Here is a 248,509-nt window from a genome sequence, read left to right as displayed (position 1 = left end):
TCTGGTCACATGCTCCTCCGTCAGCAGCCATTTTGAGAACAGCAGAGCTGTGCAGTGTGTAAGTAGGAGAATTTGTTAGACTCCTATATTAGTAAGTGCCACAAAATGGTGCCCAATCCATTTGTTAAAATAAAGTGCACTACCCCTTTAATGGTTGTGTAGCTGGACATCATCCTTCCTCAATCCACTTTGCAAAATACAGGGTGGGACGCCAAAAACAACCCTGATAAAAGAATGATGTTACAGGGGTTTATGACAGCGGCTAGGAATTACATAGGAGCTAAGCTGCAATTCTCCGCAACTGCCATTAGACAGTGTACGACGCTGTGCAGTGCTGCTGCCAGAGCGGGTCACAGCTGATCTGTGGGGTCGCTGGGTGTCCGACCGCCACCAGTCTGATGTTGATGATCTATCCTTAATATAAGTCGTCAATATCGACATTGTGAAAAACCACTTTAAGGACACATTCAATCGTAGCGGTTAGGTTTCCCTGCAAGATTAACCCCTTTACACCCCAAGGCTGTTTGCAACCTTTCTGACCAGGGCAAATTTTACAATTGTCACTTTATGAGGTAATAACTCTAGAACTCTTCAACGGATCCCGGTGATTCTGAGACTGTTTTTTCGTGACATATTGTACTTTATAATAATGGTAAATATTCTTCAATATGACTTGCGTTTTATTTGTGAAAAAAATTGAAATTTGGCAAAAATTGAGCAATTTTCACACTTAATTTTTTCATGCCCTTAAATCAGTTATATCACACATAATATTTAATAAATAACATTTCCCACATGTCTACTTTACATCAGCACAGTTTTTGAAACATAATTTTTTGTTTGTTAGGAAGTTATAAGGGTTAAAAGCTGACCAGCGATTTCTCCTTTTTCCAAAAAAAATGACAAATCCATTTTTTTAGGGACCACCTCAAAATTGAAGTGATTTTGAGGGGCCTACATGATACAAAATACCAAAAAGTGACACCATTCAAAAAACTGCACCCCTCAAGGTGCTCAAAACCACATTCAAAAAGTTTATTAACTCTTCAGGTGCTTCATTGGAACTAAAGCAATGTGGAAGGAAAAAATGAACATTAACTTTTTTTCACAAAAATTTTACTATGGCCTCAAATTTTTTATTTTCACAAGTGTAAAAGGAGAGAATGAACTCGAAATTTTTTTATGCAATTTCTCTTGAGTACGCGGATACCCCATATGTGGGGAGATACTACTATTTGGGCACAGGGCTCAGAAGGGAAAGGGTGCCATTTGACTTTTTCAACGCAAAAATGTCGCGTTTGGATAGTCCTTGTTGTGCCTAAACAGTGGAACCCACTTCCGTAAGTGACCCCATTTTGGAAACTAGACCCCTTGTGAGGCTGTGGCCTCTGATACAGCTAGGGGGCGCTGTTTGTTCTCCCCAGAATGTGCATGCAGACGGATGAAGTCCATAGGTGTGCATGAGAGTCATGGATTTCCGGTCCGGGTTTTCCAGGTGGCTGAAGGCCACAGGTTTGTGTGTGTTTAAAAGCCCTGCAGTAAGGGGTTTGGGTGTGTCAGGCGTCTGGCCTGGTCAGGCCAGGTGTGTGAGGTGCACGTCAGTGTCAGGCCGTGTCAGGCGTCTGGCCAGGTCAGGCCAGGTGTGTGAGGTGCACGTCAGTGTCAGACTGGTGTGTGCTGGTCTGCAGAGTGGATGGAGGCCAGCAGAGCCAGCACCCAGGGCAGCTGAATAGCCTGGCACCCGCAGCATACACAGAGATGCAAGTCGTCCATGGTACTGGTCTCGGAGGTGGACAGTCCTGTGCCCGGAGGTGGTTGTCCTGTGCCCGTAGGAGTCGGATGTGGACAGACCTGTGCCCGGAGGTGGATGTTCTGTGCCCAGAGGTGGATGTCCTGTGCCCGAAAGAGGACTAGCATGTGCAACGATTGCAAACAGGTGGATATGGTGCCCGGCTGCTATCCGGAGGATATCCTGAACTGTGTACGACTGTGTGAGTAAAGAGTCTGTAAGAGACTGTGATACAGCGATGCAGGACACCCACGAGAACTAGTCAGAGGAGGGCTGGCGTGTGTAGTGTCTGCAACATATGAGGCTGTGTGTATGGAGACGTATAGAGACTGAGATGGCGTGCGGTCGCCCAGGGAAACTGGACAAGGGAAGTCTGGCCTGTTTAGGGACTGCAAATCTAAAGCCATCTGAAATGTATTGCATTGAACTGGTGTAAACTGTTCACTGAAGTTATATGCATTTATGTGTATCCGGCTGCACTCCAGAGGATAAAGAGTGCCGTGCGCTGAGTGAGTACAGAGGACTGACACCCTGCGTCTTGGGCTGTCTTATGTGTATCCGGCTGCACTCCAGAGGATAAAGAGTGCAGTGCGCTGAGTGTGTACAGAGACTTGTTACCGGCGTGCGGTCACCCAGGGAAACTGGACAGAGGGAAGTTCGGCCTGAGTATTGACCGCGTCATATAGCCATGCATTATTAATGGACTGTATGAAGAAGCCGTTTACTATATTGACTGTGTGAAGTAACACAATAAGAGACTTTTGTGTTTGAATTTGTGGGTCACTGCGTACGAAGCTACTGCAGCTTTACACCCTCAAAGAAAGTATCTAGATGTGCTGTGAGCACCTTGAGCTGTAAAAATTAAAAAAAAACACATTTTACTAGCAAAAATATACTTTTAGCCCATTTTTTATTTTCACAAAGGTGAAAATGGACCCCAAAGTTTGTTGCGCGATTTCTCCTGAGTATGCAGATACCCCATATGTGGAGGAAAACTACTGTTTGGGCGCACATACAGCCTAAAAGAAATGCACCAAGAGGATCCAAATGATAAAAATTTACATGTTAAAATACTGTAGTACAAACAACGGGATTCAATGATGGTGACTACTACTAGGTGGAACCACAAGTCAAAGGTAATTTAACATAGTGGCATATTAGCACCCTACCAAAATGAGTATTAATGTACCTGAACGTATGAAATGCTGACCAAACAATGTGCACACAAGTAGACTGGTTAAAAAATATCCAGTGGTCAGCATATAAAAAGCAGGGAGAGAGATGAAGCCATATAAGCTGGTGTAGGATGGTAGGATGGAGCTGCAGGACAGTGTGGCAGTTAGCTGGGTGACAGATAGAAGGCGGGGTAGAGGGAAGAGTGCCAGGGAGGCTAGTCCTGATCTGGCACACCCCAATAAGTTTGCTAAGTTGGCAGACGAGGGGGGTGCCAGTACAGGGGTAGCACTGCTGCAGCCAGGCATGTCCTCTGAAAGCCGGAGGAGTGACTGCTCCAGTAAGGAGGGAAATAGGAGAGCAGGGCAGGCCAGACAGGTGCTGGTAGTGGGGGACTCAATTATTAGGGGAACAGATAGGGCAATCTGTCACAAAGACAGGGATCGTCGGACGGTGTGCTGCCAACCTGGCGCTCGAGTCCGACACATCGCTGATCGGGTGGACAGATTACTGGGAGGGGCTGGTGATGACCCAGCGGTCATGGTGCACATTGGCACAAATGACAAAGTTAGAGGTAGGTGGAAGGTCCTTAAAGATGATTTCAGGGAATTAGGCTGCAAGCTGAAAGCAAGGACCTCCAACGCGGTATTTTCCGAAATACTGCCTGTACCACGTGCCACGCCAGAGAGGCAACGGGAGATTAGGGAGGTTAATAAGTGGCTCAAGAATTGGTGTAGGAAGGAGGGGTTTGGGTTCCTGCAGAACTGGGCCGACTTCTCAGTTGGCTACAGGCTCTACGCTAGGGACGGGCTGCACCTCAATGGGGAAGGGGCAGCTGTGCTGGGGGAGAAAATGGTTAGAAGGTTGGAGGAGTGTTTAAACTAGGGATTGGGGGGGAGGGTATTCATTTTATAGGAGGGGAAGATAGTGCAGATAGAGACCTGGGCACAAATAAGGAAGTTGGGGGTGGCGGTGGCATGGGGGGTGGGGTTAGAACAGTTAGTAATTTAAGAAAGAATAGAGGTACAGAGAGTAACATCAAGTGCATGTATACTAATGCCAGAAGCCTCGCCAACAAAATGGACGAATTAGAACTAATGTTGTTGGAACATAATTATGACATGGTGGGGATATCCGAGACGTGGCTGGATGAGAGCCATGACTGGGCTGTTAACTTGCAGGGCTATAGCCTGTTCAGAAATGACCGTACAGATAAGCGAGGGGGAGGGGTGCGTCTATATGTAAAATCTTCCTTAAAACCCATCCTGCGTGATAATATAGGTGAATTTAATGAAAATGTAGAGTCCCTGTGGGTGGAGATAAGGGGAGGGGGAAAAAATAATAAATTACTGATAGGGATTTGTTATAAATCTCCAAAAATAATGGAAGCAATGGAGAATATCCTCGTAAAGCAAATAGATGAGGCTGCGACTCAAGGAGAAGTCATTATTATGGGGGACTTCAACTACCCTGAAATAGATTGGGGAACAGAAACCTGCAGTTCCAGCAAAGGTAATCGGTTTTTGACAACTATGAGAGACAATTACCTTTCACAACTGGTTCAGGACCCAACAAGAAGGGGGGCACTGCTAGACCTAAATATTAACCAACAGGCCAGACCGCATATCAAATATAAGGGTTGGGGGTCACTTGGGGAATAGTGATCACAAAATAATAAGTTTTCATGTAACCTTTAATAAGATGGGTAGTAGGGGGGTGACAAGGACACTAAACTTCAGGAGGGCAAATTTCCAATGGATGAGAGAGGATCTTGGTGCAATTAACTGGGACGATTGTCATGATCTCAATGGCAAGAGATCATAGCATCAGCATATATAGGAACTAGCTCTTGGAAGATGGAAACTGAGCTGACCATGAACTAAACCTAACGCACAACTAGCAGTGGCCGGGTAGCATGCCTACGTTGATTCTAGATGCCCAGCACCAGCCGGAGGACTAAATAAAACTAGCAGAGGAAAATATTAGTCCTAGCTCACCTCTAGAGAAATACCCCGAAAGGAGACAGAGGCCCCCCACATGTATTGGCGGTGAATCAAGATGAAATAACAAACGTAGTATGAAAATAGGTTTAGCAAATTTGAGGTCCACTTACTACATAGCAGAAGACAGGAAGGACACTTTCATGGTCAGCTAAAAACCCTATCAAAACACCATCCAGAAATTACTTTAAAACTCTGGCATTAACTCATAACACCAGAGTGGCAATTCCTGTTCACAAGAGCTTTCCAGACACAGTAACGAAACTACAGCTGTGAACTGGAACAAAAATGCAAAAACAAACATGGACAAGAGTCCAACTTATCTAGTAGTTGTCTAGGAGCAGGAACAAGCACAGAGATGCTTCTGATAACATTGTTGACCGGCAAGCAACTAACAGAGCAGCAAGGTTATATAGCGACTCCCACATCTTGATGGGAACAGGTGAACAGAGAAGATGAAGACACCAGTTCAATTCCACCAGTAGCCACCGGGGGAGCCCAGAATCCAAATTCACAACAGTACCCCCCCCTCAAGGAGGGGGCACCGAACCCTCACCAGAACCACCAGGGCGATCAGGATGGGCCCTATGAAAGGCACGAACCAGATCAGAGGCATGAACATCAGATGCATTCACCCAAGAATTATCCTCCTGGCCGTATCCCTTCCACTTGACCAGATACTGGAGTCTCCGTCTGGAAACACGAGAGTCTAAGATTTTCTCCACAACGTACTCCAACTCACCCTCAACCAACACCGGAGCAGGAGGCTCAACGGAAGGCACAACCGGTACCTCATACCTGCGCAATAATGACCGATGAAAAACGTTATGAATAGAAAAGGATGCAGGGAGGTCCAAACGGAAGGAAACAGGGTTAAGAATCTCCAATATCTTATACGGGCCGATGAACCGAGGCTTAAACTTAGGAGAAGAGACCCTCATAGGGACAAAACGAGAAGACAACCACACCAAGTCCCCAACACGAAGACGAGGACCAACACGACGACGGCGGTTAGCAAAAAGCTGAGTCTTCTCCTGGGACAACCTCAAATTGTCCACCACCTGCCCCCAGATCTGATGCAATCTCTCCACCACAGCATCCACTCCAGGACAATCCGAAGATTCCACCTGACCAGAGGAAAATCGAGGATGAAACCCCGAATTACAGAAAAACGGGGACACCAAAGTGGCAGAGCTGGCCCGATTATTGAGAGCGAACTCCGCCAATGGCAAAAAAGCAACCCAATCATCCTGGTCAGCAGACACAAAACACCTCAGATATGTCTCCAGGGTCTGATTAATCCGCTCAGTCTGGCCATTCGTCTGAGGATGGAAAGCGGACGAAAAAGATAAATCTATGCCCATCCTAGCACAGAATGCCCGCCAAAATCTAGACACGAATTGGGTCCCTCTGTCAGAAACGATATTCTCAGGAATACCATGCAAACGAACAACATTTTGAAAAAACAGAGGAACCAACTCGGAAGAAGAAGGCAACTTGGGCAGAGGAACCAAATGGACCATCTTAGAGAAACGGTCACACACCACCCAGATGACAGACATCTTCTGAGAAACAGGCAGATCTGAAATAAAATCCATCGAGATGTGCGTCCAAGGCCTCTTAGGAATAGGCAAGGGCAACAACAATCCACTAGCCCGAGAACAACAAGGCTTGGCCCGAGCACAAACGTCACAAGACTGCACAAAGCCTCGCACATCTCGTGACAGGGAAGGCCACCAGAAGGACCTTGCCACCAAATCCCTGGTACCAAAAATGCCAGGATGACCTGCCAACGCAGAAGAATGAACCTCAGAGATGACTCTACTGGTCCAATCATCAGGAACAAACAGTTTATCAGGTGGGCAACGATCAGGTCTATCCGCCTGAAACTCCTGCAAGGCCCGCCGCAGGTCTGGAGAAACGGCTGACAATACCACTCCATCCTTAAGGATACCTGTGGGCTCAGAGTTACCAGGCGAGTCAGGCTCAAAACGCCTAGAAAGGGCATCCGCCTTAACATTCTTAGAACCCGGTAGGTATGACACCACAAAATTAAACCGAGAGAAAAATAATGACCAGCGCGCCTGTCTAGGATTCAGGCGCCTGGCGGTCTCAAGATAAACCAAATTTTTGTGGTCAGTCAATACCACCACCTGATGTCTGGCCCCCTCAAGCCAATGGCGCCACTCCTCAAAAGCCCACTTCATGGCCAAAAGCTCCCGATTCCCAACATCATAATTCCGCTCAGCGGGCGAAAATTTACGGGAAAAGAAGGCACAAGGCCTCATCACGGAGCAGTCAGAACTTTTCTGCGACAACACTGCCCCAGCTCCGATCTCAGAAGCGTCGACCTCAACCTGAAAAGGTAGAGCAACATCAGGCTGACGCAACACAGGGGCAGAGGAAAAACGGCGCTTAAGCTCCCGAAAGGCCTCCACAGCATCAGGGGACCAATCAGCAACATCAGCACCCTTCTTAGTCAAATCGGTCAATGGCTTAGCAATATCCGAAAAACCAGCAATAAATCGACGATAAAAGTTAGCAAAGCCCAAAAATTTCTGAAGACTCTTAAGAGAAGAGGGCTGCGTCCAATCACAAATAGCTTGAACCTTGACAGGATCCATTTCAATGGAAGAGGGGGAAAAAATATATCCCAAAAAGGAAATCCTCTGTACCCCAAAAACACACTTAGAACCCTTCACACACAAAGAATTAGACCGCAAAACCTGAAAAACCCTCCTGACTTGCTGGACATGAGAGTCCCAGTCATCCGAAAAAATCAGAATATCATCCAGATACACAATCATAAATTTATCCAAATAATCGCGAAAAATATCATGCATAAAGGACTGGAAAACTGACGGAGCATTTGAAAGACCAAAAGGCATCACTAAATACTCAAAGTGGCCCTCGGGCGTATTAAATGCGGTTTTCCACTCATCCCCCTGCCTGATTCGCACCAAATTATACGCCCCACGAAGGTCAATCTTAGAGAACCACTTGGCCCCCTTTATGCGAGCAAACAAATCAGTCAGCAACGGCAATGGGTATTGATATTTAACAGTGATTTTATTCAAAAGCCGATAATCAATACATGGTCTCAAAGAGCCGTCTTTTTTTGACACAAAGAAAAAACCGGCTCCTAAGGGAGATGACGATGGACGAATATGTCCCTTTTCCAAGGACTCCTTTATATATTCACGCATAGCAGCATGTTCAGGCACAGACAGATTAAATAAACGACCCTTTGGGTATTTACTACCCGGGATTAAATCTATGGCACAATCGCACTCTCGGTGCGGAGGTAACGAACCAAGCTTGGATTCTTCAAAGACGTCACGATAGTCAGACAGGAACTCAGGAATTTCAGAGGGAATAGATGATGAAATGGAAACCACAGGTACATCCCCATGAGCCCCCTTACATCCCCAGCTCAACACAGACATAGCTTTCCAGTCGAGGACTGGGTTGTGAGATTGCAGCCAAGGCAATCCTAGCACCAAATCATCATGTAGATTATACAGCACCAGAAAGCGAATAATCTCCTGGTGATCCGGATTAATACGCATAGTTACTTGTGTCCAGTATTGTGGTTTATTATTAGCCAATGGGGTGGAGTCAATCCCCTTCAGAGGAATAGGAGTCTCCAAAGGCTCTAAATCATACCCACAGCGTTTGGCAAAGGACCAATCCATAAGACTCAAAGCGGCGCCAGAGTCGACATAGGCGTCCGTGGTAATAGATGACAAAGAGCAAATCAGGGTCACAGATAGAATAAACTTAGACGGTAAGGTGCAAATGGAAACAGATTTACCAAGCTTTTTAGTGCGCTTAGAGCATGCTGATATAACATGAGTAGAATCACCACAATAGAAACACAACCCATTTTTCCGTCTAAAATTCTGCCGCTCGCTTCGGGACAGAATTCTATCACACTGCATACTCTCTGGCGATTTCTCAGTGGACACCGCCAGATGGTGCACTGGTTTGCGCTCCCGCAAACGCCTATCGATCTGAATAGCCATTGTCATGGACTCATTCAGACCCGCAGGCACAGGGAACCCCACCATAACATCCTTAATGGCATCAGAGAGACCCTCTCTGAAAGTCGCCGCCAGGGCGCACTCATTCCACTGAGTAAGCACAGACCATTTACGGAATCTTTGGCAGTAAATTTCCGCTTCATCTTGCCCCTGAGATAGGGACATCAAAGTTTTTTCTGCCTGAAGCTCCAAATGAGGTTCGTCATAAAGCAACCCCAAGGCCAGAAAAAACGCATCCACATTGAGCAACGCAGGATCCCCTGGTGTCAATGAAAAAGCCCAGTCTTGAGGGTCGCCCCGGAGCAAGGAAATCACAATCCTGACCTGCTGTGCAGGATCTCCGGCAGAGCGAGATTTCAGGGACAAAAATAATTTGCAATTATTTCGAAAATTCTGAAACCCAGATCTATTCCCCGAGAAAAATTCCGGCAAAGGAATTCTCGGCTCAGATACAGGTGCATGACAAACAAAATCTTGCAAATTTTGTACCTTCGTGGCGAGATTATTCAAACCTGCAGTTACACTCTGAAGATCCATTGCAAACAGGTGAACACAGAGCCATTCAAAGGAGAGAAAAAAAAAAAAAAAAAAATTTCAGCAGACTACTTATTTCTCTCCTTTCTCAGCCAAGGATTTTAACCCTTTAGTGGGCCGGTCAAACTGTCATGATCTCAATGGCAAGAGATCATAGCATCAGCATATATAGGAACTAGCTCTTGGAAGATGGAAACTGAGCTGACCATGAACTAAACCTAACGCACAACTAGCAGTGGCCGGGTAGCATGCCTACGTTGATTCTAGATGCCCAGCACCAGCCGGAGGACTAAATAAAACTAGCAGAGGAAAATATTAGTCCTAGCTCACCTCTAGAGAAATACCCCGAAAGGAGACAGAGGCCCCCCACATGTATTGGCGGTGAATCAAGATGAAATAACAAACGTAGTATGAAAATAGGTTTAGCAAATTTGAGGTCCACTTACTACATAGCAGAAGACAGGAAGGACACTTTCATGGTCAGCTAAAAACCCTATCAAAACACCATCCAGAAATTACTTTAAAACTCTGGCATTAACTCATAACACCAGAGTGGCAATTCCTGTTCACAAGAGCTTTCCAGACACAGTAACGAAACTACAGCTGTGAACTGGAACAAAAATGCAAAAACAAACATGGACAAGAGTCCAACTTATCTAGTAGTTGTCTAGGAGCAGGAACAAGCACAGAGAGGCTTCTGATAACATTGTTGACCGGCAAGCAACTAACAGAGCAGCAAGGTTATATAGCGACTCCCACATCTTGATGGGAACAGGTGAACAGAGAAGATGAAGACACCAGTTCAATTCCACCAGTAGCCACCGGGGGAGCCCAGAATCCAAATTCACAACAGACGATATCCTGAGACACAAAAATACACAAAGAAAATGGGAGACGTTTATTAGCATCCTGGATAGGACCTGTGCACAGTATATACCGTATGGGAATAAACATACTAGAAATAGGAGGAAACCAATATGGCTAAATAGAGCTGTAAGGGGCGCAATAAGGGACAAAAAGAAAGCATTTAGAGAATTAAAGGAAGTAGGTAGTGAGGAGGCATTAAATAAATACAGAAAATTAAATAAATTCTGTAAAAAGCAAATCAAGGCAGCAAAGATTGAGACAGAGAGACTCATTGCCAGAGAGAGTAAAAATAATCCCAAAATATTCTTTAACTATATAAATAGCAAGAAACTAAAAAATGACAGTGTTGGCCCCCTTAAAAATAATCTGGGGGAAATGGTGGATGAGGATGAGGAAAAAGCCAATATGCTAAATGACTTTTTTTCATCAGTATTTACAAAAGAAAATCCCATGGCAGACAAAATGACTAGTGATAAAAATTCCCCATTAAATGTCACCTGCTTAACTCAGCAGGAAGTACAGCGGCGTCTAAAAATAACTAAAATTGACAAATCTCCGGGCCCGGATGGGATACACCCCCGAGTACTTCAGGAACTAAGTACAGTCATTGATAGACCATTATTTTTAATCTTTAAAGACTCCATAATAACAGGGTCTGTACCACAGGACTGGCGTATAGCAAATGTGGTGCCAATATTCAAAAAAGGGGCAAAAACTGAACTCGGTAATTATAGGCCAGTAAGCTTAACCTCTACTGTGGGTAAAATCCTGGAGGGCATTCTAAGGGATACTATACTGGAGTATCTGAAGAGGAATAACCTTATGACCCAGTATCAGCACGGGTTTACTAGGGACCGTTCATGTCAGACTAATTTGATCAGCTTCTATGAAGAGGTAAGTTCCGGACTGGACCAAGGGAACCCAGTGGACGTAGTGTATATGGACTTTTCCAAAGCTTTTGATACGGTGCCACACAAAAGGTTGTTACATAAAATGAGAGTAATGGGGATAGGGGAAAATATGTGTAAGTGGGTTGAGAGCTGGCTCAGGGATAGGAAACAAAGGGTGGTTATTAATGGAGCACACTCGGACTGGGTCGCGGTTAGCAGTGGGGTACCACAGGGGTCAGTATTGGGCCCTCTTCTTTTTAACATTTTTATTAATGACCTTGTAGGGGGCATTCAGAGTAGAATTTCAATATTTGCAGATGACACTAAACTCTGCAGGGTAATCAATACAGGGGAGGACAATTTTATATTACAGGATGATTTATGTAAACTAGAAGCTTGGGCTGATAAATGGCAAATGAGCTTTAATGGGGATAAATGTAAGGTCATGCACTTGGGTAGAAGTAATAAGATGTATAACTATGTGCTTAATTCTAAAACTCTGGGCAAAACCGTCAATGAAAAAGACCTGGGTATATGGGTGGATGACAAACTCATATTCAGTGGCCAGTGTCAGGCAGCTGCTACAAAGGCAAATAAAATAATGGGATGTATTAAAAGAGGCATAGATGCTCATGAGGAGAACATAATTTTACCTCTATACAAGTCACTAGTTCGACCACACTTAGAATACTGTGCACAGTTCTGGTCTCCGGTGTATAAGAAAGACATAGCTGAACTGGAGCGGGTGCAGAGAAGAGCGACCAAGGTTATTAGAGGACTGGGGGGTCTGCAATACCAAGATAGGTTATTACACTTGGGGCTATTTAGTTTGGAAAAACGAAGACTAAGGGGTGATCTTATGTTAATGTATAAATATATGAGGGGACAGTACAAAGACCTTTCTGATGATCTTTTTAATCATAGACCTGAGACAGGGACAAGGGGGCATCCTCTACGTCTGGAGGAAAGAAGGTTTAAGCATAATAACAGACGCGGATTCTTTACTGTAAGAGCAGTGAGACTATGGAACTCTCTGCCGTATGATGTTGTAATGAGTGATTCATTAATTAAATTTAAGAGGGGACTGGATGCCTTCCTGGAAAAGTATAATGTTACAGGGTATATACACTAGATTCCTTGATAAGGCGTTGATCCAGGGAACTAGTCTGATTGCCGTATGTGGAGTCGGGAAGGAATTTTTTTCCCCATGGTGGAGTTACTCTTTGCCACATGGGTTTTTTTTGCCTTCCTCTGGATCAACATGTTAGGGCATGTTAGGTTAGGCTATGGGTTGAACTAGATGGACTTACAGTCTTCCTTCAACCTTAATAACTATGTAACTATGTATTTACCTTTAGACAAGCGGTGCCACTGCCCCTACGGCTGTTTCGGCTTACGTGCCTTCTTCCGGGGGAGACACAAAGGTGAAAATGTTTGAAAAAACTGACCGTCACATGCAAACATAGACTAAGTGTGAACAGGTGCTGAACCTTAGCGTCACCAACTCTTATATAGTCAAGCAAATAAGGCAGCACACTGTAGCGCTGAAACATGCAAACATGAAACACGAAAATTGAACTGCATTACTGCACTAGAAATATGAAAAATGAGAGCGTTTAGAGCATAAAAATGGCCAATTTTATGTGTACCTGGTAGCCACTTTACGGCATCTCTCTTATACCAGGTCCTACGCTTCCTTTTCTCGCTGCGAATAAACGTCTCCATCTGAATGGGTACCTATGAAAACCTCTTCTTAGACTAGCATTCTCACTCTCTGTGGAGGGGTAATGGACCTGTTGCAATTAAAACACCTGTGACTAGGAGACGGAGTGCTCGGTCAGAAGGCTAAATAATACATTTGAAAAAACTGATCGTCACATCCAAACATAGACTAATTGTGAACAGGTGCTGAACCTGAGAGTCACCAACTCTTATATAGTCAAGCAAATAAGGCAGCACACTGTAGCGCTGAAACACGCAAACATGAAACACGAAAATTGAACTGCATTACTGCACTAGAAATATGAAAAATGAGAGCATTTAGCGCATAAAAATGGCCAATTTTATGTGTACCTGGTAGCCACTTTACGGCATCTCTCTTATACCAGGTCCTACGCTGACTAAGGTGAAAATGGACCCCAAAGTTTGTTGTGCGATTTCTCCTGAGTATGCAGATACCCCATATGTGGAGGAAAAGTACTGTTTGGGCGCACAGTAGGGCTCGGAAAGGTGACGTTTTGGAATGCAGACTTTGATGGAATGGTCTGCGGGAGTTATGCTGCGTTCGGAGAGCCCCTAATGTGACTAAACAGTAAAATTATTATTATTACTTTTTCTCTCACAAGCCACCGTACCCTGGGGTTGATGAATTTCATTTGAACATTCCTTAAGCTCAGACTCAATTGGATTTGGCAGATGCGAGTAAAATACTTCTGCCCAAAATGCCCGTTGTCTATTGTAAAATGTGAAGCTCATCCTGAATTTTTTTTTCTTTTAGGGTATGTGCACACGCATTCTGGGTCCACTGCGGATTTTTCTGCAGCGGATTCCAGCAGATTTGATAAATCCGCAGTGAAAAACCTCTGCTGATTTACCGCGGTTTTTCTGCGGTTTAAACTGCTGTTTTACAACTGCGGATTTCTATTGGAGCAGTTGTAAAACCGCTGCGGAATCCGCAGAAAGAAGTGACATGCTGCGGAATGTAAACCGCTGCGTTTCCACGCGTTTTTTTCCGCAGCATGTACACAGCGTTTTTGGTTTCCCATAGGTTTACATTGAACTGTAAACGCATGGGAAAGTGCTGCGGACCCGCTGCGGATCCGCAGCAAAATCCGCATCGTGTGCACATACCCTCAAAGAACGATATACCTTTAGGTAAGACATTATCTTGTTTGCTAAAAAGCAAGGGTCTATAACTAGTTTGCTTCATTTGGTTTTAAAGAACCTTAACATTAACCCCATCCAATCCATCTGTATATATAATGCACAGCACCACCCTCTATGCTTTTGTGGCTGGGTGGGTACGAGTTCTCAATACCTAGTGGTTAAATATAGTAGAATGATTCTTATAAAAGTAAGAGGCCCAACTCCACTTAATAGCCAAAATTCTGGAATGAGACGTTAAGGCTACGGTCACACTATCAGTATTTGGTCAGTATTTTACGTCAGTATGTGTAAGCCAAACCCAGGAGTGGAACAATTAGGCCGGAGACACACTGGTGCGAGAGACGGCCGAGTCTCGCTGGTTAAAAGCAAGCTGTGGCACCTGCATTCCGGAGCTGAGCGTGCAGCTCCATGTATTGCTATGGAGCCGCACGCTCCGCTCCGGAGTGCAGGTGCCACAGCTTGCTTTTAACCAGCGAGACTCGGCCGTCTCTCGCACCAGTGTGTCTCCGGCCTTAGAGGAAAAGTATAATAGAAACATATGCACCACTTGTGCATTTATCACACACTCCTGGTTTTGGCTTACAAATACTGATGTGAAATACTGACCAAATACTGCTAGTGTGATCGTAGCCTAAATGGCCTCATGTGATATTTTTTTTTTCCCCATTCTTTGACTGTGCATGGTTATTTTGTATAGCTTTTTTAGGAAAATGATAAACAAAAATGGAATTTGAGAAGAACAAATCACTTCCAGGGAAACCTGACAGATAAAAGTTCTGGTCTTTATGAGCTACAAGAATTTGTCAGCCTCCTACTTTTTCCCTGGGGGTATTCTTGGGACAGTAGAGTCTGCCTTTTGTGCGCATGGGGATAATATCGCTCCTCGGAAGGAATAGTGTTGCGAGTAACTATCCCCACTAAAGCACATCTAATTCCCAGCTCGCTCTCGACCTCTGGCCGTGATTCAGATTTCATCTTCAGGGAATTATTGAGTCCAGAATCGAGAGTTTAAAAAATTCCTTTTATTAGTGACATAACAGATGCGTAGAAGCTGTACCAAGCCAGTACTTCCACCTTGGGTTCTAAATTATTAATATAACTAGATGGTGGCCCGATTCTAACGCATCGGGTATTCTAGAATATGTATGCGTAGTGTATAGCACAGCCACGCAGTACATTGTGCAGCCCACGTAGTACATTGCGCAGGCCACGTAGTATATTGCACAGCCACGCAGTACATTGTGCAGCCCACGCAGTACATTGCGCAGCCCACGTAGTATATTGCACAGCCACGCAGTACATTGCGCAGGCCACGCAGTACATTGCGCAGCCCACGTAGTATATTGCACAGCCACGCAGTACATTGCGCAGGCCACGTTGTATATTGCGCAGGCCACGTATATTGCGCAGGCCACGTTGTATATTGCTCAGGCCACGTATATTACGCAGCCCACGTATATTGCGCATCCCACGTAGTATATTGCGCAGCCCACGTTGTATAGTCACGTAGTATATTGCCCAGCCCATGTAGTGTATTGCCCAGCCACGTAGTATATAGCACAGCCCATGTAGTATATTGCCCAGTCACGTAGTATATAGCAATGTGGGCATCATATCCCTGTTTAAAAAAAGAAATAAAATAAAAAATAGTTATATACTCACCTTCCGGAGCCCCCGGATCCAAGCGAAGCAGTTACCTACGCTGCTCATGCGCTCCGGTCTCAAGAGTGCATTGCGGTCTCGCGAGATGATGACGTAGCGGTCTCGCTACGTCATCATCTCGCGAGATCGCAGCATGGACCGGTTACCGTAGCGTCGCGAGCGGGAAAGGCCTGTTGTCAATCTGGGGGCCAACGGACGGTGAGTATATAACGATTTTTTATTTTTTTTATTCTTTTTAACATTAGATCTTTTTACTATTGATGCTGCATAGGCAGAATGAATAGTAAAAAGTTGGTCACACAAGGCTAATAGCAGCGGTAACGGAGTGCATTACACCGCGGCATAACGCGGTCCGTTACCGCTGCCATTAACCCTGTGTGAGGGCAGATTGGAGGGAGTATGGAGCGGGCACTGACTGCACGGGAGTAAGGAGCGGCCATTTTGCCGCTGGACTGTGCCCGTTCGCTGATTGGTCGTGGCTGTTTTGCCACGACCAATCAGCAACTTGGATTCCATGACAGACAGAGGCCGCGACCAATGAATATCTGTGACAGACAGACAGACAGACAGACAGAAAGACGGAAGTGACCCTTAGACAATTATATAGTAGATAGGATTTTTTTCATCTCCTAATGCTGACGCAACAATTACATTTCAGAAGTGAAAATCTCTGCTCCTCTCTGACCCTAGTTCGTGGCGAAAGTTAGCCGAAGTATTAGATCACACACAGTATTTGCCACAGTCCGCGGTGGATTTAGTGACAATGGAGCATATCTATCAGAACTGTACAAACGTGGGCTAGGAAGTCTTAGGCTATGTTCACACGCAGCTTTGTTTTGCTGGGTTTTTTTTTTTCAGCAGCCAAAATCTTTAGGCTATGTGCACACGTTGAGTAAATGGATGCAGGCATTTCTACATGTCTTGGCATGAAAAACGCAGCTGCAAAAATGCGCGTTTTTGGTGCATTTTTACTTTGAAGTCAATGAGTGAAAACCGCACAGAAAATTGACATGCTGCTGATTATTTTCTGCACCAAATCTGCAAGTCAATAATACTCCATATGTGTATGACGCTTCAGGTTTCTCATTCACTTTGCTGGCATCAGGTTTTGCTACAAAGCTGCATGGCAAAAACACCAAACCTGCAAATGTGCACAAATCCTTAGGCTATATGCACACGTTGCACTGTGGAATTTTCTGTGCAGATTCTGTATTCCTTGGCAGAAAACGCAGGTCAGAATCTGCTTTTATTTTGGTCTGTGCACACGTTGCAGATTTTTGTGCGGATTTCTTCCTTTTTTTTACCCCTGCAGATTTCTACTATGGAATGAGTGCAGAAACGCAGCAGATCTGCAAAAAGAATTGACATGGTCCTTTTTTGAATCTGCTACGTTTTCCATGCGGAATTTTCCGTATCATTAGCACAACATTTTTTTTTGCCATTGATTTACATTGTACTGTAAATCACTTACAGAACTGCAGCGTTTCAGCTCGGAAAAAAAGCTGCGGATCCGCAGGAAATCTGCAATGTGTGCACATACCCTTAGGCAGTAAAAATGCTGTTTACTTTAACTTTATTAATATTGGAATGTAGACAATTTCTTTTATCAAAAATGCAGCATAAAATACGCACTTTTTTATGAGTTTTTTTCCCCATTCATTAGATTAGAATTAGAAAAACCGCTTTACGACATTGGACGTACTCAGTACATCTTGGTCGGCTAGTATTCTGCGACCTTGGACGTAACGAGTACATTCAGGTCATTTTGCATGCACAGTAGCTATGCGTGAGTGCAATCGCTACCGGGTGTCAGCTGATTCTGACACCCGCCACTTTAACTCCCTAAATACTGCGATTGCAGCATTTAACAGGCATGCAGAGGGAGTGAGCCCTCTCTGCACTACAATCTGCACCCGTCATTGTGGGGGGCTGATCGTTGCCATAGTGACCCGATGTTGTCATGACGACATCCGGGTCACCATGCTACGGCAAGCCCCTCAGACCACAGTCTCAGGGGCTTGTATCAGTGCAGCATTGACTGCAATGCTCGTGCATTGCAATGCATTATAACTGTGATCAGGCTGCTGAAAGTGAAAGTCCCACAGTGAGACAAAGTAAAAAAGTTTTTAAAAAATTGTAAAAATATATATATTTTTTTTAAATCGAGAAATAAAAATAAAAATGTGTATTGTACTGATAAATTTATATTTTTTGTTGAAAAAAAATGAACACATTTGGTATCGCCAATAAAATCGATCAAAAAGACGGATATAAATAAACATGGTACCGCTGAAAATGTCATTTTGTCCCTCAAAAAACAAGCTGCCATACAGCCCCGTCACCAGAAAAATGAAAAAGTTATAGCTCTCAGAATGAAGTGATTACAAAAATTTTTTGCGGATTTACTGCGTTTTTTTACCCCTGCGGATTTCTATAATGGAATGGGTACAAAAATGCTGCAGATCCGCAAAAAAAGAAGTGATATGCTACTTCTTTTAATCCGCACCGTTTCCGCATGGATTTTTCCGCATAATTAGCACAGTATTTTTTTTACCATTGATTTACATTGTACTGTAAATCACTTGCGGATCTGCAGCGTTTCTGCACTGCAAAAAACGCTGCGGATCCGCAGGAAATCCGCAACGTGGGCACATAGCCTTAGATGGATACCCAAAGTAAGTGCTCAGCATAGAGCGCCAGATAAATGTGATCCCAAACATTATGTAAAATGTTCCGAATAAAAGCTTCAACTCGGTACACAAAAATAGGAAGTACCAACTCAGGTCTGTCAATGGAAATATAGGGGCTTCCACGTTACTGGTAGTACAGAGGCTTTAGAAAAGCGAAATAGCTTCTCACACCCCAAAAGAAATTAAGTGAATTCTGCGCTCCCAAATCCAAATGACCCTTTCCATTCTGAGCCCCAGTGTGCCTAAAGCACATTTAGCATCCATATGTTTGGCAATTCTCTAGTGATGAGAGCCCGCCTAACTTATGGGTGTGTGTCTCCAGAAGCGCGAGCTAGACATAACATACTATTCAATATAACGTACTGGACACTACAATGGCAATTTGAAATTTTCACTTGGCAACATCCACTGCTACTTGTTTCTGCAAAACACCCATGGAATCAAAACCGTCACTACACCTGTAGATAAATTCCCGGAGAAGTATAATTTGCAAAATGGGGTCACTTGAGGGGGGCATTCTGCTCTTCTAGCATTTATGGGCTCTGCATATGGAGTCCACAAACTATTCTATAAAAAATCTGTGCTACAGGAGGCAATTACTGTATATACTCGAGTGTAAGCCGAGATTTTCAGCCCCAAAAAATGGGCTGAAAGTGCCCCTCACGGCTTATACTCGAGTCATGGTCGAGTGAGGGGGAGCGAGGACTGTCAAATACTCACCTGCTCCTGACGCGGTCCCTGCATGTCCCAAGGTCTCCGGGCACAGCAGATTCTTCCCCTGATCAGCGGTCACTGGTGCCGCTCATTACAGTAATGAACATGCGGCTCCACCCCTATGGGAGTGGAGTCCATATTCATTACTTTAATGCCGCGCCCGGAAACCGTGGGACATGCAGGGACCGCGCCAGGAGCAGGTGAGTATTTCATATTCACCTTTCCTCATTCCACCGACGCTCCGTCTTCTGCGTCCTCTGCACTGACTGTTCAGGTCAGAGGGCACGATGACGTTTTAGTGTGCGCGCCGCCCTCTGCCTGAACAGTCACTGCAGGGAGACAGGATGCTGAGGAGCAGCGATGAGAGGTGAGTATGTCCTTTTTTTTTTTTTGTAGTGCAGCAGCATTGCATGTGGCACATTGTTATGTGGAGCATCTATGGGGCAACTATGGGGCCATAAAGAACTGCATGGACCATTATATGGGGCATCTATGGGGCCATAAAGAACTGCATGGAGCATTATATGGGGCCATAAAGAACTGTATGGAGCATTATATGGAGCATCTTATGGGGCCATAATGAACTGTATGGAGCATTATATGGGGCATATTTGTATATAGAGCATCTTATGGGGCCATAATGAACTGCATGGAGCATTACATGTGGCACATTGTTATATGGAGCATCTTATGGGGCCATAATGAACTGCATGGAGCATTACATGTGGCACATTTTTATATGGAGCATCTTATGGGGCCATCATGAACTGTATGGAGCATTATATGGGGCTCCTGATTCAATATGGATATTCAAAAACACTTAACATACTGATGTCTCAATTAATTTTACTTTTATTGGTATCTATTTTTATTTTTGACATTTACCGGTAGCTACTGCATTTTCCACCCTAGGCTTATACTCGAGTCATTAAGTTTTCCCAGTTTTTTGTGGCAAAATTAGGGGGGTCGCTTATACTCAGGTCGGCTTATACTCGAGTATATATATGGTAGCTCTCCGTTCCTCCCGAGTCTCGCCGTATGGCTAAGCATTACTGTACAGCCACATATGGGGTATTTCTACATTTAGCAAAAATTCTGGGACAAATGATGGTGCCATTTTTACCTTCTTCTCTTTGTGAAAATGTAAAATCTAGGGCTAAAACAAAATTTTGGTGGTAAAAATGTAATTTATTTTTTCTTGAGTACCCAATGGTATAAAATTCTGTGACATATCTGTGGTGTCAATATGATCACTGCAACTCTAGATTAATTCATCAAGAGGTATAGTTTGTAAAATGGGGTCACTTATGGGGGTTCTGCTGTTCTGACACCTCAGAGGGTCTTCCAGTGAGTCATGGCACCCGCAAACTAGAACAGTAAAAACTGCGCTGTAATATGGCGCTCAATCCCTTCTGAGCCTTGCACTGTGCCTGACAATTATTTACCTTTTACATGTAGGGTATTAGCGCACTCAGGAGAAATTTTTACAACAAACAGGTACTTTTTTTTCTATTAGCCCTTAAAATCAAATCTCAAACAGCCCAAATTTTTATTTTACTATATAGTTAAGGTTCCCATGAATAAGTATATGAAAAAGGAAAAAAGAGAGGGGGGTGCCAGGACCAAGGCGCAACACTGTTATTAAGAACAATACTTTTATTGAATAAATTAAAAAAAACATACAATATAATCAAAGCAGATGCCGAAAATGCAGGTACAGACAAAGACAACTGGTGGGTGAGCTAGTTAAAAATATCCATGATATAAAATTCTGTGAGGCACATGTGGTGTCAATAAGATCACTGCACAACTAAATTAATTAATTGGGAAGTGTAGTTTTTAAAATAAGGTCATATATGGGTGGAGTTTCTGGTGTTCTGGCACTTCAGGGGCTCTGCCAATCTGATATGGCACCTTCCAACAATTCCAGCAAAATCTGAATTCCAATATTATTATTTATTATTATACATTTTTATAGCACCATTTATTCCATGGCGCTTTACATGTGACCGGGGCAAATATAGACAAGTACAATAAACATGAGTAAAACAAGGCACACACAAGTACAGGAGGAGAGAGGACCCTGCCCGCAAGGGCTCACAGTCTACAGGGGATGGGTGAGGATACACTAGGAGAGGGTAGAGCTGGTCATGTGGCGGTTCAGTAGACTGAGGATCACTGCAGGTTGTAGGCTTGTCGGAAGAGGTGGGTCTTCAGGTTCCCTTTGAAGGTTTCCGTGGTAGGCGAGAGCCTGATGTGTTGGGGTAGAGAGTTCCAGAGTATAGGGGAAGCACGGGAGAAGTCTTGGATGCGGTTGTGGGAGGAATAGATGAGAGAAGAGTAGAGAAGGAGATCATGAGACGATCGAAGGTTGCGTGTTGGTAGGTACTGGGAGACCATGTCACAGATGTATGGAGGAGACAGGTTGTGAATGGCTTTGTATGTCATTGTTAGTGTTTTGAACTGTAGCCTCTGGGCAATAGGAAGCCAATGAAGGGCCTGGCAGAGAGGAGAGGCTGGGGAATAACGGGGAGACAGGTGGATTAGTCAGGAAGCAGAGTTTATGATGGATTGGAGTGGTGCCAGAGTGCTAGAGGGGAGGCCAGAGAGTAGGAGGTTGCAGTAGTCGAAGTGGGAAATGATAAGGGCATGTACTAGTGTTTTTGTAGTTTCATGGTCAAGGAATGCACGGATCCGGGAAATGTTTTTGAGTTGGAATCGGCAAGAGGAGGCAAGGGCTTGGATATGTGGCTTGAAAGAGAGGGTAGAGTCAAGGATCACGCCGTGCCACCGAGCGTGTGGGACTGGGGAAAGTGAGCAGCCATTAACATTGATGGATAGGTCGGTGGAGGGGTAGAGTGAGGTGGGGAAAGATGATGAATTATGTTTTGTCCATGTTCAGTTTTAGAAAGCAAGCAGAAAAGAAAGATGAAATAGCATACAGACATTGTGGGATTTTGGTCAGTAAGGAAGTGAGGTCAGGTCCAGATAGGTAGATCTGCGTGTCATCAGCGTAGAGATGATATTGTAAACCGTGAGATTCTATGAGCTGTCCCAGGCTGAAGGTGTAGATAGAGAAGAGTAGGGGCCCTAGAACTGAGCCTTGGGGAACACCGACAGATGGGAGAGATGAGGAGGTGGTGTAGAGAGGGAGATCCTGAATGTCCGGTCTGTTAGATATGATGAGATCCAGGATAGGGCCAAGTCTGTGATGTCAAGAGATGAGAGAATCTGTAACAGGAGGGAGTGGTCCACAGTGTCGAAGGCAGAAGACAGGTCCAGGAGGAGGAGGACAGAGTAGGGTCGCTTGCTCTTGGTGGTTAGTAGGTTGTTGGTCACTTTAGTTAGGGCAGTTTCAGGTTGAGTGATGTGATCGGAAACCAGATTGTAGGAAGAGAGGTGGGAGGACAGTTCAAAATGGACATGCTGTTCCAGTAGTTTTGAGGCATAAGGGAGAAGGGATATCGGGTGATAGCTGGACACAGAGAATGGGTCGAGGGAGGGTTTTTTGAGGATAGGTGTGATTGATGCATGCTTGAAGGATAAGGAGAAGACACCATTTGTAAGTGAGAGGTTAAAGAGTTGTGTTAGGGTTGGGATGAAGACTTTTGTGAGGTTAGGGATGAGGTGGGACAGAAGCAGGTCAAGCGTGCAAGTGGTGAGATGTGATCTTGACAGAAGGGTGGAGAGCTGATCATCTGTCATGGTGGAGAAGCTGGCTTTGGAACAACAGGGCTTCTGCTTAAAGAAAGAGGCAAAGTCTTCAGCAGAAATGAGAGGAGAGGGAGGAGGTGCTGGGGGATGGAGTAGAGAATTGAAAGTGTTGAAGAGCTGTTTAGGGTTGTGAGTCAGGGAGGATATGAGAGATGAGAAGTAGGTTTGTTTTTCAGCGGTGAGAGTGGACTTGAAGCTGGTGAGGGACTACTTGTATGCGATAAAGTGCTCAGCAGAACGAGATCTCTTCCATCTCCACTCAGCGACCCTGGAAGCCCGTCTCAGTTGTTTGGTCAGGCTGGTCAGCCAGGGCTGCCTGTTGATTGTACAAGATTAGCTATGTGTGAGGGGAGCGGCCAAATCAAGTGTAGCTGTTATTGTGGTGTTATAAAAAGGTGCAGCAGCATCTGTGTCATGGAAGGAAGCTATGGCGCTTTTTTCTTCTGAGCTTTGCAATGTGTCTCAAAAGTAGTTTTCGACCATATATGGGATATCGGTGTACTCAGGAGAAATTGCACAACAAATTTTGAGGTCCATTTTCTCCTACTATCCTTGTGAAAATGAAACAAATTGGGGCTAAAACAACAGTTTTGTGTGAAAAAGGTTTTTTTTACATTTTCACAGATCAACGCTGTAAAATTCTATGAAGCACCTGGGTGTTCCAGGTGCTCACCACTTATCTAGATAAATTCCTTGAGGAGTCTAGTTTCCAAAATGGGGTAACTTGTGGGGGTGTTCCACTGTTTAGGCACACCAGGGGCTCTCCAAACACGATATGACACCCACACACAATTCCGTCAAAGTCTGCAATCCAAAACGTCTCTCCTTCCTTTCTTAGACCTGCCGTGCACTCAAACAGTAGTTTTCACCCACATATAGGGTAATGGTATACTCAACAACATTTTGTAAGGTGCAATTTCTCCTGTTACCCTTGTGAATATAAAAAATGGGGCTAAAATAACTTTTTTGTGGGAAAAATTATTTTTTATTTTCACAGCTTGAGGTTCTAAACTTCTGTGATGCACCTGGTGGTTCAAAGTGCTCACCACACATATAGATAAATTCATTGAGGGGTGTAGTTTTCAAAATGGGGTCACTTTTGGGGGGGTTTCTACTGTTTAGGCACATCAGGGACTATCCAAATGGGACATGGCGTTCACTAATGTTTCCAGGAAATTTTGCATTCAAAAATTGAAATGGTGATCATTTCCTTCAAAGCTCTGCCAAATAGTAGTTTTCTTTCACATATGGGGTATATGAGTACTCAGGAAAAATTGCACAATTTTTATTGTGCAATTTCTCCTGTTACCATTGTGAAAAAAAATTGGGACTAAAATAACATTTTTGTGGATAAATGTGATTTTTATTTTCCCAGGATAAGGTTTCAAACTTCAGTGAAGCATCTGGGGGTTCAAGTTGCTCACTACACATTTAGATACATTCCTCGAAGTGTCTAGTTTCCAAAATGGCGCCACTTGGGGGTGTCCACTATTTAGGCACATCAGGGCTCTCCAAATGCAACATGGTGTCTGCTAATGATTCCAGCCAATATTGAGTTCAAAAAGTTAAACGCTGCTCCTCCTTTCCGAGCAATGCCGCGTGTCCAAGCAGTACTTTTTCCCCACGTATGGCGTATCGGCGTACTCAGGAGTAATTGAACAACAATTTTTGGGGTCCATGTTCTCCTGTTGCTCTTGTGAAAATAAAAAAATTTGGGGCTAAAAGAACATTTTTGTGAAAAAAATTAGATTTTTTTTTTGTTTTCATGGCTCAACATTATAAATTTCTGTGAAGCACCTGGGGGTTCAAAGTGCTCACCAATAAAGATGAGCAAACATCTTTGGCAAGCGTTTTCCGATCTCAAATTCGGCACAAATGTAGCACATTCGGATTCATGTTCGGTTTCACGAGCATTTTTACTCACAGTCGGCAAAATTCAGTTACAGTTCGCTAAATCATCGTGCTTCCACTAATGCTTTTGTTATTACTTTGGCTAGAATAGTGGTGCTCTATGATGAGCGGGGGAACAGGGAGACGTGTTTGATAAGGGGAGGGGTGTGTGAGAAGGTTAGAGGAGCAGTGAGCTCCTTGAAGAGCGCATGGAGAGGTTAGAAGAATGGCGTGCTCTATTTTTTTCCTAAACTTTGTGTGTTGATTCCTACAGCCAATAACGGCACAAAAACCATCCACAATGTCATGACACAAGATCTTCTGTGATTGACTGCCAAAGTCACACGTCCCTGGCAATATAAAAAGTGGACATCTTCTTTTGCTGGCGCCATTGTCAGTTAAATAGGATTCTATCCTGTGTGATATCGATCTTCCATCAGTAAAGTAGATTGTACAAAAACTGTGTGGCAGTCTCTGGAGGCACCGTTTGCTACTCCAGATCGTTTGTGATAAAACTGAGGCTTCAGTGGCAAATCAGAAGGCCAGATTTCCATTTAAAAATCGTTAGGTGTAAGAGTGTTGTTCAGGCACACTAGTTAATAAAATAAATAGGGATTGTTAACCCCTTCACAAGAACTAGTACTGCGCATGTCGTGTCTCCCCCTTTGATGTGGGCTACGGCGCTAAGCCCACATCAAAGCCGCGACATATCAGCTGTTTTGTACAGCTGACATGTGCCCGCAATAGCGGCGGGTGGAATCGCGATCCACCCGCCGCTAGTATCTAGTTAAATGCCGCTGTCAAACGCTGACAGCGGCATTTAACTAGCGCTTCCTGCCATCAGGCTGGAAATGCGCACATCGCTGACCCCAGTCACGTGATCGGGGGTCAGCGATGTGTTGGCATGACAACCAGAGGTCTCCGTGAGACCTGTATGTTTGTTGATGCCGGATTGCTGTGAGTGACACCCTGTGGTCGGAGCTCATAGCAATGTAGGAATTCAGCTACATAGGAGCGATCTGAGCATTGCTTCTATGTAGCAGAGCCGATCGAGTTGTGCCAGCTTCTAGCCTCCCATGGAGACTATTGAAGCATGGCAAAAGTAAAAAAAATGTTTTAAAAAATATGAAAAACATAAAAAAATATAAAAGTTTAAAATACCCCCCTTTCCCCCCATTCAAACTAAAAAAAAAAAAATCAAACATACACATATTTTGGCATCGTCGCATTCAGAATCGCTTGTTCTATCGATAAAAAAAAGGACTAACTTGATCGCTAAACAGCGTAGCGAAAAAAAATTCAAAATGCCAGAATTAGGTTTTTTTGGTTGCTGCGACATTGCATTAAAATGCAATAACGAGCGATCAAAAGAATTTATCTGCACAAAATTGGTATAATTAAAAAGGTCGGCTCGGCCCGCAAAAAATAAACCCTCACCCGACCAGAGATCCCGAAAAATAGAAACGCTACAGGTATCAGAAAATTGCACAATTTCTGTTTTTAGCATAGTTTGGAATTTTTTTTCACCACAAATAACCTAGACATGTTTGGTGTCTATGAACTCGTAATGACCTGGAGAATCATAATGCAGTTTTAGCATTTAGTGAACCTAGCAAATAAGCCAAACAAAAAACAAGGGTGGGATTGCACTTTTTTGCAATTTCACCACACTTGGAATTTTTTTCCCGTTTTCTAGTACAAGACATGGTAAAACCAATGGTGTCATTCAAAGGTACAACTCATCCCGCAAAAAATAAGCCCTTACATGGCCATATTGACGGAAAAATAAAAAAGTTGTCGCTCTGGGAAGGAGGGGAGCGAAAAACGAAAAAAGGGTTAATTTAGTGACAGGTGACTGACAGCTGTGGGCCTAAGTTTGTGAAACAGCAGGTTACACGATGGGAAGGATACTTACAACATGAACGGGAAATAGTGAGGTCGTAGTGGAAGGGGGAATATGCTTGATGTTTAACGTGTACGTCGGTTAGGGTACCGTCACACAGTGCAATTTTGATCGCTACGACGGTACGATTCGTGACGTTCTAGCGATATCGTTACGATATCGCAGTGTCTGACACGCAGCAGCGATCAGGGACCCTGCTGAGAATCGTACGTCGTAGCACATCGTTTGGAACTTTCTTTCGTCGCTTGATCACCCGCTGACATCGCTGGATCGTTGTGTGTGACAGCGATCCAGCGATGTGTTCGCTTGTAACCAGGGTAAACATCGGGTAACTAAGCGCAGGGCCGCGCTTAGTAACCCGATGTTTACCCTGGTTACAAGCGTAAACGTAAAAAAAACAAACAGTACATACTTACATTCCGGTGTCAGTCCTCCGGCGTCTCAGCTTCTCTGCACTGTGTGAGCGCCTGCCGGCCGGAAAGCGAGCACAGCGGTGACGCGGTGACGTCACCGCTCTGCTTTCCGGCTATGGCGCTTACACAGTGGAGAGAAGCAGAACGCCGGGGACAGACACCGGAATGTGAGTATGTACTGTTTGTTTTTTTTACGTTAACGCTGGTAACCAGGGTAAACATCGGGTTACTAAGCGCGGCCCTGCGCTTAGTAACCCGATGTTTACCCTGGTTACCCGGGGACTTCGGCATCGCTCCAGCGCCGTGATTGCAAAGTGTGACCGCAGTCTACGACGCTGGAGCGATATTCATACGACGCTGCGACGTCACGAATCGAGCCGTCGCAGCGATGGAAATTTCACTGTGTGACGGTACCCTTAGGTGACAATGTTAATGAAAGCTCAGATAAACAAACACTGTTTCGTCCTATCCAAGACCGCTGACAATATCTGTTACTGGACAGGCAACTCCACTCCCTTTCGTTGGCAGCCGCACACCGGTACGCCTTGTAGATAAGGGTCAGAAAGAGCATGTGCTGCATAAAAGTGGCCTCTGTTCCTCCACCTTAACATCACACACAGTACAATCCTCAGAGGTGGCGCTCCAATCACCCTTGTTTCACCCCGTGTCAAGAATTTCCAAACGCTCAATTGACTGGGGGGAACCGCAAATGGGGCATTCTGCAGAGATGTTCACACATTCTATTCCATGGTCATCAGTGGTCTACTCAGAAGAATCACAGAATCCAGAAGAGGAAAGCATCTGCACCGATTCCAAAGGTGCACGCGGACGTACTGTGGTGTCAGGGCAGGAGGAGAAGGGTGACTCTCAGGGTGATGAGTGTGAAAACAGACAAAATGATAATAAGGATGGAGATCCCAGTTGGTGTGAACCCAGAGTCATGCAGCTGAGTAGCTCAGCAGAGTAGCTCAGCAGAGGAGGTGGAGGAAGAGGAACATGAGATTACGTTGGGGCTTCCAATACCGACACGAAGTGATGCAACCACAATAAGCACTGAATCCTCAGCCTCAACTCTGGCTGTGGCCAGCAGCAATCAGGAAAGTGCAATTCGCAGTCGCGGCAAGGGTTGCAAAGTTTTTTGAGACTGCAAAGGACGACCAACACATGTTATCTGCAAAGAAAACTCAATAAAGGCAAAAAATGCAATAATTTGACAACTGCATGCATGAACCGGCACATGTGCAATCAACATACCTTAGTGTGGGATTCTCACTGCTAAAATGCGGACTAGTGAGCCTCGCCAACCACCGGCTGTCCCATCAACCACATCTGCTGCTTCTTCCTCCTCCGTCACCATGCCAAATCTCACAGATGTCTCCGGCAGCAGAAAATACACTTGTTCACCCCCTACAGTCAATGTGAGTGAGAGCCTGTCAGCTCTTATGGAAGTAGACATGACTGCTGCTTTTGTATCACCTAGAACAACACATCTTTCTCGATCCACCAAAACATCTCCGTCTGCACATCATCACAATCCAGAAGTTTGCCCTGTTCTCCGCACTCCACCCTCTAAGCACAGAAGCCAGCCCTCGGTCCTGCAATTGTGGTCATGTAAAAGAATGTTTCCTCCTACACATGTAAAAGCTAAGAACTTGAATTCTACCATCTTCAAACTGTTGCTGCTTTTCCACCTGGTGGATTCAGACGGTTTCAGAAAGTTAATGTTGCAGTCCCTCAGTACCAGTTGCCTAGTCGCAATTACTTGTCTAAGACAGCTGTGCCTGCGCTACACCAGCATGTCACCGACAACATCACCCGTTCCCTGAAAAAATCTATATCTGCCTGGGTGCATTTCACCACTGACACCTGGATAAGCAAACACAGGCAGGGACGTTACATTCTCAATGGGCACTGGCTAACTGGTGGCCACCAGCGCCATGTTGTTGTAGACAATTTTTTTTCCTCTAGCAAAATGGTTCTGGTGGCACCTGCGCAGTAACATCTATCGAATCGCCGATAGATGCTACTGTGCAGGCGCCACCATCTTGGTGTAGACCATTTTTTTTTTGTTCTAGTAAAATTGTGCCAGCTGCACATCTATCGGATCGTTTTGAGAGATAAATTTATTCAGGTAAAAAAAAAATTCTATAACCAAATAAAATAAGTAAATGGATATTATAGCGATCATTTTTTTCAAAACATATTATATTCAGTATGTCAAATAGGGGGCAGGACACTGAGGGATCAGTGACATGTCATAAGCCATACAGATGAATATGTAAGCAGAGTACCACAAAGACCCCCCCACAGGTCCACCCCAGAGCACGAGAATCTCATTAACTGAAAACCACAAGTAAAGATTAAACAACCACAAGACAGATTTTATCAGCCTAGGTATCATTTTAATCAGTATAACGGCGTCAACCTGACACTGTCTGTAGGTTACTGTGCACAATCCTGCTGACAGGTTCCCTTTAAAGTGTAATGGAATTGATACATGGTTTTCAAATTATTTAAAAAATATACACTACCGTTCCAAAGTTTAGGGTCACTTAGAAATTTCCTTATTTTTGAAAGAAAAGCACCATTTTTTCCAATGAAGCAAACATTAAATGATTCAGAAATACACTCTATATGTTAATGTGGTAAATCATTATTCTAGCTGCCAACGTCTGGTTTGTAATGCAATATCTTCATAGGTGTATAGAGGCCCATTTCCAACAACCATCACTCCATTGTTCTTATGGTACTTTGTGTTTTCTAACTGTGTAAGAAGGCTAATGGATGGTTAGCGTACCCTTGAAAACCCTTGTGCAAGCATGTTAACACAGCTGAAAACAGTGTGGCTGAGAACCTATAAACCTGACCTTCCTTTGAACTAGCTGAGAATCTGGAGCATTACATTTGTTGGTTCCATTAAACTCTCAAAATGGCCAGAAAAAAAACCTTTCAGGCGAAACTTGACAGTCTATCCTTGTTCTTAGAAATGAAGGCTATTCCGTGTGAGAAATTGCCAAGAAACTGAAGATTTCCTACAACGGTGTGTACTACTCCCTTCAGAGGAGAGCACAAACAGGCTCTAACCAGAGTAGAAAGACAAGTGGGAGGCCCTGCTGCACAACTGAGCAACAAGACAAGTACATTAGAGTCTGTAGTTTGAGAAATCGATGCCTCACAGGTCCTCAACTGCCAGCTTCATTAAATAGTACACGTAAAACGCCAGTGTCAACGTCTACAGTGAAGAGGTGACTCTGGGATGCTAGACTTCAGGGCAGAGTGGCAAAGAAAAAGCCATATCTGAGACTGGCTAATAAAAGTAAAAGATTAATATGGGCAAAAGAACACAGACATTGGACAGAGGCAGATTGGAAAAAAGTGTTATGGACAGATAAATCCAAGTTTGAGGTGTTTGGATCACACAGAAGAACATTTGTGAGACACAGAACTGAAAAGATGCTGGAAGAGAGCCTGATGCAGCACGGTGGCTCAGTGGATAGCACTGCAGCCTTGCTGGGGTTATGGGTTCAAATCCCACCTAGGACAACATCTGCAAGGAGTTAGTATGTTCTCCCCGTGTTTGCGTGGGGGTACTCCGGTTTCTTCCCACATTCCAAAAAAATACTGATAGGGATTCTAGATTGTGAGCCCCAACGGGGACAGCGATGATAATGTGTGCAAACTGTAAAGCGCTGCGGAATATGTTAGCGCTACATAAAAATAAAGATTATTATTATCTGTCAAGCATAGTGGAGGTAATGTGACGGTTCTGGGTTGCTTTAGTTCTGGTAAAGTGGGAGATTTGTACAAGGTAAAAGGGATTTTGAATAAGGAAGGCTATCACTCCATTTTGCCATGTCATACCCTGTGGACAGGGCTTGATTGGAGCCAATTTCATCCTACAACTGGACAATGACCCAAAGCACACCTCCAAATTATGCAAGAACTATTTAGGGAAGAAGCAGGCAGCTGGTATTCTATCTGTAATGGAGTGTCCAGCGCAGTCACCAGATCTCAACCCCATTGAGCTGTTGTGGGAGCAGCTTGACCATATGATATGCAAAAAGTGCCCATCTAGCCAAACCAACTTGTGGGAGGGTATACTGGAAGCATGGGGTGAAATTTCTCCAGATTACTTCAGCAAATTAACTGCTAGAATAACAAAGGTCTGCAATGCTTTAATTGCTGCAAAGGGAGCATTCTTTGACGAAAGTAAAGTTTGAACGAGAAAATTATTATTTCAAATAAAAATCTTTTTTTCGAACCTTGTCAATGTCTGGACTAGATTTTCAATTCATTTGGCAACTCATTTGATTAATAAAAGTATGAATTTTCATGGAAAACACAAAATTGTCTGGGTGACAATGTTAGGCTACGTTCACATTTGCGTTGTGCGCTGCAGCGTCGGTGCCGCAACGCACAACGCAAACAAAAACGCAGCAAAACGCATGCACAACGCTGCGTTTTGCTCCGCATGCGTCCTTTTTTTGATTGATTTTGGACGCAGCAAAAATGCAACTTGCTGCGTCCTCTGCGCCCAGACGCGTGCGCCGCAGTGACGCATGCGGCGCAAAACGCAAGTGCGACGCATGTCCATGCGCCCCCATGTTAAATATAGGGGCGCATGACGCATGCGGCGGCGCAGACCGCAAATGTGAACGTAGACTGTAGTGTAAATCTGAAAATTGTGATGTGTATGTGTATTCAGCCCCCCCCCCCACGTCAATATTTTGTAGGACCAACTTCTGCTGCAATTACAGCTGCAAGTTTTTTGGGATATGTCTCTCCCAGCTTTGCCCCTCCTTCTTTGCACACTAGCTTTAGCTCAGTGAGATTAGATGGACAGTGCCTGTGAACAGCAATTTTTCAAGTCTTGCCACAAACTCTCAGGGGGATTTAAGTCTGGACTTTGACTGAGCCATTCAATTACATGAATGATTTGATCTAAACTATTACATTTTAGCTCTGGCAGTATATTTAGGGTTGTTGTCATGTTGGAAGGTTAACCTACGCCCCAGTCTCAAATCTTTTCCAGGCTCAAACAAATTTTCCTCCAGGATTGCACTGTATTTACCACTGAAATCAGAAGTTTGCATACACTATATAAAAAGACACATATGTTTTTTCTCAATATCCAACATGAAATCAGAATAAACCTTCCCCATTTTAGGTCAATTAGGATTACCATAATTATTAATATTTGTCAAATGCCGGAATAATGAGAGAATGTTTTAAGGCATTTTTATTAATGTAAATTCAAAAGTTTACATACATTTCATTAGTATTTCGTACCATTGCCCTTAAACTGAATGACTTGGGTCAAACGTTTGTAACATCCTTCCACAAGCTTTTTGGCTGCTTCTCTAATTACTGCTCACCTTGCTTGTGATATCAGTTTAGGTGGATGGCCATATCTGCTTTATTTTTCTCCAAAACTTTATCCCTGACCTGTCTGGTGTGTTCCTTGGTTTCCATTATGCTGTTTGATCCCTAATGTTCTCAAACAATCCTCTTGAGTCCTTCACAGAACAGATGTAGTTATACTGCAAATAAATTACACACTGGTGGACTCAATTTACTAATTCTGTGACTTCTGGTGGCTATTTTATGTAGAGGAAGCTGACTACAGGGGCTGATACAAATGCACGTCACAATTTTCAGATTAATATGTTTAAAATAATTAGAAAATCATGTATCATTTCCTTTACGCTTCACAAATACTTGCTAAAGGGAACTTGGCATGTGAAATAACATTAATAATAATAATAATAATAATCTTTATTTTTTATATAGCGCTAACATATTCCGCAGCGCTTTACAGTTTGCACACATTATTATCACTGTCCCCGATGGGGCTCACAATCTAAATTCCCTATCAGTATGTCTTTGGAATGTGGGAGGAAACCGGAGAACCCGGAGGAAACCCACGCAAACACGGAGAGAACATACAAACTCTTTGCAGATGTTGTCCTTTGTGGGGTTTGAACCCAGGACCCCAGCGCTGCAAGGCTGCTGTGCTAACCACTGCGCCACCGTGCCGCCCTAAGCTGCAGATATGAGATTAATATGCAGGTTAATAGTGTTTTAACACTGTCTGGCGTCCACACAGACAGCACGCACCGCTGCTATCAGTCAGTGTCGGGGATACGGTTACAACCACCTCTCTCAACACACAGATCTGTGACTGAAACTGTGCAGGCACCACACCCCTATGACTGGAAGCCAAATGCTGCCAGGGAAATAAAGTTAATTTCCTCCTGGCAGCGAGACTCTCGTTGCAGGTGCCGCATAGTGTCCAAGCGCTATAGACCTGCAGATTAACCCAAAGCACCCCCACACCATCACACCTCCTCCTCCATGCTTCATGGTGGGAACCAGGCATGTAGAGTCCATCCGTTCACCTTTTCTGCGTCGCACATAGACACGGTGGTTGGAACCAAAGATCTCAAATTTGGACTCATCAGACCAAAGCAGATTTCCACTGGTCTAATGTCCATTCCTTGTGTTCTTTAGCCCAAACAAATCTCTTCTACTTGTTGCCTGTCCGTAGCAGTGGTTTCCTAGCAGCTATTTTACCAATGAAGGCCTGCTGCACAAAGTCTCCTCTTAACAGTTGTTGTAGAGATGTGTCTGCTGCTAGAACTCTGTGTGGCATTGACCTGGTCTTTAACCCCTTTCTGACATCGGACGTACTATCCCGTCGAGGTGGGGTGGGCCCGTATGACCACCGACGGGATAGTACGTCCAGCGCGATCGGCGGCGCTCACGGGGGGAGCGCGGCCGATCGCGGCCGGGTGTCAGCTGCCTATCGCAGCTGACATCCGGCACTATGTGCCAGGAGCGGTCACGGACCGCTCCCGGCACATTAACCCCCGGCACACCGCGATCAAACATGATCGCGATGTGTCGGCGGTGCAGGGAAGCATCGCGCAGGGAGGGGGCTCCCTGCGGGCTTCCCTGAGCCCCCCGCAGCAACGCGATGTGATCGCGTTGCTGCGAGGGTCTTACCTCCCTCCCTGCCTGCTCCAGACCCGGATCCAAGATGGCCGCGGATCCGGGTCCTGCAGGGAGGGAGGTGGCTTCACAGAAGCCTGCTCAGAGCAGGCACTGTGAAGCAGCCTGCACTTCTCTCAGATCGGTGATCTGTCAGAGTGCTATGCAAACTGGCAGATCACCGATCTGTATTGTCCCCCCCGGGGCAAAGTAAAAAAGTAAAACAAAAATTTTCCAAATGTGTAAAAAAAAATAAAAAAATATTCCAAAATAATGAAAAAAAAAAAAATATATTATTCCCATAAATACATTTCTTTATCTAAATAATAAAAAAAACAATAAAAGTACACATATTTAGTATCGCCGCGTCCGTACCGACCCGACCTATAAAACTGGCCCACTAGTTAACCCCTTCAGTAAACACCGTAAGAAAAAAAAAAAACGAGGCAAAAAACAACGCTTTATTATCATACCGCCGAACAAAAAGTGGAATAACACGCGATCAAAAAGACAGATATAAATAACCATGGTACCGCTGAAAACGTCATCTTGTCCCGCAAATAACGAGCCGCCATGCAGCATGATCAGCAAAAAAATAAAAAAGTTATAGTCCTGAGAATAAAGCGATGCAAAAATAATTATTTTTTCCATAAAATAGTTTTTATCGTATAAAAGCGCCAAAACATAAAAAAATAATATAAATGAGGTATCGCTGTAATCGTACTGACCCGAAGAATAAAACTGCTTTATCAATTTTACCAAACGCGGAACAGTATAAATGCCTCTCCCAAAAGCAATTCATGAATAGCTGGTTTTTGGTCATTCTGCCTCACAAAAATTGGAATAAAAAGCGATCAAAAAATGTGACGTGCCCAAAAAGTTACCAATAAAAACGTCAACTCGTCCCGCAAAAAACAAGACCTCACATGACTCTGTGGACCAAAATATGGAAAATTTATAGCTCTCAAAATGTGGTAACCACATGGGGTTTTTTTGCCTTCCCCTGGATCAACATGTTAGGGCATGCTAGGCTATGGGTTGAACTAGATGGACTTAAAGTCTTCCTTCAACCTTAATAACTATGTAACTATGTAACTATGTAACGCAAAAAATATTTTTTGCAATAAAAAGCGTCTTTCAGTGTGTGACGGCTGCCAATCATAAAAATCCGCTAAAAAACTCGCTATAAAAGTAAATCAAACCCCCCTTCATCACCCCCTTAGTTAGGGAAAAATAAAAAAAAATGTATTTATTTCCATTTTCCCATTAGGGTTAGGGCTAGGGTTGGGGCTAGGGTTAAGGCTACAGTTAGGGTTGGGGCTAAAGTTAGGGTTGGGGCTAAAGTTACGGTTAGGGTTTAGATTACATTTACGGTTGGGAATAGGGTTGGGATTAGGGTTAGGGGTGTGTCAGGGTTAGAGGTGTGGTTAGGGTTACTGTTGGGATTAGGGTTAGGGGTGTGTTTGGATTAGGGTTTCAGTTATAATTGGGGGGTTTCCACTGTTTCGGCACATCAGGGGCTCTCCAAACGCGACATGGCGTCCGATCTCAATTCCAGCCAATTCTGCGTTGAAAAAGTAAAACAGTGCTCCTTCCCTTCCGAGCTCTCCCGTGTGCCCAAACAGGGGTTTACCCCAACATATGGGGTATCAGCGTACTCAGGACAAATAGGACAACAACCTTTGGGGTCCAATTTCTCCTGTTACCCCTGGGAAAATACAAAACTGGGGGCTAAAAAATAATTTTTTTATTTTCACGGCTCTGCGTTATAAACTGTAGTGAAACACTTGGGGGTTCAAAGTTCTTACAACACATCTAGATAAGTTCCTTGGGGGGTCTAGTTTCCAAAATGGGGTCACTTGTGCGGGGCTTCTACTGTTTAGGTACATTAGGGGCTCTGCAAACGCAATGTGACGCCTGCAGACCATTCCATCTAAGTCTGCATTCCAAATGGCGCTCCTTCCCTTCCGAGCCCTCCCATGCATCCAAACGGTGGTTTCCCCCACATATGGGGTATCAGCGCACTCAGGACAAATTGGACAACAACTTTTGGGGTCCAATTTCTCCTGTTACCCTCGGGAAAATACAAAACTGGGGGCTGAAAAATAATTTTTGTGGGAAAAAATTTTTGTTTTATTTTTACGGCTCTGCATTATAAACTTCTGTGAAGCCCTTGGTGGGTCAAAGCACTCACCACACATCTAGATAAGTTCCTTAGGGGGTCTACTTTCCAACATGGTGTCACTTGTGTGGGGTTTCTACTGTTTAGGTACATTAGGGGCTCTGCAAACGCAATGTGACGCCTGCAGACCATTCCATCTAAGTCTGCATTCCAAATGGCGCTCCTTCACTTCCGAGCCCTTCCATGCGTCCAAACGGTGGTTCCCCCCACATATGGGGTATCAGCGCACTCAGGACAAATTGGACAACAAATTTTGGGGTCCAATTTCTCCTGCTACCCTCGGGAAAATACAAAACTGGGGGCTAAAAAAATAATTTTTGTGGGAAAAAATTTGTTTTATTTTTACGGCTCTGCATTATTGACTTCTGTGAAGCCCTTGGTGGGTCAAAGCGCTCAAAACACATCTAGATAAGTTCCTTAGGGGGTCTACTTTCCAAAATGGTGTCACTTGTGGGGGGTTTCAATGTTTAGGCACATCAGTGGCTCTCCAAACGCAACATGGCGTCCCATCTCAATTCCTGTCAATTTTGCATTGAAAAGTCAAACGGTGCTACTTCCCTTCCGAGCTCTCCCATGCGCCCAAACAGTGGTTTACCCCCACATATGGGGTATCAGCGTACTCAGGACAAATTGTACAACAACTTTTGGGGTCCATTTTCTCCTGTTATCCTTGGTAAAATAAAACAAATTGGAGCTGAAGTAAATTTTTTGTGAAAAAAAGTTAAATGTTCATTTTTATTTAAACATTCCAAAAATTCCTGTGAAGCACCAGAAGGGTTAATAAACTTCTTGAATATGGTTTTGAGCACCTTGAGGGGTGCAGTTTTTAGAATGGTGTCACACTTGGGTATTTTCTATCATATAGACCCCTCAAAATGACTTCAAATGAGATGTGGTCCCTAAAAAAAAATGGTGTTGTAAAAATGAGAAATTGCTGGTCAACTTTTAACCCTTATAACTCCCTAACAAAAAAAAATTTTGGTTCCAAAATTGTGCTGATGTAAAGTAGACATGTGGGAAATGTTACTTATTAAGTATTTTGTGTGACATATCTCTGTGATTTAAGGGCATAAAAATTCAAAGTTGGAAAATTGCAAAATTTTCGCCAAATTTCCATTTTTTTTGCAAATAAACGCAGGTAATATCAAAGAAATTTTACCACTATCATGAAGTACAATATGTCACGAGAAAACAATGTCAGAATCGCCAAGATCCGTTGAAGCGTTCCAGAGTTATAACCTCATAAAGGGACAGTGGTCAGAATTGTAAAAATTGGCCCGGTCATTAACGTGCAAACCACCCTTGGGGGTGAAGGGGTTAAAGGGAACCTGTCACCCCGTTTTTTGAAGATGAGCTAAAAAGTCATAGTTACTCACCGTTAACGGTGTTTCTCGGAGCCCATGACAGCACTACGGAGAGAGGGGATCCGCCCTTCAGGGACAGGAAACCTACAGATAAAAGGGCGGTACCTCTCCCTCGCATCAGTTGGTTTACAGAGCATCAGAGGACCTCCAGGTTAATTACAACAGAGAACATTATATTATAACATTTCTTAAAAGAGGAACCCCGTGCCTAAACCTATAGTATATATATCATATAAATTAAATAAATTATATTTAGAAAGGTGCTCACCGCACTCGTGATGGGAGGGAATAAGCAGGTGCTGTCATGGGCTCCGAGAAACACAGTTAACGGTGAGTAACTATGACTTTCTCGGTCTCCCATGACAGCACTACGGAGAGAATTGCAGAGATTAAGCTTAGGGAGGGACCACCGCCTCAAGGACCCTTCGTCCGAAGGTTAAGTCAGATACAGAGGCTAGATTTAGGGTACCGTCACACAGTGCAATTTTGATCGCTACAACGGCACGATTCGTGACGTTCCAGCGATGCATTTACGATATCGCTGTGTCTGACACGCTACTGCGATCCGGATCCCTGCTGAGAATCGTACGTCGTAGCAGATCGTTTGAAACTCTCTTTCGTCGTCTAGTGTCCTGCTGTGGCGGAATGATTGCATTGTGTGACACAGGTTGTATACGATGTGCGCACAGTAACCAACGGCTTCTACATCGCAAATACGTCATGAAATTATCGCTCCAGCGCCGTGTATTGCAACGTGTGACCGCAGTATACGACGCTGGAGCGATACTTATACGACGCTGCAACGTCACGAATCGTGCCGTCGTAGCGATGAAAATGGCACTGTGTGACGGTACCCTAAGTCTATAGTGCCTAAAAAAGGTTGATGGTGATGACCAGGTGGCCGCCTTACAGATTTGCTCTATTGATACCTCTGACCTCTCAGCCCATGAGGTAGCTACTGCTCTTGTGGAATGCGCTTTTATACCATCCGGGATTGTATTCCCCGAAGATGAATATGCCAAGGCTATTGCCTCCTTAATCCATCTGGCTAAGGTTCCCTTGGATGCCTGGAATCCTTTTCTGGGACCCTGAAAACAGACAAACAAAGAGCCTTCCTTCCTGTACTCCCTGGTGGAATCTAGGTATTGGACTAGGCATCTTTTAACGTCTAGATTATGGAAGTTTAGTTCTTTTTCGTTTTTTGGGTTTGGACAGAAAGATGGTAGGGATACTTCTTGTGACCTATGAAATTTTGATGCCATTTTTGGCAAATAGGCTGGGTCGGGTCTAAGAGTGACTCTATCATCCAAGATTTTAGTGAAAGGTGGATTAGAGGAGAGGGCTTGAATGTCGCTTATTCTGCGCGCAGATGTTAATGCTACTAAGAGAATAGTTTTGAGTGATGTTTTTATGGGCATCGTTTGTATAGGTTCAAATGGAGGGCTCGTTAATGCTGAAAGGACTAAATTTAGGTCCCATGAGGGTATTTTTTGGATAACTAAGGGTTTTGACCTTGTGACCGCCTTGATAAATCTTATTATCCAAGGGTTAGCTGCAATGTTTTGGTTATATAGAGCTCCTAAAGCTGCTATTTGCACCTTAAGAGTACTGACTGCCAAACCCTGTTCCAGACCTTTTTGTAGGAACTCAAGGATTTTAGGGATTGAAGGCCCGTCCTGGATCTTTACCTTGGAGACAGATAGGAATTTCCTCCATGTTTTCCCATATATTTTAGTAGTGATGGGTTTTCTACTTTTTAACAGCGTAGCCACTAAGTTATCCGAGAAACCCCTTTCTCTTAATAGTCCCCGTTCAAAAACCAGGCTGTCAAATGGAGGTTCGACTCCTGTGGGTGGAAGATTGGACCTTGATGTAGAAGGTCTGGCATATCCGGTAGAATCCACGGGTCTGATATCGATAGCATCCTTAGCCAGGAAAACCATGCCCTTTTTGGCCAGAATGGGGCAATAAGGATCATTTTTATTTTGTCCTCTCTGACTTTCCGAATGACTGCCGGAATCAGAATGGTTGGCGGAAAAGCGTATGCCAGTTTGTGTGTCCATGGAATCAGAAAAGCATCCAGAGCCTGGGGATTCCCTTCTGGGCTTAGAGAACAAAATTTGCCTACTTTTTTGTTTTTGCAATTGGCAAACAGGTCTATTGTTGGTGTCCCCCACATTTTTGTGATCTGATTGTAGATGGATTGGTTTAGGGACCACTCGCCTTGTTTCAACTGAGTCCGGCTCAGGTAATCTGCCCTTTCGTTGTTTGAACCCTGGATGTGTAGTGCCGAGAGGGATAGTAAGTTTTCTTCCGCCAGTTTGATAATTTTGGCTGAAGAACTCATTAGAGAATGAGACCTTGTTCCCCCCTGGTGGTTTATATAGGCTACAGTCACTCTGTTGTCTGAAAGAATTCGGACATGGTGTCCCTGAATATCGGCTAGAAAAAATAGAAGGGCATGATATACCGCCCAAAGTTCTTTTTGGTTTGAGGATGCTAATAGTTTTTGATCTGACCAGTTTCCCTGGGCTACTTTGTCCCCCATGTGGGCCCCCCACCCTCTGGGGCTCGCATCGGTTGTTATTATCCGAGAGATATTTGGTACCCAAGGGACTCCCTTTGACAGGTTTTGGTCTTTTCCCCACCAAAGAAGGGAACGAATAACTGATGAATCTAGGATGAGCCGGCTTTCCAATTTGTTTTTTAGTAACAATTGCCATTCCAGGATGTGCCACTGAAGCTCTCTTGTGTGAAATTGTGCGAAGGGTATCGCTGGTAGGCATGAGGACAGAGAGCCCAGAAGCGACATTGCTCTCCTTAGAGTCATTGAGGGATTGTGTAATGTTCGCGCTATCATGGACAATATGTTGTCCTTTTTGGGACCCGGAAGTCGGCATTCTTGGACCCGAGAGTCTAATGTCAATCCTAGGAACTCTTGTACTTGACAGGGTTCCAATTTCGATTTTTTTACATTTATAAGCCATCCCAAGTCCGTCAGGATGGTCATCACTTGGTCTCTCTTTTCCCTGCAACATTGTGCTGAGTTGCTTGCGATAAGAAAGTCGTCCAGGTAAGGGATTATTAATATATCTTGTTCCCTCACGTGGGCCATCATTTCCGCTATTATTTTCGTAAATATACGTGGGGCTATTGAAATCCCGAACGGAGGAGCTTTGTATTGAAAAAACCTTATTTGACCCTTTATGGAGACTGCCATCCTGAGGAATTTTTGGGATTGATTGTGGATGGGCACATGGTAGTATGCGTCGGTTAGATCTATTACGACCATGTAGCAGTTCGGGAAGAGAATCTTTATAGTGGACCTTATTGTCTCCATTTTGAATTTGTAATTTAAGACGTATCTGTTTAGGTTTTTTAGATTTATGATCGTCCGAAAGGACCCGTCGGGCTTTGGTACTAAAAATAGAGGGGAGAAAAAGCCTTCCCCTATCTCCTGAGGAGATATTTCCCGAATCACTGATTTTTGAAGTAGGGACATAATTTCCTCCTCTAATGCAGTTTGTTCTGCAGCCGAAGATCTTGTTTTTGTTGTTACATAATTCCGGGGAGGGAAAGAGACAAAATCTATTTTTAGACCATACCGTATAATTTTTAAGATCCAGATGTTGTTGGAAATTTTTTCCCAGGCGGGAAGGAATGATGTCAGCCTTCCTCCCACCGGAGGGTAAATGTCATTTGGAGAACTTTTTATCACGGGAGGTGTTACCAAAGAGGTAACCCCTATCCCTTCTCCTTCCTTCTTCCCACTTATTCTGCTCTCTGGGGGGTCTACGGCGAAAAAATCTGCGGCTCCGAAAAGACTGTTTAAATGGAGTCGGACCCAAATTTGGAAACCCCTTCTTCTTATCTCCCGCCTTTTGGAGGATGTCATCCAGGGTTTCTCAGAATAAAAAATTTCCCTCACATGGGATAGAACATAATTTTAATTTTGTTTGTAGATCTCCCGGCCAGCTCTTTAGCCACAAGGTTCTTCTGGCAGCGTTGGAAAGAGCAGCGGCCTTAGATGTTAGGCGTACAGAGTCCACCGAGGAGTCCGCCAAGAACGCTGCTGCTGCTCTCATTGCAGGGAATGAATCCAGCAATTGTTTTCTGGGTAACCCGTCTTTAATCTGACTTTCAAGCTGGTCAATCCACACCATAAGGGATCTGGAGGTGCAAGTAGCTGCAACTGTAGGGCTCAGGCTACCCCCAGCTGATTCCCATGCTCCCTTGAGGAAAGTATCCGCTTTTTTTTCTAACGGGTCTTTGAGGGTACCCATGTCCTCGAATGGCAGCGCGAATTTTTTCGAGGCTTTGGCTACCGCAACATCTAGTTTTGGTGCCTTATCCCAGAAAGAGGAAGCCTCATCCTCGAAGGGATATTTTCTTTTAAGGGAGGGTACCGAGGAATTTCTTCTATCCGGTTTCTCCCATTCTTTTTTAATTAATGTTTGGACATTAGGATTTAGAGGAAAGGTTTTTCTCTTTTTTTGTCCCAGACCTCCAAACATCACATCTTGGGCCGTTTTGTCGGGTTTGGGTTCCTCCACCCCCATAGTAGCCCTAACTGCTCTCACTAAGGAATCCACTTCTTCTAGTGGGAAGCAATGTCGGCCAGACTCTTCCTCAGAAGAGGATAGGGGGGATTTTGAATCGTCCGAATCAGCATTTTCGGATGATGATCTGGCCGAGTGGGAATGTACCGACTCCTTCACCCTCTTCACCTCTTTTTTGGAGGATAGAAGGGCATTCTGAACCTCAGTCTTGATTACATTTTTAAGCTCAGAAGCGAAGTCGGGGGTCTCCTCACATAGTAAATACTGGATGCATGACTTGCAAAGCTTTTTCTCCCAGGTTACTGGTAAAGCTTTGTCGCAGGTAGGGCAGACCCTATTTTTCTTTTTGTCCCGGCTCTTCTTACCCTAGTAAGGGAGAAGAGGGAGCCCCATTATAAAAAATGTACATTCACGAAGATGACTCACCACTCGGATGTGGAGGCAGGTACCGGTTCTGGAGGGGGCGGGCCTGTTAAGGAAGGTGCTTGAGACGGAGTATCAGTCTTCGCAGCTGATCTGCTACGCCGTGTGGAACGGCTGCTAGATCCACTCCTGGTGCTCTTTGTGTGGTGCTGCTGTCCTGGCTGCAGCTCCTGTGGATCGCTGTCCTCCATGGTTACAGGGAGAAAGTGCGACCCCCATGTGCGCACAATCTCCCTTTTTGTAACCGGCGCCAAACCCCCGGCGTCTGCCGCACTTCCGGTTCCTGCTTGCTCCCAGGGAGAAGATATTACTGCGCATGCGCGCGCGATGACCCGGAAGTCCTGCCGCATTTCCGGAGCGGCGGCCATCTTTGTGCACCCGGAGTGTGCGCTTATCGGCGCAGGAGCTCCGGTGATCCAGCGCCCCTCCTCATTTGATTCGGCGGCGTTCTCCCCTTGCTCACCCTGAAGGACCCCTCAGTCCCAGCGGTGGCGGCTTCGGGAGCCGGACAAGCCGCGGCAGGAGCCTCCTCGCTGCCGAAACTCGACCGCCCGGTCCCGGTCCATCGGTCTTCATGCAGGTACCGTCCGAAGAGAGGTTCCCTGTCAGGGACAGGAAACCAACTGATGCGAGGGAGAGGTACCGCCCTTTTATCTGTAGGTTTCCTGTCCCTGAAGGGCGGATCCCCTCTCTCCGTAGTGCTGTCATGGGAGACCGAGAAATAGCGTTAAATAGGGGCAGAGCTGGGCGTTACATTAGTGTCTTTTGTGTGCCTTTATTACCCACCTATGCTGCCGAAATACCTTTGTAAAGTCGCCGTTTTGTGCTGTCACTCACGCTGGTCTGGTCATATGGGCGTGGTGACAGCGCTGTTTCTCCCCCAGATCAGGCTCATCATTCCGTTGGTGGCGTAGTGGTGTGCGCATGTCCAACAGAGAATATCCACTGCCCAGGTGATGAAAAAGAGAGCGATCTGCTGCCCGGGGCTTCAGGAATCCCGCGGCCATTTTCCTGAAGCCCCGGGCAGCAGAACGCTCCATCTGCGCACGCGCGGCCACAGGAAAGATGGCTGCGCCCACGGTAAACGGCTGAATAGCGCAGATCGCGCTCTTTTTCATCACCTGGGCAGTGGATTCGCCTTTTGGACATGCGCACACCACTACGCCACCAACGGAATGATGAGCAGGATTCTGGGGGAGAAACAGCGTTGTCACCACGCCTATATAACCAGACCAGCGTGAGTGACAGCACAAAACGGCGACTTTACAAAGGTATTTCGGCAGCATAGGTGGGTAATAAAGGCACACAAAGACACTAATGTAACGCCCAGCTCTGCCCCTATTTAATGCTATTTTTAGCTCATCTTCAAAAAACGGGGTGACAGGTTCCCTTTAATCTGAGCTGCTGTTAACCTGCGATTTCTGAGGCTGGTGACTCGGATAAACTTATCCTCAGAAGCAGAGGTGACTCTTGGTCTTCCTTTCCTGGGGCGATCCTCATGTGAGCCAGTTTCTTTGTAACCTGACAGGGCACACCTGTGAATTGAAAACCATTCCCAGGGACTACCTCTTGAAGCTCATCAAGAGAATGCCAAGAGTGTGCAAAGCAGTCATCAAAGCAAAAGGTGGCTACTTTAAAGAACCTAGAATATAAGACATATTTTTAGTTGTTTCACACTTTTTTGTTAAGTATATAATTCCACGTGTTAATTCATAGTTTTGATGCCTTCAGTGTGAATGTACAATTTTCATAGTTATGAAAATACAGAAAAATCTTTAAATGAGGTGTGCCAAACTTTTGGTCTGTACTGTATGTATATATACACATACATACATATATGTGTGTGTATATATATATATATATATATATATATATATATATATATACACACACACACACACACACACACACACACACACACACACATCTCCCCCCCCCCCCAAAAAAAAAAAAAAAATGATGCCACTGTCAAACACAATCGTCTGTACAAAAAACAAGGACTCATACAGCTACATCAAAAACAATTGTAAAAAGTTATACCTCCTGGAACACGTCAACAAAAAGTTAAACAAAAAGATGGTTCATTGTAGAGGCCAAAGTTGAAGCACCTCAGTGAGTTCAGAAAGTTAGCTGATGTAGATAGAACAAGATACTGAAACTCATCGGCTGCAGGGATGATGTCACATTGACAGCGCTGCAGCCAATCAAAAAACAAACCAAAACATGGAACAGTAGTAGAAAGCCAGCATTGGACCTGGTAAGTAAGGCTCAGTTTGTTATTTTTTTTATGCTATTAGGTGCAGGGGATAAATAAATATTTCCGATCTTTTCCATATGTTCTTACCTGCATGGCTTTGTATTTATTTGCTTTTATTTTCTTGTCACCAATCGTGTATGGTTATATTTTCATAGACAAATAAATTGTGAAATTGTAATTCTTTAAAGAATTGTAACCAGATAGCTTTGTGAAAGTTGTGTTCAAAGTTAGTTTCCATTTTTATTGCCCCTCGTGGTCACATTAAATGAAGAAATATAGCTAGAACTATTTTTATTGAATACATAAGGTGACTGCAGATAACAACAACATAGACGTACGTTTTATTATTAATAGAAATTATAAATTAATCCTGGAAATTCACGGCAACTAGGTAAGAGCTCTATAAATTTGGTCTATAACAGCCTCATATCCAGCATCTTTCGGAACCCGTGTAGCCAACGATCCCTGCAAAGGGGAAAAATGAAAATAAAATAAGGACAGTTAATTGTTAACAGAAAAAAAACAAATATCCTGGATCATGGTATCTAGCAAAAAATAATGTGTGCACTCTTAGGCTCCAAGGCATAAATAGTATATATAAAGGGGTTTACTACCATAGGCGCTTTGAACAAAATTTTTCATAAGATGACTATCCAAATTGCCTCTTCAGAGAGGAAGAAGTCTAGAACTATAGCGCCACCTCTTGGAAGCTGACAGATCATTAAACCCATAAACTGCCCATCTATAGGCTACGTAAATAGTTGAGGTTACACTGTCCATAAGAATTAAGACTGCTGTGTTCACCTCTTCTGTGCTTACACTCAATGTAATCAGCCATTTCGTGCCTGCACAGAAGAGGACGTATCCAGGGAATAAGGATGCAGGATTCACATGGGTAAATCACACCATCTTGCTTTCTGCTAATGACAGACTCTATACTGTTTGCATCGCTCATAGGTGGGGCAGCCAGGGGCCTTATAATAATGAGTAGCTACAGGAAGCTATGAGGAACTTTATCGTGTTTTGTGCTGCAATAAACATTTTAGGGCTTTTAACAAACATTTTGAGAATGGGATCAATCTCTTCAAATTCTAAAAGGTAAAACATTGTAGAAATAGGATTGCTGAAAAAGATATGTAGTGAAATAGTTTGTTAAATCACATCTGGGAGTGCACCATGCACAAATACTGTAGACTCAGCCATTTTTTGGTATCTCTTGTATTCCACAGCTACATTTTTGTGAAAAAGTGTTTGCCCCTTCCTGATTTCATTTTCTTTGGCATGTTCGTCACACTTAAGTGTTTCAGATCACTAAACAAATAAAAATACTAGGCAAAGATAACACAAGTAAACACAAAATGCAGTTTTTAAATGAAGGTCTTTATTATTAAGGGGAAAAGAAATCCAAACCTACAGGGCCCTGTGTGAAAATGTGATCCCCCCGGTTAAAACAAATTAATTGTGGTTTATCACCTCTTTGGGAAGCAGAGTTCAAATTATCTACCCAAACTCAGGCCTGATTACTGCCACACCTGTTCTCAATGAAGAGATCACTTAAATAGGACCTGCCTGACAAAGTGAAGTAGACCAAAAGATACTCAAAAGCTAGGCTAGACATCTTGCCTTTCCATCATCAGGACAATGAATGGCTTAAGAAAAAACAAAATTAAGACTGTATTGACCTAGTCAGAGGTGGACTTACTGGTGTGTTTTGTATCAAAGTCCTGACCTTAGTCCAATTGAGATACTGTAGCATGACCTTAAAAAGGTGGTTCATGCTTGGAAACCCTCCAATGTGGCTGAATTAGGCTACGTTCACATTTGCGGTCAGCGCCGCAGCGTCGGGCGCCGCAGCGGCGCCGCATGCGTCATGCGCCCCTATATTTAACATGGGGGCGCATGGACATGCGTTGTGCTGCGTTTTGCGCCGCATGGCCGCAAGCGTTGGACGCAAGAAACGCTTCAAGTTGCATTTTTTTTGCGTCCAACTTTCGGCCAAAAAGGACGCATGCGGCGCAAAACGCAGCGTTTTAGCGTGCGTTTTGCCGCGTTTTTGTTTGCGTTGTGCGCTGCGGCGCCGACGCTGCGGCGCACAACGCAAATGTGAACGTAGCCTTACAACAATTCTGCAAAGATGAGTGGGCCAGAATTCCTCCAGAGCGTTGTAAAATACTCACTGCCAGTTATTGCAAAAGCTGGATTGCAGTTGTTGCTGCTAAGGCTGGCAGAACCAATTATTACGTTTAGAGGAAATCAGGAAGGGGGCAAACACTTTTTTTTCACACTGTATTAGAGAGAGATGGGGGGTTCTTCCATAAGCCAATCAGTGCAGAATATATTAGTGATCAGGTGATGAACTGATAACTGTATTATAATCTGTGTCTTATATCCACCACTTATGTGTATTAGCAGTGTCAAACTGCGATGCCAAGGGCCCACCAGTAATATTGACTCTGGGGGGGGGGCACTGATCAGCTGTACGCAAATATTACATTACCCTTGTTCAAAAATTTGTGTAAACATCGATATAAATACACTGGGAAGTGTGCTAAATGAGTGAAGTTGTCTTTGTCAATAGTGGATTGTGCCAAACACTACTCATATAAGGTTGTAGGGGAACCACTTATGCACAGGGGGCTACTGCAGATTCACCTGTTACCCTGTGAACCATTCCAAGCCTGTGTATAACCATTACCTGACCAAAACACTTTTTGTTTCCCTAAAAGTAAACAATGAGATTGAATTTACATACAGTGTAAAAACGGTCAGTGTAATTCGTAAAAAAATGCTGAAAAATTTGCATGTCTTTAGCCTTGGATTTCCTTCGATGTTGTGGTATTCTTAAGTACGAGGTAGAGATTCTGCAGTGAAAAAAGATAAGTGCATACAGCAGCAGATTTAATCAGGAACGGAAATTTTTCAGGTTTTATCGCATCTGTAATTTCACCCAATATGGTCCCATTTACAGATGAGTGAATCTACCGAAATTGAAATACGAAAGAATAGCTCGGATTTGTCCTGGAAATTTGATTCACAAACTTGTCTGTAATCAAGTCTGTTTGAAAGGGCTAGAAACTCTCCTCTCGTTGCTGTTGACCCACCGATCAGTTCTTCTGTCTTCTATTCGTTCTGAGGTGATCGGGCTTCACTACGCCCCATGGTGTCACATGGCATAACGCACCTTTATGATGTGTCTCGAGCTGCACATAGTCATGTGGGGCCCAGTGAAGAACTGTAGCACCAAAAGCCTGAACTGAGAAGGCCGAAGAGCAGGATGGGACACGTAAAAGCAAATAGTATTTTCTTGGTGTTTTTTTTATTTGTTTTTTCAACCCCTTCCCAAATCTCAGAATTGAGCAATCAGCCACCATTTTGCTGGATACACTCACATCAAATCCCAATACATGCAGATTCGTTAAGAATCAGAATTTTGGGGGAAATGTATAGAAAATTAGATTTGTTTAGAATAGATTTGTTCCTCTCAAGATGCACTGAAACTTGCATAAGTTTTCATCATACAATCTTAATTACAGTTTTAAGAAAAGGCACTAAACATTGTGGATATGTTCATTAGGGGAGGAAATAGAATGAAAAATGGTTAAAAAAAAGAAAAGACTGAGGGGGGAATGGGTACACACTGCTATTATGGCAGACATACGCCCAATAGAGTCAGCTCACGAGGTCAAAATTAACTTAATTTTCTTTTTAGTCTGCTTCCAGTGGCTCGGAGTTTAGAACTGTTGCTCTGCAGTGCTGAGGTCCGGGAGTTAAAATCTCACCAAGGAGTTACGCAGAATTCCTGAATGGTCATCTAAATTGGCTAAATGGAACGAAATTGAAAAACTTGCCCCAGCCCACCCCCTAACTCTCGGATATGGAATGGTTCTTACGATCCCTCTTCAAATGAAATCCTGATCGCAATGAATCACACCAGAGAAATATGGAGGACTTGCTCTAAAAAAAATCAAATTGTCATCCCCTATAACATCTTTCCTATTCCACCCAAATTTCCCTAAAAGCTTGATTACCTCAATAACGGGAATATAATAATAATATATAATAATAATCTTTAGTTTTACATAGCGCTAACATATTCCGCAGCACTTTACAGTTTTGCACACATTATCATATGGGCCTACACTGGTCTGTTTAATTTAGCAGATATAACTAACTATAACAAGGACTTTGCTCCCTTATGATAAGATGAAATCTAAATTATCAGTTCATATGCTCTCGTTATTCCAATACATTAAAATTAGGCACTTTGCCACATCTCTATTCCATAGTTTACAGGTTTCTATCCCAACACCTTGTGAAAGACTTTGTAGAAACAGTCCCTTAATGAAAGGCGTAATCTCTGATGTACATAACATCATACAAAACCCGATTGAAAATTCTTTGATTAGACATCCATATGTGCTCAGGTGGAAAGTTATCTAGGTAGAACCCCAAGTGACACTGATTGGAGATTATATGGTCAAGACCAGCCATATAGGCATCCTGTAACAGTTATAGAAGAGAAACAAAAAAAGATCCTCCACTTCTGGTACCACCTTACTGACTTTCGACATAAACGAGGTCCATCTATTTCTCCCTTCTGTCTTGTCAAGACAATCTATCTTTTACCTATTCTGGGACTGCTCCATGATAAAATGGTTCTGGACAAATGTACAAAATCTGATTAAACAGGTCTTTGATTTGATCCTACCACTGGAACCTAAACTCTTCTTAATGTCTTTCTGCAGAATATATCAAGAATTATTAGACTTCTACACATATTAACGGCTGCAAGATGTTTAATAGCTTCTCATTGGAAACAAACCTCTCCCCCATCTACATTTGACATACAGTACAGACCACAAGTTTGGACACACCTTCTCATTGAAAGATTTTTCTGTATTTTCATGACTATGAAAATTGTACATTCACACTGAAGGCATCAAAGCTATGAATTAACACATGTGGAATTATATACTTAACAACAAAGTGTGAAACAACTGAAATTATGTCTTATGTTCTAGGTTCTTCAAAGTAGCCACCTTTTGCTTTGATGACTGCTTTGCATACTCTGGGCATTCTCTTGATGATCTTCAAGAGGTAGTCACTGGAAATGGTCTTCCAACAATCTTGAAGGAGTTCCCAGAGATGATTAGCACTTGTTGGCCCATTTCCCTTCAATCTGTGCGGTCTAGCTCGCCCCAAACCTAGCAGTTATTTTACCATGAAGGCCTGCTGTACAAAGTCTCCTCTTAACAGTTGTTGTAGAGATGTGTCTGCTGCTAGAACTCTGTGCGGCATTGACCTGGTCTCTAATCTGAGCTGCTGTTAACCTGCGATTTCTGAGGCTGGTGACTCGGATAAACGTATCCTCAGAAGCAGAGGTGACTCTTGGTCTTCCTTTCCTGGGGCGGTCCTCATGTGAGCCAGTTTCTTTGTAGCGCTTGGTTTTTGCCACTGCACTTGGGGACACTTTCAAAGTTTTCCCATTTTTTTGGACTGACTGACCTTCGTTTCTTAAAGTAATGATGGCCACTCGTTTTTCTTTACTTAGCTGCTTTTTTCTTGCCATAATACAAATTCAAACAGTCTATTCAGTAGGACTATCAGCTGTGTATCCATCAGACTTATGCACAACACAACTGATGGTCCCAACACCATTTATAAGACAAGTGTGAAGTGAAAACCATTCCCGGTGACTACCTCTTGAAGCTCATCAAGAGAATGCCAAGAGTGTGCAAAGCAGTTATCAAAGCAAAAGGTGGCTACTTTGAAGTACCTAGAATATAAGACATAATTTCAGTTGTTTCACACTTTTTTGTTAAGTATATAATTCCACATGTGTTAATTCATAGCTTTGATGCCTTCAGTGTGAATGTACAATTTTCATAGTCATGAAAATATAGAAAAATCTTTAAATGAGGTGTGTCCAAACTTTTGGTCTGTACTGTACACATATATATACACAGTATATATATCTATATATACAGTCATATGAAAAAGTTTGGCACCCCTATTAATCTTAAGCTTAATGTTTTATAAAAATGACACCATCTGCAGCAAGTTGATGCTGCAGATCTCTGGAGGTGGCCTGAGGATTGTCCTTGACTGATCTCACCATTCTTCTTCTCTGCCTTTCTGATGTTTTTCTTGGCCTGCCACTTCTGGCCTTAACAAGAACTGTACCTGTGTTCTTCCATTTCCTTACTATGTTCCTCACAGTGGAAATTGACAGGTTAAATCTCTTAGACAGCTTTTTGTATCCTTCCCCTGAACAACTATGTTGAATAATCTGTATTTTCAGATCATTTGACAGTTGTTTTGAGGAGCCCATGATGCCACTCTTCGGAGGAGATTCAAACAGGAGAACAACTTGCAAGTGGCCACTTTAAGTAGCTTTTCTCATGATTGCATACACCTAGCTATGAAGTTCAAAGCTCAATGAGGTTACAAAACCAAAAAAAGTGCTTTAGTAAGTCAGTAAAAAGTAGGTAGGAGTATTTAAAACAAGAAAATGATAAGGGTGCCCATACTTATGCACCTGTCAAATTTTGTTTGAATTAAGATTGCACATTTTCTGTTAGTACAATAAACCTCATTTCAAGGCAGAAACATTACTGTGTCCAACAGTTATTAGATATATGAAACTGAAATAGCTGTTGCAAAAAAGAACATTTTTATAAAACATTAAGCTTAAGATTAATTTTTCATATGACTGTATATATATATCTATATATATATATCTATGTATATAAGCAATAGTTAGCATCCTGCCTTGGCGTTGGTCCCAGGAACTTTTTTTTCCACTGTTTTACATTGTCCCAGGATGCCGTATGGTGCTATATATATATATATATATATATATATATGGCAATTTGCGAGAACGCAGCTCTTGTGGCGCCATATAAGGCACATGACAGGAAGGAGTTAAGGGGTAAATTGACTTGTAGGATTGCTACTTCCAATAGGTGGCAATAGAGATTTATAAGGAAACCCAGGGGTAAGCACTCAGCGTAGAGCGCAGGATTAATGTGTGCAGAGCCTGACTGCGATCTTTGGGAGACAGAATGAACAGCAAGTGAAGAATTGGTTTTATTTATTTTTTACAACATTTCTCATGCGGTATAAGTGATTAGACAACTTTATTCTTCGGGTCGGTGGAATTACAGCGATATCAGATTTATGTCAATTTTTGGCTGCTATCACACACTAAAAGAAACCTTTTTCTGCAAAATAAAGTTTTTGAATTTTGAGGGCTATAATTTTTCTATATTTCTGCCGGCAGAATCATGTGATGGCTTGTTTTTTGCGGGACGAGTTATTGTTTTTATTGGTACGATTTTCAGGCTCATGCCATTTTTTGATCACTTTCTATTCTGATATTTGGGAGTCAGAATTAAGAAAAAACAGCAATTCAGGAATTGTTTTTTTGGCTGATTCATTCTGATGTTCAAAGTGTGGTAAAAGAGATCAGGCAGATTTATTTTTCGGGTCAGTACAATTACAGGATACCACGTTAATATTTTTTTTGTGTTTTTTCACTTTAACAATACAATAAGGATACAGTACAGTAAAGACAATTTTACAGAAAAATATCATTGTTCTTTTCATTGCTAGAACATGAGAGCTATAATTTTTTTTATTCCTCTGCTGTCGGAGCTATATGGTGGCTTGTTTTTTGCAGGACAAGATGAGGTTTTCAGCTATTCCACTTTTATTTACATTTGACTTTTTGAACGGGTTTAATGTAACTTTTTGTCCAGTTTTTTCTTGTTCACATAAACAAACCCATTTATTGGTGTAACCCCTTCATGAGCTATGACATATACGTATGTCATGACTCGTGTCCCGACATTTGATGTAGGTTTCCGGGTTGAGCCAGCATTTTTTAAGGCGCATGAGAGCTGATTTGATCAGCTGTCATGTGCCCCTAACAGCCACGAGTGGAATTGCGATCCATTGTTAAATCCCGCTGTCAATCTCTGCCAGTGGCATTTAACTCAAGATTATAGGAAGCGTGGTACATACCCTGCCTATCGGCACCCCTGTCACACGGTCGCGGGGAGCCGAAGGGTTGGCATGACAGCCGGGGGTCTGCAGAAGACCCCTGTGCTTGTCACTGTACATCTCCTATGAATGCCAACATGTGGAGTTGATGATTTTTTCTACATGTGTAGCACAAATGATCGTATGATTGCAGCTGGAATTCTATTGGGAACTAATTAAGCAAGTAAACAGTTGAGAAATAAAAAAGAATATATATATATATATATATATATACACACTCACCGGCCACTTTATTAGGTACACCATGCTAGTAACGGGTTGGACCCCCTTTTGCCTTCAGAACTGCCTCAATTCTTCGTGGCATAGATTCAACAAGGTGCTGGAAGCATTCCTCAGAGATTTTGGTCCATATTGACATGATGGCATCACACAGTTGCCGCAGATTTGTCGGCTGCACATCCCAAAGATGCTCCATACAAGGCAGGATGGATCCATGCTTTCATGTTGTTTACGCCAAATTCTGACCGTACCATCCGAATGTCGCAGCAGAAATCGAGACTCATCAGACCAAGCAACGTTTTTCCAATCTTCTACTGTCCAATTTCGATGAGCTTGTACAAATTGTAGCCTCAGTTTCCTGTTCTTAGCTGAAAGGAGTGGTACCCGGTGTGGTCTTCTGCTGCTGTAGCCCATCTGCCTCAAAGTTCGACGCACTGTGCGTTCAGAGATGCTCTTAGGCCTACCTTGGTTGTAACGGGTGGCGATTTGAGTCACTGTTGCCTTTCTATCAGCTCGAACCAGTCTGCCCATTCTCCTCTGACCTCTGGCATCAACAAGGCATTTCCGCCCACAGAACTGCCGCTCACTGGATTTTTTTTCTTTTTCGGACCATTCTCTGTAAACCCTAGAGATGGTTGTGCGTGAAAATCCCAGTAGATCAGCAGTTTCTGAAATACTCAGACCAGCCCTTCTGGCACCAACAACCATGCCACGTTCAAAGGCACTCAAATCACCTTTCTTCCCCATACTGATGCTCGGTTTGAACTGCAGGAGATTGTCTTGACCATGTCTACATGCCTAAATGCACTGAGTTGCCGCCATGTGATTGGCTGATTAGAAATTAAGTGTTAACAAGAAGTTGGACAGGTGTACCTAATAAAGTGGCCAGTGAGTGCAGGGCCGGCGTCAACACCCGGCCTAGCCGGGCAAGTGCCGGGGCCCTGACGAGACAGGGGGGCCCACTCACACAGTCATAGAGCCATCTGGCTGCTTTAACCCTTTCTACCCTTTCAATTTGCACTGGCACAAGCATCTTCTCACTGTCAGTGCAGGGCCAGGCACACATAGGGGTTAATTAAGGACACAGCCAGCGTGACATTGTGGGCGGAGAGTTCTCCTGCTCTGAAATGTGTGCACTGCTGAACTTATCAAGGAGACGGAGCTCCTACCAGCACCTGAGTGAGTGCAATGCTATATCGCTGTATGTTCTGACAGTCTGGGACTGGGTGACCTGGGGCGGCCATGGGCTGGGCGGCTGCAGCTGATATATATATACTACAGCAGCCGCCCAGCCCAGGCCCCCAGCACAGCCTGTATAGATACAGTGTATATAATATATATACAGGACAGGTGCTGGGGGCCTGGGCTGGGCGGCTGTTGAAGTATATACACTGCACAGTACCACTCCCCTGTATATATACACTGCACAGTACCACTCCTCCTGTCCTGTATATATACACTGCATAGCACCACTCCTGTCCTGTATATATACACTGCACAGTACCACTCCTCCTGTCCTGTATATATACACTGCACAGTACCACTCCTCCTGTATATATACACTGCACAGTACCGCTCCTCCTGTATATATACACTGCATAGCACCACTCCTCCTGTATATATACACTGCACAGTACCACTCCTCCTGTATATATACACTGCACAGTACCACTCCTCCTGTATATATACACTGCACAGTACCTCTCCTCCTGTACTGTATATATACACTGCACAGTACCACTCCCCTGTATATATACACTGCACAGTACCACTCCTCCTGTATATATACACTGCACAGTACCACTCCTCCTGTCCTGTATATATACACTGCACAGTACCACTCCTCCTGTCCTGTATATATACACTGCACAGTACCACTCCTCCTGTCCTGTATATATACACTGCACAGTACCACTCCTCCTGTATATATACACTGCACAGTACCACTCCTCCTGTCCTGTATATATACACTGCACAGTACCACTCCTCCTGTCCTGTATATATACACTGCACAGTACCACTCCTCCTGTCCTGTATATATACACTGCACAGTACCACTCCTCCTGTCCTGTATATATACACTGCACAGTACCACTCCTCCTGTCCTGTATATATACACTGCACAGTACCACTCCTCCTGTATATATACACTGCACAGTACCACTCCTCCTGTATATATACACTGCCCAGTACCACTCCTCCTGTCCTGTATATATACACTGCACAGTACCTCTCCTCCTGTATATATACACTGCACAGTACCTCTCCTCCTGTATATATACACTGCACAGTACCACTCCTCCTGTATATATACACTGCACAGTACCTCTCATCCTGTATATATACACTGCACAGTACCACTCCTCCTGTATATATACACTGCACAGTACCACTCCTCCTGTATATATACACTGCACAGTACCACTCCTCCTGTATATATACACTGCACAGTACCACTCCTCCTGTATATATACACTGCACAGTACCACTCCTCCTGTCCTGTATATATACACTGCACAGTACCACTCCTCCTGTACTGTATATATACACTGCACAGTACCACTCCTCCTGTATATATACACTGCACAGTACCACTCTTCCTGTATATATACACTGCACAGCACCACTCCTCCTGTCCTGTATATATACACTGCACAGTACCACTCCTCCTGTATATATACACTGCATAGCACCACTCCTCCTGTATATATACACTGCACAGTACCCCTCCTCCTGTCCTGTATATATACACTGCACAGTACCGCTCCTCCTGTGTATATACACTGCACAGTACCACTCCTCCTGTATATATACACTGCACAGTACCACTCCTCCTGTATATATACACTGCATAGCACCACTCCTCCTGTATATATACACTGCACAGTACCCCTCCTCCTGTCCTGTATATATACACTGCACAGTACCACTCCTCCTGTACTGTATATATACACTGCACAGTACCACTCCTCCTGTATATATACACTGCACAGTACCACTCCTCCTGTATATATACACTGCACAGTACCACTCCTCCTGTATATATACACTGCACAGTACCACTCCTCCTGTATATATACACTGCACAGTACCACTCCTCCTGTATATATACACTGCATAGCACCACTCCTCCTGTATATATACACTGCACAGTACCCCTCCTCCTGTCCTGTATATATACACCGCACAGTACCACTCCTCCTGTCCTGTATATATACACTGCACAGTACCACTCCTCCTGTATATATACACTGCATAGCACCACTCCTCCTGTATATATACACTGCACAGTACCACTCCTCCTGTCCTGTATATATACACTGCACAGTACCACTCCTCCTGTATATATACACTGCACAGTACCACTCCTCCTGTATATATACACTGCACAGTACCACTCCTCCTGTCCTGTATATATACACTGCACAGTACCACTCCTCCTGTATATATACACCGCACAGTACCACTCCTCCTGTATATATACACCGCACAGTACCGCTCCTCCTGTATATATACACCGCACAGTACCACTCCTCCTGTCCTGTATATATACACTGCACAGTACCACTCCTCCTGTCCTGTATATATACACCGCACAGTACCACTCCTCCTGTATATATACACTGCACAGTACCACTCCTCCTGTATATATACACTGCACAGTACCACTCCTCCTGTATATATACACTGCACAGTACCACTCCTCCTGTATATATACACTGCACAGTACCACTCCTCTTGTATATATACACCGCACAGTACATCTCCCCTGTATATATACACTGCACAGTACCTCTCCCCTGTATATATATACCGCACAGTACCACTCCTGTATATATACACTGCACAGTACCACTCCCCTCTATATATACACCGCACAGTACCTCTCCTCCTGTATATATACACTGCACAGTACCGCTCCTCCTGTATATATACACTGTACAGTACCTCTCCCCTGTATATATACACTGCACGGTACCACTCCTCCTGTATATATACACTGCACAGTACCTCTCCCCTGTATATATACACTGCAGAATTTACAATAGCTATCACTCATGTAAGAAGTGAAATCTGGCATTGTACTATACCTATATTTCTCTGCTGTATCTGGGCATCATGAATCGTGGTATATTTTAAAGGGGGGGGGCCCACTGAGACTCTTTCGCCCGGGGCCCTCAAAAACCTGGAGCCGGCCCTGAGTGAGTGTGTATATATACACTCACCGGCCACTTTATTAGGTACACCATGCTAGTAACGGGTTGGACCCCCTTTTGCCTTCAGAACTGCCTCAATTCTTCGTGGCATAGATTCAACAAGGTGCTGGAAGCATTCCTCAGAGATTTTGGTCCATATTGACATGATGGCATCACACAGTTGCCGCAGATTTGTCGGCTGCACATCCCAAAGATGCTCCATACAAGGCAGGATGGATCCATGCTTTCATGTTGTTTACGCCAAATTCTGACCCTACCATCCGAATGTCGCAGCAGAAATCGAGACTCATCAGACCAAGCAACGTTTTTCCAATCTTCTACTGTCCAATTTCGATGAGCTTGTACAAATTGTAGCCTCAGTTTCCTGTTCTTAGCTGAAAGGAGTGGTACCCGGTGTGGTCTTCTGCTGCTGTAGCCCATCTGCCTCAAAGTTCGACGCACTGTGCGTTCAGAGATGCTCTTAGGCCTACCTTGGTTGTAACGGGTGGCGATTTGAGTCACTGTTGCCTTTCTATCAGCTCGAACCAGTCTGCCCATTCTCCTCTTACCTCTGGCATCAACAAGGCATTTCCGCCCACAGAACTGCCGCTCACTGGATTTTTTTTCTTTTTCGGACCATTCTCTGTAAACCCTAGAGATGGTTGTGCGTGAAAATCCCAGTAGATCAGCAGTTTCTGAAATACTCAGACCAGCCCTTCTGGCACCAACAACCATGCCACGTTCAAAGGCACTCAAATCACCTTTCTTCCCCATACTGATGCTCGGTTTGAACTGCAGGAGATTGTCTTGACCATGTCTACATGCCTAAATGCACTGAGTTGCCGCCATGTGATTGGCTGATTAGAAATTAAGTGTTAACAAGAAGTTGGACAGGTGTACCTAATAAAGTGGCCAGTGAGTGTATATACACATACACAGTACAGACCAAAAGTTTGGACGCACCTTCTCATTTAAAGATTTTTCAGTATTTTCATGACTATGAATATTGTACATTCACACTGAAGGCATCAAAACTATGAATTAACATATGTGGAATTATATACTTAACAAAAAACTGTGAAACAACTGAAAATATGTCTTATATTCTAGGTTCTTCAAAGTAGCCACCTTTTGCTTTGATGACTGCTTTGCAAACCCTTGGCATTCTCTTGATGAACTTCAAGAGGTAGTCACTGGAAACAATTTTGAAGGAGTTCCCAGAGATGCTTAGCACTTGTTGGCTCTTTTGCCTTCACTCTGCAGTCCAGCTCACCCCAAACCATCTCGATTGGGTTCAGGTCTGGCGTAGCACCCCATCACTCTCCTTCTGGGTCAAATAGCCCTTACAAAGCCTGGAGGTGTGTTTGGGGTCATTGTCCTGTTGAAAAATATATGATGGTCCAACTAAACGCAAACCGGATGGAAGAGCATGCCGATGCAAGATGCTGTGGTAGCCATGCTGGTTCAGTATGCCTTCAATTTTGAATAAATCCCCAACAGTGTCACCAGCAAAGCACCCCCACACCATCACACCTCCTCCTCCATGCTTCACGGTGGGAACCAGGCATGTAGAGTCCATCCGTTCACCTTTTCTGTGTCACACAAAGACACAGTGGTTGGAACCAAAGATCTCAAATTTGGACTCATCAGACCAAAGCACAGATTTCCACTGGTCTAATGTCCATTCCTTGTGTTCTTTAGCCCAAACAAGTCTCTTCTGCTTGTTGCCTGTCCTTAGCAATGGTTTCCTAGCAGCTATTTTACCATTAAGGTCTGCTGCACAAAGTCTCCTCTTAACAGTTGTTGTAGAGATGTGTCTGCTGATAGAACCCTGTGCGGCATTGACCTGGTCTCTAATCTGAGCATCTCTTAACCTGCGAATTCTGAGGCTGGTGACTCGGATAAACTTATCCTCAGAAGCAGAGATCTTCCTTTCCTGGGGCGGTCCTCATATGAGCGAGTTTCTTTGTAGTGCTTGATGGTTTTTGCCACTGCACTTGAGGACACTTTCACAGTTTTCCCAATTTTTCGGACTGACTGACCTTCATTTCTTAAAGTAATGATGGCCACTCATTTTTCTTTACTTAGCTGCCTTTTTCTTGCCATAATACAAATTCTAACAGTCTATTCAGTAGGACTATCAGCTGTGTATCCACTAGACTTCTGCACAACACAACTGATGGTCCCAACACCATTTATAAGGCAAGAAATCCCACTTATTAAACCTGACAGGGCACACCTGTGAAGTGAAAACCATTCCTGGTGACTACCTCTTGAAGCTCATCAAGAGAATGCCAAGAGTGTGCAAAGCAGTCATCAAAGCAAAAGGTGGCTACTTTGAAGAACCTAGAATATAAGACATATTTTCAGTTGTTTCACACTTTTTTGTTAAGTATATAATTCCACATGTGTTAATTCATAGTTTTGATGCCTTCAGTGTGAATGTACAATTTTCATAGTTATGAAAATACAGAAAAATCTTTAAATGAGAAGGTGTGTCCAAACTTTTGGTCTGTACTGTGTGTATATATATATATATATATATATATATATATATATATATATATATATATATATATATATATATATATATATATATATATATATATATATATATATATAAAGCTCCAGTTACCCCCTTTTGCCCCATTCAAAATAGAACAGAAAAAATCCACACACATATTTGGTGTATTGTTGGGTTCAGAAACACGCAATCTATCAAAATATAAACTAAATGAATCTGATCGGTAAGCGCCGTAATGACAAAAAAAAAAATCCGAAAAGGCATTTTTTTTTTTTTTTTTTTTTGGGGGGGGGGGGGGGGGGGGGGGGTGGTCACCGCAATTTTGCAATGAAATGCAATAACAGGAGATCAAAACATCATATGTACCCCAAAATGGTATCTATAAGCCCTTACCCAGCCCTAGATCCCGAAAAATGGCGTCATTTATTTTGTTTGGGTTTTTTTTTTCAAACTTTGGATTTGTATTTTTCACCACTTAAAAAATAACCTATACATGTCTGGTGTCTGCGAAATTGTAATGACCTGGGGAATCATAATGGCAGGTCAGTTTTACTATTTAGTTAACGTGGTAAAAAAACAAAACAAAAAGCACTTTTTTTGGCAATTTCACAGCATTTGGAATTTTTTTCACCATCTGGCAAAATGAATGGTGTCATTCAAAAGTACAACTCGTCCTGCAAAAAGAAAGCCTTTATATGTCTATGTGGACAGAAAAATAACAAAATGATGGCTCAGGAAGAAAGAGGAGCAAAACAGAAAACAGAAAATCTCAAGGTCCTGAAGGATTTAAAAAATTTTTTTTCACTTATTTGTTGGTATATGGCATTACAGTGCACCAGCATTGCAATGAGTGATACTGGTCAGTGCTGCACTGACGGAAGCCATGTTCTGAGCAGGGACTTACAGGCTTGCCAGAGCTAACTCTCCCAGAGGTCATCATGAGTACCTCGGGTTGGCACGGCAATGAACGGGTCCTTGCCATATTGTTGCGGGGACGCCAATCTGAAGGGAGAGGGATCCCCCTCTTTTCTAAATGCTGTGATCAATATCGTTCGCGGTTTAATATAAAGCCCGCGATGAGGATGGGGAAAGATAACCATTCTATGTCTCTCTAGTCAAGATGGCATGCATGCTGTATTTTAGTTGGTGGAAATGATAAAAACTGAATTAAGGTATGTGTATAGTGACACACAGTTGGCATAGGGTGCCTGCTCTAGCCTTATGCTAATTGGTTAATTGCTGATTGTGACCATTTGGTTCCTGATGCTAGCAGTCACTCCATTTCATATATATTTAGTCTGGCTGGGATAGCACGCGCGCGGGTTCACGTGTGCAACAGATTTTAAGTGCAACAGTTTAAAGTGCAACAGTTTAACCCCTTCACCCCAAAGCCTGTTTTCACCTAAGTGACACGGCCAATTTTTACAATTCTGACCACTGTCACTTTATGAGGTCATAACTCTGAAACGCTTCAACGGATCCTGGTGATTCTGAGTTTGTTTTCTCGTGACATATTGTACTTTATGATAGTGGTAAAACTTCTTCGATATGACTTGCATTTATTTGTGAAAAAAACAGAAATTTGTCGAAAATTATGAAAATTTAGCAATTTTCAAATTTTTCGTTTTTATGCCCTTAAATTAGAGAGTTATATCACATAATATAGTTAATAAACAACATTTCCCACATGTCTGCTTTACATCAGCACAATTTTGGAAACATAATTTTTTTTTGTTAGGGAGTTATAAGGGTTAAAAGTTGACCAGCGATTTCTCATTTTTGCAACAAAATTTGCAAAACCATTTTTTTTACGGACCACCTCACACTTGAAGTGACTTTGAGGGGTCTATATGACAGAAAATGTCCAAAAGTGACACCATTCTAAAAACTGCACCCCTCAAGGTACTCTAAACCACATTCAAAAAGTTTATTAACCCTTCAGGTGCTTCACAGGAATTTTTGGAATGTTTAAAAAAAATTGAACATTTAACTTTTTTTTCACAAAATTTTTACTTCAGATCCAATTTGTTTTATTTTACCAAGGGTAACAGGAGAAATTGGACCAAAAAAGTTGTTGTACAATTTGTCCTGAGTACGCCGATACCCCACATGTTGGGGTAAACCATTGATTGGGCACATGGCAGAGCTCGGAAGGGAAGGAGCGCCATTTGACTTTTCAATGCAAAATTGGCTGGAATTGAGATCGGAACCCATGTCGTGTTTGGAGAGCCCCTGACGTGCCTAAACAGTGGAAACCCCCACAAGTGACACCATTTTGGAAAGTAGACCCTCTAAGGAACTAATCTAGATGTGTGGTGAGCACTTTGAACCTCCAAGTGCTTCACAGAAGTTTATAATGTGGAGCCGTAAAAAAAATTAATATTAATTTTCACAAAAAATGATCTTTTTGCCCCAAATTTTTTATTTTCCCAAGGGTAGCAGGATAAATTGGACCCCAAAAGTTGTTGTGCAGTTTGTCCTGAGTACGCTGATACTTCATATATGGGGATAAACCACTGTTTGGGCGCATGGCAGAGCTCGGAAGGGAAGGAGCGCCATTTGACTTTTCAATGCAAAATTGGCTGGAATTGAGATCGGAACCCATGTCGTGTTTGGAGAGCCCCTGACGTGCCTAAACAGTGGAAACTCCCACAAGTGACACCATTTTGGAAAGTAGACCCTCTAAGGAACTAATCTAGATGTGTGGTGAGCACTTTGAACCTCCAAGTGCTTCACAGAAGTTTATAATGTGGAGCCGTAAAAAAAATTAATATTAATTTTCACAAAAAATGATATTTTTGCCCCAAATTTTTTATTTTCCCAAGGGTAGCAGGATAAATTGGACCCCAAAAGTTGTTGTGCAATTTGTCCTGAGTACGCTGATACTTCATATATGGGGATAAACCACTGTTTGGGCGCATGGCAGAGCTCGGAAGGGAAGGAGCGCCATTTGACTTTTCAATGCAAAATTGGCTGGAATTGAGATCGGAACCCATGTCGTGTTTGGAGAGCCCCTGACGTGCCTAAACAGTGGAAACCCCCACAAGTGACACCATTTTGGAAAGTAGACCCTCTAAGGAACTAATCTAGATGTGTGGTGAGCACTTTGAACCTCCAAGTGCTTCACAGAAGTTTATAATGTGGAGCCGTAAAAAAAATTAATATTAATTTTCACAAAAAATGATATTTTTGCCCCAAATTTTTTATTTTCCCAAGGGTAGCAGGATAAATTGGACCCCAAAAGTTGTTGTGCAATTTGTCCTGAGTACGCTGATACTTCATATATGGGGATAAACCACTGTTTGGGCGCATGGCAGAGCTCGGAAGGGAAGGAGCGCCATTTGACTTTTCAATGCAAAATTGGCTGGAATTGAGATCGGAACCCATGTCGTGTTTGGAGAGCCCCTGACGTGCCTAAACAGTGGAAACCCCCACAAGTGACACCATTTTGGAAAGAAGACCCCCTAAGGAACTTATTTAGATGTGTGGTGAGCACTTTTAACCCCCAGTTGTTTCACTAAAGTTTAGAATGTAGCGCTGTGAAAATCAAAAAATCATTTTTTCTTTCCACAAAATGATGTTTTAGCCCGCAATTTTTTTTCCCCCAAGGGTAACAGGAGAAATTGGACCACAAAAGTTATTGTCCAATTTGTCCTGAGTACGCTGATACCCCATACATTGGGGGGAACCACTGTTTGGGCGCACGGCAGAGCTCGGAAGGGAAGGAGCGCCGTTTGAAATGCAGACTTAGATGGATTGGTCTGCAGGTGTCATGTTGCATTTGCAGAGCCCCTGATGTACCTAAACAGTAGAAACCCCCCACAAGTGACCCCATATTGGAAACTAGACCCCCCACGGAACTTATCTAGATGTGTTGTGAGAACTTTGAACCAACAAGTGTTTCACTACAGTTTATCACGCAGAGCCGTGAAAATAAAAAATATTTTTTTTTCCACAAAAATTATATTTTAGCCCCCACATTTTTATTTTCCCAAGGGTAACAGGAGAAATTGGACAACAAAAGTTGTTGTGCAATTTGTCCTGAGTACGCTGATACCCCATATATGGGGGGGAACCACTGTTTGGGCGCACGGCAGAGCTCGGAAGGGAAGGAGCGCCGTTTGAAATGCAGACTTAGATGGATTGGTCTGCAGGTGTCATGTTGCATTTGCAGAGCCCCTGATGTACCTAAACAGTAGAAACCCCCCACAAGTGACCCCATATTGGAAACTAGACCCCCCACGGAACTTATCTAGATGTGTTGTGAGAACTTTGAACCCCCAAGTGCTTCACTACAGTTTATAACGCAGAGCCGCGAAAATAAAAAATATATTTTTTTCCACGAAAATTATATTTTAGCCCCCATGTTTTTATTTTCCCAAGGGTAAGGCTGGTTTCACACTTGCGTTTTTTTTAAAAACGCATGTGTGAAAAAAACGCATGTAATCGCGGTAAAACGCATGCGTTTTTTTAGACGCATGCGTTTTTATAGAAAAACACAAGAAAACAAGAAAAAACCAAAAAACCCTAACCCTACCCCTAACCCTAACCCTACCCCTAACCTGAAATACGTGGCACTGAAATACGTGGCACTGAAATACGTTTATATACGTATATACGTATATAAGTGCCACGATATTTCAGTGGCCACGTATATAAGTGCCACGTATATAAGTGCCACGTATATAAGTGCCACGTATTTCATGTACATGCCACGATATTTAAGTGCCACGTATATAAGTGCCACGTATTTAAGTGCCACGTATTTAAGTGCCACGTATTTAAGTGCCACGTATTTAAGTGCCACGTATTTCACGTAAATGCCACGATATTTCAGTGCCACGTATTTCACTGAAATACCGTGGCATTTAAATACGTGGCACTGAAATATCGTGGCACTGAAATAACGTGGCACTGAAATACGTGGCACTGAAATACGTGGCACTGAAATACGTGGCACTGAAATACGTGGCACTGAAATACGTGGCGCTGAAATACGTGGCACTATGACTGTCAGAAAATGTTCATTAAACGGTTAGGGATGAGTTTAGGGGTAGGGTTAGGGTTTGGATCCCTTTATCACCTTGATGGTGGTGGGTGACTTTTCAGTGTGTGTTCTGTTTTTTTTCTATAAAAACGCATGCGTTTTTAACGCAAACAAACGCGTTGAGATCGGACGCCATGTCGCGTTTGGAGAGCCCCTGATGTGCCTAAACAGTGAAAACTCCCCAATTCTAACTGAAACCCTAACCCCAACCCTAACCCTAACCCTAGCGCTACTTTCACACTAGCGTTTTTTTTGCATACGTCGCAATGCGTCGTTTTGGCGAAAAAACGCATCCTGCAAAGTCATCTGCAGGATGCGTTTTTTCCCCATAGACTAACATTAGCGACGTATTGACACACGTCGCAAGCGTCGTGCGACGGTTGCGTCGTGTTGTGGCGGACCGCCGGCAGCAAAAAACGTTACATGTAACTTTTTTTGTGCTGACGGTCCACCATTTCCGACCGCGCATGCGCGGCTGGAACTCCGCCCCCACCTCCCCGCACCTCACAATGGGGCAGCGGATGCGTAGAAAAACAGCATCCGCTGCCCCCGTTGTGCGGCGCTTGCACAGTATGCGTCGGTATGTCGGGCCGACGCTAGTGTGAAAGTAGCCTAACGGGAAAATGGAAATAAATATATTTTTTAAAATTTTATTATTTTTCCTAACTAAGGGGGTGATGAAGGGGGATTTGATTTACTTATATAGCGTTTTTTGGGCGGATTTTTATGGTTGGCAGCCGTCACACACTAAAAGACGCTTTTTATTGCAAACAATAGTTTTTGCATCACCACATTTTGAGAGCTATAATTTTTCCATATTTTGGTCCACAGAGTCATGTGAGATCTTGTTTTTTGCGGGACGAGTTGACGTTTTTGCTGGTACCATTTTCGGCTACATGACATTTTTTGATCACTTTTTATTCCGATTTTTGGGAGGCGGAATGAACAAAAACCAGCAATTCCTGAAATTCTTTTAGGGGGTGCGTTTATACCGTTCCGCGTTTGGTAAAAAGGATAAAGCAGTTTTATTCTTCGGGTCAGTACGATTACAGCGATAACTCATTTATATAATTTTTTTATGTTTTGGCGCTTTTACACAATAAAAACTATTTTATATAAAAAATAATTGTTTTTGCATCGCTTTATTCTGAGAGCTATAACTTTTTTATTTTTCTGCTGATGATGCTGTATGGCGGCTTTTTTTTTGCGGGACAAGATGACGTTTTCAGCGGTACCATGGTTATTTATATCCGTCTTTTTGATCGCGTGTTATTCCACTTTTTGTTTGGCGGTATGAGAATAAAGCGTTGTTTTTTGCCTCTTTTTTTTTTTTTTTTTACGGTGTTCACTGAAGGGGTTAACTAGTGATATAGTTTTATAGGTGGGGTTGTTACGGACGCGGCGATACTAAATATGTGTACTTTTATTGTGTGGTGTTTTTTTTATTTAGATAAAGAAATGTATTTATGGGAATATATATTTTTTTTTTTACACATGTGGAAAATTTTTTTTTTTACTTTTTTACTTTGTCCCAGGAGGGGACATCACAGATCGGTGATCAGACCGTGTGCATAGCACTCGGTCTGATCACCGATGTGACAGGCACGTTCCACAGGCTTGCCGGCGCCTGCTATGAGGATTCTCAGCAGACGCCGGCAAGCAGGGTCATCTTATGACCCGGAAGGAGTCCCGCGGCCATCTTGGATCCGGGGACTCCTTCCAGGTCACCGGAGCAGCGCGATCTCATCGCGATGCTCCGGTGGGAGAGCGCAGGGAGCCCCCGTCCCTGCGCGATCCCCCTCTATGCCGCTGTCACTATTGACAGCGGCATCAGAGGGGTTAAATGCCCGCGATCGGCGACAGCGCCGATCGTGGGCATTGCTGCGGGGTGTCAGCTGTCATATACAGCTGACACCCGCACCCGATCACCGCGGCGCTCAGCGTGAGACCGCGGTGATCGGGGCGCCGTACTAGTACTGCGGCTGGCACTAATGCAGTGCCGGCAGCGCCGTACTAGTACGGCGCATGGCACAAAGGGGTTAAAGTGCTTGGCAGTTTGAAAAACGTAAGCACCTTACCTGTCTCCTGCCCTGTCCAACTGCCATTTTCTAACAATCATGCTTCTTGGTCAGTCATACTACATTATGCATTGGTCATATCAATCTGCTTCTTATTTGTTTTTACTTCTGCTTTCTCACAACTCACCCGCCTTTTAACACATTCTGGGCACTCTCTCAATATCCACCCCTCCCTTCTCCCCTCTCCCATGTATAACTCTGAGGCTCTACTGACATTTCTTACCCACTCCAAACCAGCCACTACCGCCATGCAGCACTCAAAACGTTCATACAAATCATCCCACCACCTGCTCTTTCTGTCTTTTCTCCTTCTACTAGTTGCAGGTGACATCTCCCCCAACCCTGGGCCTCCCTCCACCAGCATACATTACTCTCCTCCAGCTACATATAGAAACCCTGCTAATCTTATTAACATTCAGGGCATGCCTTCTCATATCGCTTTCCACTATGCTCTCTGGAATGCACGGTCTGTGTGTAACAAACTAACTTAGGGTACCGTCACACCGTGCAATTACGATCGCTATGACGGCACGATCCGTGACGTCGCAGCGTCGTATGAGTATCGCTCCAGCGTCGTAGACTGCGGTCACACTTTGCAATCACGGCGCTGGAGCGATGCCGAGGTTCGCTGGTAACCAGGGTAAACATCGGGTTACTAAGCGCAGGGCCGCGCTTAGTAACCCGATGTTTACCGTGGTTACCAGCGTAAAAGTAAAAAAAAACAAACCGTACATACTCACCATCTGATGTCCGTCAGGTCCCTTGCAGTCTGCTTCCTGCTCTGACTGAGTGCAGCCGTACACTGAGAGCAGAGCGCAGCGGTGACGTGCTCTCACTTTCCGGCCGGCGCTCAGTCAGAGCGGGAAGCAGACTGCAAGGGACCTGACGGACATCAGATGGTGAGTATGTGCGGCCCTGCGCTTAGTTACCCGATGTTTACCCTGGTTACCAGCGAACGCATCGCTGGATCGCTGTCACACACAACGATCCAGCGATGACAGCGGGAGATCCAGCGACGAAAGAAAGTTTCAAACGATCTGCTACGACGTACGATTCTCAGCAGGGTCCCTGATCGCTGCTGCGTGTCAGACACTGCGATATCGTAACGATATCGCTAGAACGTCACGAATCGTACCGTCGTAGCGTTCAAAATTGCACTGTGTGACAGTACCCTTACATTCACGATCTTTTCCTCTCTAATTCCCTTAACCTTCTGGCTATTACAAAAGCGTGGATCCAGCATTCAGACACCACCGCCGCTGCCGCACTCTCGTTTGGTGGGCTGAAATTTTCACATACCACCAGACCCGAGAACAGACAGGGTGGAGGTGTTGGATTGCTTCTTTCATCACAATATTCTTTCCAGGTCATCCCCAGGGGTTCCCTCACTCACATTTCCTTCCTTTGAAGTCCACGCCGTCAGACTCTTCAAGCCCTTCTCCTTGCGAGTGGCGGTTGTTTATTGCCCTCCAGGCTCCTCCCGCCAGTTTCTAGACCACTTTGCCACCTGGCTTACTCACTTTCTATCCTGTGACATCCCCGCCCTCATCATGGGAGACTTTAATATCCCCATCAGTGATCCCCTCTCCCAATCTGCCCCTCATGTTCTTTCTCTAACTTCTTTATTTGGCCTCTCACAGTTTACTAATTCTCCTACGCGTGAGGACGGGAATACTCTGGACCTGGTTTTCTCCCGTCCCGGCTCGCTGCACAACGTTACTAACTCGCCTCTCCCGCTCTCGGACCACAACCTTCTTTCCTTCTCTGTCAAGAATTGTCTCCTCACCCGGGACACCCCCACTTACCACACTTATTGGAATACACATACCATTAATACCCAGCAGCTTGTGGACAATCTCCACACATCTCTAGCCCCCATCTCCTCCCTCTCCTGTCCAGACTTAGCATTGTCACACTTCAATAATACACTGAAGCATGCCCTAGATGAAGCAGCACCTTCTGCACACAGAAAGACCTGACACAGACAACTGCAGCCCTGGCACACTATGCAAACACGCTTTCTTCAGCGTTGCTCAAGGTGTGCAGAGCGGCAGTGGAGAAAATCTCTCTTAGCAGAAGACTTCATCCACTATAAGTTCATGCTCAAAACCTATAACTCTGCCCTTTATCTGGCCAAACAATCCTACTTCACCACCCTCATCACCTCACTATCCAACAACCCAAAACGACTTTTTGAAACATTAAACTCCCTCCTGAAACCTAAAGTACAGGCCCCCATCACCAACCTCAGCGGTCAGGATCTGGCCACTTATTTCTTAGAAAAAAATCAACCACATCCATCAGAATATCTCGGCGCAATCTCCTCAGTGCCTGGATCCCCTTCCCTGCCGCACCTCAAGCTCACTAGACATCTTTGAGCCTGTTTCAGAAGAAGAAGTTTCCAAGCTCCTCGCTTCTGCTCGGCCTACAACCTGCAACAGTGACCCCATTCCTTCACATATCCTGCAGTCTCTCTCACCAGTGGTCACCACTCACCTGACTAAAATATTTAACCTCTCTCTTTCTTCAGGTATCTTTCCCTCCTCATTTAAACATGCCATCATTATCCCTTTACTTAAAAAGCCATCCCTGGACCATAACTGCACTGCTAACTACAGACCTGTCTCTAACCTTTCCTTCATCTCTAAACTCCTGGAACGCTTGGTCTACCCCCGTCTAATCCGCTATCTCTCGGATAACTCTCTTCTTGACCCCTTACAATCTGGTTTCCACTCTTTACACTCCACTGAAACTGCCCTCACTAAAGTCTCTAATGATCTAACAACAGCTAAATCCAAAGGTCATTGCTCTCTGCTGATTCTCCTGGATCTCTCTGCCGCATTTGACATTGTGGATCACCAGCTCCTCCTCACTATGCTCCGCTCTATAGGACTCAAGGACACAGCCCTCTCCTGATTCTCCTCCTACCTCTCTGACCGCTCCTTCACTGTATCTTTTGTCGGCTCCTCTTCCTCTCCTCGACCCCTTACTATCGGGGTTCCGCAAGGCTCAGTCCTAGGCCCCCTCCTCTTCTCTCTATACATGGCCCCTATTGGACAAACAATCAGCAGATTTAGGTTCTCTATGCTGATGACACCCAATTATACCCTGTTCCCCCGACATCACCCCTACCCTAATTCAAAATACCAAGGATTGTCTGTCTGCTGTCTCTAACATCATGTCCTCCCTCTACCTGAAACTAAATCTCTCCAAAACGGAACTTCTTGTGTTTCTCCCTTCTACTATCCTCACTCTAACCAACATCGAAATTACCCTGGAGGGTTCAACCATAACTCCCAAGCAGCATGCCCGCTGTCTTGGGTTCATATTTGACACCGACCTTTCCTTTACTCCCTTTATCCGATCACTCACTCGCTCTTGTCACCTGCATCTTAAAAACATCTCCAGAATCCAACCTTTTCTCACCGTTGGAACTGGACTCTTACTGTCGCTCTTATTCATTCCCGTCTGGACTACTGCAACTCTCTTCTGATCGGTCTCCCTCTTACCAAACTTTCTCCTCTCCAATCCATCCTGAATGCTGAAGCCAGAGTCATATTTCTGTCCAGCCGCTTCACCGATGCCTTCATCTTGTGCCAGTCATTACACTGGCTACCCATTCGCTACAGGGTCCAGTATAAACTCATCTCTCTCACCCACAAAGCTCTCCACAGTTCTGCACCGCCTTATATCTCCTCTCTCATCTCTGTCTATCGCCCTACACGTGCCCTCCGTTCTACAAATGACCTAAGACTAACATCCCCTGTAATCAGAACCTCACACCTCCGTCTCCAAGACTTATCTCATGCTGCGCCAGCTCTCTGAAATGCAGTTCCCCAGATGATCAGACTGATACCTAGCCCCGACCTATTCAAGCGTGCTCTAAAAACCCATCTCTTCAAACAAGCCTACCACATCAACTACTCAGTAAACTAACTGTGCCCTGTTCCCTCCTTCCAAATATTATTCTAAATCTGCACCCTACTATTCATCTGTCTCCACACCCTCCATACACATGATAACTGCACTTGATACTTGACTATTGCACTTAAAAACACGGGCTGATGACCGATCATGCAGCTTTGTATGAAAATCCCTATTTATTATAATTGCCAGACCTGAAATAACAAGCATTTTTCACCTATTGTGTCCCCCCATTTCCTTGTAGATTGTAAGCTTGCGAGCAGGGACCTCACTCCTAATGTCACGGTTTAAATTGTCTTAACTCGCACCGAATTTATTGTTTGTACATGTACCCGCTTAATTGTAAAGTGCTGCGGAATATGTTGGCGCTATATAAATAAAAATTATTATTATTATTATAGGGTCATACCTTTATTTTATCTAGGAATGTATTATCTTCATTCCAATTATCCCGAAGTGCAATTTGGTCTGGTCCTCCCTTATAGAACTCAACCAGCAGAGCCTGTTGGAGATAAAAACAGTGACTGAAAAATATGTAGTATGAAACGCTTGTAAGTACCAAGTGGGTAGTGCTTCTAATCACAAAGTAGAGGGAATTAGAAAAATGGTATGACTAAAAATCTGTGAGAGTGGTGCACACATGTATAGACTTCAGGCCCCGTACACATCACACTCCCATGTATAGACTTCAGACCCCGAACACATCACACTCGCATGTATAGACTTCAGACCCCATACACTTCACACTCGCATGTATAGACTTCAGGCCCCGTACACATCACACTCCCATGTATAGACTTCAGGCCCCGTACACATCACACTCCCATGTATAGACTTCAGACCCCGTACACATCACACTCGCATGTATAGACTTCAGGCCCCGTACACATCACACTCCCATGTATAGACTTCAGACCCCGTACACATCACACTCGCATGTATAGACTTCAGACCCCGTACACATCACACTCCCATGTATAGACTTCAGACCCCGTACACATCACACTCGCATGTATAGACTTCAGACCCCGTACACATCACACTCACATGTATAGACTTCAGACCCCGTACACATCACACTCCCATGTATAGACTTCAGACCCCGTACACATCACACTCGCATGTATAGACTTCAGGCCCCGTACACATCACACTCCCATGTATAGACTTCAGACCCCGTACACATCACACTCGCATGTATAGACTTCAGACCCCGTACACATCACACTCCCATGTATAGACTTCAGACCCCGTACACATCACACTCCCATGTATAGACTTCAGGCCCCGTACACATCACACTCACATGTATAGACTTCAGGCCCCATACACTTCACACTCGCATGTATAGACTTCAGGCCCCATACACTTCACACTCGCATGTATAGACTTCAAGCCCCGTACACATCACACTCCCATGTATAGACTTCAGACCCCGTACACATCACACTCGCATGTATAGACTTCAAGCCCCGTACACATCACACTCCCATGTATAGACTTCAGGCCCCGTACACATCACACTCCCATGTATAGACTTCAGGCCCCGTACACATCACACTCCCATGTATAGACTTCAGGCCCCGTACACATCACACTCACATGTATAGACTTCAGACCCCGTACACATCACACTCGCATGTATAGACTTCAGGCCCCGTACACATCACACTCCCATGTATAGACTTCAGACCCCGTACACATCACACTCACATGTATAGACTTCAGACCCCGTACACATCACACTCACATGTATAGACTTCAGACCCCGTACACTTCACACTCACATGTATAGACTTCAGGCCCCGTACACATCACACTCCCATGTATAGACTTCAGGCCCCGTACACATCACACTCCCATGTATAGACTTCAAGCCCCATACACTTCACACTCGCATGTATAGACTTCAGACCCCGTACACATCACACTCCCATGTATAGACTTCAAGCTCTATACACTTCACACTCGCATGTATAGACTTCAAGCCCCTTACACATCACACTCCCATGTATAGACTTCAGACCCCGAACACATCACACTCGCATGTAGACTTCAGGCCCCGTACACTTCACACTCGCAAGTATAGACTTCAGACCCCGTACACATCACACTCCCATGTATAGACTTCAAGCCCCGTACACATCACACTCAGATGTATAGACTTCAGGCCCCGTACACATCACACTCACATGTATAGACTTCAGACCCCGTACACATCACACTCCCATGTATAGACTTCAGGCCCCGTACACATCACACTCCCATGTATAGACTTCAAGCTCTATACACTTCACACTCGCATGTATAGACTTCAAGCCCCTTACACATCACACTCCCATGTATAGACTTCAGACCCCGAACACATCACACTCGCATGTAGACTTCAGACCCCATACACTTCACACTCGCAAGTATAGACTTCAGACCCCGTACACATCACACTCCCATGTATAGACTTCAAGCCCCGTACACATCACACTCAGATGTATAGACTTCAGGCCCCGTACACATCACACTCACATGTATAGACTTCAGACCCCGTACACATCACACTCCCATGTATAGACTTCAGGCCCCGTACACATCACACTCCCATGTATAGACTTCAGGCCCCGTACACATCACACTCCCATGTATAGACTTCAGGCCCCGTACACATCACACTCCCATGTATAGACTTCAGGCCCCGTACACATCACACTCACATGTATAGACTTCAGACCCCGTACACATCACACTCGCATGTATAGACTTCAGGCCCCGTACACATCACACTCCCATGTATAGACTTCAGACCCCGTACACATCACACTCACATGTATAGACTTCAGACCCCGTACACATCACACTCACATGTATAGACTTCAGACCCCGTACACTTCACACTCCCATGTATAGACTTCAGGCCCCGTACACATCACACTCCCATGTATAGACTTCAAGCCCCATACACTTCACACTCGCATGTATAGACTTCAGACCCCGTACACATCACACTCCCATGTATAGACTTCAAGCTCTATACACTTCACACTCGCATGTATAGACTTCAAGCCCCTTACACATCACACTCCCATGTATAGACTTCAGACCCCGAACACATCACACTCGCATGTAGACTTCAGACCCCATACACTTCACACTCGCAAGTATAGACTTCAGACCCCGTACACATCACACTCCCATGTATAGACTTCAAGCCCCGTACACATCACACTCAGATGTATAGACTTCAGGCCCCGTACACATCACACTCACATGTATAGACTTCAGACCCCGTACACATCACACTCCCATGTATAGACTTCAGGCCCCGTACACATCACACTCCCATGTATAGACTTCAGGCCCCGTACACATCACACTCCCATGTATAGACTTCAGGCCCCGTACACATCACACTCCCATGTATAGACTTCAGGCCCCGTACACATCACACTCGCATGTATAGACTTCAGACTCCGTACACATCACACTCGCATGTATAGACTTCAGACCCCGTACACATCACACTCCCATGTATAGACTTCAGGCCCCGTACACATCACACTCCCATGTATAGACTTCAGGCCCCGTACACATCACACTCCCATGTATAGACTTCAGGCCCCGTACACATCACACTCCCATGTATAGACTTCAGACCCCGTACACATCACACTCGCATGTATAGACTTCAGACCCCGTACACATCACACTCCCATGTATAGACTTCAGGCCCCGTACACATCACACTCGCATGTATAGACTTCAGGCCCCGTACACATCACACTCCCATGTATAGACTTCAGGCCCCGTACACATCACACTCACATGTATAGACTTCAGGCCCCGTACACATCACACTCACATGTATAGACTTCAGGCCCCGTACACATCACACTCCCATGTATAGACTTCAAGCCCAATACACATCACACTCACATGTATAGACTTCAGGCCCCGTACACATCACACTCCCATGTATAGACTTCAGGCCCCATACACATCACACTCCCATGTATAGACTTCAGGCCCCGTACACATCACACTCCCATGTATAGACTTCAGACCCCGAACACATCACACTCGCATGTACAGACTTCAGGCCCCGTACACTGCACACTCCCATGTATAGACTTCAGGCCCAATACACATCACACTCCCATGTATAGACTTCAAGCCCCGTACACATCACACTCCCATGTATAGACTTCAGACCCCGTACACATCACACTCACATGTATAGACTTCAGGCCCCGTACACATCACACTCCCATGTATAGACTTCAGACCCCGTACACATCACACTCCCATGTATAGACTTCAGGCCCCATACACATCACACTCCCATGTATAGACTTCAGACCCCGTACACATCACACTCGCATGTATAGACTTCAGGCCCCATACACATCACACTCCCATGTATAGACTTCAAGCCCCGTACACATCACACTCCCATGTATAGACTTCAGGCCCCGTACACATCACACTCGCATGTATAGACTTCAGGCCCCGTACACATCACACTCCCATGTATAGACTTCAGGCCCAATACACATCACACTCCCATGTATAGACTTCAAGCCCCGTAAACATCACACTCCCATGTATAGACTTCAGACCCCGTACACATCACACTCCCATGTATAGACTTCAGGCCCCGTACACATCACACTCCCATGTATAGACTTCAGGCCCCGTACACATCACACTCACATGTATAGACTTCAGACCCTGTACACATCACACTCACATGTATAGACTTCAGACCCCGTACACATCACACTCACATGTATAGACTTCAGGCCCCGTACACATCACACTCCCATGTATAGACTTCAGGCCCAATACACATCACACTCCCATGTATAGACTTCAAGCCCCGTACACATCACACTCCCATGTATAGACTTCAGACCCCGTACACATCACACTCCCATGTATAGACTTCAGGCCCCGTACACATCACACTCCCATGTATAGACTTCAGGCCCCGTACACACCACACTCGCATGTATAGACTTCAGGCCCCGTACACATCACACTCCCATGTATAGACTTCAGGCCCCGTACACATCACACTCCCATGTATAGACTTCAGGCCCCGTACACATCACACTCGCATGTATAGACTTCAGGCCCCGTACACATCACACTCGCATGTATAGACTTCAGGCCCCGTACACATCACACTCGCATGTATAGACTTCAGGCCCCGTACACATCACACTCCCATGTATAGACTTCAGGCCCCGTACACATCACACTCGCATGTATAGACTTCAGGCCCCATACACATCACACTCCCATGTATAGACTTCAAGCCCCGTACACATCACACTCGCATGTATAGACTTCAGGCCCCGTACACATCACACTCCCATGTATAGACTTCAAGCCCCATACACATCACACTCACATGTATAGACTTCAGGCCCCGTACACATCACACTCCCATGTATAGACTTCAGACCCCGTACACTGCACACTCCCATGTATAGACTTCAGGCCCCGTACACATCACACTCCCATGTATAGACTTCAGACCCCGTACACATCACACTCCCATGTATAGACTTCAGGCCCCGTACACATCACACTCCCATGTATAGACTTCAGGCCCCGTACACATCACACTCCCATGTATAGACTTCAGGCCCCATACACATCACACTCCCATGTATAGACTTCAGGCCCCATACACATCACACTCCCATGTATAGACTTCAGGCCCCATACACATCACACTCCCATGTATAGACTTCAGGCCCCATACACATCACACTCCCATGTATAGACTTCAGGCCCCGTACACATCACACTCACATGTATAGACTTCAGGCCCCGTACACTGCACACTCCCATGTATAGACTTCAGGCCCCGTACACATCACACTCCCATGTATAGACTTCAGACCCCGTACACTGCACACTCCCATGTATAGACTTCAGACCCCGTACACATCACACTCCCATGTATAGACTTCAGACCCCGTACACATCACACTCCCATGTATAGACTTCAGGCCCCGTACACATCACACTCCCATGTATAGACTTCAGGCCCCGTACACATCACACTCCCATGTATAGACTTCAGGCCCCATACACATCACACTCCCATGTATAGACTTCAGGCCCCATACACATCACACTCCCATGTATAGACTTCAGGCCCCATACACATCACACTCCCATGTATAGACTTCAGGCCCCGTACACATCACACTCACATGTATAGACTTCAGGCCCCGTACACTGCACACTCCCATGTATAGACTTCAGGCCCCGTACACATCACACTCCCATGTATAGACTTCAGACCCCGTACACTGCACACTCCCATGTATAGACTTCAGGCCCCGTACACTGCACACTCCCATGTATAGACTTCAGGCCCAATACACATCACACTCCCATGTATAGACTTCAGACCCCGTACACATCACACTCCCATGTATAGACTTCAGGCCCCGTACACATCACACTCCCATGTATAGACTTCAGGCCCCGTACACATCACACTCCCATGTATAGACTTCAGGCCCCGTACACATCACACTCCCATGTATAGACTTCAGGCCCCGTACACATCACACTCACATGTATAGACTTCAGGCCCCGTACACATCACACTCCCATGTATAGACTTCAGGCCCCGTACACATCACACTCCCATGTATAGACTTCAGACCCCGTACACATCACACTCCCATGTATAGACTTCAGGCCCCAAACACATCACACTCACATGTATAGACTTCAGACCCCGTACACATCACACTCCCATGTATAGACTTCAGGCCCCGTACACATCACACTCCCATGTATAGACTTCAGGCCCCGTACACATCACACTCCCATGTATAGACTTCAGGCCCCATACACATCACACTCCCATGTATAGACTTCAGGCCCCGTACACATCACACTCCCATGTATAGACTTCAGGCCCCGTACACATCACACTCCCATGTATAGACTTCAGGCCCCGCACACATCACACTCACATGTATAGACTTCAGGCCCCGTACACTGCACACTCCCATGTATAGACTTCAGGCCCCGTACACATCACACTCCCATGTATAGACTTCAGACCCCGTACACTGCACACTCCCATGTATAGACTTCAGACCCCGTACACATCACACTCGCATGTATAGACTTCAGGCCCCGTACACATCACACTCGCATGTATAGACTTCAGGCCCCGTACACATCACACTCCCATGTATAGACTTCAGGCCCCGTACACATCACACTCCCATGTATAGACTTCAGGCCCCGTACACATCACACTCCCATGTATAGACTTCAGGCCCCGTACACATCACACTCCCATGTATAGACTTCAGGCCCCATACACATCACACTCCCATGTATAGACTTCAGGCCCCATACACATCACACTCCCATGTATAGACTTCAGGCCCCATACACATCACACTCCCATGTATAGACTTCAGGCCCCGTACACATCACACTCACATGTATAGACTTCAGGCCCCGTACACTGCACACTCCCATGTATAGACTTCAGGCCCCGTACACATCACACTCCCATGTATAGACTTCAGACCCCGTACACATCACACTCCCATGTATAGACTTCAGGCCCCGTACACATCACACTCGCATGTATAGACTTCAGGCCCCGTACACATCACACTCACATGTATAGACTTCAGGCCCCGTACACATCACACTCCCATGTATAGACTTCAGGCCCCGTACACATCACACTCCCATGTATAGACTTCAGACCCCGTACACATCACACTCCCATGTATAGACTTCAGGCCCGTACACATCACACTCCCATGTATAGACTTCAGGCCCCGTACACATCACACTCGCATGTATAGACTTCAGGCCCCGTACACATCACACTCCCATGTATAGACTTCAGACCCCGTACACATCACACTCCCATGTATAGACTTCAGGCCCCGTACACATCATACTCTGCGCCTGACAGTCTAATGTGTATGACATATGAGGTCTGGGGAGATTAGCATCTGATATGTCTAATTTTGAAGTGCAGATGCTTTTATTTGTGCCAAGATAAGCCACCACTAGAGGATTGTGGCAGCCTGTCACTCAGCTGCCAGCCAGTCCTGTGTTCTCTATCTGTCGTGTGTTTGGGGGGCACTTACAATTGTGCACATACACTCATCTAAACACAACTCATGCAGAAGCTGAGCTCTTTGGAGTGGTATTTTGATCAATTAGCAGTTGTCTCACAACCCAGACACCCACTGAGCGGCAGCTCTACGCAACTTATAGTATACCGTATATACTCGAGTATAAGCCGAGATTTTCAGCTCATATTTTTTAGGCTGAAAGTGCCGCTATCGGCTTATACTCGAGTTATTGTCCCAGGGGGTCGACGGGGGGGGGGGAGCGGCAGCTGTCCATAATACTCACCTGCTCCCGATGCGTCTCTGCACGTCCCTGCTTCTCCTGCGCCCGCACCGCAGCTCTTCCTTTGTTCAGCGGTCACAAGGTACCGCTCATTAAAGTAATGAATATGGACGCGACTCCACGCCCATTAGGGTGGAGCGCATATTCATTACATTAATGAGCGGTACCTTGTGACCGCTGAACATAGGAAGAAGCTGCCGGCGTCAGAGACCATCGGTCAGTGAGAAGCTGGGACCGCGCCGGGAGCAGGTGAGTATAACAGGGGAGGGTGAGCATTGCGATATTCACCTGTCCCCTTTCCACCGCCGGGCTCCGCTGTTTTCTGCATCCTCTGGCTGTGACGTTCAGGTCAGAGGGCACGATGACATGTTTAGTGTGCACGCCGCCCTCTGCCTGAACAGTCACTGAAGAGACCCGGAAGACAGAACGTCGCGCGGCGGTGGAACGGGGACAGGTGAATATCGCAAGTGCCGGTGTCCCCGCCTGCTCAGGACAAGAGGTGAGTATGTCATTTTTTGTTTAATCGCAGCAGCAGCATATGGGGCAAATGTTTCTATGGAGCATCTTATGGGGCCATAACCAACCTTTATGCAGCATTATATGGGGCAAATGTTTCTATGGAGCATCTTATGAGGCCATAACCAACCTTTATGTAGCATTATATGGGGCAAATGTTTCTATGGAGCATCTTATGGGGCCATAATCAACCTTTATGTAGCATTATATGGGGCAAATGTTTCTATGGAGCATCTTATGGGGCCATAATCAACCTTTATGCAGGATTGTATGGGGCATATTTTTGAATGAAGCATCTTATTGGTCCGGGTATTCCAAAGACATACTGATAGGGAATTTAGATTGTCAGCCCCAACAGGGACAGCGATGATAATGTGTACAAACTGTAAAGCGCTGCGTAATATGTTAGCGCTATATAAAAATAAAGATTATTATTATTAGATTATTATGGGGCCCATCATAAACTTGCAAAGACTTTGAATATTCCACTATCTACAGAACACAATATCAAAATATTTAGAGATTCTGGTGAAATCCATGTGCACAAGGTACAAAGGCAGTGATCAGTATTAGATGCTCCTGATTAAAGGGCCACCAGGCGGCACTGCATTAAAAACAGGTACGATTCGGTCATACAAATCACTGCATAATCTCACGAATGCTTCCAGAAATCAGTACAGTATGATGTACAATTCTCAAATACAAGTGAAAGCTCTATCATAAAAGAAGCTGCCATATATCAACACAATCCAAAAACCGCTGACAGTTTCTATGGGTCAAAGCTCATTTATAATGGACTGAGGAACAATAGGAAACGCTTCTTTGGTCCCATGAATCAAAATGTCAAATTCTTTATAGAAACAAGGACAACATATCCTGCAGACTCAAGAAGAGAAGGACAACCCAGTTTATTATGAGCGAACAGCTCAAAAGCCTGCATTATAGAGGTTTAAGGCCATGTGCACACGTTCAGGATTTTTAGCGTTTTTTTCGCGTTTTTTCGCTATAAAAACGTGATAAAAACGCGAAAAAAACGCTTACATATGCCTCCCATTATTTTAAGTGTATTCCGTATTTTTTGTGCAAATGTAGCCTTTTTTTCTGCGAAAAAATCGCATCGCGGAAAAAAAAGCAACATGTTCATTAAAATGCGGAATTTCAGGGGATTCCGCACACCTAGGGGTCCATTGATCTGCTTAATTCCCGCACGGGGCTGTGCCCACGATGCGGGAAGTAAGCAGATTATGTGCGGTTGGTACCCAGGGTGGAGGAGAGGAGACTCTCCTCCACGCACTGGGCACCATATAAGTGGTCAAAAAATAAGAATTAAAATAAAAAACAGTCCTATACTCACCCTCGATGTCTTCCCGCCTCCACTGCACGCTGCCGTTCGGTTCCTGTAGCTGATGTGCGGTGGAGGACCTTGCCGATGACGTCACTGTCCTGTGATTGGTCGTGAGCGGTCATGTGACCGCTCACGTGACCGTGACGTCACGGAAGGTCCTGTGCGCACAGACCAGCTATAGGAAGAGGAGCCGGACGCCGCTGAGGAGATGTCTGGGTGAGTATAAGCATTTTTTTATTTTTTTTATTATTTTTAAACATTCTATCTTTTACTATAGATGCGGAATAGGCTGCATCTATAGTAAAAAGTTGGTCACACTTATCAAACGCTATGTTTGACAAGTGTGACCAACCTGTCAGTCAGTTTTCCAAGCGATGCTACAGATCGCTTGGAAAACTTTAGCATTCTGCAAGCTAATTACGCTTGCAGAATGCTAAAAAAACGCGAAAAAAACGGAAAAAAAACGCAAAAAAAACGCAAAAAAAAATGATGATTTCTTGCAGAAAATTTCCGGTTTTCTTCAGGAAATTTCTGCAAGAAATCCGCAACGTGTGCACATAAAAACAACAACATATGCTCCAATCCAGATAACGTCGCATATTTCAGCCAGACAATGCTAAACGACATGCTGGGTCCATCACAACAACATGTCTTCACAAAAGAAGAGTTTGTGTGATAAACTGGCCGCCTGCAGACCAGACCTTTCACCAATGGAAAACATATGGTGGATAATCAAACAAAAAAAATTATCAACAAGGCTCAGGACTGATGAGGAGCTAGAATCCTACATCAGGCACGAATAGGACATTCCTCTCCCAAAACTCCAGCAATTGGTCTCCTCACTTTCCAGACCTTTACTGACTGTTGTAAGAGGAGGAGTGGATGCTACACAATGGTAGACATGGCCCTGCCCAAACTTTTTTGAGATGCGTTGCTGCCAACAATTTTAAATTGAGGTCGTTTTTCTAATGAAATGGAAAAACATCTAACTTTCATCTTCTGATCTGTGTTCTATGTTCTGTTGTGAATATAATATGGATATGAGAAATTTCTAAATCATTGCATTCTAATTTTCTTTACAATTTATAAAGCGTCCCAACTTTATTTTGGAATTTGGGTCATATATATAAAGTTTTTCAAATAATAGGTACAATGTAAAGGATTTTGATCCCTTTGTAGCCTTTCCACTCAAATGTGTGTATTTTGGTAAAAAATATTTTTTGCAAGAAGGTTTTATGAAACATTTTAGGCGGTTTGGTTTCTACACCCTCAACTCATTCTTCATCAAGTACTGGGATAAGTTAACAGTGATTTAGCCAAAGGGTTTGCAACCCTCCTCTCTCATCTCCTGAATGATCATTAAACCCATTTATGATTTCATCAAAGTTGATGTTTTGTCATAAATCAATTATAAACATTTCAATGTCCTTACCATGTCGTGCAAGATGTCATTTGTTAGAAAGCTGTCCTGTATATATGTAACTTCCACTTCCATAGGAATTCCATAATCATTTGGACGGTGCTGGAAGAGAAGATTTGTATTAAAAAAAAGAAAAAATCCTGCAAGTAACAGAGAATGTGAATCCGAAAATGTATAACTAACCTCTGCAGGAGGCATAACCCAGAATGGGCAGATTGTAGATTGGGTCCCATGGTTTCCACGGAAGTATGGGGCTAATTTAAAGAATGCAAAAAGTTATGAAACCAACCACAAATCTAGTACGGATATGTGAGGCAAACGAGAAAAATGTCTCACCACATATTAAGCCCAAACATGGCTGGAAACTGTTGTCTGAACCCTGCAGTTTTAGCTGATAATCCATCTGAGACTCAATGTCCTGCAGGGATGGTAGAGCGGGACTAAAAGGGTGACTATGATACCAACCAACCAAAGACAGGCCCCGTAGGAAAAGATTGTGATAGATCTGGTTGGAAAAAGAACTATTCTGAATAAAGAGAGCATGGGGAATGGATAGAAATGAAGCTGATGTAGAATGTTGTAAATGGATAGGTTAAACGGTGGTATGCTTAAAGAGGTCGGCCACTTTATGGGAAGGTTTAAGGCTTCCTGCTTCCCATGCAAACTGGAAGCTAGAAGTCTTCATGCCCTTAGAATTTAAGATGGCAGCAGTTTTACTCATGTGATTACGTCTTTGGCTCTTCCTGCCTGCGCTCTTCTCTGTGCAAGTGGTATACTATATCTGAACACATCCAGCACATGCCATAGTTTACTACTGCCTGTATATGTGCTACATGCTTTAAGTTAATGCATAAAACCTGCACAAAGGCAGGCATGGCCAGGGACTGCAGACTTGTGGTCACATCGGTCAATCAATCTATACCCTATGGATGCTTAGACCTATGGTTACCAATTCTTCCATAGCCCATACATGAGCAGCAAGGACTATTACATTGCAAAGCTGTTTTTTGTGTTTTTAATTTTCCACAACTTAATTGTTTATGGCCCTTCTGAAAATCTTCCTATTGAATGGCCAATCCCTTTAAAAGAAAATATATATTTTTTTAAACGGAAAACACTTCACAATTTACAAATGATACCCTCATCGTTATTTCTGGTACACATCGTAGTTAGCCTTTATAGAAGTAGCACTTGAAGTGCTTCAGCTTCTTCTCCAAGGCACTCTCATCACAATAGGCAGTGAACTAACAAAGGTTAGTCAACATCACGATTTAAACAGAATCCGTCACCCCAAAGTTGGCCTATAAACTAAGGCCACCGCCATCAGGGGCTTATCTACAGCATTCTGTAATGCTGTAGATAAGCCCCCGATGTATCCTGAAAGATAAGAAAAACAGGTTAGATTACACTCACCCAGGGGCGGTCCTGCTGCGGTCCGGTCCGATGGGCGTCGCGGTCTGGGGCCTCCCATCTTCTTACGATGACGTCCTCTTCTTGTCTTCCTACCGCGGCTCCGGCGCAGGCGTACTTTGTTTGTCCTGTTGAGGGCAAAGCAAAGTACTGCAGTGCGCAGGCGCCGGGAAAGGTCAGAGAGGCCCAGCGCCTGCGCACTGCAGTACTTTGCTTTGCCCTCAACAGGGCAGACAAAGTACGCCTGCGCCGGAGCCGCGGTAGGAAGCAAAGAAGAGGACATCATTGTATGAAGATGGGAGGCGCCAGATCCGGACCGCGACGACCATCGGACCGGACCGCAGCGGGACCGCCCCTGGGTGAGTATAATCTAACCTGTTTTTCTTATCTTTCAGGATACATCGGGGGCTTATCTACAGCATTACAGAATGCTGTAGATAAGCCCCTGATGGCGGTGGCCTTAGTTTATAGGCCAATTTTGGGGTGACAGATTCCCTTTAAGAGCTTGTGGTAATGTAATGGGGAGAAAAGAGCAGCAGGCCAACTCTCTTTGTTGTGAATCACCCTTGTATGCAAAACCTCTGATATTTGAAGCATTTTACTAATAAAACTAGTGGTATGACCCACCACAATGCACTTCCAGGTAATGTTCCCTCTGAGCCTTTGAAGCTGCACAGAGAAGCATCTACAGGTAGGTCCAGAAATATTTGGACAGTGACACATGTTTTGGTATTTTACCAAAACATATTTAAGATACAGATACATGATCAATATAGGCTTAAAGTGCAGACTCAGCTTTAATTTGAGGGTATTCACATCCTAATTGGAGTAAGGGTTTAGGAATTGTAGCTCTTTAATATGTACACAGAATCATTAGGCTGAAAAAAAAGTAGAAATCCATCAGAGAGGTAGCAGAAATGTTTGGAGTAGCCAAAGCAACAGTAGTACATTCTGGAAAAAAAAGTGCACTGTTGAGCTTGGGAACTCCAAAAGGCCTGGACATCTATGGGAGGCAACAGTGCTGGATGATCGCAGGATCCTTTCCATGGTGAAGAAAAACTTCTTCAAAACATCAACCCAGGTATAGAACACTTTCCAGGAAGTAGGCGTTTCAGTATCCAAGTCTACCATAAAAGAGAAGACTTCATGAGAGCAAATACAGAGGGTTCACCACAAGGTGCGAACCATTGATCAACCTTAAAATTAGAAAGGCTAGATTAGACTTTGCTAAATAACAGCGAAGAAGTAAGCCCACATCTGGAAAAGCATTCTTTGGTCAGATGAAACTAAGATCAACCTCTAACAGAATGATGGGAAGAAGAACGTATGAAGAAGGCTTGGAACGGCTCATGATCCAAAGCACACCACATCCTCTGTAAAACATGGTGGCGGCAGTGTGAGGACATGGGCATGTATGGCTTCCAGTGGTGCTGAGTCACTAGTGTTAATTGATGACGTGACTGGAGAGAAGCAGCCGGTTGAATTCTGAAGTGTACAGGGCGATACTCTCTGCTCAGATACAATCAAATAGATTGGACGGCGCTGCACAGTGTAGATGAGCAATGACCCAAAATATACTGCAAATGCAACACAAGAGTTTAAGGTAAAGAAGTGGAATATCCTGCAATCGCCAGATCCCACCCCATCAAGCATGCATTTCACATGCTTAAGACCCAAACTTAAGGCAGTTAGACCCACAAACAAGCAACAACTGAAGTCCGCTCTAGTAATGGCCAGGCAAAGCATCACAATGGAGGAAATCCAGCGTTTCGTGATGTTCACGGCTTACAGACTTCAGCCAATCACTCTGCAAAGAATTCTCTACACAGTATTGTATTATATAATATTGACCCACAAATCACGAAGATTCGGTCACTGTCCAAATATTGGTGTATCTAACTGTAAGAAGTTGTGCAGTGTTCTGTTAAAGAGAACCTATCACCAGGCAAAGAGTGTCCAGATTTGGTATTATTTTATTCCTGCTGCTCCACTGAATATTCCATTTTTTAATCCGCCATAGTATTCCAGACATATGGGCCTTTTTATTTTGCGTTAGTTTTAATCGTCTTTACTAAAGGGGAATAGCTTTAGGCTCTCTGCATAATTACTCTGTGAGAATTTTCAACTTGGTAAAGACCATAAAATTTGCACTAAATAAAAGAACCCATATCTCTGAAACTGTATGGCAGATTAAAAAAACACAAACTAAAATTTAATTTCTATAAAACAAGCAGCATTTCTAGTGTTACAACTCATACAGCCATACCACCAGTTTTATAGGTAAATTGGCTTTGACAGATTCCATTGAAGTTGCTTAATATCACTTAAGAAAATGGAAAAGTTAAAATGATAGAATTGCATTTTGACACATTTCAGGGGACATGTCGCCGATGTTTCCTTCCCATTTCAATGATCCCAAACATCACCTCTTCTTCTACTGCTGCAGCGGTCTCCGTGTCCTTCAGGCGGGAGCGGCAAGGAAAGGCACGCAGCACAGTCAGCACTGGAGAAAGATTGACAGTTTACTCCAACACAATACTTAGAAGGGGTTTTCCACTACTTGTCAACCACAGCTTAATTAATTCAGGACCCCCAGGTGTATACTAGTCTCCTTCAGTGGCGTCATTCCAGCGGGGTCAGCAACACTGCAGGGTGATGTGATATTGTTGTGCTGCATGCTGGCTACAGCCAATCAGTGGCGGTTCATCAATATTTTGTCAGGGTGGACATTCGCGCTGACAAAACAACAAAGGCTGACGCTGACGAGAAACAGCTCATTGGCTGCAGCAAGCAACTGGCACAAAAATGTCACGTCACCTACATCGCTGGAATGGCGCCACTGCTGGAGCTGAATATACACTTTCTTAACTTTATATGGCGTCCTGAATTTATTAAATTGGGTTTGTCCAGTAATGGAGAACCCCTTAGTTGATCAGTTATTATTGGGTGAAGTACAAACAACGAAAAATACTTACACTGGCTGCTGGTGTCCCAACGCCCCCCAAGGTAGCCCACTACTTCACTACGTGTCAAGTGGCTGTGGAAATCCTGGCATGAAGTGAATTTATTACTTAGCGTTTACTAACAAAATTGCATTTTCAAATACTCAAAAGGGACTGAAGCTCACCAACAACAGAAGAGTGTTACTGGAAATAGACACGTGAAAAGGCTGGAACTTGTTCAATGCCAGAAAAGAGGTAAGCTGAACCAACGTATGTGGGTCCCTAAAAGAAAAATGCCGAACAATGATTATCACAGGTCTCACCTAAGTGGTTTCAAAGAAAGTATAACTAACAACAGAGAAATATTATCACAAGTCTCTGTAGGTTCTAGCACGGCAGGCACCATCATTTTTGTATGCCAACCACGTCAGGACTGACCCATTTTTAGTCTTTCACCCCTTAACGACTGCCGATACGCATTAGAAAGTCAGCTGTTAAGGGGCTTTAATGTCGGCCTTATTCACTCAACGACGATCGGGACTAACAGTATAGTGCCCCCAGTGTCAGAAATTCTCTGGGGTTTCAGCTACCAAAGGTAGCCGAGACCCTGGAGAACACGATCAGGGCCAGTTTTTCCGGTTGGCGATCATATAAAAAAAAAAAAAAAAAAGTGTGCCACTATTAGAAACATTGCTATCTCTTCTGACATGAGGAGAGAGACATGAGGTCCCACACCCGCTCACTCCTCCTCCCCGTCCCTCCAGCTCCATTCCTGGCCCTCTGCAAACACTTCTTGGTAACAAAAATGGGGACCAGCACCCAGTAACAGTGGGGATTTTTCTTAGGGTCTATCACAGTGATCAAAAGCCCATAATTATCATGTGTCACCCTCCCTGTGCCATCCCCTACATTTTTTTAATTTTATAATACATAATATTTTATATTTATTATTTCTTTCACTCTTTGCCTTTAGGGTTAGGGTTGGGGAGATTTCCATCTGAGAATGCGCCACCCCCAGCGGCCATTTTCCAGGAGGCCACTGCATCGCAGCAATAGATCTGCGGGGGCCTCCGGACTTTCAGAAAATGCCGGCGGGGCCCCACACACAGAGCACGAGCCTGGGAAGGGAGGCTGCATCGCCCTGCAGCATCGGACCGGGACCGCCGCCACAGTATTTTGTAAGTATGTTCCAACTACAAGACGCACCCCCATTTTCCCCAAAACGTCTGTTTTCCCCCACACACATATGGGGTACAGGCGTACTCAGGAGAAATTGCACATCTAATTTGTGGCTCCATTTTCTCATGCTACCCTTGTGAAAGTAAAAAAAAAAAAAAATTGTGGCTAAAGCAAAATTTGTGATAAAAGTAAAATGTTCATTTTTTCCCTCCACATTCCATTAATCCCTCTGAAGAACCTGAATGGTTAATAAACTTCCTGACTGTGGCTTTGAGCACCTTGAGGGGTGCAGTTTGTAGATTGGTGTCGCTTTTGGGTATTTTCTGTCATATAGACCCTCAAAGTTACTTCAAATGTGATGTGGTCCCCCCCAAAAAAATGGTTTCGTAAATGTTGTTGTAAAACTGAGAAATTGCTGATCAACTTTTAACCCTTCTAGCTTCCTAACAAAAAAATAAATGTGTCAAAAATGATGCAGATGTAAAGTAAACATGTGGGAAATGGTATTTATTAATAAGTTTGTGTGACATATCCATCTGATTTAAGGGCATAACATCAATTTCAAGTGACCTAATCAGGAGTATACCTATATATACCCACTTGGACATTGCTTCAGCACCCCTGACGAAGCTACACACGAAACGCACATTGGGGTGTTGGCATTGTGGTTCAAACCGTCATAGTGGCACTTGGTTTGTCTTTTCTGTGATAGTTGGCTGATATTTTTTGCTGCCCCATATGGGTTTTTTGACACTGCTTTTTGAAGAGAACTAACATCGAGCAGCATAAATCTCTTTATTCACATTCCATTGCCTGTAATTATTCAAAATATGGCTGTGCATTTTTCCCACCATGTATATTGGATGTACTGACTTACATTACATTTTAATTTGCTAGTCATAAAAACTGTCTGAACCATTTTGTCCTAACTGTTTTTAAGGGTTTTTTCAGGGGGCTTTTCATGTACTGTTTTGTCTCACTGTCTGATTTTTTTGTAAAAAAGATTATATTTGTTGAATTGCTAAATTATTTGCGCTTATATTTGCTATATTCTAAGTGGCGGTATTTGGTCTGAATTTGTCTGACAGGTAGTCTACTAGATACCGGCACTGATGCAATCTGATGGGCTCATTGGCAATGGAGGGGAAGCGGAGGAGCGGTGCCAATGGGCTGACAGAGGGAGCATTCTCCAGCTGTCAAACGCCTCTCTCTATTGACAGCACTATAGGAGGGGATAAACTGCTAAGGTCATTGAGAACATCGACTATAGTAGTTCCATCAGCTCCAGGCTGTGTATTTCAGCTGATCGCTCTGGTACAGAAACAGTACAGTGCAATCAGCATGACAGATATATCCGTCTCGCAGCACAAACTCACATATGCTCATGATAAATAAGTACATCATTTAACACCAAAGGAATAAGAGCAAACTAAATCAGAAGGAATGCTATTATAGAACTCGTGGAGATATTGAAAAGCAACCAGAAAAACATTTTAAATGAAGCATGAGACTTAGCCCCTCAGTGACCGAGCCAAGTTTGACCTTAATGAATAGGCCAAATTTTACAGTACTGTCCACTGTCACTTTATGAGGTTATAACTCTGGAACGCTTCAACGGATCCCACTGATTCGGAGATCGTTTTTTGTGACATATTGTACTTCATGATAGTGGTAAATTTTCTTTGATAGGACTTTTGTTTGGTTATAAAAAAAAAAAAAAAGGAAATTTTGCAAACATTTACAAAATTTAGCAATTTTCAAACTTTTAATTTTTGTGCCGTAAATAAATAACATTTCCCACATGTCTACTTTACATCAGCACAGTTTTGGAATCATAACAAAAAAATAGGAAGTTAGAAGGGTTAAAATTAGTGATTAGCGAATATACACATTACTCGAGATTTTCCAAGCACACTCGGGTGTCCTCCGAGTATTTTTTAGTGCTCGGAGATTTCGTTTTCATCACCGCAGCTGAATGATTTACATCTGTTAGCCAGCATAAGTACATGTGGGGGTTGCCTGGTTGTTAGGGATTCCCCACGTAATCAAGCAGGCTAGTAGCTGTAAATCATTCAGCTGCGGCGAAGAAAACTATATCTCCAAGCACTAACAAATACTCGGAGGACCCCCGAGCGTGCTCGGGAAATCTCGAGTATCGAGTATATTCGCTCATCACTAGTTAAAATTTGATCAGTGATTTCTCATTTTCCAACAAAATTTACAAAACCATTATTTTTTTTTTGTGACTTTGAAGGACCTGTATGACAGAAAATACCCAAGAGAGACACCATTCTAAAAACTGCACCCCTCAAGGTGTCCAAAACAACATTCAAGAAGTTTATTAACCCTTCAGTTGCTTCATAAGAACTGAAGCAATGTGGAAGAAAAATAAAATGAACATTTAACTTTTTTCACAAACAAAATTACTTTAAATCCAAACTTTTTTATTTTAATAAGCATAACAAAATAAAATGGACCCCAAAAATTGTTTGGCAATTTCTCCTGAGCACGCCGATACCCAATATGTGGGGTAAAGCCACTGTTTGACTTTTTGAACGCAAAATTGGCTTGAATTCGAGAGTGGACGGCGTTTTGTGTTTGCAGAGCCCCTGATGTGCCTAAACAGTGGAAACCCCCCCAAGTGACCGCATTTTGGAAATCACACCTCTCAAGGATTTTATGTTGAACGCACAAATACGACACAATTTGATAACATTAGGTTGTCATATTGAATATGTTGTCATTAGTGTTGCGTGCAAGTGCTCGCTGCTACAGTTTGAATCCGGTGCTCAAGTATGCACCAAATATCGCGGGTGCTCGGGTGACATGCTCAAGTACCTGCCATGAATGTTTTGCATCAGTTAGATACCCCCCAAAAAACATGCGAGGATATGAGATACTCTGTGCATACCAGAGCACCTGATGCAAACTCGAGTAGCCAGCACTTGTGCTCAACACTAGCCGTCACATCGTCATTTTTTTTACTTTACTTTTTTTACTTTTGAAAAAAACCCAATTCTATCTCCAACCCTAACCCCAACTGTAAAGAATGGAAAAATTAAAAAAATATATATTTTATAATTTCTATCTAACTAAGGGGGTGACACAGGGGGATTTGATTTACTATTTTTCTGTTTATTTTGATCACTATGATAGGGTCTATCACAGTTCTCAAAAGGAACCAATAGGAAAAATTCCCTATTGTTTCCGGGAGTACCAGCCGGCAGATCTAGATGAGTGTACTGTGCATGCGCCCGCCAGAGCAGGAGGGCCCAGAGGATGGCGGAGAACCCCACTTCTCTCTTCTCTGATACGCTAGATCAAACCAGAGGAGAGAGAAATTAATTTTACATCAGACTATTGTGATCACCATTATTCGGGGAATAGCGACGATCAAGTGACAGGGGACTGTAAAAACAGGCCCTTATCATGGGGGACGCTATACACTTATTTCTCAGCACTGTTAAAAAGCCGCGCTGAGGAATAAGTACCCTTAGCTGCCCCCATTAAAAGGCGTATAGGCGATTGTTTAGGAGTTAACATAGGGTTTAGATCTTTTTTTATTTTTGTCCTCCTCTTCTTCTAAGACCCATAACTTTTTTTTTTTATTTTCACATCAACAAAGACATATGAGGGTTTGCTTTTTGCAGGGTGAATTGTATTTTTTTTGGTGGTGTAATTGTACTGAAATAATATGTTCTATGGATCAGTTTAGATATTCTATAAAAAGGTTTTTGCCACTAACAAACAGGCAATCTCTGCATATCTTGCGTCTGTCTAACAGCCGCGAGACATGCAGCCGTGGGGACTCAAACATATTATTCGAGCACGCCGAAGATACTCTGTTAGCACACGAGCATGCTCAGATAACACCGTATCCGAGCTTGCTAGCTCATCACTACTAAATACTTTAAGCTGTAAAAAAACAAAAATAATACATCTAAAAAAAAATTTGGTTTGTTTTGTCAATTGTTAAGACCAGTAACTTTTTTATTTTTTCATCAACGAAGCTGTGTAAGGGCTTGTTTTTGCATGGCGCGCAGTTGTGTGTTAGCCATCCAATATTGTGGTACATACAATGCTTTGATTTCTTTTTATTGCGTATCTTTAGAGAGGGTCCAAGACAAAAATAAAAATAAAAAGGCAATTTTAGAGTTTATATGTTTTTTACTTAACGGTATTTACTGAATGGGATAAATAATTGAATTTTTTATAGATACTTTTACGAATGTGGCAAAACCATGTATGCTTATTTCCCCAACATTAGCTTTGTGCCAAAGGCACATGTGCATTGGAGATCACGCTATTTAAAGATAATCTGTCAGCACATTTGATCTAAGCTATTAATACGTTTCCTTTTACATATTTCCTTTAAAATGTAGCTCTCAGTAATTGACAGTGACATTTAAACCGCAGCGATCAGAGCTAGCTCTGGCTGCTGCAACACAGCTGGCACCTCCCTGGTATGGTGAGGCATCAGCTCTAGAGCCTGCTCTATTCACGGGGACCAAACGTGACATACTATTATGTGATAAAGGGGTTAACTTCATATCTGACCACCTAGACTGATTGACAGCTCCTCTGTATCCCTCCTACTTTGGAAATCTCATACTGCTCAGTACAAGTGGCAGCTAGCAGGCTGAGCGGAGACGGAATACACTTGGAATCATGAGCTTGTTTGTTCTAAAATTGCTCATAAAAAAACATGTTCACCTTAATATCAATTATAGTCATTCTGACATGGATTTTCAAAACTAAAACACTAGTCATATCAGATTTAATAAAATCTAATCAATAATATATGCAGTTTGCATTGTGAAATCTGATGACAAATCCACTTTAAACGAGTAGTCCAAGCTTGAAGACCGACCCTCCAATATTGTGAGAAATTACACAATTGTGCAAAGATGAGTGGGACAGCGATGTAAAAGACTCGGTACAAATTACTGCAAATGTTCTACTGCAGTTGTTACTGCCAAGTGTGGCAGAATAAGGTATCATGTTTACGGTGGTAAATACTTTTTCACTAGGGCTATATAGATTTGGGCGATTCATTTATACACAATAAATACATGATCACTTCAAAGCTGCACTTTTTGACTACTTATATAATTTATATTTTACCGCAAAATTAGATGGGTAATCTGAAACATTTAAGCAAATTAGCAAAATTGAAGAAATTGGGTTAGAGAAAAAGAGGGATTTTTGGTTCTTACCGTAAAATCTCTTTCTTGGAGCCTTCATTGGGGGACACAGGTAACCATGGGTGTATGCTGTTGTCACTAGGAGGCTGACACTATGCAAATAAAGAAGAAGTAACTCCTCCCCGGCAGTATACACCCTCCGACAGGCACCAGGCAACTCAGTTGGTGCAAAAGCAGTAGTAGGAACAGGTAATATAAAACTCAACCTATGTACCAACCCACAACAACGGCACGTTAGCCAACACGGTATAACTTCAAGGGAGGGTGCTGTGTCCCCCAATGAAGGCTCCAAGAAAGAGATTTTACGGTAAGAACCAAAAATCCCTCTTTCTTTCTCGCTTCATTGGGGGACACAGGTAACCATGGGACGTCCAAAAGCAGTCCCTAGGGCGGGTATTCTGCAGAAAAAGAGGAGTCAGGTTGGCCGGTGAGAAACCGCCGCCTGCAGTATCCTCCTACCCAGGCTCGCGTCCGCGGAAGCCTGAGTATGCACCCCGTAAAATTTGACAAAGGTGTGCATGGAAGACCACGTAGCGGCCTTGCAAACCTGCGAGGCCGAAGCTTGGTGACGAACTGCCCAGGAAGCTCCCACTGCCCGGGTAGAGTGAGCCTTCACCCCCGAAGGAGGCTGTTTGTCTTGGACGCGGTATGCCTCCAAAACCGCCGAACGGATCCAACGAGCAATCGTGGACTTGGAGGCAGGAAGACCCTTTCGACGCCCATCCGAGACGACGAACAGAGGATCGGCCTGACGAAAAGAGGCAGTTCTGGCGATGTAAATCCGGATAGCCCTGACCACATCCAGCTTGTGAAGGGATTTCTCCAATGGATGAACCGGGGAAGGGCAAAAGGACGGGAGGACAATGTCCTCGTTGATATGAAAAGATGAGACAACTTTCGGTAAGAAGGAAGGAACCGGACGAAGAACCGCTTTGTCTTGATGCAGGACCAGAAAGGGAGAACGGCAGGATAAAGCCGCCAGCTCTGAAACCCTTCTAATGGAGGTGATGGCGATCAAAAAGGCTACCTTCCAGGATAGAAGCGAGAAGGAAACATTCTGAAGCGGTTCAAAGGGCGGCCGCTGCAGGGCATCTAAGACGAGGTTGAGATCCCAAGGCTCAACAGGAGACCGGTAAGGGGGAGCTATATGAGCGACCCCCAGGATGAAGGTCCTCACCTGAGGCAGGGAAGCCAGGTCTCTTTGAAAAAGAATTGATAGAGCGGAGATCTGACCCTTCAAGGTGCTAAGGGAAAGACCCGAATCTAGGCCCGTTTGAAGAAAGCTGAGAAGGGAAGGAAGGGAAAAGGTCATAGGAAACAGATTGTTATCCTGACACCACCGGAAAAAGGCCTTCCAACATCTGTGGTAGACACGCGATGAGGCCGGTTTCCTCGCTCTTATCATAGTCTGGATGACGCTATGAGAAAAACCCGCGTTCTTCAGGACCGCGGCCTCAACGGCCATACCGTTAAATTCAGCGACCGAGAATTCGGGTGGGAGAGAGGCCCCTGTGAAAGAAGGTCCGGAAGATCCGGAAGTCTCCACGGAACATCCGATAACATGTTTATCAGCTCTGCGTACCAGGCTCTGCGAGGCCAATCTGGAGCTACCAAGAGTACGGGGACCCCTTCCGACTTGATCTTCTTTACGACCCTTGGAATCAGAGGGAGAGGCGGGAACAGATAGGGCATCCGGAACTGGGCCCAAGAGATCACGAGAGCGTCGCATCCGACGGCCATCGGGTCCCGAGACCTGGCGACGTACTGAGGAACTTTGTGGTTTGCCCGGGAGGCCATCAAGTCGACGTCTGGAACGCCCCACCGCTGGCAAATCTGGCTGAAGATTGCTGGAAGAAGAGACCACTCGCCCGCCACGATGCCCTGGCGACTTAGAAAGTCGGCCTCCCAATTGTCCACCCCTGGGATGTGGACGGCTGACAGAGAGGGAACATGACCCTCCGCCCAGCGGAAAATTTTTGCTACTTCCGCCATGACTTGACTGCTTCGAGTCCCCCCTTGGTGATTTATGTATGCCACGGCCGTGGCGTTGTCCGACTGAATGCAGACCGGCTTTCCCGAAAGGAGGGACTCCCAGCGGATGAGGGCTAGGAAGATGGCTCTGATTTCCAAGAGGTTGATCGAGAGGCACGCCTCTCGAGCAGTCCAGCGGCCCTGGGCTGTGAGGTGGAGAAAGACCGCTCCCCAACCTTGGAGACTGGCGTCGGTGGTAATCACCTGCCAGTGGGGGGGTAAAAATGACCTCCCGCGGAGAATGGAGGTGGACAGCGTCCACCAAGAGAGAGACTGTCTCGCCCTGGGGGAGAGGCGAAACGGACGGTCCAGGGAAAGCGGGTTCCTGTCCCAGGCAGACAGAAGAGCCAGCTGGAGGGGACGAGAGTGGAACTGAGCATAAGGGACCGCTTCCATAGAAGCGACCATTCTCCCCAGAACTCTCATGGCTAGACGAAGGGACAGAGGACTCGGACCCTTTAGCGCTCTGACACCCCGATGAAGAGAAAGAAACTTCTCCTTGGGAAGGAAGACCTGAGCCCGAAAGGTATCGAATTCCATGCCTAGGAACTCCAGCCGCTGGGTTGGAATCAAGGAAGACTTCTGGTAGTTGATCAACCAGCCTAGGCGAACTAAGGTGTCCAGAGTAAGATGGAGGCTCTGGCTGCAATCCCCCTGGGATGAGCCCTTGATCAATAGGTCGTCGAGGTATGGGATTACCAGAATCCCTTTTGAACGCAGGATGGCCATGACAGCTGCCATGACCTTCGTAAAGACCCTGGGAGCAGATGCCAGCCCGAAGGGGAGGGCAGTGAACTGGTAATGATGCTCCCTGATCGCGAATCGGAGGAACCTCTGATGTTGCACGCAAATAGGAATGTGAAGGTACGCATCCCGAATGTCCACTGAGCACAGAAACTCTCCCGGCTCCATGGACGCGATCACCGAGCGCAGAGATTCCATTTTGAAGTGTTGAATCCGAAGGTGGCGGTTCAATCGTTTGAGATCCAGAATCGGACGGAGAGAGCCGTCCTTTTTTGGAACCACGAACAGGTTTGAATAAAACCCGGAAAACCGCTGGCGAAAAGGCACCGGCACTACGACTCCCGAGGCGAGGAGCGAATCGACGGCCTGGAGAAGCCCTGGGAGATGAGAGGGCTGTTTGGGAGGACGAGAGAGCATGAAACGTCTTCCTGGGGGCGAAGAAAACTCTATTTTGTAGCCTGACGTGACGATCTCCCTGACCCATGCGTCGTCGACTACTGAAAGCCAAACCTCTGAGAATAGAAGCAGGCGGCCTCCCACCCTGGAAGGAGTTCCAGGTGGGGGCGACCCGTCATTTATTAGAAAACCTGCGGCCCCGAGATCCCGATGGTTTTGCGGGGTGGCTCTTGGCTCTCCAGCGTGGCGGAGGCCTGAAAGAAGGTTTTCTTCGGTCCCCCTGTGAAGAGGAACGGTCCTGGACGGGGTTTCCCGAAGAGTCAAAAGACCGAAAGGGACGAAAGGACTGGGGACCTCTCCTGTTGAAGGGACGTTTAGGCTTGGACTGGGGTAAGGAGGTACTCTTACCGCCAGTAGCGTCCGAGATCATTTGATCTAGCTGCGAGCCGAAGAGTCTGGAGCCCTGGAAGGGCAGACCAGTGAGCGATTTCTTAGATGCGGGGTCAGCGTTCCACGCCTTTAACCAAAGAATCCGGCGAATGGCGACAATGTTGCCATTAGCCCTGGTAGAGCAGGCCGCTGCATCAAGGGAGGCATTCATCAGGTATTTTCCAGCCAGTGAAATCTGATCCGCTAATTCAGACAGTTCTTCAGCAGGAGCAGAGGCCGAAATGCCCCTGCGCAGGGTCTTGGCCCAGGCTGATACAGCCTTGGCTACCCATGATGAGGCGAAAATAGGGCAAAGGGAGGCTCCGGAGGCCTCAAATGCTGATTTTGCTAGCGCCTCGATTTGTCTGTCCGAGGGGTCCTTAAGGGAAGCCGCATCCGGAATAGACAGAACTGTCTGTGAGGATAGCCTGGACACAGGCGGGTCTACCTTAGGAGACTCGGACCACTTGGAGACCAGGTCGGAGTGAAAAGGGTATAACACATCAAGTAGTTTCCTACCTGGGAAACGCTTGCCAGGGTTTTCCCAGTGAGTGGCGGTAGTGTTGTCAAACTCCTTGTGATTAGGGAAAACCCTAGAGGGACGTTTAATCTGTTTAAAAGCAATGGAGACGTCCTGAGAGCTTGCCTCATCTTCCTTAAGATCAAGCGTCTGAACGATAGCTGAAATAAGGCTATCAACCATGTCTTGTGTTCCGGAAGTCTGGTCTGCATCTGAGTCAGATTCCGACTGAGAAGTTACGTCAGACCCGAGGTCCGCCTGTGAGGAAGGGGAACGGGCAGATAGGGGAATCCCGATGTGGTCCGGTAAACTGGAGAAGGATCTAGATAAGGTCCGTTTTCTGTCTCTTTTGTCCGGTCTGCCTCTGTGAGAGTCTAGGACAGGTGCGGGCCAATCGCCGTGAGAGGCGTTCGTGGCACTGGTGGCATTAGAGAGAAGCGGGATGCGTTCAAGTGCCTGGACCAGGGACTGAGAAACCTTAGTCAGGTCGGACACAGATTGAGACATAGCAACAGCCCACTCCGGGGGAGGGGGGGTGCACTCATCCCGGGACCCTGAAGCTTCCAGGGGAGCTGACATGGTGGGAGGAACGCAGGACGGGCAGAAAGGAGATGGCTGACCTGAAACCCACTTTTTCTTACAGTGAGCGCAGGCGTAATGGATGGCCGTAGGGGCAAAGGCCGGGGTGGGGTCGGACATAGGTGGATATTACCTTGTCCCCAGAGAATACTGCCAGGTGGAGTAGGAGGTAGCGCTGAGCCTGGTGAAAGACAGCGGTAACCGCAGGTGCCTGTGTTCCCCCGAGAAATCCTGTGTCCTACGCGATGAGCAGACGCTGACACGCTGACAGGAAGCAGGAGAAAAGAGCGCGGAGAAAGTGCGACGCTGTGGGCGTGCACAGGATCGAAGGGGGGAAAGAAAGGAACGCCCCCTGTAAAACTGAAAGTAATCCGGCCGCTATACCGTCGACCGCCACAAGAGGGCGCTCAAGCGGCAAGAAAGGGAAAAGCCGGGAGACGCTGCACATCCCGGCCGCAGTAATTCCGGCCACCACCAGAGGGCGCTCAAGCGCTAAGAAAGGGAAAAAAATAAACTGTGAGGCAGAGAGAAATGGTGGGCGAACGGGCCTGCAAGTTTGAATAAGGAGGGGAGGAAAAGATGCCAGCCTTCCTGCTCCCATTCTATGCAGCCCACTTCCCTGTCAGATGCACCCCTATGGTAAGAGGGGATCATCACTGGGCAGGGTATTGGTGGGGGAGGGGAGGTGGGGGATTTTGTTGATTGAAGATTCCCTACCTGCAGATGAGGAAGCATCAGGATCCCTGGTAGATAGAGGGTCCTGGAAGTAGTCCTCCTTCCCGCGCCACGACTCTCCGGCGCAGAAGACGGCGTCGACCCCTGAACAGGGGGAGAGGGTCACTGGATGTGACCGCCGTCTTCCTCTCAGCCCGCTCCGAGGAGAGGGATGAGGAGGGGAAACGGGCAGGACTGGCCACCGAAGAAAGGGTCACCCTGAACACCCGAATGGGTGACAGGGGACAAAGTCCTGCCCAGCGGGTCCGAGAGGGTGCGATGTGGGTGATACCACACTGCTCTCTCGGTCGCTCAAAGTGGGGAAAACAGGGTGAGAAAACTGCACCCTGTTACCCTGAAGAAAGCATCTGAAAAAGGGGAAATGATTAAAAACAAACAACAAATCCCTGTAAAAGAAATGCGGATCTGGTGTTAGATCCAGGTCCGCCTCCTACAGACACTAAGCAAAAACTGAGTTGCCTGGTGCCTGTCGGAGGGTGTATACTGCCGGGGAGGAGTTACTTCTTCTTTATTTGCATAGTGTCAGCCTCCTAGTGACAACAGCATACACCCATGGTTACCTGTGTCCCCCAATGAAGCGAGAAAGAAATACTTTTACTGTAGATAAAAAAAAGATTTTTAAATAATTGTATATGCAGTGCATCCTTCTGTACTGTACCTGGCTGAATCCCGACTGCCTAGCGCGGAAAATTTCACAGGCGTACGGCTTTCAACTTGACTGCTTCTCAGATCTGCGACAACAATTTGCAAGTAAGAAAAGGAATCTGTATGTACACAAGTAAATAACACTTCAAGGGAACATAAACTTTATATAGAAATGCTGGCAATTGGTAACACATTTTTGGGAATGTACCAACATTATGGGCTTGTTCACACGAGCGTATAACATGGCTATGCAATGTTTTATCAAATAGCACTCGGACTATGGGGCAGAGCCGCCATCTTTTTCTTTGTCGTGCCGATAATCATTCCGAACCAGTGATATGGTTCTCTCATGCGAGAGAATCGGATCACTCTGACAGAGTTTGATCTGAGTGACATTAGCTTAACAAGCCAGATTCTCTCGTATGAGGAATTGATGCCCAGCCTAACACTTAGAAGGCATTTCAACAGTTAATTGCTGCTGTATTTGATGAACAAAAAGTTTTTCAGTTTCTTCTGACTCAACACAGAAGGAAAAATTGGCCCCCTTTTCTGTGTTGACATACAGTGGGGAAAATAATTATTTGATCCCTTGCTGATTTTGTAAGTTTGCCCACTGACAAAGATATGAACAGTCTATAATTTTAAGGGAAGGTTAATTTTTTTTTAATTTCTGTTCTATATGTTATGGTTTGTTGATGGTTCAATAAATTATTGGCACACTGTTTTACCCTCACCCTGTGTTGTCTGAGTAGTATTATGCCCACAGTAAAAGGAGAGCGGGCGTTCAGAGGGATGATCCCTGGTCCATGTGGTGTCGAGCCACGAGACTAGAGCAATGCTGACCCCCGTGTCTCCACAATAAGCAAGAAACTTGGCAGTCAAAATTGATGAACTTAAATTATGATTTAATATGCAATCCAACAACAAGGTTTACAAACGTTTTGGTCTATACGAGACCAGGGTGCTGCATAGCAGAAGAAGAAGAAAAAAAATAAAAAAAAAAAAATCACAAAAGACCCACATTTACATACTGTATATGTATCCACAGTCATAGATTCAAATTCCATTAAACAGTAATGTAGAGGATAGAATTTAGATATCATATAACTCCAATCTTATTTGTGTCAAAACAACATATCCTATTGTATTAATTGAGTGAAAGACTTCTGCAAAGAAAAAAAGGAAATATAAATCCTTTATATAGAGGACATAATGGTAATCAAAGGAGTGGGCTCCTAAGGGAGGTGACAGAGATATACCAGATAGCGATTATTCCCTTTTGACAGGAAGAGCTGAACGCGGTGTCCACCGCTGGTTCAAACAGGCTATCGTGTGCAGTGCAAGAGATAAAGGCCTAAATTAAAGTACACTGGTGTGTCCATTGAAAAAAAGGGGGGCTTACTTCCACTGGTGACTCGCTGCCCTGCAGACAATAGGAACAAAAGGTGTGCTCACTGACATCAGTCTTCAGCCTAAGGGCCCCTTCACACTGTGCAATCAAAGTCTGAACGAGCGTTCGATTTGTGACGTTTATCCGTCCTCGTTCCGAGGTTGCAAAGTGTGACATGGCGTTACGATTTGCGACGCAGCCCAGCATCGTACGATGTGAAAGAAAGAGCAGAACTTTCTTTCGTCGTAAATGTCCCGCTGTGGCGGTCGAAATCGTAGTATGTGACGGCGGTCATACGAGCTCGTAATGCGACTACGTGGGTTGGGCTTCCGCATACCTGTCTCCTGATTGGGCGTGACGTTTTAGCACGCCCATGCTGGTAATACGTCACGCTCGGAGTCGTAGGACTATGGCGGTGTGAAGGGTAGCGTACGATTGCGACGCGTGACGTTCACATCGCAACTACGTCAGAAAAAGCGTTAACATCGTAGAGTGTGACCGCTGGCTACGAGCTCGTACTGCGATGTCGAATATGACGCAAATGCGTCGTAATCGTAGCAGAATCGACCAGTGTGAAGGTACCCTTAGGCCGGGTTCACATTAGCGTTTCTGTGTGCAGCGTACGATCCGCATACATCATGCTTACATACCTTTAACATGGTGTACGCAGGGACATGCTTTTGCATGCGTTCGCATGCGGATGCTTACGCATGTGTTGTTTTGCGGTGTGCGTTTCCGGGAAACGCAACATGTTGCATTTTTTGAGGCGTCAAATATTGTGCAATCTTCCACATGGGGACGATTGCGTCAAAAAAACACATTACTGTCTATGGGAACGCATTGGTACACAAGGACATGCGTACGAATGCGCATGCGTACTTTAGACTGCGCATGTCCAGAAAATGATGTCACCGCCTCCACCATGTGCATAAAAACCGCAAACGCATGTCAAAACCATTTAAACACATGCATACGCAGCGTTTTTGGTTGCGTCAAGCGCAAGATGATGCGCAGGCATAAGCATGCATTTTGGCATGTTTTTGCGCATGCAGATGATACTCTGCGCACAGAAACGCTAATGTGAACTTAGCCTAAGACTGCGGTGCGTGTCAGCTGAAGGTTGTATGCATCTCACCAATAACCATGAAAACAGTATACAGGAAGAAAAAGGAAGTTCCTGCTGTGATTTTAGAGGGCATGGTGTGTAAGGAGACATGTGGTAGTACACTCTGGTGGGATACCAAGATAGATAGCTTTATATCTGGCTCTAAAAGGAGCAGAATGAAAAAATAAAATTAGACTTACTGGTAATTCAAGTTTCTAAGAACCTCCACGACAGCAACACAGTAGGTTGCCTACCCATCGCTAGGGACAGGAAACACAAAGTTAAATAGCCCCTTCCCACTTTCTATCTTCAGTGTTTTTCTAAAGGAATACACCAGTGTGAATGCTTTACATATTTATTAACACCAAGGATTTATCATAGATAACAAAAAAGGCAGGAAACTACCCGTGCTGTCGTGAAAGGTCTTAGAAACCAAATCACCAGTAAGTTTACTTCTATTTTCTCCTATCCACTCCATGACAGAACACAGAAGTAATACTAGAGAATAATGTTTTTTAGGGTGGGACAATAGCTTGAAGGACTTTCCTTCAAAAGGCTAAATCCCTATTTGACAAGTCTAGCCTATAGTGTTTTGAAAAGGTATGGGCCGAGGACCAGGTAGCCGCTCTGCAAACATAGCAGACAGACATAGCTCTGGTGGAATGAGCTTTTAGTGATTCTGGAAAGGATAGATCTTGGTTCTTGTATGCTTCGCAAATCTTTTTCTGGATCCAGCTTGCCAAAGTATTTTTTAGATATTCCTCACTTTGTTGGGACACCCATAATGTACAAAGAGTTTTTCATATTTCCTCCAGAGCTCAGTTTGATGTAAGTAAAATAAAATAATCCTCCTGACATCCAGAGCATGGAATTCCTCTTCCCTGCCATTTGTTGGATTTTGACAAAAAGAAAGGGTGACCTATGAATGAAAATCCATTGTGACTTTAGGTAAAACTAGAGCACTATCCTTGGATCTTCAGCTAATGTTCCCTGATAGAGAGCACTTGGATCTCACTCACACTTCCAGCTGTTCTGACATTTAAAAATGCCGCTTTCCATGACAGTTTATCTATATGCATCGTAGACATTGGTGCAAAGGGACAAATAGTGAGACCCTTAAGTACCATATTCAAATCCCAGGATGGATTTCTATTTGATCTTCTAGGATTTATTGATAGGCGGCTATCAAATCTTTTTATCCATCTGTACTCTGCCAGATTTGTATTGAAGTTAGAGCTTAAAGCTGATACCGGGATCTGGTGGGTACTTGATCTTAATCCTTTTGACAATCCTTCCTACAAAAAATCTAGTATTTTAGCCATGTCCGGATGGAAGCGGTCTTAGAATAGATTAAATTAGTGACCTGCTTTCTGCTTTTCTGGAGAGTCTGGATCACCCCTTTCTTAAGACAGAGGCTTCAGAAACCAGGCAGCTAGACTTAAGGTACCGTCACATTAAGCGACGCTGCAGCGATAGCGGCAACGATGCCGATCGCTGCAGCGTCGCTGTTTGATCGCTGGAGAGCTGTCACACAGACCGCTCTCCAGCGACCAACGATGCCGAGGTCCCCGGGTAACCAGGGTAAACATCGGGTTGCTAAGCGCAGGGCTGCGCTTAGTAACCCGATGTTTACCCTGGTTACCAGCGTAAAAGTAAAAAAAACAAACAGTACATACTCACCCAGCGTCCCCCAGCTTCTGCTTCCTGACACTGACTGAGCTCCGGCCCTAACAGCACAGCGGCTTTCACTTTCACTTTAGGGCCGGCGCTCAGTCAGTGTCAGGAAGCAGAAGCTGGGGGACGCTGGGTGAGTATGTACTGTTTGTTTTTTTTACTTTTACGCTGGTAACCAGGGTAAACATCGGGTTACTAAGCGCGGCCCTGCGCTTGGTAACCCGATGTTTACCCTGGTTACCAGTGTAAAACATCGCTGGTATCGTTGCTTTTGGTGTCAAACACAACGATACACGGCGATCGGACGACCAAATAAAGTTCTGGACTTTATTCAGCGACCAGCGACATCACAGCAGGATCCTGATCGCTGCTGCATGTCAAATTAAACGATATCGCTAGCGAGGACGCTGCAACGTCACGGATCGCTAGCGATATCGTTTAGTGTGACGGTACCTTTAGGCTCTGAGGGGTCGGATGATTTATTGTGGACCCTGATGTAACAGGTCTTAGAATGGAGGAAAAACCAGCGAACCTTTTATCTTTAAGCTGTTTAGCGCCCCAAACCATCCTCTTTTTGGCCACATTGGAGTTACTGACACGCTCACCGCCGGAGCCTGCATCAAAGCAGGGGATCCGACCTCTGCTGTACTAGTACGGCAGAGGTCGTGAAGGGGTTAAACAGAATATAACTCCAAGTAACTCAAACTTCTGTGAAATCAAACTGTCCACTTAGGAAGCAACACTGTTTGATAGTCAATTTCACATGCTGTTGTGCAAATGGAATAGACAACAGTTGGAAATTATTGGCAATTATCAAGACACTCAGTAAAGGAGTGGTTCCGCAGTTGGGAACAACAGACCACATCTCAGTAGCAATGCTTTCTGGCTGATGTTTTGGTCACTTCTGAATATTGGTTGTGCTTTCACACTCGTGGTAGCATGAGACGGACTCTACATCCCACACAAGTGGCTCAAGCAGTGCAGCTCATCCAGGATGGAACATCAATGCGAGGAACCGAGATGAGATCCTCAGACCCCTTGTGAGACCATATGCTGGTGCGGTTGGCCCTGGGTTCCTCCTAATGCAGGACAATGCCAGACCTCGTGGCTGCAGTTTGTCAGCAGTTCCTGCAAGATGAAGGCATTGAAGCTATGGACTGGCCCGTCCGTTCCCCAGACCTGAATCCGACTGAACACATCTGGGACATCATGTCTCGCACCAAAGTCCCGTTGCACCACAGACTATCCAGGAGTTGGCGGATGCTTTAGTCCAGGTCTGGGAGAAGATCCCTCAGGAGACCATCCGCCACCTCATCAGGAGCATGTCCAGGTGTTGTAGGGAGGTCATACAAGCACGTGGAGGCCACACACACTACTGAGCATCATTTCCTTGTCTTGAGGCATTTCCACTGAAGTTGGATCAGCCTGTAACTTCATTTTCCACTTTGATTTTGAGCATCATTCCAACTCCAGACCTCCGTGGGATAGTTGTGATTTACGTTGATCATTTTTATTGTTCTCAACACATTCCACTATATAATGAATAAAGATTTGCAACTGGAATATTTCATTCAGTGATACCGAAGATGTGGGATTTTAGTGTTCCCTTTATTTTTTTGAGCAGTGTATACATATGTTTAATTGTTAATATCGGACCTTAATAGCGGTGGACGAGTTCCCCCTATAATTTTTTAATTATTTTTGGCGAGAGGCTAGTCCACTTTCAAAGATTGTATTTCCTGCCGCACCAATCCCCTTACTTCTTCCATAAGGGAAGGTTATTCCTCTTTTATTATCTTCTCTGTACACTTCTGGCATAGCATTTTTTATGTGCAGAAATGAACTTTCTACTATAGATGGCACATTTGCAGACTATAGTTTTTTCCCTCACTCTCGGGCCAGGATACCTGCCTCCCTAAAATAAAAAGGAGGGAGATCAACTAAATATGGATCCAGATATCCTCTCCATCCCTTAGGGACAGGAAAAACACTGAGGATAGAAAGGGGGGGGGGGGGAGGGGCTATTTAACCTCTTGTGTTTTCTGTCCCTAATTAGAATGGGGAGGCAACCTCCTGTGGTGCTGTCATGGAGGGGACTGGAGAAAAGTTAGTGACCAGTATACAAAGTGACCGTACTTTGTGCTTCTATTGGTGGAGCACAAAGTATGAGCTGCAACTTATGCCTGCCCCTTCCCTTTATCTTTTGCACAGCACACAAGACATACAACGCCTGTTTGAACCAGCGGTGGAGACCGCGTTCAATTCTTCCTAACTGTCAGAAGGGGATAATCGCTATCTGGTATATCTCTGTCACCTTCCCTAGGAGATCACTCCTTTGATTACCATCACGTCTTCTGTATAAGGGATTTCTTTTTCTTTGCTTTTTTACAAATGTATTTCACTCAATTGGACAATAGGATATGTTGTTTTGACACAAATAAGATTGGAGGTATATGGTGTTTGGGTTTGGCGGAACGCACCAAATATATATTGATAAAGTAATAGGTGCGTTCGCAACCGTGCAGGAGTAAACCCACTGCTAGTAACAGACGGTACTATATGGCGGTATAAGTGAACTCTGTTACTTCACAGAGTCACTTAAGACAAGAGAAGGCTGTGCCCTGTAAACCTCACAGAGGAACATATCTACCAAACTGAGCGAACAGTGCTCATGTAGTCAGAATAGCACACGCAAAACTTCTCACCGGAGGTGCTGGTATTCTAGGGGCTTATTTCAGCCGGGCCCTGAATCCACCTACACAAAACGTCTCCCTGGAGGTGCCAGTATTCTAGGGGCTTATTTAAGCCGAACCCTGAAACCACATGCATATGAGCACACTGGCGCTGAACACAAAATTTAGTTGATACTAGCGCAAGGCCGTGCGGCCATGTGAACCTTTTATAGCTGCAGCCACTTCAGGACCTTCCTAGAGGACCAATGGGAGCTGCTGTAGGACCTGAGCATGTGACCCCCGACTTCCAATGAGAGGTCTTACCCTGGGCATGCTCAGAAGGGGAAAAGCAGGACTTAGGGTACTGTCACACAGTGGCACTTTGGTCGCTACGACGGTACGATCCGTGACGTTCCAGCGATATCCATACGATATCACTGTGTCTGACACGTGATCAGGGATCCTGCTGAGAATCGTATGTTGTAGCAGATCGTATGGAACTTTCTTTCGTCGCTGGATCTCCCGCTGTCATCGCTGGATCGTTGTGTGTGACACCGATCCAGCGATGCGTTCGCTTGTAACCAGGGTAAACATCGGGTAACTAAGCGCAGGGCTGCGCTTAGTAACCCGATGTTTACCGTGGTTACCAGCGTAAAAGTAAAAAAAAACAAACAGTACATACTCACATTCCGGTGTCTGTCCCCCGGCGTTCTGCTTCTCTGCACTGTGAGCGCCGGCCGGCCGGAAAGCGAGCACAGCGGTAACGCGGTGACGTCACCGCTGTGCTTTCCGGCTGGCAGACACAGTGCAGAGAAGCAGAACGCCGGGGGACAGACACCGGAATGTAAGTATGTACTGTTTGTTTTTTTTACTTTTACGCTGGTAACCACGGTAAACATCGGGTTACTAAGCGCGGCCCTGCGCTTAGTAACCCGATGTTTACCCTGGTTACCCGGGGACTTCGGCATCGTTGGTCGCTGGAGAGCTGACTGTGTGACAGCTCCCCAGCGACCACACAACGACTTACCAACGATCACGGCCAGGTCGTATCGCTGGTCGTGATCGTTGGTAAATCGTTTAGTGTGACAGTACCCTAAGTCCCAGAGACGTCTGCTTGCCGCTGACCAGTACTGGCTACAATCACTGAACCTGGAAAGGCAGCAGTAACCATCCGCACCGTATCAGGCTGAGCCAGACGCTGGGACCGACGTCTCCGCTGAGCAGGCTCCACTGCGGCAGGAGAAGAATGGGAGACCGCAGCGGAGATGGTTCGGGATTCCCCCTGTGCAGAGGCGAGAACTCGGCCCCTAACATATGGTATCTAAACACTATCCTCTACATTACTGTATAATGGAATTTGAATCTATGACTATGGATACATATATGTTAATGTGGGTCTATTGTGAATTCTTTTTTCTTGTTATGCAGCATTATATTTTAAGTTCATCAAATTTGACTGCCAAGTTTCTTATCATTTGAACGGGGTTGGATCCTACTTGTGCACCATCACGCAGTAATGCCATGGTTATCACTGTATTAATGCCTATTGGACAGCAAGATGAAGTTGACTACGTCTTTCTGCCCCCACCAATGAAGCGTAACTGCGGTGTGCCAATGAGTCGCTATGGCAATAAGAAGCCTGACAAAAGGTAGCAAGGTATGCCATACACTACAATCAATAAGATTTGGAGCAGCCTTTGGCTCTCAGAACGTTAGAAGAAAAATATATTTTGTTTTAATTAAAAAGTAATTTTCTTGATCAAAAGTTGCAAAATCATAAAATATACAAATTGGGTATCACTGTAATAAAATCCATATGATCAAACTATACAATAATTTTCACTGTGCAGCAAATGCTGTAAAAGAAAACAATACTGAGAACCACACTACAAGCCCCTTTTTTATTTTTTATACTTTCCCCCACACAGAAAACAAAACAAAAAAGACAATTATTCTCTTTTTCAGTGTATTCATTGTAAAAAAAAAAAAAAAAATCACATTAACATGAATACAACTACATAAATGTGGTATCACCATAATCAGTGACAAAATGAATAACATTAATAATTTGGGCATGTAAATAGTGTAATATGATGCCACTGAGAAATACAAATGATTCCATAAAAAAAACAAAAAGAAAGCCGCCAATCAGTTACATTGACGAAAAAATGTAAATTATAAAATGCAACAATGAAAAAAAAAAAGTTTCGTCCTAAAGGGCCAAAACGGGCAAGTCTATAATCATGGAAAAATAAAAACATTTGTCAATCAATTAACAGTGTATTACATAAAGTAACATGTCAGTTTTGCAGACAATGACACTACAACATGAAAAACTTTGTCACTTTGCTATTAATATACTTTAATATGGGAAAGTAGCAACTTCGTCACCTTCCAGCAGATCAGAGTCCTTTTCTTCCCTGCTCACACTGTAAGCCTATGTTCCCATGAGGAGTTTCTGATGAGTTTTTTTTTCAAGCTATTTTTTTAAAAAAATGCATGTAACCTATTATACGTAATAGGGACAGAAAATCTGCAACATAAAATAACTCTACAAAAACTCATCGTGGGAACATAGCCTAAATGTTCAGAAAATAAAATATACCTCCTAGTGTGAACTAGTAGATACTAGACTAGCGGCCCTGTGAATGTCATTTTTTTCCTTTTTATAGTAAATTATCTATATTCCTAGTGCACAATACATTTTGTTTGCTTCTTAAGACATACTGTATGTCTAAATGACCAACAAAAGAAAAAAAAAAACTAACTTTTTTAGGCATTGTCCACAATTTCAGCTTGCGTTATCTATTACGGTACCTTGTTCTTTTTTGCTGCCATTTGGTTCAATGTGACATATCTTTCCACATCTTGAGTCCACATCTCCTTCCACTTCAAGTAAATCATATTCTTCTCCTTCACTTAACGGGCTCTGCGGTAAGCATATGTATTAAAAACAGGAGATGAAGCGGAGGTGCACAACAGACATTTGCAACAAAGGAAATAATTACGCTCTTACTCCTTCAGTCGCCATTGAGCCATGAAGCCGATTCTGCCGCAACCATGCAGTCTTGTACTGGTCCAGCTTTTGCCCTTTGTACCGTACTGAAGCCCATCCACAGCCAGATTTCTTCGCAGGGTTAACTAGACGTTTGCAGTGTGTAGCCCATGCACTGGGAGAGTTAAAGGCTTGACCACTTTCCTGCCAAATAATTTTCCCATCCAGCAAAAGATCACCAATAAACTTCCTTCCCTGAGAGAGAAAAATTGGGGAATTTTGTGAAATCCAATCCAGCTTTCCTAAAGGCGGTGAATCAAAGTAAAAGCTGGAAAAGTGGCCATACCCTTGGGGCAGCTTTCAGTTGACCCCCATACATATTAGATTAGGCTACGGTCACAAAACCATATTTTAGATCTGAGTGATGTTATACAACAGATCTGCCAGGTGACCTTTATTGTTTCACGGGTCAAAAAGCCATGTGAAAAATTGAAAATTTCCAATAAAAACATTTTTTTTATACTAAAAAAATGATTTTTAAATTTTTTTTTTTACACTTCAAGAGAACCGGTGACTAAATTGATGGTGCCCGAACCACAGGCTCCGATTCATGCTGCCTGTGGTTCACCAGCAGAAATATACTGACCGGTTCCCTGTAAAACATTTTCAATACTTATTAATCCTACAGGAACACTTCAACATGCTATCCTTTGCTTGCATAGGTAATACACTGCAAGACCGTCTCTGATAGGATCTAATAAGCATTTCACCATGGTAGATGAAGAAGCCATTAGGACTTCCAGATGCCACAGCGCCATATTGGCATCATGTGATTTTTTTGTGAAGGTGCCGATGATCACCCTCTATCACACTGCTTATATACAGCGGCCACTGTTGGCCATAGCATTTAATGGCTTAACTGCTCAGATCTGACCCAGCTCTAGCTCCAGTAGATGCAGGAGTGCTGCGTATTACACCCGGCTCCTGACCATGCATCATTCTTGGGATGTATGTGAATGGCCTGATTATTCCATATTAAGATGTACATCACCAGTCTTTTGCAGGAAGGGGTTTCACAGTCCATATTGTCATCCCAATAAACAATAAAGGCAAAGTAATGCAAAAGAATGTTTATCTAAAACAGATATTAATAAAGAGTTTTGTTCTGGTCTTAAATTTTATATCTAATTTTACTATTTTTAATCTGCTTTTTTTTATTTCAAAAAAATGACTTTGACTTGTATTACTTTTATGGTTTATTTTGTACGATCGTATGTATACCTATGATCAGGGCTGTGGAGTCGGAGCCCATTTTGGTGGAGTCGGCGTCATGGAAATTGAGGAGTCGGAGGTTTGGCTTACCAACTACACAGCCCTGACATTACATCCGGCTGTCCTTGACTTTTCTGCAGCAAATACGCTGCAAGAAAAGTCAACCTGCGCATTTGCAGTGTTTTTTCACCATCCATTCAAGACAATGGGTGGAAACCATTGAAAAAACGCTGAAAGAAGTGACATGCTCTATGTCCAAAAACCGCAGCAAAGCACAAATTCCTGATGACACAAAAACCCAATGTGTGTGCATGAGATTTCTGAAAATCTCATAGGCTTTGCTGGTACTGTAAAAAGCAGCTGAAAATTAGCATTAAAAAAACGCAGCAAAAACGCCCTGTGTGAACTTACCCTAGAAGTGATTTATCTGCTCTGAGCAATGAGGCTACTTTTATAGATTTTTTGCCTGTCAGTCTGCAGCTTTACTACCTCTCATTATCACACTGGTCTGTGTTCTGATCGGAGCGATAATACGCTGACCAGAGCGAAGACCAGTCTGATAGTAATAGACAGAAGCTGCTGACAGGCAGGGACAACGGTACTATACTGATGGCTGCTGGGGAGTCCGTGATCACCAGTGTGACAATGAGAGATACTGAAGCTGCATACAGGCAGGGGAAAGTCTTCTAATAAACTAAGAAAATGCATGGTGCAAAACCCTGCCATCCACAAGATGACAGCAGGCTTCCTCTAAAAAATGGATACCTAAAATGAGTATTTTAGATAGATATTGATATTGACAGCATCCAGGAATTAAGTAAACACACACATACTGTAATTACATTTTTCATAAAACTAGATTTTTGGTGATAAGTCCTCTTTAAATTGATTTAAACAATGGGTACGATATATATTTATACACATTCCTAATATACTTGTCAAAAGAAATTGAAAACAGTTTGATAGCTAAGCAAAATGTAAATCTATAAACAATCTCACCAAGTAGAGTATAGATAAGACCCCTTGGCCTGGCTCGATCAGGCCATCTTTCAAGAGTACCCGCAAGGTGATGCCCCTCTTTGTCAGAAAGTTGTTTGCCTTTTCAGAGTGAGGCACTCTTCCAGAGCTCTCGGTTTCATTATCTTCCAGCTCCTCTTCATCATCTTCAAGTACATCTTCACCCCAAGGAGACTGCTCCTCCATTACTGAGAAAAAGAAATAGTATTCTAGTCACCATTTTAACAAAAAAAAAATATTTTAGGAATGTTACAGGGGAAACCGATTTGCTTTTAAATATCTGTCTGTAAAATACACATTTGATTGGTTTATTCAGCAGCTTGCAAGTGGGACGTGCTGAGAGATTTCACCTGGACGAAAACAAATCTAGTGCCATCATCATAGAAACACTTGGAGCCAGAGTCATCATTTGCTATTTTTACAAGTCATTTTGTTTCTTTGTCTTGTGGTATTCATTGACATTTTATGCACCAAATTATTCAAAATGGCACATGTGGTCAGGTTTGCCATCAGGAATTTCGGTGCCTGATGCAGGCGAAATTCTCACGGTGATCTGCTGCGAAGACACTGAGCTTGAACTGAGGTGACCTCATCAGTGGCATTTTCCCATGGTGCTGAGGTCACCGCAGTTCAGCCCGGCTGAGAACCTCAATGATGTCACCGCTGCTCAATGATGCTGAGCTCGCAGCAGCTCATTCCCCAGTGGTTCTCAGCCTGGACGGTCGCATCTTGGCACAGTCCAGGTTGAAAACTATTTAGCTCCCAGACATGGATTACAGCGTGGGACAGAGAGACCGACAGGTATGGTATATTGTTGCTTTTTTATTTTATTTTTATTACAGGAGATCGAGGGCTTCAGTGGAATTGTGCATTAGGTGAGTATAACTGTTTGCTATTTTTAAATAAAAAAGGAAAACTGTGCTTTGTTTTATTTCTAATAAAAGGCTTTATTCTGGCTGTGTCTATATTTACCCTGTAACTATAGGATTAGTAATGGATGGGTGTCTTGTAGACACCTCTCCATTACAAGGCCGTGGGCTTGATGTCACCCGACTATACAAAAGGTGATATTAACCCCACAAATATGAACCCCACTTGCCACTGCTACAGAATTGGCGCATCTAATAGATGTGCCTTTTCTGGACAGCTGCAGGCTGCTATTTTTAGGCTGGGGGGCCTATATCAATGAGAGTACCAGCCCCCAGCTGTGAGCTTTAGCAAGGCTGGTTGTCAAAAATGGGGGGTCCACACGCCACTCTTTTCAATAATTTATTTAAATAATTTAAAAAACAGCGTGGGGACGCCTCTATTCTTGATAAATAAACTTGCTGAAGCCGACAGCTTAGGGTTGCAGGCCCCCACTGTGAGTTTTGCCAGGCTGGTTATAGAAAATAGGGGGAACCCACGCCGGGTTTTTCATTCATTTACTTAGTTACAGCTAAGGCGGCAAGTGATGAACACCTCCATCATCTGCTCCTGCTGTCACTGTTCTTAGCGGCAGCAGGTGTAGGTTTGATGGGTGTAATAGTCCCAAAAGCCCCCACCTGCTGTTATCGTTCTGACTTTAATATAACTCTCATCATTCTCCCATGCTCAAGCCGATCGCTGGCAGAGCAGGGAAGAATGATGAGAGCCGTCTTCAGCACCTGCCGCCGGGAAAAAACACTTACTGTACCGCTTCTTCCCCGATGCGTGTCACACGGGTGACTCAATGTGTGTTCTCTGTGGCAAGGACGTTTTGCGGCCTGTACTGACGGTAAAAAATGAACATGTCAGCGTGTTTTGCCCACACGCACGCGGTCCGTGGAAACACACTGACATGTGCACAGACCCATTCATTTGAATGGGTCTACGTGTGTCAGAATCTCCGGTACAAGTGAAAACTGTCACCACACATACCGGAGTCATGGATGTGTAAAAGAGGCCTTAAAATGTGGCTGCTCTTTTAATTTTTATTTCATAAAACCATGGCTCACATGAAAATAAGCCACCTTGCAAAATACAGAGAAATCTGCTTCTTTCTCCTCCTAGAATGCTCTTTCACACACAAATCACGGGCAAAATCTGGATTCAGGGAAAACAGTTTTTCCCATAATTGAGATAGGAGATGACAGTTGGTGCCATTAAAATTCAATGGAGGGGGAGGAGCTAGAGGAAGACAGACATTCTGCTGCAAGTTCCCCTGACAGTCTCTGTGCACCCTAGACCTTGATGAGCACCAATTGCCTTCTATCTTTATAGTGGGAAAATGTCTATCCACTGAAAACAGATTACACCTAAACTGAGAGTGAACGTTCTTAGTAGGCAGGCGAGTCACTGGCACTTTTGATCCTAGGGTTCTCCAGCGCGCAGAATCCTTGCACTACACAAGCACCAGTGACTCGCTGGCACCTGCACATTAGGAATGTGAAGCAAATGCCCATAGGAGGGAAGAACACTGGGAGAAGACATGCACAGGAACAAGATTCCACATGAGCACCCGATGTCACAGGAACAGAAAGATGCTGTGGGAGGTGATACATAGGATATTGAAGTGCGGAGGAAGAATTATCTTCTGTGCAGGGTGCTCCCCATATTCTGGAAGAGCTCATCTACATAATCGGATAAAAGCGGATTTCTCAACAAAGCATCTGATATAAGACACACAGTGAGGACTTTCCTCCAGCATTCTAAGGCCTGCATGGCCATATTTACCTCTTCACCCCCAAGCCTGTTTTCACCTTCCTGACCAGGCCAATTTTTACAATTCTGACCACTGTCACTTTATGAAGTCATAACTTCAATGGATCTCACTGATTCGGAGTTTGTTTTCTCGTGACATATTGTACTTCATTATAGTGGTAACATTTCTTTGATATGACGTGCATTTATTTGTGAAAAAAAATGAAATTTGGTGAAAATTTAGCAATTTGCAAACTTTTAACTTTTATGCCCTTAAAATCAGAGCGTCATATCGCACAAAATACTTAATAACATTTCCCACATGTCTACTTCACCCCTCAAGGTGCTCAATGCCACATTCAAGAAGTTTATTAACCCTTCGGGTGCTTCACAGGAATTTTTGGAATGTGGAAGAAAAAAATAAACATTTACTTTTCCTTCACAAAAATGTTCCTTTAGACCTAATTTTTTTTACTTTCACAAGGGTAGCAGGAGAAAATGGATCTTACAATTTGTTGTGTACGCCCAAAACCCCATATGTGGGGGAAATATACCCATTGGGCGCACGGCAGGGCTCGGAAGGGAAGGAGCGTCATTTGACTTTTTGAATGTAAAATTTGCTGGAATAATTAGCGGACATATCGCGTTTGCAGAGCCCCTGATGTTCCTAAACAGTGGAAACACCTCACAAGTGACCCCATTTCGGAAACTAGACCCCTTAGGGACGGTACCTAGATGAGTATTGAGCACCTAGAACCCCCAGGTGCTTCACAGAAGTTTTTAACATAGAGTTGTGAAAATAAAATAACAAAAAACAAAACAAACATATTCTTCCCCAGATAAATCTTTTTGAGCTCCATATTTTGCATTTTCATAAGGGTAAGAAGAGAAATTGTTCCATACAATTTGTTGTGCAATTTCTCCTGAGTTTGCAGATACCCAATATGTGGTTGAAAACTACTTTTGAGGCACAGCGCAAAGCTCAGAAGGGAAGGAGCGCCATATTGGAGTGGAGGTTTTGCTGCACTAATGTGAGGGTGCCATGTCACATTGGCAGAGCCCCTGAGGTGCCGAAACAGCAGAACCCCCATGAGTGACCCCATCTTACAAACTACACCTCAATTAATTCATCTAGGGCTGCAGTGATCATATTGACACCACAGGTGGGTCACAGAATTTTATACCATTGGGCAGTGAAGATAAAATAATTAACATTTTTACCACCAAGATTGTGTGTTAGCCCCAAGTTTTACATTTTCATACTTGGAAATTGGCAAAAAAAGGCACCAAAATGTGTCCCACAATTTCTGCTGAATGTAGAACTACCCCATATGTGGCTGTACAGTATTACTCTGCCATACGGAGAGACTCGGGAGGGACGTAGCGCTGTTGCCTCCTGGAGCACAGATTTTCCTAGAATAGTTTGCGGACTCCATATAAAGAGCCCCTGATAGCTAGAAGAGCAGAATTCCTCTCAAGTGACTCAATTTTTGAAGTTACCGTATATCCCTTGGGGTCTAAGGGGTATCGTTTCTCCTTATGGAGAGTGACATACCATCTCTGGCTTGTCAAGGTAAGGAGGCTTATTTGCCGTACAATGCTCCTCTAGGAATTTAAATATGCAAATTGCCTCTTCTGAGAAAAAGAGGACTTAAACTCTACAGCGCCACCTATTGGAAGTAGCGATCCTACAAGTCGGATCGCTACTTCCAATAGGTGGCGCTGTAGAGTTTAAGTCCTCTTTTTCTCAGAAGAGGCAATTTGCATATTTAAATTCCTAGAGGAGCATTGTACGGCAAATAAGCCTCCTTACCTTGACAAGCCAGAGATGGTATGTCACTCTCCATAAGGAGAAACGATACCCCTTAGACCCCATGTCCAGAGCCTCTCACCTAGCCAAATCAGTTCTCATGCTTCTCACAGACAAGGGCCAACAGCCCGAAACACCGTGTCTGCGAATTGAGATACTGATTTGGCTTTTATCCTAAGTCATATTGCACGACTCGTTAAAGGGTTGATTGTGACTTGTAGGATCGCTACTTCCAATAGGTGGCGCTGTAGAGTTTAAGTCCTCTTTTTCTCAGAAGAGGCAATTTGCACGTATATCCCTTTAAATTTATCTACAGATGACGATATTGACTCCATGAATGTTTTCCAGAAACAGGCAGCAGTGGATGTTGTGGAGTAAAAATTGCAAACTGCCGTTGTAGTGACCATTACATTATGCCCAGCCCGTGTGGACGCAATATGTGGTTTAGGCACACTGGAGCTCAGAAGGACGGAGGGCATTTGGATTTGGGAGCAGAGAATTTGCTGAATTTCTTTTGGGCTGTGAGAAGCTATTTCGCTTTTCCTGAGCCTTTGTGCTACCAGTAATGTGGAAGCCCCTATATTTCTGCTAATAGATGACAGACCTGAGTAAGGGCTTCCTGTTTTTGTGGATTCAGTTGAAGCTTTTTCCCTGCAGGACCCTGAAGGACCCAGCGGCCATCTTCAGGCCGGGGGTCTCCATGGGTGATGCTCCTCTATGTCGTCACTACTGACAGCGGCATCAGAGGGGATAAATGCACGCGATCAGTGCTAGCACCGATTGTAGGCATTGCTGCGGGGTGTCAGCTCTCACAGAAAGCTGACACCAGCACCCGCTCAGCGTGTGTGCACCAATGGATACAGATGTGGGTAAGAGCATATACCATAATTGGAACGCTTGTTCCCTTTACATAAGGTTTATTACTATGTGGTCATTGACCGTTTTTGAAGTGAGGGATAGTTGTATCCCTATGTAAAAAATAGGGGAGTTTAACCGCCTTGATATTTATTCATGCACTGGCACTTTATAATCTTGACATAAGTGGTTATATCAACCCCTGTTGTGGTACCTCTGTGCCCATACCCTATTCCAATGGTGCAGTACACGTTTCTATGGGTGCACCTGTACTGTATATTCAAATAGCGCTGTTCATGATACTCAGGTTTGAAATGTAATTGACCGCATTTTATATTGTAATTCTATTGTAAATAAAGTATGCCCCTTTTCTCTTTCTCTCTCTCTCTATATATACACACATACACACTGTATATATGTTTTCACGAATATTTGAGCCCATGGATCCATTCTATGTCCATTTTGCAAGCCTGCGAGAAATTCTCACTGTACGGATCCATACGGATTACATACAGAGGTTTACATGCGCAAAATACGCAGCCACACCTTGCCTACAGATGACATACGGATCACTGTTCAGGGAACATTTCTGCATATTTGGTCTGTAAAAACAGACCGTATTTTTATACGTTGTGTGTGACAGCAGCCTAATACTTGCGGCACAAGTGTGGCATGCATGTGCCGCATCAGTACCACAAAGACGGGTGCCAGGGAAGAAGCGTTACAGTAAGCGCTGTTCCCCGGGTGTTGAACACAGCTCTCATCATGCTTTCCTACTCTGCCGGCGATCGGCACAAGCAGGGGAGAATGATAAGAGCAGTGTTCAACACCCGGCACCGGGGAACAGCGCTTACTGTAACGCTTCTTCCCCGTTCCCCCATCCATGTGTGTTATGTGCATGCATGTGTGCTGGATATTTTGTGGCCCGTGCGGACATTAAAAAAACGGAAATGTCAGCGTGTTTTGCCCACGGACACACGGTCGGTGGAAACACACTGACACACGGTCTGTGGAAACACACTGACATGTGCACAGAACCATTCACTTGAATAGGCAAAGAGCGCTCCATTCCTCCCGAGTCTGTCCGCATGGCTGCCCAATGGTATAAAATTCTGTGACACACCCATGGTGTCAATATGATCACTGCACCCCTAGATGAATTAAATGGGAGGTGTAATTCATAAAATGGGGTCACTTATGGGGGATTCTGCCTTTTTGGCACCTCATGGGCTCTCCCAGTAGATCATGGCACCTGCAAACCATAACCGTAAAATCTGGCGCTACTTCCCTTCTGAGCTCTCCCATGCGCCCAAACAGTGGTTTACCCCCACATATGGGGTATCAGCGTACTCAGAACAAATTACACAATAACTATTGGTGTTCAATTTCTTCCGTTACCCTAAAAATTGGGGGAGAAAATATAATTTTTGTGGGAAAAATATGATTTCTTATTTTTAAGATTCTACGTTATAAACTTCTGTGAAGCACTTGGGAGTTCAAAGTGCTCACCACACATCTAGATAAGTTCCTTGGGGGGTCTAGTTTCCAAAATGGGGTCACTTGTGTGGGGGTTTCAACTGTTTAGCCACATCAGGGGCTCTGCAAACGCCTGCAGACCATTCCATCTAAGTTGGCATACCAAAAAGTCAATACTTCCCTTCCGAGCCCTGACGTGTGCCCATACAGTAGCTTTCTCACACATATGGGGTATCAGTGTACTAAGAACAAATTGGACAACAACTTTTGAGGTCCAACCTCCACTGTTACCCTGGGGAAAATTAAAAATTGGGGACTAAATGATCACGTTTGTGGAAAAAATATGATTTTTTTTATTTTCAAGCCCAGGCGCTATAAACTTTGGCGAAACACCTGGAGGTTCAGGGTATGTGCACACATTGCGGATTTTGCTGCGGATCCGCAGCAGTTTTGACGCTGCGGATTCGCAGCTGTTTTCCATGAATTTACAGTACCATGTAAACCTATGGAAAACAAAATCCACAGTGCACATGCTGCGGAAAAAAACGAGCGGAAACGCTGCGTTGTTTATTCCGCAGCATGTTCATTCTTTGTGCGGATTCCGCAGCGGTTTACACCTGCTCCATAATAGGAATCCGCAGGTGTAAAACCGGAGGTGGAATCCGCACAAAAACCGCATAAAATCCACGGTAAATCCGCAGTAAATCCAAAGGTAAAACGCAGTGCTTTTTACCTGCGGATTTCTAGAAATAGGCGAGGAAAAATCCACAGAGGTTCCATCTACGTGTGCACACAGCCTCAAAGTTCTCACCAAACATCTAGATAAGTTCCTTGGGGGGTGTAGTTTCCAAAACGGTGTCACTTGTGGGGGTTTCTACTGTTTAGGTACATTAGGGGCTCTGCAAATGCAACATGGCGACCTCTCTCAATTCCAGCCAATTCTACATTGAAAAGTAAAACGACACTCCTTCCCTTCCGAGCTCTGCCATGCGCCCAAGCAGTGGTTTACCCCCACATATGAGGTATTAGCATACTTGGGACAAATTGCACAACAACTTTTGCAGTCCAATTTCTCCTGATACCCTAGGGAAAATAAAAAAATTGGATCTGAACTAATTTTTTTGTGAAAAAAAGCAAAATGTTAATTTAAAAAAAAAAAAAAATTTTTTAAACATTCCAAAAATTCCTGTGAAGCACCAGAAGGGTTAATAAACTTCTTAAATGTGGTTTTGAGCACCTTGAGGGGTGCCGTTTTTAGAATGGTGTCACGTTTTGCTATTTTCTATCATATAGACCCCTCAAAGTGACTTCAAATGTGATGTGGTCCCTAAAAAAAAAAAAAATGGTGTTGTAACAAATGAGAAATCGCTGGTCAACTTTTATATTTATATTTTATATTGTACCCACGAATAAAATATTTTCATTAAAAAAAAAAAAAAACAATAAAAGTTCACATATTTGGTATCACCATGTCTGGAACGACTCGACCTATAAAACTGTCTCACTAGTTAACCAGTTTAGTGAAAAAATAAATAAACACCAAGGCAAAAAACAATGCTATATCCTCATACTGACAAACAAAACGTGGAATAAAATGCAATCAAAAAGACAAATATAAATAAACATGTTACTGTTGAAAACCTCATCCTGGCCCAAAAAAACAAGCAGTCATACAGCTCCATAAAAAAAAAAAAAGTTATAGCTCTCAAAATAAGGAGATGCAAAAATAGTTTTTTTATTGTATAAAAGAGCAAAACCAAAAAACAATATAAATGGAGTATCACTGTTATTGTACTGACCCAAAGAATAAAGCTGACTTACCAATTTTACCACAAGCGAAACATTAAAAAAAATCCTGAATTTCTGTTTTTTGTTCATTCTGCCTCCCAAACATCGGAATAGAGAGCGATCAAAAAGTGTAATTTCTCTGAAAATGGTACCAATAAAAACGTTAACTCACATGACTCTGTGGGCTGAAAAATGGAAAAATTATAGCTCTCAAAACATGGTGATGCAAAAACTATTTTTTATTGTGTGACAGCTGTCAAACTTAAAAACTTATATATATCTGACACTGACCAGAAGAAGAAAGTCACCTAATCACTTATGCCGCATGAGGAACGGCGTATAAAAAAAAAAAAAAAAAATTAAAACCAATTTTTCAACTGTTGTAGATTTTTTTCATTCTGCCTCTCAAAGAACTTAGTAAGGCTGGCGTCACACTCAGCGTATGAAAATACGGTCCGTTTTTTACGGCCGTAATACGGAGAAATGTTCCCAAAATAGTGATCCGTATGTCATCCGTAGGCAGGGTGTGGCAGCGTATTTTGCGCATGGCATCCTCCGTATGTATGCAATTTTAACCTGTCAATTTCCACTGTGAGGAACATAGTAAGGAAATGGAAGAACACAGGTACAGTTCTTGTTAAGGCCAGAAGTGGCAGGCCAAGAAAAACATCAGAAAGACAGAGAAGAAGAATGGTGAGATCAGTCAAGGACAATCCTCAGACCATCTCCAGAGAGCTGCAGCATCAACTTGCTGCAGATGGTGTCACTGTGCATCGGTCAACTATACAACGCACTGTGTTTTTTTTGTCCGCCATGCATAACGCCTTTTTGTATTACCAAACAACTCAATCTTGGTTTCATCAGTCCACAGGACCTTCTTCCAAAAAGAAACTGGCTTCTCCAAATGTGCTTTTGCATATCTCAGCCGACTCTGTTTGTGGCGTGCTTGCATAAACGGCTTCTTTCGCATCACTCTCCCATACAGCTTCTCCTTGTGCAAAGTGCGTTGTATAGTTGACCGATGCACAGTGACACCATCTGCAGCAAGTTGATGCTGCAGCTCTCTGGAGGTGGTCTGAGGATTGTCCTTGACTGATCTCACCATTCTTCTTCTCTGCCTTTCTGATGTTTTTCTTGGCCTGCCACTTCTGGCCTTAACAAGAACTGTACCTGTGTTCTTCCATTTCCTTACTATGTTCCTCACAGTGGAAATTGACAGGTTAAATCTCTGAGACAGCTTTTTGTATCCTTCCCCTGAACAACTATGTTGAATAATCTTTGTTTTAAGATCATTTGACAGTTGTTTTGAGGAGCCCGTGATGCTACTCTTCGGAGGAGATTCAATCAGGAGAACAACTTGCAAGTGGCCACTTTAAGTAGCTTTTCTCATGATTGCATACACCTAGCTATGAAGTTCAAAGGTCAATGAGGTTACAAAACCAAAAAAAGTGCTTTAGTAAGTCAGTAAAAAGTAGGTAGGAGTATTTAAAACAAGAAAATGATAAGGGTGCCCATACTTATGCACCTGTCAAATTTTGTTTGAATGCAGATTGCACATTTTCTGTTAGTACAATAAACCTCATTTCAAGGCAGAAACATTACTGTGTCCGACAGTTATTAGATATATGAAACTGAAATAGCTGTTGCAAAAAAAAAAACATTTTTATAAAACATTAAGCTTAAGATTAATAGGGGTGCCCAAACTTTTTCATATGACTATATATATATATATATATATATATATATATATATATATATATATATATATATATATGTATATGTATGTATGTATGTATGTATGTATGTATGTATGTATGTATGTATGTATGTATGTATGTATGTATGTATGTATGTATGTATATATATATATATATATATATATATATATATATATATATATATATATATATATATATATATACACTCACCGGCCACTTTATTAGGTACACCATGCTAGTAACGGGTTGGACCCCCTTTTGCCTTCAGAACTGCCTCAATTCTTCGTGGCATAGATTCAACAAGGTGCTGGAAGCATTCCTCAGAGATTTTGGTCCATATTGACATGATGGCATCACACAGTTGCCGCAGATTTGTCGGCTGCACATCCCAAAGATGCTCCATACAAGGCAGGATGGATCCATGCTTTCATGTTGTTTACGCCAAATTCTGACCCTACCATCCGAATGTCGCAGCAGAAATCGAGACTCATCAGACCAAGCAACGTTTTTCCAATCTTCTACTGTCCAATTTCGATGAGCTTGTACAAATTGTAGCCTCAGTTTCCTGTTCTTAGCTGAAAGGAGTGGTACCCGGTGTGGTCTTCTGCTGCTGTAGCCCATCTGCCTCAAAGTTCGACGCACTGTGCGTTCAGAGATGCTCTTAGGCCTACCTTGGTTGTAACGGGTGGCGATTTGAGTCACTGTTGCCTTTCTATCAGCTCGAACCAGTCTGCCCATTCTCCTCTGACCTCTGGCATCAACAAGGCATTTCCGCCCACAGAACTGCCGCTCACTGGATTTTTTTTCTTTTTCGGACCATTCTCTGTAAACCCTAGAGATGGTTGTGCGTGAAAATCCCAGTAGATCAGCAGTTTCTGAAATACTCAGACCAGCCCTTCTGGCACCAACAACCATGCCACGTTCAAAGGCACTCAAATCACCTTTCTTCCCCAGTATTATTGAAATCCACCGCACTCCCTGTGTGGAATATCTTAGAAACAAAAGGATTTTTTTAAATTTGCTAATTTATTCAAGTGAAAAACAGAAAATCAAATGTGACAGATCAAATAGTAGGCAGTATAAGCGACTGAGTGATTGACGTTTCGACCCTCCCGGGTCTTACTCTAAAGTCGCACTTAATCCAGGATTTATGAGTGGCTCTTATGGTAGTGAGGATGTTATCCCTGTAGTGTCAAGGGGCAGGTACAGTCTTTTTGATACCAAGTATGGCCTGATAGTTGATTTCTCTCTGAGTATGACCTTGCTGAGGAATAGCAGCGGTGCATCAGCGTCTTGCTGCTGTTTGCATACGTGATTCAAATAGAAAGTTGGTATGTCACTGGAGACAACCTTTCTTGCAGGTGCCAATGTATCAGCCTTAAATTGCTGGTAAGTTGTATGTGGTTTAATGGATTTGCCAGTTCTGGATAAAGCCTTGTAGTGGGGTAACAGCGGCGCAACTGCGTCTTGCTGGTGGACATGTAGGCTTAGTACCCTTAGTGGATGGGGGATAGCGCTCCTGCGCCCCACAGGACGCAGGAGCGCTATCCCCCATCCACTAAGGGTACTAAGCCTACATGTCCACCAGCAAGACGCAGTTGCGCCGCTGTTACCCCACTACAAGGCTTTATCCAGAACTGGCAAATCCATTAAACCACATACAACTTACCAGCAATTTAAGGCTGATACATTGGCACCTGCAAGAAAGGTTGTCTCCAGTGACATACCAACTTTCTATTTGAATCACGTATGCAAACAGCAGCAAGACGCTGATGCACCGCTGCTATTCCTCAGCAAGGTCATACTCAGAGAGAAATCAACTATCAGGCCATACTTGGTATCAAAAAGACTGTACCTGCCCCTTGACACTACAGGGATAACATCCTCACTACCATAAGAGCCACTCATAAATCCTGGATTAAGTGCGACTTTAGAGTAAGACCCGGGAGGGTCGAAACGTCAATCACTCAGTCGCTTATACTGCCTACTATTTGATCTGTCACATTTGATTTTCTGTTTTTCACTTGAATAAATTAGCAAATTTAAAAAAATCCTTTTGTTTCTAAGATATTCCACACAGGGAGTGCGGTGGATTTCAATAATACTGATACTAGACCTTACGGTCTGTCTCACCAGCACCCCGATCTAAATTTAGAGTGCAGGCCAAATTATATTTACCTTTCTTCCCCATACTGATGCTCGGTTTGAACTGCAGGAGATTGTCTTGACCATGTCTACATGCCTAAATGCACTGAGTTGCCGCCATGTGATTGGCTGATTAGAAATTAAGTGTTAACAAGAAGTTGGACAGGTGTACCTAATAAAGTGGCCGGTGAGTGTATATATATATATGATATGAGACATGGTATATCCCTTATTTTTTGCATATTCCACACTACTAATGTTAGTAGTGTGTATGTGCAAAATTTGGGCGCTGTAGCTTGTAAAATAAAGGGTTAAATCGCGGAAAAATTCCCACGCTCGAGTTCATATGAGGACATCCAGCAGGGGGCGCATCACCGCGACTCAAGGTAACTACAGGACATTCCCCTGCATTACATTCATTCAGAACATTTTACAGACAGGAGCGACTGCATTAGCACAGCTCCTGGCTGTAAAATGATTTAACCCCTTCAGATGGATTTACATCGTGGGACTGTCAGAACGACAGAAGGTATGGGATATTGTTGATTTTTTATTTTACCTTTTTTACAGGACGAGGGTCTTCAGGTGGATTACCAGTATAATAAAATATTACAACACCCTGTGTCTTTATTTCATTAAAATACTTTTAAATAATGTGTGTGTGTTTTATTAACCATTTACTAATATTGGATTACCGTAATAATGGATAGGTGTCATAATTGATGCCTCTCCATTATTAATCTGGCTTAATGTCACCTTACAATAGCAAGGTGACATTAACCCTTCATTACCCCATATCCCACCGCTACAGGGAGTGGGAAGAGAGTGGCCAAGTGCCAGAATAGGCGCATCTTCCAGATGTGCCTTTTCTGGGGTGGCTGGGGGCAGATGTTTTTAGCCAGGGGGGGGCAATAACCATGGACCCTCTCTAGGCTATTAATATCTGCCCTCAGTCACTGGCTTTACCACTCTGGCGGAGAAAATTGCGCGGGAGCCCACGCCAATTTTTCCCGCGATTTAACCCTTTATTTTACAAGCTACAGTGCCCAAATTTTGCACACATACACACTACTAACATTAGTAGTGTGGAATATGCAAAAACAAAAGGGATATGAGATGGTTTACTGTATGTAAACCATGTCTCATATCCTGTCGGGTTTGTGAAGGAGAAATGAGAAGCCGGCAATTGAATTACCGGCTTTTCACATATATCGCGCTGAACTGAATATAAATACAGAATATATATATATATATATATATATATATATATATATATATATATATATATATATGTGTGTGTGTGTCTCAATGACATATATATATATATATATATATATATATATATATATATATATATATATATATACACACGTACTGTAGATATGTTTTAATGAACATTTGAGCACATAACATCCATTAGATGTCGGTTTTGCAAGCCTGAGAGAAAATCTCGGCATACGGATGTCACACGGATGTCAAATGGATCATTTCATGCGAGGAAATCGCATCCTCGCACTGCACACGGATCACTGTTTTGGAAACATTTGTGCGATTCTCGTCCGTGAAAAACAGACCATTTTTTTATACGTTGTGTGTGTCCCCGGCCTAACTTACAGGTGCGTGTCTCCAGAAGCATGAGCTGAGCATAACGTACTGGTCACTACAACATACTGGTCACTACAACGGCAGTTTGCAATTTTCTCTTGGGAACATTCATTGCTGCTTGTTTTTTGGAAAACATTCAACGAGTCAAAATCATCTCTACAACTGTAGATAAATTCTGACAGGTGTATAGTTTCCAAAATGGAGTCATTTGAGGGGGGATTCTGGTCTTCTAGTACTTAGGGGTCTGTATATGGAGTCTGCAAACTATGCTAGGAAAATCTGAGCTCCAGGAGGCAAATAGCGCTCCGTTCCTACCGAGTCTCTCCGTATGGCTAAGTAGTAATGTACAGTCACATATGGGGTAGTTCTATATTCAGAAGAAAATGTGGGACAAATTATAGTGCAATTTTTACCCACTTGTCTGAAAACATAAAACCTGGGGCTAAAACAAAATTTTGGTGGTAAAAATGAAGTTATTTATTTTCACTGCCCAATGGTATAAAATTCTGTGACACACCTGTGGTGTCAGTGTGATCACTGCACCCCTAGATCAATTCATTGAGAGATGTAGTTTGTACAATGGGGTCACTTATGGGGGGGTTCTGCTGTTCTGGGACCTCATGGGCTCTACCGGGGGGGGGGGGTGTCACAGCACCTGCAAACCATAACAGTAAAATATGGCGCTCCTTGCCTTCTGAGCTCTGCACTGTGCCGATTACATGTAGGGTATTGGCGCACTCAAGAAAAAAATTTACTTCAGTTTGTTGTAAAAATATTCCTATTAGCCCTTAGAAAAATTAAAAACTTGGGGCTAAAATAACATTTTAGTGGTAAAAATGTATTTTATTCTTTCTTCACCGCTCAATGGTATAAAATTCTGTGACCCACCTGTGGTGTCAATATGATCACTGCACCCCTAGATTAATTCGTTGGGGAGTGTAGTTTGTAAAATATCAACAAATAAAGTAAATAAATGGACGTTACACATGCCATCACGCTACAGCGCCGGCTGAATGTAATCCGATAGATGCTACTACACAGGCTCCGCGCCATTTTGCCATCAGTGTAATCAGTATAACGGCGCTGACCTGACACTGTGTGGGTTACTGTGCACAATCCTGCTGACAGCTTCTCTTTAATGTGCAAACCAACTTGGGGGATAAAGGGGTTAAAGTAAAAATTAAAAAACTACTGGATTCATCATATCGGTTTTTACTTTAATTTTGTCACTTTCATTTTTTGCCTTGTAGTGTTCATTGATGTTTTATGTGCCAAATTCTTCAAAAAAGCGAGCACGGTTCATGAATATTACTCCGAAATAAGAAAATGTCAGAACGCAGCGCCCGGACTGGCTGGCTGCTCTCCCTAGCCTGATAGCCGCATAGATATACATGAAGCTCACGCTCAGGGCAGGAGAGCCGCCAGCCAGTCCGTGCGCCACCTTCCCATCTCGCTCCCATGTATACGACCGTCTGTGACATTATATAGATTATACAGACTTAGGCGGCAGTCAGAAAGCAGCGCACGGACTGGCTGCTCTCCCTAGCCTGATAGCCACATATATACATGAAGCTCACGCTAAGGGCAGGAGAGCCGCCAGCCAGTCCGTGCGCCCCATTCCATCTCGCTCCCATGTAAACGGCCGTCTGTGACATTATATATATATATAATATACAGACTTAGGCGGCAGTCAGAAAGCAGCGCACGGATTGGCTGCTCTCCCTAGCCTGATAGCCGCATATATACATGAAGCTCACGCTAAGGGCAGGACAGCCGCCAGCCAGTCCGTGCGCTGCCTTCCCATCCCGCTCCCATGTATACGGCTGTCTGTGACATTATATATGTAAAATACAGACTTAGGCCGGCGTCACACTCAGCGTATGTAAATATGGTCCGTTTTTTACGGCCGTAATACGCAGAAATGTTCCCAAAATAGTGATCCGTATGTCATCCGTAGACAGGGTGTGTCAGCGTATTTTGCGCATGGCATCCTCCGTATCTAATCCGTATGGCATACGTACTGCGATATTTTCTCGCAGGCTTGAGTTGCGGTGAGGCGCCCTCTGCTGGATGTCCTCATATGAACTCGAGCGTGGGAACTTTTACCAGGCTCCTGTTCATGACGACATCCAACAGAGGGCGCCTCACCGCAACTCAAGGTAACTACAGGTCATTCCCCTGCAATCCATTCATTCCTGGGGGTTTTACAGCCAGGAGCACTGCTTTAGCAGAGTTCCTGGCTGTAAAATGATTTAACCCCTTCAGATGGATTTACTTCGTGGGACTTGACCTGAGCGTCGGAAGGTATGAGATATTGTTGTTTTTTTTATTTTTCCTTTGTTACAGAACGAGGGTCTTCAGGTGGATTACCAGTATAATAAAATATTACAACAACCTGTGTCTTTATTTCATTTAAATACTTTTAAATAATGTGTGTGTTTTATTAACCATTTCGTACTATTGGATTAATAATGGATAGGTGACATAATTGACGCCTCTCCATTATTAATCTGGCTTAATGTCACCTTACAATAGCAAGGTGACATTAACCCTTCATTACCCCATATCCCACCGCTACACGGGAGTGGGAAGAGAGTGGCCAAGTGCCAGAATAGGCACATCTTCCAGATGTGCCTTTTCTGGGGTGGCTGGGGGCAGATGTTTGTAGCCACGGGGGGGCCAATAACCATGGACCCTCTCCTGGCTATTAATATCTGCCCTCAGTCACTGGCTTTACCACTCTGGCGGAGAAAATTGCGCGGGAGCCCACGCCAATTTTTTCCGCCATTTAACCCTTTATTTTAGCAGCTACAGTGAACAAATTTTGCACATACACACTACTAACATTAGTAGTGTGGAATATGAAAAAAGGGGGATATGAGATGGTTTACTGTATGTAAACCATGTCTCATATCCTGTCGGGTTTGTGAAGGAGAAAGAAAAAGGCGGCAATTGAATTACCGGCTTTTCTATAGAACACCGCTGCGTATTTCTCGCAAGTCACACTGCTGGTCCGTGTGGAATCCGTATTTTTCTCGCCCCCATAGACTTTCATTGGCGATTTTATTGCGCAATACGGTGACAAACGCAGCATGCTGCGATTTTCTACGGCCGTACAAGACCGTATATTACGGATCAGTAATATACGGCAGATAGGAGCTGGGACATAGGGAATCATTGGGCCGTGTGTAATGCAAATTTTACGGACGTAGTTTATGCGTTCATACGTCCGTAAAACTCGCTAGTGTGAGGCCGGCCTTAGGCGGCAGTCAGAACACAGCACCCGGACTGGCTGGCTGCTCTCCCTAGCCTGATAGCCGCATATATACATGAAGCTCACGCTAAGGGCAGGAGAGCCACCAGCCAGTCCGTGCGCCCCATTCCTATCTCGCTCCCATGTATACGGGGTCTGACTGAGCTCTTCAAAATAGTCAATAACAGTGCAAATTAAAAAAACACAGAAAACTAGAGAAATAAAAAGGGCCCGTGCGATAATCCTGTGCCAGTCGTGACTCGCATTGCTCAGGGTCACTATACTCGCCTTTTATCATGTATGCCCCCTCCCATGTACAGCACCATGGAATAAGTGGCGCTACAATAATAATAAACCGCTTTATTCTGCGCAGGACAAAGAACCACGGCTACCAATGGAGGTGAAGTGGCCACTGAGCTGTTCCTGCAGATTGGAAGCATTCCTATGGCTTTCTGTACAGACTACAGGCTTCTCTATAGCTAAAATCCTCCATCCCGACCCCAAGAGCTGCGGAGCACCCAACAACCGTGTCCGGACGATGATAACCAGTGTCCTGCCCCGCAATACACAACCGCAGCCAGAACCGCGGCCACAGGGTTTTATTTAATGACATGCAACGAAGACCACTACAATAGGAAGCGTTCACACAAGGAGGAATTACCAGCGTCTTACAGCGCGGCCGCCTCCTGCAGGAACCCCGCGGTGTCCGGCAGATAATGACAGCGTTATCTCCTTTCTGTCACGATCCTAAATCCTAGGTGCTAAAGGACCTTTCATGATGTCATAGTCATGTGACCAGTCACGTGTGCTGGAAGTGTCAGACTCTGGCCTGCTTTACCTGGACGTGGATTTTCCCTGCAGTCCATACATCCTGGGCAGTACAGTAGTGAAGGAACTATAGTGTATGGGCTCCTGGTAGATCCTCCCTGCAGTCTATACATCCTGGACAGTACAGTAGTGAAGGACCTACACTGTATGGGCTCCTGGTAGGTCCTCCCTGCAGTCCATACATCCTGGACAGTACAGTAGTGAAGGACCTACACTGTATGGGCTCCTGGTAGGTCCTCCCTGCAGTCCATACATCCTGGACAGTACAGTAGTGAAGGACCTGCACTGTGTGGGCTCCTGGTAGGTCCTCCCTGCAGTCTATACATCCTGGACAGTACAGTAGTGAAGGACCTACACTGTGTGGGCTCCTGGTAGGTCCTCCCTGCAGTCTATACATCCTGGACAGTACAGTAGTGAAGGACCTACACTGTGTGGGCTCCTGGTAGGACCTCCCTGCAGTCCATACATCCTGGACAGTACAGTAGTGAAGGACCTACACTGTGTGGGCTCCTGGTAGGACCTCCCTGCAGTCCATACATCCTGGACAGTACAGTAGTGAAGGACCTACACTGTATGGGCTCCTGGTAGGTCCTCTCTGCAGTCCATACATCCTGGACAGTACAGTAGTGAAGGACCTGCACTGTATGGGCTCCTGGTAGGTCCTCCCTGCAGTCCATACATCCTGGACAGTACAGTAGTGAAGGACCTGCACTGTATGGGCTCCTGGTAGGTCCTCCCTGCAGTCTATACATCCTGGACAGTACAGTAGTGAAGGACCTACACTGTGTGGGCTCCTGGTAGGACCTCCCTGCAGTCCATACATCCTGGACAGTACAGTAGTGAAGGACCTACACTGTATGGGCTCCTGGTAGGTCCTCCCTGCAGTCTATACATCCTGGACAGTACAGTAATGAAGGACCTACACTGTGTGGGCTCCTGGTAGGACCTCCCTGCAGTCCATACATCCTGGACAGTACAGTAGTGAAGGACCTACACTATATGGGCTCCTGGTAGGTCCTCTCTGCAGTCCATACATCCTGGACAGTACAGTAGTGAAGGACCTACACTGTATGGGCTCCTGGTAGGTCCTCCCTGCAGTCCATACATCCTGGACAGTACAGTAGTGAAGGACCTACACTGTATGGGCACCTGGTAGGTCGTCCCTGCAGTCCATACATCCTGAGCAGTACAGTAGTGAAGGACCTACACTGTATGGGCTCCTGGTAGGTCCTCCCTGCAGTCCATACATCCTGGACAGTACAGTAGTGAAGGACCTACACTGTATGGGCTCCTGGTAGGTCCTCCCTGCAGTCCATACATCCTGGACAGTACAGTAGTGAAGGACCTACACTGTATGGGCTCCTGGTAGGTCCTCCCTGCAGTCCATACATCCTGGACAGTACAGTAGTGAAGGACCTACACTGTATGGGCTCCTGGTAGGTCCTCCCTGCAGTCCATACATCCTGGACAGTACAGTAGTGAAGGACCTACACTGTATGGGCTCCTGGTAGGTCCTCCCTGCAGTCCATACATTCTGGGCAGTACAGTAGTGAAGGACCTACACTGTATGGGCTCCTGGTAGATCCTCCCTGCAGTCCATACATCCTGGACAGTACAGTAGTGAAGGACCTACACTGTATGGGCTCCTGGTAGGATCTCCCTGCAGTCCATACATCCTGGGCAGTACAGTAGTGAAGGACCTACACTGTATGGGCTCCTGGTAGGTCCTCCCTGCAGTCCATACAGTCTGGGCAGTACAGTAGTGAAGGACCTACACTGTATGGGCTCCTGGTAGGTCCTCCCTGCAGTCTATACATCCTGGACAGTACAGTAGTGAAGGACCTACACTGTGTGGGCTCCTGGTAGGATCTCCCTGCACTCCATACATCCTGAGCAGTACAGTAGTGAAGGACCTACACTGTATGGGCTCCTGGTAGGTCCTCCCTGCAGTCTATACATCCTGGACAGTACAGTAGTGAAGGACCTACACTGTGTGGGCTCCTGGTAGGACCTCCCTGCAGTCCATACATCCTGGACAGTACAGTAGTGAAGGACCTACACTGTATGGGCTCCTGGTAGGTCCTCCCTGCAGTCCATACATCCTGGACAGTACAGTAGTGAAGGACCTACACTGTATGGGCTCCTGGTAGATCCTCCCTGCAGTCCATACATCCTGGGCAGTACAGTAGTGAAGGACCTACACTGTATGGGCTCCTGGTAGGTCCTCCCTGCAGTCCATACATTCTGGGCAGTACAGTAGTGCAGGACCTACACTGTATGGGCTCCTGGTAGGTCCTCCCTGCAGTCTATACATCCTGGACAGTACAGTAGTGAAGGACCTACACTGTGTGGGCTCCTGGTAGGACCTCCCTGCAGTCCATACATCCTGGACAGTACAGTAGTGAAGGACCTACACTGTATGGGCTCCTGGTAGGTCCTCCCTGCAGTCCATACATCCTGGACAGTACAGTAGTGAAGGACCTACACTGTATGGGCTCCTGGTAGATCCTCCCTGCAGTCCATACATCCTGGACAGTACAGTAGTGAAGGACCTACACTGTATGGGCTCCTGGTAGGTCCTCCCTGCAGTCCATACATCCTGGGCAGTACAGTAGTGAAGGACCTACACTGTATGGGCTCCTGGTAGATCCTCCCTGCAGTCCATACATCCTGGGCAGTACAGTAGTGAAGGACCTGCACTGTATGGGCTCCTGGTAGGTCCTCCCTGCAGTCTATACATCCTGGACAGTACAGTAGTGAAGGACCTACACTGTATGGGCTCCTGGTAGGTCCTCCCTGCAGTCCATACATCCTGGACAGTACAGTAGTGAAGGACCTACACTGTATGGGCTCCTGGTAGGTCCTCCCTGCAGTCCATACATCCTGGACAGTACAGTAGTGAAGGACCTGCACTGTGTGGGCTCCTGGTAGGTCCTCCCTGCAGTCTATACATCCTGGACAGTACAGTAGTGAAGGACCTACACTGTGTGGGCTCCTGGTAGGTCCTCCCTGCAGTCTATACATCCTGGACAGTACAGTAGTGAAGGACCTACACTGTGTGGGCTCCTGGTAGGACCTCCCTGCAGTCCATACATCCTGGACAGTACAGTAGTGAAGGACCTACACTGTATGGGCTCCTGGTAGGTCCTCTCTGCAGTCCATACATCCTGGACAGTACAGTAGTGAAGGACCTGCACTGTATGGGCTCCTGGTAGGTCCTCCCTGCAGTCCATACATCCTGGACAGTACAGTAGTGAAGGACCTACACTGTATGGGCTCCTGGTAGGTCCTCCCTGCAGTCCATACATCCTGGACAGTACAGTAGTGAAGGACCTGCACTGTATGGGCTCCTGGTAGGTCCTCCCTGCAGTCTATACATCCTGGACAGTACAGTAGTGAAGGACCTACACTGTTTGGGCTCCTGGTAGGACCTCCCTGCAGTCCATACATCCTGGACAGTACAGTAGTGAAGGACCTACACTGTATGGGCTCCTGGTAGGTCCTCCCTGCAGTCTATACATCCTGGACAGTACAGTAATGAAGGACCTACACTGTGTGGGCTCCTGGTAGGACCTCCCTGCAGTCCATACATCCTGGACAGTACAGTAGTGAAGGACCTACACTGTATGGGCTCCTGGTAGGTCCTCTCTGCAGTCCATACATCCTGGACAGTACAGTAGTGAAGGACCTACACTGTATGGGCTCCTGGTAGGTCCTCCCTGCAGTCCATACATCCTGGACAGTACAGTAGTGAAGGACCTACACTGTATGGGCACCTGGTAGGTCGTCCCTGCAGTCCATACATCCTGAGCAGTACAGTAGTGAAGGACCTACACTGTATGGGCTCCTGGTAGGTCCTCCCTGCAGTCCATACATCCTGGACAGTACAGTAGTGAAGGACCTACACTGTATGGGCTCCTGGTAGGTCCTCCCTGCAGTCCATACATCCTGGACAGTACAGTAGTGAAGGACCTACACTGTATGGGCTCCTGGTAGGTCCTCCCTGCAGTCCATACATCCTGGACAGTACAGTAGTGAAGGACCTACACTGTATGGGCTCCTGGTAGGTCCTCCCTGCAGTCCATACATCCTGGACAGTACAGTAGTGAAGGACCTACACTGTATGGGCTCCTGGTAGGTCCTCCCTGCAGTCCATACATTCTGGGCAGTACAGTAGTGAAGGACCTACACTGTATGGGCTCCTGGTAGATCCTCCCTGCAGTCCATACATCCTGGACAGTACAGTAGTGAAGGACCTACACTGTATGGGCTCCTGGTAGGATCTCCCTGCAGTCCATACATCCTGGGCAGTACAGTAGTGAAGGACCTACACTGTATGGGCTCCTGGTAGGTCCTCCCTGCAGTCCATACAGTCTGGGCAGTACAGTAGTGAAGGACCTACACTGTATGGGCTCCTGGTAGGTCCTCCCTGCAGTCTATACATCCTGGACAGTACAGTAGTGAAGGACCTACACTGTGTGGGCTCCTGGTAGGATCTCCCTGCACTCCATACATCCTGAGCAGTACAGTAGTGAAGGACCTACACTGTATGGGCTCCTGGTAGGTCCTCCCTGCAGTCTATACATCCTGGACAGTACAGTAGTGAAGGACCTACACTGTGTGGGCTCCTGGTAGGACCTCCCTGCAGTCCATACATCCTGGACAGTACAGTAGTGAAGGACCTACACTGTATGGGCTCCTGGTAGGTCCTCCCTGCAGTCCATACATCCTGGACAGTACAGTAGTGAAGGACCTACACTGTATGGGCTCCTGGTAGATCCTCCCTGCAGTCCATACATCCTGGGCAGTACAGTAGTGAAGGACCTACACTGTATGGGCTCCTGGTAGGTCCTCCCTGCAGTCCATACATTCTGGGCAGTACAGTAGTGCAGGACCTACACTGTATGGGCTCCTGGTAGGTCCTCCCTGCAGTCTATACATCCTGGACAGTACAGTAGTGAAGGACCTACACTGTGTGGGCTCCTGGTAGGACCTCCCTGCAGTCCATACATCCTGGACAGTACAGTAGTGAAGGACCTACACTGTATGGGCTCCTGGTAGGTCCTCCCTGCAGTCCATACATCCTGGACAGTACAGTAGTGAAGGACCTACACTGTATGGGCTCCTGGTAGATCCTCCCTGCAGTCCATACATCCTGGACAGTACAGTAGTGAAGGACCTACACTGTATGGGCTCCTGGTAGGTCCTCCCTGCAGTCCATACAGTCTGGGCAGTACAGTAGTGAAGGACCTACACTGTATGGGCTCCTGGTAGATCCTCCCTGCAGTCCATACATCCTGGGCAGTACAGTAGTGAAGGACCTGCACTGTATGGGCTCCTGGTAGGTCCTCCCTGCAGTCTATACATCCTGGACAGTACAGTAGTGAAGGACCTACACTGTGTGGGCTCCTGGTAGGTCCTCCCTGCAGTCTATACATCCTGGACAGTACAGTAGTGAAGGACCTACACTGTGTGGGCTCCTGGTAGGACCTCCCTGCAGTCCATACATCCTGGACAGTACAGTAGTGAAGGACCTACACTGTATGGGCTCCTGGTAGGTCCTCTCTGCAGTCCATACATCCTGGACAGTACAGTAGTGAAGGACCTACACTGTATGGGCTCCTGGTAGGTCCTCCCTGCAGTCCATACATCCTGGACAGTACAGTAGTGAAGGACCTACACTGTATGGGCTCCTGGTAGGTCCTCCCTGCAGTCCATACATCCTGGACAGTACAGTAGTGAAGGACCTGCACTGTATGGGCTCCTGGTAGGTCCTCCCTGCAGTCTATACATCCTGGACAGTACAGTAGTGAAGGACCTACACTGTGTGGGCTCCTGGTAGGACCTCCCTGCAGTCCATACATCCTGGACAGTACAGTAGTGAAGGACCTACACTGTATGGGCTCCTGGTAGGTCCTCCCTGCAGTCTATACATCCTGGACAGTACAGTAATGAAGGACCTACACTGTGTGGGCTCCTGGTAGGACCTCCCTGCAGTCCATACATCCTGGACAGTACAGTAGTGAAGGACCTACACTGTATGGGCTCCTGGTAGGTCCTCTCTGCAGTCCATACATCCTGGACAGTACAGTAGTGAAGGACCTACACTGTATGGGCTCCTGGTAGGTCCTCCCTGCAGTCCATACATCCTGGACAGTACAGTAGTGAAGGACCTACACTGTATGGGCACCTGGTAGGTCGTCCCTGCAGTCCATACATCCTGAGCAGTACAGTAGTGAAGGACCTACACTGTATGGGCTCCTGGTAGGTCCTCCCTGCAGTCCATACATCCTGGACAGTACAGTAGTGAAGGACCTACACTGTATGGGCTCCTGGTAGGTCCTCCCTGCAGTCCATACATCCTGGACAGTACAGTAGTGAAGGACCTACACTGTATGGGCTCCTGGTAGGTCCTCCCTGCAGTCCATACATCCTGGACAGTACAGTAGTGAAGGACCTACACTGTATGGGCTCCTGGTAGGTCCTCCCTGCAGTCCATACATCCTGGACAGTACAGTAGTGAAGGACCTACACTGTATGGGCTCCTGGTAGGTCCTCCCTGCAGTCCATACATTCTGGGCAGTACAGTAGTGAAGGACCTACACTGTATGGGCTCCTGGTAGATCCTCCCTGCAGTCCATACATCCTGGACAGTACAGTAGTGAAGGACCTACACTGTATGGGCTCCTGGTAGGATCTCCCTGCAGTCCATACATCCTGGGCAGTACAGTAGTGAAGGACCTACACTGTATGGGCTCCTGGTAGGTCCTCCCTGCAGTCCATACAGTCTGGGCAGTACAGTAGTGAAGGACCTACACTGTATGGGCTCCTGGTAGGTCCTCCCTGCAGTCTATACATCCTGGACAGTACAGTAGTGAAGGACCTACACTGTGTGGGCTCCTGGTAGGATCTCCCTGCACTCCATACATCCTGAGCAGTACAGTAGTGAAGGACCTACACTGTATGGGCTCCTGGTAGGTCCTCCCTGCAGTCTATACATCCTGGACAGTACAGTAGTGAAGGACCTACACTGTGTGGGCTCCTGGTAGGACCTCCCTGCAGTCCATACATCCTGGACAGTACAGTAGTGAAGGACCTACACTGTATGGGCTCCTGGTAGGTCCTCCCTGCAGTCCATACATCCTGGACAGTACAGTAGTGAAGGACCTACACTGTATGGGCTCCTGGTAGATCCTCCCTGCAGTCCATACATCCTGGGCAGTACAGTAGTGAAGGACCTACACTGTATGGGCTCCTGGTAGGTCCTCCCTGCAGTCCATACATTCTGGGCAGTACAGTAGTGCAGGACCTACACTGTATGGGCTCCTGGTAGGTCCTCCCTGCAGTCTATACATCCTGGACAGTACAGTAGTGAAGGACCTACACTGTGTGGGCTCCTGGTAGGACCTCCCTGCAGTCCATACATCCTGGACAGTACAGTAGTGAAGGACCTACACTGTATGGGCTCCTGGTAGGTCCTCCCTGCAGTCCATACATCCTGGACAGTACAGTAGTGAAGGACCTACACTGTATGGGCTCCTGGTAGATCCTCCCTGCAGTCCATACATCCTGGACAGTACAGTAGTGAAGGACCTACACTGTATGGGCTCCTGGTAGGTCCTCCCTGCAGTCCATACAGTCTGGGCAGTACAGTAGTGAAGGACCTACACTGTATGGGCTCCTGGTAGATCCTCCCTGCAGTCCATACATCCTGGGCAGTACAGTAGTGAAGGACCTGCACTGTATGGGCTCCTGGTAGGTCCTCCCTGCAGTCCATACATTCTGAGCAGTACAGTAGTGAAGGACCTACACTGTATGGGCTCCTGGTAGGTCCTCCCTGCAGTCCATACAGTCTGGGCAGTACAGTAGTGAAGGACCTACACTGTATGGGCTCCTGGTAGATCCTCCCTGCAGTCCATACATCCTTGGCAGTACAGTAGTGAAGGACCTACACTGTGTGGGCTCCTGGTAGGACCTCCCTGCAGTCCATACATCCTGGACAGTACAGTAGTGAAGGACCTACACTGTATGGGCTCCTGGTAGGTCCTCCCTGCAGTCCATACATCCTGGGCAGTACAGTAGTGAAGGACCTACACTGTATTGGCTCCTGGTAGGTCCTCCCTGCAGTCCATACAGTCTGGGCAGTACAGTAGTGAAGGACCTACACTGTATGGGCTCCTGGCAGGTCCTCCCTGCAGTCCATACATCCTGGACAGTACAGTAGTGAAGGACCTACACTGTATGGGCTCCTGGTAGGTCCTCCCTGCAGTCCATACAGTCTGGGCAGTACAGTAGTGAAGGACCTACACTGTGTGGGCTCCTGGTAGGACCTCCCTGCAGTCCATACATCCTGGACAGTACAGTAGTGAAGGACCTACACTGTATGGGCTCCTAGCAGGTCCTCCCTGCAGTCCATACAGTCTGGGCAGTACAGTAGTGAAGGACCTACACTGTGTGGGCTCCTGGTAGGACCTCCCTGCAGTCCATACATCCTGGGCAGTACAGTAGTGAAGGACCTACACTGTATGGGCTCCTGGTAGGTCCTCCCTGCAGTCCATACATCCTGGACAGTACAGTAGTGAAGGACCTACACTGTATGGGCTCCTGGTAGATCCTCCCTGCAGTCCATACAGTCTGGGCAGTACAGTAGTGAAGGACCTACACTGTGTGGGCTCCTGGTAGGACCTCCCTGCAGTCCATACATCCTGGACAGTACAGTAGTGAAGGACCTACACTGTATGGGCTCCTGGTAGGTCCTCCCTGCAGTCCATACAGTCTGGGCAGTACAGTAGTGAAGGACCTACACTGTATGGGCTCCTGGTAGGACGTCCCTGCAGTCCATACAGTCTGGGCAGTACAGTAGTGAAGGACCTACACTGTGTGGGCTCCTGGTAGGACCTCCCTGCAGTCCATACATCCTGGACAGTACAGTAGTGAAGGACCTACACTATATGGGCTCCTGGCAGGTCCTCCCTGCAGTCCATACAGTCTGGGCAGTACAGTAGTGAAGGACCTACACTGTGTGGGCTCCTGGTAGGACCTCCCTGCAGTCCATACATCCTGGACAGTACAGTAGTGAAGGACCTACACTGTATGGGTTCCTGGTAGGTCCTCCCTGCAGTCCATACATCCTGGACAGTACAGTAGTGAAGGACCTACACTGTATGGTCTCCTGGTAGATCCTCCCTGCAGTCCATACAGTCTGGGCAGTACAGTAGTGAAGGACCTACACTGTGTGGGCTCCTGGTAGGACCTCCCTGCAGTCCATACATCCTGGACAGTACAGTAGTGAAGGACCTACACTGTATGGGCTCCTGGTAGGACCTCCCTGCAGTCCATACATTCTGAGCAGTACAGTAGTGAAGGACCTACACTGTATGGGCTCCTGGTAGGTCGACCCTGCAGTCCATACAGTCTGGGCAGTACAGTAGTGAAGGACCTGCACTGTATGGGCTCCTGGTAGGTCCTCCCTGCAGTCCATACATTCTGAGCAGTACAGTAGTGAAGGACCTACACTGTATGGGCTCCTGGTAGGTCCTCTCTGCAGTCCATACAGTCTGGGCAGTACAGTAGTGAAGGACCTAAACTGTATGGGCTCCTGGTAGATCCTCCCTGCAGTCCATACATCCTGGACAGTACAGTAGTGAAGGACCTACACTGTATGGGCTCCTGGTAGGTCCTCCCTGCAGTCTATACATCCTGGACAGTACAGTAGTGAAGGACCTACACTGTGTGGGCTCCTGGTAGGACCTCCCTGCAGTCCATACATCCTGGACAGTACAGTAGTGAAGGACCTACACTGTATGGGCTCCTGGTAGGTCCTCCCTGCAGTCCATACAGTCTGGGCAGTACAGTAGTGAAGGACCTACACTGTATGGGCTCCTGGTAGGTCGTCCCTGCAGTCCATACAGTCTGGGCAGTACAGTAGTGAAGGACCTGCACTGTATGGGCTCCTGGTAGGTCCTCCCTGCAGTCCATACATCCTGGACAGTACAGTAGTGAAGGACCTACACTGTATGGGCTCCTGGTAGGTCGTCCCTGCAGTCCATACAGTCTGGGCAGTACAGTAGTGAAGGACCTGCACTGTATGCGCTCCTGGTAGGACCTCCCTGCAGTCCATACATTCTGGGCAGTACAGTAGTGAAGGACCTACACTGTGTGGGCTCCTGGTAGGACCTCCCTGCAGTCTATACATCCTGGACAGTACAGTAGTAAAGGACCTACACTGTATGGGCTCCTGGTAGGTCGTCCCTGCAGTCCATACATTCTGAGCAGTACAGTAGTGAAGGACCTACACTGTATGGGCTCCTGGACAGTACAGTAGTGAAGGACCTACACTGTATGGGCTCCTGGTAGGTCCTCCCTGTAGTCCATACATTCTGAGCAGTACAGTAGTGAAGGACCTACACTGTATGGGCTCCTGGTAGGTCCTCCCTGTAGTCCAAACATTCTGAGCAGTACAGTAGTGAAGGACCTACACTGTATGGGCTCCTGGTAGGTCCTCCCTGTAGTCCATACATCCTGGGCAGTACAGTAGTGAAGGACCTACACTGTATGGGCTCCTGGTAGGTCCTCCCAGCAGTCCACACATTCTGGGCAGTACAGTAGTGAAGGACCTACACTGTATGGGCTCCTGGTAGGTCCTTTCTGCAGTCCACACATTCTGGGCAACACAGTAGTGAAGGACCTACACTGTATGGGCTCCTGGTAGGTCCTCCCAGCAGTCCACACATTCTGGACAGTACAGTAGTGAAGGACCTACACTGTATGGGCTCCTGGTAGGTCGTCCCTGCAGTCCATACATTCTGGGCAGTACAGTAGTGAAGGACCTACACTGTATGGGCTCCTGGTAGGTACTCCCTGAAGTCCATACATTCTGGGCAGTACAGTAGTGAAGGGCCTACACTGTATAGGCTCCTGGTAGGTCCTCCCTGCAGTCCATACATCCTGGACAGTACAGTAGTGAAGGAACTACACTGTATGGGCTCCTGGTAGGTCCTCCCTGCAGTCCACAAATTCTGGGCAGTACAGTAGTGAAGGACCTACAATGTATGGGCTCCTGGACAGTACAGTAGTGAAGGACCTACACTGTATGGGCTCCTGGTAGGTGCTCCCTGCAGTCCACACATTCTGGGCAGTACAGTAGTGAAGGACCTACACTGTATGGGCTCCTGGTAAGTCCTCCCTGCAGTCCATACATTTTGGGCAGTACAGTTGTGAAGTACCTACACTGTTTGGGCTCCTGGTAGGTCCTCCCTGCAGTCCATACATCCTGGACAGTACAGTAGTGAAGGACCTACACTGTATGGGCTCCGGGTAGGTCCTCCCTGCAGTCCACACATTTTGGGCAGTACAGTAGTGAAGGACCTACATTGTATGGGCTCCTGGTAGGTCCTCCCTGCAGTCCATACATCCTGGACAGTACAGTAGTGAAGGACCTACACTGTATGGGCTCCTGGTAGGTCCTCCCTGCAGTCCACACATTCTGGGCAGTATAGTAGTGATGGACCTACACTGTATGGGCTCCTGGTAGGTCCTCCCTGCAGTCCATACATCCTGGACAGTACAGTAGTCAAGGACCTACACTGTATGGGCTCCTGGTAGGTCCTCCCTGCAGTCCATACATTCTGGGCAGTACAGTAGTGAAGGACCTACACTGTATAGGCTACTGGTAGGTCCTCCCTGCAGTCCATACATCCTGGACAGTACAGTAGTGAAAGAACTACACTGAATGGGCTCCTGGTAGGTCCTCCCTGCAGTCCACACATTCTGGGCAGTACAGTAGTGAAGGACCTACACTGTATGGGCTCCTGGACAGTACAGTAGTGAAGGACCTGCACTGTATGGGCTCCTGGTAGGTCCTCCCTGTAGTCCATACAGTACAGACCAAAAGTTTGGACACACCTTCTCATTTAAAGATTTTTCTGTATTTTCATGACTATGAAAATTGTACATTCACACTGAAGGCATCAAAACTATGAATTGACACGTGGAATTATATACTTAACAAAAAAGTGTGAAACAACTGAAAATATGTCTTATATTCTAGGCTCTTCAAAGTAGCCACCTTTTGCTTTGATGACTGCTTTGCACACTCTTGGCATTCTCTTGATGAGCTTCAAGAGGTAGTCACCGGGAATGGTCTTCCAACAATCTTGAAGGAGTTCCCAGAGATGCTTAGCACTTGTTGGCCCTTTTGCCTTCACTCTGCGGTCCAGCTCACCCCAAACCATCTCGATTGGGTTCAGGTCTGGTGACTGTGAAGGCCAGGTCATCTGGTGTAGCACCCCATCACTCTCCTTCTTGGTCAAATAGCCCTTACACAGCCTGGAGGTGTGTTTGGGGTCATTGTCCTGTTGAAAAATAAATGATGGTCCATCTAAACGCAAACCGGATGGAATAGCATGCCGCTGCAAGATGCTGTGGTAGCCATGCTGGTTCAGTATGCCTTCAATTTTGAATAAATCCCCAACAGTGTCACCAGCAAAGCACCCCCACACCATCACACCTCCTCCTCCATGCTTCACGGTGGGAACCAGGCATGTAGAGTCCATCCGTTCACCTTTTCTGCGCCGCACAAAGACACGGTGGTTGGAACCAAAGATCTCAAATTTGGACTCATCAGACCAAAGCACAGATTTCCACTGGTCTAATGTCCATTCCTTGTGTTCTTTAGCCCAAACAAGTCTCTTCTGCTTGTTGCCTGTCCTTAGCAGTGGTTTCCTAGCAGCTATTTTACCATGAAGGCCTGATGCACTAAGTCTCCTCTTAACAGTTGTTGTAGAGATGTGCCTGCTGCTAGAACTCTGTGTGGCATTGACCTGGTCTCTAATCTGAGCTGCTGTTAACCTTCGATTTCTGAGGCTGGTGACTTGTATAAACTTATCCTCAGAAGCAGAGGTGACTCTTGGTCTTCCTTTCCTGGGGCGGTCCTCATGTGAGCCAGTTTCTTTGTAGCGCTTGATGGTTTTTGCCACTGCACTTGGCGACACTTTCAAAGTTTTCCCAATTTTTCGGACTGACTGACCTTCATTTCTTAAAGAAATGATGGCCACTCATTTTTCTTTACTTAGAATTTGTATTATGGCAAGAAAAAGCAGCTAACAGTCTATTCAGTAGGACTATCATCTGTGTATCCACCAGACTTCTGCACAACACAACTGATGGTTCCAACCCCGTTTATAAGGCAAGAAATCCCACTTATCAAACCTGACAGGACACACCTGTGACGTGAAAACCATTCCCTGTGACTACCTCTTGAAGCTCATCAAGAGAATGCAAAGAGTATGCAAAGCAAAAGGTGGCTACTTTGAAGAACCTAGAATGTAAGACATAATTTCAGTTGTTTCTTATTGACACCTCTCCATTACTAAGCCAAGCTTGATGTCACCTTTCAATGCAAAGGTGACATTAACCCCACAACTATTACCCCACTTGCCACTGCTACAGGGCAAGTGGGAAGAGCGAGGCTAAGTGCCGGAATTGCATGCTCTGCTTATTTCAATAAAATTTATATTCTATATCTAATTATTGTCCTGTTGATCTCCACTATAACATGTCTTTTTCTATTTATTTGGGTTTGTGGTTTTTCATGTTTTGGTAGATCAGGGACCTATTTTTATGGATATATTTGTGGTGGTGCCCTCCATTTTGTGATATTATGCTAAGTGCCGGAATTGGTGCATCTTACAGATGCGCCTTTTCTGGGATGGCTGAGTGCTGATGTTTTTAGCCATGGGGGCCAATATCCATGGCCCCTCCCTAGGGTATTAACCCCTTCACCCCCAAGGGTGGTTTGCTCGTTAATGACCGGGCCAATTTTTACAATTCTGACCACTGTCCCTTTATGAGGTTATGAGGCGATTCTGACATTGTTTTCTCGTGACATATTGTACTTCAAGATAGTGGTAAAATTTCTTCGATATATCTTGCGTTTATTTGTGAAAAAAACGGAAATTTGGCGAAAATTTTGAAAATTTCACAATTTTCCAACTTTGAATTTTTATGCCCTTAAATCACAGAGATATGTCACACAAAATACTTAATAGGTAACATTTCCCACATGTCTACTTTACATCAGCACAATTTAGGAACCAAAATTTTTTTTTGTTAGGGAGTTATAAGGGTTAAAAGTTGACCAGCAATTTCTCATTTTTACAACACCATTTTTTTTGTTAGGGACCACATCTCATTTGAAGTCATTTTGAGGGGTATATATGACAGAAAATACCCAAGTGTGACACCATTCTAAAAACTGCACCCCTCAAGGTGCTCAAAACCACATTCAAGAAATGTATTAACCCTTCAGTTGTTTCACAGGAATTTTTGGAATGTTTAAATAAAAATTAACATTTAAATTTTTTTTTTTTTACACAAAATTTATTTCAGCTCCAATTTATTTTATTTTACCAATGGTAACAGGAGAAAATGGACCCCAAAAGTTTTTGTACAATTTGTGCTGAGTACGCCGATACCCCATATATGGGGGTAAACCACTGTTTGGGCGCACCGCAGAGCTCGGAAGGGAAGGAGCGCCATTTGACCTTTCAATGCAAAATTGACTGGAATGGAGATGGAACGCCATGTTGTGTTTGGAGAGCCCCTGATGTGCCTAAACATTGAAACCCCCCACAAGTGACACCATTTTGGAAAGTAGACCCCCTAAGGAACTCATCTAGATGTGTGGTGAGCACTTTGACCCAACAAGTGCTTCACAGAAGTTTATAATGCAGAGCCGTAAAAATAAAAAATCATATTTTTTCACAAAAATTATCTTTTCGCCCCTATTTTTTTATTTTCCCAAGGGTAAGAGAAGAAATTGGACCCCAAAAATTGTTGTCCAATTTGTCCTGAGTACGCCGATACCCCATATGTGGGGGTAAACCACTGTTTGGGCGCATAGCAGAGCTCGGAAGGGAAGGAGCGCCATTTGACTTTTCAATGCAAAATTGACTGGAATTAAGATGGGACGCCATGTCGCGTTTGGAGAGCCCCTGATGTGCCTAAACATTAAACCCCCCCACAAGTGACACCATTTTGGAAAGTAGACCCCCTAAGTAACTTATCTAGATGTGTTTTGAGAGCTTTGATCCCCCAAGTGTTTCACTACAGTTTATAACGCAGAGCCGTGAAAATAAAAATTCCTTTTTTTTTCGCAAAAATGATTTTTTTTAGCCCCCAGTTTTGTATTTTCACAAGGGTAACAGGATAAATTGGACCCCAAAAGTTGTTGTCCAATTTGTCCTGAGTAAGCTGATACCCCATATGTGGGGGGGAACCACTGTTTGGGCGCATGGCAGAGCTCGGGAGGGAAGGAGCGCCATTTGGAATGCAGACTTAGATGGATTGGTTTGCAGGCGTCACATTGCATTTGCAGAGCCCCTGATGTACCCAAACAGTAGAAACCCCACACAAGTGACCCGATATTGGAAACTAGACCTCCAAGGAACTTATCTAGATGTGTTGTGAGAACTTTGAACCCCCAAGTGTTTCACTACAGTTTATATCCCAGAGACGTGAAAATAAAAAAAAAAATTTTTTCCACAAAAATTATTTTTCAGCCCCCAGTTTTGTATTTTCCCAAGGGTAACAGGATAAATTGGACCCCAAAAGTTGTTGTCCAATTTGTCCTGAGTATGCTGATACCCCATATGTGGGGGGGAACCTGTTATGGTCTGGTGATTAAGGAGCGACATGCGACTAGCTCTGAGCAGGTGGTAACTATACCGACCGCAGTTCCTAATCTTAACACAGACACTAGCAGTAGCCGTGGGATGTTCCTGTCACTCCCTGGACACCTCGTCACAGCCGGAGAACTAGCTACCCCTAAAGGTAGAAACAGGAAAGCTATCTTGCCTCAGAGAAAATCCCCAAAGGATAGGACAGCCCCCCACAAAGAATGACTGTGAGAGGAGAAGGAAATGACATACATAGTATGAAACAAGATTTAGCAAAGGAGGCCACTACTAGCTAGACAGAATTAGTACAGAACAGAAAACTGTGCGGTCAGTAATAAAAACTAGAAAAAGTCCACCGCAGAGAAATGCAAAAATCTCCACACCTGACTAAAGGTGTGGAGGGCAAACTCTGCTGCCCAGAGCTTCCAGCTTAGCTAAATAGATCCATACTGATAAGCTGGACAAATGAGCAAAACATAGAAAATGCCAAACAACAAAGTCCACAACAAGTGAACTGCAAAAAGACAAACAAGGACTTAGCTTTGCTGAAATGGTCAGAGTGGCAGGGAAATCCTCAGAGAGCCATGACTCCAAGCTCAACAATTGACAACTGGCATTGAATTAGGGATAAGGCCAGACTAATATAGCCGAGTCAGAAAGACGATCAGTGAGAACAGCTGCTGATGCTAAATCCAAGAAGCAGCCATACCACTCAAAACCACAGGAGGGAGCCCAAGAGCGGAATTCACAACAGTACCCCCCCCTTGAGGAGGGGTCACCGAACCCTCACCAGAGCCCCCAGGCCGATCAGGACGAGCCAAATGGAAAGCACGAACCAAATCGGCGGCATGGACATCGGAGGCAACCACCCAAGAATTATCCTCCTGGCCATAACCCTTCCACTTGACAAGATACTGAAGCCTCCGCCTCGAAAAACGAGAATCCAAAATTTTCTCAACCACATATTCCAACTCCCCCTCAACCAACACCGGGGCAGGAGGATCAACAGATGGAACAACGGGTACCACATATCTCCGCAACAAAGATCTATGGAAAACATTGTGGATAGCAAAAGAGGCTGGAAGGGCCAAACGAAAAGACACTGGATTGATAATCTCAGAAATCTTATAAGGACCAATAAACCGAGGCTTGAACTTAGGGGAAGAAACCTTCATAGGAACATGACGAGAGGATAACCAGACCAAATCCCCCACACGAAGCCGAGGACCAACACACCGACGGCGGTTAGCAAAACGCTGAGCCTTTTCCTGGGACAATGTCAAATTGTCTACCACATGAGTCCAAATCTGCTGCAACCTGTCCATCACAGAATCCACACCAGGACAATCAGAAGGCACAACCTGCCCTGAAGAAAAACGAGGATGGAAACCAAAATTACAAAAGAAAGGCGAAACCAAAGTAGCCGAACTGGCCCGATTATTAAGGGCAAACTCGGCCAACGGCAAGAAAGCCACCCAATCATCCTGATCAGCAGACAGAAAGCATCTCAAATAGGTTTCCAAGGTTTGATTAGTTCGCTCAGTTTGGCCATTTGTCTGAGGATGGAACGCCGAAGAAAAAGACAAATTAATGCCCATCTTAGCACAAAAGGCCCGCCAAAACCTGGAAACAAACTGGGAACCTCTGTCAGACACAATATTCTCTGGAATGCCATGCAAACGAACCACATGCTGAAAAAATAATGGAACCAAATCAGAGGAGGAAGGCAATTTAGGCAAAGGTACCAAATGGACCATTTTAGAGAACCGGTCACAAACCAGCCAGATAACAGACATCCTCTGGGACACAGGAAGATCCGAAATAAAATCCATGGAAATATGCGTCCAAGGCCTCTCCGGGACAGGCAAAGGCAAAAGCAACCCACTAGCGCGGGAACAGCAAGGCTTAGCCCGGGCACAAGTCCCACAGGACTGCACAAAAGAACGCACATCCCGCGACAAGGAAGGCCACCAAAAGGACCTAGCAACCAAATCTCTGGTACCAAAAATCCCAGGATGACCGGCCAACACAGAACAATGGACCTCAGAAATTACCTTACTTGTCCATCTATCAGGAACAAACAGCTTCCCCACAGGACAGCGGCCAGGTTTATCAGCCTGAAATTCCTGAAGCGCCCGCCGCAAATCAGGGGAGATGGCAGACAGAATCACCCCTTCCCTAAGAATGCCAACCGGCTCAAGGACTCCTGGAGAATCAGGCAAAAAACTCCTAGAGAGGGCATCCGCCTTAACATTCTTAGATCCTGGAAGATATGAGACCACAAAATCAAAACGGGAGAAAAACAGGGACCACCGAGCCTGTCTAGGGTTCAGCCGCTTGGCCGACTTGAGGTAAATCAGATTCTTATGATCGGTCAAGACCACAATGCGGTGCTTGGCTCCCTCAAGCCAATGTCGCCATTCCTCAAATGCCCACTTCATAGCCAACAACTCCCGATTGCCGACATCATAATTGCGTTCCGCAGGCGAAAACTTTCGGGAAAAGAAGGCACATGGCTTCATCAAGGAACCATCAGAATTCCTCTATGACAAAACGGCCCCTGCCCCAATCTCAGAAGCGTCAACCGCAACCTGAAAAGGAAGAGAAACATCCGGCTGACTCAAGACAGGGGCAGAAGTAAATCGGCGTTTAAGCTCCTGAAAGGCCTCAACAGCCTCAGAGGACCAATTAGTCACATCAGCGCCTTTCTTCGTCAAATCGGTCAGGGGTTTAACCACACTAGAGAAGTTGGCAATGAAACGGCGATAAAAATTAGCAAAGCCCAAAAATTTCTGAAGGCTCTTCACAGATGTGGGTTGAATCCAGTCATGAATGGCTTGGACCTTAACAGGATCCATTTCTATAGACGAAGGAGAAAAAATAAACCCCAAAAAAGAGACCTTCTGAACTCCAAATAGGCACTTAGACCCCTTCACAAATAGAGCATTATCACGAAGGATCTGGAATACCATCCTGACCTGCTTCACATGAGACTCCCAATCATTGGAAAAAATCAAAATATCATCCAAATACACAATCAAGAATTTGTCAAGATAATTGCGGAAAATATCATGCATAAAGGACTGAAATACAGAAGGCGCATTAGAAAGCCCAAAAGGCATCACCAGGTATTCAAAATGGCCTTCGGGCGTATTAAATGCAGTTTTCCATTCGTCATCCTGTTTAATACGAACAAGATTATATGCCCCCTTAATCCGAGCAAACAAATCAGAGAGCAAAGGTAAAGGGTATTGGAATTTGACCGTGATCTTATTAAGAAGACGATAATCAATACAGGGTCTCAAGGAGCCATCCTTCTTGGCAACAAAAAAGAATCCCGCTCCCAATGGTGACGAAGACGGCCGAATATGCCCCTTCTCTAAAGACTCCTTTACATAGCTCCGCATGGCTGCATGCTCTGGCACAGACAGATTGAAAAGTCGGCCCTTAGGGAACTTACAGCCAGGAATCAAGTCTATAGCACAATCACAGTCCCTATGTGGAGGAAGGGAACTGGACTTGGGCTCATCAAATACATCCTGGAAATCTGACAAAAATTCAGGAACATCAGAAGAGGGGGAAGAGGAAATTGACATTAAAGGAACGTCACTATGTACCCCTTGACAACCCCAACTAGTCACAGACATTGATTTCCAATCCAGCACTGGATTGTGTACTTGTAACCATGGAAAACCCAGTACAACAACATCATGTAAATTATGCAACACCAGAAAACGACAATCTTCCTGATGTGCTGGAGCCATGCATATAGTCAGCTGAGTCCAATACTGAGGTTTATTCTTGGCCAACGGTGTAGCATCAATACCCCTTAAGGGTATGGGACTCTGCAAAGGCTGCAAAGAAAAACCACAGCGCCTAGCGAATTCTAAGTCCATTAAGTTCAGAGCAGCACCCGAATCCACAAATGCCATGACAGAAAAAGATGACAATGAGCAAATCAGGGTCACAGACAGGAGAAACTTAGGCTGCACAGTACTAATGGTAACAGATCTAGCGACCCTCTTAGTACGCTTAGGGCAATCAGAAATAGCATGAGCAGAATCCCCACAGTAAAAACACAGCCCATTCTGACGTCTGTATCCCCTCTGTTCCGCTCTAGTCAAAATCCTATCACATTGAATAGACTCAGGACTCTGCTCAGAGGACGCTGCCATATGGTGCACCACTTTGCGTTCGCGCAGGCGCCGATCAATCTGAATGGCCAGAGACATAGACTCGCTCAAACCAACAGGCGTGGGGAACCCCACCATAACATCCTTAAGGGCTTCAGAAAGACCCTTTCTGAAAATTGCTGCCAGAGCATCCTCATTCCATTTAGTGAGCACAGACCATTTTCTAAATTTCTGGCAGTATAATTCTGCCGCTTCCTGACCCTGACACAGGGCCAACAGTGTTTTCTCAGCATGCTCTACAGAGTTAGGTTCGTCATACAATAATCCGAGCGATTGAAAAAATGCATCTACATTAAGCAATGCCGGATCCCCTGACTCAAGGGAGAATGCCCAGTCCTGAGGGTCACCACGCAGCAGAGAAATAACTATTTTTACTTGCTGAATGGGGTCACCAGAGGAACGGGGTTTCAGAGCAAAAAACAATTTGCAGTTATTTTTAAAGTTCAAAAACTTAGTTCTATCCCCGTAAAACAAATCCGGAGTAGGAATTCTAGGCTCTAAGGCCGGAGTCTGAACAACATAATCTTGAATACTCTGTACTCTTGCAGCAAGCTGATCCACACGAGAAAACAACCCCTGAACATCCATGCCCGTATCCACATCCTGAATCACCCAGAGATTAAGAGGAAGGAAAAAAAGACAAAACAGACTAGAGAAAAAAAAAATGGCTCAAAACTCTTTTTCATTTCCTTCTTTTGAGATGCATTCAGCTCATTTTTGGCCAGTTGTACTGTTATGGTCTGGTGATTAAGGAGCGACATGCGACTAGCTCTGAGCAGGTGGTAACTATACCGACCGCAGTTCCTAATCTTAACACAGACACTAGCAGTAGCCGTGGGATGTTCCTGTCACTCCCTGGACACCTCGTCACAGCCGGAGAACTAGCTACCCCTAAAGGTAGAAACAGGAAAGCTATCTTGCCTCAGAGAAAATCCCCAAAGGATAGGACAGCCCCCAACAAATAATGACTGTGAGAGGAGAAGGAAATGACATACATAGTATGAAACAAGATTTAGCAAAGGAGGCCACTACTAGCTAGACAGAATTAGTACAGAACAGAAAACTGTGCGGTCAGTAATAAAAACTAGAAAAAGTCCACCGCAGAGAAATGCAAAAATCTCCACACCTGACTAAAGGTGTGGAGGGCAAACTCTGCTGCCCAGAGCTTCCAGCTTAGCTAAATAGATCCATACTGATAAGCTGGACAAATGAGCAAAACATAGAAAATGCCAAACAACAAAGTCCACAACAAGTGAACTGCAAAAAGACAAGCAAGGACTTAGCTTTGCTGAAATGGTCAGAGTGGCAGGGAAATCCTCAGAGAGCCATGACTCCAAGCTCAACAATTGACAACTGGCATTGAATTAGGGATAAGGCCAGACTAATATAGCCGAGCCAGAAAGACGATCAGTGAGAACAGCTGCTGATGCTAAATCCAAGAAGCAGCCATACCACTCAAAACCACAGGAGGGAGCCCAAGAGCAGAATTCACAAAAATGCTACTTATAACCACCGGAGGGAGCCCAAGAGCGGAATTCACAACAGGAACCACTGTTTGGGCGCATGGCAGAGCTCGGAAGGGAAGGAGCGCCATTTGGAATGCAGACTTAGATGGATTGGTCTGCAGGCGCGTCACGTTGCATTTGCAGAGCCCCTGATGTACCCAAACAGTAGAAACCCCCAAAAGTGACCCCATATTGGAAACTAGACCTCCCAAGGAACTTATCTAGATGTGTTGTGAGAACTTTGAACCCCCAAGTGTTTCACTACAGTTTATAACGCAGAGCCGTAAAAATAAAAAATCCTTTTTTTTCCCACAAAAATGATTTTTAGCCCCCCAAATTTATATTTTTCCAAGGGTAACAAGAGAACTTGGACACCAAAAGTTGTTGTCCAATTTGTCCCGAGTACGCTGATGCCCCATATGTTGGGGTAAAACCCTGTTTGGGTGCACGGGAAAGCTCGGAAGGGAAGGAGCACTGTTTTACTTTTTCAATGCAGAATTGGCTGGAATTGAGATCGGACGCCATGTTGCGATTGGAGAGCCCTGATGTGCCTGAACAGTGGAAACTCCCCAATTCTACCTGAAACCCTAATCCAAACACACCCCTAACCCTAATCCCAACGGTAACCCTAACCACACCCCTAACCCTGACACACCCCTAACTCTAATCCCAACCCTAATCCCAACCGTAAATGTAATCCAAACCCTAACCCTAACTTTAGCCCCAACCCTAACCCTATCTTTAGCCCCAACCCTAACCCTAGCCCTAACCCTAGCCCTAACCCTAGCCCTAACCCTAATGGGAAAATGGAAATAAATACATTTTTTTTAATTTTATTATTTTTCGCTAACTAAGGGGGTGATGAAGGGGGGTTTGATTTACTTTTATAGCATTTTTATAGCAGATTTTTATGATTGGCAGCCGTCACACACTAAAAGATGCTTTTTATAGCAAAAAAGTTTTTGCATTACCACATTTTGAGAGCCATAATTTTTCCATATTTTGGTCCACAGAGTCATGTGAGGTCTTGTTTTTTGCGGGACGAGTTGACGTTTTTATTGGTAACATTTTCGGACACGTGACAGTTTTTGATTGCTTTTTATTCCGATTTTTGTGAGGCAGAATGACAAAAAAGCAGCTATTCATGAATTTCTTTTGGGGGAGGCGTTTATACTGTTCCACGTGTCGTAAAATTGATAAAGCATTTTTATTCTTCGGGTCAGTACGATTACAGCGATACCTCATTTATATAATTTTTTTGTGTTTTGGCGCTTTTATACGATAAAAACTATTTTATAGAATAAATAATTATTTTGGCATCACTTTATTCTGAGGACTGTAACTTTTTTTATTTTTTCGCTGATGATGCTGTATGGTGGCTCGTTTTTTGCGGGACAAGATGATGTTTTCAGCGGTACCATGCTTATTTAGATCCGTCTTTTTGATCGCGTGTTATTCCACTTTTTGTTCGGCGGTATGATAATAAAGCGTCGTTTTTTCGTTTTTTTTTTTTCCCCCTACGGTGTTTACTGAAGGGGTTAACTAGTGATATAGTTTTATAGGTGGGGTCGTCATGGACGCGGCGATACTAAATATGTGTACTTTTATTGTTTGTTTTTTTATTTAGATAAAGAAATGTATTTATGGGAATAATATTTTTTTTATTTCTTTATTTAGGATTTTTTTTTTTTTTTTTTTTTTTACACAAGTGGAAATTTTTTTTTTTACTTTTTTACTTTGTCCCAGGGGGGGACATCACAGATCGGTGATCTGACAGTTTGCACAGCACTCTGTTAGATCACCGATCTGACTTAGAGCACTGCAGGCTTACCAGCGCCTGCTCTGAGCAGGCACTCGGTAAGCCACCTCCCTCCCTGCAGGACCCGGATGCCGCGGCCATCTTGGATCCGGGACCTGCAGCGAGGAAGGAGGTAGGAGACCCTCGGAGCAACGCGATCACATCGCGTTGCTCCGGGGGTCTCAGGGAAGCACGCAGGGAGCCCCGTCCCTACGCGATGCTTCCCTGTACCGCCGGCACACCGCGATCATGGGGTTAATGTGCCGGGGGCGGTCTGTGACCGCTCCTGGCACATAGTGCCGGATGTCAGCTGTGATAATCAGCTGACACCCAGCCGCGATCGGCCGCGCTCCCCCCGTGAGCGCCGCCGATCGCGCTGGACGTACTATCCCGTCGGTGGTCATACGGGCCCACCCCACCTCGACGGGATAGTACGTCCGATGTCAGAAAAGGGTTAACTATGTAATACATTAACTTTTGGTAAACCATCCCTTTAAGGGCGAACTCGTCTTTTCTGAGGTAGTGCAAACAATCACATCATCAGTATACAAGTTTACTTAAAGGCGACGTGACGTGATATGAGGGACCCATTACGAACCCCTGAACGTTGGACTCGGGTGGGCTACAAGACGTGTAATCCTGACCCGGAATTCTGCCGCACCGTCGGGTTTTTCTTCAGGTCTGTAAGGCAAAGTCATTTCACAGTAATATTAACAGCAGCTTCTGTTCAGAGGCAGTCTCTGTAAAAGCCTCCTTTGTAAAACCAGTAGGGAGCACCTTTAAGAAGGTGCAAACTATTTACAAGCAGTTTGTGAACATGCACAGTCCACGATTCCACAGTTCTTTAAAGGCAATAATAAACTTGTGCAAAACAGGTGCCAACTTGGAATCCTCCTGGAACCGAGGACCCCTTTAAGGCATAACCCTGGACGGGTTTAAGCAGCAAAGAAAAGGCAATGTTTTTAAACTATTTACAGTCTTGTCAGATTTCTCTTACTTAAACTATTCTGGAGGTAGTATCGATGGGGGTAGTCCTTTTGGATACTGACGACCACCTGGTACTACGTAGAGTGCATCTGCACTCCTGATGGGAGTCTGTGCGCTGACAGTCCTCCGTGCCACTGACGTTTGGGTACACTTGGAACACATGGTGACCTGGTTCATGCCGCTTGGTAGGATTTCGCTCTGCTCCCATTGGCTGGGACAGCTGCGGGGTTTCTCCCCCTCTTCCGGGCGACCTCCGCTCGCCATGTTGCCAACCAGGTTCTGCCTAATGGCGTCCAGTGGTTCTTGCTCCTCCCCTTCCGGAGGGCGGTTCCTTCTTCTTCCTCCACCATCCCAGACCAGGAGGCGGACCTTCCTTGTTGACGGGCATATTTCTCGGACATAGTAGTATCTGTGGGGGGCTGGCTCCACTTTCGCGCCGTTCTTCCAGGCTACGCCCACGACGACACGCCCCACTCCTCCTGCATGCCATATGGTGCTGTAATGGCGGCAGTTTTGGCGGGAATCTTGCGGTAAATGTCGATACGCAGTTCAGCAATGAAACACAGTTCAAATACAATTCTGGCACAGTTCTTAGGCGCACATGACCAATTTTGCAGGCTTAAGTAGATCCTGTTCATGACGCCAAGATGGATCACCCCCCAGAGTAGGGCAATGGGGTACTCGGCACCGGGTCCTTCGGTTCGGGGGATGTCACGGTGGCTGACCTGGTCCGTGGCCCTCGGGGGTGTCCAGTAAAAGGAATAGTTCTTATGGGAAAGGTCTTTAAAGGGGAAATGTTCGTGACGCCACCTGTGGTATTCGGTCAGGGTGACCGACGCTGCTTAGGGATCCGCTGGGGTGATGTTATGGCAGCTTGATGGTATACCTTCCCACAGGTGAAGTGCATCCCCAGGGCTTCCCAGAGTGTAGATGGTGAATGGTGTGAGGCGCAGTGAAGAACGAGGACACAAGGTTGCAGTCTCTTTACCTTTACTGAAGACTTCAGTGTCCACAGTCCAGGGTACGGACCACAGGGTAGGCAGAGTCCCGCCGGTCTGAAGGCAAATCCAGAGTCCCCTTATCCAGGTGGAATTCAATAGCCTTCCTATGTGCACAGTAACACAGTAGGTCCTTACTTGCATAAGCTCCAATAAGGTCCTCACCGTTATTACTCCTCTCACTGTTCCCCGTGGTCGGATAGAACAAAACACGTATGACCGATGACTTGAGACTTTGGTTAGGGACTCTAGCACACTCTGGCTCCTTTAAGGTTGCCACCTTGCCTCCTGTGCATAAAGGGCGGACAGGTAACTTGGAATCACCTGCCCTGCCGGTCTCTGAAGCAAGGCATAGAGCACTTACTTTCTCGGTATTCCGGCTACCGGATCGCACACCAGAAGGATGCAGCTTCTCTCGGCCACTCTCCTCTCTGGTATCCACTTGTTGCTATGCCTTCGTTTCTCACTCACTGCAATACACTTCTCTTCTATATCTCTTTCTTAGGATGCTGCTGCACGTGGGGCAGGCGCAGCTCCGTGGACCCTCGTCCTCCTCAGACCGCAGTCTGGATCTGACTGGAGCTCACTCCAGCCAGCTTCTCTCTGCTGCTGACTTCTGACTCTGTCTAACTTCCTATCCAAACCACCAGTTTTACCCAACTGTGAGGAGTGCCCGAATAGATAGGAGCGTTAGCTCCCCCTGGCGGCCTGGAGTGTGAAGTGTGTTGTGTGGATTGTGATACCTGGACAGAGGATCTCCTTTATTGCCTTCAGACATAATATCACTCCCCCTGGTGGAAGAACAACATTACTGCAACGACCAGGACTCTGGGGTGCTGCACAACTGTTTGTGATGGACAGAGAGCCCAGAGACGTGACTAAAGCAGAGCAGATTGCCGATGCCTATGAGGCCAACCGTAAATCGGAAGTGCGGAAGCCAGTCACTGCCAGCTGGAGAGGGGGTGAGCCTGCGACCAACGCCAGTACCCCTGCCAGTCAACACAACAGAGGCCCTATCCTCCTTGCCAACAGCATCAGACCTACCACCAACCCTCGCCAGTGTTCTTTTGCAAACGGACTGGTCATATCAGCACCCTGTGTCCAGAGATGCAGAGGAACCCCACAGCCAAGGCCCCAGGGTCTAATGCAGCAGTTTTTTTGGTGGGTGGGGAGGTTGGGAGGGTGTGTGACAACGTGCAGCACGTCACCATAGGGGCCATGTCGCTACAGGCCTCAAGGACACAGGGGCTGAACGAACCCTCATCCGACCCAAACTGGCGGCCCCTGAAGAGATTATCCCGGGGAAAACCCTGACTGTCACCGGGATTGGGGGCATCCACTGTCCCCTGCCATTGGCCCGAGTGTATGTAGATTGGGGTGCCGGGAGCGGGGTGAAGGAAGTGGGGCTGTCCGATAACTTACCCACTGATATTTTATTGGGGACTGATTTGGGGAGGATGGTTGCATTCTATGTCCCTAACTCCCCTCCCCGATAGAATGCTGATGATAGCAATGAGAAATTGCATGTGTTACCTGACAATGCTTTACTGATTAATGATGTACTTAATAATGATTTTTCTGAAAGTACCGAGGGTAATACTAATAATGCTAATGGTGAAAATGTGCATATTCTACCTGATAACCATTTGTTTCCTTCCTAGGAATGATGTGTTCACAGGTGCAGGAGTGCTCAGCCACGTCGCTCTGTGGGTGGGATGGCTGAGGAACCCCTAACAGGAGCAAGCGATGGTGCTCAGGGAAATGGGGAGATGCATGGGAACTGTGAGGAAGGTGATGCCGTGCAACTGATCAGTGCCACAGAGGAAGGTAACTGCCCCATAAGTAGCGCTACTCCTGGAATGTTAGGGGTCGATGGAGAGGTATACCCATAGCAGCGTCAGCTGATGGGTCTATGGAAATCCCCGGGGAGACAGCCTACGTAGCTGCTGTCACCCGCATTCAGAGTGCCCGGAACGCAGATAACATTCTGCCTTCTGGACCCTCCTCAGTCACAGGCGTGACTGAACCAGAGATGGACCCAGAGCAGATCCCAAAGGGTTCCCGTGGGGAAGGGACCCAGACGTCGCTTCTGGCTGCCCCTAGCCAGGAGTTCCAGGCCGCTCTGCACTCAGATGCGAGCCTGGAGAATTTGAGACACCTTGCTGAGATGCCCACCTTCGTGACTGATAAGGAGAGGGTGTTCTGGGAACCAGGGAGGTTGTACCGGGAGACAGTACCCTGAAAATCGCAAAAGGAGTGGTTGAGGGAAAGACAGCTGGTCATCCCGCACCAATTCCGGAGTGAGTTGTTGCGGATTGCCCATGAGATCCCACTCACTGGACACTTGGGGATCAGCAAAACTAAGGCCCGGCCATCTCATCACTTCTATAGGCCCAAGATGGGGACAGATGTGTCAAACTACTGCTGCTCCTGCATCACCTGCCAAAGAGTGGGGAAGGCGGGGCCTGCTCTTAAGGCTTCCCTAATCCCTTTGCCAGTGATAGAGGAGCCTTTCCCGAGGATCGCGGTGGACACTGAGCCCACTGGCCGTCCCCAGCAGCTCTGGAAAGCAATACATCCTAACTGTGGTAGACTACGCTACCCGGTACCGAGGCAGTGGCTCTGTCCTCAACTGGGGCAGATAAGGTGGCTATCTTTTCATGGGTAGGATTTCCCATGGAGATGCTTACCGATCAAGGGACCCAATTCATGTCTCGCCTAATGGAGGCTCTCTGTAGGAGAATGCAGGTGAAGCGTCTGGTATCGAGTGCGTATCACCCACAGACCAATGGCTTGTGTGAGCGCTTCAATGGTATCCGCAAACAGATGCTACGCATGCTGGTTGAGACCCAAGGACACGATTGGGAGCAGTAACTCCCACACCTGCTGTTCACTTACCGAGAGATTCCGCAGGCCTCGACGGGGTTCTCCCCCTTCGAGCTCCTGTACGGCAGGCGAGTCCGGGAACCCCTTGGGATGGTAAGGAAATCCTGGGAAGAAGAGCTGAACGCTTCTGAAGTGTCCATAGTGGAGTATGTCATGCGCTTCCGTGACAACATGCAGACCTTGACGCAGTTGGTGTATGACAACATGACGCAGGCTCAGGCTGATCAGAACCAGAACGCCCGGGAGCAGACCTACCACGTGTGTCAAAAGGTGTGGGTGCTGGTCCCCGTACTAAAGGATAAGCTTCAGGCAGCCTGAGAAGGCCCGTACGTCGTCCACCAACAGCTCAACCCAGTCACCTACTTGGTCACGCTTGACCAGGCTCGGGGTAGGCAAAAGGCCTTTCACGTCAACATGATGAAGGCTCGTCACGAACGTGAACCTTACGTCCTACCGGTCTGCAGCCTGCCCGAAGATGGGGAGAAAGACCCCCTCCTGAACATGCTGGACCAAGCCAAGGCCGGTGGGTCCATCGAGGATGTGGAGGTAAGCGCCTTGTTAACCTAACCCCAGCAGTCGCAGTTGCGGACCACGCTGGTACCCTTCCGGGTTGTGTTCTCCAACCGACCTGAAAGGACGATGTTAGCGGTCCACGAGGTGGACACAAGGAATCATGTCCCACTACGGCAAACACCGGATCTTCGACGAGGTGCAGCATGTTATGCACCAGGAGATCGGTGAGATGTTACAGTTGGGGGTGATTCAAGGGAGGCGCTCTGAGAATTGTTATATGAAAATTCGGCTAACGGCAGCAACTCCAACCAATCATCCTGGAGATGGCTGACATAGCATCTTAGATATTGTTCCAGCGTCTGGTTGGTACGCCCAGTCTGACCATTTGTCTGGGGATGATAAGCGGAAGAGAGACAGACATTAATATTGAGTGCAGAGCAAAACCCCTTCCAGAATCTTGAAGTGAACTGTACTCCACGGTCAGAGATGATCTCATCCGGAAACCCATGCAACCGAAAGACATTCTGTATAGCCAAGTTCACTGTATCTTTAGCTGAGGGGAGGCCGGTGCACGGAACAAAATGAGCAGCTTTAGTCAGGCGATCAACTACCACCATGATTGTATTCATGCCCCCCGATGTAGGCAGCTCCACAATAAAGTCTATTGATATAGACCCCCAAGGGCGGGACGGAACAGGTAATGGTTGTAGAAGACCCGTAGGTGCCACATGAGGAGTCTTGTAATGAGCACATACCTCGCAAGAGAGAACATAGTCCTTGGTATCCTTCAGGCAAGTTGGCTGTTATGACCCCAATGGCAGAGGGTCTCAAAAGTACATACCAAGTCTGCAAACACAAAAAAACAGCTCATAGGGCAGTGGTAACTGGGCTGACCATATATCTAATCCTAGCATCACAAATAGCAGCAGCCGGGGAACGTGCCTACGTTGGTTCTAGACGTCTCGCGCCAGCCGGAGAACTAACTAACCCTAGAAGGGAAAAGATAGACCTTTCTTGCCTCCAGAGAAAAGACCCCAAAAGTTGGATACAAGCCCCCAACAAATAATAACGGTGAGGTAAGGAGAAAAGACAAACGTAAGAATGAACTAGATATTTAGCAAAGAGAGGCCCACTAAACTAATAGCAGAATATAGTAAGATGACTTATATGGTCAGCAAAAACCCTATCAAAATTTCCACGCTGGATATTCAAGAACCCCCGAACCGTCTAACGGCCCGGGGGGAGAACACCAGCCCCCTAGAGCTTCCAGCAAAATCAGGAATCACATTTAGTACAAGCTGGACAAAAAATAAGAGCAAAGCAAATAACCAAAAAACAAGGAAGCAGGACTTAGCTTAATTTTGCAAGATCCAAGACCAGCAGACAGGAGCAAACAGAAAGGAACTGATTACAACGATGCCAGGCACAGGACTGAGAAACCAGGAAGTTTATATAGCAACACCCCTGGACTAACGACCCAGGTGGGTGCCAAACTGAGGAAAGACAATCCCAGAGTCATATCACTAGTGACCACAAGAGGGAGCCAAAAAAGTCTAATTCACAACAGTTGGCCACCAGAAGAATCGGCTGAGTAACTCTTGTGTCTTCTGTACCCCCTTGTGACCAGCCAACTTGGAGTCATGTACCAACTTGAGGATCTGCAGACGGACGACCTCAGGGACGTAGATACATCGATCTCTGGCCCACATGCCACCCTTAAAGACAAGATTAATATCCACAGGTGGGTTGGCCAGAAATACATCACCGTCATAGGCCTCCCTGCCCTCCTTCCACAAGTCCTGATCGTGGATAACTCCGATGAAATTGGCATCAGATAGAATGGTGTTGGACGGGGCTCGAGGTACGGAATCCGCAGCATGGATTCGGGATAAAGCATCAGCCTTCCCATTACGAGAACCTGGACGGTACGAGATAACAAAGTTAAATTGATTTAAAAATAAGTTCCAACAAGCCTGACGAGGAGAAAGACATCTAGCGGATCTAAGGAACTCTAAATTGCGATGGTCAGTTAGCACTATGATCTGTTGTGCAGCTCCTTGCAGATGACGCCTCCATCCTTTGAAAACCGCAATAATAGCCAGCAATTCCTTGTCTCCCACATCGTAATTCTTCTCTGCTGAGGTTAGTCTATGGGAAAAGAAAGCACAAGGATGTAGCAGACCCTTCTCTCCAGTTCTTTGGGAGAGAATAGCCCCCAAAGCATTATCAGAAGCGTCCACCTCTACAATTAAAGAAAGTGTTGGATCTGGGTGTATCAACAGCGGTGCTGATGTGAAACAGATCTTAAGCCGATCAAAAGCTTCTTGAGCCTGTGATGACCACTTAAAGGGCTTTTCCTTCTTTGTCAAGGAAGTAATGGGACGGATAATATCAGAAAAATTTCGAATGAAGCGTCTGTAGAAATTTGCAAAACCAATAAAACGTTGGACCTCCTTAACGTTCTTGGGTACTGGCCAGTCAAGGATAGCCTGAATCTTACCAGATTCCATGTTCAGCCCCTGGGGAGAGATGATATAACCTAAGAACGGTATCTCAGAATGATGGAACTCGCATTTCTCCGGCTTAATATACAGATGGTTCTCTTTCAGACGTCTTAAAACAGTTTTGACATGTTCTTCATGTTCCTGTAAAGAGTCAGAAAAGATTAGTATATCGTCCAAATAGATCACAAACTGGTCCAACAAATCTCTGAAAATGTCATTAGCAAGGTGTTGAAACGTTGCAGGGGCGTTACAAAGCCCGAAGGGCATCACAAGATATTCAAAGTGTCCATACCAGCATCTGAATGCTGTCTTCCACTCATCCCCTGGACGAATACGCACCAAATTATAAGCCCCACAAAGATCCAGTTTAGAGAACACCTTAGCATGGCGGACTCTTTCCAGCAATTCGGGAATCAGAGGCAAAGGGTAACGGTTTTGTACGGTTACCTTATTGAGTTCCCGATAGTCAACACAGCGTCTCAGGGTCCCATCCATCTTTTTTACAAAAAATATAGGTGCCACTGCTGGTGAGGAAGAAGGATGTATGAAGCCTTTGGCCATATTTTCATCAATATATTCCTTTAAGGCTTGAAGCTCAGGTGCCGCCAAAGGGTATACGTTACCAAAAGGAATAGCTGCCCCAGGAAGCAGCTCAATGGGACAGTCATAATGCCTGTGTGGAGGAAGCTGATCTGCATTCTTCTTGTCACAGATGTCAGAGAACTCTTTATATGCTGGAGGTAAAGTAAATACCTGTACATGTGGTTCCGTAGCCGTGGACTCAGGGACAGCTTCTGTTAACGCTGAGTTGCAACTTGTTGGAAAGATAATCTCCTTGGTCTCCCAGTTGATAATTGGGTTCTGAGAATGCAACCAAGGAATGCCTAAAATCACAGGAAAATGAGGAGAAGAAATTAGCAAGAAAGAAAGTTGCTCCTGATGATTAGGCTCCAACACAATTTCAAGGGTTACGGTCTCCTGATCCACAGGCCCAGAGATTAAAGGTGACCCATCTACTGTTTCCATGATAATTGGAAAGGCTCTTTGCTGAATTTCAATACCATGTTCCTTGGCAAATGCGATATCCATGAAATTGCCACCTGCACCAGAGTCAATCATAGCTGCACTGGAAATCCACTGTCCTGAACACAGGATCTTAACCCCTTACTGACCTGGGATGGGATAGTACGTCCGAGGTCAGCTCCCCTGCTTTGATGCAGGGCTCCGCGGTGAGCCCGCATCAAAGCCGGGACATGTCAGCTGTTTTGAACAGCTGACATGTGCCCGCAATAGCGGCGGGTGAAATCGCGATTCACCCACCGCTATTAACTAGTTAAATGCCGCTGTCAAACGCAGACAGCGGCATTTAACTACCGCATCCGGCCGGGCGGCCGGATATGAGCGCATCACCGACCCCCGTCACATGATCGGAGGTCGGCGATGCTTGTACATTGTAACCATAGAGGTCCTTGAGACCTCTATGGTTACTGATCCCTGGCAGCTGTGAGCGCCACCCTGTGGTCAGCGCTCACAGCACACCTGCATTTCTACTACATAGCAGCGACCAGCAGATCGCTGCTATGCAGCAGAGGCGATCGTGCTGTGCCTGCTTCTAGCCTCCCATGGAGGCTATTGAAGCATGGCAAAAGTTAAAAAAAAAAGTTAAAAAAAATTTGAAAAAAAAAAAAAATAAATAAAAGTTTAAATCACCTCTCTTTCGCCCCAATCAAAATAAATCAATAAAAAAAAAAAAATCAAACCTACACATATTTGGTATCGCCACGTTCAGAGTCGCCTGATCTATCAATAAAAAAAAGCATTAACCTGATCGCTAAACGGCGTAACGAGAAAAAAAATCGAAACGCCAGAATTACGTTTTTTTGGTCGCCGCGACATTGCATTAAAATGCAATAACGGGCGATCAAAAGAATGTATCTGCACCAAATTGGAATCATTAAAAACGCTGGCTCGGCTCGCAAAAAATAAGCCCTCAACCGACCCCAGATCATGAAAAATGGAGACGCTACGAGTATCGGAAAATGGCGCAATTTTTTTTTTTTTTTAGCAAAGTTTGGAATTTTTTTTCACCACTTAGGTAAAAAATAACCTAGTCATGTTAGGTGTCTATGAACTCGTAGTCAACATAAAACTTAGCACTCAACTTAGGATGCTTGGAACAGAAGAATTTATTTTGCAGTATACTCAAAACGTTTCGGTTCAACATGAACCTTCTTCAGTTACGTATACGGAATACATGTGATGAATGGGGCCGGAAGTCAGTGGGCCACACAAATTCTATGCTGGGGGACCACAGCCGAGGTATGCAGAGAGAAGTGCTTTAGGAGAGCGAGGTGTAGGCATGCATGCCGCCAGACGCGGAGTCCACCGCTAGTCTTAGAAACAATCGGTCAAATACAATGTAATCATACATGATACTCAGCGGAAGTGAATCTGGCAGAGAATATAAGCCAAAATCCGAGCACAATCAAATATAGGTGTAAGGAAGAGAGGAAGTGCAGGACAAATGTTAGATACCTGTCCACGTGGTATAAGGTAACTAGAGAACATACCGTATACGGAATACATGAGATGAATGGGGCCGGAAGTCAGTGGGCCACACAAATTCTATGCTGGGGGCTGTGGAAAGTAACGGGGTAACCAGAGGGTTAAACAAAGGACAACTGAGGGAGAAATATAGATGGATATGCTACTTACACCACAGCCGAGGTATGCAGAGAGAAGTGCTGTAGGAATTTAAAATAATAGTAGTAAGTGGGTGAAATGGAGGTAAACGCATTAACTGTGCGAGGAGGGGTTAAATTACCTTTAGGAGAGCGAGGTGTAGGCGTGCATGCCGCCAGACGCGGAGTCCACCGCTAGTCTGGGGATGTAGACTCCAAATGGAGTTTAAGAAGGGAAGGGGCGGGACACCTTAGCCAGCAAACCAATGAGTGAGGAGCCCTGGCCGGGAGTGACATATCGCTACTGAGAGGGAAAAAAAAAAAAAAAAAAGCAATGTTGTAGATGGGGAGCGAACTAAAATAAAACCTGGCTGGAGGCTGGCAACCGCAAATAGATGGGAATATGAAAGCAGCTAGGGGAACAGGTGACATGAGATGTATGGTGGGGACAAAGTGAGAGTTGTGTTGCAGGGAGCAGATGTGGGCAAGAGAGTGGGCGGAGCATACACTTCTATGGAGAAATGTGAACCATGTATAGCAAAAGAAGTGCCCATAGTCTGCTAAGGTGAAACTAGGTGCAAACTACTATCCAGAGGAGTAGCTGTGCCCAATGCTGTAGACGTGCAGGAGGAAATTCGTGCTGGTGACTTCCAATCATATTAATGTAAGCGGCTCTAGTAGAGAACAGAACAATATATTAGTATGCGGCATGCATGCCTACACCTCGCTCTCCTAAAGCACTTCTCTCTGCATACCTCGGCTGTGGTCCCCCAGCATAGAATTTGTGTGGCCCACTGACTTCCGGCCCCATTCATCACATGTATTCCGTATACGTAACTGAAGAAGGTTCATGTTGAACCGAAACATTTTGAGTATACTGCAAAATAAATTCTTCTGTTCCAAGCATCCTAAGTTGAGTGCTAAGTTTTATGTTGATTAAGTATATGGCGTGGGAGCCTAACTATAGCACCACTTCGTAGCTGTGCTCACGGTGTTGTTTCACACATATGAACTCGTAGTGACCTGGAGAATCATAATGGCAGGTCAGTTTTAGCATTTAGTGAACCTAGCAAAAAAGCCAAGCAAAAAACAAGTGTGGGATTGAACTTTTTTTGCAATTTCACCGCACTTGGAATTTTTTTCCCATTTTCTAGTACATGACATGGTAAAACCAATGATGTCTTTCAAAAGTACAACTCGTCCCGCAAAAAATAAGCCCTCACATGGCCAAATTGACGGAAAAATAAAAAAGTTATGGCTCTGGGAAGGAGGGGAGTGAAAAACGAACACGGAAAAACGAAAAATCCCAAGGTCATGAAGGGCTTAATAGGGAGAGAACAGTGAGAGTTCTTATCCTTAAGCTCCTTGGGGGGTGAAGTCATAGAAAGTGAATGGAATACAGCGTTTAAAGGCAGGATACATTCAGAGATGTCAGATTCATCATCACAGTTGTCATACTCCCCTACTGCTACTAGCACCTTGTTAGGCCGTCTAGGACTTAGGACAATTGATCAAGAAGTGGTCAGACTGGCCGCAGTAGAAACATAGACTTTCACGAAGGCGATGCTCCCGGCGCTCATTGATCTCGCGCCTCTGAACGGAATCAATTTGCATGGGCACCGCCTCCTCCTCCCGAGATGTTTTACCTGCAGGCTCTTTGGAAGGAAGGGAAAAGTTAGAAATACGGTTATATGCAGCAAACTTCTCCTGCCTACGCTCAGTAAGGCGAATGTCAATGTGCACACAATGCTGTATAAATGTCTCTAGCTCTTCTGGTGACTCAGAGCGAGCTAGTTCATCTTTTACAATACTAGACAGACCCCTTTTAAAAATAGGCAATTGTGCATAACTGTCCCAATTGGTATCTACCGCTAATCTCCTGAATTCAGTAGCATACTCAATAACAGAACACTTAGCCTGGCGTGAAGACAATAAAGCAGATTCAGCAGTTGCACGGCGATTAAGGTCATCAAACATTAATGCCATAGCAGCCAAGAAATCATCCAAGTTATTTAACCGTGGGTCACGAGACTCAATCATCGGATTCGCCCAGGCGAGCGCTCGTGCGGTCAGCAGCATTATTACACACAATACTTTGGATCTATCATTAGGAAAACGGTCAGCATACACATGAAAATATAGCATACATTGATTCACAAAGCCACGAAATTTGTCGCGATCACCATTAAATCTGAATGGGGGAAACTTAGGTGGGCTAGCTGGTGGCGGTTGCCCAGAGGGTAAAGTCGCTTGTGCAGCTATTTGCGTGCTTATGTCCTGAAAAACCCGCCCATACTGGGACTCTATGCCAGCAAGTTTGTTTTCCTGGGCTGCCATGCGGGTGCTTAAGTCCTTTAAAGTCTGTCCAAACACTTGTTGATTGTGTTCAAATCTTCCAAACTTCTTTTGCAGACCTTCCACATCTTTCTGCGGTGATCTAATTATGGAAAATACCTGCTCTAATCTGCTCTCTGCAGTCATTGTTCCAGCAGTCTCCTATTTTGTGGCTAGAGTATCCTGTAATAATTATAGGGGATAACTCAGGAGACTCTTTGCATGGAACAAGACAGCTACAGGACACAGTTTTATAAGTGGTAAAGTCTATATTATCACACGGTGATTCAAACAGGTGCAGAAAGAAACTCAAGTCCACAACACTTGGAGTAAATATTAAAGGAAGCTTAGCAGTCTAAAGGAAACTTCAGAGGAAAATGCAATCACGCAGAAAGTCTATGAAGCACAATTATTCTTGAGGATACTTGACACGAATAAGTCCTTGTTTTAGTCCAAACACAGATAGATATGCTTATAAGGCAGTTCAAATAATATCTTAGCTCAACCAGGGAGGCCTGGGTAATAGTCTCAGGTTTTTGCAGAGCAGCAACAGCTTACATATCCAGCAAATGCATATGGAAGTAAACACGAGCAGCAGATGAAGGAGGATTACTGGAAACTGGTATATGCAGCAGGAACTCAGAGCAGAGTAGCAGGATCACCACACAGGTTCACAGAAGCAGGTATATAGCCAGGGAGTCATCAGTCAGGAGCTGGATGCAAGGCAGAATACTCTAGCACAGACTGAAGGTTGGGGTGGAGTTTTATAGCAGGAAGACACAGTGCACATGAGACCAAAGACGCCATCTTGGAAAAGGGCAGTAATGCACAAAAGGTAATAAAAAATGTTCAGAGTCCTGACAAGTACAAAAGGGGAGGTGTCACGGTAATGCCAAAAATGTCATATTGTGAGTTTAGTTTCAGAAGGTTACATGGCTTTCTACACACACACTGCAGCTTCGACCCCCCCTTCCCCCCCTGCATTCACTCATACCACAAACAAAGCCTATGGCAGAGACACTGTGCAAATTAATACTAATGTGTGAGCAGGGTGTGGCTTTTAAACTGCAGTGACCAATCCTGTAAAGCCACTTATTCCCCCCTTGACTAAGGAATGGCTTTGTCTGGGGGCTTCCAAAAAAGTAAATAACTGGGAAAAGAGTGCATATCATTACTCAGCCCACTCAGTGATGTCACGACAGAGAGCATATCTTCCCCCTTGCTGAGTTGGAAGTTAGTTTTTAGAGTTGATCCAGGAAGCGAGATCAATAGTTCTGCAAAGCGGTGCTCAGGCATCTGGATGTATCTCCTGAGCACAGGGCCGCCATGCTGATATGAAATGATGTGAATGACCTGGAAGTGTTCTCTATTCCATTTTAATTCTATTTTTTTGTAATCTGCAATGTACACATGACTTCTTTTTAATATCTTTTCTATTTTGTAAACACTGCCTAACTTTTATGGAGTAAAATATATAATTTACTAGCTGTCTCTTCCTGCTCTATGAACGAACTGTCGCTTCCTCTGAAGTGAATTACGCTACTGATTTGGGTTGGCTCCGGACCCGTTAACCTTTGGTGGAATCGGAGCTGGTGGCAGCATACTTTGTTCTGTGCAATTGGGAATCTTTGTAGAGATGACGGCATTGATAATTATTGTTCCCACCTGTGTGGGAGTAGTTATATTGCCCTTGCTGCAGCGTGCCCAATAGCCAGTACATGGCAGGCAGCCTTTCTGGTGGCTAATTACACTAGGTGCAGTACCAATCTGACCTGAGGGTTAAGGGGGCGCCAGAGAGCTGCAAGTTCCAAATGGAACTGGGAAGTGGGATATAGATAAATCCCCTTCAGAAGGAACCAGGGGCAATCAAACAACCCCGGTTCGTGACGAATTGGTGTGAGTAGTGGGGATGATAAAGATATCCTCCCCGGGATCCCTGACATATTGTTGGGATCCATAACATATTGTTGGCAGCACGGTGTGAACCGTGACACCATCAATTCATGTGCCGCATACAGTATAATATACAAAAAAGGTTGCACTCTATCGTGCCAAAGCATGTCAATATGAAATATGAATAGCAAAATGGCTTTTAAATATTAGGAAAAATATTTGAGACGCTTTGCACAAAATTTGGCGAAATAGTGTGAGCCCATCAACCATCGTCAAGATGGCCTCATTAATCTGATGGGTCCCTGAGCTCCCTGTCCAATGTGAACACTTACCTAAGGCTAACGTCTGAATGCATGGGTGAATGTGTACTCTCTCAGTAAAGCCTACATATATGGGTTGGACGGAACCAAATGTGATTAGATGTAATTAAAAACCACATGGTGAAGGGATGAGTGCTCAGTCAGTAAGCTAACATAGAAATAACAGAAAAACGACTGGCACATCCAAACTAGTGTGATTAGATGCATATCAGGAGCAGCTACCTCCATATACAATATACAAAAAAAGGTTACATTCAATCGTGCCAAAGCATGTCAATATGAAATATGAATAGCAAAATTAATTGAAAGAATGACAGACTCCTTTAATAATGTTAATTAAACCATACTTACGACCTTGCCCATTCCCCCGACGCCATTGTCTTCTGCAAAAGAGTTAAAAAAAAAAAAACAATATTCCTCACCTTTCTGCAGAAATGATGCTAATCTATTTGTCCCACGATGGGTCTAGCTCTGTTACATCTAGATGGCAGGCTGCATGGTAGAATGATGCGATCATGCAGCCTATCATCCAGCAGACACTGAGCACCATGTGCTCAGTGTCTCTCTGTGAACTCCTATTACCTATCTGATGGCACAGCGAGCATGAGAAAGTTCTCCTGCTCACGGTGCCGTCTGACAGGTCCTGCGAGTTCACAGCCAATGAACTCACTTCACCTTTCTGACGTCAGTGCAAGCGCCATGGGTCACATTGGCTGTGAACTCGCAGGGCCTTTCTGACAGCACCGAGAGCAAAAGAACATTCTCATGCTCGCAGTGCCATCAGATAGGTAATAGAACTTTCTCAGGTTGAAATTCCTGGTGTCCGCCTCCTGGTGGCAGCAGCATGCACAATGGTTTGGTGCGTCCATCAATGAAGGCTATGAAAGGGATTTTAAGGGAAGTCCAAAAATCCATTTCCTCTGGTTAGCTATAAAAACTATTACTTCTAGAATACTGCCTTCCTCTATTAACCCTTTCCAGCTGTGGCTGAATAAATGTGTCCTCAATATCGTGCTGAGTAAACGGTAGTATTATATGCTGGGACTTATAGTACCACCAGGGCCATAACGACTAGGCCCGTGGAGGAAGGGGGCCGGCTAACGCCAGCACCGTTTTCAGCTGAATTTGTATCCTCAGACGAACATTCAGTTGAAATGTATTGTGGTGCAGAAAGTAACTGGCTCCCTGCACTGCAACAGATATAATGGCCGCCGGCCTATTAGAGGCTAGCAACTGACGTCACTGTGCCCACCATGGATGTCGCATGTCACAGGCATATGCTGCCCTGCCCCCGTTCTCCAGCTATGGAGGAGGAATAGGATGCTGCACGTCGAGGAAGCGAGCACAGGTAAGGAGATTTGTTTTTTTTCTCCTGCTTGGAGAAAATCTCTAGTATGGAACAGGGGGATATTAATACAGGAAGGGGCCCAGGACAGGGGGACATTATTTAAAAAAAAGAGGCCAGGATGGGGGACATTATTACAGGAACGGGACCTTAACAGGGGACAATATTAAACAAAATGGCTAGCAAGGGGATCATTATTACAAAATGGGGAAGAGGAAGAAGGAAATTATTTCAGGATGAGGCACATTTTTTAAAAAAGGGACCAGAATGGGGGACATTATAAGAAGAGGTCTAGGACAGGGAACATTATTAAAGGATGGGGGACATTACTGCAGGATATGGCCCCATCCTGTAATAATGTCCCTCATTCTGTAATAATAGCCCCATGCTGCTAGAATTTCCTCTATACTGGACCCCATCCTGTAATAATGTCCCACCATCCTTGCCCCCATACTGATGTCATGTCCTCTGTCCTGGCCCCTATCCTTTTCATGGCATCCACCATGGACCCCATCCTGTGATAATGTCCTTCTTCCTAACCCAATCCTGTATTAATGTCCTCATCCAGTCATGCCACTGGGCGTGGTAGGCAATCCAAGCAATTCTGACAGCAGGCAGGTTACAGTTGTGATCAGATCTCTGCCTGCCAGGAATGAGAAGATCAGAGCTGGGTTTCCCTTTGGCAAAAGTTGGACAGGTTTAGCTGCACATTCCATTCATCTCGCTGTTTAGGAAACAGTAGTCTACACATTAATATGCAAAGGGACACACTAAATAGGGAATTCCTTACAATGGAAATGAGTTACTGCTGTATGCCACAGTATACCAAAACAATGGAATAATGTGGATCCTTTGTTGTAGGTTATGTCAGGAAGGATAAATGTCAGCATAAAACAAAGCGTGCACCATTTGCAGTAAGGTAGGGTTATATATAGGGATCATGTAAAGGGACCATCAGGGCATTTATTAATACATGTAACATTATTGACTAATTTAAAAGGATTGTTCACTACTAGGACAACTCTTTCTCAATCTGAATGTTTAGTTAACAAAAACTGACATCGCGGATCCACATGACCAAAAACCTATATTTTGCCAAAAGCAAAAGGAGTAGCTCCTAAATCTAATATATACACTATGTTCCAAATTATTATGCAAATGACATTTTTCTCTGATTTTCCTAAATGGTCGGTGCAAATGACAGTCAGTCTAATAAAAGTCATCACCCATTAGAGTATACATCGAATTTTATTGGAGAAACCTCCCAATGATAACAGTATAATCTCCAAAATGAATAAAAACTCACAATGCACTGTTCCAAATTATTAGGCACAGTAGAATTTCTAAACATTTGATATGTTTTAAAGAACTGAAAATGCTCATTTGTGGAATTTGCAGCATTAGGAGGTCATATTCACTGAACAAAAAGCTATTTAACTCCAAAACATCCTAACAGGCCAAGTTACATGTTAACATAGGAGCCCTTCTTTGATGTCACCTTCACAATTCTTGCATCCATTGAACTTGTGAGTTTTTGGAGAGTTTCTGCTTGTATTTCTTTGCATGAAGTCAGAATCGCCTCCCAGAGCTGCTGTTTGGATGTGAACTGCCTCCCACCCTCATAGATCTTGTGCTTGATGATACTCCAAAGGTTCTCTATAGGGTTGAGGTCAGGGGAAGATGGTGGCCACACCATGAGTTTATCTCCTTTTATGCCCATTGCAGCTAATGACTCAGAGGTATTCATTGCAGCATGAGATGGTGCATTGTCATTTATGAAGATGATTTTGCTCCTGAAGGCACATTTTCTGCTTTTTATACCATGGAGGAAAGTTGTCAGACAGACACTCTATATACTTTGCAGAGGTCATTTTCACACCTTCAGGAACCTTAAAGGGCCCCACCAGCTGTTTCTCCATGATTCCGGCCCAAAACATGACTCCACCACCTCCTTGCTGACGTTGCAGCTTTGTTGGGACATTGTGGCCATCCTCCAACCATCCACTACTCCATCCATCTGGACCATCCAGGGTTGCTCAACACTTGTCAGTAAACAAGACTGTTTGGAAATTAGTCTTCATGTATGTGTGGGCCCACTGCAACCATTTCTGCTTGTGAACACTGTTTAAGGGTGGCCGAATAGTAGGTTTTTGCACCACAGCAAGCCTTTGAAGGAGCCTACACCTTGAGGTTCGAGGGACACCAGAAGCACCAGCAGCTTCAAATATCTGTTTGCTGCTTTGTAATGGCTTTTAGCAGCTGCTTTTTTAATCCGATGAACTTGCCTGGCAGAAATCTTCCTCATTACGCCTTTATCAGCACAAACACATTTGTGCTCAGATACAGCCACAAATCTCTTAACAGTACGATGATTACGCTTAAGTTTTCGGGAAATTTCTAATGTTTTCATTCCTTCACCAAGGCATTGCACTATTTGATGCTTTTCAGCAGCAGAGAGATCCTTTTTCTTTCCCATGTTACTTGAAAACTGTGACCTGCTTAATAATGTGGAACATCATTTTTAAGTAGTTTTCCTTTAATTAGAATCACCTGGAAAACCAATTATCACATGTGTTTAAGATTGATTTCAGTGACCATTGAGCCCTGAGACACAATACCATCCATGAGTTTATTTGAAAAACAAAACAAATCTTTATGACACTTAAATCCAATTTGCATAATAATTTGGAACACAGTGTAAAGCTGAATGTGTGTGTGTATGTGTGTATGTCCGGGATTGGCATCTGCACCGTCACAGCTACAGCCACAAAATTTTGCACAGTCATGCGTCTGGACCCCAAGAGCGTCATAGGCTATGTTGTGAGGTGAAATTTTAATCCCGCGCGTTCCAATTCACCAATTTTGCCCCTATCTACATAATGGGGAAAAAGTGAAAGGAAAAGTGTTGGAGGCGAATTGACAGCTGCCAGATGTGAACAAGGGAGACTTAAAGAGTGAGAGCGATGGCGCCAAAGAGTACATACTGTACAGTTGCTAAGGTGGGCCCCCGACATGGGATACTCACCACACACGGGTATATGAACACACATACAAAATGCGCCACACACTACCACGTGCTTGAACACATATACCACCCTCAGCACACATTTCACCACACACACACCAACCTCGCCACATAAAAGTCGAAACACAAAAGTCACCGCTCAAAATTCGCCACGCGCAAAATTCGCCACATGCAAAACTCGCCACATGCAAAACTAGGCTCACGCAAAACTAGCCTCACGTGCAAAACTCACCTCATGGAAAACTCGCCACATGCAAAACTTGCACATGCGGAAAAATTGCCACATGCACAAAAGTTGCAACACATGCAAAAGTTGCCTCACACAAAACTTGCACATACTCAAAACGTACCACAAATGTACCATATAGGAAATACGGCAGCTGTCAGTCACATGACCTGTCTATTATGTGTATGCGTGAGCTAATATATACTGCCAGGGGGGAGGGCTTCCTGTTGGTTGGGGATTTATCAGGCTGCCAATTTAGCTTACAAATAAATACTGAGGTAAAAATACTGACCAATTAACGTGTGAACGAGGTCTAATACAGGAGATGACACACAGATATATACTATATACAGGGGAGATGACACACAGGTATATACTATATACAGGAGCAGATGACACACAGGTATATACTATATACAGGAGGAGATGACTTACAGGTATATACTATATACAGGAGGAGATGACATACAGGTATATACTATATACAGGAGATGACATACAGGTATATACTACATACAGGAGGAGATGACACAGGTATATACTATATACAGGAGGAGATGGCATACAGGTATATACTATATAAAAGAGATAACACATAAGTATACACAGGAGGAGATGACATACAGCAGGTATATACTATATACAGGGGAGATGACATACAGGCATATACTATATACAGGAGATGACATACAGGTATATACTATATACAGAAGAGATGACATACAGGTATATACTATACACAGGAGGAGATGACACATAGGTATATACACTATACAGGAGGAGATGACAAACAGGTATATACCATTTACAGGGGAGATGATATACAGGTATATACTATATACAGGGGAGATGACATACAGGTATATACTATATACAGGGGAGATGACATACAGGTATATACTATATACAGGAGATGACATACAGGTATATACCATACACAGGAGGAGATGACACATAGGTATATACACTATACAGGAGGAGATGACAAACAGGTATACACTATTTACAGGGGAGATGATATACAGGTATATACTATATACAGGGGAGATGACATACAGGTATATACTATATACAGGAGATGACATACAGATGTATACTATATATAAGGGAGATGACAAACATGTATATACTGAGGGGAAAATGAGAGGTGTGAGGTGAAAATGAAAAGGTGTGAGTGCAAAATGAGAGGAGTGAGGGAAAATAGTGGAGTGATCGGAAAATGACAGATGTGAGGTCGAAATGACAAGTGTTAGGGGGAATGAGAGGAGTGAGGGGGAAAATAAGAGGAGTGAGGGGGAAAATGAGAGGCGTGATGGGAAAATGAGAGAAGTGAGGTGCTAAATGAGAGGCCTGATGGGAAAATAAGAGAAGTGAGGTGCTATAACTAACACAGATATTTACTATGCCCAGGCAACGCCGGGCTCTTCAGCTAGTATTATATAAACCTATACAGAAAGATGGAGCTCCATACTCAAGCAATGAATGTAGTGAGTCAGCGTTTTATAACTAATCAAATCACAATTTTATTAACTCACACAAATATGAAATACTCGGGTTATGAAAACCCTGAATGCAATACAAAGGACGAGTGTAAGGAAAGGGAAGGAGACAAATGATAGTGTGCACAACAGGGTCGACACACTACTCAAGAGAGCGCACCAAAAACATGGCATAGATTATAAATAAGACCAATTCAGGCCTAATTAAGCCAAAAGAGCACACAATATCTATAAAAGTGGATAAATATCCAATCTAATTGTAGTCTAATGGATCCCCCCCATAGGGCTATGGAGTACTCTGTACCGGGTCCTTCGGTTCTCGTGGGGATGTCACAGTGGCTGACCCGGTCCGTGGCCCTAGGGACGTCCGTTGTAAATGGGGGAAAGGTCTTTAAAGGGGAAATGTTTGTGACACCACCTGTGGTATTCGGTCAGGGTGACCGATGCTGCTTTAAGGGGTCCACTGGGGTGATGTTATGGCAGCTAGATGGTATACCTTCCCACAGGTGAAGTGTGTCCCCAGGGCTTCCCAGTGTGTAGATGGTGAATGGTGAGAGGCGCAGTGAAGCATGAGGACACAAGGTTGCAGTCTCTTTACCTTTTTACTGAAGGCTTCAGCATCCACAGTCCAGGGCACGAGATCACAGGGCAGGCAGAGTTTGGCCGGTCTGAAGGCAAATCCAGAGTCCCCTTATCCAGGTGGAAATCAGTAGCCTTCCTCTAGCGCCTGGGTGTTGTAGTACCTTACTGCTGAGCCTCTCATAAGGTCCTCACAACTGTTGTAGATGTTCTAGATGTTGTGTCTCTCTCTGTCCCCCAGATGGATAGAACAAACCCGTATGACTGGTGGCCCGAGGCTTTTTACAGGGACTCTAGCACGCCCCAGCCTCCACAAGTTGCCACCGTGTCTCCTGGGTATAGGGCGGATCAGTAACTTGAAATTAGCTGTCCTGGCGGTCTCTGGAGAGCAATGCATAAAGGACTGTTGCTCCCTCGGTGTTCCGGCTACCGGGATCCTGCGCCTCAGAAGGAGGCAGCCTGTGCAGGGCAGAACTCCCTCTGGTTTTCTCTCCTTTTGCTATGACTTCTCCTCACGCTTTACAATACAGTTCTCTGTTCGTGTCTCTTTCTTAGGGGCTGCTGCACGTGGGGCAGGTGCTGCTCCGTGGCCTTCTGTCTAGGCCTCTAACAGGATCCCACCCCTGTCAGGGACCCACTAACTGAGCGGAGCTCAGCTAGCAGCTGCCTGAGTCGAGCTCAGTCAGCTTCTTTCTGCCTCACTTTCTATCCAGACCACCAGTTTTACCTAATTGTGAAGAGTGCCCTAATAAATAGAAGCATAGCTCCCCCTGGTGGACTGGAGTATGAAGTGTGTTGTGTGTTGGTGTTACCTGGTAGTGAGATCTCCTTTATTGCCTACAAACGTAACATCACTCCCCCCTAGAGGAGAATGACATTACTGCAATGACCAGGACCCTGGGGCGCTGCACTAACACCTGCACCATCTATATTAGAAAGCTAAAGTGTCAATAATAGTGCAGATAAAAAATGGTGAGCTTTTAAATTTCTTACCCATTTGGGGGAGCAGCGTGCCCAGTCGTGTGCACCTAGTGCCCTGACGTGCATTTCACGTTGCGGGCTTCTTTGTGGGGCAGTATGGGCTACCAGATCATGCCAGGGATTAAATACCCTATGTCAATTGCGCACCTGTGGGCGCATGTGGAGCGGGACCAGGGCTGCCATGTGTCACGTCCGGCCATCCAGCTTCTGGTGCGGGTCAAGGAAAATACTTCCTGTGACGTCACTGACACGCACCGAAGCTGACAGGATGCCTTCTGGGATGCATGCTGGCCCAGGAACCACGGCACATGCGCACCCGGCGGCGTACTTCTCAGGTAAAAACTACATTGTTGAGAAAAAAGTACACCCTCCCCAAAATGGAGTGGATGTCTAACAAAATAATAATGAGCCTGTAAGAATCAGAATACGGCATGCAACAATACAAATGCGAATAAAAAGTGTCAATCATCAGATGGGTACAAAAAAAGGGGAATACATAAATAAAACAAAACACAGAAAAATGACAAAAAATAGGGGACCAAAAATAGAAGACTTATGAAGACAGAAAATACCGTATATAGGGATAAGGGGCCACTGTCATGGATGGAGGGTCCAGGTGTGTTTCTTATTCCATCTTTCAACTCCTTATGTGCTTCCAAATCCAACATGTAGCCACCTTTCCAAAGGTTTATTTTCATCCTCCTGGATGGTATAATACTTCCCCATGTCAGTTTGGAAAAAGGTGGAAAGGGGATACCCAAATGATTTGAACACTATATATAAACACAAACATACAGTATTAAAAACACAGAACGGAAAGATGAGCAGACTCAATCCAGCCAATATTCTTAGAGAAGAGGGACAAGGGAGAGTTTTTCATTTAAACCACTGGGGGACATCGTGCCTAATGAGACGATCCAGCGGCACTCCAGCTGCACCAAAACACGTTTTAAATCCCCACCCCTTATGCCGCAGTGTGCTCTATCAATCTCTCGTACACGTAATGCGATGGGATCACAGTCATGGCACAGCCTGAAGTGTCTAGGGATCATCTTCAAATCAGAAGGATCTTCACAATTTTTTGCAGACACGATGTCCCTCACATGTTCCCTCGTCCATACTCTTAGCTCACGCGACGTAAGCCCCACGTAGATTAAATTAAATTATAGGGGCAGATAGCATAGTAGACCACATGAGTGGTACTACAAGTAATGTAGTTTGTAATCCGGCACTCCCTACCTCCAACTGCTGTTGAAAAAGATGCGGCACGGTCGATGTTTCCGACATGCCACACAATATCCACAAGGATAACAACCCCACTTTTGTTTGGATGTACCGAAGAAATTTGGGGGATTAGCCACATAGTGGCTCTTCACTAACAAATCCTTAAGATTTCTCCCTCTCCTAGCTGTTAGTAATGGGCGATCGGGAATAATGCGTTTCAAAGTAGGTTCTGTCTTGAGCACCTGTGCCGAGGTTGCATGCAGAAGTGAATTTATTGAGGTTGCCTTAAGAAAGATGTCAGTTTGAATATTACCTACGGTATCTACCGATATCTTAATGTCTAAGAAGTCAATCTCTATTGGCGCAATCTTATAGGTCAATTTGATGTTATAGAGGTTTGAATTTAGCTCATGGATGAGGTCACAGAAGCCAGGCTCAGTACCCTGCCATATATTGAATATATTGTCTATATAACGATACCAGCACTGCGCCTGGGAAGCGGCGGGCGCGCCACCACCGACAAACTCAGTCTCCCAATAACCGAGAAAGAGATTTGCGTACGAGGGCGCACAGGCCACGCCCATCGCAGTGCCGCATTGTTGAAGAAAAAAATCTATCTTTGAAGGTGAAATAATTGTGTGTTAAAATGAATTCCAGGAGCTCCAGGATCAGGGAGCACAGATCAGTGTCCAGACTACTAGTCTGAAGATAGAACGCTGTAACCCCCAGCCATCGATTTGTCCTATACTAGTGTATAACTCTACATCGATCGTTGCTAGGAGCATATCTGATTCAAGGGAGAGACCACTGATCTTCTTCAGGATAGCCGTGGTGTCCCTGACATAGGAGGGCAACGTTTCCACAAGTGGGTGGCGATAATACTCAATGAATTTACAAACCAAATCACATAGCCCTCCAATGCCAGAGACAATAGGACGCCCCGGGGGGACTAGGGGGTCCTTGTGGATCTTGGGCAGGAGATAGAAGGTAGGGACTACCGGATTTTTTACTCTGAGGCCATCATAGATCTTCTTTGGGATAATACCATGTGTGAAGGCTCTATCCAAGATCTCATCTAGCAGTCCTGAAAACCTATTGGTGGGATTGGAGGATAACATGGTATATGCCTCTCTGTCCCTTAGTTGTCGAAAAAATTCCCTCTCATACATCTCCATCGGCCACAGGACAACATTCTCCCCCATATCCGCTGGTTTAATCACAATGTCCTTCATGGACCTTAATTCCTTTAGTGCTTTACGCTGTGCCCATGTAAGGTTATCACCTCTTTTATTTTCCGAGATCGTCCTGAAATCTTCCAGGACAAGTTTATTAAAAATCTCAATCTGTGGGCAGAGCGCAAAGGGGGGGAAAGTGGTGGACCTGGGTACGACGGAGGTGGGGTAAGTACCTGGGACAGTAGAGGCATTTTCTTTTTACAATTGCTCCAGAACTGATAAGGCCTCTTGATCCATTGTAGAGTTAATCTGAATGTTTGCCTACTTTGAAATAAAAACACCTCTACTCACCTTCCGTGCCGCGCCGTGGCAGCACTTGTGTTCCTGGGGCTCACGTTCAGGGCCTGAGCGCCGAGGCCCTGAGAGGGCGGGGGGCCCATTCTCCGTTAGGGACACCGGCGTGCTATGGGGGCCCAGTGCCAACACTCATGAGTGCCCCCCCCCGCTTGCTCAAGGCCCCGGTACTCGCATACTTACCTCTCCCTGTTCCACCGCTACGGCGTCTTCCGCCTCTCCTGACTCTGTGTCGTTTCATGTCAGAGGGCGCAATGACGTCACTAGTGTGCTCCCTCTGCCTGAACCGTCACAGTGCTGAGAGCTGGAAGACGGCAATGCTGAGGAGTTCGGAGCAGAGCAGTGGGAGGAAGGAGAGGTGAATATTTCATTTTTTTATGTTTGGAGCATTATATTTGGCCCATCACATACTGGAGCATATTATGGGGCCTATTATATACTGTATGGAGCATTATATGGGGTCCATTCTGTATGTAGCAATTGTGATGCAGTGACCCCTGTAACAGGTAGGGGGCGCTGCATGGTCTCCCCAGTATACGCACGGAGGCGTATTGAGGCTGTGAGAGTGCATGGCAGTTGCATTCATGGATGTGATGATGTGACAAAGTCCAGCATTGTAGTGAATGGCCGATATGTGTGTCGCAGAGGAGGAGACTCTGCGCTGCCAGCCTGAAGCGATGTGGTGTTCTGGGACCTGTAGTCCTACAAGTAAATGTAGTTGTATAATAGACATGGGAGGTTGGCAGGGCTAGTTATGTGAGATGGGCGGAACAAACTAGCCACACACACACACACACTCCCACCTAGGGGAGTGGTTAAGGTATATAATGTGACCAGGGTGTGAGTCACATGTTCCTGTGTGGTTCCAGTGTTTGGATCTGAATGGTCCAAGTGCAAGGTCCTGGAAGCTTGTGTTGGAAGTCCTGGGAGTAGGATTCCTGAACAGCACATGGTGGGGCTTTGGACCTGGTGGCCTGGGGTGTTGGACGAAGTCCTGAATAGCACCTGGGCAGGCCACATGCCTCTGTGTTGGACGGTCCCAGGTGGGATGGACATTCTGAAGACCACAGTGTGATCATGGTCCTGGACAGTCTGTGTTAGAAGCTCCTGTGAGTGGAGTCTTCTTGGAGCACCTGAGAGACTGTGGACCTGGACGATCGGTGTTGGGGAAGCTACCGGCCTTCGGTGGCTCTGGACTGACTGATGTGTGCCGGCCAGGCAAGTTGGTGAACCCCGTAAGGCAGTTTCCCCAGGAGAGAGGACTGACGAGGAGTCAGCAGGTGGAACAGGAGCTCCCATAAGGTACCATTGACTGTTGGTGCTTGTGATAGTCTATGAACTGTGTGGTCTCCCACGGTAACTGAATGAAGTGAGGTTCAGCGTGTTTAGAGACCGCGACCCAATGTCATGTGCGCTATATGACTAGGGACATTGTTGAACTGGTCGGCGTACGGACACCCATGGTAACTGGACGAAGTGAGAGGTCCAGCATGTTTAGTGTCTGTGAGACAAAGCCGTATATTAAGTGTCTAAGATAAAGCTGCAAGTTAATATCACCAGTTGGTGCCTATTGTGTTCTATGAAATGTATATAATGAACTGTGCATAACCCGGTTTATGACACTTTAATAAACCGCATTGACTGTTTTGTGTGAAAAACCGTGCCCGTGTGCTCGAATCCCGTGCCAAGTGAGTGTCCCCCAATACACTTAGTAAGTGCAATCTTACACAATATATGAGGCCCATTATATACTGGAGCATTATACAGAGCCCAGCATATACTGGAGCATTAAATGGGGTCCAGTGTATACTGTATAGAGCATTAAATGGAGCTCATTCTGTATGGAGCATTATATGGGGCCCATTCTGTATGGAGCATTATATGGGGCCCATTCTGTATGGAGCATTATATGGGGCCCATTCTGTATGGAGCATTATATGGGGCCCATTCTGTATGGAGCATTATATGGGGCCCATTCTGTATGGAGCATTATATGGGGCCCATTCTGTATGGAGCATTATATGGGGCTCATTCTGTATGGAGCATTATATGGGGCCCATCATATACTGGAGCATCATATGGGGCCAATTACATACTGTAGCATTATATGGGGCTCTTTCTGTATGGAGCATTATATGGGGCTCAGCATATACTGGAGCATTATATGAGGTTCATTACATACTGGAGCATCATATGGGGCCCATTATATACTGTATGAAGCATTATATGGGGCCCATCATATACTGGAGCATCATATGGGGCCCATTATATAATGGAGCATTATACGGGGCCCAGCATATACTGGAGCATTATACGGGGCCCAGTATATACTGTATGGACCATTATATGGGACCCATTCTGTATGGGGCATTATATGGGGCTCATTATTCTGTATGGAGCATTATATGGGGCTCATTATTCTGTATGGAGCATTATATGGGGCTTATTATTCTGTACTAGACTGTGGCCCGATTCTAATGCATCGGGTATTCTAGAATATGCATGTCCCCGTAGTATATGGACAATGATGATTCCAGAATTCGTGGCAGACTGTGCCCGTTGCTGATTGGTCGAGGCAACCTTTATGACATCATCGTCGCCATGACAACCATTATGACATCTACGTCGATACTGTGCCCGTCACTGATTGGTCGAGGCCTGGCGGCCTCGACCAATCAGAGACGCGGGTTTTCCATTATGACATCATCGTCGCCATGCTGTGCCCGTCGCTGATTGGTCGAGGCCTGGCGGCCTCGACCAATCAGAGACGCGGGATTTCCAGGACAGACAGACAGAAAGACAGACAGACGGAAAAACCCTTAGACAATTATATATATAGATGGAGCAATATATGGGTTCATTATTCTGTATGGAGCAATATATGGGTTCATTATTCTGTATGGAGCATTATATGGGGCTCATTATTCTGTATGGAGCAATATATGGGGCTCATTATACTGTAGGGAGAATGTGGTGACAATAATACTGTATATAGCAATGTATGGGGCTTATTATTCTGTATGGAGCAATATATGGGACTCATTATTCTGTATGCAGCATTATATGCTGCTCATTATACTGTATGGGGCTCATTATTCTGTATGGAGCACCGTGTGGTGCCCATAATACTGTATGGAGCACTATATTGTCCGGTTTCTGACTTAGGCTGCCGTCACACTAGCAGTATTTGGTCAGTATTTTACCTCAGTATGTGTAAGCCAAAACCAGGAGTGGAACAATTGGAGGAAAAGTATAATAGAAACATATGCACCACTTCTGCATTTATCTCCCACTCCTGGTTTTGGCTTACAAATACTGAGGTAAAATACTGACCAAATACTGCTAGTGTGACGGCAGCCTTATTGTAGAATGTACAATAGATATCACTCATGTAATGTAATAAATGAAATGTTTGGCATTGTACTATACCTATATTTTTCTGCCGTATCTGTGCATCATGAATCGTGGTGTGTGTTACAGGGACCCACTGGGACTCTTTCGTCCGGGCCCACAAAAACCTGAAGCCGGCCATGCTCACGTGCGGTGAGATCTGTGCCAAGTCATCGCTGGCGTCACTGTCCCTAGTTAGAGGAAAGCAAAATGTCATGTGTCCCCAAATTGGTATCAACATAACCTTCAGCTCAAGGTGCAAAAATACAACCCCCTCCCAACCCCACACACACAACTCAATGGAAAAATAAAAATAGGTCTCAAAATTATGAGACAAACCTAATTATTTGTTTCTTTTACAAACTTCTGAATTTTTTTTCAACCTTTAAGTTAAAAGAAAAAGTCATGGCTTTAGGAAGAAGAAAAAAATGCAAATGTAATGTTAAAATCAGCTGCAGTGGGAAAGGGTTAAATGAGGTTTGTGATGTGCGTTTCCATGACGGTGGTTTTTACATCTGGACAGTAAGGCCTTATTCACACATTAATTTTCTTTTTTCTGCCCTGCATCTTTCAAGAATTAAAAACAGCAACATTTTACTGTTCCAGCAAAGTCAATGAGATTTCTGCTTATTCTTTGCGGTTTCACATCTGCAGCGTCAGTTCTTTCAGTGTTTTTAAAGGGAAAAATCAAAAATGTAGATAAAAACGCATCTAAAATTAACATATTTTAGGTTTTTCCTGCTTGCACTCTGGATTTTGCGGAAGATACTCAGTGTGTGCACAGAGCCTTAGCAAAAACACACGTAAACAAGCCCTAAGGCTGGAATCACCCCAGTGTATGGGATACGAGATGCCAAAGACCGCTAGCGTGATCCCAGTGTCAGTGCTCCGATCCCCTCGCTTCAGAGAATGTAGATGGAGAAAGTAATTTCTCCACCTCCCCTGCTGTCGCCGTACATCGGACTGCACTGGGATGGCATCGGAGTGCAGTCTGATGTTTCACACGCACCCATAGACTTGTATGAGTGAGCGAGCCGGGTCGGCATGAGAAATAATCGCTGATCTGCCCCATAGGATAACACTGGGCCGATCCTTTATCACACAGCACTCGGCCATGTTATACGGCGGTGTGACCCCGGCCTTAGGATGTGCGCAGTGTCTGACAACGCCACACCCGCAGAGTATTCCTTCTCCTCATTGGTTCTTGCACCGCACCCTCCAGCAGCACAGAGCGGGCGACTCCCCCGAAGAACGAACGGGTCACTTCTATTAACCTCTTCATAGTTCGCACCCTAAAGACGTGACATAAGCCAGGACGCGTGCACAACTATACGGTTTTAACACTGCTGAGCATTATACTCATTTCATGGGTCTTTTATAGACGGAAACCTCCTGAAAAGCACGCAGTGTGCATATAGGGTAATTAAGCACCATTTTGTGCCCACAGAAGCCATTACACACCGGCTCTTCGCAGCCAAGCCTGCTGACGGGCTGAGGCGACAGGCGCCATGACGGCAGGGCTGGGAGGGGGGCTAGCACCGCGGTGGCCACCATTAGCAGCACTAGCTCCGAGCACATCCGCATCTGAGCGGATAATGTATGTGAGGGGATAATAACATCCAGCCTACGTTTACTGCAAGAGGGGGCGGGGACATTCCCCCTCTTCAGCCAATAGGAATGCAAAGCTTGGTGGTCGTTCCCCAATCAGCGGCGCCGGAGGGCGGGGATTGCACAGATGCGGCCTGTGTAGAGATGGTGGACGGCGGAAGTGCGAGACCTGGAACGGGAGCTCGGGGAATCGGCTGTAGTGGGCGAAGCGGAAGCGAGAGCGACCCGAAAACAGACGTCTGGTCCCCGCGGACGTGCCGCCGCCATAGTGGTAGGTGTCTGGCCCCGGAGCCGGGGCTGTCCTTGTGTGCCGCCGGGCTGACACAGACAATGGTTGGCTATGGAAGCTTGCAGAGGTCGCCAGTAATTCGCTTGCATGGAGGTGTTGTATTTGGTGGGCGATCGCTATTGTTCTCTGTTGTCAGGCAGAGGCTGCCATAGTGCGGGCTGGCAGGGCAGAGAAGGTGCAGGGCTCCCCCCCAGCAGCCAGAGACGAGCCCGGCTGATGGCTGCGGGGGAGGGGCGGCGGCGCTGGCCCTTTAACGGAGGCTGCGATGATGACAGCTGGCCTATTGCTCGGGCTCTGCCAGGAGTGACAATGGACCCCCGATGCAGTGGGGTCGTCGTTGTTCTGGGGGCTTCCCATCCTGGGGGCCGCCTCACATTTCTGATTATTCACGACTCTTCCATAATCTCCTTGGCGACAGTGATTAATAATTAAGGGCCAGCTTTGGGCATGGTGTTACTTAAACACCTAGTTTTGTGATTGGCTCTGATCCCTGTTTTTCGCCCTTTTGCGTCCCCTCACGTTTCCCATTCGGTGGTCCTGTCAGATGGCGCTCACTGACAGATCCTCAGTTGCTCCGTTCTGCGGCTGTAGAAGGCGAAAGGTGCCGCATTGATGAAACCCAAAATATCTGCATCTAAAGGGGTGGCCCTATGTATTTCTGTATTTTTTGCATCTATGTAGCCATAGCCTGGCTTTTTTGTGCGGGACAGGTTGTGTATACAATATATATGTATTTTAAGGAATAGACAAATTGCAGTGTACAGCAAGATTCCTGATGCCGCCAGGGGCTGGGTTTCCTACACATTCATCCTATATAGTGAAAAAATCAGAGGCCTCATGCTCCCCAAATTGTTCCTTTGTTTCTGAAGGGCTGTATCGGCACATCAAAGCCACAAAACAAAAATGGGGTTTAAAAAGGTTATGAACATTTTCTTAAACAGTTGAAAAATGGCCAGTAAGGCAGGTTTCATCATGTGTAGTGGGCATTTTTCTCCAGTTTTCTGAAGCCTCTAGCTCTAATTCTTAGCTTTCTGTAAGCTAGTGGTTGGAGACTAGCTGCTATCATGTCTCATACACAGGGCTCAGAGATTCCTTGCACACCTGTCTGTTTAGCACATGAGCAGCAGCATGGAGGACATTATACAGTTGTACTGAGCAGTGTAGCTGTGACCCCAGCACACTTACTATCATATAAAGCAGCAGCACCGTCTCTGCCTCCCTCACACTATTCCTTTCCCTGTCCCTCTCCATACACTTTTATTAAGCAGTGGTTATGAGTGAATAATGAATTCAAGAGGGAGCGGGTGAGAGGCTTAGGAGAAGACAGAAAGGAAGCCTGTTTCTTGAATTCTTAAATTTGCTTATCATAGTGATTTATACAAAGTTTGTTCAACTGCCATTGATCATTTCTTGGAAATTGCATGTTAATAATCGTCTGATCTCCCAGTGCATAGTTGGAGTATATTCACATGTCGCAGGAATTTCTGTAACTCTCCTAATAGAAATGCTTCCCTCCAGCTTGTATTAATCCATGTGATCGGCACACCTAAGACCACCATTATGTCTTGGAAGCAGTCGTTCCTGATGTCATCTGGAAGTTAAGAACAAATAATCATTTTTTTTTTTATGCTTTAACCCTTAGACATCCAGATTCTAGAAAGTGTAGGACTTCCCAGGTCCGAGTTGGCCTATGCTGTAACATCTGGACACTGCGGAGGTACGCAACTTCCAACCTGCAGTGTTTACTGACTATGGGAACATACCCCTAGGGTGATGGCTTGTTCACCATTATCGTTCGGATAGGCCAGGTGATGCCATTACACACAGAGTGATCTATTTCACGTGTTTATTTCTGTTAATGTTGATTATTATGGCTTACAGCCAATGAAAACCCAAAAGTAATTTTCTCCATAAATTAGAATAATTAACAAAAACACCTGCAAAGGCTTCCCAAGTCTGAAAAGGTCCCTAAGGCCGGTTTCACACGTCAGTAATTCCGGTACGTGAGGTGTCAGTTTTCTCACTTACCAGAGACACTGACACACGTAGACACATTAAAATCAATGTGTCTCTGCACATGTCAGCGTGTTTTCGCGGACCGTGTGTCCACGTACAAAACACGGAGACATGTCCGTGTTCGTGGGAGCGCACAGATCACACGGACCCATTAAAGTCAATGGGTCCGTGTGAAACACGTACCACACACGGATGCTGTCCGTGTGCAGTCCGTGTGCCGTGCAAGACACAGCGCTACAGTAAGCGCTGTCCCACCAGTGTGGTGCTGAAGCCGCCATTCATTTATTCTCTCCAGCAGCGTTCGCTGGAGAGAAGAAATGAAAAATCATTGTTTTGTGTTTTTTTTGCGGTTGAAATAAAGATCTTTGTCACCACCCCCCTCCCACCCCCTGTGCGCCCCACCGCTTGAAAGAAAATACTCACCTGGCTCCCTCGAAGCTTCCTCTCCGCGCCGCAGTTTCTCCTGAATGAGCGGTCACGTGGTGCCATCCATTACAGTCATGAATATGCGGCTCCACCCCTATGGGAGGTGGAGCCGCATATTCATCACTGTAATAAGCGGCACCACGTGACCGCTCATTCAGGAGAAGCTGCGGCGCGGAGAGGACGCTTCGAGGGAGCCGGGTGAGCATTTTCTTTCCAGCGGTGGGACGCACAGGGGGTGGGAGGGGGGTGGTGACAAAGATCTTTATTTCAACCGCAAAAAAACCCCACAGAACAATGATTTTTAATTTCTTCTCTCCAGTGAACGCTGCTGGAGAGAAGAAATGAATGGCGGCTTCAGCACCCAAAGCAGGGGACAGCGCTTAACTCTAGCGCTGTCTCCTGCACGGTCCGTGTGGTACCCAGTCGGCACACGGCTGTCGCACGTGTGCCACGTGAGCTCACGGACACGGATAACTCCGGTACCGATTTTTCCGGTACCGGAATTATCTGGATGTGTGGGACAGGCCTTAGTCTGTTTCAGTAGGCTCCACAATCATGGGGAAGACTGCTGACTTGACAGATGTCCAAAAGCCAGTCATTGACACACTCCACAAGCAGGTAAGCCACAAAAGCTCATTGCTAAAGAAGCTGGCTGTTCACAGAGTGCTGTATCCTAGCATAATAATGGAAAGCTGAGTGGAAGGAAAAAGTGTGGTAGAAAAAGGTGCACAAGCAACCAGGATAACTAAAGCCTGCTCGATATTTTTCATGGCTTATGGACACTGCCCCCATCTAAAATCAATGGGGCCGCAAAAACAACGGAAGCTTGTTCTTTGCGGTGCACCGTGAATTCCATTTTTGCGGATCGCCGTTTTTTTGGGATTTTTTTGCTCCCTACTTTTTCCCTACTGTTCTAATCCAGAAAAACGGCGATCTGCAGGATTTTTGTGGCCCGTTTTTGCGGCAGACCGGGAAAATTACGACGATACGGCCTGCAAAAACAGGCCGCTAAAATCACTGTAAGTGTTAAAGAAGCCTTATGAAAAGGCCATTCAAAAATTTGGGGGGGGATTCACAAGGAGTGGACTGCTGCTGGAGTCATTGCTTCAAGAGCCACCACACACAGATGTATCCAGGACAAGGGCTACAAGTGTCACATTTTGTGTGTCAAGCCACTCATGACCAATAGACAACCCAAGAACCGTCTTACCTGGGCCAAGGAGAAAAGAACTGGACTGTTGCTCAGTGGTCCAAGGTGTTGTTTTCAGATGAAAGTAAATTTAGCATTTCATTTGGAAATCAAGGTCCCAGAGTCTGGAGGAAGAGTGGAGAAGCGCACAATCCAAGCTGCTTGAGGTCTAGTGTGAAGTTTCCACAATCAGAGATGGTTTGGGGAGCTATGTCATCTGTAGGTCCACTGTGTTTTATGAAGACCAAAGTCAGGGCAGCCTTCTACCAGGAAATTTTAGAGCACTTTGTTTTCCTCTGCCGACAAGCTTTTGGAGATGGAATTTTCACTTTCCAGCAGGACTTGGCACCTGTCCACACTGCCAAAAGTACCAATACCTGGTTTAAAAACAACAGTATCACTGTGCTTGATTGGCCTGCAAACTCGCCTGACCTTAACCCCTCAGATAATCTATGGGGTATTGTCAAGAGGAAGATGAGACACCAGACCCAACAATGTAGATGAGCTGAAGGCTGCTATCAAAGCAACCTGGGCTTCCATAACCCCCCAGCAGTGCCACAGGCTGATCGCCTCCATGCCACTCCGCTTTGATGCAGTAATTGATGCAAAAAGAGCCCGGCCAAGTATTGAGTGCATTTACTGAACATACATTTCAGTAGGCCAACATTTTGGATTCTGAAATAATTTTTCAAGCTGGTGTTGTAAAGTATTCTAATTTACTGAGATAATGACTTTTGGGTTTTCATTGTTGTAATTGCTGTAAGGCATAATCGTCAACATTAACAGAAATAAACACTTGAAATAGATCACTCTGTTTGTAAGGACTTTATATAATGAGATTCACTTTTGGTATTGAACTGAAATAAATTAACTTTTTGATGTTCTAATTTTGTGAGAAGCACCTGTATATGTAATTTTTGGGCACCTTGCAGGGTTAGTATCGCCCCCATTTGCGCAATAAAAAATTATATATACAATATATACACACACAAAGGACACACTTTTTCACCCAAAAATTTGGGAAGAAAATGGGGGGTGCATCTTATAGTCCGAACGCAGGCTTACAGGGGGGTTGCGGCAGTGGTGTAGCAGGGGAACCGGCGGCGGCAGAGATGTGGTGATGCTGAGGCTCGGTGTGGGCGGTGCGGAGTGCACCTGAGCAGGGTTCCTTCCTCAGGATGCCAGCGGCAGAAATGTGACGCCGCCGCGGCCCGGTGTCCACTGACAGCAGAGCTGGATGCATGACTGGTTTCCATGTGGCCATCTTCCTGAAGCATGTGGCATGTGCGCAGATTGAGATCTCTGCGGCCCTTGGCTTCAGGAAAATGGCCGCCAGAGATCTCTTTGGGGTGCATCTTATGGTCTGTTGCGTCTTATAGTCCGGAAAATACGGTATTTTTATTTTTTTTGCTTAAAGTGCAAAGGTAATGTCTTTAACTTTAGCCCTTTTAGAGATCATTTCATCTTCAACTTGCTTAAAGGACAACCCCTTCAAAATGTTTGGCCCCCATAAAATAAAGCCTATACTCCCCTTCCGTGCGGGCGCCGTTCCCATCGTGTCGGCAGTCTCGCTGTTTGGGTGCTAGCTAGTGATGAGCGAATATACTTGTTACTCGAGATTTCCCAAGCACGCTCGGGGGTCCTCCGAGTATTTTTTAGTGCTCGGAGATTTAGTTTTCATTGCCTCAGCTGAATGATTTACATCTGTTAGCCAGCTTGATTACATGTGGGGATTACCTAGCAACCAGGCAACCCCCCCATGTACTTATGCTGGCTAACAGATGTAAATCATTCAGCTGAGGCGATGAAAACTAAATCTCCGAGCACTAAAAAAAATACTCGGAGGACCCGAGCATGCTCAGGAAATCTCGAGTAACGAGTATATTCGCTCATCACTAGTGCTGGCATCACTGTCTTCGCCTTCCGGCATACCGATCCTAAAGAGGAAGTCTGGGCTGCTGCTTATTCCCCTAGGGGCATGAAGAGGTTTTCTGGGGTGCAGATCACTCCCCTCTGCCTTCCTCCCCTGCTCCTGTTGCAGGGACTGCAGTATTCTCCTGCGCCCCTGGCAACACTAAGTGGTAGGCTAGGGTCCTCCCATAGCTCCTCAACTTCGTATCCTCTTCCGCTGTCTCCGACGTGCTACGCGCTCAGAAAGTGACGTGAGAGACCCGGAGAGTGACGTTACTAGCAGGGTGGAACACATGGTGTTGTTCAGCAGGAAATTTGGATCGCCTATGCTGCATCCAAGCGCTCTATCAGAACTGGACTTGTGCAGGTGAAGTGTCATCCTATTGGACGGGAGCGTGCTGAGTCAGTCTCTGGACTGTAACTGACCCTGACTGATGATACCTTAAGGTAGGACTCTAGTAGGTAGGTTCTAATATGCAGAGTATAAACATAAGGATGAATGACCTCGGGGAGATCAAAACATCCAACACCGTGGAGACACCATCACGTGTTTCTCAACGCAAGCAATGAATAGCCAGGTCTTTCACCGGGAAGGAACAACCACGGGAAGGGCAGCATCCAATAAAGGAAAACCACCTATGCCAAAACACGTGATGGTGTCTCCGCGGCTCTTCTACATGCACTAATATGCAGAGTGTCTTCCCTTAGAGCTGCATCTTCAGAGTTTGGTGCGAACCCAGACCCAGTGAGTATTGCTGGGTTGGGTCCTTTGGTGCAGGCTCCAATCTCATGTCATCTCCTCTTTCTTTTAGGGAGACAAGGATCCTGTGCCAAAGGTTATAGATAAGGAAGCAAATTGCAAATGTACCATTTGTAATAAAAATATCCCATCTTCTCTTGAAAGCTGTTATGCAGCGGTGCACTGAAAAGATTGTTAGAGGAGTGGCCCTCTCTTATGGAAGAAGTAAAAGGAATAGTGCATCATGGGATACAAACTTCCCTAGCCTCCTTCTATCAATCCTTTACTGTGGCGCTATCGTAGAGAGTACAACCCAAGGGATAGTTAAGATTATGAATCGGAGGTACAGTGGAGTCAGCCACCAATTGTGCAAGTTCTCCCACTTAAAAAGATGACAGAGGCCTGTAATTGACATAATTAGGAGACCACAACTATGAGAGTCAAAATGAGAAAACAAATCCAGAAAATCACCTTGTCTGACTTGACTAGATTTATTTAGCAAATTATGGTGGAAAATAAGTATTTGGACACCTAAAAACATGCAAGATTTCTGGTTCTCATAGACCTGTACCTTCTTTCTTTAAGAGGCTCCTCTGTCCTCCACTCATTACCTGTAGTAATGGCACCTGTTTGAACTTATCAGTGTTTTTAAAGACACCTATTCACAACCTCAAACAGTCACACTTCAAACTCCACTATGGTGAAGACCAAAGAGCTGTGGAATGACGCTAGAAACAAAATTGTAGCCCTGCACCAAGCTGGGAAGACTGAATATGCAATAGGCAAGCATCTTGGTGTGATGAAATCAACTGTGGGAGCAATAATAAGAAAATGGAATACATACAAGGCTACTGATAATCTCCCTCGATCTGGGGCTCCATGCAAGATCTCACCCTGTGATGTCAAAATGATCACAAGAACGGTGAGCAAAAATTCCAGAACCACGCAGGGGACCTAGTGAAAGACCTGCATAGAGCTGGTACCACCGTAACAAAGGCTACCATCAGTAACACACTACGCCGCCAGGGACTCAGATCCTGCAGTGCAAGACATGTCCCCCTGCTTAAGCCAATACATGTTCGGGCCCAGTCTGAAGTTTGCTAGAGAGCATTTGGATTATCCAGAAGAGCATTGGGAGAATGTCATATGGTCTGATGAAACCAAAGTAGAACTGTGTGGTAGAAACACAACTTGTCGTGTTTGGAGGAGACAGAATGCTGAGTTGTATCCAAAGAACACCATACCCACTGTGAAGCATGGGGGTGGCAACATCATGGGGCTATTTCTCTGCAAAGGGACCAGGACGACTGATCCATGTACATGAAATAATGAATGGGGCCATGTATTGTGAGATTTAAGTGCACACCTCCTTCCGTCAAGCAAGGGCATTGATGATGAAACGTGGATAAGTCTTTCAGCATGATAATGATCCCAAGGACACAGCCAGGGTAGCAAAAGAGTGGCTTCGTAAGAAGCATATGAAGGTCCTGGAGTGGCCTAGCCAGTCTCCAGCTCTCAACCCCATAGAAAATCTTTGGAGGGAGTTGAAAGTTCGTTTTGCCCAGCAACAGGCCCTAAACATCACTGCTCTATAGGAGATCTGCCTGGAGGAATGGGCCAACATACCACCAACAGTGTGTGCCAACCTTGTGAAGATTTACAGAAAATGTTTGACCTGTCATTGCCAACAAAGGATATATAACAAAATACTGAGATTAACTTTTGTTAATGACCAAATACTTATTTTCCACCATAATTTACAAAATAAATCTTGCCAAATCAGACAAGGTGATTTTCTGGATTTTTCTCATTTTGACTCTCATACTTGTGGTCTACCTATGATGTCATTTACAGGCCTCTCATCTTTTTAAGTGGGAGAAGTTGCACAATTGGTGGCTGACTAAATATTTTTTTCCCCACTGTATCCGTTCCTGAGGAATGGCTGGAAGAAGTGAACTTGCCCCGAATCACACTTTAGACCAGGATGATAAGTTTTATTTCTCATCAGAAGACATGGAGGAGCTCTTATCGGCAGTAAGGTATACAATTGGCATAGCAGGGGAAAAAAACAACTTGAACAATCCAGGATGAAATATTAGGAGCTTTTAAGCTAAAAAAGAAAGATTGTGTTTCCTATTCATAATGTAGAGCGTGTAATTCTGGATGAGTAGGAGTGCCCAGAGAAGTGTCTAAGCATCCCGGAAGAACTGAGTGCTAGGTTCCCATTAGATGAGGACATAGCCAAATGCTGGATGAAGATTCCTAAAGTAGATATCTAGGTAGCGAAGATGACAAAGAAAACTACGCTGCCGTTTGAAGACTCTACTCAAGGACTGCTGGATTGAAAAATGGACGGCCTGTTGAGAAAGTATTGAAATATATCTGTGATTTCACTGAAAACCAGTGTAGTTTCCACCTGTACAACAAGGGCCATGTTACGTTGGTTATAGCAGATGACCTGCTGGCCTTATTGCCTCTCCTTCAGAAGCTGATGCTTTGGCAGAATCGGACAGGCTAGTGGCAAGATCTTCTTCAGTCTTACCAAATACCACAAGGAGAGCCGATTGGTTGAAGATGTGGAGTGGTGATATTATGTCTAAATCTAAACTTTGCTCTATCCTATTCAGGGGAGAGTATGTTGGTCCAGCTCTCAATGAATTGTTAGATAAAGATGCTAAGAAGTCTCTTCCTAAACCAAAAATCTACGTGAAGGTTGTTTTTTTTTTTTTTCCCCCATCACAGGCTCGAACCTCACAGTAAGAGGGAAATGTAACTCGGGTCTCTGGAGTTACATTCTTTCCCCTCCCTCCTTTGGGGTATTTCAGAACCAACGTCAGACAATGATGCCAAGCAAGAAGGAGGCAAATTTCAGATTTTCTTTCACAGTGGCAGAAGATATCTTCAGATCAGAATATTCTGGCATCTGACAGTGGGGACAATAGTAGAATTCTCTTCCTGCACCCCGCAAAGGCTTGAAGTAGCATCCCTGCCATCTCTAAGATTATAGAAGATCCTAATCTCAGACCTTCAAGGACATCAGGAGTGATTTCCTCAGTTCAAAATCTGGAACATGAATTATCCCTTTCCATGTTCCAGATTTAATCCCAGTCCTAGTAATGGGCAGAGACTTTGTCATGGCTGCTATCGATCTACAGGATGCCTCCTATCACATGCCCAAGCATCCAGCATTGTTAATTTACATGTGCATGAAAATGAAGGTATCCAGCTCAGGAAATAAAATCAAAAGTCTTTATTTGGACAAATTTAAAAAGTAAGCTGCTTGACAAACCAGTGCATACAGGGGGAAGGAATGTCTTGAATAACTGGACGCGTTTCGAACACGTGTTCGACATTCCTTCCCCCTGTATGCACCGGTTTGTCAAGCAGCTTACTTTTTAAATTTGTCCAAATAAAGACTTTTGATTTTATTTCCTGAGCTGGATACCTTCATTTTCATGCACAAGTACCTGGCGTCAAGCAGAGATGTTTCCGTGCTCTGATCAAAATTCTCATCGGCTGTGAGAATACCATCATAAGGGTGAGCTGAATTTATTTCCTTTTTATTGTTAATTTACAATTCAAAGTCCTTCATTTCGGGAATTTTTTTGTTTCTCAAATATTCACAAAGAGCAAATTTTAACATCGTTAGGTTGGATAGTAAATCAGGACTTGGCTCCTTCCACCAGGAAGGTGTTTGCAGGGATTCTTTTAAATTCCCGAGATCAGACCTCTTCTCTTCCGTTATCCAAACAATTACCGTACATATAAAATCCAAGATTTATGCTCTTTCAAACCAATATTCCTAATTCAGATGGACAGATTATCCTGAAAAGCGGCTTTCTTGGTTGCCGTAACAGCAAGGAGAGTAGGTGACATCCCTATCCGTTAGGGAACCCTGTCTGAGAATCCAGGAAGTTAGGGTGGTACCCCACCTAGACCTATCCTTCCTGCCCAAGGTAGCAGCAGAATTCCATATGTCTCAAGCAGGGGCATAGCTAGGGGTTTGGATCAGGGGGGACAACATTTTTGAGTGGGCACCTAACCAGGTACAACTATGGTGGCACCTCCTAATTGTGAGTATAGGGGAACTTCAGCGCATGACTGTTACTGAAAAAAAATCTATATAAAAAGACTAACGCAGATATTACCGCCATATGGTGACCATTAGTTGTACTAGTATTGCAGAAGATTTAAGAGATTATAGTAAAGTTATAAATGGTGACTTGCTTTCTTTCTGCTGGAGTCATTCACTTTTCCTGTCCTTTCCCTTTGGCGCAGACTGACATGACAACTTCTCCAGCCAGGACTCTGCTGCAGATATTACAACAAAGAAATTTGATTTCTCACACTTCCAGGACGTCCCCATCTATCCCCAACCTGTACAAAATCCTCATCCTGTTGTTACCCCAATACTGAGCCACTGCTGCCGTATGTGTCCCTATTACTACATCTACTGTGTGACGCTATGTGCCCTCCTAGATGGTAAAAACCCTCTAGAATATAATCATGCCGTATGCAAGTACCCTAGAAAACAGTGCCCATATTTTTACCCCAGGAAAGTAATAATGCCTCGTTGACAGTCACAATAATCTGAGTGCCCTTATTTAACCCCTTTATGGCGTATAGATAAATCATAGGTTGCCTCCCCCTGTTTACGGGATCCAGTGATGAGCACGCACCTTTACCAGCGCATGTCAGCTGATTCCATCAGCTGACATGTGCCCCTAACAGCAGCGAGTGGAATTGCGATACACCCGCAGCTATTATCATGTTAAATGCCGCTAACAGATTGACAGCGGCATTTAATATGATCGCTATGGAAGCGTGGAATTAGCTCCACCCATCTGCGCCCGTGTCACATAACTGTGGGTCGCTGTTTGGTTTGCATGACAACCTGGGGTCTGCAGTAGACCCCTGTGGTTGTCATTGCCGGATAGCTATGAATGCTGCCCTGTGGCCGGCGATCATAGCAGATGAGCATTTTAGCTACACATAGTAGGGCTTAAGTCCACACAGGCGATTAGATGGTTGCAGCTTCTAGTCTCCCATGAAGGCTGTTAAAGCTAGTTTAAAAGAAAAAAAAGTTTTTAAAAATAGAAGTTTAAATCACCCCCCTTTTTTCCCCATTCAAAAAAAATACACATTTGGTATTGCTGTGTTAAGAATCTCCCGATCTATCAATATATAAAAAGAATTAATGCTTTAAACGGCGTAACGAGGAAAAAAGTAGGATGCTGCACTTCCCATAGTCCTCCATGGCAGGGTGCTGCACTCCCCATAGTCCTCCATGGCAGGGTGCTGCACTCCCCATAGTCCTCCATGGCAGGATGCTGCACTCCCCATAGTCCTCCATGGCAGGGTGCTGCACTTCCCACAGTCCTCCATGGCAGGGTGCTGCACTCCCCATAGTCCTCCATGGCAGGGTGCTGCACTCCCCATAGTCCTCCATGGCAGGATGCTGCACTCCCCATAGTCCTCCATGGCAGGATGCTGCACTCCCCATAGTCCTCCATGGCAGGATGCTGCACTCCCCATAGTCCTCCATGGCAGGATGCTGCACTCCCCATAGTCCTCCATGGCAGGGTGCTGCACTTCCCACAGTCCTCCATGGCAGGGTGCTGCACTCCCCATAGTCCTCCATGGCAGGGTGCTGCACTCCCCATAGTCCTCCATGGCAGGGTGCTGCACTCCCCATAGTCCTCCATGGCAGGATGCTGCACTCCCCATAGTCCTCCATGGCAGGATGCTGCACTCCCCATAGTCCTCCATGGCAGGATGCTGCACTCCCCATAGTCCTCCATGGCAGGGTGCTGCACTCCCCACAGTCCTCCATGGCAGGATGCTGCACTCCCCATAGTCCTCCATGGCAGGATGCTGCACTCCCCATAGTCCTCCATGGCAGGATGCTGCACTCCCCATAGTCCTCCATGGCAGGGTGCTGCACTTCCCACAGTCCTCCATGGCAGGGTGCTGCACTCCCCATAGTCCTCCATGGCAGGGTGCTGCACTCCCCATAGTCCTCCATGGCAGGATGCTGCACTCCCCATAGTCCTCCATGGCAGGATGCTGCACTCCCCATAGTCCTCCATGGCAGGATGCTGCACTCCCCATAGTCCTCCATGGCAGGATGCTGCACTCCCCATAGTCCTCCATGGCTGGATGCTGCACTCCCCATAGTCCTCCATGGCAGGATGCTGCACTCCCCATAGTCCTCCATGGCAGGATGCTGCACTCCCCATAGTCCTCCATGGCAGGATGCTGCACTCCCCATAGTCCTCCATGGCAGGATGCTGCACTCCCCATAGTCCTCCATGGCAGGATGCTGCACTCCCCATAGTCCTCCATGGCAGGATGCTGCACTCCCCATAGTCCTCCATGGCAGGATGCTGCACTCCCCATAGTCCTCCATGGCAGGATGCTGCACTCCCCATAGTCCTCCATGGCAGGATGCTGCACTCCCCATAGTCCTCCATGGCAGGATGCTGCACTCCCCATAGTCCTCCATGGCAGGATGCTGCACTCCCCATAGTCCTCCATGGCAGGATGCTGCACTCCCCATAGTCCTCCATGGCAGGATGCTGCACTCCCCATAGTCCTCCATGGCAGGATGCTGCACTCCCCATAGTCCTCCATGGCAGGATGCTGCACTCCCCATAGTCCTCCATGGCAGGATGCTGCACTCCCCATAGTCCTCCATGGCAGGATGCTGCACTCCCCATAGTCCTCCATGGCAGGATGCTGCACTCCCCATAGTCCTCCATGGCAGGATGCTGCACTCCCCATAGTCCTCCATGGCAGGATGCTGCACTCCCCATAGTCCTCCATGGCAGGATGCTGCACTCCCCATAGTCCTCCATGGCAGGATGCTGCACTCCCCATAGTCCTCCATGGCAGGATGCTGGTCACCAGAATATTCTCAATGACTTAAAACATACTCGCCTCCCCTCCTCGTTCTTCTAGTGACCTCATCATGTCCGCTCTGCTGAAACGTCAGTGGAGCGGAAGAACGATCATCATCATTACTTTCAACTGAATTGAACTTGGGATGATGGGTGAGTGGCCTGGTGCCATCACCCACAGCTCACAAACCCCATAACTGCCGTGTGGCATGCCGCTACTGGTGGCAGTGCAGGGAGATTTTTTGGTGAACAAAATATTAAAATTCAGTCCATTGCCAAGAAACTACCTAGATATCAATCCTTTGGAGAAGCTGTGGTCCTTCCAATTGCGGGCGCACAACCAAAAACCGATTCTTTTTTTAATCCATGCCTGGAATTATCAGTCAGGATGTGGCCCGGAAGCGGATATCCAGCATGTCACGACTAATTGCAGAAGTCCTGTAAAATAAAGGTTTTTGGGAAAATTTTATGTATTTTTCAATAAACATGTGAAAACTTATGAAATGATTATAACTGTACTTCAGTAAACATAAACGTCTGACTAAAAGATCTAAGACCATGGGAGCAGCAAACTTCATAACGACATCCGAGTCACCAGGCACTATAAAGTTAGATCATGTGCAGTGCATGATCTAACTAACTTGTGTCTGTAGGGCTGACAGTCTACTGCATTGCTATACTAAAGTAACTATGCTCAAACTGCAGAAAGTGAAAGTCCCATAATGGGGCTAAGTATCTGTGTGTACATGTATATACAGTACAGACCAAAAGTTTGGACACACCTTCTCAATTGAAGATTAAAATTTTTTCTGTATTTTCATGACTATGAAAATTGTACATTCACACCGAAGGCATCAAAACTATGAATTGACACATGTGGAATTATATACTTAACAAAAGTGTGAAACAACTGAAATTATGTCTTATATTCTAGGTTCTTCAAAGTAGCCACCTTTTGCTTTGATGACTGCTTTGCACACTCTTGGCATTCTCTTGATGAGCTTCAAGAGGTAGTCAGCGGGAATGGTTTTCACTTCACAGGTGTGCCCTGGCAGGTTTAGTAAGTGGGATTTCTTGCCTTTTAAATGGAGTTGAGACCATCAGTTGTGTTGTGCAGAAGTCTGGTGAATACACAGCTGATAGTCCTACTGAATAGACTGTTAGCTGCTTTTTTCTTGCCATAATACAAATTCTAAGAAATACGGGTGGACATCATTACTTTAAGAAATGAAGGTCAGTCAGTCCAAAAAATTTGGAAAACTTTGAAAGTGTCCCCAAATGCAGTGGCCAAAACCATCAAGCCCTACAAAGAAACTGGCTCACATGAGGACCGCCCCAGGAAAGGAAGACCAAGAGTCACCTCTGCTTCTGAGGATAAGTTTATCCGAGTCACCAGCCTCAGAAATCGCAGGTTAACAGCAGCTCAGATTAGAGACCAGGTCAATGCCACACAGAGTGCTAGCATGTAGAGTAGCTGCGGAGACACCATCACATGTTTCTCAACGCAAGCAGTGAATAGCCAGGCCTTTCCCCGGGAAGGAACAACCACGGGAAGGGCAGCATCCGATAAAGGAAAACATCCAATAAAGGAAAACCACCTATGCCAAGCATGGTATCCATCCACAGACAGCTGTTTCGGGGTTTTTGCCCCTCATCAGTGTGGAGTAGGAAACTGGCTATTAGGAGCAGTGCCTAGTAAAAAGGCTATGAAGGTACAGATGATTGACCTTGTGGAGACCAAAACATCCAACACCGTGGAGACACCATCACGTGTTTCTCAACGCAGTGATCCAGAACACTGCCCCAATATGCAAATGCATGTAGAGTAGCTGCGGAGACACCATCACGTGTTTCTCAACGCAAGCAGTGAATAGCCAGGCCTTTCCCCGGGAAGGAACAACCACGGGAAGGGCAACATCCAATAAAGGAAAACCACCTATGCCAAGCATGGTATCCATCCACAGACAGCTGTTTTCAGTGTGGAGTAGGAAACTGGCTCCTAATAGCCAGTTTCCTACTCCACACTGATGAGGGGCAAAAACCCCGAAACAGCTGTCTGTGGATGGATACCATGCTTGGCATAGGTGATTTTCCTTTATTGGATGTTTTCCTTTATCGGATGCTGCCCTTCCCGTGGTTGTTCCTTCCCGGGGAAAGGCCTGGCTATTCACTGCTTGCGTTGAGAAACACGTGATGCTGTCTCCGCAGCTACTCTACATGCATTTGCATATTGGGGCAGTGTTCTGGATCACTGCGTTGAGAAACACGTGATGGTGTCTCCGCAGTGTTGGATGTTTTGGTCTCCACGAGGTCAATCATCTGTACCTACACAGAGTTCTAGCAGCAGACACATCTCTACAACAACTGCTAAGAGGAGACTTTGTGCAGCAGGCCTTCATGGTAAAATAGCTGCTAGTGAAACTCCTGTATTATATAGAGTGATTCTAAACAGTGATCTATTTCAAGTGTTTATTTCTGTTAATGTTGATGATTATGGCTTACAGCCAATGAAAACCCAAAAGTCATTATTTTAGCAAAAAAACACCTGCAAAGGCTTCCTAAGCGTCGATAAAGGTCCCTTAGTCTGTTTCAGTAGGATCCACAATCATGGGGAAGACTGCTGACTTGACAGATGTCCAGAAGGTACCACAACTTTTCAAAAAGTGCTTCCCTGACTACAGATCGGGCGTACAGCGTTCTCAAATCAAGAACTGAATGGTGTAATTTCCCCACTGTGTTTATTTCTTCCAAAACTGACTCCATTCTTGCATCACCAATTTTTCCCCTTAAGATGACCATGTGCCTATGTGCACGTGTAGGTGTTGTTTAGTCCCACCATATGGCATAGTCCAAGTCATATGGGTCTGGGGCGTCCTTGATTAGTGTCAAGTGATCTTTTGGACCGCATGGTTTATAGTTTGAGACAGTAGTCGTGGGTGCAGCCTGAAATCTAGGGGTGGATGTCACACCTGCAGTGCCCGTCATATCCATAGTCTCCAGGTTGGGAGCGTGATAATCCCCATCTTCCATTGTGATTACGATGTGATCTTCCAGTTTTATTGCAGTGATATTATACCCAGGGTCATGTCTGGGTGTCAATGACAGGATAAAGTCATCCTATGGGGTCGTGGCCTTTCGCAGGCAGAACATTGTTCGCGCCAATCGGTGTTTTGCTGTCCACACACACCCCTATCCCTCTGGACCTGCCAGAGCAGGAGCCATGTGATGAGGTTGATATGGTGGAGGTATTTTCGCTTTCTTTACATATTTTATTCCTTCCGGGATTTCTTCCTTGAACCAACAACCTTCTCTTTTCATTTCCTTTGCTACCTCGGGCCAAGCCTTTGCTCTAAACAACTTATCAGTAATCCATCCCAGACTTGTCACTAGAGCAGATTCCCAGAGGGAAGAATCTAGTGGATCACCTTTCATCCCTAAACTTTCAACAACTTACTTGAATCTTTCACAGCAACTTTACCTTTTCTTTTCTTCACGATCTCATATGCACTGCAACCCTCCTGTTGCTTTTGGCTACCAACATTCCCCATTTCCCCCTCTCTGGTTGATGCCCTAATGTGTTCCTGATTGTGTAGCACTATTTATGCCCACATCTCCCGGCCCCTAGTCGGCGTCTATAGCGCCCTTATTGTCCCACAACTTGTTGTACCTAAGACTGACTTCAGTGCACTCTTTATCAGCTCATAGGTGTGCGGACCCCCAAAACAATGATTTGTGATTTGGCCAATGTGACTACTCCAGGGTCACGTCACTAAATCCCTGTGGCCCGAAATGACATGTACCTCAAGTTAAGTCTGGTATACACAGAAATTTCATACATCAACCAGAAAGCAAAACAACCTATCTCAAGATCTACTGGCACCATATGGGAGCAGCTAGCACATATAGTACAAGACAGAAGACAGACAGACTTATCCTCTGACTCGGGGCTCCTCACTGTGGGTACCGGAGAGAACTGCAGAGGACCTATCCCGATTCGATTGTCTTTTTACACCGTAGCTCTATCACTCCCCAAGAGGACGTACATAGTTTCCTCTGTGTATACCATCTGAGATGTCTCCTCACATGAATCCTAGCAAGCCAGTTGGCATGAAAGATAGTCTTAACGGCATTCTATAAGAGAACTGTTTCATACCCTCAAAGTAGAATCATACATTCACACTTCAATCATATGCTAGACGTATAACAAACACATAGCAGCACAGGAAGTTTATCAATCCAATATACAATTTAGGTATCATTACGATATTGTATGGTTCTTTGCCAAACAATATGGGCTGCTAGTGTAAAAAAAAACCAAAAAAAAAACTTGACTATAGCATACCCAGAATCCGATCTGCAGCTTGTGAGACAGGTGGAGACTTAGAGAGAGTTTGTAAGAAACTAAGGTTCTTACCTTTCACCGGCGATTTGCTCTGTGTGTCTTCTGATCCTCAGTCTGTGATTGTCGGATCTAAGATATTGGAGCCTTTTGATTTGACCAGCCCACCCAGGGACGCCAAAACTGTTAGGTCGGTCTCAAATGGACCATAATGTATATTGGATGGTTTCCAAATTGTTAGGATGCTCGAGCAGTTGGATTCACACAGAGACAAGTTGTATCTGTGTGAATCCAACTGCTCTAGCATCCTATTTGGAAACCATCCAATATACATTATGTTCCATTTGAGACCGACCTAACAGCACCCATATAGATAAGTTCCCTGATGGGGTATAGTATCCAAAATGCTGTCACTTTTGTCGGGTTTCCACTATTTAGGCACATCAGGAGCTATCCAAGTGCGACATGGTGTTACTCCCTACTCCCCACATATGGGGTATCGGCATACTCAGGAGAAGTTGCACAGCAAATTTTGGGGACCTTTTTTTTTTTTTTTTTTTTTTTTTTTTTTTTGTCCTGTGACCCTTGTGAAAATTAAAAAAAACAATTGGGATCTAAAGTAAAATTTTTGTGACAAACTTAAATGCTCTGTTTTTTTTTTCCTTCTGCTTTAAGTCATGTGATGTACCTGAAGGGTTAATAAACTTGTTGAATGTGTTTTTGAGCAGATTGAGGGGTGAAATGTTTTAAAATGGTGTCACTTTTTGTTTTTTTTCTGTCGCATAGACTACTCAGTCACTTTAAATGTGATGTGGTTCCAAAAGGGAAATAAAAAAAAATGTTTTGTAAATTTTGTTGGAAAAACTGATGATAAATAATGAGTGAACATGGTCAAAACATTTTTTTTCTGAGTATCTTGGACGTGCTCAGAAAATATATTTGAGTCCCTGCAGCTGCATGTTTTGCGGCGGTAAACAGCCGCAACACATGCATGGATTGTCAATAAATGGGCAATCCCTGCAAGTGTTGTGGCTGTCTTTTAACCCTTCAAACTTCCTAACAAATAAAAATTGTTTAAAAAGTGATGTTAATGTAAAGTAGACATGTAATAAATGTTAGTTATACCACACAAAATAGTTAATAAATATCTGATTTACAGGCATAAAAATTAAAGGTTTAAAAATTTGACTATTTCATAATTTTCGATATTTTTAGAAATACAAAATTTACCACTAACATGAAGTGCAATGTGTCACTAAAACTTTGTGAATCACTGGGATAAGTTAATGTGTTCAAGAGTTATTACCCCTGACACTGGTCAGGATCAATACATTTTGCGAGGTGGGGGGTGAAGGACATTAAAATTAAAACTGTTGTAGAACAAAATTTTGGCATGTAACATTTTCATGTGTAAAGACTTTTTTTTTTTTCCTTTATGTAGCAAGCTTTAATTTTTACTGATCCAAATTTGGGTGCATATGAGGTTTTGATCTCTACTACAATGCCCTGCACATGGGGTAAGCAACATAGCGAATTAGAAGAACTATACTACATTTCCAATTGGAGATATTTGCTAATAATGTAATTATTACACCTACCACACATTGAGATGGGAATAAACTTTTCTGACAACAGACGTAATAATCTATCCATGTGACCTGGGCCTATTTGACCACGGATGGATTATTACATCTGCGCGATCGCCTGCGCACACGGGTGGTGTTAGGCTAAGTTCACATTTGCATTGTGCGCCGCAGCGTCGGCGACGCAACGCACAACGCAAACAAAAACGCAACAAAACGCACGCTAAAACACTGCGTTTTGCGACGCTTTTGTCCTTTTTTGCTGAAAGTTGGACGCAAAAAAAAAGGAACTTGCTGCGTTCTCTGCGCCCAACGCTTGCGGCCAAAAAAACGCATGCGTCGCAAAACGCAGCACAACGCATGTCCATGCGCCCCCATGTTAAATATAGGGGCGCATGACGCATGCGGCGCCGCTGCGGCGCCCGACGCTGCGGCGCCGAACGCTAATGTGAACGTAGACTTAGCTGATTCTAACAGCTGACACCCGGCACTAAGTGCCAGGAGCCGTCACAGACCACTCCCGACACTTTAACCCCCCGAAATGCTGCAATTGAACACGAAATCAAGATATTGTATATTCAAATATTTGAATGAAAAAATATAAACAAAAGTACACTCATTTTGGTATCGTCACGTCGCGTCCGCAATGACCCAACCTATAAATTTGCCCCTCTAGTTAACCCCTTTAGTTGAACACCATTAAAAAATAAAAAAAGCATTATCTTTTGTCTTGATCATAATACCGCCAAACAAAAAGTGGAATAAAACTCGATCAAAAATATAGCTATAAATAAACATGGTACTTCTGAAAACGTCATCTTGTCCGCCATACATCTCCAACAGCGAAAAAATAAGTTATAGCCCTCACAATAAAGGAATGCAAAAATAATTATTTTCTATAAAATAGTTTTATTGTGTAAAAGCGCCAAACAGAAGAAAGCGACATAAATGAGGTATCGCTGTAATTGCACTGACTCGAAGAATAATGTGCCTTATCCATTTTACCACACATGGAACTGCATAACCCCCCCCCCCCCAAAAAAAAAAATAAATAAATAAATAAATCCTGAATTGCTGTGTGTTTTTTTTTTTTTTTTTTGCTTTTCCATTCTGCCTCCCAAAAATCAGAGTAGAAAGCAGCATTTAAAAAATGTCATGTGCCGAAAATGGTACCAATAAAAACGTCAACTCGTCCTGCAAAAAACAAGCCATAGCATGACTCAAAATGTGGTGATGCGAAAACTATTTTTTGCAATAAAAAGCGTCTGTTAGTGTGTGACAGCAGCCAAACATAAAGACCCGATCTAAATCTGGTATTGCTGTGCTCGTACCGACCCGAAGGATAAAATTGCCTACTCTTATACCGCACAAGGAATGGCGTAAAGAAACAAATCCAGTTCACCTACATTTTATTTTATTTTTTTTTAATTCTGCCTTTCAAAGATCACAATAAGGCACGGTGCACATTTTATCCTGCACTCTGCGTTGAGCGCTTACACCGGGGTTTCTGTGTAAATCTCTGAAATACGTGATTCAGATGTAACCTGTGGCAGAAGATTCCCTATAATGAGGCAGATGGAGGCACTGTGGACACCGTCTGACCTGTAAACCGGCTGTGTCCATCTTTTTAGGATTGCATAAAAGTGCCATCGGCCACAGTTTTGTGCACTTCTGAAAAGGACACCGCTGAACAGAGGCCAGACGGAGTCCAGAGTAACTCTGCTGCCTCATTATAGTGAATGGATCCCTCGGGGGTTTCATCTGAATCACGTCACTCAGATTTAGATGGAAACCTCAAAATAAGTGCTCAGTGTAGAGCACCAGATAAATGTGATCCCAAACATTATGTAAAATGTTCCCAATAAAAGCTTCAACTCAATCCACAAAAAAAAGCAATCCCTCACTCAGGTCTGTCATCTGTTAACGGAAATATAGGGGCTTCCATGTTACTGGTAGTACAAAGGCTCTGGAAAAGCGAAATGGCTCGTCACCCACCAAAAGAAATTCAGCAAATTCTCCGCTCCCAAATGCAAATGCCCCCCTTCCTTCTGAGCCCTACAGTGTGTACCTAAACCACATATAGCATCCACGTTTGGCATTTCTGAAGCGATGAGAGCCTGCTTAACTTACGGGTGCATGTCTCCAGAAGCATGGGCTGGGCATAATGTACTGGTGGTGACTACAATGTACTGGTCACTACAATGGCAGTTTGCAATTTTCCCTTGGCAACATTCATTGCTGGAAAATACCCATGGAGTCCAAATCGTCACTACACCTGTAGATAAATTCACCAAGGGGTATAATTTCCAAAATGGGGTCACTTGAGGTGGGATTCTGCTCTTTTAGCAATTAGGGGCTCTCGTATATGGAGTCTGCAAACTGTTCTAGGAACATTTGTGCTCCAGGAGGCAAATAGCGCTCCATCCCTCCCAAGTCTCTCCGTATGGCTAAGTAGTACTATACAGCACATATGGGGTATTGCCACGTTCAGTAGAAATTGTGGGACAAATTTTGGTGCCATTTTTACCCACTTCTTCTGTGAAAACGTAAAATCTGGGTCTAAAACTAAATTTTGATAGTAAAATGTAGTTATTTTTCTTCACTGCCCAATGGTATAAAATTCTGTGACACACCAATGGTGTCAATATGATCACTGCAACCCTAGATTGATTAATTGAGAGGTGTAGTTTGTAAAATGGTGTCACTTATGGGGGATTCTGCTGTTCTGGCACCTCATGGGTTCTCCCAGTTGGGCATGGAACCTGCAAACCATAACAGTAAAATCTGGCGCCCCTTGCCTTCTGAGCTTTGTGTTTGAAAAATATTTCCCGATTACATGTAGGTTACTGGTGCACTCAGGAAATTTTTTTAACAGCAAACTGAGGTCCATTTTTTTCGTTTTAGCCCTTAGACAAATTAAAAACTTGGGGCTAAAACAATATTTTTGTGAGGAAAATGTGATTATTTTTATTTATTTTATAGTTCAAGGTACTTACCATGCATTTAAATACATTCCTTAGGGGGTCTATTTTCCAAAATGGGGTCACTTGTGGGCGGTTTCCACTGTTTAGGCACATCAGGGGCTCTCCAAATTGAACATGACGTCCGCTAATGATTCCAGGAAATTTTACATTCGAAAAGTCAAATGGTGCTTCTTCCCTTCCGAGCTTTGCCGTGCTCCCAAACAGTAGTTTTCTCCCTCATAAGGAGCATTGGTGTCCTCAGGAGAAATTGCAGTACAAATTTTTTCCTGTTACCCATGTCAAAATAAAAATTGGATCTGAAGTCCATTTTTTGTGGAAAAAGATATATATACCCTGAGAGGTGCAGTTTTTAGAATGGAGTCACTTTTGGGTATCCTCTTTCATATAGACCCCTCAAAGTGACTTCAAATGTGATGTGGTCCTTTAACCCTTTCACGACATGCGCCGTACATGTACTGTGCATGCCGTGTCTCCCCCTTTGATGTGGGCTCCGGCGGTGAGCCCACATCAAAGTCGCGACATGTCAACTGTTTTGTACAGCTGACATGTGCGCACAATAGCGGCGGGTGAAATCGCTATTCACCCGCTGCTATTAACCTGTTAAATGCCGCTGTCAAACACAGACAGCGGCATTTAACCGGCGCTTCCGGCCGGGCGGCCGGAATTGACGTCATCGCCGACCCCTGTCACATGATCGGGGGTCGGCGATGTGTCAGGACAGTAACCATAGAGGTCCTTGAGAACTCTATGGTTACTGATGCCGGCCTGCTCTGAGCGCCCCCCTGTGGTCGGCACTCACAGCACACCTGCAATTCAGCTACATAGCAGCGATCTCATGATCGCTGTTATGTAGCAGAGCCAATCGAGTGGTGCCAGCTTCTAGCCTCCCATGGAGGCTATTGAAGCATGGCACAAGTAAAAAAAAAAATGTTTTTAAAAATATGAAAAAAATATAAAAAATATAAAAGTTTAAATCACCCCCCTTTCGCCCCATCCTAAATAAAACAATAAAAAAAATTTCAAACCTACACATATTTGGTATCGCCGCGTTCAGAATCGCCCGATCTATCAATAAAAAAAAGCATTAACCTGATCGGTAAACAGCGTAGCGAAAAAAAAAATCGAAACACCAGAATTACGTTTTTTTGGTCGCCGCGACATTGCATTAAAATGCAATAACGGGCGATCAAAAGAACATATCTGCACAAAAGTGATATTAAAAACGTCAGCTCGGCACGCAAAAAATAAGCCCTCACCTGACCCCAGATCACGAAAAATGGAGACGCTTCGGGTATTGGAAAATGGCCCTTTTTTTTTTTTTTTTAAAGCAAAGTTTAGAATTTTTTCTCGCCACTTGGATAAAAAATAACCTAGACATGTTAGGTGTCTATGAACTTGTAATAACCTAGAGAATCACAATGGTAGGTTAGTTTTAGCATTTAGTGAACCTAGCAAAAAAGCCAAACAAAAAACAAGTGTGGGATTGCACTTTTTTTTGCAATTTCACCGCACTTGGAATTTTTTTCCCCTTTTCTAGTAAAAGACATGGTAAAACCAATGGTGTCATTCAAAAGTACAACTTGTCCCGCAAAAAATAAGCCCTCACATGACCATATTGACGGAAAAATAAAAAAGTTATGGCTCTGGGAAGGAGGGAAGTGAAAAACGAAAACGCAAAAAACAAAAAAAAGGGCTGCGACTTGAAGGGGTTAAAAAAAAATAAATTGTAAATTTGGTTGGAAAAGTTAAAAAATTGCTGGTCAACTTTTAACCCTTAGAACATTCTAACAAAAAAATTGGGGTTCCAATATTGTTGATGTAAAGGTAAAGTAGACATGTGGGAAATGTTGTTTAACTATTTTTTGTGACATAACTGATTTAAGGGCATGAAAATTCAAACTTTGAAAACTGCAAAATTTTCAAACTTTTTGCTAAATTTCAGTTTTTTTTCAGACTGAAGAAATTTTACCACTAATCATGAAGTACAATGTGTCACAAAAAACAATCTCTGAATCACCGGGATCTGTTGAAGCGTTCCCGAGTTACAACCACATAAATTGACACTGAGTTGTAAAAATTGGCCTGGTCATGAACGTGCAAACCACCCTCGGGGTAAAGGGGTTAAGGTGACTTCATGATGTCATGGCTGTTGAAATGCTGTACATTGTTCCAGATGGACTGATAACTAGAGTGATGAATGAATTGATGCTTTTATACAGTGGGGCAAAAAAGTATTTAGTCACTCAGCAATAGTGCAAGTTCCACCACTTAAAAAGATGAGAGGCGTCTGTAATTTACATCATAGGTAGACCTCAACTATGGGAGACAAACTGAGAAATAAAAATCCAGAAAATCACATTGTCTGTTTTTTTATCATTTTATTTGCATATTATGGTGGAAAATAAGTATTTGGTCAGAAACAAACAATCAAGATTTCTGGCTCTCACAGACCTGTAACTTCTTCTTTAAGAGTCTCCTCTTTCCTCCACTCATTACCTGTAGTAATGGCACCTGTTTAAACTTGTTATCAGTATAAAAAGACACCTGTGCACACCCTCAAACAGTCTGACTCCAAACTCCACTATGGTGAAGACCAAAGAGCTGTCAAAGGACACCAGAAACAAAATTGTAGCCCTGCACCAGGCTGGGAAGACTGAATCTGCAATAGCCACCAGCTTGGAGTGAAGAAATCAACAGTGGGAGCAATAATTAGAAAATGGAAGACATTCAAGACCACTGATAATCTCCCTTGATCTGGGGCTCCACGCAAAATCCCACCCCGTGGGGTCAGAATGATCACAAGAACGGTGAGCAAAAATCCCAGAACCACGCGGGGGGACCTAGTGAATGAACTGCAGAGAGCTGGGACCAATGTAACAAGGCCTACCATAAGTAACACACTACGCTACCGTGGACTCAGATCCTGCAGTGCCAGACGTGTCCCACTGCTTAAGCCAGTACATGTCCGGGCCCATCTGAAGTTTGCTAGAGGGCATTTGGATGATCCAGAGGAGTTTTGGGAGAATGTCCTATGGTCTGATGAAACCAAACTGGAACTGTGTGGTAGAAACACAACTTGTCGTGTTTGGAGGAAAAAGAATACTGAGTTGCATCCATCAAACACCATACCTACTGTAAAGCATGGTGGTGGAAACATCATGCTTTGGGGCTGTTTCTCTGCAAAGGGGCCAGGACGACTGATCTGGGTACATGAAAGAATGAATGGGGCCATGTATCGTGAGATTTTGAGTGCAAACCTCCTTCCATCAGCAAGGGCATTGAAGATGAAACGTGGCTGGGTCTTTCAACATGACAATGATCCAAAGCACACCGCCAGGGCAACGAAGGAGTGGCTTCGTAAGAAGCATTTCAAGGTCCTGGAGTGGCCTAGCCAGTCTCCAGATCTCAACCCTATAGAAAACCTTTGGAGGGAGTTGAAAGTCCGTGTTGCCAAGCGAAAAGCCAAAAACATCACTGCTCTAGAGGAGATCTGCATGGAGGAATGGGCCAACATACCAACAACAGTGTGTGGCAACCTTGTGAAGACTTACAGAAAACGTTTGACCTCTGTCATTGCCAACAAAGGATATATTACAAAGTATTGAGATGAAATTTTGTTTCTGACCAAATACTTATTTTCCACCATAATATGCAAATAAAATGATAAAAAAACAGACAATGTGATTTTCTGGATTTTTTTTCTCAGTTTGTCTCCCATAGTTGAGGTCTACCTATGATGTAAATTACAGACGCCTCTCATCTTTTTAAGTGGTGGAACTTGCACTATTGCTGAATGACTAAATACTTTTTTGCCCCACTGTATATGTTGCAAGCACTTATGATGGTCTGAGAAATGAGACCCCATAGATCGCTCCAAAGACCCACAAGAAGGGCATAGATAATAAAACGAGTGTACAGCACCTGCTTGAGCTTGCATAGAGCATAGTACGGGTTCTATAGAAAGCATGGGCTCCACATCATTAACCAATAACTATTTATAGTAATTACCCTCCTGGGTTGGCGTATGGTTTAAAGTAAAATTGAGCCTTATTTTTCAGTTAGAACTCATCAATGCCGCTTTTGTTGTTTCCAACAGTACATAGTTTGATATATCTTTTGTTTTTAGATTTATTCTAGAGTCAAATTTTGTGGAATTCATCATGGGACCAGAAACCACGCCATCTCAGAATTCGGGCTGTAAGATCATGACATTTAGGCCCACATGGGAAGAGTTTCAAGACTTTGGGAAATACATAGCTTACATAGAAACTCAGGGAGCACACAGAGCTGGTCTGGCTAAGGTAAGTGCTTAGGTTATAGTAATTATTTGTTTTATTTATATTGCACCAACAAATTCTGCAGCACTTTGCAATTAAGTGACATGGCGACAAGTGACACTGGGCCTTAGGTAATGTTCACACGGGCAATGCAGTTTTGGTCCAAAGAAGTGCAGTTTTTATTGCTTTCTACAGGATGCTCATCTCCAAAATTAAACTCATAAATAAAAATCCCAAGCCTTGTTCAGACGCTAATTAAACAGAACAGACCCTGGCTACTCATACACGGCTGAGCTAGCCCCAGTTTAGTAAAACAAAACAGTAGGAGTATCTCCGGCCTATGCTGCAGTCCATCGGCTTTGAGGTCAAAGGACAAACGGCCTGTGTATGACCCGGGACTCGACACCTCCAACAGATAGTGGTACGATATGTAATCTTTGAACCTAGCTCTGACCTTTCTTGGGTCTTTGTCCCTAGGACATGGCATTGGACCTTTTTCTTTTGGGTCTCCCAGAAATGTGACCTCAGACTCCCTTGATTGCTCAGGGAGTTCTCCATGGTCAAGTATCTTTCCACAAGGCTTACCAGGTCATCTGCATTCTGGGGATCTCCTTGGGCAGGTTTGCACAACTTTGGTAGTGAGTGGATAAATCTGACCACTACCACTCTCATTCCAACTTCTGTGCTGGAGAGCAGGTCTCTGGCTGCAGCCTTTTTTGAACCAGGTGTAACAGGTCGAGCATCTGGGATCGGGAAGGTTGGTCCCTTTTGTTAGTGCCAAAAGTTCACCCATTGTGCTCGGACTGCCAAACGTTCCATAATCTCCGCCTTCAGCTTGTTGTACTCTGGCATCCTGCAAGGCAAGGACATAGTACGATTTCTGCAGTTCCCTGTAAGATATGTAGCTTGGACTTCTGTCCATTGCTCTGGGGGCAGTTTCTCTCTGTCTGCCACCCTCCTCAAATACAGTCAGGAAAGCCTCAATGTCAACTTCCAGAGTAATCTTCTGTTTGGCCTCCTGTACCGTTCACAACACCTGGATACCTTTACTGTAGCTAGCGGCTGATGCCATCTCCCTGGCGCTTACAATATCCGCCAGGAAAGCCATCTGCTGCTAAATCTGCTCATGCTGATGATGTTGCTCCTGCTTTAACTACTGCTGCTGCTCTTACTGCTTGGGAAAGGGGGTGTAGGGGGACTGAGTAGAGAATTGGAAGTGTTGAAAAGCTGTTTAGGGTTGTGAGACAGGGAGGATATGAGAGATGAGAATTAAGTTTGTTTTGCGGCAGTGAGCATGGACTTGAAGCTGGCGAGGGACTGCTTGTATAATAATAATAATAATCTTTATTTTTATATAGCGCTAACATATTCCGCAGCGCTTTACAGTTTGCACACATTATCATCGCTGTCCCCATTGGGGCTCACAATCTAAATTCCCTATCAGTATGTCTTTGGAATGTGGGAGGAAACCAGAGTACCCGGAGGAAACCCACGCAAACACGGAGAGAACATACAAAATCTTTTGCAGATGTTGTCCTTAGTGGTGTTTGAACCCAGGACTCCAGCGCTGCAAGGCTGCTGTGCTATCCACTGCACCACCGTGCTGCCCACTGTATGCAGTGAAGTGGTCGGCAGAAGCTGGGGAAAGTCAGTGCATACCATAGAAAATCAATGCAATACACTGAGACATTCAGGAGCCAGGGAGAGCTGGGGAAAGTCAGTGCATACCATAGAAGGGACATTCAGGCTGTGCGCCCACATTGCAGAAATGCTGCGGAAGCGGAAATGTTCTCAGCATTTCCGCAACTCCCTGCCGCGTTTAAAACACATGTGGAATTCGCATGCGCTTTCCCGCAAAACACAAGTTTTTTTACGTTGCAGAATGCTTGCGCTTTTACAAGCGATTTGAAGCATCGCTTGGAAAAGTGATTGACAGGTTGGTCACACTTGTCAAACATAGTGCTTGACAAGTGTGACCAACTTTTTACTATTAATGCTGCCTATGCAGCATCAATAGTAAAAGAGAGAATGTTAAAAATAATAATAAAAAATAAAAATAAAAAGTGGTTATTCTCACCTTCCGACGGCCGCCGATCTCCTCAGCGGCGCTCCCTGTACGTTCCGTTCCCAGGGATGCTTTGCGTGAAGGACCTTTGTGACGTCACGGTCTTGTGGTCGCGACGTCATCCTAGGTGATTCGCGCAATGCATCCCTGGGAACGGAAGCCGCCACGTGCTGGGAGGATTCCAGGGGCCATCGGAAGGTAAGTATATACCTATTTTTTATTTTAATTCTTTTTTTTCTTTTTTTTTTTTTTACAGAAATAGGGTTCCCAAGGGCCTGGATGAGCGTCTCCTTTCCTCCAGACCCAGGTACCATCCGCACATGAAGCACTCACTTTACACATGGGGGGCATAGCTACATGCGTAAAGTGAGCGTTTCAATGCAATCCTATGGCTGCGGAATCGCCACGATTCCCCAGAAATAATGAACATGCTGTGGATTTTACCGCTATGCGATTCCGCAGCGGGAAAATCCTCAGTATGGGCACAGCAACTGAGGAATCCCATAGGATTGCATGGAAATGCGTTTTTTAAGCATTTTTATGCGTTTCCACTGCAGCAAAAAACGCAGCAGAAACACATAAAAACGCAACATGGGCACACAGCCTAAATCTTTACACTGCAATCGTCTGTGTCCTCTGGGGCTTCACACCCACATTACATCCACTAATTCTAGGGATGCTCGCTCTGGTATACGTTAGGCACCTGGGTTTGGGCCAAACACGAGCAGTTATATTTGCTTTCCACAGGTTGCACAGCACCAAAACAAACTCACAAATATAAATCCCTAGCCTTGTCCATGCGCTAACTAAACAAAACGGACCCTGACTACTTATACCTGACTAAGTTAGCCCCAGCTTGGTAAAACAAAACCGTTATTGTCCATAGCAACCAGTGATACCTGTGTAGACTCTTCTCAGAGAGGGATTTTGACTTGTCTATCTTAAGCTCCAAGACACGATCCAGTCTGGTCAGCTTTCCTGAGCTGACTGACTAAAGAGAACAGCTAGCCTAATTCTGCAGTGCTATCTAGGTGCACTAATCAAAGCCTAAAGAGCTAGGATTTAATCCAAGGCTACCTGGCATTGCTACAAACCCTCCCCTCTGCCCAAAGCGGAAGGCTGGGCACCATCTGCTAACCCACTGTGCCTATAGGGTGTCACCTTGCCAAAACTGTGGGTGCGTGGCCAGTTCTGTATTGCCTTCTGTGAGGAACTGAGGTTGTGGGTTGTATTAATCACCTATGCACATTAACTATGCAACTATTTTTCTTCCTTACTTTCCACGGTCTTAGAGCAACTCGCGGAAGGCCGCAATGCAATGCCCTTAGTCCTGAAGATCCTAAACTGGGATTGTTAGTTCCACTGCCCCTCACCAGGCGATACCCACTGTACCGCAGCTTTTGGTTGGCCCACCGCTTTTGTTTCTCCTGCTGATGTAGTCTGCAGTCACCTCCAGATGACATACCCCAACCGTAGCTTGTGCATCCAACTCCCGCCGATGACAACCACCAATTTCCTTGTCAGTGTCTTAAGTACCCCAAGCATGTTATGTCTATGTGTGGACTACGTCTCCCACAGCACCCCTCCATAAACATTAACATATTATTGTGCACCTTAACGATTGCCAATAATCATTAAAACGGCAGTCCTTAAGGGTACTCATTCCCTCATTGCTGTTTTGAAATGGCGATGTGGAATAAGGGAATAGCGCTGCTGAGCGGCGGCAATTCCCGCAGGTGACAGCTGACACCATGCTGTATCCACCCCGGACAGTTTTGCGACAGATCGGGGCTGATTAGCCCCATAAATACGGTTGTCAATTGGGACAGCGATATTTAAGTTGTTACAAGTGGGTCACAAGACCCACTTAGTAACCATCGGACCCCCGTAATCAGAATTGCGGGTCTTGATGGTTAACATACGGTGGCTTGTGAGATCCAGCAATAAGCTAATTCTCTCAGGCACAGTCAGTGAGTCATGACAGTCTCATGCACTGCTGTACATGAGTAAAGCAGTGTATGAGACAAGTGATCAAACTGAAAGTTATACATGTCCCACAGTGGGACTAAGTTAATAAGTAAAATAAAAATATGTAAAAAAGTTAAAAAAAAAAAAAAAAAAAAAAAATACAAGTGCACACAAATCGCTGAAATCCTTTTCATCACTCAAACGCAACGTTTGGGATAAAACAAAAATAAAAAAAAAAGTACACCTAACTGGTATCACTGCATCCAAAACTACTCTGTATTCTGTTTGGCAAACTTAGTTAAAAATCATATGTGAAAAAATAAAAAGGGTATACGGTAAATGAAAACCCCAAATCATCCCGCAAAAAACAGCCCTAATATGGCTCACTCTGCAAAAAAAATAGTTACAGCTCTCAGAATATGGCGATGCTAAAACAAATTCATTTTTGTAAAATATTATTTTTAGTCTGTAAAAAAAAAAATAAATAAATAAAAATAAATCACAAACTAAAAAAACAAGCAATTACACTTACCTTCATGTACTCCCTCGCAGCATCTTGTTCCAATGCCAGCACCTGCTTTATGCTTGTAAGCAGCGCATGGCAGGGACTTCATTCGCCGCTTGCAAGCCAAAGGGCAGCTGCTGGGAATACTCACTGCTCTGCACGCCGGGACTGTGTGCGTGGAGAGTAGTGAGGATTCATTGCTCTTCAGTCGTGCGCACAGTGTCAGCCGCCGGCTTCCTGCAGCTGCTGGCGGTCACATGTCGGCTTGCAGGCAGTGCATGACATCCCTGTCATGCGCTGCTTACAAGCATAAAGCAGCTGCTGGCATCGGAACAAGATGCTGCGAGGGAGCGCTGGGGAGGTAAGTGTAATTGTTTGTGTTTGGTTTTTTTTTTTTGTTTTGTTTTTTTCTGATGGGGCCATGCATACCAGGATGGGGGTGGGGGCCAATCATGCCACGATAAGGATGGGGCCATGTATACCAGGATTGGGATGGGGCCATACATACTAGGACAAGATGGGGACCCTGCATACCAGGATAGGGATGAGGAGGACCATTCCTGTCAGGACAGGGATTTGGGGGGCCATTCATACCAGGGTAGGGATGAGGGGGCCATGTGTATCTGGATGGGGATGAGGGGACCATATATACCAGAATAGGGGATATTAAGTACAAAATTGACCACATTTTTTGCTTCAATTTTCTTTTCCCCTAATCTATAAAACCTAGGTGCGTCTTATGGTCCAATGCATCTTATAGTCCGAAAAATACGGTAGATTAGTGAAGTAAGGTGATAGACTTGTATAGATGTGTTTTTAAAGCATGGCTAAAAATATGGAGGTATGTTTAGATCGTATAGTCCAGGGTAATGCATTCCAAAATAGTTGGCACAGCTTGAGAGAAGACTTGGAGACCGAGGTGCGAGGTTCGGATTATGGAGGATATTGGTCGTAGATCATTTGCTGGTTGGAGAGCACATGTGATAGACAGAAATGAGTGAGGAGACACATTGGGTGGTGCTGAACTGTGAAGAGCTTTGTGGGTGAGCGAGAAGTTTTGTATTGTATTCTGTAGCCAATGGGTGACCAGTATAATGACTGGCACAAGGTGGCGGCATCATTGCAGCGGCTGGACAGAAATGCTATCCTGGCTGCTGCATTCAGGGAGGACTGGAGGGGAGAAAATTTGGTATGAGGGAGATCGATCAGTAGAGAGTTGCAGTAGTCCAGGTGAGAATGAATGAGTGACAGTAAGCATTTTTTCCTTTTCAAATGTGAGAAAAGGTCGTAGTCTGGAGATATTTTTAAGATGCAGTTAACATGAACGTGAGAGCAATTGGATATAAGGAATGAAGCAAAGTTCTGTGTCAAATATGATCCCAAGACAGCGAGCATGCTGCTTGGGAGTTCTGGTTGAAATTGCAATTTCGGGGTTAGTAGAGCGAGGAAACACGAGAAGATCGGTTTTTCTGAGGTTCAGAGAGAGGGAGGACGTGATGTTGGAGACACTGCACAGTCAATCCCAGGTATTTTGTATTTGTGGTGGGGTGTTGTCAAGGAAAGAGATGTGTAATTGGATGTCATCAGCATGGAGATGGTACTGGAAGCCAAATCTTATGATGGTTTGTCCAATAATGGTGATGTGTAGAGAAGAGAAGGGGGCCTAGAACTTAACCCTGAAGAACCCCAACAGAAAGGCGAAGAGGAGGTGAACAAGGGTCAGCTAAAGATGGTGAAGGAGTGGTTAGAGATGTAGTTGTAGCAGATCAAGGAGAGGACGATGTCCTTCAGGCTGATAGAGCAGGGCATAGTAAGGAGGACCTGGTGATCCACAGTGTCAATGCTGCCGAGAGATCCAGTAGAATCAGTGTAATGGGTCAAGAAGGGAATTATCTGAGAGGTAGGGAATTAAAGGAAAGTGGACCAAGTGTTTTAGAAGTTTAGAAGGGAAGATTAGTGACAGGTCTGTAATTAGCAGTGCAGTTGTGGTGAGGGATTGTTCTTACATTTTTTTTTTTAGTAAAGGGGTTCTCACAGTGTGTTTGAATGAAAAGGGAAAGAGATTGGGTGGGGGGAGGGAGGTTTAAGATTGTAGTTAAGTGGGAAGAGGGACTGAAGGATGTGCAAAAGGAATAGGGTCACTGGTGCATGTTGGAGGGCGAGAAGAAGCCAGGAGCCTGGTAATTTCTTCTTCCGTAACAGGCTAAAAGGTGGAAAGTGGGGTGGGGATGGTGGTGAAGGGGATCCAGACTATGAGCCTGAGTGGATTGTGTGAAAACGTGCTGACTGATATGGTTAGTTTTTTTGTTTTTTTTCTTGGAAGTAAGTGGCCAGATCATCAGCGCTAAGATTGGTGACAAGGGGCCTGTACTTTAGGGCTCGAGAGAGTGAAAAGTTTTGAAGAGTATTTTTGGATTCTCTGCTAGTGATGTGATAAGGATGGTGAAATAGACTTGTATGGCCAGATAGAGAGTTATAGGTTTTGAGCATGAACTTATAGTGGATAAAGTCTTCTGCTGAAAGTAACTTTTTTTTTTTTTCCCCACGGATGCTTGACACACCTTGAGCAACATTTGATGAAAACGAGTTTGTAGCGTGTGCCAGGATTGATTGACGTTCTGCCTGTACCAGGTGTTGTTTCATCCAGGGCACCCTACAATGTATTATAATGTGACAATGCTGAGTCTTGACTTGAGAGAGAGGAGATCGGCGCTAAAGATTAATGTGGATTATTCATAAACTGCTGGGTATTGATGGCACGTAGTTTTCTGTTCTTGACAGAAGGAAAAAAGGTTGTTGTCATAGAACGGGAGAGGTGAGTTAGGAAAGTCACAAACTTGAGCAGAGCCCGGACAAGACTAGGTTCCGAGTATTCCTGTTTTCATGGGTAGGAGAGGTAGTAAGCTGTGAAAGGCCAAAGGAGGAGCTGAGGGAGAAGATTAGGAGCAGATGGGGAGAGCAGGTTATAAATGGGGATATCAAAGTCCCCTATAATGAGAATGGGAATGTCACAGTATAGAACGTGTGGAAGCCAAGTGGCAAAGTGATTGGTAAACTGGTTGGTTTTGCCTGGAGGGCAATACACAGCCGCCACTCGCAAGAAGGATTTGAAGAGTCTAACTGTGTGGACTTCAAAAGAAGGAAGCATAAGTGAGGTTACTGAGATTTGGGAATGTAAAATGAATCTTTGATCGTTCACATTCCTTTAAAGCCTCAGCATTTCTTGTCCTATTTAAAGGGAATCTGTTACCGGGTTTTTGCTATTTAATCTGAGAGCACCATGATGTAGGGATAGAGATCCTCATTACAGCAATGTGTCACTTTCTCGGCTGTGCATTGAACCAGCAATTCAATCAGTGTTTTATCAGCAGGCGATTAACATAGCGGAACAAGTGGCCTCGTGCCTCCTAGTCCAACCACTCCACCAGCACTGAATAGCAGCTCTGTCACTATGCAATGTACACAGAAAGCTGTGGTGTAGGCGGTTATATACTGCACAACAACTGATCTCTGCTAGATCTGCAAGAGAGAAACTGTGACTCCGTTATAAGTGCTGCACCCAGTCAACTAAGTGATACATCACTGGAATCAGGGTTTCTGTCCCTACCTCATGCTGCTGTTAAATCATATAGCAAAAACCTGCCGACATTCCTTTTACACTAAACTTTAATAAATACAAGTTTAGGTATCTTTCTGGTACAGATTTAGCACCTTCGTAGGATTATGGTGCCTGCAAATGCGCTAAAGCACTATACATATATAATATATTTTTTTTTTTCAATGGCCAATGTTCACATCTACCTGGCATATACTTCTATGTTTGGCCTTACATGCATCATGTGTACCAAAGGAGGGGAGAACCAAACTAGGTCTGAACAGTTGTAAGCCTTGTAGCTTCATGCTACAACCAAGAATCATATGGATAAGTAATTATTATTTTGGGTATTCTCTCGGCAGATCATTCCTCCAAAAGAGTGGCGCCCACGACGAACGTATGATGACTTGGATGAAATGGTGATTCCTGCTCCAATTCAGCAAGTGGTGACTGGTCAGTCCGGCCTCTTCACTCAGTACAATATCCAAAAGAAAGCCATGACCGTGGGAGAATACCGCAAGTTGGCAAACAGTGACCAGTAAGACATTACCAACGGATATGTTTGCTGTTCTTCTACTTGAAAATAACAATTTGATTATGGTGCTTTTTTGTCACCTACTCTGTATGTAAAAAGAAGTGACATGCTCATTCTTCAGGCCACTTCCACTACTGCCTGCTCTCTGCTCTTCTCAGTATAAAGTGAAAGTCATTGGCGACTGAGTCGTCACAAGAATGATGGCCAATCCACCTTCACACACAGTATGATGTCCCCACACAGCTCCTCAAACAATATGATGTCCCCTCAGTGTGCCACCACAGCCCCCACACACTATAGATGGTGCATTACACTGTGTAGGGGGGCTGCGTGGAGTCATTGTACTGTGCAGGGGGATGTGTGGAAGATCTCCTACTTTGTGAGGGCCTTTATTGGGACATTATACTTCGTATAATATCCTCACAAAGCCCTCCTACAAAGTATAATATCCTAATAAAGCCTCTCGCTTAGTAGGATGCCCCCTACTACACAGTATCATGTCACCACAGCCCCCATAAACTATAGATGGTGCATTACAATGTGTAGGGGGCTGTGTGGGGATATTGTACTGTTTTGGGGGATGTGTGGGGGATCTCCTACTATGTGAGGGGCTTTATTGGGACATTATACTCTGTAGGAGGGCTTTGTGAGGATATCATACGAAGTATAATATCCTAATAATGCCTCTCGCATAGTATGATGCCCCCCTTCTGCACCGTATCATGTCCCTACACAGTATGATGTTTCCACAATACCCAACTGCATAGTATTATGTCTCCACACTGTGCCCTTGCACAGTATTATGTTCCCACATTGTCCCGCAATGTGCGGTCAGTTAAAAAAAAAAAAAAACCTACTCGCCTAACCCAGTTCCCCGCTGCTTCGGTTTGCACTGTGTACTGACGCTCTGATGGCTCAATGTTATGATGTAATTTCGTTTGCTGCGCTCTCAGACAGGCTTAAGGATGGACGAAGTGTCTAACAAATTCATCAAATGCAATTTTTTTTTCATACCAAATGTTGAATTTCTTCTTTGTTCATCTCTCTCCAGACCTGGAGTTAGGTCTCTGGAGTAGTTGTCATCCTGGTGCAATTTTTGTGACTTTTCAAAGGATTTCTGACTTTTGTTGCTGAAAAGTCATAATCTGTTAGGCAAGATATAAAAAGCATTTTTTGGTTTTGTGTCAAATTCATGAACCATGTTCGCCATTTTGAAAAATTTGACCGACAAAATAGTCAGCAAATCCGACGAATCGTGGCCTATCTGTGGCCTTTTTCAATCTGACTCACCAGTTTTGCAGTAGAAGCAGGAGAAAAGGCTGGCCTGGAGCTGGTACAGGTTTGAGTTGAGATTAGAGATGGGAGAATGATAATGCCGTGCCAGTCCGGTTAATTAAGAGAAGTGCCAGGAATACCGGGAGGTAAAAAGATTCACAGGGCTCCCATCCATTAGTGACAGATTGCTGACCGGAGTCATGCCCATTCATTCTCCCATCTCAAGTTGAGACACAAGAAAATTGTTCCCAATGCCATCGATAAATGGAACCCTGGCCTAAAAAGGTGCACAAATCTATTTATTCCTGGTTGGCTGGAATGTAGTGTAATCTTTTTCTTGCTCTTCCTTAGGTACTGCACCCCTCGCCATCAAGACTTTGATGATCTGGAGCGCAAATACTGGAAGAATTTGACCTTCATGTCTCCGATTTATGGGGCAGACATAAGTGGTTCCCTTTATGACAGTGTAAGACCCTTTTATTTATTTTTTTCACCCCTTCTGTTTCTTCATGTAGATCCTTTTCCTTCTCAAGTTCAGTTTGATTTCTTACCACTTTATCTTCCGCGGTTTTCACATAATATTATATATAGTGTTTAATGTAGCGACGTCTCCCTTTACTTTTCGTCTAAACGTATATCTTTCCATATCGGTAGGATATCCATTTGTGGAATATTGCTGGCTTGAAAACGCTGCTCGACATGGTGGAACATGAGAGTGGGATCATCATAGAAGGAGTTAATACTCCATATCTTTACTTTGGCATGTGGAAGACCACTTTTGCTTGGCATACAGAGGACATGGATCTGTACAGCATTAACTATCTGCACTTTGGAGAACCCAAGTCCTGGTGAGAGGCAATATTTGTATAAATGATGACATATATCAACTTTTTCCTTATTTTTTTTTTTTAAAACCTTGTCTCCCTGTACTCTTCTGTGAACACATGTGAATAAGACATAACTCACAATGCCTCCAACATGTGAAAGTCTCCTCTGTTGGTAGCTAAATCCATAATGTATGTTCAAAAATTTTACAATTATAGCATTTAGTTTGTCCTTCAAAAATACATGTAGTGCTGCGAAACAATGTTATTTCAGGGGATACAAGCAAATTTCCATTATGGTTTTTTTGTATACGGTATTTGCACCCTTTTAAGTGATTTTCATATAGCATTCAAGTCTTTATGTCCTTGGCCAGCTCAAATAATATGGATTCCACTACAAGCTGTTCCTTTTTTTTTAAAAAAAAAAAAAATTTGCGAGGATGTTTCTCCTATCTTTAATGGCCCTTCTTGTTTATAAAAAAAAAAAAAAAAAAAAAAAAAACTGATTATTTTACTAAATATAACTATACAGAGTGTCTCTAAGGCCAGGTTAAAGAACATGACGTAGTAGCACAAGTTGGGTCCAAACTGCCGGTTTGCTGATCAGTAACTGTTCAGTACATCATATGGCAGTACTAGTTAATCATGCAGCAGACTTGCGAAAGTGCAAAATTTCACACAATATTGCAAGACCTCGCACTTTGAACTAAATCAGGGCTGCCACATTATTTACTCATTACTTTACATATTCAAAGCGCAATTTCTAGCGAAAATGCGTGGAGAGTAGTGATGAGCCAACGTGCTCTGATACGGTGTTATCCGTGCATGCACGTGTGTGAAGAGTGTCTTCGGCGTGCTCGAATACTATGTTCGAGTCCCCGCACTTCCACATCTCGAGGCTGTTGGACAGCCGCAACACATGCAGAGATTACCTGTTTGTTAGACAATGCCTGCTTGTGCTGCGGCTGGCAAACACCCCCGAGACATGGAAGCGCAGGGACACAGATATGTTTTTGGAACATGCCGAAGTCACTCGGTTAGCACCCGAGCATGCTCAGATTACCTTATCCAAGCATGTTCGCTCATCACTAGTCACTATCTAAATTCTCAGTTCTGAGGTAAAACCTGTATTCGGTGAAGACAGACGTCTCCATTACTGAGGTAAGAGATGGAACTTGCTACGGATAGACTTCTGTGTAGATGGGGAGTAGGGGGAGAAGCCAGAGCTCTTCTCGCCTCCTCACGCCTCAGAACGCCGCTCATGACTGGAACTCCACATGTATAGAAAAATAAAGTTTTTGTTCACGCAATGCGTATCAAAGTCGATAGCACTCCTTCATCAGGCATATAACAATCCGAATGACTATTATAGAGGTTAGTCCTTAATGGCATAACACGATTGGTAAATGAGGAATTCACATAATTATAGAGGATAACAAGGGAAATGACTCTATAGTTGGAAAACGTGTGTATAAAAGAACAAAGAAAAACACATACATATGACTTCACAATCATAAAATGTATATATTAAAAACTTAAAAATACATAAACCTAATTATAGAAGGAGAAATTCTGACAAACATTGATTTAACCTGGAGAAGGTAGTGATCGGAATGTAAAAAAGGGAGAGGGGTCAGGAGAAATAAGCAAAAATGCAGAAAAATAATACAAATTCATAATTGATATATGCTGTTGGAGTGTCCTCCAACATAGGGAAGAGGAGGCGGGAAAGAAAACTAGAGGGCAAAGGACAAGGATTCTGTAGTCTTCAATACATTCATTTAACCCTTCAGTGGTTAACGTGGCCAGTGTAAAGATCCAGCATGATTCTCTATTGATGAGTGTCTGGTATCTGTTAGGAACATTTTCAGGAATTTGCTCAATTAAAACTAATTGGAGATGTGTAGGATCTTTCTGGTACTAAAACAAAAATGTCTGTAAAGACTCTGTGGTTTGTTACCCCATTCCTAATATTGTGGCAATGCTTGTTCATCCTGTTATGTGCTGCTTAGATTGCTCTGCCTATATGCTGACGATTACAAATGCATTGAAGTAGATAAATGACATTGTTCGAGTTGCAATTGAGACCCTTTAAAATAATATATTGGTAATAAAATGGCAAAGAAAAGTTTTATGAAGCCATACATCGTCGTAAAAATAGTCAAACCTAGATAAATAGTCAAAAATGTTTGTGAGTGATCAAGTTCAGAGAAGAGCTATCCGGATGGTGAGCAGACTGCAATGTATGTCCTACGAGGAACAGTTACAGGATCTGGGAATGTTTAGCTTGCAAAAAAAGAGACGACTTAATAGCTGTCTACAAATATCTGAAGGGCTGTCACAGTGTAGACAGATTATTCTTATTCTCATTTGCCAAGGAAAGACTAGAAGCAATGGGATGAAACTGAAAGTGAGGAGACACCGATTAGATATTACAAAAAACTTTTGGACAGTGAGGTTGATCAATGAGTGAAACAGGCTGCCACGTGAGGTGGTAAGTTCTCCTTCAATGGAAATTTTCAAACAGAGGCTGGACAGACATTTGGTTTAGTGAATCCTACATTGAGCAGTTGGACATTATGGCCCCGGAGGTCCATTCCAACTATAACATTCTATGATTCGATGTCATGGAAGTAATTGCCTGATGACCTGACTTTTGAAGGACATTTGTGGAGTCCACATTCTGTAGTATGCAGACTTGGGTACTTGCTGGATGCCCTCCATTTTACATCGGGAAGAAGAGGAGGTGGGCCGGGGATGACGTTACCGGTACCGTTCGGGTTCGGGGACACCATTTCCCTCTCCTCTTACATAATAGATCAGGTCTTGGAAGACCGAAATGATTTTTAAAGGGAACCTGTCATCCCCAAATTTGAAGGTGAGCTAAGCTCACCAGCATCAGGTGCTTATCTACAGCATTCTGTAATGCTGTAGATAAGCCCCCGATGTATCCTGAAAGATGAGAAAAAGAGGTTAGATTATACTCACCCAGGGGCGGTCCCGGTACGATGGACGTCGTGGTCCGGGGCCTCCCTTCTTCTTACGATGACGTCTTCTTCTTTTCACGCTGAGGCTCCGGCGCAGGCGTACTTTGTCTGCCCTGTTGAGGTTAGAGCAAAGTACTGCAGTGCGCCTCTCCCCTTTCCCGGCACCTGTGCACTACAGTACTTTGCTCTGCCCTCAACAGGGCAGACAAAGTACGCCTGCGCCGGAGCCACAGCGTGAAGACAAGAAGAGGACGTCATCTGATGAAGATAGGAGGCCCCAGACCGGACCGCGACGCCCATCGGACGAGACCGGGACCGCCCCTGGGTGAGTATAATCTAACCTCTTTCACTTTTCTTTTTATGTGAGCGCTATTATTCAATAATGGCAATCATCTCGTATGGGACTGTAAAAAATGGCCCCAATTGTGTTTTCCAGCTGAAATCCTAGAGATTTTCTGACTATACACTTATTTCCAAAAGAAATTGTGATTGAGTGTTATTAAAAACTCAATTCACAATAATCTTGCATCTGATGAACGAGAAACTCCTTTTCATTGGGTGTAATGTTCCTTTATGTAGCATAAGAGATCATCATCCCAACTTAACCCCCTGTCTCCTCCTTTCTCTCACTCTCTCACCCTCACCCCCCAATCACCCCTCAACCTTACAAGGTCTCCCCCTTGCAATATTGAAATTATTACAGGGGGACTAAAAGAACAAATAGAGTGGTTTCTTTTAATTATTTTTCAACCCCTGATTGCAAATTGCGATTATTACCAAAATGTGCCCTTTCTGCTGTTTTGCAATAAAGCAAACACACAAGAACAAGATACATAGCTCAGCACAACTTTTAGCTTAGTACTGCTCTCTGACAACTCAAGACTGTTATCCTAGACCTAGAGGCCATTGGCCATGAGGAATGGGCTAATATTCCTCCGGATTGTTGCCGGAGGCTGGTGTTGCATCATTTTTGCAGCAGGTTATAACATCCAAAGGTGCTCTAATAGGTACTAAAGATGCTTATTAAGAGGAGAATTAAGTAATTCTGTGTTGAATTTGGAGAAGACACCTGTTATATTAGTTGTTGGGGTCTATAAATTGTGCTTGACTCGGTTTTATTTTTGAACCTTTTTTACATTTTGCAAATGAGCCTAGTTTGCGATAGGGGTTGAATACTTTTGATTGCAACTGTATTTATTGAATTCAGCCCCTTTTCCCAATCCAAAAACAAAGATATTTAAAAAAAAAAAGCATATTTGATTTTGCTATGTTTGTAAAAGTCTAAACTATGAAAATCTAATATGAAATACTGTACAGTAAAAAAAAAGTGATCAAGTGTAGGCCAACATGATACCTATAGAAACTGCAGCGCTTTGTGCAAAAATAAGTGTTGTGCAACTCCATCATCTGAAGAATGAAAATCACGACACCAGTTTGTTGTCACCGCAGACGTACGCGGACCAGCTACAGGCTGTAAAACGTTGGCTGGTCAGAGCGTTATCCTCCCGGTGTCAGCGCTGGCAACTAATTAGACTTGTGAAGTATCCAGATAAACTCTAGACAGTATTTCTTAAGGGGGTCCATAAATCGTATTATTTATAATGTCATTTCCATATCCAGGACTTCACCTCTGCAATGCCTCATAAAATTTTCATTTTTTGGTATTTGACAGGTATGCAATTCCCCCTGAACATGGAAAAAGGCTAGAACGTTTGGCAAAAGGTAAGAGTGGTTTCCGTTCTAAATAAAAAGAATGATGCTGATCTGAACAGAGCCTTATAAATGTTTATCTAGTCCGTTCTTGTGGTTTACAGAAAAAATACATTATGCCGTAAATAATTTCTAGCAAGGAACAATAAGTCTTCTATAGAATAAATGGTAATGTAAATCTAAGCCTGGCTATAGGATGTTGCTGTCCGTTGTTTAAATCCTGTTTCCACTACCAGGACATCCCCTTCTCATTCATCATGTTTGGCCCCGTTAAAATATAAATTCCTGTACTCGCCTCATGGTTCTGGCGCCATTCCAGCAGTGTCAGCACTCGTGTTCCCGGCGCTCACATGATGTCGTTACGTCACCTGAGCCTTGCGCCCAATCAGCATCACTGTCCCCGCCTTCCGACATATTGAACCATCAACAGGAAGTCAGAGCTGCGGCGGGACTCTGACTTCCTCTTGATGTTCCATTTGTCTGAAGGTGGGGATAGTGATGCTGATTGGGCGCAGGGATCAGGTGACGTAACATCATCACGTGAGCGCCGGGAACACGAGTGCCAACACCAATAGAACAGTGTCGGCATGGGAAATGAGTATAATGGAAGCGGAAGAGTCCTGTAAATGAACAAGGCAAAAAAAAAAAAAAAAGAATAACACTTTAAAGGGTTTGTCCACCTCTGAGCACATTTATATACTTTTTTTTTTAACGGAAATGCACGTATTTGGGTGTAAAAAATAAATTTTGTAATTTGATTTAATTGAAAACTCTCGTCTTTGATGTGGTCTGTGGCTGTAAATCGGGTGAGAGGAGACAAAAAAGGTAACAAAATCTCCCATCATTTAATCTGAATGAGTTCACTGGTGGATTCTCAGATAATTCATTCTGCAGCCATCAATAGACAGTGTAGTATAGAGGCTGTAGAAGGCAAACGGCAACATTTTGACTGGAATCCAGTTACAAATTAGATTTTTACCCCAAAATACACATTGATGTTAGATAAATGAATTGTCCCCAAAAGATGAACAATCCCTTAATGTTTCTCAATTTTAAAAGAGGAGAGAGAACAGATTCGGCTAGAAGTCTCCATGGAGACAGTAAAACGCCCTATCATATTTAATTTCACCCTGATCGATCATTTCTGTTTCCCAACAGGATTTTTCCCAGGGAGTTCTCAAGGATGCGATGCCTTCCTTAGGCATAAAATGACTCTAATTTCTCCATCCATTCTCAAGAAGTATGGGATTCCGTTTGATCGGGTAAGAAATGTGCAAGATGTGACAAAAAAAAAGAAGCATTTTTGTGTTTGTTAATGCCAAGTCTATGGCGTCTCTTGTTCCTATAGATCACACAGGAAGCAGGAGAGTTTATGATCACTTTTCCATATGGCTACCATGCGGGATTTAATCATGGATTTAATTGTGCCGAGTCCACCAATTTTGCAACATTGCGCTGGATTGATTATGGAAAAATGGCCACACAGGTTAGTCCGTTATTCCATTAGGGGCTTTGGGTGTTTCCTAATCATTGTAATGGGCGTCAGCGTTTGGATTTCCTCTTTGTAGTGCTCATGTCGGAAGGACATGGTGAAGATCTCTATGGATGTCTTTGTGAAGTTCCTTCAGCCAGACCGCTATGATGTGTGGAAGAAGGGCAAGGACATCACTGTTCTTGACCACTTGAAGCCCACTGAAGTCAGCAGCCCTGAGCTGGAGGCTTGGTTGGTGAGGAAAGCTCAAGGGAAAGTAGGCCGCAGGTATGGTCTCTCACCTTCTATAAATCATAATCTGTCCCCTTGTGACAGGACCATGACCATGTAGTGCATCCTCCATGTCATATCCTCCATGTCATATCCTCAATATATTAGAAATGACCCCCTACCTTGTAAAGATACATATTTATTACAAATGATTTCTGAAGATATTTCATTATTCTTAACTTGGGAACAAAAATCCACTTGGTGCAACCTGCAGAAAATTGCAAGATCTATAGACAATTTTTGGGCTATAGAGGGATCCTGTCCATCCATAGGTTCACTTTAAGTCCCCATTCCCACCTGTCGTCACCCCCATGGATGCAGCACAGGCCTCTGCGGACGTGATGATATCACGTTCAAGTGTCCTGACTGCTGCACTCAGTCACAGGCTGCAGCGGTTATGTGACGTTGATGCAGGAGCAGATCGCAGTGGCCTAAGTTGTATCCACGTGTGAATACGAGAGCTTTATGTACAGAGATTTAACCCCCCCAGGAAACTGTTTTTAGCACAGACAACCTCTTTAACAAGAATGGGGCAACTCCTTAACCAGGAATACTTTTCACTTTCTTTTACAATATGAACAATAATAATCTGATTTCAGTGTACAAATTGAGTGTAAATGTTTGTGTTACCTGTTTTCCCAGGAAATACAGAAAGCGCACCCAGCCCCGGAGGCAGAAGGTGCAAGATCAGAAACTACTGAAGGAAGTCTTTGGTTCTGATGTTCTTTTAGATGATAAAATGGCTGATGGAACGAAGTGCGAGGATGATGGCAAAATGTGTTGTGACGGTTTGTATCTAGAACTTTGTTATCCTTTGTGTCTGAGCATGTAGTGTCGGATTCCACTCATCCCTGTGTTTTAGGGTTCTTGCTTAATCTACACTACGGACGTAATAGCCACTCAGTCCTAGAGATGAAACTGCTGTTTCCTTGCAAAATTCTGTGATTGTACAGAGAAGTGGGACCCCAGCGACACGGGATACTGGAGTTTGTGGCCTGTATGCGGCCTTAGACTCATTAGCTGTCACTAGTCACCTGGACCGTGGGAAAAAGTACTCCTGCTGGTGCTCCACACAGTAATAATGTCCTTTTTTGGGTCATACACAGTAACACTGTGGTCTCCTGTGGGCCACACATGCACCATACCTTTGTTCTTGCCATGCAATAATAATAATGCCCCCCATGCCACCCACATACAGAATAAATACCTGATGTTCTGCTCTCTATAAAAGTAACTTGAAGATGTAATTGGACATAAATCAGAAAATGATACGTGAGCAGAGTGGCCACTATCTGCTCTGTATCACCACCAATAAGCATCTCACAGCTTCCTGTTCTCCTCCAGTGTAACCCCCACACCAGCAATAAGCATCCCACAGCTGCCCATGTCCCCTTAGTATTTTCCATCCCTACTCAATTCGTATTTGCCCCAATGAGTATAATGATAAAACTTATACTCCCCTCCGGTGCCGTCATTGGGTGGTGTTGGCTCTGGCTCTCCCAGTGCTCGCATGACATTTTTATGTCATGCAATCCCTGCGTCCAATCGGCGGTGGCTTCACTCTCCCCTCCTTAGGACAAATTCAACATCCTGAAGAAGTCAGAGCTGTTGCTGCTCTCAACCTCCCCCCTTCCAGGTGTCAATTGCGTCTAAAAGACCCTTTCAAAACAACTGGAATGACGCCGACACTGGAGGTGTGATATAGGTGTTATTACGATACTGTGGGATAACCTACGGATGGAGAGGGAGTTGTACGAGTAGTGTACAGCTCCTTTTAAAAAAGAAACACCTCTTAAAAAAGTGGTGCAAATTTTACACAGAGTAAGGCTCATCTACCAAAACCACTAAAAAGGAGCAAATTACTGGAGAAACAACAATGATGAATCGGGGCCTAGCTGTTACTATATTCTATGGCACATCACTACTAGTAGCCTGGCTTGAGTCCCTACTTACACCCAGCTAAAGTATGCAGAGAGAGATAACTGTTCCATAGTACATTTAAGCCTGAGAATGTTCACAAATGTTGCTTTCTTTTTTTTATATTTTTCCAGACATTTTGGAGAATCCTCTAGCGACATTTCCTTGTTTTTTGAAACCCAAGAAAGCAAGATGTGGCAAGAAACAGAGGGCCCTACTTGAAGGCCATTTATTTAACTTTTCCAGTATAAAAACTTCAGACCCTTCTGTAGACCCATCAACAGAGGATGACCTGAAGCCTCTGCGTTCAATTCCTAAGCTCTATGTTGTCCCCAAGTCAAAGAAGATTGTGTTTGAGAAAACCCGGATGTCCTGCCAAGAAGCGTTTGAACACTTTGCCTCAAAATTTGACAGGCAAGAAGAGGATCAATCTAGTGGAATTTCCAAAAAAGTGGAAGTGCCTAAGGTGCGTTATGGTTACATCTGCTTATGGGTACTTGCTTGTAAAATTGCCCCAAATTTAATGTAATGGTCTGCACTTTTCGTATCTTTTCAGCATAAGGCCCTTTTCCCAGAGATGAAAATTAAGAAAAGCAGGCGCCATCCGCTGGGCAGACCACCAACCCGCTCTCCCTTGTCTGTAGTCAAGCAGGACGTCTCCAGTGATGATGGTAAAGATCTGGCTAGATCGGCAAGCCAAGTTTCCAGTTTTGCTCCTGTTCCTTTGTGCAAGGTTGAAATGTATGTGCTTTGCAGATATAAAATAATCCAAGCTACAAGACCTTTTTATGAAATGGAAGAGTTCCTTCAAATTATGTTTGAGCAGGAAGCCAGGACTAAGAGGACCATGGAGCAGATATTGCCTGCTTCTTCCCACCCACCTCAGCTTGACTGACAGGAAGAAACCTATCAGTCAAGCAGAGCCAGGTGGGGAGGAGTGTATGGAGTCCGTCATCTGCAACCAAAAATCTGTGTGTGCTGGATTTTTTTCAGCAGTCACTGTTGGTCACGGATTGCAATGCAATCCCATTGACAATTAGATGAGATGTCGCAATGTGAAACTGCTATCTTCACTTTGCCGTGTAGCCACAGCTTTGTCCTTAAAGAGAACTTGCCAGTCAATTCTTTCTGCCCAAACCACGGGCCGCATGCATCAGAGAGTAGCTGCACAATTGCAGCTAAGTATATTTTACTCTGAGACACCGGAGCGGTTCAGAGAAGACCTAGTTTACCGAGCCGGCCGGGAACCATAGGGAGAGACACCACCCCTGGTCACCTTCTCCCCACACCGCTCCCGATGATTGACAGGTCTCTACCTATGTATAGACACTAGAGTGAGGCCATAAGATGCCGGCTGGCGTTGGTGCTGTAGTAGTCTGGTCTGTGGCTACCAGTGGGCTCTCTCCAGAAGCCTTAACCATTTGCTCAGATGGAGTAAACTGGAATAAACTGTGGAAATGCACTTTAGTGATTATATGCTCGTACCATATGAGGTTTTATCAAGAATTGTAATGGACAGGATTTAAGATCTAGTAATGGCCATTTTAAAATGAGTGCAGCACTTAGTATATGAAATTCTCCCGCTATGGTCCCGAGCCGGATCTTCTATGTTTTCTTTAAAATGCCAGCTCATTTCAGAATAAAACATAACTGGCTGCAGTCACACATTCTGGCTCGGATTCCTGCTGCCCTTTTGGTTTGAGCAGTATCAGTGGACAGGTTCCTTTTTTAAAGGGGTTGTTTCATGTTCATAAATGGTTAAAATTGCAAAATGCTTGTAAAAAGCAAATTTAACTCTTCTTTAAAATCCTCTGCCTTCTTAAGAACGATTTTTAATCTTCTAGTATACAGGTTTTTGCCTTGGTTACCAGCCGCCGTTTTTCTAGGATAGGTGGTCGCACTTGCTAAAAGGAAAAGTGCTTCTCGGCTGCAGAGCCCCTTTGCTCCTCCAGGGATGCAGCTCTGCTCCCAATACTCTGATAACATCTCATTGGTGGCAACGGCTGTCCGAACCCCATTTATCTGATACTAGATGGTGGCTCGATTCTAACGCATCGGGTATTCTAGAATATGTATGCGTAGTGTATAGCACAGCTCACGCAGTACATTGCGCAGCCCACGCAGTACATTGCGCAGCCCACGCAGTACATTGCGCAGCCCACGCAGTACATTGCGCAGCCCACGCAGTACATTGCGCAGCCCACGCAGTACATTGCGCAACCCACGCAGTACATTGCGCAGCCCACTTATATAGCAATGTGGGCATGATATCCCTGTTAAAAAAAAAAAAAAAAAAAAGAATTAAAATAAAAAATAGTTATATACTCACCTTCCGTTGGCGCCTGGAACCAGGAAGCGGTTACCGACGCTTGGGATCCACCGAAGCTCCGCCGAGCTGCTCGCACAGGCCGCCATCTTCCATTCCCGGCGCTGCATTGCGAAATTACCCAGAAGACTTAGCGAGACCGCTAAGTCTTCTGGGTAATTTCGCAATGCAGCGCTGGGAATGGAAGATGGCGGCCTGTGCGAGCGGCTCGGCGGACTACGGAGTGTGAGTATAGTAGGTTTTTTGTTTTTTTTTTATTATTTTTAACATTACATGTTTTTTACTATTGATGCCGCATAGGCAGCGTCAATAGTAAAAAATTGGGGACACACAGGGTTAATAGCGGCGGTTACGGAGTGCGTTACCCGCGGCATAACGCGGTCCGTTACCGCCGGCATTAACCTTGTGTGAGCGGTGAGCGTATGCGGGCGCCGGGCAGTGAGTGCGGGGAGTAAGGAGCGCCCATTTTCTTCCGGACTGTGCGCGTCGCTGATTGGTCGTGGCAAAACGCCCAAGACCATTGCCACGACCAATCAGCGACTTGGATTCCATGACAGACAGAGGCCGCAACCAATGAATATCCGTGACAGAAAGACAGAAGGACAGACAGACGGAAGTGACCCTTAGACAATTATATATATAGATTGATCATATGGCGTAAGGATAGGTCATCAATATCACTGTAATGTGGACAGTCCCTTTTTAGTCAAGTAACAATTTTTTTCTATATTTTCAGTACCCTTTGCATAAGATTTCCTGCAAACTCTAATTATTTAGCCATATGTCGTCTGCTCAGGAGTGTGGCGGGTGCACGAGCGCCATGCTAGAGTCCCCACCCCACATAGTTTATTGGCTGTCTAACAAGTGGGGACGTTCAGGGATTGGCTGCCATACACGGTAATGTTGTAGCCAGCATGGCTACGGCATTACAGCTCATGGCATGCGGGCGGGGACCCGATCATGGCACTCGAGCACACCCAAGCACCCCAATGCACGATCGATTGGTGAACACGCTCGCTCATCACTGCTGACCACCTCTTCTGATTTTCAGATTCTATCCCATTCTCTACCGAAGATGATGCTGGTGACTCGGAGACCCTACCTAACCTTCTGTCACACTTGTGGAAGAACAAGCCACCCAATTTTTTGGCAGAGCGGCGATTCAACGCTATAGCTGCGCTGGTGAAGCCATACTGTGCAGTGTGCTCCCTCTTCTCTCCTTGCCAACAGGTATTGAGTCCTCCTCGTCTCCTCTATGATGACCGTTCTCCTTTTCTTCCTATGTCTACCCACATACCACCCTGTATCACATGATACTTTTACTTTCTAGGATATTTCTCAGCTGATGGAGTCAGTCAGTCCTAAACGAGGCCAGAAAACGAAGCCCATTATACCAGAAATGTGTTTTACACCCAGTGAAAGCAATATGGATCCTTTACCAGTCAGCACATACATTGGAGAAGATGGCACAAGTCCCCTGCTGTCGTGTGTAAAATGCTGTGTGCAGGTTCATGCCAGTGAGTCTTTCCCATTAATGTTCTAGTCTGGCAATTCCTCTTTAACTTAGTTTCTGTCATTTTTATTTCATAAATCAAAATTAAAATAAGAAACTTTGTTATATATTTGCTTTTTTCTCCTCTTCCAATTCATGGGGAAATTCAGTGAAGGCAGATTTCGCTATTGCTGAGATGGGAGATGACAGTTGGTGCTTTTAAAATTCTATGGAGGGGAGGAGCTCTAAGCAATGGGAATATGGGAGGAGCTAGAGGCAGACACGGACACTCTGCTGCACATAGAACTTTATGAGCACCAACTGTCATCTCCTAGCTAAGTAATGGGAAAATCTGTGGTCACTGAAGGCACATGATAGCCGTGAATTGAAAATTTTGTGAATTCTCAGTTCTGGGGGAGAAAGAAGCAGATTTATTTAATAAAATATTTTACAATGTTCCTTATTTTCATGTGTACTATTGATTTATGAAAAATAAAATGAAGGCTACTTTTTTAACCTCTTACAATCCTGTGATTTATTTATTTATTTTCAGGCTGTTACGGAATTCGTCCAGATTTAGTGAAAGAGAATTGGATCTGCTCACGTTGCTCAGCTTGTGCTTGGAATGCTGTGAGTACCCATCTTTCTGATTGTTAAAAGCTAATTTCTCTTCAAAAATACCCCCAAACCAGTCTGCCAACAATCCTGCCGTGCATACCTGGCCACCCTATTTAGTCATCTCTATTCCTTCCAGCAGTCCCTCCAATCTAGGACTGGGAACCTGCTCGCCATGTTCTCTCACTGGTGACTGATGTCATTAGATTAACTCCTGCACAAAGGGGGCGTCTTGTAAACTGGGGTAGATTATGTCTTGTCTGCTCCATTTATTTATTCTTTCTACAGCACTGCAGTTTATGTAATCTTCGAGGAGGTGCCTTGAAGACGACTACGGACAAAAGGTGTGTGTATCATTCTCGGGTAACCTTTTATAGCATCGCTACATTGTAAGAAAACGTTAAAGGCGTTAAATGGGGCTATTCTATGTATTTCTTATGGTTTTAAGATCTAACAGGCAGGTAGCCATTAACCACCTGCCTGTTTTGCCCGGCGCCGATCTCTGCCAGCTCGGAGCGGTCACAAACTACTCCTGCCGGCAATAATACGGCTTCCGATGACCTCAAGTCTACAGAGCAGCCCCTTCTCTTCCACTCTGTTCTGTTGATGGGGCGTCACTGTCGATGTCCATTTTGTTAACAACCGGCTCCCCGCTAGCTAACTGCAGGGAGCCTGGCTGTCAATGAGCATGACAGCTCGGCAGTCAATCGGCATGACGTCTGCAGTCACACCCTGTCGACAGAGCAGCCCATTAGAGGAAGAGCTGTTCTGTTGTCGTGTAGCAGCAGGATTGCCATCAGAGCAGTCTGTCTCTCCGGACACAGCAGTCGGGTAGTTAGCAACTACCCCATGGGGGGAAAAAAGTCCCTGATAACCCCTAGTCGTCATTTGTGTTTTGCTTTTTTTTTTTTTTAAAGTCACTTTTTTATTTTTGTCTTGTAGAATTTGTTTACTTGTCTCTGCACCAAAATCTTTAAAATGGCTCATAAATGTTGCTCAAACTAAAAAAAAAATATATATATATATATATATATATATATATATATATATATATATATATATATATATATATATATATATATATATATATATAAAAAATTTTTTTTTTTTTTTTCTTTGACCTGTTTTACAATTTTAGTTTTTTTTTTGTTTTTTTGCAAACATTTTACGTTTTGCTAACATGTTGCAAAAATTTGGAGAATGGAGTAGACTTGCGCCAAAAAATAAACAAAAAAAAGCACAAATGCGTTATTGGTTATTTAGTTGACTAAATCTCTTCCAGTTCTGTCAAATGCTTTCCATACGCCTTTTGAAGGGTGCACGACCACATGTTTTGTTAAGTGACATGTCTATTTTTTCCCCTCCAAATTGATTTTCAGGTGGGCGCACATTGTCTGCGCCATTGCGGTTCCTGAAGCTTGCTTTGTAAATGTGATTCAGCGCCACCCCGTGGACATTAGTAGCATTCCAGAACAGAGGTGGAGACTGGTAAGTTCGGAAAAAAAAAATGTGACGTGTTTGCTGCTGTAGAATTTGTGGTCGGGATTAACATTTGGTGTTCTCGAATTCAGAGATGTGTGTATTGCCGGAAGAAAATCCGAAAAGAGGTTGCTGCCTGTGTCCAGTGTTCTGTCGATCGATGTTCCACCTCATTCCATGTCACATGTGCTCACGCCGCTGGGATATCGATGGAGCCTGATGACTGGCCTTATGTGGTGTCCATTACATGCTTCAAACACAAGGCCAACGGGCAATCTGTAAGTAACGCTCACCCAGCTCTGGTCACCATGTCTGAGATAGCAGGCCGTTCCATGCACGGAATTGGCGTTGGTACTCAATGGAGGCCACCACATTCCGGGAAGGCCCAGAGGAAGTGGCCGCGGAGCGCTTGCGTCACATTTCATGCGCCTGATTGTAGTCAGTCTCGTGGTTGTCAACTATTACCCGCTTCTGTTTTCAGACGCTCCATCTGGCCTCACCCTTGTTCTTTCTTGGGTTTTCCATCACCCTTGGGAATAGGATTGGCACTAATTAAACAATATTGATGACAGAAGAAAAGTTGAGGATTTGTCCTCATCGATTTCTTTTTTTTAACAAAATCAATGGAAACCATCCAAATGCCTAAACCATCCTATTAGTGCGTTCACTTCCATCCCGCCTGACAATGATTTGTGCACATACCCTTTGGCTATGTTCACATGAAGCATTTTTTGCCAGTAAAACCGGAGATGACAGCAATCTCATGCAGACGCCTATTTTCCTGACTGATTTTGAGAACTTCAGCATGACCATTCTTGCAGCCTATTTGAAGTGTTTTTTTCACTCAAAAAAGCAATGAGAAAGTAAAAAAAAAAAAAAATCAAAAAGTAACACGTTCTTGCAGCGTTTTTGGTGAAACTAACCTTATTAAACATGTAAAGAAGACAAAGCACACATGTAATCCGCAGTCACAAAATGGGTGTTTTGAACATTTTTACTGCCAAGACAGCAGGTTTAGGCAACAGATCCGGATTACAGTGCTGTATCACTTACTGGGCTGCTTGCTGTAGTTTTGGTAAAATCACAGTCTACCACTAAGATGTATAAAGTCTCGACATATCCTGTGACCGAATACACAGTGGGAGCAGAGCTCCGCGTTTTGGAGTGGGCAGGATTCCTCCGCTTGCTCCAGGCCGTTCTCTGGCACACCACATCAGTCCGTGGGGCTGATCCTGCAGCTTGGAGACGGCGGTCAGAAGAGAGGAGTGTGTTCTGAAAATCACAGTGCTGGCAAATCCAATCAACTTTACACTGTCTTTGGAAACTAGTAATATCCGTGTCATTAGTTGCCTTTTTCTTCCAGATTCCAGACTCCAAGGAGGTGAGTGTGGGTCAGACTGTGATTGGCCGAAATCGCAATGGTTTGTACTATCGATGCCGGGTCATTGGATGCGCTACTCACATTTTCTATGAAGTCAACTTTGATGATGGCTCGTACAGTGACAACGTGTATCCCGAGAATATCATGGTGAGATTTGTCTTACAATGGGTAGAATAAATACTGTCAATTTATAAACGACATATTTGCTCCCCATTAGAAAGGAGCAGTGCATTGTCATTATCCTTCATGTGTTGCTTTGAAGTAGAATTCTTGAAATAATGTCTTTTTTTTTCCGCTAGTTTTTGGCGTAAAACATTTTCCTCGGGATTGTTGCAATTTTTATTGTTTTTACGCCTATTGTGGCCAACTACGCTAAAGTAGGGGGAGCTGGGACTTGGGAAGGTGCGCCAGGCAAATTCGGCAAAATGTCCTCCTCTTTAGTGTCCCTGGCTGGAGTAGCATTTCTAGCAGAGGCACACGGCAGCGGAAAGATGCACCTAATACAACGCCAGTCTTAAAGGGACTCTGTCATCACAGAATGACTCTTCAACCCCAGTATAGGCGCAAACAGGTCCGTGCATGTTCCCATCTTCTTGTTTTCCATCTGTCTCCCACCCTTCTCTGGCTTTGAGAAGCCAAAGCTGTTAATCAAAGAAGAGGCGTGTGGAGATAGCGGGGAAAACAAGCAAGTGGGAAGGTATAGTTAAATATTTGGTCACTCCATGGTGCACCGAGCATCTATACTTGGTTGTAACGGTCATCCTGTGCCGACAGTCCCTTTTATAAATTGGGGCCATAGTGTAAAGGTCGAAAACACACACACACACACTACCCGGTATGTTTGCGCACACCTTTGTCATGTAGTCATTTTTTATTTTTTTTTATTTTTTCTTTAGAGCAGAGATTGTATGCAAAATGGGCCACCAGCAGAAGGAGAAGTTGTGGACCTCAGGTGGATAGATGGAAATATCTACAAAGCAAAGTTCATTTCCTCTAAAGTGAGCCTCATTTATCAGGTAAGTAATTAATTATTTAGGTTAAAAAAGACGCAATCATCATGTTAAACCAAGTGATGTCATGCGGAAGAAGGGCTCGTCTTTGCTCTCCAGATTTTCTCCTTATAATGCGCACTGACAGTGCACTCTCTTACTTGTCATTTTTCATCAGAGCCAGTGAGAAAGCGCACTGTCACTGTGCATTAAAATTAATATTGTTCTGTGACAAGATCCTACTGATCGTAAGTCGCAATTGACAGCTGTCGCATGATCCGTAGAGCAGGGACTAGCCCCAGCCCCTGAAACTCACAACACTGACTCTTCGTTTCGTGGAAGGGGCAGAGGCTACAGCAGTGACAGCAGTCAGTCTTCCCCCTGATGACGTCTCGTTTGAGAATCCCAGCATGCACTGGGGAATTCTCAAGTGAAGCCTCATCAATCTGCAAGTAAAAAAAAATAGAGAGGGAGTAGTAAGGGAATGATAGGGAGTGGCTAACTGTAATATATTAGAAAAGAGATTAGATCATTACATCAGGCAGACCTTTAGGTTTAAAATAAATATCAGTTTGACTAGTTTCAGTGGGAAAAAAATGGTTTGTCATACAGGCCAAAACTGACTCCAAGGGTTTAAGAAGTTTTATAGTTTTCTATATCTGCTCCAAAATTGTGTCATTGCCTCGCAGACGAGGCCCTCATACAGTGCGCTTAACAAAAACCTTGAAACTGTCCAGCGCGTAATCTGCATCATCATGAGATAAGTGACACGGCCTCTGGTGTTTGCTGTATGTCTGCATTTCCCTCTTGAATCTGGACTGACGCTGTGGTTTGTGCAGGTGGAGTTTGACGACGAATCCCAGTTAATGTTAAAGCGCAGTGAGATCTTTACGTTAGAAGAACCTCTACCAAAAAGAGTGAAGTGCCGCTTGGTAGGTGTTTTTATGTGATTACCACATATGTTTACTTACATTTGAAAAAAATAATGCCTTTGAAACGCTCACTGTTTATCCACAGCATAAGGATGTACTCCAGTATGAAAATTAGTTGGGTTTCCAGGATGAAAAATCCTCAAGCATAAAATATTTTTATGTTATTGGTAGCGGATCCATGTCATAGGGTGCACTCAAGCTGGGTTTAAAAAAAAAAAAAAATTTTTATTGCACCCTCTGTTACCAATCACTAGTGTGTATGTGTAGCGAATGTATGAAAATACTTTCCGGTCACTGTCTTCTCCTGTTTCCACCGCCACTCCAGTCCTCTTCCTGCATCGAGACTAATTGGCAGTTGTGACTAGCTGGTTAGCTACAACTACAGCATAGGCTGTGTGGAATGGAAGTCACTTCTTCAATATAAGTGTACGAGACTTTAAACACGGCTTTTGTAAACTTAAATTAAGAAATAAACTAAGGGTCCCACTTTGTGAGGAGTAGAAAAAAAAAGTTGTGGTCATGTGATGCTGAAGAGGACCAGAGCAGCGCTGGAAACGGCAGAAGACAGCTACAAGTAAGTAATTTAATACATGCACTACACATTTTTTATTTTTTAAATGTGGGTGCTAAATCGACCAGTAGATTGGTGGGTGTCCGAGTCGTGAGGTCTCCATCGATTGCTTAGAAAACTGTTCAGAAGTGCTCAGCCACTGCATAGACTTTTGTATTGAGCTCATGCAGGAACTGCTGAGCTGTGCACTTCTGAAGAGTCTTCAGAACAATCATTTGCGGGATTCTTGACCCAGAAACCACAGATCTATAGAGCATTTCGCCACCTATTCCAGTTTTAAAAAAATATTTAAAATGTAGGTACACTTAAGGCATGTAGGTTGCAAGATTCGGACCTACATGGGTCAGACTTGTTTCCCAGCACTTCTTACAAATGCTCAATTCAGTTGACGCCTTGGGAATTTGGACAACATTTGTCATGTTCCCCAAGTTATCCCTAGACAAATTCTTTAGTGTGGCAAACCTGGTTGATCTTGCTTAGAGAGGTTGCTGCCATTAGGACATACAGTTTACGTGAAGGGGTGTACTTGGTCTATAGAATATTTTATAGTTTTTAACCCCTTTCTGACCCCCGACGGGATAGTACGTCCGAGGTCAGATCCCCTGCTTTGTTGCGGGCCCTGGCTGCGATCCCGCATCAAAGCCAGGACATGTCAGCTGTTTTGAACAGCTGACATGTGCCCGCAATAGCGATGTGTGGAATCACAATCCACCCGCTGCTATTAACTAGTTAAATGTCGCTGTCAAACGCTGACAGCGGCATTTAACTACCACTTCCGGCCATCGGGCCGGAAATGAGCGCATCGCTGACCCCCGTCACATGATTGGGGGTCATCGATGCGTCGGCATGACAACCTGAGGTCTCCTTGAGACCTCTATGGTTGTTGATGCCGGCTTGCTGTGAGCGCCACCCTGTGGTCGGCGCTCTTAGCAAGCCTGTAATTCAGCTACATAGGAGCGATCTACATAGAACCTGATCGCTAAACAGCGTAGCGAGAATAAAATTAGAAACGCCCGAATTAGGTTTTTTGGTCGCCGTGACGTTGTATTAAAATGCAATAACAGGTGATCAAAAGAATGTATGTGCACCAAAATGGTATCATTAAAAGCGTCAGCTCGGCTGCAAAAAATAAGCTCTCACCCAACCCCAGATCACGAAAAATGGGGACTCTAAGGGTATCGGAAAATGGCGCTTTTTTTTTTTTTTTTTTTAGCATATTTGGTATTTTGTTTCACCACTTAGATAAAAAAAGAACCTAGACATGTTTGGTGTCTATGAATTTGTAATGACCCGGAAAATGACATGCTAAAACCAATGATGTCGTTCAAAAGTCAAACTCGTCCCGCAAAAAATAAGCCCTCACATGGTCGTATTGATGGAAAAATAAAAAATTTATGACTCTGGGAAGGAGGGGAGCGAAAAATGAAAACGGAAAATCCCAAGGTCATGAAGGGGGTTAAGGTTGAAGGTAGACATTACTCCATGAAGTTCAACCTATAGCTGAATGATGAACAAGTGGAAAGCAAAAATTTGACTATTTCCCTGGATCAATGTCTTATCACAGAATCTAATACCCATAATCTGTAAAATTATATTTATCGAGAGAGACATCCAGGCCCTCCTTGAACTTTTTGTATTGAATCTCATACAGTGGGGGAAATTATTATTTGATCCCTTGATGATTTTGTAAGTTTGCCCACTGACTAAGACATGAATAGTTTATAATTTTAAGGGTAGGTTAATTTTAACATTGAGAGATTGAATATCAAAAATAAAATCCAGAAAATCACATTGTATAAATTATATAAATTTATTTGCACTTTACAGTGAGAAATAAGTATTTGATCCCTCTGGCAAACAAGACTTAGTGGCAAAATCCTTGTTGGCAAGCACAGCAGTCAGACATTTTTTGTAGTTGATGATGAGGTTTGCGCACATGTCAGGAGGAATTTTGGTTCACTCCTCTTTGCAGAACGTCTCTAAATCATTAAGATTTTGAGGCTGTTGCTTGGCAACTCGAAGCTTCAACTCCCTCCATAAGTTTATTAATTGGATTAAGGTCTGGAGACTGGCTAGGCCATGCCATGACCTTAATGTGCTTCTTATTGAGCCACTCCTTTGTTGCCTTGGCTGTATGTTTTGGGTCATTGTCTTGCTGGAAGACCCAGCCACAACCCATTTTTAATGTCCTGGTGGAGGGAAGGAGGGTGTCACTCAGGATTTTACGGTACATGGCTCCATCCATTCTCCTATTGATGCGGTGAAGTAGTCTTGTGCCCTTAGCAGAGAAACACCCCCAAAACATAATGTTTCCACCTCCATGCTTGACAGTGGGGATGGTGTTCTTTGGGCCATAGGCAGCATTTCTCTTCCTCCAAACACAGCGAGTTGAGTTAATGCCAAAAACCTCATTTTTTGTCTCATCTGACCACAGCACCTTCTCCCAATCATTCACAGAATAATCCCGGTGTTTATTGACAAACTTCACACGGGCCTACAAATGTGCCTTCTTGAGCAGGGGGACCTGCGGGCACTGCAGGTTTTATACCTTTATTGCATAATATATTACCAATGGTTTTCATGGTGACTGTGGTCCCAGCTGACTTGAGATCATTAACAAGTTCCCCCATGTAGTTTTAGGCTGATCTCTCACCTTCCTCATGATCAAGGATACCCCACGAGTTGAGATTTTGCATGGTGCCCCAGATTGATGTCGATTGACAGACATTTTGTATTTCTTCCATTTTCTTCCTATTGCACCAACAGTTGTCTCCTTCTCACCCAGCGTCTTACTTATGGTTTTGTAGCCCATTCCAGCTTTGTGCAGGTCTATGATCTTGTCCCTGACATCCTTATAAAGTTATTTGGTCTTGCCCGTGTTGTAGAGGTTAGAGTCTGACTGAGTCTGTAGACAGGAGTCTTTGATAAAGGTGACTATGTAAGACAGCTGTCCTTAATGCAGGTAAGTTATTTAGGAGCGTCTAACTGGTGTATAGGAGCCAGAACTCTTAATGGTTGTTAGGGGATCAAATACTTAATTCTCACTGCAAAATGCAAATTAATGTATATAATTTATACAATGTGATTTTCTGGATTTTATTTTTGATATTCTATCTCTCAATGTTTATTAACCCTTCAAACCCATGTAATTCTTATTCACTTATGGCTTGGTTTTTTTTTTTTTTTTTTTTCTGCCAAGTCTGTCAGCACTGGAGCTCCTTTGGAGGAGGACAAAGAGGATGCACAGATGAACAAGCGCCCAAGGGTCACAAGTCCGACTAATGAAGAGCCTGATAATCAAACTTTATTTGACCTAAACAAGACTCCTGTAGAAAACTCTGCCCAGTCTCCTGGTGTTTAGGGTCCTTGCCACCCATCTAACTTTGAACACTTACGTTGGCAAAATTCTTTGTATATTTCAAACTCCAGAGTGGATTCAAGGACCTCTCAGGCATTTGCAGAGCGGAGATGTGAAGCGAGTCCTGTACGGCAGTATAAAGGGCCAAATACTGCTGCCATAAATACTCGTAAGCCGAGGACATGAATTCTCTAGGTGCTACGGTTAAACTGCATATAAAATGCTCTCTTTCTATTTTTCAAACTTTTCAAGAAACATTTCAGAATAGCTTTAAAATAATAAGAGAGAAATGAAATGTGATTTTATTTAATATCTTGGTAAAAAAAAGAAAAACATCAACTTTGAAAAACATTTGAAAACCTTTTTAATTCATGGTTCATCTGATTGTGATACCCGGGACGGGAGCTGATGCGAAACAGTGTTGTCATGATTTGTTTACTACCGCTATGTAAAATAACTTTTTTTTTCCTAATTCCACCCAAGTTATTACACTTGTGTTAAAAAGTACTGGGTGTTTGGAGGAATTTAGGCAGAGGTTGCAAGCAAGGTCCTTGTGTAATCATGCATGACTTTTTTTTTTTTTTCTTCCTTTCCTAAATCACCTGGTGTTGGGATTCATGGACAGGGCTTCTGAGAACCTTAATGTATATTGCAAAGTGTAATCCTCGGGAGATTTGCAGCCTGCTGCATGTCCTCATATTTTATTAGTTAGGGGAAGACGCATTTTCTTTGTGTCATGGTGTTTTATTTTGTGCACTAATCATGATTTCCAATTGTTTATTGAATAATGTGCTGTATTATCATGGCCTTTTTGTAATTATAAAATAAATCAAGTCACTGGATACCATTTCATTAAATATGTTTACTTTCGTCATTACTACTTATTAAAAAAACACCTTGTTAAAGCGAGCCTGTCGGGTGATGGTCCCACAAGCCCCTCAAACCATCACCATTACGTCCTATACCAAATATGCTGAGTGATTGGAATAAAGTGTTTGGGGGTTTTTTGCACACTTATCTACACCTGAGTGAGACTTTGTAGGAATCATTAAGGGTTACATTACTAAAATGGGGCAGTTCACTTTGTCCTTTCTCTAAAAAAAAAAAAAAAAACTGCTGATCAGCTGATTGCAGGATGTCAAGTCTCAAAAAACACTAGTGATCCTCTAGATCACACAGATTCAAGCCTTCTTTCAAACCTACGTAAGCCTTTAGAAAAATGTAACCACTAAGATGCATCAAAAGAAGAAAAATCACATCCCATACAGCTTTGCTGATCTTGTCACCCGTTGCTGGTGGCCAGACAGAAGGATTTATAGTGTTGAACTACTGAGATTTGCGTTCTCTTACAGGCATGGATATGTCACTGTTAATACAGGCACAATGTCCGCTATCAAATTGCCGCAATTGTATTCTTGGGCTGTGTCGAACTATTAAGGTATTTTCAAGGTGTTCAATCCTAAAACTGATCTGATAATGAGAAGTAATCTTTAAAGATCACCATATTCTCTGGTCTGTACTGCCATATTCTCTCTATAATACCGCTTCTCTCAAAACAGATTTATCATCATCACGTAATCATATTAACCCTTGGTGGATGCCAACCATATGTTTTGTGGCCCAACTCAAGTTTTATTGTCTCAGGTTCTTCTCCCATGACATCCGGTCAACATGTCCTAAGTTGATTCATGCACCAGGAGAGAAATTGAACTGAGCATGTGTAAGATTTCGGCTACAATTCTGATAGTCAAAACCTTCTTTGGCACATCAAGCGTGCCGCAATGTGTGTCTTGCAATGATTGAAAAATACAGTGGTTCAAAGTCCGCGCTGCCCAAGGTACCAAAAAATGCAATCGCACACGGAGGTGAAGCATGAATGCGGTTTATTTCTCAGTCGCCCATCACAGCACTACCAGAGAGAGGGGATCCGCCCTTCAGGGACAGGAAACCTACAGGATAAAAGGGCGGTACCTCTCCCCTGCATCAGTTTTGGTTTCCTGTCCCTGACGGGGAACCTTCTAGGACGGTACCTGAAGACCGGAACCATGAAGATCCGACTGAAGAGTCCAGAGCCGGCCAGTCCGAGTCCTGGCAGCGGGGAGGCCCCTGCCACGGCTGGTGCGGTGTCCGAGGCCGCCACGGCTACGACCGATGGGTCCGGAGCGTGAGCGGGGGGAAGCGCAGCCGCCACTCCGGATAGGAGGTCGGGGCTCCCGGCGTTCGGCTGTGCAGGACGCCAGCATGGCGCCGCACCGGAAGTGAAGAAGACAACTTCCGGTTCGGGGGCAGCGCAGTAAGGTGTACCAAGATGGCGCTGCCCCGGAACCGGATTACTCCATTTCCGGGTCCCTGACTGCGCGCACATGCGCAGTAGAGTTAGAAAAAAAAAAAAAAAAAAATGGACGCTTCCTCAATGATGCAGCCACAGAGGAGGGGCTAATAACAAGCGCTTACTTTAAAAGAAGGTGGACATGGAAACTTCTTGCTGCATGCCGTCCCAGGGTAAAACCATGGAAGACAGCGATCAGCAGCTCCAGCCGCCGCCACAGCAGCAGCAGCGCCACCATCAACGACCGAAACCGGACGCACAGAAAAAGTGATCTTCTGCTGGCACCCGGAGTTCTCGGTCTGGTAGCCATTCCACGCAACATAGCAAGATCTCCAGCGTGGTGAATCAGCTACCTTCTGCGGATCTCACACTTCAAGATCCTACCCCTCCTCCAGAACCGGTACCTGTGGCTGCGTCAGATTGGTGAGTGATCTTCGTGAAAGTTCACCTTTTGTAATTGGGGTTCCCCTTCTCCATTTATCTTAGGCAAGGAAAAGAACGGGGAAGATGAAAAATAGAGCCTGCCCCCTATGTGAAAAAGCTCTGCCACAGACGTGGGATAAGAACCTGTGTGACTCCTGTATAGGACGAGTCCTCTGTGAGGAGACCCCAAACTTCGCCTCCGAATTACGATCTGTAATTAAATCAGAGGTTGAGACTATGTTTAGCTTTCTTTAAAACCGGGAAAAGTGGTAGTAAGAAACAACCTACTCCCTTTGAAAATTCTGACCCCTCCAGCTCCGAGAGTAAGAACTCGGATACACAAGATTCCTCTTTTTCTTCTTCGGATAATGAGAGTGGAGGTCGTCATTGTTTCCCCCTAGACGAGGTTGATAGCCTTGTTAAGGCGGTAAGATCAACAATGGGGGTACTGGACCCTCGTCCTGACAAAACTGTGCAGGACATTGTTTGGGGGGCTATCCCAGAAAAAACGTAAAGTGTTCCCCCTTAATGAAAATATACAGTCGTTAATTAAAAAAGAGTGGGAGAAACCGGAGAGGAAAAACGCATCGGTTCCCTCTATTAAAAGGAAATACCCTTTTGAAGATGAGGCTTCTGTTTCATGGGATAAAGCCCCTAAACTAGACGTTGCGGTGGCTAAAGCCTCGAAGAAGTTCGCCTTACCATTTGAGGACATGGGAACCCTGAAAGATCCTCTCGACAAGAGGGCAGATACTTTCCTTAAAGGGGCCTGGGAGTCAGCAGGAGGATGCTTAAGACCTACCATAGCGGCAGCCTGCACGTCACGGTCTTTAATGATCTGGGTTGATAACCTAGAGAAACAGCTCAGAGATGGGGTCCCCAGAAATAAAATCTTAGACACTATCCCTATGATTAGAGGAGCCGCGGCATTCCTAGCAGATTCTTCGGCCGACTCAATTAGATTAACATCTAAATCTGCAGCCCTGTCAAATGCAGTGCGTAGAACTCTATGGCTAAAAAGCTGGCCGGGGGACTTAGAAACCAAGCAAAAACTCTGTTCCATCCCGTGTGAGGGCAAATTTCTTTTTGGAGAGACTCTGGACGATATCCTTCAAAAAGCAGGGGATAAAAAGAAAGGGTTTCCCATCCTAGCCCCAACATATAATAAGCGGCCCTTTCGGAATAGAAAATTTTTTAAAAGGAGACCGCCAAGGGATCAAACCCGATGGGATGACGGGAGGAGGAAAGATAGAGGGTTCCTTTTTGGTAACTCCCCTCGGGATAGAAACCCCCCCCCCCCCCCCCCAAGTGACATCCTTCCCAGGGTGGGAGGGAGATTATCTCAATTCCTCCCGGCCTGGGAGAAAATATTGACCAGCCCTTGGATATTAAAATTGATACGAGACGGGCTTCACATAGACTTTCTATCCTTACCCCCACGAAACTATGTCGTAACACCGCTGAGATCGTCTCCCCGACAACAAGAAGCCCTGGAACTAGAAATCGTAAAACTAATAGACAAAGCTGTCATCCAAGAGGTTCCTCCTCTGGAGAGAGGGAAGGGATTTTACTCTCCATTGTTCCTGGTTCCCAAACCAGACGGAACCTTCCGGACCATAATAAACTTACGGAAGTTGAATACTTATGTAAAAAAACAAAGATTCAAAATGGAGTCAATAAAGTCAACGATAAAAAAATCTGTTTCAAAACTGCTTTATGATAGTTCTAGATCTCAGCGACGCGTATTATCACGACCCCATCCACAAGACCTCTCAGAAATTCCTCAGACTGGCGGTAGTCATGAAAGGACAGACAAGGGAATATCAATACAGGGCTCTTCCCTTTGGCATATCAATTGCACCCTGCGTCTTCACCAAACTGGTGGCGGAGATGATGGCGCATCTGAGAGAGGAAGATATCTTGATTATCCCATATCTAGATGATTTTCTGATTGTCAGCAATTCAGCCGAACTCTGCCGTCAGCAATGCGACAGGGTCATAGACACTTTAAAAAACTTGGGCTGGCTAGTGAACCTCCAAAAGTCAAAGCTGGAACCAACCAGGGTTCAAGAATTTTTGGGTCTCACCTTGGACTCAAATTCTCAAATGTGTTACCTTCCACAAGTGAAAAAACAAAAGATAGTCCACTTAGTATCGGAAGCGCGTGCAAACCCTACCATGACCTTAAGGAAGGCAATGTCATTACTGGGGTCCCTCTCTGCTTGTCTCCCAGCAGTTCAGTGGGCACAGCTCCACACAAGACCACTCCAGTGGGACATTTTAAGGAACCAAAAACTACTGGGGGGGCGGTTAGAGAGTCGCATGTCTCTAAGTTTGCCCACTATTCGTTCCCTAGCTTGGTGGTTAAATCCCAGCAACTTATCAAAAGGGGTTCCCTGGATGATAGAGGCGTCTCAAATAGTCACCACAGACGCAAGTCCCACAGGGTGGGGAGCTCACCTAGACAACAAAGTCACTCAGGGGTTATGCACAATTCAGGAGCTCAAGTCTTCCTCAAATCACAAAGAACTGACAGCGGTAAATCATGCGTTACTGTTCTTTCTAGACGAGCTACAAGGACATCATGTCCGGGTATTCTCGGACAACCGAGTAGTGGTGGCTTACTTAAACCACCAGGGGGGAACCAGATCCCAAACCTTAATGAAAACCACCTCCGAAATTTTCAGCCTGGTTCAAAACAACTTTCTTTCCCTATCGGCCCTACACATAAAGGGAGTAGAAAACCAGAAAGCAGACTTCTTGAGTCGTAGCCAATTAAGGCAGGGAGAGTGGTCTCTAAATCAGGGGATTTTCAACAAAATCACAGATCTATGGGGAGTCCCCGTGATAGACCTCTTTGCCAACTCTCACAACAGGAAGGTGGAAGCCTTCTGCTCCCTGGACTCCGGGGGGAACCCTCAGGCTGTGGATGCATTCACAATTCCCTGGACACAAACACTGGCATATGCGTTTCCCCCCACCATTCTCATTCCAGCAGTACTGCGGAAGGTCAGGCAGGACAGATCCAGGCTCATCCTAATAGCCCCCTTCTGGCCCAGGAGAGCCTGGTTCTCATGGCTGAGGATGCTATCAATCACCGATCCCTGGGTCCTTCCGGATCTTCCGGACCTCTTATCTCAGGGACCGGTGTTCCACCCTCAGTCAGAGAATTTACATCTGACAGCTTGGTATTTGAGAGGTCACTATTGAGGGAAAGAGGGTTTTCTGACAAACTAGTGTCCACTCTAATGAAAAGTAGAAAACCAGTAACTACAAAAATTTACGGTAAAACCTGGAAAAAATTTCTATCATCCTCAGGGGTAAGATTACAGGACGGGGTCCCAATTACTGAAAT

General features: G+C 44.9%; 2 protein-coding genes across 4 annotated transcripts; one reads left to right on the top strand and one right to left on the bottom strand.

Moving 5' to 3' along the window:
• Nucleotides 1-45,219: 45,219 nt before the first annotated feature.
• On the bottom strand, nt 45,220-175,898 carry MPND (MPN domain containing). Of its 3 annotated transcripts, none has more exons than XM_077273148.1 (13): nt 175,726-175,898; nt 111,613-111,818; nt 109,363-109,596; nt 109,164-109,275; nt 99,519-99,591; nt 87,229-87,325; nt 87,077-87,149; nt 86,528-86,604; nt 83,028-83,196; nt 82,875-82,945; nt 82,704-82,793; nt 71,405-71,497; nt 45,220-45,408 (listed from the first exon to the last, which is right to left on the bottom strand). In XM_077273148.1, the coding sequence occupies exons 1-13, from the start codon at nt 175,727-175,729 to the stop codon at nt 45,331-45,333; spliced, it is 1,377 nt and encodes a 458-aa protein (XP_077129263.1). In that variant the 5' UTR covers nt 175,730-175,898; the 3' UTR covers nt 45,220-45,330. The 3 variants fall into 3 exon arrangements, with proteins under 3 accessions (XP_077129263.1, XP_077129269.1, XP_077129279.1); XM_077273154.1 differs by lacking the exon at nt 175,726-175,898 and adding an exon at nt 129,603-129,730; XM_077273164.1 differs by lacking the exon at nt 175,726-175,898 and adding an exon at nt 129,614-129,724.
• Nucleotides 175,899-183,551: 7,653 nt separating this feature from the next.
• Nucleotides 183,552-243,244, top strand: LOC143784642 (lysine-specific demethylase 4B-like). The gene is made up of 22 exons (XM_077273134.1): nt 183,552-183,735; nt 209,966-210,140; nt 218,612-218,787; nt 220,411-220,525; nt 220,714-220,907; nt 225,543-225,592; nt 226,739-226,842; nt 226,929-227,066; nt 227,149-227,339; nt 227,985-228,130; nt 229,394-229,725; nt 229,816-229,930; nt 232,637-232,815; nt 232,916-233,102; nt 233,631-233,707; nt 233,981-234,036; nt 235,072-235,180; nt 235,264-235,449; nt 236,535-236,699; nt 237,449-237,568; nt 238,381-238,473; nt 242,244-243,244. The coding sequence occupies exons 2-22, from the start codon at nt 210,000-210,002 to the stop codon at nt 242,403-242,405; spliced, it is 3,036 nt and encodes a 1,011-aa protein (XP_077129249.1). The 5' UTR covers nt 183,552-183,735; nt 209,966-209,999; the 3' UTR covers nt 242,406-243,244.
• Nucleotides 243,245-248,509: the final 5,265 nt, after the last annotated feature.

Source organism: Ranitomeya variabilis, chromosome 1 (genome assembly GCF_051348905.1).
Source record: "Ranitomeya variabilis isolate aRanVar5 chromosome 1, aRanVar5.hap1, whole genome shotgun sequence".
Taxonomy (NCBI): Eukaryota; Metazoa; Chordata; class Amphibia; order Anura; family Dendrobatidae; genus Ranitomeya; species Ranitomeya variabilis.
Note: the sequence above shows the minus strand (reverse complement) of the source record. Positions and strands in the feature narration are given on the sequence as shown.

Coding starts and splice junctions, on each gene's coding strand:
- MPND (XM_077273148.1), bottom strand. Junction 109,276..109,362: donor GCTCAATGGCGACTGAAGGA/GTAAGAGCGTAA, acceptor TGCTTACCGCAG/AGCCCGTTAAGTGAAGGAGA. Junction 86,605..87,076: donor TTGGGACACCAGCAGCCAGT/GTAAGTATTTTT, acceptor ATCTTTCTCCAG/TGCTGACTGTGCTGCGTGCC.
- LOC143784642 (XM_077273134.1), top strand. CDS start 210,000: ATGGGACCAGAAACCACGCCATCTCAGAATTCGGGCTGTAAGATCATG. Junction 218,788..220,410: donor AAGTTGGCAAACAGTGACCA/GTAAGACATTAC, acceptor GCTCTTCCTTAG/GTACTGCACCCCTCGCCATC. Junction 226,843..226,928: donor ATGGGATTCCGTTTGATCGG/GTAAGAAATGTG, acceptor TTGTTCCTATAG/ATCACACAGGAAGCAGGAGA.